This window comes from Anolis sagrei, chromosome 1, assembly GCF_037176765.1.
Source record: "Anolis sagrei isolate rAnoSag1 chromosome 1, rAnoSag1.mat, whole genome shotgun sequence".
Taxonomy (NCBI): domain Eukaryota; kingdom Metazoa; phylum Chordata; class Lepidosauria; order Squamata; family Dactyloidae; genus Anolis; species Anolis sagrei.
This window is the reverse complement of record NC_090021.1, coordinates 279,749,047-279,960,508: the sequence shown is the minus strand read 5'-3', so window position 1 is coordinate 279,960,508 and position 211,462 is coordinate 279,749,047. Positions and strand designations below refer to the sequence as shown.

The window sequence follows — 211,462 nt, the reverse complement described above, 5'->3', positions numbered from 1 at the left end:
TAAACTAAGCTGAGGAATATTTTTTGTTTTTTAAAAATGAAAAAGTTGTGTATTTTCAAGTTGTTTCCAACATATGATAAGCCTAAGGTCAATTATTTCAGAGTTTTCTTGGCAAGATTTGTTCAGAAGGTGGTTTATTTTGCTCTTCTCTGAGTCTGAGAGAGTGTGTCTAAGGTCACTCAGGAAGTTTCCATGGCCAAGTGGACCCTAGTCTCCAAAGCCATAGTTAAACTCCCAAGACACTTCACTGTGGTGACTCTCCATTAAGAAGTACCAAAGACAATTAATGTTCTTATATCCAGTATCAATCATATCCAATAGCAACTAAAACCTGACTGTCTGTAGAATGAAAGAAGGAAAATTTAGAGAACAGGAAGAACCTACTATTCTCTCCACCACCAAAAATAAAAGAAGAAAACGATGGGAGGAACACATAAAGAGAAGAGGTATGTACTTGTCCTTTGGCTGAAGGCCTGAGTGAGTTTAGACTACACAATTCTGTCCAATACCAAAAAAGTATTCAGGGACAAAAGAACTGGAGAGGACAATCCACCACCTCATACACCAAAACTGATGCAAGTATAGAACATAGTCTTGATGTTTTGAATACATTTTCAGCTTGGGCGCTCCTTTCCCACTTAGCAAATCCAAGAGCACAACTAGAATAGAAAATAACAATTAATACACAACAGAAGTGCTCTGCTTTGCATTGTCTAACCTTTTATTTGTATATCTGATATGTATAATGTTGATAGGTCAAGAAGTTTCTTTCTTTCAAATGATTAAATTCACATAGTGCCAAAAAAAACAAAGGGCAGTAAATAACATTTTAATGGAAAGTCTGTAAAATAGTTTGGGGGGCAGGGTTTAATACTAGTAACTTTCTAGTGAATGTCAGAACATTCAATTATTTTTATATTTTTGAAGAACATACGCTAGCCATTAAGGCTTGGCCTCTGTATGTAACAAACTGAAATTCAAGCTGATGCCTTGACTTTAATCTGATACCTCAAATTTAATCAGATTAAAGATGGAATCCTAAACATGAGGATTTATGCCTGTGTAAACATGCCTGTCTGATCTTGGAAGGTATACTGAGTCACCCTGGTTAGTAACTGGATGGGAGACTGCCAATATAAGGTGCTATAGACTACAGTTCAGAGGAAGGAGCTGGCAAAACAACTTCTGAATATTCCTTGCCTAAGAAAACCCGGATAAATTCATCGGACCACAATAGATCAACAACTTGAAGGCACCTACTGTATGCTCACAAACACGGCAAAAGATCTTCCAAAATTTCCTCCTCTTAACTTAAGAATAAAAATGAAAGTGCATTGACAAAACAAACTGAAACTATGGTCATGCCCAGGCACCAAACCATCTATATTCCTTCCTTTGTTCCCTTTAACTTCTCCTAGTATTACAGCCCAAAGATGAGCTTGTTCCAACACTAACATATATACCATTTGGAACACAAATCACTCCTAATAAGTATCATTGCACTTACTTAGTGATCCTTGCTGTGAACCAGCAACATGATTTCACGATTACAGTCTACCTAATTTTAAGTGGAGAACACAGATTCATTTTACCTCACTGGTATCTTTGGAGTGCAATTCAAAGAATAGACATCAATTTTGAGACAACAAAGCAGTCCAGTAAGGAGCCCTGACCTGTGAAGACTAAAGTCTGATAGAAGCATCACAGCCCAAAATGGGTAGTGATAAGTTTTAGAAGAGTTATTGCACAGTCCATCCGTTATCCACAGCCTGGAGTGGTATACCACCGCACCTCTGGCAATAAACTAAGAGAATGACAATGACATCTAAAAATAAGTAGTCACTTGAGATAACGAACAAAAAAAAAAAGCCAAGCCTTAGCTTCAACTAATGCACTTCACTGAGACAAAAAGGGAAACAGAGACAACTAATGTCCAGGACATAACATTTAACTTTTTTTTAATACCAGAAAATATAGCAAATTTACCAACTGGACTGAGTTTAAAGGTAATTTCCCTTTTTATATTGTGATCAAAGACATCCTGATCCTTATAATTATCTCCAGTGCATACACTATCATTGTTTTGATAGCCTGCTTCAAAGAGACAACAACAATGATCAAAGAGGGATGAGTCAAATTATTATGCAGGATTTGGTAGCTCTAGCTTTTGATAAAATATAATCTAGTCGATAGAAGAGTCATAATTAAACCAAATTAAAGATTCCTATACTCGAAACACCTTGTCCTATTGGTGAAAATAATTTACTGCAGTGTGAAGAGCTACAATGCAGTTGCTGTCCTAGCTGTAAGACGAGAAGAAAATCTGGGACTAAATACAACTGCACAAGATGCTGTAAAGTTTATGTAGACCTAATGTTAGTTCAAACTATCTTAAACTTGGCTTGTGGATCCTTAAAAAGAAAAAAAACTGCATGAACAGGGACAGATGTCACTTGGACAGGCCAATGGTTATTGTGGCAAATATGAAGTCCTGAGCCACTTCAAACAGGTCAGTCTCAGCGTGGATGTGGAGGTCTCCCAGCACCACAAGCCAAGGACATTCCAAAATTGGGATTACACTGGTTAATTCTGGATACTAAATAGCAATGTGGATACTAAATAGCAATACATCAGCAGATTCTCTAATCAGACATAGCTGGCGGCTACCATCAGATAAACTCATGTGACCCAAGAAAACTGGGATAGGGCACCTGGTCAAAAGGACATAATTTCAAAAGATCACTCTACCTTCTCACTCCACAGATCTCAGAGGTTTTCAATCAATCAAAACAGAGAATTATTTTAATGCTTAGTGTGTATTTTGTGCACATGTAGAATATCTGTAGGCTTGGACCATAGTTTGAATAACAGAATTATTTTATATTACAAGTATCTCCATTATTACATATTTTGTAATTGTTTGAAATGAAGTCATCCATATTTTAAGTAAGACTAATAGGGTTCAAACCGAAAGAGTCAATAGTGGTTTAAGGATACTTTATTTTTCACATCCACACAACTGTACACTTTTCTATAAATAGATGTGGTACTGAAATATTTACATCTTTCCACTCAACTGTTTCATAATGCAGTCCATTCACAGGCCAAGCGGTATGGAGTAAACTCATTTACTTGATTGTATTACTTCTTTTTAGCACTCCAACAAGAGTTAGAGCAATCTCATATGTTCTAGAATTTATTACATACTGTAGATCCTCTCTTCCAAGCACCCTGGTGCATTTTTTTTTTGCATTAGAGTCCACTAAAAAGAAAAGACATCTCAGACATTCATTTTTCAACATACTAAGAAATAAAGTGTCACCTGAATACTTTACCTGGGAGGGAGGCTTCATTGCACAGTAGCACGGTTTTTGCAAAATTATTTGATATACATATACAGAAAGGGCCACTCATGTGGACTTCCAGGTGTTAGGGAACAGTAACTTCCAGAAATCCTGGCAAGCATAATCAATGGTGAGGAGTGCTGGGAGTTGTGATCCAATATCATCTGGAGGGCTACATGATTTCCCTCCCTGAAGTACAGTTTAGACAGAAACAGTGACTACAAAGAGCCTTGGAAGAGTACTATTGACAAACTTGTATTCCTCAATATTATTTTCATAACCAGAAGCATTTCCAACACCATACAACAGAACTGATTGTGCTTTGGATAACAATGTCATTTTTCAACTAACAGGACTTCCTCTGTTTTGGTGAGTTTTCCCTTCCATTCATTTTATTCTTCATGTTTATGACTTTTTTCCCTTTTCTCAATTCTGTACACTTATCATGAAGAACTGCATCTATCACTATGAGCACATACGAGATGAACTACTGGAATGTTACCAGGCTGGTAGTCTTCCAATTAAAAGACTATGTACAGTACATGCATATCAGTCTTAAGAGGCTTGCCTATTCCCTTCTGCCATCATGATTTCTAACTATTCCTCTAAAGACACAATAATTAATGTGTAATTTTGTTTCCATTCTCAGAAAAAAAAAACATGCCTTTCTGTAGAATGGTTGGAGGTGCTCAAGAACACAGAAAGGTCATGTGGCAGAAATTCCATGTTGACAAGCATAAGTAAAGAACAAAATAATGAAGAGCATAGCACTTCAACAGCAGCAACAATAGGTGACCCAGGCAAGTCTGAGCAGATACCCACTGTGGGTAAAATAGCAAACCTGAACACAGAGGCTTGAGTCTATAAATAGATTACAAATAAGAATGCTACCACTGAAAATAAAAACAACTGAACCTCATTGTGAGCTAATTGCCAAGGAAAGCAAATTCCAAGGCTGGCAAGAACAGATCATAACATTGTAGAAGGGCAGCCAATACTCAGAAATGCTAGAGAAAACAGTTTCAGCACAGAACTGAACAGTGATGTCTGATTTCTGTCAAGGGGACTTGCAGGTCAACTAAACAAAAAAAATTGCATTGGAGATGGCTATATGAATTCCTGTAAGAACAACAGAAATTGGAGTATTACACGCCAACACATTTCCCATCAGTGACCCTTGATCAGCTGGACACTGGACGAGGAGGTTTGTTTTTGCTTTCTGCTTCCTTCCCACGAACTGCAGCCACGTAAGAGAAGAGACACAATACCGAGTAGCAGATCTCATGAGCCTAAAAGACATCAGAAAGTGAGATAATGAGACACTGGTAATCTCCTTTTATGGTTGGCATGGTCAGAACTAGATTTATTGTACATCTAAAAGATCCTTTATCTCTAGATGGATTATAGAAAGAGCTCTGGTGGATGAGATGTAATGCTTTTGTATGGATAACTCCTCAAACTCTACCACTCATAATAATGGGAAACATGCAATACCTGGAGATCAAATCAAGAACAGGACTGAATACAGTTAATCTAGAAATGTTTTTATAAGCAATGAATCTAAATATGCCTATATGATTAAGTAGCTCAGCATTAGATGTAAATATTAACTATTTAAAGTACAGATCACCTAAATTTAATCTACGGTCATTATTATACAAAGAATCAAAATTGCAGAAGGAAATATCTTTCCTGTTCTTGATAGTAATCAAAATAAGTTTATCAGTTAATCTTTATTATCTATTCAAATGGACTTTTACACATAATTTTAAAATAAAAACATAAACTATTAAATCATGTGTTTTGATATAACATGCTTCAGAATTCGATTCTTATTTTAAGCTCAATTCAGTCATGCTGTTTTAACTTATTGTAACTGTCTTATTAATAAGCTTTTAACTTATCCAAATTGTGCTTTTACTGGTTAAAATTATTTTATTTGAAATTGTCCTAATATCCTATGATGCAGAGTATGACACAAATAAATAAAATAAAATAGCGTGATGAAAACTGGGAATGATTTAAAGTGGTTATAGCCCTGACTGTAAGAATTGTTCAACAGTGAACTCTCTGCCTCATAGTGTAGCGGAGGCTCCTTAATCTGGTGACTTTTAAACAGTGGCTTGGGGGTACTTTGATTCTGCTTTTCCTGCATGGCAGGGGATTTGGGCTGGATGGCCTGTGTGGTCCCTTACAAATCGATGATCCTAAGTTCTCTTACCAGTGCAAATATGTTTAGGTTTATGAAAGAGAAGACTCAAGTAATGGAATTAAAGATTCTCACTTATTTTATTAGCCTAGGCTTTTCAAATGTCTGAAAAATAGATTTCTAATTTTTGAAAATGGAATCAAGAAGTAGGGTTTCACCAGTAGCAGCTGTACTGCTGTCATATCCAAATTAAGAAGCTCTAGTGCTTTTTAAAAAGAATTAACTGTTTTTTATACAAAATAGTTCAACCCAACAAATTTTCAAAATTAACAAAATTGATAGCTGAATGTCCATATCCACAGTGCTGGACAGGAGAATAAAACTAACCAGACAATATAGTAGATGACTCACCATTGGCGTCTTGTACTTGTGGCTCACCACTTCTTTAGTTTCAGGAACTAAAACCGGACGGGCAAGAGACAAAATAAAGAGTTCAAAAAAAGAGAGGAAAAATAAGAGCAACAGCATATTGTTCCCGAAGTTGAAGGAAGTGTACAAACAGCTGCTGCATGTACCCTGAGTCAAAAGCTTACATACATTACTACAGTTCCCGACTTCCATAGATTAAGACTATCAAAAGACAATTGTACTCAAAATAAAACTATAAGAAAGTATATTGAACCCTTTCGAATCTTTTACTTGCAGAGCAATTTTGAATCCTTTACTTGCAGAGTATCACAAAACATCTGAAAGAATTTTTGAAAAGACAAATATCTACTGATTATCTATGATAGATAAAGAAGGATAAGAAGAGGAAGTATCTTATCAACCATAACATCACCTAATAAGAGAGAAAAAAGACAATCTATGAACAATAGAACATAATACGAATGATGGGGGGGGGTGTGTGTGTGAAAAGGGATGGTACCTGAAATCCACACAATTTTTTCAGAAGTAAGTGTATAAATGCTACCAAGGAAATAGACTAATACGATGCACTAAAGATTAAATGATGTAAACAGAGTGATGCTGACATTTCAAAAGTATGTGGCAATAACTGCAACAAAATATCAACATGTTTGGAAAGGTCTGAGAAAATACCATTTATATAAACATGACATGCATGCCCATAGGGCACTACTCCTGCATTAAGGAACTGAGTCAGAGAAAGCATAAGGTCCTTAGTTTAGTCTCTAAATTACTCAATTCACTTGTATCAAATTATTCCAGCAGAATCACTATTCTGTATTACCATAGAAGGGTTAAAAAATAAAGCATGAAAAGATGCCACACCAGAGCTAATACAATAACTTGAAAGACAAGAAGGTTAGCTAGAAGAAAACAATCAAAAGGGAAAGACAAGACAAAGTGGGACCTGCAAAGTCCCTGATCGAGAAATACAGCTTTAGCATTGGGATTATCAGTGTTCACTAAATCTAGCTGCTTCCCTAACTCAAGGGCTGTGCTGTAACCTCTTCAACAGGAAACAAATAGGTTTAAGAAACAAATTTAAAATACGATTATTCAGAAGTAAATAAATATTTTTATTATAAAAAGTCCAGCTAAAATAAATTATCTCTCCCACTCCCCAACCAAAGTACAGTAAAGTCTCGCTTATCCAAGATAAATGGGCCGGCAGAACGCTGGATAAGCGAAAATATTGGATCATAAGGAGGGATAAAGGAAAAGCCTATTAAACATCAAATTATGCTATGGTTTTACAAATTAAGCACCAAAACAACATGTTTTACAACAAACAGACAGAAAAAGTTCAATACACAGTAACATTATGTAGTAATTACAGTATTTACGAATTTAGCACCAAAACATTGCAATGTATTGAAACAGCTGTGGATCCGGGCAGGAGGCAGACTGTGTTGGATAATACAGATCGTTAGATGAGCAAAGGTTGGATAAGCGAGACTCTACTGTAATAAGAATTGATAACTGATGTTGTTAAAGAAAAAGTACACAAAGCGAATAAGTACACAAGTTCCATACAGTAGCCTCTTGTCCTGTGAACGAGAATACAAAGTACTAATAAAGAAATAGGACTAGGGCATCACTTTACCTGCTGGAGAATGAAGGTTTTCATAGCAGCAACAGTGAAGGGGGCCACAAAAAGTAAAGCACAAATACATAGCAGTAACTCAAATTTCAGAGCCAGAAACCTGCCGCATCTGGTGTAAACAATTCCTCCCAGCAGAGCACCACAACCCATACAAGCACCTTATGATTACACTTCCAGCTACATTCTCCTCAGACAATACCTCACAAAATGATGATCTTGCAAGGTAAAGTTAATTCGTTGGCCACATTGTTTTGTCATTCAGAACTAAAAAAAATCTTCCTGGTATAAGAAAGCTAAAACAGTTTTTCATTGTTGCAGTATTTGTGTTGTCATTCTCATATTTTGATTCTGAAATTATTCAAGATGAAAATACATGCACCAAGGATTCCTTTGCATTCATCTATTTAAAAAAAATTAATAAAAATAATAGAACACAAAAGAACAAACACTCTTTCTTTTTCTTTCATTTTTCCTTATATTCCCATCAACAAAAGTAAATTTAACATTATGTTTCCTGGAGACATTCCCATGTTTTGGGAAGAGTATAAGACTAAAGTACATTATACTATATTATATTCAACTATATTTTCTGACCATTTGAGTTAATTGATCATGCACATAATGGACAACAGATTCTACAGTACACCTTGGATCAGGGGTCCTCAAACTTTTTTAGCAGAGGGCCAATTCACGGTCCCAAAGACTGTTGGGGGAGAGGACTATAGCTTCTTGTTGTTGTGTGCCTTCAAGTTGTTTCAGACTCAGAGCAATCCTAAGACACCTCTATCAATCCAATGGAGAATGATTTTTGCAGCATAGATTTTACAACTCAATTCCCCAAACTAGAGTATTTTTCAATGTCCTAACATTCTATCCCATGTCACATCTAATAGTTTACTTTTTTACATTTCCATGCTTCCACAGCACCTAACCTAGAAATGCTATATTTTTGCACCCTTAGTCTTTCTTATTATCTAAGATTTATGTGGCACAAGCTGCTTTATGTGCTTTTTCTTTGATCCTAAGTCACCTTCCCACTCCAACAAAAGTAAAGCCTATAAGCAAAAAGATACAGCTCTGCCTCATGGAGGCAACTGGAAATTTGAGTTACTGCCATGTCAGTACAAACCCAGTATCAAAATAATGTAATTACCAAATTCTTCCAGGACAAAGACTCCTCGCACTGTATTGCACTTTTTAATGTGATTCAGCTCTATGAAAACCTGAAAGCAGACAGGAGAAAAACCATATGATTAGTATAAAGGAGGAGCCCAGTTTAAAATAAAACAAAATCCAAAGAACACATTACAGCAGTTATAACCTGGAATATTGTAGCACTACCAATTCAACTACACTTTACTATTTAAAACAAAAGAAAGGGAAATTCAAAAATAAATATTGAAAAATTGCCACAGTGCTAGAAATCAACAAACTTAACACGCTAAGAAGCAAAGACAGCAGAAGATGGAGTACCTTCCGCTCCTTGCAGGAGGAGAAAGCATGGAAGAGAAATGAAGGAGTTAGTAACTCTGACATATCCAACATTGCTACCCTTTCAGGCACTCAGCAAAAACAAAAAACCACACACTTTGAAATGCAACAGAAGGAGGGACACAGACTACTCCCAAATTTTGGTCTGTCATTTGTGATCCTGTCCCATCCCACCAAATGTATGCCTCTCCATGCATCCTCCTCCAGCACAGAGGGCAGGCAAGAGGTGCCATGCATCCCACCCAAACCAGGGGTTTGCTATATTTCCATGACTAACATCATCATCATTCAGGATTTAGTGACTACAATTTGATACTAAACGCTAAAATAAAATGAGACTGAGTGAGAAAAATGAAGCTACAGATTTTATTTCCTTTGACCCACAAACTAAGCAGAGGGAAATAAGCAAGCTATCAATTCAGGACCCAAAATGTTTTCTCGCACATTCCACCCCTATCTTGACAAATATAACTTCAGCAAAGTAGAGACATTTATGATTTTATGAGGAAAGTGCAGCAAGGTGAATCAAGAGTTGCATCGTTTGAAACAAAAAATCCCAATCACTTTCTCCTACATAAGGATACCTAAGATGACAACAGTAAAATATGCCATCTCCCAAAAATGAAATGAAAGGTTTCTGTGGCCAGATTAGGGAGCTAAGTGAGGCAGAGAAAACAGGTAGAAGAAAATAGCATGTTCTGTCCCTTCAAAAGTCACAATACGACATTGGGTACCAGAGAGAGAAAGTACTTGCCTATGAAATAATCTTTTCTTTACTTTTTTAAGAAAGAAAACAGCTACAAAATATCATACATTTCTACAATGGGAAAAATGGGAAAAATCTATGCCACTCAAACTGAGCAATCTCATGGGGGGTCCTATCTAAAAAGCACATGCAGATGTGCATATAGAGAGATTTCATACTAAAATATAAAAAGGCACAACTGCATTTTACAGTGGGAAAATATTTAAACAGTGTGTTGGGGAAAGACAGAATATCCTTGAAACAAAAATGTTTCCTTTAGAAATATGTCTCACAGCTGACTAAACAGCGACTGCAAATTTTTCAAACTAGACCTTGTATTAACTGAAAAGGTTCTTGGAGGTATTCCTTCACCCAAGTATGAGAAGCTCTGGAGCAGTGGCTCTCAACCTATGGGTCCCCAGGTGTTTTGATCTACAACTCCCAGAAATCCTAGCCACTTTACCAGCTGCTAAGATTTCTGAGAATTGAAGGCCAAAACATCTGGGGACCCACAGGTTGAGAATCGCTGTTCTGGAGAGTTGTCACTTGGACAGCTCAGTCTCCCTTTCCTACCTCAACAAGGACATGCAGTCTACTTGAGTGTGTGCATATGATAAGCAGCAAAGAGGAAAGACAATCTCTTCCTCATTAATAATAATGTTAATGAGTATCTGTGAAAATGCATTTTAAAAAAACACTCAAATCTTGCAAATTTGTTTCTGAACTGTTTACATTGTCTTGCAGACTTTAAAATAGTGCTTAAATATGTATGTTTTTAAATTGACTTGTTACTTTTAAATCTGTCTTTCATTCAATACAATAAAAATAGTTTACAGACTTCTGGAGTTTCTATTACGTCAGTAATTTCTCATATATATGAAAGGTAAATGCATTTTATGTGTCACTTCTAATTTGTCATCCACTCTTTTTTCCTCATAACTCTTCTGTTTGGCTACTGTCCATCAAATAAGCTATAAACAACTGCTCTGAATCTCCAGTTCAATTACAAAATATATCTCAAATTATCTGGAAAAGTGAATCTCACATTTCCATCTTATAAACTGAATGAACCGAGACACCATATTCTGTCATGGATACTTGATGTAATATAATAAATAGAAACAAGGACACGGTTTGAGGCTACTTTGATTTCAATATTTGATAAGATATTCTTTTGACCTACAATAATTTAGGAGACATAAATATAGGACAAAATTGACAAGTGGAAAACTATTATGTAAACTCTCTAATTCCTAATCAAGCCATCCATTATATTTCCATTTAGTCATGCAAAAGAGAAAACATCTAGGAACAATGTAGGTGTGTGAGTGTGTGTGTGTGTACACACATACATATATGATCTGAATTTTTGAGAAACTAATACCCAATGTCATCTACAACCATTTTCCATTCATTAATTTAGCACTTTGGTTCAGGACATAAATGATAGGTTTCATATCCAAATATTTTTTAACTCTTTCCTCTTCATGTGAATACCTTTCCTTAAAAAAAAAATCCATACATATATATTCAAAATGAGGATAGCAACAGCTATGTGTCCACCCTAACACTTTGGTTGAATAGATCAATGTAATTTAACCTGTGGGTCACAACCCTGTCTGGGATTCCCTATCTGAAAAATGTGTATACATTGCCACCGAGTGGCTGCTTTCGACATTTACATGAATTTGTTAGCAATAACATGCACTAAATGCTTCAGCTGTATTCACACACAAAAGGAAATCAGCCTGCTTTGATTGTGTGTATGTGTGTAGACAGTCCCCAAGTTATGAATAAGACAGACAAGGGTTCTTTCCTCCACCCTGGACATTCCACAGATATATATACACTCCACTTGCTTCACTGCCAACAGAACCTCTGAAGATGCCAGCCACAGATGCAACATGACCATACGACCCGAAAATCTCACAGCAACCCAAGATATGTCTGTAGCTTTGTTCTTAAATAGAATTTGTATGTAAGCTGGAACAGGTACATTAGGGACCGCCTATAATGTACATGAGCCCTAGACTTCTATCTCCCCAGTCTCATAATAGTCCCCACTAGGATTCCATACTTAGCAAGCATATTAGTGACTCTAATTCTGAATGAATGACATCTAAATTCTACTGCTGGCAGCCTCATCTGTTGTAAAGCTAATATAAATGTGTGTCCTCACTGCAAAAGACCATGCGGAGCCAGAATAGGTCTCTACAGTCACTTATAGACCCACTGCCAAGACTCTACACCTGGAAGACCATCATACTCAGCCACGAGTGATACCAAATACACACACACACACACACACACACACACACATGATACTAAGAACCACCCTGTTTTTAGAGATGTTTATGTGGAAAAACCATGTATCTCAAAACTGAAAAAAATACAGGATATCTCTAGGAACACTGGATGCATGAAATAAATTTTGAGTCCATTTTGAATTCTTTCTCAGTATCTACTGACTATAATCAGGTGAGCTGGTTGTAATATATAGGTATATGAAATGTGACATTGAAGAGTGTTTTATTGAAAGTATGATATTCCTTTGTGTTAGCATATCTGAAGCCCCACAGAACTAAATTCCTGTAATAAATGTACTGTGAGACATTTTCAGGTTTATCTTTTTATTTATTGCCTTTTCAAATTCTATATTAGGCCACACTATAATTGTATAGCTATCCAGTTCTTCTCCCATATAATCCTGACCCTTACAATGCTATTTAATCAATTGTATCCCTGTTCCACATTGTTATTATCTAGTTGTGCAATAAGACAAACATAACTATTAATATAATCATAATCATAATCATATCTTTATTTATATCCCGCCCTGTCTCCCAAGAGGGACTCAGGGCAGCTTACAAAATAGCAACAATACACCAGTTTGCTAACTATCAAACAATGTCAATTCAGTTTTCACTCAAATCTTACATTTGTAATTCTTACTTTGCATCTTAACGACTTAATAAATTTACTCAGCCATTTCTGATGGTCTAAACCAGGGGTCCTCAAACTAAGGCCCGGGGGCCGGATGCGGCCCTCCAAGGTCATTTATCCGGCCCTCGCTCAGGGTCAACCTAAGTCTGAAACGACTTGAAAGCACACAACAACAATGACAACAATCCTATCTCATGAGCCAAAAGTATGCCCACACTTCCCATTGAGATACTAATAAGTTTATATTTGTTAAATTGTTCTTCATTTTAATTATTGTGTTGTTTTAAGTGATTTTTCCACTACAAATAAGATATGTAGTTACAAAAATATATGTAAGGTATGTATAGGAATTCATTCATGTTTTTTTCAAATTATAATCCGGCCCTCCAACAGTTTGAGGAACTGTGACCTGGCCCTCTGTTTAAAAAGTTTGTGGACCCCTGGTCTAAACAGAAATAATTAATAAAGGATATATAATAAAGTAACATATAATCAATCCATGAATTGAAAGACTAAGATAAAACGAGTCCTCCGTGCAATTTCTTCTTTAGAACTTAGAGGTATTAAAAAGAGGAAATTCCATCACACAAGACTAATTACTGAAAAATGTAGCTTTTAATATCAGTCAACAAAGTCTCTTACTGCAAACAATTCTACACATATGGTCAGAGGTCAGAGTAACACAAATCCCTAAGCTATTACTTCAGTGTGTATCATCCTTGCAAACCACAACTTGATAGATTTCTCTTTCAACAATTTCTTGTCACTTTGCTCCTCCCCAAGTGACAAGCCCCTCTAGCTTCGTCCCTCCAAAGCAGCCAGAGACAGCTTTTGCACATATCTTTACTGGTTCAACCTAATCCCAATATAAGTAGAAGCCTTAATTTAAATCCCCAAGGAAAACAAAGACAACATCCTTGAGTTCTGGGAAGTGATGTTGGGGGGGAAGGCAAGTGCATTCATGAGGCAAATGGCAACAAATGCTGCAGATACTCGTGCTCTCCTATTTTCTAACTTCACCCTACTATTTCTAGGCACAGTTTAGTATGGTCTTTGACCCCCCAAAGCCTCAAAGTTTATCTTCTACACACACTCCTTATATATGTAGCCAAATTTCATACAAGCCTCAGGAACATACAGAAGCTTCAGGATGGTTGCTTCATCTTGGAAGAATTTCCTCCTCTTGGGAAACTGGCAAATCAAAATCTTAGAAAAAACAAGTATTTAAAATTCTTCTGATTTAAATTGTGATATCCCTAAGATTGTGAGGATTCCAGTAGTCCAAATGCAGATGTATGTGTGTTGGGAATATTTAAAATGGATTGTGCTTAGCTATTGTTGGATTTTTCACTCCTTACATCGTAAATTCACAGTTACTTTTTGAAATGTCTGCTACCCTGAGCTTTCAGGAAATACTGAAACAAATCCATTTGTGTATGTGTATTTCCTTTAAACCATAGTAAAACAATGTATTAAAACATAGTAATATGAACAGTTTTAGTATTTACTCCTGTGTCTGAGGCTTATATTTTATTGTTGGTCTCCATTACCCCAGAGCCACTGAATTGATGTAACTTGAATAGTCAATATTTACGTAAGTTTCACTAATTTAATAAAATTACTCTAATGGGAGCTGAAGGGATTGAGGCTGAAGAAGATGTTCCCTCCATAGTGTTTTATGTATTATTTACTATAGTTGTATACCGCCTTTCTCAGCCTATCGGCAACTCAATTTGTAGTTCAGTCTTTTATTGTGCCTGCACCTGATCTCTTAGGGAATTCTGGGGATTCTGGGCCTGTTAGTCAACCTGTTGTCACAAGAGATTCTGAGTCTGCAAGTCAGCAAGAAAGTCAGCAGGAGCAACTAGAGAGTTTAGACCCTGAAAATGACCAGTCTCTTTCTGAAGGCCACACTCCAACAGAACTGAGCTCAGAGGTAGTGAAACTCCAGGTAGACAGACGAATGAGTAATTCAATAGAAGATTTACATTTCATCAACATAGAGTTTCTCATGAAAAAGTCCGAAGATCAAGTTGCTTGTTATCGAGAAAGTCTTTATTAGTTTCCCATGCGAAAAGGCACAATTTTCTATCTATATTAGCTAGGCCAACAGAATCTTTGGTCAGTGGAAGCAATATTGGAGATTGAGGATAGAACTTCTGTCAAGTCAAGAGATTTCTAGTGCATGTTCATGTTTCCTGTTTGTTCCTGTTTCATGTTTCCAAGTGTTGAGGACTGTTCCTGAATTTCATGTTTTGGATTTATTCTGCTCTTGTATTCCGGGTTTTTGGATGCTACTCAGGTACCTTGTTTTCTGTGGATTATCTCTGATTTTTGGACTTTGGTTTCTTATACTATTTTGCTGAATTGCTTACTATATATATTCTTCAATAAATTGTGTGTTATTTTACCTTGGACTGGAGTGTGTGTTAAGTGCAGGGGTACTTCCCTGCCATGGAGTACAACACATAGGTAGTTTAAATAGACAGAAAAATGATTTGAATAATTTATAATTTGAGAACTCACATGGAGTTATTTCTATAAATCTAGCAATGGAAGGGGAGTTTGTGAGGCAAATTTGGAGATTCGACTCAGCTTGAACTGGAAGGCTTAAATAGGATGGCGAGGAGATTTGCAAGAGCAAATGTAGGACAGCAGTGCTTGAGCTTTTTTGTCTATTTTAAATGGCTCCTCTGAATGTTGCTTTAATCTATTTTTGCCCACACCACCTGGTGGGCTCCAAAATAAGAAATGAGCTGAGCTTGGACATTAGAAGGAGGCTTTTACAAAAAAAAGAATCAATGGGTAGCAGTTGGGCTATTTCATCTCCCAAATTTTTCACTGCCCAAGTTCCCACATTTGTATTACCATACGCATGTCTGGGAACACATATTTGCTCAAGCAACATATAATTCAAATTGAAATTATAAAATGAAATTTGACTGCTGACACTCTGCACTTCATAGCTACAATTTTTGAAAAAAGTTGCTTTTTTTTGTAACCAGGCAATCTCATAAGATTGTTAATCTTAAACTGAAAAGAGATTTGACTCTTCAACAGTGCATGTGGCTTCGGTGTAAACTTTTAAAAAGCTTCCACCTGCATGCACATTTCTCCCATTTATATATACGCAGCTTCACTGAAACTCAGCCCACAACTCGCAACAGTAGAAGGCGAGCTTACAAGAAAAACAGAACACTGCACAAAAGACTGACTGACAATGTAACTATCTCTTTCTCCTTTACATACTCTCTCTTTCACGCTCTCTCTCAATCTCTTTCTCTTTCTCACGCTCACAGGCATACATACACACAGCCCTAATTCTGCAACATATGCAAAACAAACATGAACACAAAGCAAAAGAAAAACAATGATCAAGAGAAGCAGAAAGCACATCCAGAAAAAGGAACAAAGGAACACACAGTTGTATTTGTGTATCCTCTATACCCAGAGATAATGCTATATTTAAAAAGAAAGCAAATATTTAATGTGTTTGTAGCTGAATGGGGGAAAACAGACTTGTGTATTGACTAATTTCTACATTTTAACAGAAGAACCATAAAAATGCAGGAACATATTTTTTTTAAGTATCTTTACAACTACCAGATCTACCCCTCTCCTCCATATAATATGAGTTGGCAAGAATAAAGCACAATTAGATGGTGAGTAAACTGCTCCATGGTGTTGGGTAATGTGTTTTTGCAATATCCATCCACTCTACATAGAGCATTCCAAGACTATAAAGCAGGCATGGGGAAACTTCGGTCCTTCAGGTGTTTTGGACTTCAACTTCCACAGTTCCTACCAGCCTGGAGGGTCAAAGTTTGCACATGCCTGCTATAAAATATTCTACAAGTGTTTCAGGAAATCAAACATAGTTATACTCGCATCATAATCTGAACTGCACTTTTTTCAGTTCAAAAGACATTCTGGTCTATAGACTGTAGAGCAAATCTTGAATGAACAACCCCATTGTATACTAGCAGCAAATAAGTTATAGATTTTTTAAATCCTTTTGGTTATTCTAATAATCATTAACTTGATATTACAGAGTTGGTAATCACAACTTATCTGTCTAAAACCAAAATATTCCGATTGCAGAAAGTTTTTTTGAAAAAAGCGGAATCTGAAGGGGTTCCAAAGGACTGATACATTCAGAGCAGAATATTAAGGAGCCCAGAAGGATTGATACAATCTGGGGGAACGGGCATTAAAATAGCCAATTAAAGTCCATTAAAGTCAACGTAAGTGCTCATTGTTGTTGTGTACCCTCAAGTTGTTTCTGAATTATAGTGACACTAAAGGATTTAACAGATTGATGGACCGTTAGACTTGATAGGTCCTTGGTCTAACCCAGCATGATTCTTCGTATGTGTGCATGTTTCTTCTGTTTGTCAGTACTGGGAAGAGGAAACACATTTACTGGTGTGCTTCAAGAAGCTTTCATGCACAAATACTGTTGCTGTGGGATTAATTCCTACCTGACTGTGCATGAATTTCAGGTTAATTCCTTCCAGTGTGACTTGAAGAAGCCCTCCTTCACCAGTCTTCATATCTTGTACTGGAAATTCCCCACCTAATTCAGGGCCTGCAGCGCAAAAGGAGTATGGAGAAAAGAGAAAAATGCACCTTAATCAAACATGATTTATAGACGCCTAAAATCCTTCACACTGTATTAAAATCTCAGCACAAAATTACCTCCACATAACAAAGCTGAAACTCATTTCCATTTTATATAAAATGGATAAGTAAAAGCAACACCATAATGTAACAAGTCACTGTGCACGTGATTCTTCAAAATTTAAAATTATTCATTAGGTAGATTGTCTTTTACTGTTTATTTCTGAACATTAAGCATGATTAATGTTTTAAGAGATTTATCTGGTTATTTGATTAAACTGTCAAAATATGGGTGGAGACAATATACTAGTGTGTCAATGTGTCATATTAATATTAATCTTGGAATATTAATTACCAAGAATATTTCCCATATAGTATGCTAAATTCGAACAAACTGACCACAGGATTTAGACAGACAAGCACATTTAAATTTAACCTTTACAGTAATGTCAATACAATCCAAGTAAATACTATATCTCAGAGAGTTTATGATCTTTGCAGACCTCCTCATTTAAAATTTAAATTTTTGCCTTGGAAATTTATGTGGAGCTCATCCCTGTCTTAGATTTTCTTGAAGAGGATGCAACCTTCATTCAGATAAAGGCAAACTTGATTTTCCTATCTCAATTAAAATCATCATGTCTACTTGTTGACTGGTGGCAACACTGGTATCCTTTTTGTTTGCTGAAATCTCCATCTTGGGGTGTTTTGTATTCTTCCTGCCTGACCTCTTTCCTAAGTGGATGTAACTTTACAATGTAAACATGTCAGAAAAATCTTTATTCTCTCCACATTTCTTGAATCTAAAGAACTTAAGATTGCAACATCTCAACAAATTGAATTATATCCATGCGCAATTAGCTTTATGGGATAATTCATATTTGGAAACTTGGAAGAAGCCTATTTAATTGAATGGGTGGGTGGGATAAATGACTTAGCAAGATGACAAATTTGTCTAATTCGATAAGCTGTGGGTTAGATATGGTAGTATCTACAGTTGAAGAATTTGTTAGTATCTAAACATGATCTTGCAGCTTTGTGTACCTTTAGCTTGCCTTTGTTTCTGGAAGTGCTGTCTGAATCAGTAGAGAAAAAGAAGCCCCCAAAACAGTATTTGTTTATACATATTTGCTATTAGTTTAAAAATGAAAACTAGAATTACAGGAACAACTTAAACAAAGAACAAGGTTGTTCTTTTTTGCTCAGAGGGGTGTTTTGTTGGTACTCATTCCTGCTGTATCCAGTACTCTTAAAGCATCAATCTAGTCAATAACAAAAAAATATGGCTGGCATTATGTATTTATTCCAGTTACAATTTCCACTTCCACATTTAGTTGTTTATTGTTTGTCAATGTGTTTGCGCCTCACATAAGTATGACCAAAGAAACTAACTACTTTACTCTTCCCCATTCCATTTCTAATATCCAATTCAACCTTTTCCCTAATTTTTCCTAATTTTTATCCACATAGAGGATACAATAATTAAATCATTAATTTTGAGCATCAACACGCCAAGTGCAAATAAGAAGCATGTAATGACAAAACCTTTAATATGGCACACTTCATGCAATTCAAAACTCTAGAAGAACTCTGGAAAAGGTTTTATGTATTCCTTTTAAGCATTTTTACCTGGTTTTATGCTTTGTTGTCTTGCAGCTGCGCGCTCCATACTATCTTTTACACAATAATATAATTCCCGGCACTGTAAAAGGGGAAAGCAAAATACATCTATGTGGTAATATGTTTCTGCAGATATACATTAGAAATTCAAACACAAAGAACTTATGCAATAACCAGAAATGAAGATCACAAACACACAAACTACCAACAAGCAAAACCAAAAAAAGAATCAGACGTGTAGACAATACTTTTATTTATTTACTTCATTTCTACCCCTGACTTTCTCGACCCTGAAGGGGACTCAAGGCAGCTTACTCTAGCTGGAATTATAATTAGGTGTATGTGTGTATTATTAGTACCATAAGACCTAATAATATTATCAAATGAAACCAAATTTACATCACTTTTACTATCGTACAGGAAAGAGAGGGCAGTTACACTTTTGACTGTTAACTTGGGGGGCATTTTTTTATCTGTATTATTTTAGGAGTGGTGTATTATAAAATATTGTTTGGGAAGAGGGAGCAAAAAACAAGGTGTAATCAGGCTGTACAGCATTATTGTTTAATTTTTACAGGAGATGTAAGCAGGCATTCAGTTGAAAAGAGACTGTGTTACATGGTATTATGGGTTACCTCTGTAAGTAAAGGTACAGATGTCTGTTTGCCATTTTATTAAATAATGTATTACAGCAGCCTCAAATTACAGTAAAATACTTTTAGGTAGCAAACACTTCAGAATGTTCTCAACTCAATCTATCCTACCATAAACTCACATTGTACTAACAATGTGGCACATGTCTCCCTTCAGAAGTTTAAAATTACCACCAGTGATAAATAATTCACCCTGTTTGACCCCTTGAAACAATTCTGGTATTTAACATTTTTTTACAATTTTTCAAATTGTCAGATAGTTGCTGGTTGGCTCAATGTCAAAACCTGGACAAAAGATAGATAAGCATCAGGATTTTTTTTTTCTGTCAGGAGCAACTTGAGAAACTGCAAGTCACTTCTGGTGTCAGAAAATAGCAATATGTCTATTTGAAGAGCTTGCCTGTTGAATGGAATAGGAAGACAAACCCATTCCAGGATAACTCCTGCACACCTCATCTAACGACAATCTCATATTAAATGCCAAAAAATCTTTCTATTGTGACAGAACATTATAGAAGCTGTACCTTTTTGGTGTAGAACTTGTTCAGTTGTGTCTCTTGGCCATTCCTTCTCCACAGACAAAGTACTTTTGTTTTGGGACAGTATGTCATATTAATGAGTTTTTCATACCACCAGCGCTCATACACAGTGCCGATGTTGCTCCTCAGCACAATACAATCATCACATACCTGGGAAAATAAATATTCTTAGACAAAATTCATAAGACAACTTAAATAACAGCAGTAGCTTTGTTATCATTATATTCAGCAATTACCTCCATGAAGAAGATGTCTCCCGTTGTATCTGTTCCAGCATGTACAACAAATGTTTGCTTCTTGATGTATCTACTTCCGCTGGGTCGAATTGCAAGCTCTCTGCCATTCTAAAAAGAAGAGGGGAAATCCAAATCGGAGCCGTCAGCTTAAATGCATCTTTAACAAGTGCTATCTCTATAACCAGCACAAAAAAGGTCTCTAAGATGGGATGACACCACTAAAGAACATTGATTAAAACAGAAATAGGAAATTGTGCTACAACAGTATAATATAGCTCTTAATTTTGAGGGTCAGAGCTGTTTTCCTTCCTTCTATTACCTAGCTTTACAAAATGCTTAATCCCCTCCCCCTCAGATTATAATTAGAGAGACATGAGATTGCTCACACTGATTGTACTTGGTTGAGATTTTTAAAATCATACTAGCAATACATTTTCATAGATCTCAAAAGTATAACATGCACAAGCAATAGCTACACATTTTCAATCATGAGCAAGGGAGCAGAATCTATTAAAAGATAGGACCCCAAATATTTTTCATTTTTTTAGCAAAAGCATGGAAGAATACTTCCAGAGCAAGCTACCCTGCTCATAGAAACAATAAATTTCTTTGAGGTACAAAGGAAGGCCGAAACTAAGACAAGTCAAACTTGCATTTTGGACTTTAGGAGAGCTGATTTCCAAAAAATGAAGGAAACGCTGAGCAGCATTCCGTGGACACAGATACTAAAAGACAAGGGAGTTACGGATGGATGGGAATTTCTCAAGAGTGAAATACTCAAGACGCAATTGCAAACCGTGCCAACAAAGAGAAAAAATAAGACAAGTGCAAAGAAGCCAGAATGGATGTCCAAAGAACTTCTAACTGTGCTAAGACACAAAAGAGACATGCACAAGAAGTGGAAAAAGGGAGAAATCACCAAAGAAGAATTCAAACAAATAGCCAACACCTGTAGGGAAAAGGTCCGCAAGGCTAAAGCACAAAACGAGCTCAGGCTTGCCAGGGATAGGGAAAAGGCAGAACTACTTAATGCCTTCTTTGCCTCGGTCTTCTCACAAAAAGAGAGTCTTCAACCTCAGCAAGATGGAGTGGATGAGGGATTGGAGGACATCCAACTCCAAATTGGGAAAGAAGTCGTCCAGGAATACCTGGCCGCTCTTAATGAGTTCAAGTCCCCAGGGCCAGATCAACTACACCCCAGAGTATTGAAGGAACTAGCGGAAGTCATTTCGGAACCATTGGCAACCATCTTTGAGAGTTCTTGGAGAATGGGAGAAGTTCCAGCAGATTGGAGGAGGGCCAATGTGGTCCCAATCTTCAAGAAGGGAAAAAAGGATGACCCAAACAACTACCGTCCGGCCAGCCTCACGTCGATATCGGGCAAGATTCTGGAAAAGATTGTTAAGGAAGCAGTCTGCAAACACTTAGAAACAAATGCAGTCATCGCTAATAGTCAACATGGATTTATCAAAAACAAGTCATGCCAGACTAATCTGATCTCTTTCTTCGATAGAGCTACAAGCTGGGTAGATGCGGGGAATGCCGTGGATGTAGCGTACCTGGATTTCAGTAAGGCCTTCGACAAGGTCCCCCATGACCTTCTGGCAAGGAAACTAGTCCAATGTGGGCTAGGCAAAACTACGGTGAAGTGGATCTGTAATTGGTTAAGTGGATGAACACAGAGAGTGCTCACTAATGCTTCCTCTTCATCTTAGAAAGAAGTGACAAGTGGAGTGCCGCAGGGTTCCGTCCTGGGCCCGGTCCTGTTCAACATCTTTATTAATGACTTAGATGAAGGGCTAGAAGGCATGATCATCAAGTTTGCAGACGACACCAAATTGGGAGGGATAGCCAATAGTCCAGAGGACAGGAGCAGAATTCAAAATGATCTTGACAGATTAGAGAGATGGGCCAAAACTAACAAAATGAAGTTCAACAGTGACAAATGCAAGATACTCCACTTTGGCAGAAAAAATGAAATGCAAAGATACAGAATGGGTGACGCCTGGCTCGAGAGCAGTACGTGTGAAAAAGATCTTGGAGTCCTCGTGGACAACAAGTTAAACATGAGCCAACAATGTGATGTGGCGGCAAAAAAAGCCAATGGGATTTTGGCCTGCATCAATAGGAGCATAGTGTCTAGATCTAAGGAAGTAATGCTACCCCTCTATTCTGCTTTGGTTAGACCACATCTGGAATATTGTGTCCAATTCTGGGCACTACAATTCAAGAGAGATATTGACAAGCTGGAATGTGTCCAGAGGAGGGCGACTAAAATGATCAAGGGTCTGGAGAACAAGCCCTATGAGGAGCGGCTTAGGGAACTGGGCATGTTTAGCCTGAAGAAGAGAAGGCTGAGAGGAGATATGATAGCCATGTATAAATATGTGAGAGGAAGCCACAGGGAGGAGGGAGCAAGCTTGTTTTCTGCTTCCTTGGAGACTAGGACGCGGAACAATGGCTTCAAACTACAAGAGAGGAGATTCCATCTGAACATTAGGAAGAACTTCCTGACTGTGAGAGCCGTTCAGCAGTGGAACTCTCTGCCCCGGAGTGTGGTGGAGGCTCCTTCTTTGGAAGCTTTTAAGCAGAGGCTGGATGGCCATCTGTCAGGGGTGATTTGAATGCAATATTCCTGCTTCTTGGCAGGGGGTTGGACTGGATGGCCCATGAGGTCTCTTCCAACTCTTTGATTCTATGATTCTATGAAATATTCTCCATACTACAGCAATTTCTGTATTTTAATACACCTGCATATGTACACATACATCTGTGTATGTATATAAATATATGCACACGTTTTATATATACATGTGCAAGTAATGTCCTTTTTCAACTATGTATGTCACTGAAATGTCAAAAGCAAATTAATAGGGGCCTCTTAAAAGATGCAAATAAGAACTACTGTAAGTTTTGGAAAGCAACTTATTATCAAAGTAATGAGCAGGAGAACGGAGAAAGGTCTGAGTTATTAAGCAGCCCAACATTTGATGTGCAAAGTCTTCCTACCAAGACAGAGAAATTCATTAGTGAAGTCAGGAGTAGCCAGTTCAGCTACTTACTTAGTGTCCCAATAGAACTAGTCATTTCCGCCGAAAGCGGCCCCATACTTATTCAGCTTCTAAGGATGAGTTTTTGCACAGAGTGGTTACTGTTCACCAACCTAGTGCAGGGATCTCACATTGTGGCCCAATCAACTTTCTCAGGAAGCCCCAAAAGACTTGAACTCAGATCCACTGTTCTGAATAAGAAGGCAATTCTATTTCATGCAAGGTATTCCTGGTTAAATTTGCATCTATATTTGAGTCCCATCATTCCTCATAATAAAAAAATGCATAAGGTAAGACAATATCCTAATAGATTTATGAAAAGCTTACACACAGTTATACAAAGAAAGAGAATGAGCTGTGAATTAGTTTCTTCTATTTGCACTATATTGATCTTGCTTTAAATATATTGTAAAAATAAGTGTGTTCATTTGTAACCTGCATCTAATTTCAAATTACGGACAATAAATAATGCCACCTGTAGTGGAGTACAAACAAATACTAATAATTCTGTTTCTCAATGCCCATCAAAAACAGAGATACGGGGGTAGTAAATGTGAATTTACCATGTTAGAAATTTTGTCAAGTGCATCGTTTATTTCTTGACTATGCATGAGGCCAATGTGAGATTTCCCCATCAAACGGCGTACCTTCTTCCTAATATCACTCTTTTGTACCTACAAAGCAAAATGCGGCATTTTGTAATTGTCTTTGTTGTAACTACAGGAATACTGATTTCTATTAACAATCCCCCCAAAAGTATAACATAAGCCTAATATATATAATTAAAAACTTAAAATCAGGCATGAATGTATGACATTTTTGAGGAATTAGTATAGTGCTGCTTTGAAATACCTAGGTTAGATGCTAGTGATTCATATAGGGACCGTAGCCCCTGCTATCTTTCTCTCTATCCCTCTCCTCACCATATCTTTAAACTGATGTGGGAAAGGCAATGGAATGGTTTAATTAAATTCTCTCAGTCTTTCCTTTCCCAGAGATTTTTCATCAATCCCAGTTTCAAGTAGCATAAAAGGGACACCTCCACCCAGGCATACTGGTACTCCATTTTAAATGTTGTTTTTTTTAACATTTGAAGCAAGACTGTGCATAGAGGGAATGAGGAGGTTCATCCACTACACTAGGCAGATACTTTGCAAATTCTGTCAGATATTTTTATCTGCTTTGGATCACTGCATTATTATTGTTCTAATGCCAAATCTGTATTCTAATTTCCTGTTTTTAATTGCTTTTACATTCCTTGATTGATTGAATTTTGCTGAAGAGCAATATAAACACAGCATATGCTTTAAAAACATGAATATGCAAATATCACTATGGTAACACCAGAAGTCTCATAAGTGCTGAATTACTCTTTAAAAATTTAAATGGCACCTTCATCATAAGCATGTAGGCTATCATATTGTGAAGTAGTGTAGCCAATAGGCGATCTTCATCATCTTCTAAACGCTTTCGGTCATGATCTCCTAAAGAATAATACCTGTGGGGAGAAAATATTCATGAAATTAAGCCAACACTGAACTTTCAACCACAACCTTGGCAAAGAAAGGAAGCAAAAAGCTTCATCTATTATGTTTCTCCTGTATAATAAATCGCTCCATAGATCCAGCACTAGGTGTTCCAAAGTTTGATTTAGTGTATGCCTACATTTCTTTTTTAAAGAGTTTCATTCTACAGACCCTGAAGTAGAAGACAAGCAAATCCAGTAGAACACAAACGATTCATATCAAGAGGCAGACTCTGCACTCCATATGAAGAATTACATTTAGAGGCTTGCCTGTAACAAAATTACTCAGAATGAAATCACTTGCTAAATTCCCAGAAACTACTCCAGTCCAGTTGAAACAATACTTAAGATAAAATGTGGGAAAAGCTGTCCCATACCTGTCAATCATTTCTTGAGGCCCTTGGTCCATTCCCATTCCTTCTCTCTCTAACATCACAGCATCTAGAAAAGCATCTTCCCAGAACTGCATCTGGTCCCACAGTGTGGAGCGCTCTTTACCTAGACATCATTGAATATATTAATTCACAGCTCCATTTTTTGATATAACACATCACAAACTCTTTCCACACTGAACTGAAAACACAAATTATCACATGTAGAAATCAAATAAACAAACAGCTAAAAACACAGTTGCGATAATACATTGGGAAGATGAAAATAAACAGGAGAGCAAGATACTGAATGTGTCACCAACACATTTCATCACATCTCACAAACTATAGCTAGCTGTCCTATGAGAGCACACCAATCTCCTTTTATCCTGGATGCTCACACCTATGAATAGATCCAAATGCATAAAAATGGAAAACGTAGGAACAAGAGCAGAAAAAGTCTGAGTATAGAAATACACACAAAATAATGTTCATACACACAGAATAGCAGAAAGGAGAAATTATTACTCATAGAGAAGGTTTCCATGGCAGCATCCTCTAACTGGTCCCAGACAGATCCTTTATCTCTCCCTTTTTAGTTGCAAGCAAGGCAGCAAAGGAGAGAAAAAATGACAAGTCTGAACATTTATCTGCATTAATAAGCTTGTGAGAAAAAGTCCCAAGAAACAGTTAACAGAGTGTCAAAGCTATCCAAACACACCAAGATATGCTGACTATTACCACACCCAATATTTAATAGCATGTCCTTAGGTATAGGAAAAGGTTTTCCCCTGACATTAAGTCCAGTCATGTCTGACTCTGGGGGTTGGTGCTCAACTCAGTTTCTAAGCTGAAGAGCTGGCGTTGTCCGTAAACACGTCCAAGGTTATGTGGCCGGCATGACTGCATGGAGTGCCATCACCTTCCCGCTGGAGTGGTACCTATTGACTACTCACATTTGAATGTTTTCAAACTGCTAGGTTGGCAGAAGCTGGGCCTAAGAGAGGGAGTTCACTCCACTCACTGGATTTGAACCTGCGACCTTTTGGTCAGCAAGTTCAGCAGCTCAGCAGTTTAACTCACTGCACCACCAGGTGCTCAGTGTTCTTAAGTATGCTGATTCCATAAAGTAGTGGAAAGTACAGAACAGTTCAGACTTCTAACCAGCTTGAATCAAATTAAATAAACAGGTTTAGTGATCTGGTCCATGAGGTAGTTTTTTTAACATGTATGAAGGATCTTTATTTGATGGTTCTGACATTTGCAATCAAATATTATAAGGGGTCTGATGGGCAATTGTAATTGGACTGTAAAAGCAGTATGAGCTAGAGGGCAATTCAGAATTCTGAAAAATGGCTCTCTGTCTCCCATCTCCCATTCAAAATAACCCTTAAGCTCTCTACTCAAAGCAAGTTTCCCATCCCTACTTCAAGACCACAAACAAATCAGCCCAGTTTATTTCTCTTTCCATACAACACACAAAACAGAATATGTATTTCATGCCACCACCCAGCAGACACAAGTAAAACGCTAGCTTCCAGCTACCTATCGTCTTCACTTTCTAACAATATCCCTTGCAAATAAAAGTGATAAGTAGCTGTACAACAGCACTTTGCTTGGATACCTGGACAGCCTGCAAAACAATTTATATTCCACAGGACACAATCATGCCAGTTAGGGGTGGTATAAAAGTGCTGTACGTGCATACTGAGAATAGTTTTAATTCAAGAATGTCCATCGTATTCTTTTAAAAAACTGAAATGGGAGTGCTGCAAATTCAATAAAATATATATTATTTAAACAATCACATTACAAATAAAAAAGATTAATTCTTACCCAGAAGACCCTCACAGAGATAAACACGTTGGCTTGAATCTTCTGCAGCTCTTGCCAGACTGCTGGGTTTATTATCTTTTATTGTCTGCTTCAAACTATGAGATTTACCCTTGAAAGAAAAAGGGGCAACATATTAGACACATCAGGTTCAGCTTCTGGCCTTAGTCTTCCTCCTTATTACATATTAAATCAAGATTATTCTGCAGAGGAAATAGTAGCCTTCTCAAGCAGAATCCATTACATGAAAAACGACCAGAACAAGAACTTCAGCAATTTCTCAACTTCAAACATATTTATTAATACATTACAGTATTTATTATTTATTAATGCAAGGTGAGTATACTCAATAATAATTAAACTTTATTTATATTCCTCCCTATCCCCCCAGAGGGACTCAGGGCAGATTCCAAACATAAAAGACAGAAAGACATTCAATGCCTGAACATAATAACAATGCACCCATAATAATGAAAACTGACAACCCAACATAAAACAAATTATGACTTAACAACTAAAATTAAATGAAAAATGCAACCTGTGTGTGTGTCACCATTCCAGTGAAAAAGAAGTAGTTTTGAGAAAATGAAAGTTCACTGCATCCTAAGATTAAGGGACTTCATTTTAACATAAAGTATAAATCAAATATAATATATTTAACATCGAATATAATATATTTGACATCAAATATAAAGTTAAGAAATTCATACAAGGCATCAAATGTCTGATGTGTGTGTGTATTCACATACATACACACAATGTGTCTATATTGCGTTTCCAGGGTTAAAAATGATAAAATATCAGATTCTCACATATACACAGTGAAAGATATTATATACATAGATATATATGATAGTTAAAATTGGTCACACAATCCTAGCATTTCTTCATAAATTCCCCTGTTCCTATAAACATTTCCCTTTAAAAGCTCATGGACGTATAATAGCAACAACAACAAAAAAACAGGTTCTTACAAAGATAGAGCTAGTGGCAGAATTAGTCTCAATTTCACTATCTGATACAGTGCCTCGTGATCCTGTTAGGTTTCCACCACTCTCTCCACCAAGGCCATCGCCCGCATTGCTGCTCAAATCACTGTCTGCTCCTAGTGTCTCTCCAGAACTGTTGCTCACCTGAAAAAGAAAACGAATATTTTCCTGTGTTTATTTATCCCTCATTACAATGTTGAAAGCAAAGATGTTTTAGAACACCACTCAATAATCTCAATAATACCATCATTCCAACCAAAGTAATATGGGAAAGCAGTATCTATCCTGGGCCATTTTGCAAAGGGACCTATACCACCAAATCCTACAATATGGACAAACTCTAGACTTTTTGAAACATCTTACTGGTACTTCTTCAGGCATTATAACAAATGGAAATAAAGTATTGGTCCTCACATTTTCAGTTGACATAGTAAGAGGTCAAATTTACAAAATTCTCAAGGAAAAACACAAAAAAAGTTAACTCTTAGGCTCAACAGTACAGTTTTTGATAACAAATCAGTCACAGCCATGGGGAGAAGTGGACAAGAAATTATCTTGTTGTTGCTGTTGTTGCTGTTAAAAGGAAAATATAAACATATGGCAATGCTATAGAAATTGCCATAAGAACCATAGGTGCTTAAAAATAAATGTGGTGATCTAAGAAGAGTGCATACACTAGAGACACATCTGGAGAACCTATAATGCACACAACCAGAAAAAGAGCAACCAGACAAGCCCAAAAAACACAGCTAAAGCCAAACCCAGACATTCCACTCTGGTCATGCCCTACCACTGTGCTAACTTCAGAATCTTGGCTGGTGCTTCGGATCATAACAACAGGTCCAACACTTGTTGCAGAATCTGGATCACTTTTCTGAAATCACAAATGGTCAGGAAGAAAAAAAATCACATTAGGCATTTGTATTTCTTTTTGGAGTTTTATTCAGTGTACTTAATTGGGGGTGGTGAGAAGCTGAGAGTGGTGATAGCTGACAGGGAGCTCTGACATGGGCTGGTCCATGAGGTCATGAAGAGTCGGAAGTGACTGAATGAATAAACAACTTAATTTGGCACAACTCTATCATGGAAATGAAAACTAGTACTCAGGTTTTCCAATACCTAGAATCAACAATTAAGGAATGTGTGTGGTGGAAGCTATATTTTTAAACAGAAGTAGGAACAGTGCTCCCTTCACAATTATCCTCAAAAAGATGTACTAGCTAAGACATTTTCAATTGCTATTATTTCTTTCTAGAAATGCAGGAAGCAAGTAAATCATTTCTTGTGTGTACTAAGCTATATTTTCAAGTATGGTTTTAACCCCTTGTTTGTGAACAAGGCAATCTGTCAAGACACAAACATGCAAGAAATGGCTTGTTGTTTCATTAAAATCCTTCCAATGTCTGTTTCAATTTTTCCAGAGTGAAAAAAAAGCTTTAGGGGAAAAAAGGTTTTCTTCATATTTCCCTGCTTTTTCTGGGTCTTTAGATCTGTATTTATAATGCCGATCCTTCCCCATAAACTCTCGGATTTACATGCTACATACTATACCCCATAAACTCTCGGATTTACAGGCTACATACTATACCCTGTGCACCACCAGTGCCAATGGTGTGTTGTTAGAATAGTTATATCAAAGACTCTTCATATTCAGTATATTGTGACTACAATTAAAAGCAGATAAAGAATTGTCACAACTCTTTTACCACTTGGAAATAATCAATTACACTCACCTGGGAGCTGGAGGTTAAGCTCACGCCACTATCTGCACTAATCTGCGATTTTTTCTCATCTGTCTCTCCCACATCAAAGATGTGCTTTGTACCTTCTGATCCTAAGCAGAAGGAAAGAGATTTATCTTAGCATGAAAACAGAAGTGAAAGAAACAGAAGGCAGGTTACTGCTCTAGTGTATGGGTGAAACCAAGGCAGAAACCAGAATACCTTCTTTTGGTTGTTTTTCTCCTTAACACAAAACAATATGGCCCAGCTGACCACACCAATCATATTGTTTAATACAACAATGCATCTGAGAAGCAGACTGACTGCTTTAAAAGATCATTCATTATAGGGATGGGGGAATAGGGAAAGACAATACAGGCATTAGACATATTCTGGTTAATACAAGGCATGCTGAACAGTCACCACATGACTCTGGAAAGCCACATCTTTAGCTATCAGATATGAGGGAGTGGGTGGGATTGTTGCTGTTTTCTTGGGGAGGCAGTTAATTCTTATTCCTTGACTACTCTAATATATTACAACCAGCAACCGATTCCCCCCACCCCATTTACTCAGGGATGCATGACAAGAGCAGCTAAAGCCATCAGCAATAATTTGTGTGCCACAAATAGGAGATTTAAGTGAACCATTTTGGGAATAGGAGCAAAAAAGTAGTATTAAGCAACACTGGGGGGTGTACTGAATGGCTCTCCAGAGTTTGCAATAACATAGGTGAAGCAGTGAGTGTGGGTTTCAGCTGCTGCAGAGACATGCATTCATTCCTCTTCCCTGAAGGGATCTCTTCTACATTCATGCAGTCCCGTATTTTTATACCCTCTTTTGATGAGATGATAGACAGAAAGAAAACTGATGAGAGGAGAGACAGAATTAGGAAGGGTTTGAAAAGCACTGTGCAATGGGAGTAAGGAGACAGGAGAAGGATACACTACAGACTACACAGGTCACCATTAAGCGCTCAGAAGGGAGAAGAGACTGAGCACAACGCTTCTGCCATAGCCATATCTGCCAACTGTTCCATAACAGGGACACATGACCAGCAGTTGGAGGATTTTTTAAAAAGAATTACAGGTCTGAAACTTGTACAGGTGCTTTCATTTGGCAACTCCATGTAGAAATACAGCAATATCTAGACACCACAAAATATGGTGAGTTAGGAGTACCAACAAAGCAATATGTTACATTTGCTTCCAATAACACCAGAAAAAGTGAAAAAAGTGCAGGGTAGAAAAAGAAAAATATATAAATTGTGGATGAATAGAGGCTTATTAATGCAAAGGTTTTGGATGAGCTTATTATTCATAAATAGAAATGTTGTTTTAAAAGATGTGCAGTTTATTCCAAAAGCCCTATGCACTGGTATGTACTGAATGACATTTCATAAAGAAGTTTTAATGGAAGGCATTTTAAAGAGTGTTATTCCACAGTACATCCAATAAGTAATTTTATAACCTTAATTCAGATGTGTTATCATGTATTTCCAAACTTATTCACATCTAGACGTTTTCAACTATGATGTTAGAGATGCTATTGGGAAAATAGATAATGAGGAATAAAAATAATGGGACTGGAAGCAGTTAATGTTAAAATTAAAATGTAGATTTATTCCAACTACTATATTATCACAGAATTAAAATGTGGATTTTAATGGTACAGTAAGAATATATCTTAAAGTGATTTACAGTTATATACATTACAAAGTTTGGATGGGTGTTTGGCTTTCGTGGTATTGCTGGAAACACCACTATATGCATAGGAAAAGGAATTCCTTCCAGACACGTAAAATGTACCTCTATCAAACATGTTTAAATGTCACTTGCATTTCAGTTTAATCGTTCCTCCCAACCAGTAATAGGGGGAGAGCACTAAATGCCTTTACATTCTCAGTCAGCCTATGTAAAAAAGCCCATACAGAGTAGAAATATGCATGCAGATCAGAACACAGGCTGCAATCCCACATGCCTGGGAGTAAACCCTCTTCAATGTAGTGGGTCTTACTCCTAAGTAGACATACCTAGGACTTCTCTGCAAAGCATGAACATTGTGGAAACAAGTTGCTTCCTTTGCACTCACTTGGCCAATGCATATGCAAGTTTTGCAGAATAAGGGCCACTTCTACAGAATCCAGTTTTAAAAATATAATATTCTGAGGATGAAGAAAATGCCTTGTGTGTTCCTTATATAACAATTTACATTAGTATGCAAGCTTAATTTTAAAAATTGAAAGTTTACATATTTCCAACCGGTATGCTAGCACAATCTTCAGTTCATAAGATTAGATTCCACACTACCTAAACATCCTCAAAAGCATCACTCTTTAGAAGAATCTAGGAACAATGGAAAATAAATCTGGTCGAAGTTACTTAATGAATAAAATAGGCATCTTTGTTGAACTTATAGTCAAATGTGAATGATCAAAATGCAACTCCTTGCCCCAACTAAAGTAGAACCACTAACCTAAATACAATTTAGTCCTAACTAAATTGCATACGTGTTGACTTGACAATTTACTGTTGATTTAATGAGCCTGCTCCAGTTGGTACTAAAAATAGTTTGAGTTCAATTAACAAGGTCTATACTCGCACTTTCCAGTAATGACACTCTCTTGTTTTCTACGGTAATGAGTTATAAAATCAATGTATTACTTTATTCAATCATGAAATTACTAAATACATATTAATCGAACCAGGCATGAATACAGCCGAATGACACTCTGTGGTGACATTTCATTTGACTTGTGGAATACTCCTCAATGAATACTGTTGTTTACTTAGAAATGGGATTCTTCAAGTAGCCATCTGCTCATTGAAGCTCCATGCTTGCTCTACACAGTGTTTAGAAAATTTTGGTACAGAAAACACTTGGTAATAAGATTAATAATAATAATAATAATAATAATAATAATAATAATAACTTTATTTATACTCTGCTCCATCTCCCCCAGGGGGACTCAGGGTGGCTTACATGAGGCTATTCTAATCTGCATAGTCTTGGGTGCAGTTCCCACTTTCCCACTCGGTTCCCCAGGCCATTGGTACAGCTGAATACTCAACTGAGCAAAAACAAAACAAAAAAAAACACGTCCACATGGATGGTGGGTCACTTCTGTGAATTCACACATGACCATTTGAAGGACCAAATATACTTGATGTTCTGTACAATATACAGTACATAGAATAGCTGATCAAGTATAGGTGGAATAAGTGAATAACCTAACTGAAGAGTAGACTGCCTACACCTTCATATAGAAAGATGCAACCACTCAGCTGCCGTTCAAAATCTACCACACGTGATGGTCTTTTTAAAGACCCAGAAGTATTGGACTCAAATATACATAATGTTAGAATATATTGCAAAGGTTAAATTTATAATGAAACCAAAACTGTTTCTGTTGGGAATACTGGATGATCATTTAGAAGGGAAATGTGGAAGCTTATTATTGTACATGATCACTGCAGCAAGAGTCAGCCTAAAACAGTTTGCTAATAAAGATGGTTGTAAAGATTAGTCCTTAACTGCCAAGACTTAAGCCTGGTGGACTCTCCTCAAGACAACTAGAAGTTGGAATGAATGGTTTCACATGACTTGCTTCATGAAATCTTAGCAATTGATCAAATTGCCCCTTGTTCTTGCTATGAAAGATCCCAGAGCAAAAATAAAATAAAATATGCAAACAGAACAAACTGCTCACAATGTCAAAGAGATGAAAAATGCTCCTCACACTTTGAGCCACACCTAGAAGCATGGGTGCTGTGGTTCAAGCTTGCCCCTAAAACCTTTCAGCTCCAAACATTTTGACCATGGTCTTGTGGAAATGTTGAACCCTTAAGTGTGATTCAGACAGACTACAAAACAAAACTGCATATTATAGTGCAGCGATATGCCAAAAGGTCTATAAGAAAGGACACTTTGAACTGAAGTAAAAGGAGAAACAGAAAGGTACGCTTAAGTCTTCTATACCAGTTCATTTTATCCCGAAATTCCCTCTGTCTACAGACAGATAACTAATATTGCCCTTTACCTATAATCAGGTGGTAATGGAAATCAGATGTCTTTAATTATATGTGAATTATTATCCAATGTCTACTTTTATGGTCTCTGCTATAGGCATTGTGTAGCCAACACCCTCTTCTTTCCTAATCATCAAAACCAAGGAACAACTTGATAAGGAAAATTAAACACCAAAATTTTCTTCCAGAACATCTTACTCATACTTTTTCATAAAATTCCCCAGATTTATTTCCAATCTCATCAAATGTATTTAATCACTGTTATTAAACCATAATTGTGAACTTTTCTATTGGGAATTGAAAACAGATTAATATTTTCTCGAAAACTTGTGTAAAATACATTTTAAATTCAGAGGTAAGGAACAGGTTGAAACATGGCTGGAGGAGATAGTATAGTTTTTTGGGTATAACTCATCACTACATTTCTTTTAAAATAGTGACCTCCTTGGTCTGCCCTATAGCTTGTGTAGCACAGGAATTCAATAAAGGCTTAGGGAGTTGGCAGTTATGGGGAGGCTGGGGAAAAGTGTTAGGTTTCTGTCCTTTCATAATATCCTTACTCAGTTTTTCCAAAGCTTTTTGCTTTGTCACTTCCTGATGCGTGTTCCACAATTCTACTCAAGATGCAATGTAAGCAGGAGAGAAAGACAGAAAAAGTATCAGATGCAGGTCAGAGGTGATAATGGAAAACAAAAACAAAAATACACCACCCAAACCTTCACTGCCATAGGCAAGATTAAAGTAACTTGGCATTCACTTCTTCAGCAGATCAAAATTGCAGACTTGCAACCTCATTTGCAAAAGTTATAAAATAATTATATAAAATTAACTGACTGAGAAAACACCCCCAAGTTAGATTCACCTACCTGATCTCATCTCACTTCATAGAAATGAATTAAAAAGAAATACCTTAAGGTTTTATACATCCAATGTTTCTTAATAAGACATTTCTACAAAAATGCACTGTGCCCCTGCCTCACCCACCAGCACCACAATATTCTCAATTCAAAATAGAATGCTGCATAACATAAACTGTATTTTTACCAGCACAAAAGGAATATATACTCTTATACATTTTAGTTTTGCTCCACCCAGCCCTATCATAATCCTTGGACTTTACCTACTATTCTTCTAACTTTCTATGCGGTCAACATATAGATCTTAAAAGTCTTTTATACAGGCAAAAAGAACCCTAAAATGTTGGAGAAAGATACACTATTCTCTTAAAATGATGCTCAAAAACCCTGGTCAGTTAATTCTATTACACTGATCGATTATCTTACAAAAAGGGCAGTGTTTGTTCAGAAACAAACATTCTCACAGGTCAATCCTCTCAGCAAACTCACAAAGTACATCAATTTTCTAAGATGTTTTCATTCTTGTTTCTGTAAACTCCATGTCCTTCCAGGTGCTGGCCCAGTGACCCAGTGGCAGAATCCTAAATAGGCTTGTCAGAAATCCCAGTATGAACTGTGCCATTCAGTCCTCCTCCTCATTTAGGAAGGCAGAAGCTGGGAGGTGCAAGAAGGCAAGAAGGAAACTCACGTCTTACAAGGAAGGAGCAGTAGTGTGGAGAATTACTTTTGACTATACTGCAGTGGAAGCAGAGCATGGAAAAGTATAGAAAGAAATGGGACAGCAAACTGATTTACAACTTGCTGGAGGGATGAGGGATTGGGTTTTCTGTAATGATATGATATAAAGATAGAAAATTACAACTTATCTGGCAAGCCCAACACTTTTTCCATACTGTATTTGATGCAAATACAAAAACTGTTGGGCAAGTTATAGGGAAATATGTTTGTTAACTGTTTTGGTTTCTGAATTCACTAATGCTGATAGCAGCAACACTAGATAAAAATGTTTCCTCTGTAGTGAGAATCATGATCAAATCCACAAGCGAAGTTCCCACAAAGGGAATTTCATTAATAGTGAGCATTAAATGTGTCTGTGCTTCTTATCTCACTCATCATAATTCTGCTTGCTCCAATACAACCATACAGAATTAGTTGTTTATCTGCAGTAGCAATGCAGAAGCGGGTGTTTCTTGGCTGTTCTTCCACAATACTACACAATGAACTAACATGGTGACATTGGCTTCTGATTTTGAAATTTAAAAGGATACATACAACAAACTATTATCAGCATTTAGCATAGGGGGCTGTGTTATTGAAACTAATCTGACAAGGACACCTCAGTACTGTTTTCATCATTCTATGCTCTTCTGAACCTGGACAATGTCCCATTTTCCTCCCACATTTGGATTGCAATTGGCTGATACTTATATTCCACAAACATTTCAAGCTGTTTCCTTCTATCCCTTGCATGTACAGAATGCTGCACTCTAGTTCATTAATTTAGTAAAACTGGTACATAGGGAAATACTGGGATAACATCTAGCAAACTTCCTAAAATGGTTTTCTGTCTTGTTCATGCAGTATCTTTATATCTAGCAAATATAGGTACTAAGAAGGTATAACATTGTCTCTGTAATATAAATATTTAATCACAATTTATTTCTTAGGGATTTATATTGTAACACAGCTGTTAAATTTATAATATTCATTCTTGTATGTTCTGTTGTGAAGAGAAAAGAGATTACATGTGATCTAAGAATAATTTTCAAACCATGCGCCTTGGATAATATTCAGGAAAGAAAACACAGTTGCCATTCTGCATCATAAATATTTAGTGCATAATATACCCCAAGAAGCAAATGTGATTTACTTCTCAAGAAATGTATAGACAAGCTATCTAAAGAAATATTCTCTCTAATAATTTTGGTAATCATAACTCCTATCCGAGAGCCAGTGTGGCGTAGTGATTGGAGGATTAGATGCTACGAGACCAGGGTTAAAATCCCCACTGTGCCATGGAAACTCACTGGGTAACCTTGGACAAGTCACACTCTCTTAAGCCTCACATGAAAGCAATAGTAAACCCTATCTGAATTAATATTGCCAGAAAACCCTGTAATAGGGTCACCACTATAAGTTGGAAAGGAACTTGAGACACATAACAGCAACAATCCCTATCCAGTCTGAAAATAATTGAATTTCATATGGCAGCCTGACTCAGCCTGACCATATAGCCCTAAAAAGCATACTAGCACATCAGAAATATTTTAGCTAATATTTCTCCGAATTATGGGATAAGCATATTTGACTAGTTTGTGCAATTTGAGTGACAGGCAAGCGCATTACTATAGCAATGAAGAGAGAAATGTTTAAATGGTAAGGATGCAAGTAAATACCAGCGTCAAGGCATAACCACTTTCCTGCATTCCATATAAGATAAATACATACCAATAGAAGCTACAAAATTCTCCTCCTTTAGACTCCTTGTGTCAAACTCGCTTGGCCCTTTCCCTGCGGGGCTCGGTGCCCGTGGCATGAGCTGGGGTACCGGAAGATGCACCTTGGGTTTCGATTCTACCCTCGTGGGTAAAATATGGTCCTTGCCAACTGGAGTGATTGCTCCATCTGTTGGGCTTCTTTTTCTTTTTTCTGGCTCTTAAAAAGAAAGAAGGAGAGACAGATAATAGCAAAAACATACAGGAAACCAAAAAATACCAACAGCAATCAGTTTGAAGAAAAGGAGAAAGAAGAAATGGAAGAAGAGAAGAGAGAGAAAAAATAGTGATGTGGTTTTGGAAAATGAAAATAATAGAAACATACAGAGAGAAGAATTCCAGCTAAAAATGGATGTGATTCTGCTATTTAGTTCAATAGTATGAATTCTGGAGCTTTTCCTCAGGCCCTTAAAACACGCAGGATCAGAGCATTTAAAAACCACTCTCACAGGAACTGCAGGGAAGGCATGATTCTCAACTAAAACTAGATAAGGACCTCCTATACTTTGTTTGACCCCTCAAACCACTTTCCATGGGTCTGTGAATGCTGTCCATGAGTGTCTGGGGCTGGTGGAAACTGGAACAGGAGTAGCCCCTTTGATCCTAGGAAGCTACCTGCTCCTAATTTTAATATAAGCCTAAGTAATGTGAGTTTGTTATCTCTAGAGATGTGGGTATATGTAGTCCTAACCTACTTCTGAAAAGAAGTACAAACTGCATTCTGTGAAAAATGCACTAAGTGAAAAAGCATGCATCATGTTTTCAATACAACTCACAGTAATTATTCATCTACAGCCACATGTTTTGCATTTGAAAGAACCTTTAAAGGTTCTTTCTTTTACATAAATACCCAAAGAAAATTTTAAAACACTTGCAAGTAGGAAGCTGACTCTAATTTCACTGCAGCCCTACATGTGATATCAGATTAAGCTTGTCACACATAGTAATCTGCAAGCCGATTAAACCTGATGTCAGTCAATATAACTCATTATGTAGAATGAAAACCTTTTGGTTTAGCTTGATAATTTGTGAGAGTTACCACAGATTACACATTCATTTGCTTATTTTCTCTAATTTATATGTTTTTCATATTCTCTTACCTTTGTTATAGTAGTGAGTATGAGCTATTTCCAGAAGGCCAAAGACACTCGCCATGCCCCCAAGTCCTGCATTTGTATATGATAGTTCAAGACTTGACACGGTACACTTCAGCAAGTCCAGCATCCCTTTATAAACCTTGCGGCTGATCTCCTACAAATACAAGATTCTCAGGAGTAAGTAAAATTCATGAATCAGGGCCCTGCTCCAATTTATTTTCCCACTCAAGCCAAAGGTCACTTGCATTCTAACTGTTAATAAGTTAATTATGCTTTTTGAAACTAAAGTTAAAAGGGATCTGTCTTATAGCAAGCCATAACACTGGCCCCATTTGGCTCAGTATTCTCTTAATTCTAAACAAATGAGCAACAATTTTTCAGGGTGTCAAACACAAAGATTTCCTCAGTTTTACTAAAGCTAGCACAGATTGAGCCTAGGGCCCACTGCATCCAAAGCATGCACTCTCAAACATCTTAAGTGCCTACTTAAGAATATATCTTTATAAAATTCATTCTATGAATGTACTCTGTCCAGTGTACATATGCCCCTGCCTAAGTCAACCTTGTGTGTAAGTCAAGGGTAGGTTTGAGGGCCAAAATTATGGCTTTTGATATAGCCTATGGGTAAGTGAAGAGCCATTTTGCAGACGGGGCAAATATGAACACCCTATAGGACCCAGTCTCTTCTGGCCACTGCTACCACTATTTCCCCAGGAATTTGAAAATGCCAGAATTGGCATGTCAGGGAAGAGTAGGGGAGAGAGGGAGGGGGGGGATGATGCTTCTTTTATGTTCTCCCAGAATGGATTTATCTCTCATCTTTCTCTACTCTAGTTAGAGATGGTTCCTTAACTGATGGGTGTTGTGGTACACTACTTACACTGATGTGCAATAAATTATTATTATTATTATTATTATTATTATTATTACTATTACTATTATTATTAACTTTATTTATACCCCACAAAATCTCCCGAAGGACTCGATGTGGCTTACAAAGGCCAAGGCCGCCAACAAATAACAGCATACAAATACAACAGTAAAAGTCATAAACAAATAATAAAAATCAAGCAAAACAATAAAACACTAAAAACAATGACACCATGACCCAGGTTTTTTGTGGTCTGTTTTTTAACTGAGTTTTCTAGACTCTTGATTTTTAAAACCTGAAATACTACAGAAGTGGGATAATTTAATCATATAAGCCTGCTCTAGAACTCAAATGTCTTTTTTATGTTCCTTCTGCAGCAAAGACCAATATATGGGCGCAAAAGAGTGGGTACAATGCCGAGGTTATAATTCAGCAGGTAAAAATACAATTTTCTTCTGAAAAACATTCTCCTAATTTATTTCTAAAGTTGCTGACTTTTACCATTTTAACATTGGCTTATTTTAATGTGAATCATAGAATCACAGAGGAGACCACAAAGGCCATCAAGTCCAACCCCCTGCCATGCAGTAGCACACAACCAAAGCACTCCAACAGATGGCCACAGTGAAAAACACAGCATACTCAATACAAAAAGGCATAACAAAAATCGAAGAAAAAAACAATGGAAGAAAGAAACTAACTGACCACATCCTGGACCATGTCCTGTCGTGCGTCCTCCTCTGACTGAATGGTGCGATTAAGTTTGCTTAATACAAACACACGGAGCTGCTCACTCTCCAGGAGACGACGGACTCTCTTCATGTGAAACCAGCCAATTCCTTGTCCATCTAGGACATTGTGCACCACCTCTTTCAAGAACTGCTGGTTTTCACTATACAATAGAAGTACATGAGAAAGAGGGAACATAATTATTCAGAATGTTTTCACAGGTGTATTCAAGTTAATTGCTATGAGTGGGTATACAATGTTCCCTCACTTACTGCAGGGGTTCCGTTCCAAGACTGCCCATAATAAGTGAAAATCCGCGAAATAGGGACGCCATATTAATTTTAATATTTATATATTATTTTATATATTTTATATATTATTTTCTTACCTGCACTTCCTTACCCGCCTCCCGGCCCATCCCAAGGGCACCTGCTTGCCTCCCTGGCCTCCGCAGAACCCAGCAGAGCCTCCGGAGCCATGCAGGCAGCAGCAGGCCAGGGAGGGAAGACCTTCCCCACTGCACCTCAGGCCGCCACACTTCTGGGGTATGTGGTGGCCAGAGAGGCAAGCCTTCCCTGCTGCACCTCAGGCCACTGTACTTCCGGGGTCCCTGGCCCCCACTGCACATAAATATTTTATATTTTTATTAATATTTTCAAAAACCCGCAAAACAGCGAGTCCACTAAAAGCAAACCGTGAAGTAGCAAGGGAACACTGTATATACACATATAAATACACACACACACACACATAATATTAAACTGTTCAGTGTAAAATTTACCTCTTGAAATTCTTAGATTCAGGACATAAGGACATGAAACAAATTTTACTTTTGCCTGCTATGACCAATATGTAACTCGAGAACCTAGGAACAGTCAACCATACATTTCTCTTCTAAGAAAAGAAAATACTTTACATGCTTGTACCTGGAATTTCCAGTTCGTCCCTGAGGTGAAGGAGATTCCCTTTTTACTGTTGGGCTGTGCTTTATGACAGAAGATTTCTGATCAACAAGTGCTCGCCGGTTTCCTGCATAAGAGGAAAGGCAGAGCAAGATAATGCTTACTATAAAGGACACCCAAGTATAAAAACAGCACCAATGTGACACACAAGAGTTAGCTAACACTCTAATTAGAAGGACAAAAAGAATAACTTGAAAAAGCAGCAGCATATTTTATATTACTGTATCATACATCGGCAGAAAACAGTAATGGGAATGAGACAGAGACAGAAAAGAAGATGGTAACAAGAGCAGAAGGTGAGAAGCAGAAAAGGCTTGGCTGCTCTGCATGCATTTCTGCCACAAGAACCATCTTCTGATTAGACATCATATGAAAAAGCATAATGTGTAATGGGGTGGTAGCCAGTAGAGATCATATGGTTCTGGTTACCGGTGGAAAGCTTGCCCAACAGGCAGGCACGGGGATGCTTGCTAAGAGTTGGTATGTCATGCACAGCTCATGATGCAAGGAACCCACCTTCATTGCTTACTGGCCCAGCTTCAGTAATAATCTCCATTATAGTATTTAGCCCAAATACTGGGACACAAAATAAACAATTAGTAGTGTATTGCAAAGTCACCACCATGTGTATATTTAATTAAGTTATTTGATTAATCCCCTCCCACTCCAAAACCATCTTAAATAAAAGTTGAAGAATGAATATATGTAGTTCCAATAACAGTTTTTCCTGTGGGTGGCTGATTAAGTATGATAAGCGCAATCTGGAAGGGGAAAGAAAGAGTAACTCTAAATTAGAGGTGGTTATCACACAGTGCCCCAAGATGTTGTTGAACTGTGTTTCCCAACAGCTCTAACCAACATAACTAATAGTGAAGAATGCTGGGAGTTGTCATTAAACAACATGTACAGGAAGGGAGGATGGTGTTGCACTACAATTCCTGTTTTTCATCAACTGTTCTACACTAATACCACTTGTTCTTGAGCTATTCCTTACATCACCACTGATTAGCAAGGTAATCAGCACTTAACTATGTGTTTCATTATGTATTAGATGTGATGAATCAGGTTGTTGGATATTTTCAAAAATTCACAATTGGAACCAAATTGGCTTGCCCACATATACCTTCCTTGAATAAGTATGAATCTTCAGGAAATTTAAGAATTTTTCAATTCCCTTCCAGAATCTAAAAAAAATACTTGGGGAACATAAGACTGTTAACACTGTGGAAAAGCCAGCTCCTGTTTCCAGCAAAGATGTGCTCTAAATAGTTTTAAGGATATTTCAGGTCTCAAAGACTACTCTGAATCCTATTCAAAAATGTTTTCTTCCCTTCTAGGAATTTATAATGTTATCACTGAGCAGGCACTGCAAAAGATGGAAAAAAGAAAAAGGAAAAAAAAAAGTATGATAAACAGTAAATGAAACCAAACCTTAAGACTCAGGAAAGGTAATGAAGCAAAGACAAATGTAGTCAAGCAAGAAGCTATTCTCTACCCATATTATATCACAAGGAATGCAAATACAAAAAAGTATAAATAACTAGCATAAAAATAGCAGCAGCTATCCCAATGCTTAAAAGAAGTTTATGTCAGTTCCTCCATAAACCTTTGCTGATACAGGTAACACAGAAATACTGACGAAGTAAAATTATGTTCTCAATTGAGGAACTTGTAGAAGCTACAATTAACAATATGTATCAAGAAATGAGAATAAACTGTAGAAGATGAGACACAAAGCATGAGAAAGAACTGGAAAAAACCCATCACTGTTTTCTTCCAATGTGTGTTATCAATAATAGGTTTAACTAACAGAAGATCTCTGCACGAATACTAGAATATGACCAAATAGAGATATTCCCAGAGAGTTCATGCAGAGACTTGATTAAACTACTCACATTCCTTCTCTGTAGTTGGTCTTTACACAAACACACACACCCAAGAGAAAAAAAAACTATCCAAAGCAAAGTCCAAGGCAGCAACACAACACTAACTTTTGGCCTTTATTACTAAAAGGTCAAAGGTCAGCAGGACATCATACCAACCTTCATCCACATCCCTTCCCACTTCCAGATTAAAGTAATCTTTACCGATGAAAATGGAGAGGGAAAGAAATAAATAAAATCAACTTGTTAAAAAAGAAAAATAGTAATTCTATAATTATATATATGAGCTGTAAAAGCAAACAAAGCAATCCTCCAGCTATGCAACTTAAAAGTTCCAATGTAAAAACAATGGTAAACCTCAGCTTTCTTTCCTTCATCCACAACATTCACAAAAGCCAACTCTACTATAACTAACCCAATGTAACAGTAATTTTAGCAGCCTTTATGCTATATTCTTCAAGGTAAAAGGAAATAGTCTCGGTCAGCCAACTTTTATGGCCTCTGAGTGAAAGGCTATTGATATTTTTTTCCTCTCAGGTTATTGTATCCATCTAGGAAATATATTGTATATACATGTTACATTATTATGGCACTGCGAAGACTTGAAAAGCCTCTGTCACAGCAAATGCTCGACATGATTTGCATAATTTTACAGAGCTTCTTACCAGGGAGTCTGTCAAAATGCAGACAGTATTTATGTGTAAAAACAGTAATGTGCAACTGCATGCAATGGACCAAAACACACATAAAACATATTTTTAATGTTGTACTTATTATATACAGCAATGCCAGACTTTTCAGAAGCCTCTATATAAGGGCTGTACATTTTGAATTGGACCAAAAAAATAAGAACTCATCCAATGTATTCATGTAAAATCTCTTTCCACTAATAGTTTATTTCCTACAGCTAGTGCATTAAAAATAGGAAAAAATATGTTCCCTTCAAAATAAGCCATCAATATTAACTGAAAATTTTCTACCAAACCATTTCAAATAATCAGCAACATGAAGTTCATATTATTAGAATATCCTGTTACCCAAAACGGTGCATTTCTGTGACTGCTTGACAATCAAAGGGATTCTGAAAGGCAGCAACACACAAGCAAAAATTATTACCTTTCAGACTGGGAAATGGAGTATTTTTGTCTCTCCCAGCTTTGGTTGGAAGTGCTAAATTGGACAGACTAAAGCTTGTGCTGTGGTTCTTGTATAGACTACCTATAACAGAAAGAAAATGAATCAAGTGATCTAATCATTCTCTTACCTCATTCAGTAATTTATGCTGCTGTTTACATCTGAATAAGGACAAACTGTATCATTACATCCAATGTGCAGATTATGAGAAACTGAAATAATCATCAACTAGGAGTGTGGATAGCACCAACAAATAAAGACCTGCCAACTTTGGGAGAAATGTGGCATAAAGAAGAGGTTAAACTCCCGTTCCAATCCTACAAGGATCTCCATTAATTATCAGCATCCAGACCATGCAAACCGATGTTGTTTCAGTATTTTGAATGACATTAAATACAAAAACGTACTTCATATCAGGAATAGTTTTGACCTTCAATAGAATGCTTTCTACCCTGCCCCCACCAAGAAACAAGATAAGACTTCACTTCCAGATTTCTGGAAACATCTACTGAGATATTTTGGCCATGATAAAAGAAAGTATGGATGATATGACTAATTACACCATTCTGCATTTCTCAACCTGTTTTATACAATAAACATACATGCATTTTATTCATAAAATTCAAGTGGCACCTAAATGTCTATAGTAATGGAGTCAAGTTGACATCCCAAAACATTGCAGCCAGGATACAAAACAGAGAGGATCTTCCTGCATCTATCCTCATTGCATCTCAAATAGGAATAAAACAAGACGCAAGACCTTCATTGACAAGCTAAAAAGAGTACCAACTGAGAGCTTTAAAGCAATTGTGGTTCCTTACATTATGCCTTAAAACAGACTAGAGACCAATGAAACTCATTCCTCAATGGAGCCATGTATCATAAAACTCTGGTTTCCTTCTAATTTTGGGCTGCTGCTTTGCAACCGGTAAAGACTCAAAGAAGATTCATATATCGCTTAGTAAATTAATGCAATCCTGCTGTGAATGGGACAGTGTGATCTTGGCCAAAATTTCTCTTTTCAGAAAAAAATTAGCAACTGAGATAAAATTTTAATTGTCAACTGCTTTGCATCTCCCTGAGAAAGCGAGAGAGAAAGTGGGACAAAAATACTATAAAAATCAATCAATAAATACCAGCCTAAGCTGGACAAAAGACAGCCTGATCAAAGCTACCACCTGGGCATTGAACAGCAAGATGCACAAGCATGCTCACATTACAACTGCAGTTTTTTTGAAAGAGGTAGAAATTCCCCACAAAAAGATAAAATCCTAATCAAAGAAATGACAGTTCTCTAGGAAAATCTCTGTCTTGTCTTAATTAAGATACAATTTGTTTGCCCACATGCAGTTCCTTACTGATCTCAATTCAAATCAATCAGGAAAAGGCAGGTCACTTTTTACTGCAGAAGTAGCTGGTGAATCTCTGACAGATAGGATGTAAAATAATGAATTTCAGATGCAGATTACAGTGGCAAAAATAATTATGAACTCAAATTATAATTACTGAAATTCCATAATTTCACTATGATAGCCTTGTAAAAGAAAATTAGTACAGTCGGACTTAAATGAGCAACTCTGGTGTTTTCTTTAAGAGCAAAATGCATAATTAGGCAAACAATATAGTGTATGAGAGTTGGATAGGTGCAAAATTAATTAAACCCCTTGTTATATTAAGTAAATTAAAGGAAAGAATTAGACTCAGGTGCTTGAATAATTAAGTGGGTCTTTGAGGATACATGTGGTAGATCCCACTCTACATAAGAAACAGAAACTTTGTGAGTTTAGTCTTTGCAATATGATTATGCGTAAACATGTCATATCATGATCAAAAGATGTGTCTAGTGATCTCAGAAAAGCAGCTATTGTTGTCTATAGATCTACAAAAGGTTACAAAGTCATTTCTAAGAATATGGGGTTCCACCAATCCAATCAGAAGATATGCTACAAATAGAGGCTACAAAGCTTGAGGTCCACAGTTACTCTACTCATTCTACCAAAATCTCTCCAAGAACAAAATTACACATCATCCAAGAAGATACAAAGAAGCACATAGTAATATCCAGTGATCTGTGGGGCAATCCCACCTTGGCTCATAAGAGCATTCATAACTGAATAATCAGGAAAAAACTGAACAAGTATGATATTCATGGATGATGTTGCTCCACTCTAAAAATACTACTGCTTCCTATCTAAGGATTATGAAAGGTAGAGTAGATGACTCTCAAAGAGTTCTGAGTAAATGTCCTTTAGACAGACAAGTCAGCGGTAGAATGTTTTAGTCTCAGTGAGAAATGTTATTGACAAAAGAGAACCGGTGAGTTTGAAAGGGGGGATAACGGTACCATCCAAAATAGTTGTGGGAATGTGATTGTTTCCACCTGGTTTTCTGTCAAAAACCTGGTCAGTTTGCTGTCATTAACCCACATATGAATTCTGCAATGTATCACAAAATTCCTAAAAAATCACTTGTCCAAGAGCTGAAGAGTAAACAAAAGTAGATTATGCAACACAACAATGATTCTCAAAATATAAGTCGATCTACCAAAGAATGGTTCTGGAAAAAGACATTTTATGTTTAGAAATGGCCTAGGTGGCATCTACACTATAAAATGAATGCAGTTTGATACTACTTTAAATGCCATTGGTAAATACTATGAAATCCTGGGATTTGGTGGGGCACCAGCACTCTTTGGAAGAGAGCTGATAGTACTACAGTTCCCATGATTCCATACCATTGGACTTTGGCAGCTAAAGTAGTATCCAACTGCATTAATTCTATAGTGTAGATATAACCTAGGTCATTTCTAAACGTAAAATTTCATTGCAGTTAAAGTCATGTCAAATTGTAAGTAAAGAGTACTTCCTGTTTCCCAGTATAATGGCATGTCCAAATGGCTCTTAGCAAAGAAGTAAAGGGATTGCTTAAAAGGTTTAGCCACACATTTGTTGCAAAAAAAAGATACCAATGTTACAGTCATACAGTAATACTGTCCTTGAGTTCCCCTTAGTGTTTCCATTTTTAGATTCCTGGCTTAATTTACAATTTAAATACAGAATAAATTACCAGTATCAAATAACTTATTTATAGAATTAGTATGAGATAACTCATTATGTTCCATAAGTCTGCAACCTCATTTTTTGATCACTCAAGAAATGTAATTTATATCACTCCCAGTGACTGCATCCTACCTTTGTGGCTGCATCCTACCTTTCCTTCAAATGGGTGCAAATGTTATAAATAATCATAATATCCATAAAAAAATACATTTTAGTAAGAAAATACAAATATTAAGAAATTAATTCCAAATTAAAGTCTTCCCCAAGAGCCTTACATAATTTTAAAAGGTCTGAACTTGTGTTCAAAAATGTAATAAGGAAGTTACAACACAACAATGTAGAGAAGAGTATTTCAAAGCAGAGGTAACATCACTCTAAATGCTCGGCTCCTTTTGCATAATAATTTCAGCAGAGAAAACACACACACGCATATATATAACAAACCTTATCAGAATATGTCAATATCAAAGTAAACTCATGAAGACACTCTCTGGGACATCTTCATCCCAATGAATGTTAAGGCTTTAAACTCAGCTATGTTCTATGAACTGCCTGACCTGGCCTCCAAATTGCATTTTCATGATTCACCCTCAATACTGATTATTAACCAAATCCAGTGACTACTCTTGTCTATTAAGTGAAGGCACCACTTATCCTCTTCTTCCTTGCTGCAAAATTTGTAACCCGGAGGCAATGATGGTGAATGCCACATCTTATACAAGTATCTCATCAGTTCATCTGCCTTAGTGTTATTATGCCTGTAAATCCAATTACAATATAAATCATGATAAGATGAATGATTATACATACTGGCAAAAGACATAATTCCCCCAAAACCTTCACTGCTGTTGTTAGAGATCGTAGAATTTGGGGAACTGGCATGAGAATCCGATTCTGCATCAGAATCATTGCCTAGCTTCAAACTGCTGGGACGCAGAGGCTTTGGGGGCCTTTGAAAGAAAGAAAAAAGAGATATGATATTGGCATTATTCTATATTCTGCATCATTTTGATAACTTCTGAGTCATCTCACATCAGTTAGACAAACATCTCAGGTCTGAAAGGAGGCATTGTAGAGGAAAGGTTTTATTCTAGATTATAGCTAAGATGAAAACAAACACACAATGCCATCATTTTCCATAGACTCTGAATATCAGAATATTGTCAACTAGAGCACTTTTAAGATAGTCATTCTGATCCCCTTCTCCAATAATTGAAATAGAATTCCCCTTCACATAGGCAGAGGTGTTGTGGGATCAGAACACCATCTAATTGTTTCTCATTCATGGATGTTCCAGCTAGTTTTCAAAAATGATTATTCCCTAGCCATATATGCCCCGTTGCTACGTCACTAGACAATACTCTTTTTTGCACTTCATCCATTGCCCCAGCTCTATGGTTTGCTATTTGCACTATCCCTGCCCAGCCCTAATATAGCTTGGACAGGTGCATCGTAGAAATCTGGTTATTGGTTTATGTTGAATGCGATCTGATAAGAGCTCTAATTGCCATCTGTTTTATTTTGTTATGTTTAGTGTGTTTTTATCTTGGTTGTTGTATTTTATGATGCTCCTATTTTAATGTGTTTTAGTTTATGGATTGATTTGTTTTTATGTTTTTTATGGACATTTGTCTTATGTAAGCCGCCCTGAGTCCCTTCAGGCAGATGGTGGCGGGGTATAAAAATAAAGTTGTTGTTGTTACATTCATTTATTTTAAGTTTCCCAAGTTCTGGTTTCCAGATTATGTGGGTATGTTTCCAAATGGCTGTCACATGTGCAAGACTCACACATAGCTGTTTAATTCATGTGGATCTTGAAGTTGCAGAAAACTGCACTACAAGAAATAAGCTTCAGTACCACTTTGAATATGCATAAATGAGACCTACTGTATTTGAACTGCACAAGATTTCTGAGGCAGTGTATAACGCTAAGCAAAAATCACCAAGATTAGTAAAACTGGAGAGTTCTGGCTACAGAATATCTTACCTACTGCCATTGAGGTTCTGATTGAACTTTGGTGTATAGCTTTCCTCCTGTTCATCATCATCATCCTCTGTTGGGAACCCATACTGTGGTTCAAAGTATGGATTATCATACTCCCGTTTCTTCACCATTCCTTCCATATTTGTAGTACTCTCCCCATCACGACGATCCATGGCCATCTTGGGAAAGTTTGATTGCAAAGGCAAACTGGGAAGGTGGTTTGAAAATCCAGCTATTATCTTCTCTTCCATCTCTGCAGAATCAGCAGATTCCTATAAAAAAATTAAGTTTGTTTGATGATACCATATTCCTATAACATCTGATTCTACTGGCCTCAAGGGAGCCACAACGTTTGGAACGCAAACTGCACTCAAAGTGATCAGCACTGTCTCTACTACACTGAGTTCACTCCTGGGAAAATGAATTCACTACTGAAGTTTGGTTTTGTGCAACAGTTTTGTGCCAGCTCCCCTGAAATTCATTGCTAAGGAGACATCTGGCACTGGATATAGACCAGAATCTCCACATCTCTCTTATAATAGTTAAATAATTAAATACAAACAGCCTCAAATAATTGTGTCATGTAACTCTACCTTGATAACAGCAGCAAAAGAAATACACCATTCAAAGTGTTGGCTTTAGCCTATAAAGTTCAAAATGGTTCAAGTCCAGCCTACTTGAGGGACTGCATATCTTCTATCAGCTCACATAAGCCCTGAGATCGTCAGGTGAGGCCCTCCTCTCGGTTCCACCATCATCACAAATACGGTTGGTGGGAACGAGAGAAAGGGCCTTTTTGGTGGTGGCCCCGCAGCTCTGGAACTCCCTCCCCAAAGAGGTACGTTCAGCCCTCTTGCTAGTGGCCTCCCGTCCCCAGGTGAAAACTTTATTATGGAAGCAGGCCTTCCCTGAAAATACACAACAATAACTATCTCGGTCAGACAAGGCTCATATATCCAAAGATTGGGAGGTCTGAAATGCTTAATCTTTTAACATGTGAGGACAATCTCAGTGGCCTGAGGGGTAGAGATATTTTAATGATAATGATATGTGGGATTATGTTTACGTTTATTTATATCTTATGTAATTTGTGTCTTATGCAATATGTCAATTTATTGTTTATATGTTGGGTTATGGGATGATGGTTTTCTGTATTATGTAGTTGTTTTCTATTTTGTTTGCCGCTTTGAGTTCCATTTGTGGGAGAAAAGCAGGAGAAAAGTAAATAAATAATTACAATAATATCATCTACTTTCTATCTATTATTATTGACAAGAAAAACATAGAGCAGGCTTTCTTATTTTTTCATTTTCATTGTATTTTTAAATGTTTATATGCACTTTTCTTTTTCTTCAAAATGAAAGCCCAAAGCAGCTACTAAGTCATTTTTACTTAAAACGTTTTTACGTGTGTGTCAGGAGCCACTTGAGTAACTGGAGCCCCTGGTGGCACAATGGGTTAAACCCTTGGGCTAGCAGAACTGAAGACCGGAAGGTCGCAGGTTCGAATACAGGGAGAGCGCAGATGAGTTCACTCTTTCAGCTCCGGCTCCCCATGTGGGGACATGAGAAAAGCCTCCCACAAGGATGGTAAAATATCAAAACATCCTGGCATCCCCTGGGCAACGTCCTTGCAGACGGTCAATTATCTCACACCAGAAGCAACTTGCAATTTCTCAAGTCACTCCTGACATGAAAAAACCCCTTAAAACTCTGAAGAGGCAATGTTTGTTTCTAACTCAATCTAATCACAGGCTGATGTGAGACAGTAGTTTTTCATACTTGGACAAATAATAAACACACCATATTCCAAGAAGTCTAGTTTAGAGTGTATATCAAAACTAGCACAAATCCCATTATCCTGTACCCAAAGTTCTATTCCCCACCACTTTGCTCCACTAAAATCCCCATCTTTGAACTTCTTTGTACAACAGCCTCATTACACACATGATTCACCCCATGGATGACAGTGCTGGGACTACTACTGGCAGTAGTGCTTGAACTTGATCGAGGCTGGTTATTGTCTTGAGAGTTCTCACTGTCTGGGGCCTGTTCATCTATATCACCCGAGTACTCCTGGAAATCATCAAATTCCACTTCACTTGCATCCCCCAAAGCAGCATGAGTTAGTGGATCCACATCTGTAAATAGATATTAGAAGATAAACACTGCTAAAATTCACAGAGTCACCATAATTATCTGAAACAAACTCATTGATGACATAATATTACAAGATCTACACACTCCAGTAAAACTAAGGATAATGAATTAGAGTTTCTCCAAAATCAGTATCTGCAACCTATATATTCACAACTGAAGGTAAACATTTGAACAAGAAAGTCCATATTTCACTGAACAAAAGCTAATCAGCTTCTACCAATTCTAGACTAAAATGCAAAGTCTTTTTCTTCAGCAGCTTTTTAAAGCTGTTTGTTTACAAATATAATTATTTCAATATGGTTTGAGGCCTGATTTGGGACAGAAATTGTGTTATTTGTGCTGGTGGGTAGAATGCTGTGAAGTTCAGAGGGGAAGAGAGGAGTATTACTCGTCATTGGTATAGCTGGGGCAAGTTCAGAGGAAGTCATCCAGGAGCCTGGTTTTAAGTTTAGGTGCCACACAACTTTACATCCATTTTCCATATACTGATAGGTGAAATAATTAACTCAGAGTTACTCACTTGGAGTGCCACCATTGATGTCACACTTCATCATTTCACTGACAAAGTCACCAAGGGATGAATAGGAAGAGCTGGAGTCATCGTAGTCCACACTATCACTGCCGCTATTGCAAGAAAGGAAAGGGAGAATTGAAAGTTTTCAAAAAACTCAGTGTGTGTCTATATGAGAATATATGAATGTGTATACACATAGCTCCACGCATACATATACTAGAAGAGAGAGAATAAGGATAACAGATCAGTAATCACCAAAATGCATAAAACTCCATGCCAGTTTCTGAAGCTCCGCTGGCATCTTCATCAAGCATTTTGTATGATATATATTTTTGTTGTTGTTCAATTGGTCTAGAACAGAGTTTCTCAAACTGTGGTCCTCCAGATGTTTTGGACTTCAGCTCCCACAATTCCTAACAGCTGGAAGGCCGGCTGGGATTTATGGGAGCTGAATTCTAAAACACCTGGAGGAGCACAGTTTGAGAAACACTGGTCTAGAGAAATCTCAATGCAATCAGAAGTTTCTCCTTTTAACTATCTCAAGACTGAGAAAAAGGACAGTAAAATTTAAACTCTATCAGTAGTGACTGTGATCCCAACACTGTCGCTTTCCTTTTCTTCTCCTGTATGATTTTAACATCTTTTGCTTGATGAAGAAGCCACTGGAGCTTTGAATGTCTGCATGAACTGATTCCTGCATTTTGGTTAGCCAATATGCCAAATTGTCTTTTGTGGATTTTGTTTCATTTTGCGCTGTGACCAACATGGCTATTCTCTGAATATGTTTCCCATAATTTCAAGAACTACTGAGGACCAGTTGCACGAAATTAAAAGTTCTCACTGACCTATCATCAGTAGGATCAGAATCTGTATCTCTGTCTACTGGGACACTGAGTGCTTCAGCCAGTTGAGAATTGCTATCATAGACACGGTAATGAATTGGCTGCAGTTGATGAGCATACCACTTCGGCTTATCACCAATCAGAGCTGGGTCAAACATATCTGTAGATAAAAGATGGGAAGGTTGGATGTAAGTTATTTAAGTTACACAATTCCCAAAATCAAAATTATTAAAATAGAGATCTTATGCTAAAGATTTGCCTTTTAAAAGACAAAACACAAAAGAGAAATTGATCCACACTCTTTGGAAATATATTTTTGTTTCAGGGATTTCAAATTCACCATTTGGATATACTCCTGAACTTAGCCTTGAGCTGAAGGCCCAGATTTCTGTGTTGATCAGGAGTATCTTTGCACATTTAAAGCTAGTCTACTAATGGGGATTTCTGGATATGCCTAGTGTGGCCACAGATACCTTGGTTACACCCCATTTAGATTACTGTAATGTGCTGTACACTGGGCTGTCTCTGAAGTCTTTGGAAACCAGCTAATACAAGGAGTGCAGTCTGGTTATGGGGGATATAACTACAATGCTTCAACAGTTCCACTGGCTGCCAGTCTGTTTCCCAGCACAATTCAAATTGCTAGCAATGATCTATAGACCCTTATACAGCTAAAGTCCATGCTATCTGAAAAACTATTATCTCCTACAATGAGACTGCTTGTGCCCTGAGATCCATAGAGGAAACCTTTCTTTCAGTTCCACCACCTTCACAGGTATGACTAATAGGAAAACAAGGCAGGATCTTCTCAGTGGCTACTACAAAACTTGGAATTCCCTTCCTAGGAAGATTAAAATGTCCTCCCACTCCTCTCTTCCATTGGCAGATGGGGATCTTTTGATCCAAACAGGCTTTTAAAAATGACAGTGTTTGAGAAAAGAGCTATGAGACAATGCTGTATGAATGTTGACTTTCTATACATTTTCAATTATAATGTAACCATTTTAATTTGTAAGTCGCCTTGAGTCCAGATTATTGTTACTATCATCATCATCATCATCATCATCATCATCATCAATTAACCCAAGAGGAAGAGAGGCACAAACAGAAGGACAAGACTTACTATTATGAATTCTTTGGAAAGCATAATTAGTGGGGTTGAGTGACCATTCCCCAAAGTATTCCACTGCCTGAGTCTTGGACAATTTTTCTGCAAAGGCTGTCTGCTTTGGCCGTGAGGCCAAGAAGGAATTGGCCTGAAATGCCACCACTGGTCGAGGAAAGAGGCGAAGTGTACGCGTATGCATCTGGAATCCTTGTAGAACATTTGGCGAATTGAAGAATCTTACCATGGCAACCCTAAAAAAAGGAAAGTTTGGTAATTATGCTAACAAACCCAGTGATATCTAAACAACACAGGAAGATTAGTATACTAAAAAAAAAACTTCAGAGCCTAGAACATAAAGATAATGCTGGTCTCATCCCACCTTTGAATGTATCTATTTTGCACTAGCCACTCAAGATTTCTGGCAATGGCTAGGTTCATAGGACTGCTGTATATCAAAGCAAGAGACTGTATAGAAACAACCCCTATATGTGTTTACATTTCACTTTGCAATGCTGTGGAACACTGACTGCAGAAATAGTGTGAAAGCCTTATGGTAAACCAAAGAATTGGTGTCTCGTCCATACACATTTATTTTTATTTGAAAGTAACACAGGAATATGTGCCCCAGAATACTGGTGCATCTAGCCCAGTATTGCTACATGGACTGGCAATGGCTCTCCATAGTTTCAGTTAAGGTTTTTTCCACCTAATCCTGCCTGGAAGCCTCAAGGATTGAACTCAGGATATTCTGAAGGGAAAGTATATCTTCTAACATTTACTATGTGACAGAGCAACAACGTTCCCATGTGTTGGTAAATGTAGCAACAGAATATTGCCCAGACATACCTTGTGGCCACATCCACTGAATCTACATCATTGCCATAGATCAGGGGGTTGAATTCTGTAGAAGGTGTGGATTGTAGGTCATTCTGAGGTTTTCCTGTAAGTAGTGGGATCTCTTGACTTTCATGAAACTTTTCTAGGTTAAGGATGGGCTGGGTATTCAAACTCATGCTGGCCAAAGCCTAAAGAGCAACAGTGCACAAGTATAATAAACAACAGTGGCATTCCCAATACTGCCTGACTCCAAGAGCAATCCTAAACCAAGTCCAGTGTTCTAGTTGACTGTAATTTACAGGCAACTATTTCAGTTCTTATTTGTTAAAAACAAAAACTGAATGTGCTTCCCCACTATCTCTCATAACAATTTCCCATTATCTCTCATAATAATTTCCCATTATCTCTCATAACAATTAAGTGGTCAAGGATATGCTATATAAATATACACAGATGCATCCACAAAATGTTAACAAGATTGATTCAATGCAGATCAGAAACCCTTTAGCAACATTCAATTAGCCTTTTGGAGCAATCACAGCAAAAAAGGCAGAAGGATCTTACTATCATTTTACAAACAAGAGATAGAGTGTTAATAGGGCTTAATCTGTTATACGAGAAATTTCGAAAATGCTCCAGGCCAAGTAGTATGAGGTGGGAGAGAAAATTGTTAATCTAGAACATTTTAGTATGTCCCTAAATATATAATTAACTAACAAGATTACAGTAACTGTATCCTTTCAGTAGTTAAACTGTATAAACAGATGATTAGTGAAATATGTTAAACATATTGTAATACATTCAAAATGTAGAAACACAATCCTATACCACATCAGCGGTTTTGAGAACATAACTGAGGACTACTTATTTGGTATTAGAAGGACAACAGTAAGAGGCTCACCACTTTAAGCATTTGGGCACAAGTTGCATATTGGATGGGAGAAACTGCTAGTTCTCTCTGAATCCAAAGATGCTCGTTTTAACTTTTAATACTTTCACAGCTTGAGACTATGGTATCTTACCTACTCCTGTATATACATGTTAGAATGCTAAATAGTTCCACTTAAGTCCTTGCTAGAGTGCTCCCACTCAGCACTTTCACTTCCCAAATTGCATAGTTTTCCAGTCATCCTAGCCATGGAAGTACACCAAATTATCTTTGTTATATTTTAGGTCAAAAATTCTTGATTTTCTCAGGCATTTTAATAATTTAATCTGTTCAACATTTGTAGTTCTATACATTTTTCACTCTGCTGATTAATGCTTGTCACAGCTTATAGTTTTATTAGTAACACCTTGGATCTTAACCTGCATTGCAGAGCAATCTGAGATAAAGTTTAGGAGGCCAATATATAAACATCTTGAACAACAATTAAAAAACTACATCCATAAATGTTACTGGTATGATTACCATTCACCATAAGATCCTCAGCTTTGCTAATTACCCAATAAAGATACAGTTTAATACATTCTTCATCACTGCAGATAGTCAGATAAGCCCATATTCTTAGTACAATGCGCTGTTTCCAACATTTATGTATATACTGGCCAGAAAGGAATTTGAAAGTTTGGATTTTAGTTCTATGGATCTCATTAGAGTAATCTTTTCTCATCCTTAATTTTATAAAGATTATAGACCTTCCACAAATCTTGTTTTCCATGTTTATTGCTTTAGGGCAAGAGTGGCAAACTCATTTTCAGCCTTATGGTTGTCTTCAAAGGACTGGTTATGATTGTAAGTATAACTATGTTGCCTGAAAGCCTCACAGGCCACATAAAATAATGTAGGACAGATTTGGGCCACAGGCCTTGTATTTGACACATGTGCTTTAGGGTCCCCCACTAATGTCTTTCACCAAATTTCCCATTAATTTACTAATTTACCCAAATTTCCCATTAATTTACTAAAGCCAATAAATCAAGACATGTTTAAAAAAATAATCCAATGGAGATTTGAGGGAGAAAAGAGTAAAATAAAGACACCTTTTTGTCAGGCGTGAGCAGCTGTTGCTGAGTGATTGCAGTCATGCTAACCAGACACTGGAGGCAAGATGGAAGATCACATGACAACACCAGAGGACAATCAGAGCCAAGACGAACACATGACCACAGGGAGACAGATGGAGAAAAAACTATTACTACTAATACCACAGATGAAAAAGGGAAATAAAAAAAGGGATCATAAATAAGCACAGTTCATTAGGGTGGCCAGACAGCTTTACTTCCACACATCTGTTTACTGACATGTTCTTTGAAAAAACAACTGAAGTGAGACTATTCTGAACAGATAAGAACATAGCCATGAATCTAATATGCATGCATGCTTAATGCTGTTGTCAAGATTTCTCATTATCATTCCTGCTTTGTCAAATCATAGGCACTTTCTTGATCTTGCCAATTTTCTTCCTGCTCTGTGAAGGGAAAAAATGTTTTATTTCTTTCCTTTGATGGGTGGAAGCAGTAATACAATTTGGTCAGTTCTGTTTACATCACTCAGATGTGTGGGTATTTTGCTGAAAGCCCCTTAAACTGTGGAGAGAGAAAAGCAAACAGATTCTATTGATTTTACTGTAGGGTCAATAGCTGTGCACTACAGCAATTTACTCAGGGAATCACAAACTGTTAAATATATAGTTCTGCTGTTCTATGGGAGACATAAACAGCAGCTCTTATATTATTACTATAACACTTTACCTTTAAATACTGCATGCAGCATGCAAGGAAGAGGAAGGAGGAACAGAAGTAGATAATAGAAATAAAGACATAAAATCTATTCTGTCAGAATGAACCAACTTGACCCCAAACAATAAATAACACCTTAAAACCAGGAAGATGAGGGAGGGAAGGTGGAGATGTGGGCTTCTTCAGCAACAATATGAATTGAAAATGGATAAAATATGATTAATAGGCAAACTATTCTAGTGAAAATCCAGAGATTCCAAAAGGTCAGAATGTGGATGGAAAATGAGCTCTGTAAAGATATTGACACTATAAATAACTCTTTGAAATATAGTAACACGCCATTTTATTCTGTGTCTAATGTTTACAACTCTCTGATATATCTGTGTTGCAGCTTAGGGTCCAAAATGTTTGAAATATTGGATTGAATAAGTATGTGGTTAACCACAGCTTAACACAGTGTGAAGCACAAATGGTAATATAACGGATAACTGTACAAAAATAATAATTCACGCTAATTTCAAAGTTTAATTACCACATCAAAATGTTAATGTGAATAGGTCCAGCTGCAAAGAGATTAAAAATAGTACCCCAAGACATGATCCAGAACAGCTAGTTCAGACATAATGTTAGACAGTCGTTTAGAATTACTAGAAAGCACTGTAGCTAGCCTAACTAAATTATTAGCTCTAAAACTCCTAACCATACATTTTGTTTAGTCACATACTTGTTTCAGGTGTTTTTTCAATTCCAAAACTTCAGGTTCTGGCAAAACAGGCAGTAACTCAGCATTTGTAGGAACAATAACCTGGAATTAAATTTTCAAAATTAAATTTCAACTACAAACATTTTAGGAATAGAATGCTTGGAAATAAACTAAGGTGAGAAAAGAGGGCGTAGGAAGCTTGCTCCTGGATTTAACTTTCTGTGTGTTTGCAGTGGGTTGACTAGCAGAGCTGAACTCCGAACTGTTAAACTGATGGCTTTAATTTCTGATCACTTCATTTAAAATGTGACCTAGCTCACACTATATTAACCTTAATTCTAGTTCACAAAGACATAAGGAATTTAAATATGCTGTGGTGTATTATCATGTATATTTTGATTTTATGTATTAGTCAGTTTGCTTTACATTATATTGTATTTTTTGTATTTTATCTGGAAAAGCGTTCCTTCCTTCTTTGTGTGAATCTGTCTGCATATACAAATATATTTTAGATTGTACACATTTGGCAGGATCTATAGAACTGTTTTTAACTTATAAAGTGTCATGTACATCAATCGTGTTACCTAAATAAATGGTGATCATGGTGGGTGATAATGATGCCTATACAGACTCCCCAAATGGAATTATATTTACCTCTTCCTTAAAACGGAAATTACATACCTTATTGGTGTCCAGATCAACTAGCCATACATCATCTGGCATTTTAAAATCTAGTTTGTAAAGGAAGAAGCTGGCTGGGACTCCAATGATATAGGGCGTTGGGGCCAGAAGTAGCTGTAACAGGCAGAAAACAGTAATAAGAGGTAACTTTTCCCCCTTTTAGCTCTCCTGACAAAAATACAAGCATTGCAATTAAATTATTTTAGAGAAGATGAAACAAGAAGACTGCAATATACAGAGCTGGGGCTCTTTTATGTTGTTGTTGTTCCTGTTATTCTTATCCACCTCTCATTGTGGATCAAAGCAGGTAACAACAATGACTAGGACAACACAAAACATCAGCAAAAATGATATACTAAACTAATACATATTAAAATTCATAAATGAATACATTTAAAATAATTGGGATTGGCATACCAAAAGAGACTGATCTTTACTGCTGATTTAAACCCAAACACAGCATCTCAAGATGATGAATCTCTTCTGAAAGGTCACTCCAGAGTCTGAAGATGGCTGAAGAAAATGCCATCTAGAGAACAATTAGCTTAGTTTTGGCCTACTAAAGTAGATACTTCACAGAGGTCCTGGGTGTATGGGGTACATTATACAGGAAGAGATGACCTTGCAGAAAACCCAGTCTGAACCAAAGGTAATAATCAACACTTTGTACTTTGCCCAGAAATTAACTGGATGACAATGTGGTGATTTGATATAAATATATAAAATGGTCACTCCTAGGTGTACCAGTAATCAACCTGCTACCATATTCTGAACTAACAAAAGTTTTCAAACTAAGTACAGAGATAGCTCAATGTACAGTGCATTGCAGATGTCCAGCCTTGAGGTTACCAGTGCATGCACTACTATCCTTAGGTACTCCAGCTGTCAAAGGGGTACAGCTAGTGTAACACTGCTAAAAAAAATAAACACTCCTGATAGTTGCATCTATCTGGGATGTCATTTGGAGGAAGCACTGTCAAGCTGCAAACAGCCTTTCAGGGGAATGTAGCCCCATCCAGGACTGACTGGCATGCCTCCAAACCCAGGTTAGGACCCTATACAATTATAGTATAATTATTCCATTATCATTGCTATGAGTGGATCCTATGGAATCCTGAAGTTTGTAGATTGGTGAGGCAGCAGAGGATTCCACAAAATGGCAGTTAAAGTTATAATTGTACAGTATAGTGTGAAGGGGCCCTTGGACAAAGGGTGTATGATTGTCTACAAAAGGTTTTAGTGAAAGCATCAATGCTCTCCCTTCACTGAAGAATTATCATACCTGTTCTGCAGAAGCCATGCAGGTAGGAAGGAGTGGAATCACAGGGAACATGTACTCCATCGGATATATCATAGCCACAAATGCCATAACAGACATGGAAAGGGCATTATAGTCCCGAGATTGCAGAACTACCTACAACCAGGAAAAGTCATTTTAAAACAATTTCAAATCTATTCCCTCCTGATATGATAACATACATATTCCACTTCTGTATTTACTGCAGTCCAGTGCTACCATAATTCCCATTAATTCAATACTATTTCATAATTAAAGAAAGCTTTATGAATAACCCTGAAGTCTCCTTGTTATACCAACAAGAAGTGGAGCCCCCGGTGGCGCAGTGGGTTAAACCCCTGTGCCGGCAGGACTGAAGACCGACAGGTCGCAGGTTCAAATCCGGAGAGAGGCGGATGAGCTCCCTCTATCAGCTCCAGCTCCTCATGCGGGGACATGAGAGAAGCTTCCCACAAGGATGATAAAAACATCAAAATCATCCAGGCGTCCCCTGGGCAACGTCCTTGCAGACGGCCAATTCTCTCACAACAGGAGTCACTCCTGACACGACAAAAAAAAAAACCAACAAGAAAACTCTTCACTGTGACAAACACTCACTAGTTTCCTTATACAAACAAAAATCATATGCACTTTTAGAGTGGTGCAAATATACAACACGGCGATGCTGGATCCCACAGCTTTACAGCTGATTATACATGTTATGAGTTCACTCACCACTCTTAGGATGACTGGCTGCACTGAGGACCACATTTAGGATGACTGGCTGCACAAAGGACAACCCCTGGTAAAGTTCAGCAATTGGAAAAAACTATTTACATCGTGGTGCAATGTCAGTCACTTGCACAATTATTTTCATAGGGGCACAGGGTCTCAAAAAGACTCCAGATATCAGTTTTACATTTCTAATTGTAATGCTGTGAAATGCACCCTCATCTCCTGAAATGCCTACAACTAAATTGATCCATTTCCCTCTTACCTTGTGTTCTAGGAGAATGCAAGACAGCACCTGCAAACAGGCATCCACGCCTAACAGCTCCAAGGGCAGATGCAAAGGGAAATCCACCAGAGAGAACCGGGATGGATCAGGGAGCGCAAACGTCAAGGCTGGCTGCAATTCATGTGGCAAGACTTCCACATCTACACGCTTCTGGCCAGCAACAGGCACAGGGGAACGGAGCAGTCGATAGATCCAGGCTTCAATTTCACGCAAATCATGTAGTAATGCACTGGATTTCTCTTCCACGAGAAGGGAACCTGTGAATATCCGCCACATTGTATCCCTACATAAAGCAACATAAAAATATTATATCATTCTCCTGACCATTCAGATGAAATTATCTGACTATAGGAATCCTTCAATAAAAACAAGAAGTTGTTTTAGGGCACCTGAAAGATTTTAAGAAATGATAACCCATTGTTATAGATCAGACCTACCAGATTACTCACACAGAATCTAGCCCGTGGTAACTATCGCCTACCTTTAATCCACACCTTAGATAGATTATATAAGGACCCTAAAGTGGCTTTATTTGTGGAATTCAATGTGAGGATTCATGAATGAATGATAGTCCTCAAGCCATTAGTTCGCAGTCTCTGGTTATGGTAGTATCCACTGGGGTTTGGCTCCATGATCCCCCAGGGATTCTAAAATCTGTGGATGATCAAGTCCCATTATATATAATTGTGTAGTAATAGGTCCCCTATATAAAAGGGCAAAATCAAGGTTTGCCTTTTGGAAAAAAATGTTTAATATTTTTTAAGTCATGAATGGTTGAATCCTGATCAATGTGGATTTGTAACTCATAAAGTGCTATTCAATACACAGCCTGTTTGGTATAATTGGTATAAGGCATCTTCCAGCATCTGATTTTGAAGTTTTTGACAGCATTAATGGGTGATTCCCATTCTGTTGCAAATTTAATTGATTCACCCCAAATTTAAATATATTTCTTTTTTTTTTTTTTTTTGAAATGATTTTTATTAAGTTTTTCACAATCCACACATGGAAAGAGGGGGAACAAAAAACAAGAAGATAGAACAGTAGGAAAGGGAGAGGTACACACAAAAAAAAAAAAAAAAAACACAGAAACCCACCATATCTAACTACCATCTAATACATACAATACAACTACTCAAACTATTCTAAAACGACTTCCACTCCAACCTCAGGATCTTTTCAAGATATTTCTTCACCTTAATATCTATTCTCATCCCATTGTTTTTTCAGCTTTCTTTTCATAATCATATATCAGGGACCAATCTGTCCTCCTCAAAACTCTTCCTTCATTTCTTCTCAACAAAAAAGTTAGTTCGTCCATGTCTCTTATTTCTTTAATTTTCTTCCACCAGTCTTCAATACTCGGAACCTCACCATTCTTCCAGTATTTGGCAAAAACCATCCTAGCCGCCGTTGTGCAATAGGTAAATAATTTATCTTCATTCTCATCCAGTTTACAGTCATCATCTGTAAATCCCAGAAGATAATATTCCGGTTTCTTCTTAAAGCTTTTCTTTAATATTTTTTGTAACTCCTCATGAATAATAGACCAGAACTTTGTTGTTTCTTTACATGTCCACCACATGTGGTAAAAGGTGCCTACTTGCTCACTACATTTCCAGCACTTATCTGATACATTTTGATACATATGGCTCAGTCTACTCGGAGTCAAATACCACCTATAAAACATTTTATACCAATTTTCTTTTAAGTCCATAGCATATGTGTATTTCAATTTTTTATTCCACATCCTTTCCCATTCCCCAAAGTGGATGGGCCTTCTTATATTTTCCGCCCATTTAATCATAGAGGTTTTCACCTGTTCTGTTTCTGTCATCCACTGGAGCAATTTATTGTATAATATTGTAACCGTTTTCCTTTGTGTTTTTAGTATTCTATCCCATATATTCTCGTTCCAATCAAAACCTGTTTTTTGATCTTGTTTAAAATAGTCTTTAATTTGTAGGTAATTTAACCAAGTTATATTGCTAAATAAAGTCTTTAATTGTTCAAATGATTTCATCTCTATTGTCCCCTTCACCAATATATCCTTGTATCTTGGCCATGTCCTCCATCCTAGTAGTCTTCTTTGATGCGCTTCCATTGCTGAAATCCATAATGGTGTTGTTTTATAGAAAAGAGCTTTGTACCTCATCCATGTCCGTAGTAGGGAGGCTCGCACGAAATGATTACCGAAGTTTTTCTCCTTCATCTCTCTGTTATACCATATATACGCGTGCCATCCCACTCTTAAATCATAACCTTCTAGATTTAGGCACTTCTCTTTGTCTAAAGTCATCCAATCCCTAATCCAGGACAGTGCGCAGGCCTCATGGTAGGTCTTCAGATCGGGAAATCCCAATCCTCCTCTTGTTTTCTTATCTATTAAATTCATATAGTTAATTCTTGGTCTTTTTCCTTTCCAGACGAATTTCATTAAATCTTTCTTCCACTGTTTGAACAAAGTTTGACTTCTTATTATCGGTATATTCTGGAACAAGAACATAAGTTTTGGTAATACATTCATTTTTATCAAGGATATTCTACCCAGGAGGGATAGTTTCAGCCGGTCCCAGTTCTGCAGATCCCTTTGGATCTTCTTCCAAACTAATTCATAGTTATTCTTTAAAAGTTGTCCATTTCTAGCTGTGATCCAGACTCCTAGATATCTAATTTTCTTGACACCTTCAATTCCAGCCTGTTGTTGAATCTTTATTTGTTTCTCCTTATTCACATTCTTAAATAAAAGTTTAGTTTTTTTCATATTCATCTTAAAACCTGCCACCTTTCCAAAATCTTCTATTTTATTTATCCAACTTTGTAAATTTTTCTCCGGGTTTTCAATTGTACCTATTAAATCATCTGCAAACGCTCGTATTTTATATTCAAATTTACCAATTTTTGTTCCTTTGATCTTTTCATCTTCTCTGATTTTCTTCATCAGGATCTCCACTGCCATAACAAAAATTAATGGGGAGAGTGGACAACCTTGTCTCGTGCCTTTCGTAATTTCAAATTCTTGAGTCACTTGCCCATTTACTTTTACCTTAGCTTTTTGAAATTCATAAATAGCATTAATTGCATTATTAAATTTCTCTCCCATATCCAACTCTTGTATCAAAATCTTGAAGAAATCCCAATTCAAATTATCAAATGCTTTCTCGGCGTCTATTGACAAAAGGGCAAATTCTTTTTGATGATTGGTCTCATAATATTCCAAAAGATCTAGAACGTTGCGTATATTTTCTTTCATATGTCTATTTGGAAGAAAACCTGTTTGTTCTTCTCCAATCCACTTACTTAAAAAAAATTTTAATCTTGTGGCCATAATATTTGCAAACAGTTTATAATCCGTATTTAACAAGGAGATCGGCCTATAATTTTTAATATCATTCTCCGGTGATCCTTCTTTGTGTATCACAGTTATTTCTGCCTCCTTCCAGGAGTCTGGAACCTTTCGAGATTTTAAAGCTTCATTCGCTATAACTTTGAAAATAGGTATCAACTGCTGTTTAAACGTTTTGTAAAATCCTGCCGTAAACCCATCCGGTCCCGGAGCTTTATCTGCATTCATTTTACTAATAGCTTTCTCGATTTCCTCTTCTGTTATTTCTTTGTTCAGTTCTTCTCTATCTTCATCTGTTATTTTATCCAGTTTCATTTGTCCAATATATTCCATAATATCTTCTTTCTTTATATCCTCCTTTGTGTATAGTTGTGTATAAAAAGTCTGAAACTCCTCCAGAATTTCTTTATCCGTTTTCAAGTCCTTGTCCTTGGTACTTATTTTAGCAATATGGTTGATTTGCCTCTTTTTTCTGACCTGGTTTGCCAACCATTTACCCGGTTTATTAGCATTTTCAAAAGCCTGTTGCTTTAGAAATTTCATCTGTCTTGATTGGAATTCCAGCTCCACGTAATTTTTTTTCCTGTTTCAGTGTCACCAATTGTTTCTCTGTTCGTTTAGATGGGTTTTTCTTTAACTCCATTTCTTTTACTGCTATTTCTGCCCTCAACTCGTTTATTCTTTTATTTCTCTCTCTATTCCTTCTTGCTCCTTGTTGAATAAAGTGTCCTCTCATGACTGCCTTAAAGGCATCCCAGACCACTCGTGGCTCCATTGAATCTAGTCTATTTGTTTGTAGGTAGTCCTGTATTAACTTCTTGAAATATTCTTTGTCATCTTCCATTTTTATTAAATTCTCATTTAATCTCCATTTTCTATGATAATTTTTTTGATTTACGACAAGTTCCAGAGGGCAGTGATCTGATAAGTCTCGTGGCAGAATATTAATCTCTTTCACTTTAGTAGAGAGATTCTTAGTAATCCAAACCATATCAATTCTTGACCAGGATTGATGTCTATTCGAGAAGAAGGTAAAGTCTCTTTTATCTTTATTTCTAATTCTCCATGCATCTTCAAGATCGAAGTCTTTTTGTAAGTCCATGAATTTCTGGGGAAGTTTCCCTCCCTTAAACTTCTTTTTCTTCAAACTTTTATCTATCTGACAATCGACGACCCCATTAAAGTCTCCTGCCAAAATCAGTTCATCAAATTCTGTTTCCTTTAACTTAGTATTTAAGAATTCAGCAAATTTCTTCTTCGGTCCATTGGGAGCATATATATTACAAACCAATATTTTGGAATCTCCAATTATTATTTTCACTGCCACACATCTTCCTTCTGTGTCTCTAAATGCCAATTCTGAATCTATTGAGTCCTTTACATACGTAACCACTCCTCTTTTCTTTTTTTCATAGGCCGAATAATATTCCTTTCCTAATTTTTTATTCGGAAGGTGTGCCACATGTTTATCACAGATATGCGTTTCCTGTAACATTATTACATCAAAATTCTGTGTCTTCAGACTCCTCCATACTCTCTTCCGTTTTTGGGGGGAATTCATACCGTTAATATTATTCGAAAAACATTTTATTTGTCTCTCCATCATTTTATTTATCTTTATCTGGTCCCAATCCTGTGTCGCCAAAAGCCAATTCCATTGTTTCAGTTGCCGCTTGCTCCGAACTCTGACCTCCTTTTTCTTCCTTTTTCCGTGGTGTCATTCTCTGTGGTTTTGGTTCTTTTCCTAAAAAGCCATAATCCTTTGGTGATTTATATCTTGCCTTTTTTGCCTTTACTCCTTTCCTTGGTGTAGATAATCTTCTTTCTTCACCTTCCTCTACCTCTGCTTCCTCTTCCTCTTCTTCTTCTCCTAATTCTTCTTCTTCTTCCTCTTCTCCTTGCTCTTCATCTCCTTCCTTCTCTTTCATAAGTTTTTCATAAAAAATCTTGGCCTTGTGTTCTGTTGTCAACCAATATCTTTCTTCCTTGTATGTCACCATTATCCCTTCTTTTCTTTCCCACCTGAACCTTATCATTCTTTTCTTCAATTCTTCTGTTAAAAAAAAGTATTTTCTTCTTCTTGCTAAGGTTGCCTGTGGGAATTCTTTCAGAACCGCTATTTTCTTTCCTTTGTAAAAGATTGGTTTTTTATTATTATTATAAAGCACATCATCTCGTACCTTCTTTCTTGTAAATTTCACTATCACGTCCCTATCTGTCTTATTTCTTCTAGAATAAAATGATGATATCCTGTAGACTTGGTCCACTTCCTGTTCTAATTCATCTCCCTCACATTCCAAACAATCTGCCAGAATTTTGATTATCAATAATCTTATATCTTCTTTGTCGTCTTCCATTATATTTCTGAGTCTCAATTGAAAATCCATTTGCATTTGCAGTAGTCTTTCTTGTTCTAGTTCTATTTTTTCCCTTTGTCTGTCTAATCCTTTTATTTTTTGTGTCATCTCCTTTTGCGTTCCTTCTATTTTCTCTTTAGAGGCTTTCAATTCCTTTACTTCTCCATCCAGCTGTGTTATATCTTTCCTTATCTGTCCAAATTCCTCTTTTATTTCTGTTTTCATTACTTTAAATTCTTCTGTCATTTTAGTAATTATTCCTTCTTGTTTCTTATAGTACTCCTCATGTTTAGTCTTCATTTCCTCCTTCAATTCTGTTTTCAACGCATCTTGTTTCTCTGATATCTTTTTAATCTCTTTTAAAAGATTATCCATTTTAGGATTTATATCCAATGATCCTCTTCTTGACTCTGCTTTACCTGGAGTTGTCATTTCCCAATTGCCTCTTATTTCCCAAAAATCTTTATTCTAATTACATCTATTATCAATTATAGTATTGATTTTCAAAGCAAAAGTCCATCAATTTAATTTAATTTCATAGCCAATTGTGATATAAGTCAATTTCTTACTTCTTACTTCTTAAAGGTCTTCAATTATTCAATTATTAACAAATTATAAAGTTGGTTCATTCACTCATAATATATCTACCCACTAGTATTTAAAATCTAATACTTTCACCAATATTAATTAATTTTATTTATTTTATTCTAATTTTCCCCCTTTTAAAAAGGATATGACACTATCTTGTTTAAAGTCAATTTCATGTAATAGTATATTGACTACAATGGGTTATCAATTTATCACCAATCTAAAATTTCTAAAATATAAACTTTCTAATAGGAAGCACAGACTCTTTTCCTCCACTTGGGGGCACCAAAATTTTAGATTAGTCCTTTACTTATCTGTTCCTCTTTGTGATTGTTCCTTCAATGGTTATTTATCATCCAGTTCTCCTCCCAATTATAGTAATTTTCGTCTACTTCTCTTCCTGGTCCGATGTCATCTTCTTCTCTTCCTGGTCCGTCGTCGTCTTCTTCTCTTCCTGGTCCGTCGCCGTCTTCTTCTCTTCCTGGTCCGTCGTCGTCTTCTTCTCGTCCTCGTATCTCCTCTCCGTCACTTCTATTTATGACTCTTATGCTTGCACCGCCACTCCTTTGCTCCTCCAATTCTCCCTGTCTTCCAAATGCACAAATTCCTTCTCTGCCAGTCTATAACGTTTTTTCTCTATGATCCAAAATGGCGCCAGCTCTCCTTCCGCCACGTCACTTCCTCCTTCACTCCTTTCCGACCCCTCTTGGTTCCTCTCTTTTCTTAGTCCTCCAGAGTCTCCTGCCTTCCTGTTCCTGCTCCGTCACTTCCTTTACTTCATGCAGCCAGATTGTTTATAAAGAAGGCAGGGGTAGACTCAACAATAATGGCGTCAAGGTCGGTATTGTTTATCTTTCTTTCTTCCGTCTCTAGTTCCAAAAGGAACCTCCACTAGGATTGCGTGAGGGGCTCTTTATCCTCCTTACTTCTTTTATAGTAAATTATAGTATATATATAAAGATTAATTTCCATAGATCAGCTTATTTTCCATTAATTTGATCTATTTTCGCCAAATTTCCTCTTATCCAATTTAGTCCAATTTGCCCAAGTTATCAAATCACCTATATATAATTTATGTTCCTTGATTGTCTTTATTCTTTGATTCTTTATTCTTTATTCTTATTGTTTGTTCCTTCTTCAGCCTTCCTTATCTTTCTCTTCCCTCCGTTCCTCCCTTCCTTCAAATATTATTAATTTGGGAACACCTTCCCGTTACCTGGGGTTGGGGTCTTTCTTTTTTCCTTTCCCCAGCCGGGGTTTCTTCTGTCTTCCTCTTCTTCTATTTTGAGTGGTTTTGGCGGCGGTTAGACAAGCCTCGCGGCTTGATCCTTGCGGGGTGGCTCGCTTCCCCTTCCCGCTCGGACCCTCTCGATTTCTCCTCCTTGAGGGGGGAGAGATCTTTGGGGCCTCAAGCGTCCTTGGGGTTCACGACACCTTTGCACTCAATCCGGCAAAGGGGGGAGCTTTTTTTTTAGCTCTACCTAACCACCCACGCTGGTCCTCGTCGGGAGCTCCCTCTCGACGAGGCTATCCCGTCGCCATGTCCACCGGAAGTCAATTTAAATATATTTCTGCTATTTATTTCCCATCAATTGCTGAAGAACAGATTAATAATCCAGATTCCAGACCCATTGCCATAACAAGTAGCACGAAACAGGAGCTCCATTATTTCATCATTTGTTAATTTTAGTAATCAAGTTTCTGACTAACTATATTAGCTCTGCACTAGAGATTAAAGGGGTTGAGATCCAGAAATCAAATTATTATGTTATTTTGATAGAAGCACTTCAATCTGTAAATCCAATGTGAAGATTTTGCAAAGTTTGGACTAAAGTTTAATTTCACAACTCTAATCTTATCTAGGAGGTTGTGGTGGTGCAGCATGTTAAACCTGTAAGCTGCAATGATGTGGGCCATGATGGTGTAGCAGGTTAAACAGCTAATGTGCAAAACTTGCTGACCAGAAGGACAGTGGTTCGAATCCATGGGATGGGGTGAGCTCCTGTTGTTAGCCCCAGCTTCTGCCAACCTAGCAGTTCAAAAAACAAGTAAATGTGAGATCAATAGGTACCGCTTTGGCGGGTAGGTAACGGTGCTCCATGCAGTAATGCTGGCCACATGACCTAGGAGGTGTCTATAGACAACGCCAGCTCTTTGACTTAAAAATGGAGATGAGCACCACTCCCCAGAGTCGGACTCGATTAGACTTAATGTCAAAGGGAATCCTTTACCTTTTAATCTTATTCGTTTCAATATTTCTCTCTCCACTCAGATTACAAATTCCCAGAATTTCAATATTCATTTATTCATTTATCAGTAGTGCCATTTATTTACTTTGATAAACAAAAAGCAAGCTCAGCAGTGGATACAAACTGAAAAATCATTACAGTAAAACCCCTGTATCCATGGGGGACACATTTCAAGACTATACATGGATATGTGAAACCATGGATCATAGCAAACTATCAAAATTAAGGATTTCTGGTCCAAAAATACCATAGAGTCACCCTTGAGGACCCAGAAAACGCCTAGACATATTTGGTCAGACCTGGATAAATGAAACCACTTCTAGAATTGTCCATTTTGAATATGGACACAGAGAAGAGGCTCTGATGCCTAGTATTTCATCATTAATCTAATTCCATTGTCATTTAGTTTCTTACAGAAGAAACGCAATTCAATGTAAAACATTTTTATAAGATAGCGTTAAGTAATTACAAGATTTGTATACTGATGCCCAACCACTTTCATGAGATCTGTGGAAGAATCAACTTAAGTGTTTGACTTTCAATTGGCTTGCATCATATCAGGTTGGTAACATCAGCTGACAAGCCATGCAGTCAAGTTTCAACTTTGATATTTGCCTAGATAAGAAAAAATGGATATGTTGCATAAGTTCCCTTTCAAAAGCATCTCTACTTCAATAAGAAGTAACTTAATTAAATGGTTTGCATAATGGTTTTTGACTCTGGTACAATGATATTACATATATCAGAAAATACTGTTTTCCAAAATTTGATGCTTGACTTCAATCCCACCACAAATATTGACAGGGGCCTTTAATTTCTTTCCCTTCACTGCTCGTGAGGTTGTAAAATTAAAGGTCCCTGTCAATATTTATGGTGCCACTGAAATTAAGTATCGAATTTGGGAAACTAATAAAATATACCATTAACCAGCATCTTACAAAGTCTCCAGAACTGTTCCTCCTGGGTTTCTTTCAGGGAGTCAGTGAAAGGCATCTCATGAACTTTTAATTGGGTATCTATTAATAGCTATCAGACTGGTCATTACTGGATTTTGGAAACATCTAAAGGGAATTTCTGGATATAATGACAGCCTGGCATAATAAAGTATAACAGCTAGTTTTGAATGAAAAATAAAATAACTTGAAATAATCAAAGAAAGAGAAACACATTTTACAGTGATTTGGAACTGTTTTGTTGAATATAAGAGGAAAGAGAGGTTTTGCTTTCCTAAGACTTTCAAGTTTTGGGGTTTTGGAAGTATTTTTGTTTTTTTGCTGACTACATAAGGAAACACTTTTGATATAAAATAGTATCTCACTTATCTAACCTTCATTCATTCAACGTTCTGTATTATCCAACGCAGTCTGCCTTCCACCCGGATCCACAGGTGTTTCAATACATTGCTAATTCATAAATACAGTAATTACTACATAACATTACCATGTACTGAACTGCTTTTTCTGTTGATTTGTTGAAAAAAAATAATGTTTTGGTGCTTAATTTGTAAAATCATAACCTAACTTGACATTTAATAGGCTTTTCCTTAATCCGTCCTTATTATCCAACATTTTAGCTTATCCAACTTTCTGCCAGCCCGTTTATATTGAATATTTCATTGCGATTTTCCTGCTTCTTGGCAGGGGATTGGACTGGATGGCCCACGAGGTCTCTTCCAACTCAATGATTCTATGATTCTATGATTTTTGTATTACGGTTAATTTAAATTACTGCTGGTGAGGACAATCAAGGATGACATCACACAATAAAATCAATGAAAATATTTTTTGCAAAGTGAAATGAGATAGTGAAAAATTATTTTTAAGTAAGTAAGTAAGGCATCAGAGAAAAGCATGTCTTCCTCTTATATACCTTTGCACTCCTCGTGGGATCGACAACTTCTTTCCTAACAGTCTCTCACTGCAGCAGTCCACCAGCCTCTTCAGAGTATACAGACATTCACGAAATGTAGAGAAAAATGGATAGTGACTAATGATGCAGAGTGAGGTTAGGGTGCTGTTACGAGAGCGGTGAGTGCCTTTGGATGAACGTTTACTCTGAGGCGATCGATTCCCATCAGAGGCAGACTCTGTGCTTGGTGGTTGCAGAGAACCACCACTTTCTGAACTCTCATTCCCTTTTTCTTCTTGAGCAGTGGAAGCATCCCCAGATTTGGGTGCTTTCTGCCCATTTCGGACACGATGTCCACCACTGCCTTCCCCTTTCTCCTTGGGCAAACGCTTCTGAAAGGAGCGATAGAAATTGACACATATTCCATAGCGAGTAATTCCTGTATCTTTATCTGTGAGTGCAAAAACAAAAGAAGTATCATCTCGCAAACTCATACGCTTCTGGCGAACACTTAAACATCCCTCAGGCTGACAGAAGAAGACTACATCTGGAGGAAGTGGGAAATCAGTGTGATCTTCTAGAGGATAACGACGCAGTAGTTCGGGTGTCTGTGCCACACTATCACTGCTTGGTTGCCTGCAAAGAATGCAAATGCCAAATTACTTTTATACAGAAAAACAACACTCATAATACATTTGTATAATGCAAATACTATAAGTCCTTTCTGGAATTGCTGGAATTGTGACTCTGTGGAGGCTTACTAAGGGAGATGAGTCACAAGTTCCTCATCATGAGAACTTTAAAATGATTTTGTGGGTCAGATTTGAAGTGAATCAGGATATTCACCTGTCACATCATCCTGATCCAAAATGGGCAGTGGTGGAAAGAAAAAGTCTGTAACTGCTGTACAGACTGCTGGATGAATCCAATTAAGGGTTCAAACTAACAGCACTATATATGCAACAGTCTCTGTATAGTCACAACTCAATAATACAATGATTTACAAGGTACATCTATGTCTCTAGTGTCCAATTTTCTGCAAAAGAGGAAATGCGCAGAATACACTGACTTCATTAACTGGGGTATACCTGCATTTTAACTAGCCATGTGCTTTAATATTGCTTTTGAACATATGGTTTAAAGCAACATCCAAAGGGAGCAACAGTCAATGAGCTTAGATAGAAAGCATTCAATGTCCTGACTACACTACAGAAATCAAGAGTAAAAGGAGACAGGGGCTATCTTCATGAGGCACACTGCCACATTCACCAGCTGTAAATTACTTATTACCACTGATGCCACCAACAGCTGTTCACCAATACAGGGATAAAATTGTTAATCACAGTTACAACAGACTGACTGAATCAATGAGATTTACATAAGTGTCTATTTACTAAGTTCCCACTGATTCAATAGGTCTACTCTACTTGGCATTAAGAGTTCAATTTAATTCATAGGCTTTCCTCTTCACAACTGCCCCTAATCCTGTATATGTTCATATTATGCAATTCACATCTGGAATGTTGCTATTATACCTGGCTCCAATAATCACAAGGTAATCAAGTAGGCGAGGACAGCTTCTCTTCCGCTGCACCATGATCTTGCCTCCTTCACTATGTCATCTCAGTGAACTTTTCATTCATTGGTCCAGCCAACTTCTGATAATGCTCTCGGAGAAGAGATAGCTCATGGAAATTGTGTCATCAACCTGCAGTTGAGAAAAATTCAATTGAAGGTCAGATTCATATTCATGGCAATACCAATGACTAATAGTAGTGCTTCAATCATAAGCGGTTTGAGCATAAGCACTTTGAGTATACACTTCAGTATTCTCACAAAATAGCCTGTAACAAGTAAAAATCCACCACAATACCACCATCTAGATTTAATGAGCAAGGAGAGACACAACAGAAAAAACGAATCAAAAAGTGACAGATGATTCACACAAGTCAGCCACTGTGAAATTATAACTGATGACTATTGGGGTACTGCCAGACTCACAGCTAGACCATGCATGCATGAATGGAGGCAGGCGCAGGTGCAAGATCATGAGAGAAAATCTGAGAGAGAAGGAAAAGAGAGGTATGTACATTGTGGAAGCAATATGAGAATGGTGTACACATAGCTGTCCCACTTATTACTATGTAAAGGTTTCCCCTTGACATTAAGTCTAGTCGAGGCCAACTCTGGGAGGAAGTGCTCATCTCAATTTCTAAGACAAAGAGCTTTCATTGTCCATAGATGCCTCCTAGGTCATGTGGCTGGTATGACTGCAAGGAACACCGTTACCTTCCAACCGAAGCAATACCTATTGATCTACTCACATTTGAATGTTTTCAAACTGCTAGATTGGCAGAAGCTGGGGCTAACAACAGGAGCTCATCCCATCACACAGATTTGAACCGCCGACCTTCTGGTCAGCAAGTTCTGCACATTAGCTGTTTAACCTGCTACACCATCATGGCCCACATTACTATGTAGTGACTGCCAAAAACCAGAGCAGTTACTTCAACTGCATATATGCTATATGTGTTGGATCATACAGATGGCACTTCAAAACAAATCTGGACAAGGCAATAGCCATCATATGGTATATGCAGTTGCTGTTATGTGATATTTCGGAACTGAGGAAGACTACAGTACAGTTGGATTAATCAGGTCTCAATCTTGAGTTTGCAAGACCTGAGCAGGACAGTTGGTAACCGGGGGCTTTGGGACATCTCTTATGTATAGGATCACCCTAAGTCAATCCAATGAAAAATAACAACAACAATTGTTTCTTACTCTGGGTGGGGCTATGGTTAACTTAGATTGCTCTGGAAAGAGGCTTAAACAAATTGGCAGTAAGTATATTCTTTGTTAGTAACAAAGATAGGTGGATGAAAACTCCATGTTCAGAACTGGATAGTGGAAATAAAACACTGTTGTCATCCATGCCTTGTTCTGATTGTAAGTTTTTGGAACTATGCATGTGAAATCTCTGTTGGAAACAGAATGCTGGATTAGATGGGGCTTGGTATGATCCAGCAAACTTGGACAACACATATTCTGGTATAAAACAGTGGTGCTATTTTAACAAATATCTTTGCTGAATGATAAACCAAGGAGGTCTGCTTCTTTCAAATATGCAGTGCATACAGTCGGAGGCTGAAACAACAAACAAGATTATCATTCGTCTCATAATCCATTGGGCTTCTTCTGCAAATACTGGCACTAATCCCTGAATCAGTGGATATTAAAACTTATTTTGTGAATGAATAAAGCTTAACACATAATTGTCAAGCACATGGACCTCTGAAAATTCATTTCCTTGAATTTTCTGCATGAAGAAACAAAAGAAAATACCATATTTCTTAGATTTTAAGATGCCATTGATTGTAAGAAGCACACTGATTTCAGTACCACCAACAGAAAAAAGCTAGAGAGAGAAAGGCACCATTTTTACAATTGTTTATATGGGGAGGGGGTACATCTCAGCATCGAAGAAATACAATAATATAGAGCACCTAAGGTTCCAAAGCCTAAAAGAGGAATGTGTGCAACAACTTTGCATCGTATACATGAGCACTGAGTAACCTTTTTGCTGATGATCTGTATAACTGAAGGTAGCAGTGTTATTATTCTGGCTGCTGTAGTTTGGCCCAGGGATGCATCCCTCTCTCTCCTCTTTATTTCACACACATTTCTGTCCCTCTGCAACATGCACACAACATCCTGATTTCTGTACATAGAATCAGAAAGTTTAAATCTCCCTCTCTCTATACTGAGATTATACTTTAATTCCTCATTCCACTTCCTCCGGCCAGTTAATTTCACTGTTAACAGCACTGTGTTACCAGTGAAGTGTGTGGGAAATGTGTGATTTGAAGCATATGAGGAACAGACAGATCTTCTCCTACTGCCAGGCTGAATGGTACATAAAGTCATCAATTCAGGGTTTTGAGGTAAGCAAAATTCCATGTGATACCACTCTGGGGAAAAGGCTGTAGGGTAGGAACTAGACCATCAACAGGCCATAAATATTTTTGTTCATTTGCATGGAAAACATTTCAACAACACACGCATTCTCTTTAGAAAAAGAGAATTTGTCTCTGGTTTATCATGGTAACTTGTTCAATTTACAGCTAGTCATATCATGCAACCGTGACTATGACTTGTCCATGGATTTTCTCTTCTGTTTGCTTTGTCTAGGCCCACTCCAGGGGAAAGACCTTCTATCATAAAATTAAACAGCTTAATACGTTCTTCTAATGTGTACTTGTTGGCAGTTGCTCTACTTCTGAACTCTGCCTGATAAGAATTATTCTCTTCCTCCTTACCTTCACTGTTGAGGGCTCTTGAGCTAAACTGCAGTTGACTTGAATCAATGAATGAAGCAGGGACTGAAGCCCTTTGGGAGACAGAGACCCCTTCTACATTGCCAGATAAAATCCAGATTATCAGCAGTAGAGCAACTGGATTATATGGCAGTGTAGTTCAAAGCAGATAATATGGATTATCTGATTTGATCATCTGGATTATAGGGCAGTGTAGAAGGGGCCATAGAGACACTAAATAAACTCTCAATAAATCTCCTAAATTCAGCAGAGAAGTTTTTTCTATGCGGGAGAAAGGATGTATCATAATAAATTACTGGGATATCTTGCCAGTTCACTGGGTGGCTTTCCTTTTGAAGAAGAGGTGCAGAAGTGGGGCACTGGCTACAATTATTATGAAAAGAAGCAGCTATTCTGGACACAATAAGCACATCTGTATAGCCAACTCAGCAATATATCGTGAGCTGACTATATCACTCAACAAAAACAACAAAACTTTATTACAGTCACTGACCAGCACATATATCACTCACTAAAAATATAGGCCAAAAAGTATACCACTGATTTAAAACCACACAACGTTCACATTCCTCCCCTTCCAGGTCACATAAGTAAATGTCATTCATGAGGCATTTGAAAAAAAAGTAATCCAAGATGGTGGCTATCTGTTGCCAAGGTTTCATGCACTAGGGCCATATTTAACCTTGGAGTAGGAAAGGGAAAACATATCATTTTGATATGACATGATGTGACAGTGAAGAAAAGGTTAGCAATGACTGTTCATCATATGTAACTTTGGCCTAAATTACCTCCTTTCAGTTTCACAGTAGAACTCAGAAAATGCAGCATGCATAAGTTTCCATGGAAGGTCAAATCCTGAACAAGCCGACATGATAAAGATACAGAGTTCACAATAATTTATTAAGAGGCAGGATTCTTGCAAGCCATGGGAGCATCAAATTCATCCTATATCCAAATCTTCTCTTCTGAATGCCAGTTTCAAAGTCACAAGTAGTATTGAATGAAAAGGGAGGGTTTTGACATTTTCCAGTGGCAGAACATTAAAAAACAGCTGCAGAATTGTTGCATCCCAATTACGACTACTGAATCCTACATCTTAACAGCATTCTTTTTTATATTGCCACTCCCAGAGTTTTTCTTTCATGTCCATGTTTCCTTTCATACCCCATTGCAATGCTCTGTTTCATTATCAATAAAGTTTGTTGCTTTAAATAGTTTCTGATATGTTATTTTCATTATGTGTAGTTGAGATGATGGATTGATGCTGGAAAAAGGATAAAGAGTAGGGCAAGAAGATGCATATTGTGATGTAGAAATTGTAACAAAATTGGCCTGAGGTACTAATCATGCTTGGAAAATGATAACATAGGAACAGTGCAGTCACAAGGAATGCAAGAATTGATGAAAAAAAGAGCTGATACGACATTCACATTTTGCCTTGAAAAAAATCATAAAGCAATAGGTTCCTTACTCAGAAATCTGGAATGGACGGGTAAGGCTACATGACAAGGTCTTATTTTCTATAAAAGGAACAGCTCCTATCACAGTGCCCAGGAAAGAGGAAATCTATATTAAGCTTTCTTTCCTGCCATCGCAAATATTGATTATGACAGGGAAGGCATGTTCCACATCCCACCTAAAATGAGATTGCACTGGGCAACTAGCTCATGATATAGTGAAGTGGTAAAGTGGAGCAAAGGTCTCAAAACTATTAGCAGAGATTGAAACAACTGAACAGAAAAGAAAGCAACTGAAAACTAACTATTAATGTGCAAGACAAACTATGGATCAAGTGATCATCTATGCTTAAGTTTTGGTAACAAACCATGGTTAATGCTAACAGTGACTTATATATCCATTGAGTGAATGCATTAAGAGATCTAAGAGAAATAGAATTAAAATTTAACTAGCAAGACTACAGTGTAGGAAATTACTTTATCTTTTACATATGTTTAATCCGTTGTGGTATATAATTTAAATTAGGATTTTGGTGGACCAGAACTTAAATCGCTGCTTAGTGATGAAAACCCTTGTGTGGCCCTAGAGGAGTCTCTGACCCCTTCTACACTGGATTTTATGGCAGTGTAGACTCATATAATCCACTTCAAAGCCAATAATGTGGATCATCTGTTTTGATAATCTGGTTTATATGGCAGCATAGAAGGGGCCTCAGTTTCAGAGGAAGGCAATGGGACACACACTTCATGACAAGTCTCACCTTGAAAATCCAATGATAGGTGTGCCCTAGATAACCTTAAATCAAAACAAACTTGAAGACACATAACAAAAGCATCAAAATCTTACTCATATATATCAATACCAATCTACACCTCCTTTGGCTCATGTTTATACACCACCCATGTAAAAGAGTTATCATCGGATCACTTAATTTGGTGCTTATTTTTTCAGTACACGCATGAAGCGTGATCTTTTCAGTATCTGGGTTATTTTTAAAGAAAGAATAATTATGCCTAATTATGGGGAAAAGACGAGAATGAGACACTTTGTATTGTTGAAGGCTTTCATGGCTGGAATCACTAGGTTCTTGAGGGTTTTTTCGGGCTATAGAGCCATGTTCTAGAGGCATTTCTCCTGACGTTTCGCCTGCATCTATGGCAAGCATCCTCAGAGGTAGTGAGGTCTGTTGGAATTAGGACAATGGGTTTATATATCTGTGGAATGGCTGGGGTGGGGCAAGGAGCTCTTCCCTGCTGCAGCTAGGTGTGAATGTTTCAACTGATCACCTTCATTAGCATTTGAAGGCCTGCCTGAGCCTGGGAAAATCTCTTGCTGGGAGGTGTTAATCTGTGCCTGGTTGTTTCCTCTCTGTTGTTTTGCTGTTGTAATTTTAGAGTTTTTTAATACTGGTAGCCAGATTTTGTTCATTTTCATGGTCTCTTCCTTTCTGTTGAAATTGTCCACATGCTTGTGGATTTCAATGGCTTCTCTGTGTAGTCTGACCTGGTGGTTGTTGGTGTGGTCCAGCATTTCTGTGTTCTCAAATAATATGCTGTGTCCAGGCTGGTTCATCAGGTGCTCTGCTATGGCTGACTTCTCTGGTTGAAGTAGTCTGCAGTGCCTTTCATGTTCCTTGATGCGTGTCTGGGCGCTGCGTTTGGTGGTCCCTATGTAGACTTGTCCACAGCTGCATGGTATACGGTAGACTCCTGCAGAGGTGAGAGGATCCCTCTTGTCCTTTGCTGAACGGAGCATTTGTTGGACTTTCTTGGTGGGTTTGTAGATCACTTTGCTTCCCACAACCATCAAATGTGATATTTAAGAGGTTTATTTAGTGAATACAAGTCAAATAAACATACAAAATAGATGGCATTTTATTTAGAACACAAACATATTTCAATTCAACACTTTCTAGAAAACTGCATGAATAGTACTAAATCTAATACTGTAATCCAAGCCATGAAAGAACTGTATCTAATACTCTAATCCAGGGGTCCTCAAAATTTTTTAACAACGGGCAAGTTCACAGGGGAAGAGACTATAGTTTGAAAAAAATGAACAAATTCCTATGCACACTGCACATATCTTTTTTGAAGTGCAAAAAACATTGAAAGAACAATACAATATTTAAAATGAAAAACAATTGCCATCAATATAATGACCTTAGAGGGCCGCATCCAGCCCACAGGCCTCCGTTTAGAGACTCTTGTTCTAACCCAAACCACTGCCTTTTCTACAGGAGATATATCATTGTTGTATTGCTCCTAAGCACTAATGTCCATATATGCAGAGAACTTATAAGCAATTTAACACATATAAACAATGTGTGTCATAGGCAGAAGCAGACTATTCTTTTCATTATTAATTCAGTTAATACTGCCAGGCTATACTAGCAGCATGGTATCTGCCTTCATATCGTTTAATCTTACAGAACCACATACGATTACAGGACTTTTGTCATCAATCTGTACTGACCATGCAGCCTCCATGCATGGAGGCTGGATAACAGGAGCCACAGGTAATCTGATTCAGATCAGTCTCCATAGCAACTGAGTCTCTTGTCCCTGGATCAGAGCCCAACAGAACTATTTATAGAACAACTGCATTCTCCCCCTCCACGATACACACACAAATCTTTCAGCACCACCCACACTACAAACAAGATTCACCTGGGCTTAATGGCTGCCCTGAACTAACAATGAAACACCACTTTCATGGTGCCCAGAAACCTCTGTGGCAGCATGACATTAGCACCACGCATTACTACTTCCTGCTCACAAGGGCTTTTTTCCCTGCCCATGTAGTGAAAATGACACAGATTCCAATCCTTTCTGACTTTGAGCTATACCATCAAACACAGAGGCTACTGAACAATGTATTGCTTCCTTGCCACACACAGGATTATTGCTGAACTCCCTGCAAAATTGTTTTCTATGCTCCAAACCAAGAATCATTCCACATTCATAGAAGGGAATATGCAAAGACACAGCAAATTAATTTACAAGTTTGGGCATATGTATTTTTAATATACGCACATGCAAATACTGAACTGAAGAGAAATAAACCTTTATTGTTTCCAAGGCTAAGATGACATGTCCAAAGGACATATATCAGGAGCTGATTGAAAGGGGTTTGATGCAGTTGGAGAGCTCCACATGGTAACACAGCTCTTGCACAACACATCAGTCCCTCCCCTCCTCCCCTCTTGCCCAGGAGACATCAGTACAGAGGCTCTGAACTCTCTGCTTAAAAAAGCTGTGTCCTTCCCTGTTCTCCTTCTCCCAGCAGGCAAAGACCTTCTGAAGACAGGCTTTTGGCAACTTACTTTAGTCACTGCAAAAGGAGCTTTTGCATGGGGAAAGGTGGAATATAATTGAAAAGACAGTAAATAAGTGAATATGGATAAGTAAATAAATGAATGTGGAATTACAGTTTCTAGTATAGCATACACAAGAGACAGAAAGTCAGTGTGTTTGTGTGCCCACTTTTTTACTTTAAAGTACTTCATAGAATCATAGTTGGACGAGACCACAAGAGTCTTCCAGTCCAATCCCCTACCTTGCAGGAACACACAATCAAAACACTTCCGACAGATGGCTATCCAGCCTCTTCTTAAAAACCTCCAGAGAAGGAGACTCCACTGGACTCCCAGGCAGCAGCATGTCCCACTGCTGAACACCTTACTATCAGGAAATTATTCCTAATGTTTAGGTGGAACCTCTTTTCCTGCAGTTTCATTCCATTGAAAACAAGCAGAAAACAAGCTTGCCCCCTCCTCAATATCTTTTAAGCATGGTTAGCATGTCCTCTCTTAACCTTCTCGTCTCCAAGCTAAACATAACCAGCTTTCTAAGCTGCTTCTCACAGAGCTTGGCTTCCAGGCTTTTAACACCAAAGCTGACTCCTGAGTAGAGGCCCACTCCAGAAGATACTAAGAAGGATGCAGATATATATAATTAATATAATTTAGGTCTTTAGGTATGCTAAAATATTTGTACTTATCTTGTAAATAGTTTCATAAAATTTATAAACCTCCTAGAATTATAATAACTCACACACTTTCTTTTAAACAATCTGATTTCACTAAACAGATAAGATCATAATGGTATCATTCTATTCTGTGCCTATATGGTTTTTATACTAGCCACAAATGATATTTAACCTGAGAAATATGGAGATGATAGGACAATAGGAGAAATGCAACCAAAAACAGGGCAAAGAAGTAGACAAGGAATACCTGGCTACTCTAAATAAATTCAAGTCTCCAGGGCCAGATGAACTACACCCAGGAGTATTTCAGAACCACTGGCAATAATCTTTGAGAATTCTTGGAGAACAGGAGGAGAGCAAATGTTGTCCCTATCTTCAAAAAGTCAGCCTGACATCAATACCAGAAAAGATTCTAGAGAAGATCATTAAGGAGGCAGTCTGTAATCACTTAGAAAAAAGGCTGGGATCACTAAAAGTCAACACAGATTTCTCAAAAACAAGTCACCCAAACTAATCGTATCACTTTTTTCAATGGAGTTACAAGCTTAGTACATGCAGGTAACTCTGCGGATGTAGCATATCTTGATTTCAGTAAGGCCTTTGATAAGGTCCCTCAAGAACTTCTTGCAAACAAACTAGTAAAATGTGGCCTAGATATACTACTGATAGGTGGATTTATAATTGGTTGAGCAATTGATCCCAAAGGCTGCTCACCAATGGTTCCTCTTCATCCTGGAAAGAAGTGGCTAGTGGGGTGCCAAGTGCTATTCAACGTCTTTAGTAATGACTTGGATAAAAGTTTAGAGGGCATGCTTATCAAGTATGCGGATTACACCAGATTGGGAGGGACAACTAGAAGACAGGAACAGAATTCAAAATGACCTTAACAGATTAGAGAGCTGGGTCAAAACTAACAAAATGTATTTAAACAAGAATAAATGTAGGATAGTACACTTAGGCAGAAAAAATGAAATGCACAGACACAAGATGCACAGACACTTGGCTCAACAACAGTACATGTGAAAGACATCTTGGAGTCTTAGTGGACTAAAAATTGAATATGAGCCAACAATGGCAAGTCCAGAGGTCTCCTGTTCAAGTAATAACCAATGTTAAGTCTGCTTAGCTTGCAAAATCAGAGACACATATGTGTTCAGGTTCACAGTGTGGAAGCTGATCCCAATAGGGTTGGCTAAAAGAAAGTAGATAGAAAAAGTGGTGAGAAACAACAGTAGTGGCTGGTTGCTTCCATGTCAACTGGGCAACAAATCTATTTTGTGTTTTAATCCAAACTTTAAAGGAGCTATCCATAGCGTCACGTGTGCATTATACCACCCCAGCTCATGGCAGATGTAGGTAAAGAACATCTGAAAGGACAGAATTTCCAACCCAAGCTATAAATACTGTTCAAATAAATGTAACACATGTCTTAAGTGTCCTTGGAACTGCAAGTCAGTGTAAGGCAAAGCAACTCATTGGTACCAGCAATCCAATAGACACCTTCTGCCACTATGCACTGCAACAAGCCAATTCTTCTCTACTGTAAGAACATACTGAGTAGAACAAACAGTGCCTAACAAGGCAAAGACAAACAGCAATGTATCTGAACTTCAGAAGGATTTAGTCTTTTGAAAGAACACCTGAAATAACCAATCACTAAAACAGCTGCCTTTTACATATTAGTTCTCAGTGGCACTGTTAAAAATGTAGTTCAACTGCCAACACACATCCAAATACAATGTGTTCCTATACCGCCACGTTCTATCACCTACAATATACACACACCTCCTTGCATATAGCTAGGACGTGTATTTGGATAAAAGCTGAGTAAGTTTATGGATGGGCTAAGATATGATAGGTGCAAAACTACTAATTCCACCATCTATAATATCCTGCTGTAAAAAACAATGTAAGTGAAAAGGAAAGGAAATGCCTATTTAAAAAAAAAAGAACCTCAAGTAGACATTAGGGTAAACTGTTTAAGATCATCTAGGGAGGCCCTGCTCTTGGTCCCATCACTCTCACAAGTGCAACTGGTGGGGATGAGAGACAGTGCCTTCTCAGTGGTGGCTCCTCAGCCGTGGAACTCCCTCCCCAATGAAATCAGATCTGCCCCCTCCCTCCTGGCCTTTCGTAAAAACTTAAAACTTGGCTCTGGGATCAAGCATTTGAACAATAGATGTAGCAATCTAATGGTTGCCTGTTGTAGAATCGCCCTGAGTCCTCCTCCGGGGGTGAAAAGGACAGAGTATAAATGTGTGAAATCAGGCATGTAGCCGGGGGGGGGGGGGGGGGGGTTGAGGGGCTTCAGCCCCCCCCCCCCCCCACAAAATTCTGATGGTGGTTCACGAAAAGGCCTTACTGGTGCATTATTTAAACTGTTATGTTTATTCATATCATGATCTGATCACCATACTCAATATATCCCATATGCATGGAGGTATTGGGGTAACGATACAAAAGGTTTGCTAGGGTAGACTCTCTTTCACTCAGACTCAGCCCCCCCCCCCCCAAATCGAAATCCTGGCTACGGGTCTGCGTGAAATAAATAAATAAATAATAAAATTCTTCGATTTCTGTGTGTGTATGTTGCCCCATGCATTTTGATGGTTCGAGTTGTTGTTTTCAAGATTCCAGAAAAAATGTATAATGCATGCCTAACCCTGCTTTACCAGCACAGCAGGATTACTGCTAATCTAAATTTCTTTCCCCAAACTGATACTGATGGTTTAAATTATTCATGCCTAATAAATACACAAAAATTCGAGACTATGTTTAGAGAACATGCTATAAGTAATGGAGCCATCAACTTCTCTGTTTTTCCACAGGCATGAAATGTTTGTTCAACTACAGAACGGCCAAACTTTCATGTGCAACCATATAAACTTGCACACATAAACAGTAGCAGACAGTAAAGCTGGCAGCTGAGATCAGAGACTTATCTGGCAAAAGCTCCTGATAATGCAGGAGGATTAGAGCTGACCTAGAATCAATAGCGTAATCACCTGCCAAAAGAATTACTCACTGTCAAAGCAGTGCTATTTTGCCACCTAGCCAATAAATTAAGAAACAACTAACAGCACAGGAGAGAAAGATGGCCGCTTCAAGGCCATTTGACTCTAGTATAGAGATGAGACCACCAAGCTAAAAGGCCAAATGTGGATCCGGGGCTTCTTAATCCAGATATCTTCTTAGACCGCAAACTCATATCAGCCCCATTCTGCCTTATTGATATTATTTGCTACTTTCTTTCCAGATGATGGAGATAACCTCTGCAAGTTGAGAAATGAAAATATCTGGATGCATTTTTCCACATTGTACACTAAGCAAATATTAGGAGTTACACATGCAACTATACCTATTTTTGCCTCTGGCCTTTTGAACTGCTGAAATGTGGACCTTGCGAAGTTTTAACCAAGGCCAAAAGGGATGTTGACAAGAAAAGAGTTCCTCATTCCTGCTAAAGCATAATTTATTATTTCATTCTAAATTATTTTTCTAAATTAATTTCACTTATAATAGGAGAGGGTTTGAGAAAGTGCAATCCTGGAGCAGCAAATAGACTCCCAAGGTTGTTTGAGGGCCAAAAGGATGAACCTTTTCCCTGCAGGTTCTAAGAGTGGTGATACACTTCTTTAAAAGATTGTTGTGCTTCTCTGTACATTCAATATTAAAAATATCTGTTTCTCAAAACAAAAAAGAGTCTTCTGGCTCCCCCTCCCCAGCATTTTGGCCAGTCCTGGCAGACCCAATCTGCCAAAGATGTCCATACTCATAAAAGCTAGGATGAATATGAATTTTGAATCATAAATCAAGACCTAAATCCAATTGCTTGTTCCAACTAAGTAGATCTATGGAATCAATGAATATTACAAAAGTGCTGAGTTACTCTTATCATTCAATTGATTCAAAGGGTCCTTTCTAATTGGAACTAAAAGCTGGATTTGAGCCTAACTATACACCATAATATAAAATGTTATTTTCAATTATTACCTTTCCCATCCAACCTCCTACTAATATTTCCTTGATTTACAGCAATTATTATACAAGAAGAAAGAATATTCCACAATTGCTTTCTTTCCAACAATCAAAAATACTGTACCACTGAATGGAAAAGAAAATTGACTGTGAGAATTGGTTGCTGTGACTAGAAGTAGCAGATTGGTATAACATAGATGTTACATGTACAGTTATGCATTTATAATCCCTACACAGCCTGATAAGAAGAAACATTTCTGTCTAGTCGAGTCTCTTCTTGTGATACTGTGGTGAGAGTCATTTAAACATTACATATTTTCCTTCATGAGAAACACTTTTTTTTAGACATTGCTATGTTACAATTACACATGCATCTCGCAACAGCACTTACAGGCGTAGCTCGCTAATATGGTAGAATAGATTCCACCACAAGCTGGAGGCGTAGAGACACGACTTCTCCAGGTATCACTTGGTCCCCCAGCATGATTCTAGTAGGCCCAATACATTGTTTATTTCAGGGTTGTTTTTTAAAAAAAAGCAACCTAGGGTTACAGATTATATGCAAAAATCTATTACACAATAGATTGCTTTCATAATACGTGGAGGTACTATATATAGAATAAAAATGTCAATGCAATGTGATAGCAGAATAAATATGAAAAATCCAATTTTAATTTGCTATCTAATGTGTACATGGGTACTCCTTGAATCTTTATTTCTCATTATTCTGAACATTTTGTCTTTAAATACTCACATAGTACATCTGAGGCATTTGTTTCATTGTCCAAATTAAAGCTCCTTACATTTCCAGGACATGCAGCTTCTCCCTGTTTTCCCCACTTAGAATCATCTGAATATTTCATGAATATGTTTTTTTGCTAGCATTAAAGAATAATTAACGATGTTAAGGAGACTGAATGCAATTTATGCTCCTCTAGTTTCCTTGTTATCTGTTATTTTGTTCCCACAAACTATGACAAATAAACAAAGAAGATTTTTTAGAAGACAAATTCAAGGTCAAGTTGTTATAACAGTGTCACTATTTTTCTCACGGAGTAGCTATATCAGCACAGAATTTTATGTAACAGAACTGTAATGATTCATCTATTTGGTGCTATAAAATTTGATTATATAATCATATATGTAGTTCTGGAATATCAAGTCCTAAAGCAATGTACAACAAAATACAATATGTATACGATCACATATTTATTTCAAGTTTAAATGTTTTCAAATTAAACACTATAAATTGAAATGTGTCCCATCCTCTATGGCAGGGGGTTGGACCAGATGTTCCATGTGGTCTCTTCCAACTCTATTATTCTATGATTCTATGAAAAGATCACATCATCCAATACAGAAATGATCTTCAAAACTGCTACCAAGGTCAGGTCATTAAATCTATTCAAATATCAAAAAAGAGAAACATCTGGACACATCAAAAATAATAAAAATTGGTGCCAGCTTCAATAGAAAAAGTATTCTATAATCAAATATGCAAATACTGCATGCATATTTCATAATAAGTTCTCTAATAAAATTCTATAATCTTATAGGGTGAAATGCAAAGATCTGACAGCAGAACATTTTCCCCTTTCTAATACAGCCCTTCAAATCTCTCCCATTAGGATTTCTCAACTTTCCAGAGATTATTAGGGGTTACATGAAGAAAGGGTTGGATTACCTCCTCTAAATTATGTTGCATTCTTCTGTACACAGTTCTTATATGTGTACATGTGCTTTCAAGTTGCTTGTGACTTATGATGACCTCACGAATTTCACAGGTTTTTAGGCAATGAGGTGGTTTTGCCAGTTCCTTCAACTGAAATTCCACTTGAAAATTATGAAGAACTTCCTAACTGTGAGAGATGTTCAGCAGTGGAACTCTCTGCCCCAGAGTGTGGTGGAGGCTCCTTCTTTGGAGGATTTTAAACAGAGGCTGCATGGCCATCTGTTGGGGATGCTTTGAATGTGATTTTCCTGCTTTTTGGCAAGGAGTTGGACTGGATGGCCCATGAGGTCTCTTCCAACTCTAGGATTCTATTATTCAATGAAAATGTTGCAAGTTGACTGTAACGTGCTATTTTATAAACTCTTAAGAAAATATAACTGTTTCAATCTTTTTTTCTAATGATTTATAAAGTGTATTATGTGAGTAAAACAGCATGGCTGGAAAGACCCAGTTCCATGTTCTTATATCCAGGCCTCTCTCTCGAGGCTTGACTGGGGGAAGTTCTGGTCACGGATGATTTTGTAATGACCAGAACCTTATGTTCGGTACTTGAATAATGCTGTTCAGTTAGTCAACACTAGTCCTATATACTCTTTCTTCCTTAGTCCTGTACAACTGAAGTGCTCCTTTCTGCAGGAGCACTAAAGAATCTAAACCAGTGGTTACCAACCTGTGGGTCCCCAGATGTTTTGACCCTCAACTCCCAGAAATCCTAACAGATGGTAAACTGGCTGGGATTTCTGGGAGTTGTAGGTCAAAACACCTGAAGACCCACAGGTTGAGAACCTCTGGTCTAAACAGTGGTACATATGCAATTAATGGCTGAGAGACCACATAGACATCTGCAAGGAAAGATGTAGTACCCAGGAAGAGATGGGGCTGGTATATCAGTCACAATTTATGAACAAAAACATTAGTTTTCAACTGTCAACATCAGGGAGTCAGAAGTACTATGAAAGGATTTTGTAACATCTAGTAATAATGCCAGTAACTTTTGTGGATTTGTTTGCACAACTGGCTTACTATACAGTCATATATGTCTGCTGCAGAAGTAAGTACAAATAACTTGCATTCTCTGCTGTCTTTCCATCCATGCCTAGAAAATGTTTATAATTCACTTAAAAATACAAACTGTAGTTTTCTTTATACTGCTTTTGTTTTCCCAATTTTTCTTTGTCTTATAATGCATGTTTATGTGCTTTAAAGTCATCTGTTGACCTATGACAGCCCCATGAATTTCATAGGGTTTTCTGAAGCAAGGAATTATCAGAGGTGCTTTTGCCTGTTCCTTCTTTTGTAGCCTACAACATTGCTGATCCTGCTAAGCTTCCTCAATCAGATGGAATCTGGTGCTTTCCTCTCTTAATATCCCTGATCTGCTGACAAGGTCCATCTTCTGGCCACTTCGGAAGATATATGTTTTCAAAGGATGTAGTTTAGCTTTTGCCATAATTCGCCGACTTACTGATTCATATCTATGTAAACACCTAGATAAAGAGTATTAATAAAAGTAGCTAAATTGAGTATCCGTATGTTCAAATAAACAGAATGGCAACCTTTCTCTTCAAAGTATTTAGAGTCAACAGATCATTAATTCAAGTAATTGAAGCAGAAGAGTGAAATCCTATGTCCAATGAACTATACCTGTGCTTCTCATCAAATCTCTTCCAAGAAGATATATATATATATATATATATATATATATAACACATGGAAGTAATTTCCCCCACATTTTAACTAGTAGTAAATACAGTAACTACTATGGAAACAGACAAAAATTAGGGTGAGTACAATCCGAAATGGCTTATATAGGTTGAACACAATGCAAATGTCACAAAGTCTCAGTCAAATACAAAACCATCTGGAGATATCAGATGTAGCTAAGGCCAAGTTGGGGGTCATGATAAAAGAATGGACCACTGCTGAACAAATGAAGAGTGCATTTCCTCATCACACTAGAGAAAAAATCCACCTAAAATCCAGTTTCTGCCTCCTGCAGAATTCTGGGATTTGTAGTATAGGGAGGATCTTTTAACAGCCTCACTAAACTACAAACCCCCGAATTCTGCAGGAGGCAGAAACAGGATTTTAAGTGGATTTTTCTCTCTAGTGTGATGAATGACTTCAAGTAAATGTGTAGACAATAAGATGTGAATGTATATTTTAAAGTTCTGATATTCTAATGTATATTTATAATTTATTATCTATTTACTGTTAACTTGTTTTGTATTGTCACTGTTTGTTGTTGTTGGCATCTAATGGCTGCCAGTTGTAAGCCACCCTGAGTCCCCCCCTTGTGGGATTGAGAAGGATGGTATATAAATTTGAAATAAATAAATAAATAAGGAAATGTAGGCCAAGCCCTGTGAACTAGCAGTACAATGTGTATTTGCACTAGTACAGATGATGCAGACAAGTTATGAAAAGCCATTCCTAAGCTACTTAATACCTTCCTCTGACTTTCCCATACAAGATGTGGTAAGGATTTAATCAACATTTTCTTTACCAGAGTGTAAAATAAACCACCCAGTAATAGCACATTTTGTATAGTATATGCCATCACTTTGTAAATACATAAATGAAAATGTTTTTACACAGGACAGGAACTTTCTGTGCACCACTCTGCACACATATGTAAATACTTAACAGAAAGCAGAAGACAGTACAGTGAACTTATGGTATTTGCTGTGGTTTGGTTTCAGTACCCCCTTGTATAACAAAATCCATGGATGCTCAAGTTCCATTATTTATATAATGGGCTAGCAATATAGGATCCCTTATATAAAATGGCAAACGACTCAAACAAATGAAGTGAGCATTTGTTTGTGATGTGTGAAATACTGGGAGGCTACAGCAGCGTATGCCTAGACATCAGCACAGTGCCCAGCACGCAGCAAAATAAAGATTTGCTTTTTTTTTTGGGGGGGGGGGGGATCTGAATATTTTTGAGCTGTGGTTGATTAAATCCACGAGTACAGGATCTATGAATATGAATAGCTAATTATAATACCATATATTCTAGGCAATGTTATATTTTGTATTAGAGATATAGAATGTAGAAAAAATCCTACCTGTGAAATTTTCCATTAGCCAACAGGGATTATTTTTGGCCTAGTCAGTGAGAGGGGTGGTATGACAGAAGTGCACCATAGTCTGTCCATATTTATACAATCCATGCTTCCCCCCCCCTCTCTCTCTCTCTCTCTCACACACACACACACACAAACACTATTCATACTTTATCCCCACATATACTAAGCCTTCTCCATTCATTCCATTGCTTTCCCTTTAGAAAGGAGAAGTCTCCTTTGACTCTTTTCAAAGTGTCAAGAGAGCCTTGATGGCAGCTTTTTAATAAACGATATTTGCTTAACCCTTGCTTTTCCCACTGATCCCTGAAGATTTCCTGCTGCTCAGACAAGATTGAAGCCAAATTTAAGCAAAATTTCATGACAGCGCCATAAACCAAAATATGAGCAGCAAGCAAAGCCAAGTGACTCATCACCTCTAGGCCTATTCTTTCAGGAGGTGGCTCTGTTGGGACCTTCTTGCTCTCCTTGCCTTTCATTTTAGGGGCATGTGCAGCAGCCAGAGTACAGAGAAATGAAGCAATCTCCAAGGAAACAAGGGATGCATGGGGCCTCTAGGAACTGCATTTCTAGGAGATGAATTTCAAGCAAATGGAGGGGAATATAGAACTGAGTTCTTCAAGAGCCACTACTTTCAAGTCCTCCAAGCACCTCAAAAGGATGACTCCCAGAAGAGCCAGTTCCCTCTGCCCTTCATCTTTCCCAACTGTGAAAAGCAAAAAATATGCAGAGCCTCTTCTGGAAGAGGATATCAGCGAATGATCTCAACAGAGAACTCAATGGCTAAACATACGGCCAGTGGTCTGGAAGTACCCCATTCACCAAGGAGGTGGTAGAGTTTTGTATGTTTTAGTTTGACTTCTACAAACAGTGTTGTTCGTGTATATCTAAATCTTACAGATGGACACACAAAAATGTAAATAAATATTCTTCCAATATCTTAAGTAAAGGTTTTCCCTGACATTATTAAGTCCAGTTGTGTCTGACTCTGGGGAGTGGTGCTCACCTCCAATTCTAAGCTGAAGAGCAAGCATTGTCTATAGACACCTCCAAGGTCATGTGGCTAGCATGACTGCATGGAGAGCCATTACCTTTCTGCCAGGGCGGTACCTATTAATCTACTCACATGTGCATGTTTTCGAACTGCTAGGTTGGCAGAAGCTGGGCTTAACAGTGGGAACTCATCCCACTCCCTGGATTCGAACCGCCAACCTTTCGGTCAGCAAGTTCAGCAGCTCAGCAGTTTAACCTGCTGCACCACCAGGCGGCCTTTCCAATATCTTAGTAACAGAGATATAACATTAACAATCAAATGCTATACAGGATTTCCTTACAGAAAATGGTTAAACTCCAACATTGTATGTTTTTAAGTCACTTTCGACTCTAAGGTCCCATCTACACTGCCCTATAATACAGTTTGAAATGATTTAAATGGCAGTGCAGATGGGGCATAACATGAACCTTAAGGTTCAGAGAGGATTGGTCTGCCTCTGAGAATGAGAGAATGTGACTTGTCCAAGATCAGCATAGCCAATCAGGGATTGAAATCTTGGCCACCAGAGTTGTTGTCCAATGCTCAAACGCTACACCAGGCTGACTCTAAACACAACACACTACAGTCTAAAATTTAGGCCCTAAATATTTTCAGATAAGCAAAAAAAACCTCCCACTATATTATCTAACAAAACCAAGGAACGGTTTTTTAAAATAAAAGTTAGTATTTAAGACTTGCTTGTAAGTAAATCCTTCTATCAGTTAAATATAAGATACTGGACAGCAGTTATTCTCTGCTGATAAGACATAGGTAATACATTTTAGAAGAATGCCTGTCATACCCACAATAGAAATGTTTGTTCTCTAAATCATCCAAAGAACTGTTAATGCTATCTTCCTTTAAATCATACTTCCTACTCTTTCTGAAAGTTCTAGCCCTAACAGAGCAGCAGCTTCCACCATACCTTAGTGCGTATTTTGTAATTTTCCAGTCAGACACAGTGAAGCTCAGAAATGCACTCTAGAAGCAAGTAAAATCCATCTCCCCGACTTTCCATAGGTCACAGAGGAGACGCATTCATACACTATTGTTGTTACACACATCCCTTCATTGTTTCCATGTGGCTAGTGGAAAGACACAGGGACCTCTGCGATGCCTGAGGTTCCCCCATAAAAGGCATAAAGGGGCTAGCTGTTGACCACAGCAGTAGTTAAGATTCTCAAGATGGGTGTTAGGTTCTTCCTCTTGTCAATGACCCTGGGAAGGGAGTTTAGGAGAAACAAGGACAACTGTGTCCAGCTGCGCTGAACAACCCTAAACTAGCCAGCCTCAAAAGGAGAGAAAGCCATTTAGGGAGAAAAGCAGGATACAAATAAAGATTTATTATTATAATAACATGTACCCAAGGAAGGTCAGGAGGGGCACCATCATGCACATACTCAGTCCACAGATGGGACAACAATTAAGAGCTATGCACACTGCCTACCAACCTCACTTTCTCACATACTTTCTCACACATTCTGCTGCTGCTGCAGATGTCTAATGCTCTGGGCTTTACCCCAACCCCAGCCCTCCTCTCATACCCACATTTCTCTGCCCCACACAACTCTGTGTCGGCCCCCACACCCAGTTTTCCACTTCTGACCCAAGACTCATATCTGCCCTCTCTTAAACGCCCATGCTTTATAACTCATTAGATTTGGTGCAACTGCCGTTGTGACAGATGATAAAGCAGCAGTAGATAATGACAACAAACTGCCCTTTTAGAAGCATTCAGGTAGCCATGTCAGAGACATGGGGCTGGGGATTAAGTACAAACCTTGGGCTTGGCTAAAGTGCTACAATGATGATTAAATACCAATTTTATGTGTTCATTCTCTTTTTGGCCACGTTGTCCTACACTTGTTTTATTTCAAAGTACCGTGTATATTTGGTGGCACTATACAAATGATGATGATGATATCATATTTCTTCCATTCTAAGATTTTTTTGCATATGAACATTTCTAAAAATCAGCTGCATCTTAGAAAGGCAGATGCCATATATAGAGGGGGGGGCATCTTAGAATTGCAGACGCGCTATATATATAGTGGTACTGAAATTAACATGCATCTTAATAATCAATTGTGTCTTAGAATAGAAGAAATACAGTAATAATTTACTTTATGGTTTAAAAAATCATACTAGTCCATTACTTAAGACAGTCATCAAGTCCCAGTGGTTGGAGTGTTGCTTTATGAAAAGGGTTCATAATAATAATCATGTACCTTATGGTATAAAAAACCTGTCTTCTTTCATGCTGAAGAGAGGCAGCATGGAGCAGTGGTTTCAATGAAAGCCTAAGCCTCTGGAGAAAACGCTTCATCATCATTATAATGTACATTATGGTTAAAAATTAGTCTTCTTTTAGGCTGGCCTATGACTGAAGTGACCCAGCATGGAGTAGTGGGTTTGAGTGTTGGACTACGACTCTGGAGAAAAGGGTTCATCACAATAATAATGTACTTTATGGTAGTAGTAGTAGTAGTAGTAGTAGTAATACCATATTTCTTCAATTCTAAGATGCACTCCCCTCCCAATATAATCTCTAAAAACAGGGTGCATCTGAGAATCATGGATCATGGGTGCTTTCATATTCTGTTGGAGGTATTGAAATGAACCTGCGTCTTAACAACCAATGAATTCTTATAATAATGTACTTTATGGTAAAAAAAAAACAAAAAACAAAAATGTCTTCTTTTATGCTGATCTAGATTAAAGAGAGCCAGTGTCAGTTTCAGTGTCAGACTACAACTCTGGAGGATAATGTCGTACTACAATGTCGTACTACAATGAAGCCTGAGCCCTGCCACATGCACAATGGTGGGCCTTCTTACGGCAACACCTGGGGCACTCGAAGTGGTCAGCTTCTGATCAAAGGAAATCTAATATAATGCCAAGTTCTTAAAACTTGTGGTTTTTTATACATTCTAACTGTATTCTCAATTTACTTCTGACATGATAAATATATATAAATATTTATAAAATGTGTGCAATGTGTTATGTTCATTCAATGTTTAATTTTTTACATTTTGTTGAGTTTTATAAGTTCATATTGAGATTATTTTATCCACTGTCTTTGATTTGTTGTTTGTCTGTTCTCCGTATTGAACATTTGCATTTTTGTCACTTTTGTTGGAAACTGCCTTGAGTCCCCTTGGGGAGATAGGACAGGTTACAAATAAAGTATTTATTATTATAAATTAATAATGTGCCTTATGGTAAAAAATGATTTCTTTAATGCTGGTCAGTGAGTGGTTTGAATGTAAGACTAGGACTCTTGAGAAAAAGCTTCCTCATAAGAATAAGGTATCTTATGGTATATTATTATTGTTGTTGTTGTTGTTAGATACACAGCAAGATTATTACACAGCAAACAAGATCACTATGCTGGCTTTTGTATTTGACCACATGTTGGCCACTTCCCAAGTGTCTAGGACTGTGTGATGTATCAGTGAATAATATGTGCAGATCCGAGTAGGGTGGCCTTATGCAGCTGAAAGATGGTAATTTTGTCAGTGTCAATCATTTTTAAGTGCATGTCAAGGTCTTTAGGCACTGCACCAGTATGTCAATCACCACTGGGACCACCTTTACTGGCTTGTGCCAGAGTCTTTGCAGTTTGATCTTTAAATCCTGATTTTGTGTAAGTTTTTCCAGTTGCTTCTCGTCCATTCTGCTGTTTTAAAAAGCTATCTTCGCTAATGCTTATCTATGACTGAAAAGAGCCAGCATGGAGTCGTGGCTTGAGCGTGTGACTATCGGCCCTTCCTGACAGGCCCTATATCCCAGGATCTGATCTCAGATTTTCTGCTTTATTTATTTATTTATGACATTCATATGCCGCCCTTCTCACCCCAAAGGGGACTCAGAGCAGCTTACAAGTCATATGTACATAAAACATACTATATTATTAGTACAGTACTAATACATCATTCATAATATTATTATTATATAATATTATATCATTGCTGGGGAAGGGGCTCTGATGTCGCAGGAGACAAGATGGAACTGTCTTCTCGGCTCCCTTGTTTACTCTGGCCCCAGAGTGGCCATTGGTGCTGAGGGAAGGGCTCTGATGTCTCCCTTCTTTACTCTTTAAACTGGAATATATGAGTCCCCACTACCAGATAATCTGAGATAAACATAAAACCTGGGATCAGATCCTGGGATACTGGGCCTGTCCTGAAGGGTCCTATGGCTCTAGAGCCCAGGGTTTGAATTCCTCCCTGCTTGGCCATGGCAGTGCATTGGGTGACCTGAAGCAAGTGACAGTCTCTCAGCCTCACTCTGCGAACAAACCTTGACAGGAGGAAACCCCTGTGAGGTCAGAAATTGCTTAGAAGCGCAAATGGTTGAATTGAACAGCAGTGCCTTGTGTCCCAGCAGCATCCCTTCACCTCAACACTCAAAAACAAGGGAATTCCAGTCAAGAAACAATCAGGGCCAGCTAATCACCTCCCAACAAAGGATTCCCCCAGGCAGGAAGCAGCTGCAAGGTTATTCAATGCTAATCAAGATGATTAATTGCAGCATTCCCATTTGCCTCAAAGAGGACATTCCACAGATATATAAACCCCACTTGCCTAGTTTCCAACAGACCTCACAACCTCTGAGGATGCCTGAGAAACGTCAGGAGAGAATGCTTCTGGAACACTGGCCATACAGCCCGGAAAACTCACAGCAACCCATCCCCTCACCTCTTTCTTCCCGCGATACGAGGCGAGGGTTCTCCATGAGGCTGGCCTGCTTCCCCTGACACACCTCAACGGGCGCCTCCTCAGCCCTCCCCACCCCCGCCGTATGTCACAGAGGGCCTTTCCGGCGGCCTGGGCGCCTCACCTGTCAGTGGAGGAGGCCCCGCTGCCTTCGCCCTCCTCCTCTTCCTCCTCCTCGCGCACGCAGCTCGCACTCCCCAGGCCCAAAGCCGCCCAGCCAGTTCCGCATCAACAGCCCAGGGAGGAGGAGCGAACCAACGCGACGGAGAGGGGAGGAGAGGGGGAGGCGGAACGAACCATTCACGGCCTAGAGGGGGGGAGGGCTGTGCGACGCCGAGGAGGAGGAGGAGGAGCCTTGAGCACCAAGGCCAGCGCATCCCTCGCGCACAGGGGCCAGCCGTCAAGGCAAACTGTGGAAAAACACTCAAGCAGGAGAACCCAAACATCATTCTCCCCTGGTTTCTGCTACTGTACCCTACCACACAGCCCTATAATAATAATAATAATAATAATAATAATAATAATAATAATAATAATAATTGTGCTGGTCTATGACCGAAATCCATTGTGCTGGTCTATGACTGTGTGGATCATAATAAATTGTGGCAAGTTCTTAGTGGGATGGGCATCCCAAGACATCTTGTCTCTCTCCTGAGGAATCTGTACAAGGACCAAGTCGCAACAGTCAGAACTGACCACGGAACAACAGACTGGTTCAAGATTGGGAAAGGCGTACGGCAAGGCTGCATCCTCTCACCCAACCTTTTTAACTTGTATGCAGAACACATCATGCGATGTGCGGGGCTTGATGAATGCAAGGCTGGGGTGAAAATTGCTGGAAGAAACATTAACAACCTCAGATATGCAGATGACACCACTCTGATGGCCGAAAGCGAGGAGGAGCTGAGGAGCCTTCTAATCAAGGTGAAAGAAGAAAGCGCAAAAGCCGGGTTGCAGCTAAACGTCAAAAAAACCAAGATTATGGCAACAAGAATGCTTGACAACTGGAAAATAGAAGGCGAAACCGTGGAGGCCGTGACAGACTTTGTATTTCTAGGGGCAAAGATTACTGCAGATGCAGACTGTAGCCAGGAAATCAGAAGACGCTTACTTCTTGGGAGGAGAGCAATGTCCAGTCTCGATAAAATAGTGAAGAGTAGAGACATCAGACTGGCAACAAAGATCCGCCTAGTCAAAGCCATGGTATTCCCTGTAGTAACCTACGGATGTGAGAGCTGGACCTTAGGGAAGGCTGAGCGAAGGAAGATCGATGCTTTTGAGCTGTGGTGTTGGAGGAAAGTGCTGAGAGTGCCTTGGACTGCGAGAAGATCCAACCAGTCCATCCTCCAGGAAATAAAGCCCGACTGCTCACTGGAGGGAAAGATACTAGAGACAAAGTTGAAGTACTTTGGCCACATCATGAGGAGACAGGAAAGCCTAGAGAAGACAATGATGCTGGGGAAAGTGGAAGGCAAAAGGAAGAGGGGCCGACCAAGGGCAAGATGGATGGATGGCATCCTTGAAGTGACTGGACTGACCTTGAGGGAGCTGGGGGTGGTAACGGCCGACAGGGAGCTCTGGCGTGGGCTGGTCCATGAGGTCACGAAGAGTCGGAGACGACTGAACGAATGAACAACACATGACCGAAATAAATGATTTGATTTAATAATAATAATAATAATAATAATAAATAATAAACAAGGAAGCTGATGAAACCATGGACCATCTCCTCAGCTATTGCAAGAAAATCGCACAGAGGGACTACAAACAGAGGCAGTTGACTGGCTTGTGCCAGTCTTTGCAGTTTGATTTTTAAATTCTCATATCGTGTTTGCTTGTGAGATCAGGAGTATTATGCTCCAAAACTCTGTCTGTCTGAATCCGGAAGTCCCAGAGGAGTTTGGCATGTTCATTCTCTGTAACTTTTTCCAGCTTGTGATCCCACCAGTTCTTTGCTGCAGGCAGATGGTACTTGTGGCACAAGTTCCAATGAATCATCTGAGCAATGGTGTTGTGCCTCTGCTTCTAGTCTGTCTGCGCAATCTTCTTGCAGCAGCTGAGGATGTGATCTATTGTTTCATGTGATTCCTTGCAAAGTCTACATTTGGGATCTGTTGTCGACTTTTCAGTTCTGGCTTTGATGACTTTACCTGCCCAGAAAATCAGGAGGCAGAGGGCTTCTGCAAGTGAAACAAACGGTAGAAGAAGAGAACCATGCACTGGCAGATTATGTGAAAGGCAGTCAAGAAGCAACATTGAGGGAAGTCAATAGTAGTAAACTGCTTAAAGTGCAAAAGACAAAGAGGGAATACCGTAAAAACACCATCCAGAGCAGAAGAGAAAACTGGCAGAAGAAGGCTCTCCATGGACAGTTCCTGGGGAAAAAATGAGAGCCAATTTGACAAAGAAAAAACAAAACTGTGGCTCACAAATAGAACTCTGAAAAAGGAGACAAAGGGACTGATTCTGGCAGCCCAAGAACAAGCCATTCAAAACAATGCCATCAAAGCCAGAATTGAAAAGTCAACAACAGATCCCAAATGTAGACTCTGCAAGGAAGCAGTTGAAACAATAGATCACATTCTCAGCTGCTGCAAGAAGATCACGCAGACGGACTACAAGCAGAGGCACAACACCGTTGCTCAGATGATTCATTGGAACTTGTGCCACAAATACCATCTGCCTGCAACAAAGAACTGGTGGGATCACAAGCCGGAAAAAGTTACAGAGAATGAACATGCCAAATTCCTCTGGGAATTCCGGATTCAGACAGTCAGAGTTTTGGAGCATAATACTCCTGACCTCACAAATGTGTTAAAAAACAAAGTATGGATCATTGATGTCGCAATCCCAGGTGACAGCAGAATTGCCGAGAAACAACTGGAAAAGCTGACACAATATGAGGATTTAAAGATCGAACTGCAAAGACTGGCACAAGCCAGTAAAGGTGGTCCCAGTGGTAATCGGCACACTGGGTGCAGTGCCTAAAGACCTTGGCCTGCACTTAAACACAATCGGCGCTGGCAAAATTACCATCTGCCAGCTGCAGAAGGCCACCTTACTGGGATCTGCATTATTCGCCGATGCATCACACAGTCTTAGGCACTTGGGAAGTGTCCGATGTGTGATCCAATACAACAGCCAGAAGAGTGATCTTGTCAACTGTGAACTCATCTTGTTGTGTTTCAAATAATAATAATGAGGAGGAGGAGGAGGAGGAGGAGGAGATGAAGCAGCAGCAGCAGCCATATTACTATTATGTCCTGCTCGCTGTCCCCCTACCATCACAATCACAGTTGTTGGGGACAAGAGACAGGGCCCTCTCCGTGGCGGCCCCTTGGCTATGGAATTCCCTCCCAAGTGAAATCAGATCTGCTCCGTCCCTCCTGACGTTCCGGAAAAAAGTGAAATACTGGCTCTGGGATCAGGCCTTTGCGGGTTAATTTGACTTGATGGCAAAGCTATGGTTTTAGTGGACTCAGATAGACTGTTTTTAGGATGCCAGCTTAAATTGGCAATTGTTTTAATGTTTTTATAATGTGTTATGCTGTTTTTACTTGATATGTATACCTATGTTTTTTTTGTTGTTAGCAGTCCTGAGTCCCTCTGCGGAGGTTGATATGGGACAGGATATAAATGTCCTAAATAAATAAATACCCCAGAAGATCAAGGCAGATAATCCACACTGCTGCTGAATATGCATGCCCAAGGTGGAATGCATCTCACCACATTAAAATAGTGGATGTGGCTCTTAATGAGACATGCCGAAGGAGCCAGGCATGCTAGCCACATGACCTTTAAGGTCATGTGAGAGCTGTTCGGCAGTGGAACTCTCTGCCCCGGAGTGTGGTGGAGGCTCCTTCTCTGGAGGCTTTTTTTAAACAGAGGCCGAATGGCCATCTGTTGGGGGTGCTTTGAATGTGATTTTCCTGCTTCTTGGCAGCGGGATTGGACTGGATGGCCTACAAGATCTCTTCCAACTCAATAATTCTATGATTCTAGGTGCTATCAATTTCTTTTCTTTTTTTCCTTCCTCCTTTTTTGATCACAATGATAAGGAGCTATGCAATAGTTCACTTTCATATTAACTTGTTTTCCTTCACAATCTTGAGTATCTCTTTTTTTGAAATAATAAACTCTGAAGCACAATTCTAGAAGTTTTTTTTATAACAGCCCACATTCTGTATTAGACTTTATTCTTTTGCGTGAGCATTAACATTTTTGCAAACAGTTAAAACACAGAATTAAAAGTCTGCAATTGCAAGGGGTTATACAAAAAAGATTTTAGAAATTGTTACAAGTGCTTTACAGAATAAAGGCCAGCAAAGAGAGAACAACTTCAAGTGCAAAATAGACACAAGGCCAATGACACTGGTATGGCACTTGCTGCAGAATCAACAATCATATTGGTTCATGGGCCCACACTCTCAGAAGGCTTGCAAAACGTATATCCTAACAAATAATGGAACATATACTCCTAAAACACCAAGGAATCTAAGAGTTAACTCCTGGCATTAAATAAGGTGGCATTTAGACATAGGAAGACAATAGAGAAGATATATCTGGATTTACTGGCAGATCTCCAAATGATTTCCAATCAATTGGCAAGGACTTCTGACTTTCAACTTTTTGATTAAGCAGAAACAAAACTGCCCTCTGTTCTAAACCATACTACTGAAATGAAGGAAGCCAAGAGCAACAAGGAATAAAATTCCACATAGTAGGGATGTGAGCCCTTTTTGTTAAAGGTAAATGAATGTATGAGCTCAGATTGTTTTAGCTGTTAAGTGTGATAGCTTTTGCACCAAATTTCAATTGATGATTCTCTGATTTCTAGTATAAAAAGAAGGGGAAGGGGCAATGCCACAAGCTTCATGTATGCCCGATTCTGCTCCAACAGTCTTATGTATTCTTTGTTTATGTATTGTTCATCCTGTCAATTGTATAACAGCATTGAATGTTTGCCTATATGTGTTCTGTATAAAGTTTGTACACTGCTCTGAGTCCCTTGAGGGGTGAGAAGAGCGGGATAGAAATGATGTAAATAAATAAATAGTCTGAACTAAATAAATAATCCAAACTATGATTAACTCTCTACAGCCTCAAACTGTAAATATTAAACTCTTTATGGGTAAAAAAAATACCCTCCAAAGGACCATCAATAAACAACTTGACAAATTTAAGGTAGAAACAGAGAGGTAATAAACATACATTTCAGAACAGATGAGAGCCCCTTAAGAAACACTGACATCCTTTGATGTTCCACACAAATTGGATTCTATTATTTTAGACAATGTTAAGAGCAAATCTTCAACAGGTATTTTTGGCAGTGAAAGTATTTTTTCAGTGGGGAAGAGAGAACATGCTTGACTTTTCCCAAAAAAAGTTTCATCAGCTACGTTTCCTTCCACATATGAATTCCATGTGTATAGTTAGCTTGCAAACACATGTCTGCAACATCACAAAGAGAAAGTAGTTTAGGAGGAGAGTTAGGAAAACTGTGGTAGGGCAAGGAATGGTGACTGGATTTGCTTCTGTAATGCATCAAAATGTATCAAAATATCACAGGAATTTATATCTTGGGGCAAAAAAATAGTAGAATTAGGAAAAATTGTAATAGATTTATATGATACAGGGCCATTCCTAAAAAGGCAATAAAATGGCATGTATGGCTCTAGCTTGCAGAAAGAGATGAAATGAAGAAAACACCACAAAATACCACAAATGTAAACTATTATTTGGAAGGTTAACGTGTGTTAGTCAGCCCAGAAAAACTCCTATGAAGTTACAAAACATGGATACGGAGGGAGGCTTGTTTTTGATAGTCCAGGAAAGCTGTGTGTGTCTGGATGGTGTGTCCTTGAAATGAAACTCAGAGAAATTATGTGAAAGGAGAAAGGCACTGGAAAAATTAGTAGGTTGAATTCTTCATTTCTGCTATGTTGAGGTTTTTCAGTTGTTGTCACATTACTCAAAGACTAAAGCATCACTGGGTCCACTTCGTTTGCCTTCTACATTGTCTCTTCAGAGCAAAGAAACCGCAGGACTATGTCCACATCACTTCCACATTTTAGAGAAGAGATGACAGGCTCTTGTTAGCAATAGGTAAATGGCAGGGCTCCTACAAAAGGTCACAGCCCTGAGACAGTGTGGTCATTCATTCACATCCCAGATCTCTGAAAGAAGTGGTGGAAGCTTCTTGTCCTGTAGCCGAAGAGCAAACACTTGCTCAGAATGAACGCTACTTAAAGTCCGAAGACTGACCAGTTTCATTAACATCCGTGGAAACATTAGATGATCCTGTAAAGTTGCACGCAAAAGGGTATTAATATCACAAAAGCCATTTGTCATTTTCAGCTTGCTATCTGCAAAGACGGATGATTAATACTTTCCCTTGAGGGTCATAAGATAGTAATGCATTTTACACAGCAAAAGTGATAAATACTATTACATCTATGACTATCCCAGTCAAATAATTTAATTCATCACAGCTGCAGTAACACCAGCAATTGGCAATGCTTTTTGTACTCAGAACAAATTTTAGAAATTCTAGGTATTTGCATAAACTCCTTGGAATACTTTGCATAATGAATTCAAATCTCAGCATCTGAGGGTTTCTTTTTTTTTTAATGGTACTTTTAAGAACTGGGCGAAGAAAGCAAATAAGCAACTAGGTGGTCAATAGTTAAGAATAAGGAACTAATTAGGTGTTATGTTAGGAACTAGGAAACCTGAGCAAGACAGAGAATTTGATCATTTTGAGGACAAAAAAAAATGTCCATTGAACTCGCAAATTTAACAATATTGTTTCCCTTCCTGCTGTCACTTGTCATCTCTAACTACAAGGACTTTGCTTCAAAGGCTATAATCAGCACCCAGCATCAAACAGCCGGATAGCTCCAGGCAGTCCCTGAGTAGGCATTTATTAGGTCTATAAATAAGAACCCATGTCCTTTCTCTTCCTTCCTTTCCTTTCATTCATAGCACTATCTAAATGCTATAAAAAAGAAAGGGGATAACAACTCAGTAACACAGAATCATAGAGTTGGAAGAGACCTCATGGGCCATGCAGTCCAACCCCCTGCCAAGAAGCAGGAAAATTCCATTCAGAGCACCCCAGACAGATGGCCATCCAGCCTCTGTTTAAAAGCCTCCAAAGAAGGAGCCTCCACCACACTCCTTTCATTCATAGAACTGACTAAATGTTATTAAAAAAGAAAGTTGGTAACAGCTCAGTAACAGAACTGGGGGACATATTTTGGGCTTCCTTGGTTGCTTCCAGATGACAATCTTCCATCATATTCTTACTGCTTGGGGGATAATGGGAGTTATAATCCAAAACAAGGGATTTTTAGTTTCTACTCAGCAGTGCTGAATGCAGAATGTCCCCTCTCCAATACTTAGCATTTTATCTTCAGTTAGACTAGGGTTTTAAGTAAAGGGGCTGGGAAATATCCTTGCCAGGCAGCGCAGCCTGGATTAAACAGACCAATGGTCAGCTTCATACATAAACAAGAGCATTTGTTTAATGATGTTGGTCATACAGCCAATTTTGTATAAACATTCTTTCTAAGACACAGAGCAATGCAAACTTTATCAGAATTTAGCTGAGACACTTACGTTTGGTCTGTGGATACAGATATAAGAATGAAGGGCTTCTACATAGGTATGTTGCAGTCTTTCCACAAGGTGCTGGTTTTGAACATTTGGCCTGTCTGTAAATAAGCAGGGTTCAGCTTTATGAATATGTATACGAGAAAGTACATTAGTGTCCAGAGCTCCCAAGTTTACTACCACTTTCAGAATCTGAACTCCCTAGTTGTTTCTAAAGGTCCAAAAATGTGTATTTCAAGCCACAGACTTCAATGTTATGCTGCTTCTCAAGTCCAGACCACAATTTCTGATGCATCATACAGCTTAGAAACAACACAGAGATGAACTCCTGTACCACATTTCCTGTAGCGTATCCATGTTGAAAAATGGCTTTGGCTATGTGTGACTCAGCCAAAGCCAAGTACCTTTAAGGCCCATCAGTTTCAACAGAAGAAATAAGCAAAAGCTAAGTGTTAATGGATCCAAGCGGCTAAGAGGCTTAAGGTGTGAACCAGCATGTCACTATTCAAATCCCGCCTCTAAGATAGATAGCTTTATACAAGCTTCTCCCTCTCAACATTAGTGCACACACCCCATCCAGCAATACATGGATAGATATATTCAACCTTATACAGAAAATTTTGCTGAGACCTCTGCATTACCATGAACAAGCAAGTATGTTTGTGCACCAATATTTACTCTCTCCTGCTTCCAGACAGCAGATTTGACTAAACAAACCAGAAAATCTCTATCTGTGGTTTGTTTAATATTACATTTGAATCATATTTTCTCACTTGTTATCAAGCCAAAATTATAAGTCAAGGTTTGTTCTTGGCTTAAGACTCTGGCTTGTCAGGGGGAAAAATCCAAGGAAAGATTTAAATTCAGACATCCAGTGCTTTGCAGACATATTCATTCCCCCTTTGACTTTTTTAACATATTATTGTATTCCAACCTGGAAATTAAATGGATTGTGTACACAACTGCATGCAAGATACTCAACACTGTAATGATACAAGTACACATTTTTACTGTTGCACAGAAGTTAAAAGTAAACAGAAACAAACCTCTAGGCTGTACATATCCATACAAAATACAATGGGGGCGGTTTGGCAAAAATTACAGCTGCAGCTCATCTCTGATAAGTCTATATTGGCTTTGTAATCTGTATTGTGAGTTTTCCCCATTTGTTTGGACAAAACTGTTCCACCTTTATCATACTGAATCAGTACCATTGGTGATCAGCCAATTCCCAATTGGATATAGCTCTAGGTTTTGACAGCACCATTCTAAGAGATTCGGGTAATTGGTTTGCAATCACTCCATAATTACTTTGGTTGTGTATTTACAGTCACTGTCCTACTGAAAAGTGAAACCTACACTCCAATCCCATGTGTCTTTCAGATTAAAAGGAGTTTACCCCTAAAATTACCCTAACTTTAAATCCATCCATCTTACCCTTAATGCTGAGCATGATTCTGTGGTCAACTTCTGTCAGAATTCTGCTGAGTAATGTACAAATGCCTAGGTCAAGGGTCCCCAAACTAAATCCCGCAGGCCAGATATGTGGCCCTCCAAGGTCATTTACCCAGCCCTCACCCTAAACTGAAACGACTTGAAGGCACACAACAACAATCCAAATTAACTTGGCTATCTCATCTGCCAAAACTAGGCCAACACTCCCATTGAAATATTGGTAGGTTTATCACCATAAAATTGATCTTCATTTTAAATATTGCATTGTTCTTTCATGTCTTTTTGCATTACAAATAAGATATGTGTGATGTGCATAGGAATTTACTCGTATTTTTTTCAAACTATAGTCTGCCCCCCCCCCCCCCCCCCAATGAACTGGCCCTCTGTTCAAAAAGTTTGAGAACCCCTGGATTACAGTACTGGATTCATTCCTTTCATGGCTTGGATTAGAGTATTAGATTTCATACTTTAGTCTCCCCCCCCCCCCCCCCCACAATCTGAGGGACTGTGAACCACCCCTCGGGTTAAAAAGTTTGAAGACCCCTGTCCTTGGGGGGTGACCTCTCACATTTGCTATTTTTATTTGCATTTTGCTGGGATCCTATGCCTTTAACAAATGTAGAGAGACTTGTGTACTGTTGGGTGTGCACCAAATTTTACAGCAAGGCCAAAAAGTTCAGTTATGATCTCATCAGACAAGGGAACTTTTCCCCATGTTAGCTGTGCCTTCCCACATGTATTTTGATACATATTTGTTTCAGAAATGGCTTTCTTCTCACCAATCCTCTATAAAGACCAGCTTTTTAGTTACTTTATATTTTGCCACAATAAAAATGCTTTGTATCTTCACAGTGCTGAGTATCCAGTGTCTAGTAATTAAATTGAATCCATTTAAATATAAAGTTCTAATACAATAAAATATTGAAAAGTCAAAAGGGGGAGTGCAATTTATTTGTTTATCTATCCATCTGGGAGACCAAGTTTCAAATTCCCTCTTGGCCACAGAAACCTACTGGGTGACTTGAATAAATCACCCTCTCTCATCCTCAGAGGAAGGCAAGAACAACCCCTCTGAACAGGTTTTGCCAAGAAAGTCCCCTGATATGATCACCTTAGAGTTGCCATAATTCATAAATGACTCAAAGGCAAACAATAACAATAACAAGGTCTCACTCCCCCCCCCCCCCCAATATGGGATGCAAACCAAAATTTTATAATCATGAAGGCTGTTGGAAAAAATTGCCTTACATTTGAGTTTAGTATCAGTAAATGCTAGCAGTCTTTTGTCAATGAACTATAAACTTCCTTGTTCAGTTATTTCCATTGTAAACATGTCCAACAACCTCTGCTAGAGAGAATCTGGCTCATTATACTTGGTTTTACTGAGCTCTGGAGACATTGCAGTGGTAATGTTTTGTAATTAAGTGAGTTGATTTGGGTGTCCACCTCTCCTGATTTTTAATGTCTCTTATGTAGATGCAAGCACCAGGGAATTGTAAAGGCTCTGTGAACCGAAGCAATACTTGAACTAAGGTGATAACAATGCAAATTAAATCCATTTCAGTTCCAGGTTGTAACATAACGATGTGGAAAATTTAAAGAGTGGGAGTGAATCCTTCATTCAGGCACTGTAGCGTTAAACAGCCAATCTGCTAGCAGGAGTGTTCAGTCAGCACGCACAGCTGCTTCCAGCTACCATTCTCAGGAATTGGATTTATCATGGTCTATGGTCTCTGTTTTTATATTAGGGGCTTCCATAGGAATATATCTCAATGTTCTAATGTTCTCATGAAACAAATGTATTTCCCCTCTAGGTCTTCAATGACATCATAGTAGAGAGTACGACTGTAGTCTGGATGTGGCAAAGCAAGGATCTATTTTGAAATTATGTAACAGTCTTCAAAAATACATCTGCTCACATTTAAATTTTAAAGTAGCAACTACTGGGCTGGGCTTTGGCACAGCGGGTTAAACCACCAGCTGTAGAAAATCTTGCCGATCAAAGGGTTGGCAGTTCAAGCCCAGGTTGAGGTGAACTCCCACTGTCAGCCCAGGATCTGCCCACCTGCTAGATCGAAAACAGTGAATAGATAAATAGATACCACTTTTAGGTACCCATAAGAACATGCTGGCAATCCGATTGGGAAGACGTCTACAGACAATAAAGCTCCTCGGCATGGAAGATGGAGTGACAGCTCCACCCTGTGGTCAGAGTTCAACACAGCCTCAAGAGGCCGGAGATGGAAAAGATGGGAAAAGCCTATACCACTGTTTATGTATTGTCTGTCCTTGTTAATTGTATAACAGCATTGAATGTTTGCCGAATATGTGTTCTGTAATCCGCCCTGGGTCCCCTCAGGGAGATAGAGTGGAATTTGTTGTTGTTGTTCATTCGTTCAGTCATTTCCGACTCATGGACCAGCCCACAACAGAGCTCCCTGTTGGCCATCACCACCCCCAGCTCCTTCAAGGTCAATCCAGTCACTTCAAGAATGCCATCCATCCATCTTGCCCCTGGTCGGCCCCTCTTCCTTTTCCCTTCCATTTCCCCCCGCATAATTATCTTCTCTAAGCTTTCCTTTCTTCTCATGATGTGGCCAAAGTACTTCATCTTTGCCTCTACTATCCTTCCCTCCAATGAGCAGTCGGGCTTTATTTCCTGAAGTATGGACTGGTTGGATCTTCTGGTGGTCCGAGGCACTCTCAGAACTTTCCTCCAACACCACATCTATCTTCCTTCGCTCAGCCTTCAATATGGTCCAGCTCTCACATCCATAGGTGACTATGGGAAATACCATTGCTTTAACTATGCGGATCTTTGTTGCCAGTGTGATGTCTCTACTCTTCACTATTTTATCGAGATTGGACATTGCTCTCCTCCCAAGAAGTAAGCATCTTCTGATTTCCTGGCTGCAGTCTGTGTCTGCAGTAATCTTTGCACCTAGAAATATAAAGTCTGTCACTGCCTCCACGTTTTCTCCCTCCATTTCCCATTTCCCATGTCAATCATTCTTGTTGCCATAATCTTGTTTTTTTTTTATGTTTAACTGCAACACAGCTTTTGCGTTTTCTTTCTTCACCTTGATTAGAAGGCTCCTCATCTCCTCCTCCCTTTCAGCCATCAAAGTGGTGTCATCTGCACATCTAAGGTTGTTAATGTTTCTTCCAACAATTTTAACCCCAGCCTTGCATTCGTCAAGCCCCGCACATCGCATGATGTGTTCTCCATACAAGTTGAATAGGTTGGGTGAGAGTATACAACCCTGCCATACGCCTTTCCCAATCTTGAACCAGTCTGTTGTTCCATGGTCAGTTCTTACTGTTGCTACTTGGTCCTTATACAGATTCCTCAGGAGAGAGACAAGTGATTTGGTATGCCCATACCACCAAGAACTTGCCACAATTTCTTATGATCCACACAGTCAAAGGCTTTAGAATAGTCAATGAAGCAGAAATAGAGTGGAATATAAATACTGAATATTATTATATTACTGTTGTCCCAATCTATTTTCACAGTGAGTTCCTTCAGTTATTACTTCTACTCTCAAAGTCTGGGGGCATATGCAATTTATATATGCCAGAGATTGAGATAAATTAACATGCCTACATTTCCAACCCCATTAAAGAATCATAGAATCATGTACTTGGAAGAGACCACAAGAATCATCCAGTCCAACCTCCTGCCATGCATTTGTTCTATGACACAGGGAAAGTTGCAAGATAACCTTGGTCTATCCCTAAGTGACAATGACAGCACCACACACCACATGTATGTATTTAAAGGCGGGGGGGGGGGGGGGAAACCAGGGGAAAATTCAGAAATAAACATCTGCTTTAAAATATAGAGATCAGAAACATCTACTAAACTAGCTGTTATCAAAATCCTAAAGATAGTCCAGCAAATCCTATTACCAGAGGGTGGACAGGACAAGACAAGACTCCCTGGTATAGTACAGCTCTACCTTGTCTCTTTGCTACTCAAGTAAAAAGAAAAAGAGCAAAAATATTTCCATGCAGGCTTCAGAAGGGAAAATTCAAAAACACAAATCAATAGCTTTAGTAGACTTGAATCTGCAGAGCCCATGGCTGAGGCTGACTCAGCTGGGAATGTGCATAGAAATGCAAATCTGAGTCTACAGCTGCCTGCTCATATTCTTTATTTAGAACTATTTCTAGAAAGGATGGTTTGGTTTGTTGCCTTGGATGATTGACAAATTGCAAAGACCTATGCTGCAAAATGTGAATTAGTATGCACAGTGCAAACTGCTATTCAGCACTAATAATAGTATCCTGCTGAATGATATATATGGGTGTACATACATTTCCAATTATTAGAAAAGTCCCATGCTCAGACACATGAACATATATTTCCTATCTTTAATTCACACTTTAATTCACTATTAAGTCATTCCACATCTTCCCACAAATCTTACCTGCAGAAAAAATGCTGATGGCAATTAGAAGTGCGTATTCAGCGTCATTAAGCTGCAAATCATTCATTCCCTTTGAAAATCCAAAAATGGGGTTAATGAATTCAAACTGAAGGCCTGTAAGGCAAATGCAAAGAACAAGATGTTAAAAAAGAAAAGTATTTTGCACATTGAAAATGGAAAAAGGGTACCAGATGAGAAATGTTGATGGGGCCTATTCTAAATTAAATAGAGACTTATTTAGTAAGGAAAGAAACTCTCTCCCTATATTTGGCCTTCTTTGTTTTTATCTCATTATGTCTGTTTTGTTCAAAATGAAATCTACATAATATACAGTATTAGTCCCACTTAGAATCAGAATCATAAAATGTACTGTCAAAGGCTTTCCTGGCCAGAATCACTGGGTTGTTGTGAGTTTTCCTGACTGTATGGCTATGTTTCAGAAGCATTCTCTCCTGATGTTTCATCTGTATCCATGACAGGTATCTCTCAATTCCACCACCACATCAAGCACGGTTGATGGGGATGAGACAGAGGGCCTTCTTGGTGGTGGCTCCATGGTTCTGGAATACCCTCCCAAAAGAGATGAGGTTAGCCCCAACTTCCAATCCTTCTGACCCAGCCTAAAAACATGGATGTTTAAACAGGCCTTTGAGTATGCTGTAATGGGCCTATATTAGGTCGACACTCTGGCACTTTAGTTTGTGAATTGCTGGCAGCTAGTTTTACATTTCTGCATTTTAAAATTGAGCAATTTTATTTTATGTTATTTGAGTTGTAGTGGTTGTTATTATAATTTTATGTGCTTTGGTTTTATACTTATGTACCATTTTATGTTATATGCTGCACCATGGAGTGCCATTGTAAGCCACCCCAAATCCCTCCAGGGTGATGGTGGTGTGATACAAATAAAGTTTATTGTTATTATTATTATTATTATTATTATTATTAGTAGTAGTATTATTATTATTTATCTTTGGTTGAATTCCTTGTCTAAAAAACACCATGACATACATGGGATTGTCGTATGTTGACAGCTGACTTGACACACAAACACATAACCTACAATATCAAATTCTGACTTCTACAGGAACAAAACCTAAATTTTATTTGTAAATGCAGAAAGGACTAAATAACCCCATAGTGAAGGGAAAAAAAGTTGTTACTTTGAATAGTGTTTAACTCACCAGCTTTGGCAAAGTCATCTCGATTATAGCTCAAATCCTTCAAAAAAGTGATACTTTCAGTTTCTGGACTGTAGCGCCGAGATGTCTCCAACAGCATCACCTTTAGCAGTAGAAACAGAGGAAATCTCACTGGTGACTGCAATGGCCACTTCTGGCAAGAGTCTTGATAAAAGGCATGCAGGTCTTACCTCTATTGTAGATGTCTTCAGAAGAGCAATCTGATCTTCCCTGGTAAGCTCAAGGAAACCTGGCAACTGCTTAGCAAAGTCCACAATCTCCTGTACAGAAAGGATTGCAAGCTCCGTGAAATGAGCAAACCGCTGCTGCCGTGCTTCACGGTGAAGGGGATCTGAAATTTGAGGCCACGGCTGGAAATCAACAAGGAAGCCAAGCAGAGAGGAAGAAAGGAAGAGTTCAATAAAGGGACAAAGCAAAAGCAGAAAGCCTACAGAAATGAATAAGAAATGTACTACTTCCTTCACATCACAGTTTTTGCACACTTCCAACACAAGCAGTCCCCTCCATTCCCTACCATTTACTGTTTTGATTGTTATCCCACCCCAAAAGTCATGTGTCTGCATCCAAAGTCCAGGTGATGTGCCATGCTACCCAGCTGGCAAAATAAAGTTCCTGTTTGCTTCCCACTGAGGATCATGCCTCCTGCTCAGCCTCTCCTAGGTGGAAAGAGAGCTGTAAAACACTTTGCATGGGAAAGCCTTTGGAAAATGTTTAGAAGTTTCAGTAGGTCCAAAATACTGTGACCAGAATGCCAACTGGGGCTAGTCACGGGGAGCATATAACTCCCTTGTTGAAAAGGAGACATTGGTTACTGCTTCAATTCTGGTGCAATTCAAAGTGCTGGTCATGACCTATAAAGCTCTACACAGCTTAGGTCCAGCCTACCTGCAGGTCCATGTCTCCCTATATGAACCTGCCAGAGTCTTAAGATACTTTGTGAAGGGCTTTGTCTCAGTCTCACCATCATCACAGACCCATTTGGCGAGGATACTGGAAAGAGTGGCTCCCATCATTTGGAATTTCCTTCTGTGGAAGGCCATTGTGGCTTCCTCTCGACTCTCCCTTTATCAGCAGGCAAAGATCTTCTGTTCAAGCAGCTGTCAATGATTAATTGCTTCCAGGGAGACTTTTTAAGGGACCTGTACTCTATTTTTATTTTTTATTTTTCAACTTTTCAAATTACATTCTTTAAAAAATTCCCCCCTTTGGCCAGCTTCTGGTCAAAGGACATTAAACATAATGGCAAGTTTTAAAAACACATTTTAGCTATCAACTCAACTCACTTCTGACACAATAAATAAATAACCTCACAAAAATGAAAAAACAACATTTTCTTGCCTTCCAACCCAGACATATTAAATGCAAAATTTGTTATCATCCTACTATCATACTTTATTTGATTGCAATTTGTATTGTTATATTGTAATTCTATATCATACTGTATATAAAATCTGAATCTCTACCCTCCACATTCATTAATACTTTATGACTTGCAAGTATCTTCACACCACACACACACACACATGTATATGTATATATATGAGAGAGATAAAAAAGGCTCCCAAACATTTTATTAAGTGTCTATTGACTGGGTTGCTGTGAGTTTTCTGGGCTGTATTGCCATGTTCCAGAAGCATTCCCTCCTGACGTTTTGCCCACATCTATGGAAGGCATCCTCAGAGGTTGTGAGGTCTGTTGGAAACTAGGCAAGTGAGGTTTATATATCTGTGGAATGTCCAGGGTGAGAGAAAGAACTTTTGTCTGTTGGAGGCAAGTGTGAATGTTGCCATTTGTCACCTTGATTAGCATTAAATAACCTTGCAGCTTCAAAGCCTGTCTGCTTCCTGCCTGGAGTATCTTTTGTTGGGAGGTGTTAGCTGGCCCTGATTGTTTCCTGTGTGGAATTCTCCTGTTTTCTGAATGTTGTTCTTAATTTACTGTCCTGAATTTAGAGTTTTTTACAACTGTTAGCCAGACATGAAACAGGGGAATTCCAGACAGGATAAAACCAGGGCCAGCTAACAACTCTCAACAAAGGATTCCCCCAGGCAGAAAGCAACCAGGCTTTGAAGCTTCCAGCCTATTCAATGCTAATTAAGCTGGCCAATTGCAAAATTCACACTTGCGTCCAACAGACATTCCACAGATATATAAATTGCACTTGCCCAGTTTCCAAGAGACCTCGCAACCTCTGAGGATGCCTTCCATAGAAGTGGGCAAAACATCAGGAGAGAATCCTTCTGGAAGATAATAATAATAATCATCATCATCATCATCATTATCATCATCATCTTTATTTGTACCCCGACACCATCTCCTCAAAGGGGACACGAAGCGGCTTACATGGGGCCAAGCCCGAACAAGAATTACAATATAACAATACAAATTGCAATCAAATAAAGAACATAACATTAAAATATAAAACATCAAAGCATATAAAACAATATACACAAAACATAGGAACTAAGCATAATGACAGAAAGACAAAGGGTGGGCCGCATGTACATAAGATGATTTAAAAACTCCAGGTGAGATAAGGGTGGGGGGGAACTAATGGTAAGGGTGAAGTCATAGAGAGATAGGAAATTAAGCCAACCTTCGTATGGGGGGGGGGGGGGACTTCTGGGACAAGAACATGACCATAAAGTCCAGAAAACTCAAAGCAACCCAATGATTCCAGCCATGAAAGCCTTACACAACACATTGTGTATTGATTTCTCTTTTATCACACAGATAGCTGGTCAATTTCTGCTATTTCTAGCATTTTATAACCAATTTTCTCTTTAAAGCATATGATCTATACTCTTCCATTTTTATGCATAAAGTTTTCTTGATACTAAGAGCATAAAAGATTATATTAAGTTTTTTGGGATTTATATTATACTTTTTATAATCTAAGGTTTTAACTGGATGACTTTTAAATTGGATATAATTTTTTGGGGTTTAGCTGAGCCACCTTAGGTCTTACACCATAAAAAGGGCCGTGTGTGTGTGTGTTGACCAACAAGCCAAAGGAAAGTTTTGTATCTTTTTACTGCAGGGGAAGTGGTGGTTGCTTTTTTACTTTAGACTGTGCTTTTACCGTCACTTTGAGTCTGTCTGAGAAAGAGCGTTGGTTGCACTGCTGCTGGGCTGACACCAGTTTTTCTATCATGTCAAGCTGCTCCGATGTCATTTGAGGAGGGGGGGCTGCAGGAGATGGTGGGTTCTGGCGCACGACCACCATCCGGGCCTGATCATCTTCCTGCTTCTTAAGTTTCTTCAGCTGGATTTGCTCTTCAGAGAGAACACCTAAATGTATTGCATGGCATAAGAAACAGTGAGAGGGAAGCCAGCCACAAAACAAAACAAACTACACAGTCACCAAAAAAAAAAAAAAAAACCACTTCCCTCACTACAGAGGACTGGAAACACAAAGTTTCAGCATCTCTTGTTTCCGAGTATCAAGCTACATTGCATCCAAGGCTGGCTTCTACATCAAATATATTCAACAACTTTTCTTCTCTTTATAACAATCCTGTACAATTAATTTTTTCATTATTTCAGTCACACTATAACCCACAAGGAGCCGCCCAGTGGTGCAGCGGGTTAAATTACTGAGCTGCTGAACTTGCTGACTGAAAGGTTGGCAGTTCGAATCCACAAGACAGGGTGAGCTCCCACTGTTAGCCCCAGCTATTGCCAACCTAGCAATTTGAAAACATGCAAATGTGAGTAGATCAATAGGTACCGCTCTGGTGGGACGGTAACGGTGCTCCATGCAGTCATGCCAGCCACATGACCTTGGAGGCGCCTAAGGACAATGCAGGCTCTTCTGCTTAGAAATGGAGATAAGCACCACCCCCCAGAGTCGGACACAACTAGACTTAATGTCATGGGGAAACCTTTACCTTTACTATAGCCCACAATATAAATTTGGCCTCTTGGGAATTTCTGCTCCTTGATCAATTTCTCATGTTTCGTTTTGTTTGTTTGTTTGTTTGTTTGTTTTTATTTAAGTGATGAAATCAAGTTTCCAGATCTCATTACTGTGGGAAAAGGTATTATACTGTTCATTCACTCCGAAGGGGAGTGCAAACTTTACATAAAATAAGGTATATAGCCTATACATCCATCTTCCTTCATGTTTCTTAATGATTATCTGCTTGTTCTCTCCCCTTGGCACTGCCTGAGATTCTTCTTTATGCTTATGTTCAACTGATCTCAGTATTCACTTCAGTATTAAGTGAAAGTTCAAAAATTACAACCGAAATATTTTCCAATTCAGTATATTATATTATTCATACAGATGAACTATCATATGCTTTCTCTGAGCACAGAGTTTAGGATACCACCACACAGAAGTTTTTATGTAGTAAGGTAAAGGTTTCCCCTGGTGTTCACCTCCATTGCTAAACAAAAGAGTCAGCATTGTCCGTAGACACCTTCTAGGTCATGTGGCCAGTATGACTGCATGGAGCACAGTTACCTTCCCACTGGAGCAGTACCTATTGATCTATTCACATTTGCATGTTTTCAAACTGCTAGGTTGGCAGAAGCTGGGCCTAACAGTGGGGGCCCACCCCACTTCCCGGATTCGAACCGATAATCTTTTGGTCAGCAAGTTCAGCAGCTCAGTGGTTTAACCCACTGCGCCACCAGGGGACCCTTTTTATGTAGTAAAGAGCCCCAATAATCCCATTGTTTCTATACATTGCTTTTCCCCATATCCTCTTTACTCATGTTGCTCACAAATGTCCATTCTTGCCACTTACACTGCTCTCGCATGCCAGCCTCCTGGCATTTGCGCAAACGGCACTCTTGACACTTTCTGCGCATGTACATGTCCATCTCACATCTGCCGCCATTCTTGCAAACATAGTGCGCTCCCTTGATGACGCTGCGTCGGAAAAATCCTTTGCATCCCTCACAGCTCAGGACATTATAGTGGAAGCCAGAAGCCTTGTCGCCACACACGCTGCACACCTCATTCCCAAGCATCTTGGGCGCTGGGCCCTTCTTCCGTTTCAGGGGTGGTTTTTCTGTAAATGTACACAAAGGAGAAAGTGTATCAGCCAAGAATTCTTAGAGTGAACAATAATAATAACAGCAATTATTTAGCTCAAGGGGAGGTATAACATAGTGAAAACACAAATAAAACATAATACCATTAAAATTCATATATTAAAACACAAAGGACAATGATTAAAACACCAATATTAATAACTTGTGAAGTTAAAATTCAATGTTTAAAATTGACTGGGTAAACCTGCCAGAAAAGATAAGTCTTTAATTCTGTCCCAAATTTTGACAGCTCATTTCACTGTCAAATCTCTTCCTTCAGGTAACTCTACAGCAGGCATAGACAAACTCAGCCCTCCAGATGTTTTGGATCTAGCTGACTGGGATTTTTAGGAGCTGAAGTCCAAAACATCTGGAGAGCTGACGTTTGCCCATGCCTGTTCTACAGTTTAGGGTTAATACAGAAGTTAGTAAAAGTCAACATGCCTCTGAGAACTGTACCTACTGAAAAGGATACAAGAAATTCTTCCTCCATTAAAATCCCTCTGCATATTATAATTATTATTATGTTTATGTTTGTGTTTATCCTGCTTTATCTTTCCCGAAGGAGACTCAAAGCCAGAATATTGGATTCTTTCTAACCAATATAAATCTGCAAATTAGCACAAATGCATTCAAACAAACACACACATCTATAGATATATAAGATACTTAAGCAAAATATTTCTTATCCTAACATGGTTCTGTGAGATCTAAATATTATAACCTAAAGCAGTGGTTCTCAACCTGTGGGTCCCCAGGTGTTTTGGCCTACAACTCCTAGAAATCCCAGCCAGTTTACCAGCTGCTAGGATTTCTGGGAGTTGAAGGCCAAAACATCTGGGGACCCATAGGTTGAGAACCACTGACATAAAGGCACGAGAACCTATCAGGCCTTGAAAGCTAAGCAGGGTAGACTTTGTTATTACTTGGTCAGGAGACTGCCAATGAATATTATTATTATTATTATTATTATTATTAACTTTATTTGTACCCCGCTAGCATCTCCCGGAGGACTCGATGTGGCTTACACAGGCCGAAGCCTCAAAATACAATACAAGTGATGTAGGCTATACTTTACTTCAGAAAAAGAAATTGACAAAAGTACCTCTGAGCATTCATTGCCTAAGAAAACCCTATAAATTTCATGTGGTCACCAAAAGTCAACACGCAACTGGAGGGCACAAGCACACACCAAAATAATTGAACTTTAATGGGCTAACCAGTGGAGGGCAGCATTGCTTGATATACTTTGCCTAGAGTCTGATTATTTTTGATGAGAAGGTGAAAAGAGCATTGCTTCCTGAATTGTAATATACAGACATTTATCCCTTTTTTATTTTCTGTTTCACTATCTCTTTCAGTCAGTATTCACAAGCTTTTGAAACAATACAAAACGCAGAGCAGAAAAACAAGAAATGTGTACTCCGATCATAGACAGCCCTCCTGCCTTCTTTTTAAAAAAAGGAAACACTTTTGTCTGTCCTCCAAGCATTCAATACTAGATAGGTACATTGATTTGCTTGCTCAGTAAACCAACAGTTACAGCAATGTTTGGATCTCATCACCATTGCTAAATACAAAACCTTTCCAGTTCCTGTTCTGTACAGGCTCTGTCCCTTGACTCTTTGACTACTGAATGCAACTTTTCCACCAGCCTTTAGAAAATCAGTTTGCATTAGTATATGCACCTCATGCCCTCTAATAAAGCTTTCCCCTGACATTAAGTCTAGTCATGCCCAACTCTGAGGGGTGCTGCTCATCTCCATTTCTAGGCCGAAGGATTGGCGTTGTCCCTAGACACCTCAAAGGTCATGTGGCCGGCAGAAAATGTTATCTGCCTCAAGCACATTGTCATGCCCATAATAATTATTCACAATCCTTCCCCTCTAACACATACCTATATGCTCAAGTGGAATCTCTGAGCTATGGAAAAGTGCAAAGCCTTTCTCCTCCATGTCAAATACACCTGTCTTCTTCCCATGACTTTGTGCCACAAGCTGTGTGGGACCCATGATGGTCTTCCGTAGACGGGTTCACATTCTTCTCGCTTCTATAGTATAGTTATGATCACGATGAACATATCCATTCTTACAATAATCCTTGGAAAATTGAGATGCCTCTGAAAGAGACCTGAAAGCCAAGGAAAGAAAACACAATTCTTAAAATCACTGTGAAGTCCCACCAATCCAGACTGCCTCCTTCTCTACTGGTTTGTTCCCTAATAATTGCCATCTTTTTCCTTTTACCTGAGAGGTATTAAATTTCTTAACTTCATTCCTTTGCAGGATAACATATAGCCAACTTTTATACTTAAAACCATTCCATGTAGTGGAAAGACGGCAAAAACAGCTTCAGATACATAAGCTTTAAAAGTACAAATAGTCAACGTAAAAATAGCAAAGCCAGCAAAAGAAGAAATAAATCACGTTGTGCGGTCAGTTGTCTTAACGGCATAGAGTCAAAAGTGAAGACTTCCCATTGGTAACAATGTCACTTTGATAGAGGTTTGTGAAAAAATATTATTGGCAGATACAAATTTGACAAATTGAGAAAAGGAGTCAAAAGAAAGAAAGAAAGACAGAAGTTTACAAGATAACACAGTGCCTTCCATGCTATTTAAAATAAAGTTTGCTGAATCCAACTAATAAACAAAACCCAAATTTTTGGCCCAGCTTAATCCATGGAAGAATCTTGGACTTTTTTGGGCATTCTGGAAGAGATTTCTGAGGCAGAAAAGGTGTTTGTGTCTTAGATGTTCCTGAAGGTATGGGGTTTTTGGAAGAACATTTAATCAAATCTTATGTTAAAGAAAGATCTTACAGGTCATAAGTAAAGGAAAAGGTTTCCCCTGACATTAAGTCTAGTGGTGTCTGACTCTGGGGGGGGGGGGGGGCTCAGCTCCATTTCTAAGCCAAAGAGCTGGCTTTCTCCATAGACACCTCATAGCATCATAGAATTATAGAGTTGGAAGAGACCTCATGGGCCATCCAGTCCAACCCCCTGCCAAGAAGCAGGAAAATTGCATTCAACGCACCCCCAACAGATGGCCATCCAGCCTCTATTTAAAAGCCTCCAAAAAAAGGAGCCTCCACCACACTCCGGGGCAGAGAGTTCCACTGCCGAACAGCTCTCACATGACCTCAAAGGTCATGTGGCTAGCATGCCTGCATGGAGCACTGTTACCTTCCCGCACAAGCGGTACCTATTGATCTACTCACATTTGCATGTTTTCGATCTGCCAGGTTGGCAGAAGCTGGGTCTAATTGTGGGAGCTCACCCCGCTCCCCGGATTCAAACCGCCAACCTTTCGGACAGCAAGTTCAGCAGCTCAGCAGTTTAACCCACTGCGCCACCAGGGGGCCCCTCTTAGGTCATCAAAGGACTAAAAATTACAGCAGAACACAACTGCAAATCTTATATCAAAGGGACCAGTATCCCCAGTTTCACTCATTCATATCTGACAAAATATTCCTTTCTAGACATTTTTAGATTTTCCAGCAAAACTCAGTGGTATTCTTTGGCTAGAAGTCCATCATATCCACACACAGTCTAAAACATATTCACCACTGATATGAGAGTCATACTGTAATAATAAAAGAATTTCTATACACACAACAGAAATCTGAGTGATGCAATTCAATTGTCTGCTGGTCTCAACTTAGTAATTAGGCAACACTGGTGGGAACTAATATTTCGGGGCAGAATGTTCCAGAAAACAGGGAGGCAAGCCAGACAGCTGGAGCCACAGAGAAAGACACAGATTCATGCCTAGAATAATTTCAAAAGTGACATGTCATCAATCATGCGAAGATGCCAAGTCAAACAGCAAAAGTGAAACTTGCTGCTGTGTAGATATTTTAATCCATGGGGCAGTTTTTGACAGGGCAAGAATTTGAAGTTTTTTACATTTAGGTAGCCTGAAAGGTAAAGGTAAAGGTAGTCCCCTGACATTAAGTCCAGTCATGTCTGACTCTGGGGTGTGGTGCTCATCTCCATTTCTAAGCCGAAGAGCCAGCGTTGTCCATAGACACCTCCAAGGTCATGTGGCCGGCATGACTGCATGGAGCGCCGTTACCTTCCTGCCGGAGCGGTACCTATTGATCTACTCACATTTGCATGTTTTCGAACTGCTAGGTTGGCAGAAGCTAGGGCTGACAGCGGAAGCTCACGCCGCTCCCCGGAATTGAACCTGCGACCTTTCGATCAACAAGCTCAGCAGCTCAGTGCTTTAACCCACTGCGCCACCGGGGGCTCTAGCCTGAAAGGAAGGCTATTATGAAGCAATCATAAGAAGTCTCTATAGACTAAGGTGGAGCCCCCCAGTGGCGCAGTGGGTTAACCCACTGAGCTGCTGAACTTGCTGATTGAAAGGTGGAAGGTTTGAATCCGGGGAGCGGCGTGAGCTCCCGCTGTTAGACCCAGCTTCTGCCAACCTAGCAGTTTAAAAACATGCAAATGTGTGTTGATCAATAGGTACCACTCCAGCAGGAAAGTAATGGCACTCCATACAGTCATGCTGGCCACATGACCTTGGAGGTGTCTATGGACAATGTTGGCTATTCGGCTTAGAAATGGAGATGAGCACCAACCCCCAGGCGGACACGACTGGACTTAATCTCAGGGGAAAGCCTTTACCTTTACCTATAGACTCAGGTAGTATTATTTTCACAGAGCTGAAAATATTCTGGAAAAAGGATCCAGGCCCCGGTTACAGTGTTGCTTTTTATTCTGGGTTTTTTTTTTTGGCTGTTGTTTATGTATTTTAATATGCTGTATTTTAACTATGTTGATTGGGCTCGTCCCCATGTAAGCCGCCCGACAAGTTGTTGTTGTTGTTGTGGTTGCCTGGGGTTAATCTGATTTATGTTGGCCATTTTAACATTTCTGTTTCCATTTTGAAATGGCTTGTATGACTTGGTTTGTTTCATTCCTTGCCTGTCACCTAATCTTGCTCCTTCTCCTGTCTAGTGCACAGGAAGGTAAATTAACCTTAATACATCCACATATTACAAAAAGAAGATTTCTGTTGAGAGACAGAGGTTTAAAGCTTTATCCTTCCTGACCTCCTTAAACATTCCCAGAAGTGGACAAAAAAATAGTTCCTGGATTGCTGAAGTCACTCACTGTCACTCAAAGGATTCAAGAGATATTAATCAATACAGTAGCAATAGAGATGACAATTTCCCTCCTAAATTCAAGGTCCAAAAGTAGTTTGCATTCAATTAACTCGGTGTGAGAGGAGAGAAGGGGGTAGAGGGTTATCCTTCCTAAATTCAGTACATACATTTCATAGTTTTATTATCTAAAGCAGTAATTTTGTTCGGTTCAACATCTTTATTAATGATGCAGATGAAGGGTTAGAAAGCATGATGATCAAGCTTGCAGATGACATCAAATTGGGAGAGATAGCCAATAACCCAGAAGACAGGAACAGAATTCAAAACGATCTCAACAGATTAGAGAGATCATCCAAAACTAACAAAATGAAGTTCAACAGCAACAAATGTGAAACACTTCACTTAGGCAGAAAAAATGAAATGCAAAGATACAGAATGGGGGACGTGTGGCTTGAGAGCAGTGCGTGTGAAAAAGATCTTGGAGTCCTCGTGGACAACAAGTTAAACATGAGCCAACAATGTGATGTGGCGGCAAAAAAAGCCAATGGGATTTTGGCCTGCATCAATAGGAGTACAGTGTCTAGATGCAGGGAAGTCATGCAACCCCTCTATTCTGCCTTGGTTACTAGACCACACCTGTATCCAATTCTGGGCACCACAATTGGAATGTGTCCAGAGGAGGGCGACTAAAATGATCAAGGGTCTGGAGAACAAGCCCTGTGAGGAGCGGCTTAAAGAGCTGGGCATGTTTAGCCTGGAGAAGAGAAAGCTGAGAGGAGACATGATGCCCATGTATAAATATTTGAGGGAATGTCATAGGGAGGAGGGAGCAAGCTTGTTTTCTGCTGCCCTGGAGACTAGGACGCCAAACAATGGCTTCAAACTACAAGAAAGGAGATTCCACCTGAACATTAGGAAGAACTTTCTCACTGCGAGAGCTGTTCAGCAGTGGAACTCTCTGCCCCAGAGTGTGGAAGAGACCCATTCTGTGGAGACTTTTAAACAGAGGCTGGATGGCCATCTGTCTGGGGTGCTTTGAATGCGATTTTCCTGCTTTTTGGCAGGAGGTTGGACTGGATGCCCCACAACATCTCTTCCAACTCTATGATTCTATGAGTATTTGAAATTAGGACTAGAAACCTAAGTAAGGAGATATAAACACTAACACAAAGAAAAGATCACAAAAGGATACAGGAACAGTAGTGCATGAGGACACAATGGAAAGCATACAAGTTCCTCAGTTGTACAATCTGCGGTACATCTGGAAAAGTAACAAATGTCTTATGAAGTTCTTATGAGTAGTGAACTACATTTCTTTGCTTATTATTCCCAAGGGAATGAATTCAAGCTGGAAATACTGGGACAACTTCCTTTCAATTCCCTTGAAGACTTATAAAAACAAAAGGGCATCATAATAGTAACTTCCCAAACTTTTATGTTCAAAATGAAGGATAAAAACTGCTCTAGCTTCTTTAAAGCCAGCAACTGATATGGGAACCGTACACTGCATTTTTTTTTACTGCTACAGATTAAGATGGCTACAATTTTGTTGCTTTTTAAGAAAAATGCTTTCTGAAGCCTTTTTACTAAATGCTGAATTCTCATTTTTACCTTAGTGGATCCACAAGCAATTTCAGTGTGTTGAATCTTATCTAATGTTGCTTGACAAAAAATTCCAAAATGAGAAATGAAGCATTTGAAACAAAAGATAAGTATTATGTCCAACAGGAATATGCTTTATGAAACAAGGGATATTTTTTGAGCCAAAGCTATACAACAATTCATGCTGCATCCACTTAGAAGCATGATGCTTCTCTACACAAGGTTTGTATGTTCCATTTTCAGTGCTGAAATCCCCAAGGGGAACCTGAGAGCGAGGACTTGTGAACAACAGAGAATTTAAATTATAGATATATGTTCCCTTCCCTTTGTTCCCAGAAGTAGCACCAAATACAGCTCACAGCTAATTTAGAAGTAGCTACAGAAAGGTATAGGAAAATGCATATAATCAGTTATGCTACAATACAAATGTTTTATTCTATGTTTATTTCTAAAATAAACTATATCAAATTATTATTATATTAAAAGTAATTCAAAAGGCACCAATTAAAGCACATACATTAGCAATCCATTAAAAGTGGTTTTCTCAATAGCCACTCAATTACCAAAAGTTTCCAAGGAAACAAAGGTCTTTTGCCAGCCAACAGAAAATAGTAAGGGTTGTGCAGCAATAATGGTATGCTTTTATGCTCTCTCACACAGGTTTTAAAAATTCAATATACTGAATATTCAGTACAGGAGAACAGAGAGAAAATGCCAAAAAATATAAATAATTGTGAAATTGACCTTAACAGGTCAGTTTCTGTGTACTAATATAACACAAGCCTAAACTTTTGTTAAAATCTATTATTTGGACATTGCATTTCCTAAGCCAATTCATAAAATAATGCACAAGCCTTTAAGGTCTCTTTGTTATCCAAGATGGTAAACAGAGACTATTAAGGCCGTGAAGTCTCTTGTACACTATTCTTGACAGAAATCACTCCCCATACCAAAAAAGGAAAATTCATAATTGTAAATAAAAATAATTAAATGTTCAGTTTGTTTGCAATGTTTAGTAAAACCTAGATAAAGCATTACATTGATTAATGCCCAACTAAAAGATCATAGCATTTTTCAGTGATTCACATTTACTGTCTTCAGCGCAAAGTCACAGTCCTGTATTGTCGAAGGCTTTCATGGCCGGAATCCATGGGTTGTTGTAGGTTTTTCCGGGCTATATGGCCATGTTCTGGAGGCAATTTTTCTCCTGACGTTTCGCCTGCATCTATGGCAAGCATCCTCAGAGGTAATGAGGTCTGTTGGAACTAGGAAAAATGGGTTTATATATCTGTGGAATGACCAGGGTGAGACAAAGGACTTTTGTTTGCTGGGGCTAGCTGTGAATGTTTCAGCTGATCACCTTGATTAGCATTCAATGGCTTGGAAGCGCCTGTGTTTGCAAAACAGAACACGACTATTGGTAACAGGATGCCTTGGAGGTCTCTCATTTCATACAGTTGCTATGTGTCAAAGGGACTGAACATGACAATAAAGCTGCATTTAGTATGACCACTTACCCCAGCAGGTCTGTAGAAAAAAAATGAATTATGCTTTTATTGTAGTCAACCAACCACTTTTGTCATTAGCACAAACAAAAAGGGGCAAGGTTTTCAGAACCACGGACCACCATGATTCTTACTCTGTCAATGACCATCTGTATCACCAAGTCAAGTGTCTGCTTGGGAATGGATATCAGCTGAAATCCACTGTTCATCCTGCCTTAAATTTGGTCCTACCTCACAGTCACTGCTTGTCACAAGAAAATATAAAGTACAGGTGCTCCCTTTTCTAGTAGTTTGTTTACATGTCCTTCATTTTTACCCCTGCAATGGAGCCCAACTCAATTCCAACTTGCTTGAGTATGCCAATACTTCCCACTTTAAATGTACTGGGAGAACCAGTTCCCTCTAATAATGTAACTAGAGCCTAAAGGAAATATGTAAAAGCCCAGTGGCAAAGAGTACACGTTTGGTTTTAGAGTTCCTGCAAATCTTTTTTATATTACTCCAATTACAACAAAATACCGTTTAAAACATACCTGCTAACTGCAACTGTGGAGTGCACTGCTTTGCCAGTTCTTGTTCTTAGTACCAGCCCCAGATGCCAAAAGATAGACTATTTGGCAAGCCTTCCTCTCAAAAGCACAACTATAGGGAAGAGCACCACCCATGGGGAAGTAAATGTAAGTGAAAGGCTGAGAGAAGCATATTATTCCTTGGTTTGTGGTCACACTAGTGTCTCCCATCAGGCGCCAAGTACTTCCAAGATGTTGGCATCAGCCCTTATCCCCACCCTTAGAAGTAGCTGAGCAACACAGAGAACAAATGTCCTAAGGTCAACTTTTTGCCATGTGAGACAGAATCATAGAACTATAGCATTGGAAGATACTCCAAAGACCACCCATACAGTCTGCAGGAATACACAATCAAAGCACCCCTGACAGATTGCTATCTGGCCTCTTGCTTAAAAACATTCAGAGAAGGAGACTCCACCACACTCCAAGGCAGAGTATTCCACTACCAACAGCAAGTTCTTCCTGATGTTTCGGTGGGATCTTTTTACTGCAGTTTGAATCCATTGCTCCACGTCCTAGTCTCTGAAGCAGTAGAAAATAAGCTCGGCCCTCCTCAACATGACATCCTCTCCAATATTTAAATATGGCTATCATGTCAGCTCTTAATCCTCTTTTCTCCAGGCTAAACATGCTTAGCTTCCTAAGCTGCTCCTCACAGGCCATGGTTTCCAAGTCTTTTACCATTTTGGTTGTCCTCTTCTGGATATGTTTCAGCTTGTTAATATGCTTGAATTGTAGCGCCCAGGACAGGACACAGTCTTCCAGGTATGGTCAAAAACAAATGTAATTATGCAAGACATTACCAAAATAAACCAATTAAGATTATCATAAGCTTCACTTTGGAATAACATCTCATACCCAAAGGAGCCTAATGGTTCACTTCACCACCGCATACGATGTGCTTTCCCATAGTAAAGTCGCTATTCTTTTCATTCACAGTAACAGCTTTGCTTTTGTCTTCATTCTCTAATTTCCTAAGGTTTAAAAAAATCCTTCAATATATATCATCTGTATAAGAATGTGAAACCATACAAGACCTGACCCCAACAACTAGGGCAGAGTGCAAGGCGGGATGGGGAAAGGACAAATTGCTTAAACCTGAACTTCAGGGGGAAAATCCATTCAAAGTCATAGAATCCTCAGCTACAAAAATACTGGTAGTTTTTCCAAGTTAGGGCTTAAATCTGTCCCTTTAGGCTGATTGTCCTGTCAAAATCTCTCGATCCACAGTTCCTCTTCCCGCAACCTCATCCCATATAAAAATATATACATATACCTATCTATTTTCTCCACAGGGAAAAAAACAATGAAGTGGGAATTGGATAAGAAATAATGTTGCCTATGGTTGTTGTTGCATGCCTTCAAGTAGTTACTGATTTATGGCAAACTCTAAGGAAGACTTGCTTTTTACTCATTTGACCTCATGGACCAGCCCACGCCAGAGCTCCCTGTCAGCCATGGCCACCCCCAGCTCCTTCAAGGTCAAGCCAGTCACTTCAAGGTTAACATCCAACCATCTTGCCCTTGGTCAGCCCATCTTCCTTTTTCCTTCCATTTTCCCCAGCATTATCTTCTCCAAGTACTTCATCTTTGCCTCTAATATTCTTCCCTCCAGTGAGCAGTTGGGCTTTATTTCATTGAGTATGGACTGGTTGGGTCTTCTCACGATCCAAGGCACTCTCAGAATTTTCCTCCAACACCACAGTTCAACCACAGTGGGGATAAGGGCTGATGCCAACATCTTGGAATTTATCTTCCTTTGCTCAGCCTTCCTTATGGTCCAGCTCTCGCATCCATAGGTTACTAAAGGGGATACCATTGCTTTAACTATGCGGATCTTCATTGCCAGTGTGATGTGTCACTATTTTATCGAGATTGATCATTCCTCTTCTCCCAAGAAGTAAGACTGGCAACCATACTATAGGGTTTTGTTAGCAAAATTTATGCAGAGGAAGTTTGACATTGCCTTCCTGAGGCTGAAAGGGTATGACTTGCCCAAGATCACTCAGGGAGTTTCCATGGCTGACTACAGATTCTCCAAGGAAAGAATCAGTACATGGATTAGTGTATCTCATATCACCTTTAGTTATTTATTTTACTCATTTATATTCTGTTTCTTTCCCAACAAAGGGACTCAAGGCAGCTGACAACATGTTAAAAATTAATACGATACATAAACAACCTTTCTGATCCTGCATCACATTTGTCTAATCTTTTTGCTTAAAAAAAACCCTACCTATGCTGTAGGAAGCATTTTTAACACATTGGACTATTTGGTACAATCAATTCAAAATGCATTGTGTAAGAACGTGAAACTCAATGGTAACCATACATGACTCAATCCCAACCAAGACCATGGTTTTAAACTATGTTCTGGCATTGCAAGAATTTATCTAAAAGCAGACAGAGGATCTCAGAGAAGATCTTAAAAACAGTGGGATGCTTCAATAAAACAAATTAGAAAGATTCAAAAGAACTATTCCTCCAACCTTGGGCATAAAAATTCAGATGATGCAATAATTAGCTTCCAATAAAAAATAGTCCACTTGGAAAGTCTGCAGAATTGTCAGGATCTTGCTAGTGACATGTATGTGTTAAATGTGACTTATGCACACAAATGCTCCCTTTTTGGAAGGAGGTGCTCTTCTGTGCAATGTTGTCAAGCCCTAGGAGAAGCCACTCCTGCTGCTGTATATCAGTGAGGAGGGGAAAGCAGGAAAACAGTTCAGAAGATGAAGGGCACAAATGCCGCAGTAAAAATATTTGGTTTTTGTCATCTATGCATGTCCTTCAACAGCTTTATGGTTTATACATATTTTTTGTACCCAGGACAACATATAAGTTTTCCTGTATAATAGACTAAAGTGGGGAGGTAAATATATACACATACATGTACACACACATTCACACAGAGGAACCTGTAACTATGTCTGAAAGTATTCCCTCCAAAGTTAACATGATATTGGGGAGTAATGCAGCAGAGAAGCAGGAGCAGTGATGGTGGCAGCAGCAAGGGAGGATACATGGAAAGGAACTAAATTTTAGTACATTCAGACCAAGGCTTGGAGAAGTTATTTATTTATTTAATAAATACCCCGCCCTTCTCACCCCCAACGGGGGACTCAGGGTGGCCTCACAGAAGCCCCATACAATGTCATAATTACTGTTTTGACTACACCTCCCAGAATCACACGGCTTTGGCAAGTTCTGACTCATAGGTCTATCTCTACAAAAGACACAAAAAAAGCCCAGCTCCACCATTGTGAAAATAGATGCTGTACTTATACACCTATCTCATACTTTGGTTTCCAAATAAGAAGCATGCCACAACAGTGGTGATAACAGCAGCAGCAGGAGTGGGATGTGGTAACACAAAACTGTACTTGTAGGTTAAATCAACAACTGCCTGTTTCCTTAAAGTTGTTGAAGAAACACTGAATAAACAGTTTTGTGGATTTTCTTAAGAAAAAGTAGAGAAAACTTCCAGGAAAAATTAACCTAATCAAGTTCCAGGAAAATGTTCTAGTGTTCCCAATAATGTTATCTGATTTAGCAATTTTGGTTTAAATGTTATACACCTAGTTCAACAAGTTAAACATTGTATTTCACCAAATAACAAATCACAGTACAACTATCCAGGCAACTATCCATAAATATGGAGATAAATCAATAGATAGGTGGAAAATTTTCCATTGAAAAAATGTAATTGGGCAATTTTCCACATCTCTGTAAGTATCAACAAAGAAAAACAAGAGGCCAAAGCCAAATAAGAATATTCACTCCACATTCATTTTCTCTACATAAAACAGACTGGTGCCAGTGTGGCCTTTTACTCAGGTCAGTTTCTCCTATTTTTGTGCCATCCAGCAAATTTTTCACAAGCTTTCTAAAAGGCTTCCTCATTTCTTCTAAGGATCTGCTGGAGGGAAGCAAATTGTTCTCACAAGCGTTCTCTTAATTGTTCCTCTTAATTTCCCCAGTACTCCTTTTTTCAATATGTTTTATGAATAGTCTTGCTCACCTATTTTTATCTATTTAGATGTACTGTAGTAGTTTACTTCCCCATCACCACATGCACATCACCACATGCACATCACCACATGCACATACTCTTGTGACTTAGATCCACAATTATGAAGAATATTTTTGTTGATTTCCTACAACAAGCTCAGTTGTCTGTATATTTTAGTGAGGTGTAAGTTCCACTCATGCATAAATTAACCAGGTTTTGAGATCCAAACTATGGATTTTGATGTGACCTGCGGATATGACCAGGGGATAAGTTGAGGAAAGAGGAAAGCCCCAAAACCACCTTAGGGAGCCACCCACTCCTGACCAGTATAATTTCCATGCCTGGGTATTCAAAATGGCAAGAAGTAGTGCTGCAGTGGGGAGAGTAGAGCGGGGTGGACTAAGCTCTTGCCTTTCACCAGACTACTCAGAGAAAGGGGTGGTTGCTTTTTATCTTTAAAAAATCCTGCAAATCTCTTGGGAAAACAGGCGAACAAATGTCAACTTCTAGAAGAAGCAAAGACCACCAGCACTGAAACAATAATTATCTGCCATCAACTTTGTTGGACTGACCACATTGTCGAAATGTGTGATCGTTGTCTTCCAAAGCAGTTACTTTACTCTCAACTTAAGAACAGAAAATAGAATGTTGATGGACAACAAAAGAGATTTAAAGATGGGCTTAAAGCTAATCTTTAAAAATGTGGTATAAACTTTGAGAAGTGGGAAGATCTGGCACTCCAGCTTTTGAACTGGAGGTCAGCTTTTACCAGTGTTGCTATGTATATTCAAGAGGCACAAACAGAGGTCAAAAGGAAGAAACGTGCCAAGAAAACCAATGATTGTCCTCTTTCTGTGAAGCTACACATGAAAGGAGATAGAAAATTCAGATGTTACTCACTTTGGGGTTCCAAGGCCAGTGAACAGTTCCCTCCTACAAAAAGGGATCATGAGGATTATCTACAGGTGCCCCCAAATCGGAGCTTCCAGACTGAACCCAAGAATACACCCAAATTATAAGGTTCATAATTTCCAGCATACATTATATTCTTATTTCCTACCAAAAAGGAACTCTGCCTTGTCTTTGAACAGCGGAAAGGAAAGAAAAATGTATCCTGGGGGCCCAGCAGGTCAATGGCCTTGTTGTGAACCAGAAATCCCCAACACTACCTTACAAATTCACACACACACCCAAGAATGATGAGAAGCCTTGTTCAACAGCACCCCCAAGTACCATCCTAGAGAGGTAATTCTGAAGAATGGTATCAAAGGCCACCAAGGGATCCAGCAGAATCCACAGGATTACACTCCTTTGACCCTATCCCGGTACAGATCATCTACCAGTGACCAAAGTGGTCTCTGTTCCATACACAATGAAATGAAGCTCAATAATCCATTTCAACCAGAGCCTCCAAAACTATATGTACTTGCTCCCTATGTTTTGTCTTGCCATCAGCAGATAATGATTTAATACCTATATTGATATTATTATTATTATTATTATTATTATTGACATAGATATTATAGGCATATAGGTATTATTATTATTATTATTATTATTATTATAGATGTATAGATATTATTGACAGACAGATATTAATATTATTATTATAGACATATGGATATTTTATAGGCATATTGGCATTATTATTACAGACATACAGATGTTATTATAGACATGTAGATATTATTGTTTTAGACACACAGATATCATAGCCATATATAATAGACTTATAGATATTATTATGATATATAGATATTATTATTGTAGACATTATAGCCCAGGGTTGCTATAAAATAAAAATGGATGGCCATCTTTCGGGAGTGTTTTGATTGTGCCTTCCTGGACAGCATTTCCTAACTCAAAGAGCGTGTGTTTCCTGTTTTTGTCCTTTCTTTGAATACTGGACTTCATTTCCCAGAATTCCTTCCCATAACTCAATATGGGTGAGCTTTCTGGGAGCTGAAGTATGTAGAGATATGTGTGTGCATATAGGTGTGTGTGTATACATACACATGAACACACACAGAATCCCTACTGTGTGAGTGCCTAGCAGCCCAACGGAAGCGCCTCCATGCTGCTGACCCAAGCACCTCAAGTCCCAGGCAGCCAAGAGGGAAGGAAAGGGAAAGGAAAGGAAAGGAAGGGGAGGGGGTGGATCTGGAGGAGGGTGTTCTCTCTCTCCCTCCCTCTCTCCCTCCCTCTCTCTCAATCTTTTAGGAAGAAAGAGGCAGGGGGTAGCGAGAGGGATATACTGGCCACCTTTCACTCCCTCCCTCAAGCCGCCTCTCTCTCAGCTGTTGGTTTTTTCCCTAGCGCAGGAGGCAGGGCGGGAGGTGTTGCTTTAACACATGCTCTGTATAATCGTTTAGCTTTGTGGGGGTTTTAAGCTCTTTCCGGTTATTTTGTTTGTTTGTTTGTTTTTAGTGAATGACATATATTGGTTTAGTTGGTGTATTGTGGCCAAATTTTATGTCAATTCATCCAGTGGTTTTTGAGTTATGCTAATCCCAAAAACGAACATTACATTTTCATTTATATAGATTATAGACAACAAGGAAAAGGAAGGATATGAAGATAATTATGAAACCCGTTTATCTTTTTTTCCAGAGAATGTGGGGGCACCTTGCATTCTTAGCAATTATCAGATGCTGAGTTGACCTACATGAAGAAGAAGTATTGCACACAAACCTTATAAAGCAGAGACAGGAATGGTGTGGCCGTGCTGGGAGCCCAAATGATTGCCCAGAGTGGTAGGTGATGGGACCAGAAGTACGCAAGCCTGGCACAAATTCCTGGGCCCGCATTAACCATGTGCAAGTGTACTGGGACTGACCCTATGCACAGCAGGAACCTTACCTTTTATATTAAAAAAAACAATTACTGTATATATTCAAGAATAAGCCAAGTTTCAGTCCCTTTTCAAGGCTGAAAAACCCCCCCTTGGCTTATACTTGAGTCAAAGTTATTAATTAGTTTACTGTTGTTGTTGTTGTTACATTTATTATTTTATTGTTTTTATTACTTATTATAACATTTATTATTTTTCCCTATTTATTATTATGATTATTACATTTATTTTACTGTATTATTGTTCTTACATTTATTATTTTACTCTATTTTTATTATTACATTTATTATTTTATTCTATCATTATTGTTATTATTGTTGTTAATTCGTTCAGTCGTTTCCGAATCTTCGTGACCTCATGGACCAGCCCACGGCAGAGCTTCCTGTCGGCTGTCACCACCCCCAACTCCTTCAAGGTCAAACCATCCATCTTGCCCTTGGTCGGCCCCTCTTCCCTTTTCCTTCCATTTTCCCCAGCATCATTGTCTTCTCTAAGCTTTCCTTTCTTCTCATGATGTGTCCAAAGTACTTCATCTTTGCCTCTAACATGCTTCCCTCTAATGAGCAGTCAGGCTTTATTATCTGAAGTATGAAGTATTTTTATTATTACATTTACATTATTTTACTCTATTATTGTTATTTTATTACATTTATTATTTTAATCGATTATTATTATCAAAAAGCTACGTAAGCACATTAACATTGAAGAAGGTTAGAATAATAGTTTAATCAGAGTTGGACAGTCTTACCTTAAATTATAGTTTTATGTAAATATTCTAAAACATTTAACCTACTGATGCCTCAATTAATGTAATTTTATTGGTATCTATTTTTATTTTGAAATTTACCGGTAGATGCTGCATTTCCCACCCTCGGCTTATACTTGAGTCAATATGTTTTCCCAGTTTTATATTTGGGTCAGTTTATACTCAATACATACAGTATATAGTTAGGTCCATCCATGTATTCATGTAGATAAGCTTTGGATTTTCCTATCCCAAGATGGAATGATGGCCACCATCAATAACTGCTTAATACGTTGGCTATATATTACTTCCCATAGGAGAGGCAGAAAAAAAGTTGCTTGGGAACAATGATCAGAGAGTGCTATTGCATACATGCTTTGTGTAAGTTTCCTATACACCTGTTTGACCACTGTGTAAATAGAATGCTGAAGCAAATGGGCCTTTAGGTCTGACTCTGCTTCACTTTCCGTGTTTTTCTATTATCATTATTTCTTATAGATGCCTTCTATCCAGAGTGCAGAGATTAAGCCCTGACACCCTCTTTCCTTCTAATCTTGCAGATGTTTTACAGAACACAAACCCCTACTTGTTCACTATTAAACATAAAAACAAGAAATCTGAAAGAGCTGAAAGGCACCTTTTGTCTGGAAACACATCTTCCCAGCTCTCGCAAAGCTCCCAGAAAAGAAAATTCTCTTATCCCAAGCCTCTGAGAGAGAAAAATGGAGCCAATACCACATCCGAAATTGAGAATTCCAAGTGCAGCTCTTCTTACCTTATCCAGGAACAAAACTGCTGCTTCTCTTGTTTAGCTACCTTTCCCCTTCCGTGCTTCTCTTCCTTGCACTCATTTTCCCCCTTCTAACCACTCAGCATGGCTTGAAAAGCTTGTGGCAGCAGCCCAAGGAGTGAAAAAAGTCAGGTCATCCTAGCTATAATCAGATCCCAGAATGGACAGTGCACTCTCCCCTCCCTGCCTACACTTGGTCCTTGGGAAGGAGAACAAAAAGAGAGGTTATTCAAGTTCATCTTTCTGGGTTCATTTGTTCATTCTCTCTTTCTCCCCCCCCCCCCCCCTTAATGTGAGTTTAAGCAGCAATTTCTTGAATCAAAGCAACTACTGCAGAAGGAGATTTTATCTGCGTGAAGTGTGTGAACACACCTTCAGGTATAACAGCTGCTAGCAGGAGTCTTTTGTATAGAACTTGGAAACTTTTTTGAACCGGAACCCCCCATATCTCATAATCACCATGACCCAGACTATACCAACTGGAGGACTCCAGAGCCATAGTTTTTTAAAAAAGGTAACTTTTAAAAGATTTGTGTTGTTAATGGTTGCTCCCTCTGTGACTGTACAGGCTTCCGGGTGTCTTTAGAAAAGAGTTTTGTCTCAAGCCAGTTTGCTGACTTTTAGGCTGTGAGCTTGAATCAGGCAATGTTAACCGAGGGTGCTTCCTGACAGTACTAAATCACGGGTTTTAGTGAGGGGCAAAAAATCCCAGGACTTCAGGAAAAGTCCACATACAGACCTGTTGGTCTCGGGATTTCTGCCTCTGTTGTCCAGACTTGATGCTTTCTTCTGATATTTAGAGGCTCCTAAGATGGCTGCCATGGGACTTCTGATGGAAACCGACAGTTTTTAAAAAAACCCGCAAGATGCAGATATGCGGAGATTCTGTTATGCGAATCACTGCAAAAGTTCAATTCTATGTTCAGGCCAGAGAAACTGTGCCCTCCACACATTTCGTGAAGTTTCTGGCACACAAAGTTTTTGCCTTCTACTCAAGTGTCACCTTCTTTTTAGGAACCGACCAATCAGGAACAAGAATCTAAAACCCAGGAACAAACCCAGATTTTTTAAAAAAAATTCCATAATTTCCGATTGCAGGGACATATAGACATGTGAACATCCAGATATTCGGCTCAAAACTGCAATAATCCTGCACTTGGAAATCTTGCGTTTTTTGCGTTTTGTAGCGATTGCTTCTGGGTTTAAAGGAAACAATGTCTGGCCACCCTCCTGTTTGCTGTGGAAGCTCCTAGGATAAAGGTACTGTCTGGATGGGCCTTAAGAGTCTCTAGTGGTTTAAACTGTTTGTAAGGCAGGTTCAGGTAGAATAGTTTGAGCTGCTTTTCTACTTTTCTCCCTCCTGGGCATTTGTCCAGGAACCTTGGAAGACAAATATCTTGAAGCTTTGGACAAGGTACCTTCCCCATCTTGTTCAGCTGTTCTTGAAGCTTTGGACAAGGTACCTTCCCCATCTTCTGGCTGTGTTGACTGACAGGCTCCTTATTCCCTTTCTTTACTTCTCCCAGGAACAGCAGAAGCTCTAGTCTCCCCTATATGCCATTCCCTTTCCATCTTCTTCTATTTGCCCTAAAAGTCTCCTTCTATTTGCCTCACTCTTATTAACTTCCCTCCTGAACTATGAACATCAACTTCAACGAGCTTTTAAAGGAAGTAACCCAGAAATCCTGGTGACATTGTTCCCTTTAAACCCGGAAGCAATTGCTACAAAAATTGCCCTTGGGCAGTGGTTCTCAGCCTGTGGTCCCCAGGCGTTTTGGCCTACAATTCCCAGAAATCCCAACCAGTTTACCAGCTGTTAGGGATTTCTGGGAGTTGAAGGCCAAAACATCTGGGGACCCACAGGTTGAGAACCACTACTCTAGGGTATGGGGACAACTGCAAACAAGGCAGGGACCATTTTTCCTTCCTGCGTCCACTCAGCAGACTGCAGCAATGTATTTCTGTATGCCCAGAATGGCATGATATCACTTTTGTCTGCCATTTTAGCAGAGTTATGAACAACTTTTTTCTTTGTCTGGTTGGGGGTCATTAAAGGTGCAGGTGTGGGTTAGAAGAGCCAACTGTTGCCCTTTAAGGTGGTTTAGGGAGATTTGGGGTAGTTGACAGACAAAAAAAAATCCTAGAAGATCTGACAGCTTTGAGAAAATACTACAGTTTCTTGCACTTAGGGGTCAAAGTGTTTGGCCTAATACTACAGTATCTTGCACTTAGGGGGTTCAAAATGTTTGGCCTGATTGAGGGTAGTTAGGCTGAATATTTCCCATCCCTGACCCAAACAGACTATATGAATAGATTGGTTTATTTTGCTACTGCACAAGATTTGGATGTTCCAGGAACAGAAAAGTGTGTTTCTGCAGAATTTTCAGTTTAGTATTTTAGCAAAAGATTTTTTTTTTCCGTTTCAGGAGTGACTTGAGAAACTGCAAGTCATTTCCAGTGTGAGAGAATTGGCTGTCTGCAAGGACATTGCCCAGGGGGTGCCCTGATGTGTTACCATTCCGTGGGAGGCTTCTTTCATGTCCCCAAATGGAAGCTTGAGTTGACAGATGGGAGCTCACCCTTCTCCACAGATTCGAACCATCGACTTTTCAATCAGCAGTCCTGCTAACACAAGGGTTTAACCCATTACACCAGTAGCACAAGATAAAAGTGTGGGGTAGTGGTTTGAGCACTGAACAAGGATTCTGGAAAACAGGCTTTAAAATCCATACTTGGCCATGAAAACCCCAGTGAGTGAACTTGGCCAAGTCACACAATCAGCCTCAGAAAACCTTGTGCGAAGTTCATTTTAAGGTCGCCATACGTCAGAAGCAACTTGAATGCCCACAAAAACAACAAAAACGCTTTCTACAGGTGACAGTCTGCATTTAGACTTGGCTTCCTCATCCAGTTGTTTCATATTGTGTAAACCAGAATTCCATTAAATGCACCAGAACATAGATGCATTTTACCAAATTAGAAGATTCACTCATATAACTCGGTGTCATCTGTACTGACAACACTCCTCTCTAAAGCTGGGATGGTGAACTTGGGAGCCCAAATGTTAGATGAATCACTAGAAGGCTTCCCAACTGGACTTCAGAGACAGTTTTCTTCCCCTTTTGTACTATCTGCAGCATCTCTCCCTCACAAGCCAGAAAAAAAGAGAAATAAACTACTCACGGAGCTCAATCGAGATTGGGATCCTTTGCCCCCTGTAATAGTTCTAATCCTTACTAGATCCTCAATGCTTACAATCTACAATACAGAAAGCATCCCTCTCATTCCTTCCAATGACATGCCTCCTTTGGGAGGACCACAGCAAGAGGCAAAGGGATAAAACCCCACCTACTGTGTGCATTCATGCCCCCCAGTGACTGCTACTTGTATTGAAAAGAACTTCCAATGGAAATTAATGGGTTTTCCACAGATTATAAGCTAGTGTCATATGGGGAAACTGGATGATGGATGAATAGAGTTTGCTTTTGTGTAGAGCAGAAGGAGGCATGCCATTGTTAGGAATGAGAGGATGCTTTCATTAATGCGAATGACAAGCCATTGGGAGCCTAATAAGGACTTGAACTATAAAAAGGGCAAAGGATCCCTATCAGGACTGAACATATGCAGTTGTGTGTATGCAGCAGAGGGGGTGAGTGGGATAGTACAGATATGTGTATGCATGTTCATCAAATGTGGGATGACTGTGATCATTTGGCAGCACTGGACAAACCGGCTCAGCTGTATGCATTGTTGGTAACAAAAACTAGTAATTGTGGGCAAAACATTCCTTCCCTCGGCTCTAGAGCTTTCTGCCCTACTTGGAGTTGCCAAGGACTAGATTTCAAGCCTTCTGTATGCAAAGTATGTACTTGCCACTAAAGTACACATCTCTTGTCCCTTTCAAAACTTTCATGTAGAAGTGCTTATCCCCATAAGAAGAAATATAAACATAGGCATGATATAGATTTCAGAAAGATAATAAAAGGTCAAGGTAAAGCTTTTCCTTTGACAATAAGCCTAGTTGAGTCTGACTCTGGGGAGTGGTGCTCATCTCTATTCCTAAGCCAAAGAGCTGGCACTGTCAACAGATGCCTCCAAGGTCATGTGGCTGGCATGACTGCATTGAGCGCTGTTACCTTCCCGCCGGAGTGGTACCTATTGATCTACTCATATTTGCATGTTTTTGAGCCGCTGTGTTGGCAGATGATGGGGCTAACAAAGGGAAGTCACCCCGTTCCGCAGATTCAAATCGCTGGTCAGCAGTTTAACCCACTGTGCCACCGCAGCCCTTTCAGAAAGAGAATACATCATATAAAACCCTTTATCCATTTGGTTAGATTGTTTGGACCATTTGATGCAGAATACCACAGGTACTTATCCTCTTTCAGTATACTACATAGTATTTATAGATGAGCTTTCAAGTCACGTTCCAACTAATGGTGACCCAATGAGTTTCGTAGGATTTTCTTAGGCAAGGAAAACTTGGAAGTTGTTCTGTCAGTTCCCTCCTCTGACATCAAGCCCACAACACCTGGTATTTGTTGACAGTTTTCCTTTGAAGTACTAACCAGAGCTGATCCTGCTTAGGACCTCTTCTGGTGTGCTGCTGGAATTCCCACGGATTGTGGTGATTCTGCCAGTACATGTCCAGGGGTGTGGGAACCTGTTGCCCCACACCCCGCACCGTCCCAGCTTCCCCGCTACTTTATCACATGGGGGGAAGCATTCGCCTGCTGGCTTGACCCATTGAGAGCAATGCAACCACAGGAAGCTTCATGTGTTGCCACAGGTCGCTTTTTTTGGTGGCAACTCTAGTTCCCAGAAGTTTTGCCACAGAGCAATCCCTGAAATAGTCCTCTGGTGTATAATGAGCATTGGCGAGCTCCACAGCAAGGCTGCTGCAGAACCGGAGTTGCCACCGGAATTTGTCCTCTGCAAAAGGTCCATAGTATCAAGGATCAGACAGTATCTGGTGCCTTTAGGGCAGTGGTTCTCAACCTTCCTAATGCTGCGACTCGTAGTTTTAGTGACCCCCCAGCTACTTCATTACTGTAATTTTGCTACTGTTATGAATCATAATGTATGCAGGATGTATTTTCATTCACTGGACCAAATTTGGCACATATATCCAATATGCTCAAATATTAGTATGGTGGGGCTGGAGGGGATATTTTTTTTTTTCATTTTGGAGTTGTAGTTGCTGGGATTTATAGTTACTCTACAATCAAAGAGCATTCTGAACTCTGCCAATGATGGAATTGAACCAATCTTGGCACACACAACTCCCATGATCAAGAGAAAATACTGGAAGAGTTTGGTGGGCATTGACCTTGAGTTTTGGAGTTGTAGTTCACCTTCCTCCAGAGAGCACTGCGGACTCAAACAATGATGGATCAGGACCAAACTTGGCACAAATACTCAATATACCCGGATGTGAACACTGGTAAAGTTTGGGGAAAATAGACCATGACATTTGGGAGTTGTAATTGTTGGGATTTATAGTTAACCTGCAATCAAAAAACATTCTGAACCCAGCCCATAATGGATCTGCACCAAGCTTGGCACTCTACTGACATGGCCAGCATTGAATACTGGTGGGGTTGGTGGGGGGTGGAGAGAGAGTTGTAGTTCACCAACACCAAAAAGGAAGACGAAAGAGAAGGACAAGCGGAGAGATCTTCAGCTTTCTTTGCCAAAGAGATTCCTAAGACCATCAGAAATATGTTTTATGGTCTTTGGTGACCCCCCTGAAACCCCCTCACAACCCCCCCAGGGGTCCCGACACCCAGCTTGAGAAACACTGCTTTAGATCATGTAGTTCTGTTTAAAGCACCATATCAATAATACAGCATTCCATTATAGTGGAAACAAAATACTAAAACTGATGCGCCTTTTTTTTGCTCCATCAAGAATCATTAAGACCAATTCTATCTTCAACAGAAAACAATCATGAAAGAAATTTTAAGAAGAGAAACAAAAACAACATCATACCAAACCTGTGCCTATTGAGGTGATGACAGAGAGGATAACACTAATAAAATATATCACATTATAATTACGTTGACATTAAATTCTACTCAGAATAAGGCTGGGTCCACCCTGAAATTTCTCATTTAAATATGAAACAGAAATTAATCTATTTTTCTAGAAACTGATCACCACTTCCCCAACTCTTATTAATGTTTGGCCACTACCCCAATTGTCATAGGGGTAGTGGCCAAACTGTTCTCCTGAAGCAAAAACAACTGATTCCTGTGTCATCTTATAGAATAATATATTTATTATTTTCATTAAGTTCGTATTAAAGGCTAGCAAGGGTATTTTAATGACAGAAGCAAAAAAAGAAAAAGAAAAAGGCTGTAGCAATAATAATGTTTAAAAGCACCACAATTCAGATATTTGACAAAAGATACTTCAAGTAGGATGTCTCTACTTCCCCCTCAACCTTCCAAAAAAAACCCCACTAACCAATCAAGTCCTTGTTTCAGTTTTAAAATGACTTCTTCATATTAATAAGGGAAGAAAAAGCAGTCTTGCAGCACCTATTTTAGCATACGTTTTGATGGACTACTGCCTGCTTCTTCAGATGGACTTCAGATGCAAGCAGGAGTCTGTGAAAGCTTAGGGTGAAAAGAAACTAGCCAGTCTTACAAGGAATCACAAGACTTGTTTTTCCTTCCTTTTTTATACTGAAACAGACCAATATGGCTAATTCCTTAAAACTGTTGCCTCATTTGCATCTCTAAAAATGTAAGAAGGAAATATCTTCTGCTGATGGTTTCCCTTTTCCAAAATGATCCACCCTTAGTCCCCATAGAGTCTTCTCCTTGGCTCCCAAACCCAAAGGATAAGAGACAAAGTCAAAAAAGAGATAGCTTACGTATCTGAAAGTTTTCCACATCTGGATGGCTGACTGCTTATTGCTTCTGTAGTAAAGGGGTGGGGTGGGAGTTGAAGGTCTGAGAGAAAGATTTAGACAGACAGACAGACAACAGAGAAAGAGAGAGAGAAGAGAGGAGGGTCTACCTTCAGAAACTGAACTGTAGTAACCTTGGGATCTTGGCTCTCGCTGCAACCCAGTGCTGGGTCTGACTGTTGCTATCAGCCCTGACCTTTGGTCAGTCATCAGGAAATGCAATCATGACTTTAACTTTGTCAGAGGATTCAAACAGGAAAGATCCTATTAGCATTCTTCCCTTCAAGGAAAACCACATGGAGGAGGGACCAAGAAGTATCTCTATCTCTTCTCATCCTCAGTAAACAGACACAAGGTAGATTGACATGGGGAGCTAACAGTTTGAAAACAATTTCAACCTTGAAAAACCCCAGCAAGCTGTTCTGAGGAAAAGCTGGAAGTTGCTTTCTAGTTGAAATTTTGCTTAAAATGTATAAATTCTCTTTACCAGGCATTGATAAGGACAAGACTGTGACTAAGTCAGGATACATCTATGCTTTGAAACTGATGCAATCGGACACAACATTAACTGCCATGGCTCAATGCTACAACTCATGGGAGTTGTAATCATTGGGATTCACCATCTCCTATCTAGGCACACACACACAAATATAATCAGACAGAAACAATATTGTAGTTTGTGTGTGTGTATGTGTGTGTGTCAGGAGCAACTTGAGAAACTGCAAGTCGCTTCTGGTCTGAGAGAATTGGCCATCTGCAGGGACGTTACCCAGGGATGTTGCCAACACAAGGGTTTAATCCATTGCACCAGCAGGGGCTCCTAATATTGTAAATGGCTGGAAGCCACTTTCAATTAAAGGAATCAAGTGTTGTATGACTCTTAACACATACTGTATAAATTATCTTTACTAGGGATTGATAAGGACAAGACTGTGACTTGTCCTGTGATAGGTGAAACACATACTGTATGTTTCACCTATCACAGGACAACACTGTGACCCAATATACTCAAAATGATAATTTAGCCCAGTTCCACAAAATAATTGCATGTGAAATAAATGTATTAACATGGGCACAAACATAGGATTTTTTTACTGTTTTGTCTGAAACCTCCCAGTGGAAGCAGGTAATCTCATATTTGTTATGTGCTGTCAAATCATTTCTGACTTATGGCAACTTCAAAGCAAACCTGTGATAGGATTTTCTTGGCAAGACTTGTTTGACAAAGATTTTTCTTTGTCTCCCTTTAAGGCTAAGAGACTGTGATTTACCCAGTCTCCAATGCTCAACCCACTGCACCATACTAGCTCACAAAAATGACGATGGCAATCATATTTAACCACACAAAATAAGACTTCAAGCAACCTGAACCAGTTTATCTATAGACTGTGCACTCTTTATGCAATGTGAAGTCTGCCTTCTTTGTTGGGGTGTACAAATTATGCAAAGGACTCCAAAGGGAGGTTTATAACATGCAGATTAGCCATTATTTATTTATTTATTTATTTATTATTGTATATACTGCTTTTCTTGCTCCTGGGGTGGGGGAGAAGATGGACTCAAAGTGGTTTACAACAAATAATGGCAAAATTAAATGTCTTACATACATAAAAACCTAATCATAAATCTAAATAAAACATATAAGTATGCATAAATTCAATAAGATAATTAACCCTAAGATAAAACAACATTTAAACATGAAAACATAAAAATTAAAGCCACCTAATAAAAACATTAAAATCACATGATCTAGAAGAGGTAACATTTTGAGGTTTCTGGTATTGGCTAATAGGTTTTGATTCACTGATTTTGTGTGTGTGTGTGTCAGGAGCAGCTTGAGAAACTGCGAGTCGCTTCTGGTGTGAGAGAATTGGGTGTCTGCAAGGACACTGCCCGGGGACGCTTGGATGTTTTAATGTTTTACCATCCTTGTGGGAGGCTTCTCTCATGTCCCCGCATGAGGAGCTGGAGCTGACAGAGGAAGCTTATCTGTGCTCTACCCAGATTCAAACCTTCAGTCCTGTCAGCACTACGGTTTAACCCATTGCGCCACCAGAGGCTCCTAATATAAATACCTTACTCTAGCCCTTCTTTGGAGGAATTAGATTTGTACTTCCCTATTTACATCCTAATTTTGTGCTGGATTACTGTAATATAATCTATGTTCCAGCCTTTTAGTCTAATAACAATACACAGAAAAAAATGCACGTCAGAAAAAAAAACATCCTGCCTGCTCTTGTTCATAAAGAAACTGAGATAGTGTCTTGCTTATCCAACCTTTGCTCATCCAACATTCTGTATTATCCAATGCAGTCCGCCTCCTGCTCGAATCCACAGCTGTTTCAATACATTGTGATGTTTTGGTGCTTTTTCTGTCAATTTGTTGTAAAACATGATGTTTTGTTGCTTAATTTGTAAAATCATAACGTAATTTGGCGTTTAATAGGCTTTCCCCTAATACCTCCTAATTATTCAACGTTCTGCCAGCCCGTTTATGTTGGATAAGCGAGACTCTACTGTAATACTGTACACTAAAACACTGTTTTTGTTTTTTAAAGATAGTCTAAAGAGAAAAATTGCAGGACCCAGTTTCAAATATAGGGAAAGAATATATCAGTAAGAAAGTTTGGGCATCTTTATAAAAGTTACTTTCTCGCTACAATTCCTAAGTACCTCTGCCACTTTGATCAGAGATTCTGAGAGATACGGTCCAAAGAAGTAACTTTTCCACATTCTGCAACCACCAGCATTCCAGAAAATATGTGTTAACCTCACTCCTCTGGCATGAGCTCAAAGATAAAGATGAACTTTCTGCAGACTTTGAACTGCCAAGTTGCATTCTCTTCCCTCAACGTCTGACATCACGACAAACGCCCTGATGGAAAATTGCCCTGCAACTTAGTCAATCACTCTCCTTTGCTCACAATTAGTCAGTGACAGAGCTCAGATTAGAGCTTGCACATTGGAAGTAAAAAGAAAAATGTTCAAATTTCTCCAAGATGGCTTTGAGTACTTGGAGCATCCTTTGGTTCTCTCTAAGCCCTGACCTTCCTGCTTCAATGTGTTTGCCAGACTTCAACCAGCAACCTCCCAATGCTGATTAGAACATCCGTACCTTTATAAATGTGGTCATCCAACACATCTTATACACAAACCTGGCTGTTCCTATCACAGAAAATAGAGCCCAACAACCACAGAACTGTAATGCTTTGCCAAAAATTTTACCTTTGTTTTCAGTTTGATCCTTAGCACTGGAATTAAACTGGAGTTTCTATGCCACACTACATACACAAAGTTGACTAAGGATGAAAGCTCCAAAAGGGATGTTAACAGTGGCAGGACATGTCCTCTCATTCCAATTAAATAAGATAATGAAAGAATCAAAGTATATTAATAAATAATATACTTCTTTAACGTGGAAATACAAACAAAAAGGAACATTTCCATAATCCATTATTTGTCTAAGGAAGTCAATCTCAGTCAATTAAACAAATATTGGATGGGAATCATGAGGTGCTCATGTTGGTGAATTGCAAGTCCCACCAACCCTTGCCAGCATAAGCATTGGTGAGAAATCTTAGGGGTTGTGTTGTCAAAGGCCAGAATCACTGGGTTGCTATGAGTTTCCCAGGCTGTATGGCCATGTTCCAGAAGCATTCTCTCCTGACGTTTCACCCACATCTATGATGGGCATCCTCAGAGGTTGTGAAGTTTGTTGGAAACTAGGCAAGTGAGGTTTATATATCTTGGAATGTCCAGGGTGGGAGAAAGAACTCTGGTCTGCTTGAGGCACGTGTGAATGCTGCAATTGTCCACCTTGATTAGCATTGAATGGCCTTGCAAGTTCAAAGCCTGGCTGCTTCCTTTGTTGGGAGGTGTTAGCTAGCCCTGATTCATGTCTTGAATTCTCCTGTTTTCAGAGTGTTCCTCTTTATTTACTGTTATGATTTTAGATGCTTTTTTAATACTGGTAGCCAGATTTTGTTCATTTTCATAGTTTTCATCTTTCCGTTGAAATTTTCCACATGCTTGTGGATTTCAGTGGCTTTTCTATGTAGTCTGACATGGTGGTTGTTAGAGTGGTTGCAGTCCAAAAACTTAATGGGCCAAATGATTTATACAAAGACCAGTATTCTCTATCAGCTACAAAGTATTTGTACTATACCAAATAACCAGTTCTGTTGCACATTCATGAATGCTGCTTAGTGATGATTGTAACATTATTGCCATTATTATAACTCCTCACCTGCACCTCACAACTTATTTTACTGGGCATCAGCTCTTTGGAGAATAGGTCTATTCTGCCAGCGACTGGAGCACAGTTAAAAAAACATTTCCATCAAACTTTGGGGGCCAGGAAATTGTCTCAATTGGGATTTTGGATATTACTGAGTTTGTAAATTTAGTGTCACTTTAGTTAGAATTTTCCAAAAGTTTGATAAACAACAGCAGCTTGAGAAATACACACACACACACACACAAGGAGCCTTGTGGTATATGCTCGATGCAGTCTTATACATGTTCCCTATGAAGTAAATCCTGTTGGCACAAATCCACTTGTTTATCCCACTAGAAGAGATACACTGAACCACATTTCCACTGAAATTTGAAAAAAATAGCACGTTTGAAACTTTAATTAGCTCAACTAATGTATACTAGTTGGGCTTAATAACTACTATACCTAATAGTGTTTACTCCCAATTAACTGTGTACAGGATACCAGAACTATCCTGAGGGTTTACTAGAAATCAGCTGTATTGGGTAATGTAGCATAAAAATAGAGTAGTGCAATTAAACAAGAAAAACAAACATAATCATTCCTTGAACTTTCTTGGAAAGAGACCTCTCCTTATTATCTTCCCAGTTACCCACGGCTGCAGCACCCTGACCTGCGCAAATTATGAAATGTTCTTTCACTTTCTAGAAATCCTCTCCTCCATATTCCTGCTTCTAACTGATTAGATAATTACAGTAAATGCAAGGAAAATGTTTCTATGGAAAAGGCAAGGGCCTTGAATTTTATCCTCCTGGAACTGAGTTTTGCTGTGTTTGCATAAGCCTCTAATAAAGCCACTCACTTTGACTGTTTAAGCTACAAGTCCTAATGGAGTTGCCTTACCTGACTAAAGTGTGTGACCTTTAAGCATTGCCTAAAGGAATGTCAACAGCAGCTTTTCCCATCATCTGCTGATGTCTCAACCCTGGCCACAAACTCAGAGCCAGAGGAAGAGGACAAACCAGTTGAGGCAAAGATGTCTACACAAGAAAAAATACGCTTCACATTTTCCTGTCTGTAGTAGCTTCGCTAACATTGCACACATCCCTATTAAAAATGATCACATGTGCTATGCTTTGCATTATTTTCGGTCACCTGGCCAGCAAAACAGAAATTAGTAGCATTTCATAGCAGGACCGATCATGGTATTTCCCATCTACCTGTGCCGCCCACCCAAAACCTCAGCCCGCAGCTCAATACTGGTCAATTTGGACCTCAGGCACACAAAAAATAACCCAGGTTTTTCTGAAAAGGTTCAAAGTAAAAGGCTGATCCTCTTCACTCATATTTAAGTCCAAGACATGAAAAAGAACTGAATGAGGGCCCTTCCAGACAAGCCCTTTATCCCAGGATCCGACCCCAAGTTTTCCGTTTATCCCAGATTATCTGGCAGTGCAGATGCATATAATCCAGTCTAAAGCAGAAAACCTGGGATCAGATCCTGGGATAAAGGACCTGTCTGGAAGGGCCCTGGGTGTTATGCTATCACCAGGTATGAGGTTCTTAGAATGAGTTAATGCCATCACCAAATATTAGGTGAGTACAAGTTTTTTCATCCATGTAGACAATCCAAAAGTTTGCCATGCTGCTGCCTGACATTGAGGCCCCTTCTACACTGCCATATAAAATCCAGATTATCCCCTTTGAACTGGATTATATGGCAGTGTAAACTCATATAATCTAATCTGGTAATCTGGATTCAGAGGTGGCCCTAGGTAATTTTCAATGGTAAGCAAACAGTATTTTGGCGACCCCCCCACCAATCACTGATATATATTTTCTGTTTGTCGTGGGAGTTCTGTGTGCCATATTTGGTTCAATTCCATCATTGGTGGAGTTCAGAATGCTCTTTGATTGTAGGTGAACTATACATCCCAGTAACTACAACTCGCATATGTCAAGGTCTATTTTCCCCCAAGAGCGCCTCAAGAGGGCCCCTGGGCAAAATCAACTATACTGTGAATGCTTACTTTGCGTAATGGGTTGAGCCACCCCTGTCTGGATTATATGAACTCCAAAACTCCGGATGATCTCTCCAAGCAGTTTCATGTAGATGTTAAACAACATAGGGGAAAGTACAGAGCCCTGTAGGACCCCACAGGTCAATGGCCATGGGGTCAAGCAGGCATCCCCTAGTACCACCTTATGGGTCTTTCCAGGAAGGACCATAGCTACTGTAAAGCAGTGCCCCCTAGTCCAATCTCAGCCAGGCAACCCAGAAGGAATCAAGTATTTATCACACCCACCCAGCAGTACACAGACAGAAAACCTTAAGAGAGAAAAACTAGTGACCTGTAAACTAGAGAGATAACCCTTAAATAATCTTCATCCTTTAAAAAGTCATGGAAGAACTTAGGAGGTGTGGACTGGAAGTCAACTCATGCCACTTCCAGTCTTTGTTGGGTCAAGCAGATTATTTAGACCTATCCTTCATGTTGTAATCACTGGCTATTATTGCTGTTTTGTCTGCTGCACTGTCTTGCCTTGGGCATTACCACATAGGAATGGATGAGAAGAGCTTTAGAGACAACCACCAACTTCTTTGTTGTTTCCAAATAAGAGCCCACAGTCTTAAGAAACCTAAGTGAGTATGGATGCTGTAAAAAGAAGTCAGTTATTCATACATATATATTCCTGTGTCTCTCTCTCTCAAACTATATTGTTCACTTCTTAAGATAAACAAATATTATTGTCAAAATTAAAAGCATACATTCTAGCAGCAAGATTATTTCTTGACTAGCTGTCCCCTGCCACACGTTGCTGTGGCCCAGTCTGTGTATATGTGTTTTGTGTCTGTATATGTGTTTTGTGTCTGTATATATGTGTATATATATTTGTGTATATGTGTATATATGTGGTTTTGCGCATGTGTTTTAATGTAATTTTTATATTTTGGCTTTTAAAATCTCTTCTGCTGTGTTTTTCACTGTTTTATAAGTGAATAGCTGTACCCGCCATGCGTTGCTGTGGCTGACCTTCTTTCTCTCCTTCTTTCTCTCTCTCTCTCTCTCTCTCTCTCCCCCCCCCCCCTCCACTTTTCTTTCCCTTCCTCTCTCCCCTTTCTTCCTTTTCTAACTATTCTTGGACTGCAACTCCTTACAGTCCTCCTGATTGATCTGTCTACCTACCAATCTATCTCTATCTAATCTACCTATTTGGAGGATTTCTGGGAGTTGCAGTCCAGGAATAGAAAATTGGAAATATGCAGGGATTGGGGTATTCTAAAAGAAATCCATGGAGAAGAAAGCTTGCATTTTGGAAGCAGTGTATTTGGATCATCCTCTTCTCCTAAAGGGGGTGGTCTAGGAATGTGGGTGTGCTATTGTGTGTTTTGTTTGCCAGGGGGAGTTGTTTTTGTGCATGCGCTGTAGAGTCTTTTTGCTTTTTTGGCTTTTGAAGTCCCTTCCGCTGTGTTTTTCAGTGTTTTTATGAGTGATGGTCACTTGTTGGCCTGATAGTGTATTGCAGGGGTCCTCAAATTTTTTAAACAGAGGGCCAGGTCACAGTCCCTCAAAGTGTTGGAGGGCCGGATTATAATTTGGAAAAAAAAATGAACGAATTCCTATGCACACTGCACATATCTTATTTGTAGTGCAAAAACACTTTAAAACACTACAATAATTAAAATGAAGAACAATTTTTAAAATATAAATTTATTAGTATTTCAATGGGAAGTGTGGGCCTGCTTTTGGCTGATGAGATAGGATTGTTGTTGTTGTGTGCTTTCAATTCATTACAGACTTAGGTTGACCCTAAGCGAAGGCCGGGTAAATGACCTTGGAGGGCTGCATTTGGCCTTAGTTTGAGGACCCCTGGTGTATTGTGTCCAACTTTGTTGTCAATTCTTCCAGTGGTTTTTGAGTTATGTTAATCCCACAAACCAACATTACATTTTTATTTATATAAATGTAATCCTAGTGACTTTTAAAAAGTGAAAAGGGATGGGAGAGGACAGCTTTGTCCCTCCCTTGGACCTCCAGATATGGTGGACTGCCATACCCAGAATTCCTCCAAGTAGGTGGGGGAGTCTGCAAACTGGAGTCCAGTGTAACTGGGAACAGTGGCCTGGGAAGGCTTGTATGTGCTTTTGCCTGTGCATACAAGGTATGATGTAATTATAGTGCTAATCACGATTTGCAGTTCAGAGCTCTGATACTCGTGTCTTGGGGTGCACCTTACACTGTTGAATCAATACAGCTTGACACCACTTTAATTGCCTTGGCTCAATGCTATGGATCATGGGAGTCATATTTTTCCATTATCTTTAGCATTTCCTGCCAAATAGTGCTGGTGCTTCACCAAACTACAGCTCCAGTGAGCAGTCAGTCAGTATCGTATCCTAGAGTATGGACTGGTTTGATCTGAGAGTCCAAGGCACTCCAGAATTTTCCTCCAGCACCACAGTTCAAAAGCGCCTATCTTCTTTCACTCAGCCTTCCTTATGGTCCAGCTCCCACATCCATAGGTTGCTATGGGGAATGCCACTGCTTTAACTATGTGGACCTTCGTTGTTAGTGTGATATCTCTACTCTTCACTATTTTATCGAGATTGGCCATTGCTCTCCTCCCAAGAAGTAAACGTCTTCTGATTTCCTGGATGCAGTCTGCGTCTGCAGTAATCTTCGTGCCTAGAAATGCAAAGTCTGTCACTGTCGCCACATTTTTTGCCTCTATTTGCCAATCACTCTGGTTGCCATAATCTTGGTTTTCTGGATGTTTAACTGCAACCCAGCTTTTGCACTTTCTTCTTTCACCTTGATTAGAAGGCTCCTCAGCTCCTCTTCACTTTCAGCCATCAAAGTGGTATCATCTGCATATCTAAGGTTGTTAATGTTTCTTCCAGCCATTTTAACTCCATATATATATATACAACCATTATTTTTCCATTTTGTATAAAGAACACCATCAGCATGGAGTGCATTTACACCAGGCACGGACAAAGATGTTTTGGACTACAACTCCCACAATTCTAACAACCAGGGAGCAGTCTGGGATTTCTGGGAGTTGAAGTACAAAACACTTGGCAGGCCGAAGTTTGCCCATGCCTGATTTACACTGTAGTATTTTTTTTTAACATTTTATTTTTTATTTTTCAAAGGACATTTTTTTTCAATACATCCAGTCACCCAGTGCTAACCCTTCACCCCCGACCAGCCAATTACAATATTTATTCCCAAAAATCAGTTGTTTCTATTACAGGTTTGGTCCCCTTACCTTCTATATATACATATTCTATCAATTTCCCCCAAATCTTCCCAAAATCATCTTTTTTTGATAATCCTCTTTTAACCTTAATGTTTCCTGTCAGTTTATCATTTATTGCGATGTCCCAGATCTCCCTATACCACTCTTCCAATTGACACTCCCCTCCTTCTTTCCATTTTTTAGCTATTAATAATCTTGCTGCTGTGACCAGATTGGCAATTAATTCTTTTAGTTCTTTTGGTATTTTAACATTGTCAATAAATGACAGCAGTGCTATCTCCGGTGTTCCTGTTATCTCTATTTGGGTGATTTTTCTTATTTCTTGAAATACATTTTCCCAAAATTTTTGAACATATTTGCAAGACCACCACATGTGTATATATGTGCCAGTTTCTTGACAGCCCCTCCAGCACTGCTTAGAATGTTTCTTGTCAATTTGATTTAATCTGATTGGTGTGAGGTACCACCTCCACACCACTTTATAATAGTTCTCTTTTATTCTTATTGACATATTTTTTAAAATACGCATATTCCACATTCCTTTCCAGTTTTGTGGGTCTATTACTTTATTACAGTCTAACTCCCACATTCTTTTAAGGTGGTCCTCCTCCTGGACTCCTTCCAGCAGCATTTTGTAGATATCACTTGTTATACCTTTTGTTCTTTCTTTTCCTTCCTTACTTCCCCTTTGGTTAATCATTTCTTCAAATTTGGTAAGTTCTCTCTCTCCTTTATATTTCTTTCTTATTTCCCTTAACCATCTTTCAAGTTGTAGAACTTTGTACCATCCAATGTTCCCTCCTAATAACTGGACCTTTATCTCATCTATATTTTTCATCTTTGATTCCCAATCTTTTAATTTCGTTATTCCTTTTTCCTTAAATTCACTTTCCAACTCCTTTTTGAGATTTATGGGGAAATTATTTGTAATCAACACCGGTGTTAATGGGGATATCGATGGTATTAATTTTTCTTCATATTTAGACCATATTCCCAGTATGTTTTTTAGAAAAGGGTTGTCTATTTTGTTATACCATTTCTTGTCTAGATTCCTAGTTTTCCCTATAAAGAAAATATATTCTAGTTTCATATCTATATCTTCACTCTCTTCTTCTAACCATTCTAAATCCTTTTGACCCATAATCCCTTCAACAATATACCTTAACTGGTTTGCTATATAGTATAGTTTTAAGTTTGGTATCCCCAGACCTCCCTTCTTTTGTAGTTTATACCATTTTGCTTTGTTAATTCTAACTCTTTTGTTCTCGTTGCAGAAGGTGTTTATCATATTCTGCCACTTTGTAATTTCTCCGGCTGAGATTTTAATAGGTAGCATCCTAAACAAAAAGTTTATTTTAGGTAAAATTTTCATCTTTATTAGAGCTATTCTACCAAACCATGACAATTTGAGCTTAGCAAATTTAGCCAGAGTATCCTTCACATTTTTCCTTAATTTGATTAGATTCTCCTCTTCTAATTTATCAATTTCTTTAGAAATATTAATTCCTAGATACTTTATTGAGTTCTTTATTTTTAATCTGCCCAATCTCCCTTCTCTTAATTTTACTTCCTCATCTTTAGTGTGGTTAAATAATAAGATTTCCGATTTATCCCAATTAACTTTAAGGCCTGTAATTTCTCCAAACTCTGTTAAATGTGCTTCTATTCTTTTTATCTGTTCTAATGGATTTCTGAAAGTTAGTAGTGTATCATCTGCAAATAAACATATCTTGTATCTTCCCTCCTTCCCTATCCCCTTTATATGTTTATCCTCTCGTATCATATTTGCTAGCATTTCTATAACTATTGCGAACAAGGTAGGAGAGAGAGGGCATCCTTGTCTTGTTCCTCGAGTCAATCTTATTTTCCCAGTAAGGCCATCGTTTACTTGTATAGTTGCATAGTTGGTTGAATATAGTCTCTCAATCAGTCCTCTAAATCTCTCTCCTAAACCAAATTTTTCTAATATTTTTTTTAATGCCGGCCATGAGACACAATCAAATGCTTTAAATATGTCTAGGGCCAATATCCCTGCTTTAATATTTTTTTTCTTAATTGAATGAATCACATTTAGTACTCTTCCCACTGGGTTTGACATTTGTCTACCAGGAATAAATCCACATTGATCTTTATTAATATAATTATATATAAAGTTATTTAATCTCTTTGCCATTATTGCCGTCAATATTTTAGCATCCTGATTTATAAGGGCAATAGGTCTATATGAACCAGGATCTTTAGGATCCTTATTTGTTTTTAGAATTAATATGATCCTTGATTCCTGCCATGATGAAGGGATCTGTTCTCCTTCCATTATCCTATTATATAGTTCTTTTAATTTTGGTACTAAAATTGATTTAAATTTTTTATAGTATTCCGGTCCTAGGCCATCCATTCCAGGAGTCTTCCCTCCTTTCAATTTATCTATAGCGTCTCCTATCTCTTTTTCTGATACTAATTGTTCCATACTCATTTTATCCATCTCCTGTAATTTTATTTTCCAGTATTTATCTATAACCCCTTCTATTTTGTTGTTAGGGTTATCCACTGCTGTATATAATTTTTGATAAAATTCTTAGAAGACAGCTAGCTTTTCTTTCATTGATATAATTTCCCTACCCCACTTATCTTTTATAGTTCCAATTGTGTTCTTATTCTTCTTCTCTTGTGCTGCTTTAGCTAGCATCCTAGAGTTCCGATTGCTATATTCAAAATATTCCCTTTTTGTGTATATTAAATCTCTCTGTACTTTTTCCAAGTCATGTTTATCCAATTCTTTCCTTTTGGCCATTGCTTTAAGATAACTTTGTTTATCTTTTTCCTTTATGTATCTCTTTTCTAGTTCTTGGATTTCTAATTCTAACTTCTTTCTCTCTGCTTCTTGCTCTCTTCTTAGGTTGCATGCTTCTTTTATACACAGGCCCCTTGATACTGCTTTCATCGCATCCCACACAGTTGCATAAGAGCATTGATTGTTATCATTAATTTCCCAAATATCTCCTAATTCTTTGGTTATTTTCCCCACTATCTTACTATTCTCTAATACTGCATTTCCTATCTTCCAGTATTTATATGTTTGATAATCCTTCTTTATTTGGAGATCCAAGCTTATTAATGCATGGTCTGAGCATCTTATTACCCCTATTCTAGTATCTAGAACTTTGGGTAGTACCTGTTGTGAAACAAAAAAGTAATCAATTCTAGAAAACATTTGATGAGCTGTCGAATGGAATGTAAATCTTTTCTCATTCCCCCTTAACGTTCTCCAAATATCAACCATATTTTTGTTCCTTATTATTCTATTTAGAGTTGTTCTATTTTGCATTTTCCCTTTCTTTGTGTGGTGGGATTTATCCATTTCCTCATCCATTATTCCATTGAAATCCCCTCCTATGATCAAATACCCTTTTTGTATTCCCTCTATTTCTTTAAATATTGTTTCATAAAATTCCGCTTGGTTAGTGTTTGGAGCATATACATTAGCAAAAGTGAAATCCTCATTCCCCATCGTCCCTTGTATGATAATATATCTTCCTTGCTCATCTATCTTTGTTTCCTTTATATTGAAACCACATTGATTTTGGATTATAATTGCCACACCTCTCGATTTAGATGTTCCATATGATTTTATATACGTTACAGATCCCCGCATCTTAAGCTCGTTCACCTTTGGTTTGGATTGGTGTGTCTCTTGTAAGAATACAAGATGAGCTTTAGCTTTATAAATCAAATCTGCAGTGGTTTTCCTTTTATAAATCGAGCCCAAACCTTTACAGTTCAAAGATACGATCCTCAGGTGTTCCCCCATTTCTTTACCATTCTACCTATCCTCTTACTTGGCTGGTCCCTAATTCGTGCTCCCCACTGCTTTCCCCCCCCCTCTTCCTCCCTTCCCTCCCTTCCTTTGTGAAGTGCTCTTCTCCCCCTATTCCTTTCACCCCACGATGTTCAAAGACTACTTGTCTTGAACCTGGTTTACTCCAAACCATTTTGTGGGGTGGGGGGAGAGGACCCATCCTCCATCTGAGTGCACCCATTCCGATATCTCCCAGGGTATTCTTATATTGCCTTAACTAGTAGGATTACATATTTCATACTAATGATTAGTCAATCCTTCTCACAGTCTTTTTCATTCCTGTCTTGGTCCATATTAGTCTTCTTTTCCAGTCGCCAGATCCGGCTTCCCTTTCTCTTTCTCCCCTCCCTTCTTTTCTATCTGTGTTGTATCTGTTGTCCCATTTGTCAAATTCAGTTCATTCAGCAATACTAGACCTTGATCTAGAGACGTAATTTTATAGTTATTATTTCTCCAGCGAAACCTCAAGAAAACCGGGTAACCCCAGTTGTACTGAATTTTCTGGCTTTGTAAAATGGTGGTACATTGGCGAATGGATTTCCGCCACTCCAAAGTTTCAGGGCACAGATCTGGAAAAATCTGTATCGGTGTCTCTTGGTATTTTAGTGAGGATGCTTGTATTCGTAGTGCTTTCATTATCTTGTCTTTGTAGTAATAATTCCCAAATCTGACCAAAATGTCGCGAGGAAAAGAGGTTGTTTTTTTAAATCCCACTCTATGGATTCTCTCAAACCAGGCTTCTTCACAGTCTGTTTCGGAATTCTGTTTAAGCCATGTCATTATTTCTCTTTTTAACATCCCAGGATTTTCTCCATTTATTTCTGGGAAATTCCTTATTCGAATGTTCATTCTTCTATCTCTGTCCATTAAATTTATTACCTTCAAGTCCATTCTTTGAAGGCTTTTTTGAGATTGTTTTATCTCTGCTGTGTTTGCTACCAATTGTACTTCTGCTGCTGTTACTCTTACATCCAAGTCTTGGTTTTTCTTTTCCAGTTTCTGTGAGGTTGCTTGTAAATTTTTTATTTGATTTTCTAGTCCGGTGATCTTAGTTGTAATTTCTTGAGTGCTGTTTAAGATCAAATCTTTGATCCCTTGAATCTGCTGTAGTAGTTCTTTATTTGTGATTTCCTCTGATTCATCCTTTCCTCCATTTCGTGCTGTTGCCATTGTGGCTGATTTATAGCTCCTTCCCTGGGTTGAGCAATCAGCGAGATACTCAGCCGATTCTGTCTCCTGTGCTCTTTCCCAGCTTCTATCGGAGGGGGAGGGTCGGCGTCGTAGGTAATAATTAATTTGTCTTTGCTCAGCCCTTCCTCTCTGTTTGGGCTGGGTTTTCTTCCCTCGTTTCATAAAGCTTTACTTTGCCACTCTTTGCTAAGTTTGCTGAGTTGCTAGTCTCAGTTTGGTCTTTTCACCATTGAGAGACGCTCAGCCTTCCAGCCTTCCAGGAGCAAAACCGAAAGTGATTTATTTTACCTTGTTATCTTCTCTTTCCCGACAACAAAGAAATTTATGGGTGGCTTAACAACTCACCCAGGCAGAAAGTCTCTTTTTACTCACTGTGAGTCCATTCCTAATAGTTAATTTTCTTATTTTCTTTTCCCCTTCATGGGAGCTCCGGGTTTAGCGTCCACTCATCAGGCTGAGGCTGAGTAGTATTAATGCAGGTTGACACCCCTTTGGTTGTCATGGCTCAGTACTACGCAATCCTGGGAGTTGTAGTTTTGAAAGGCCTTTAAACCTGCCTACCAAAGAGTGCTGGTGTCTCACCAAACCACAATTCCCTAGTCTTAAGACTTGGCAGTTCAAGTGGTGTCAGACTCGATTCATCTTCAATATATAGAAGATGCACCCATCCAAGGCCATGAATTAACTCCTCCCCACTTCCTCATTCACACATGTCCATCACTCTCAGTGCCAACAGGTGGGGTTTACCTTGAAGTAGGAGCCCCGGGTTAAACTGCTGAGCTGCTGAACTTGCTAATTGAAAGGTCGCAGGTTCGAATCTGGGGAGTGGCATGAGCTCCCGCTGCCAGCCCCAGCTTCTGCCAACCTAACAGTTTGAAAACATGCAAATGTGAGTAGATCAATAGGTACCACTTTGGCGGGAAGGTAATGGCACTCCATGCAGTCATGCCAGCCACATGATCTTGGAGGTGTCTATGGACAACGCCGGTTCTTCGGCTTAGAAATGGAGATGAGCACCACAACTCAGAGTCAGACACAACTAGACTTAATGTCAAAGGGAAAACCTTTGCCTTTACCTTGTCCACACCTCATCTACACAGCAGAATTAACGCAGTTTGGCCCCACTTTTAGCTGCCATGGAATCTTGGGAGCTGCGATTTGGTGAGGCTCCAGCTGCACTCTTTGGCAGTGAAGACTCAACACCTTGTGAAACAATAACTCCCAAGATTCCATAGCAGTCGAAGCGATGTCAAACTTCATTAACTGTATAGTGTAGATGCAGCGAGAGACACTAAAGGTAAGCCCCTCCGTCTCAAAGATAGCAGGCGCTCGTTTCCAATCAGAGTACAGAAAGTAATTACCCGCGGGCAGCCGGAAGGGGAGGGGCGAGTCGCTCCGACAGGCGGCAAACCCGCTTCCTCTCGTTCGGTGTAGACGGCGAGGGTTCTGCGGGAAGGGAAAAGAGATCCCGGGCTCCTGCTCAGTGTTTACTTCTGGCCTCGGGAAGGGGAGAGGAGGAGAAAGTAGGGGGGAGGCTCACGCGAGGGACTGACAGGGAGTGATGTAACGCGAGCAAGAGCAGCCTTACTCAAGAGTCACATGCCTGAACTTTCCCCAACTCCACCCCCCTCGGCTTTCCCGATTTCTACATCCTGGCAGCGTGGCCGGCATGACAACCCATAAACAAGGCGTGCGCATGCGCACACGCAGGCACTCATTTGGGGAGGGGGGCATCCTCCTCCTCCTCCTCATCATCTCGCATCCCTGAGAGGCCATTGCCAGAACACCTGCTGCTTTGCCTCAAGGTGCACCTACACTGCAGAATTAATGCACCTCTGGTCACTGTCATGGCTCAATACTGTGTGATCCTGGGAGTTGTAGTTTGGAGAGGCGCCTCTCTTAACCCATTGTGTCCATGGGCAAGTCCAGGCATCGCCCAGTCCTCTGGGCACACAGAGGACTGGGCGACTTGGAAGGTGCTGAACAGACTGCGCTCTGGCACCACAAGATGCAGAGCCAACCTTCAGAAATGGGGCTACAAAGTGGAATCCTCGACATGCGAGTGTGGAGAGGAGCAAACCACTGACCACCTGCTGCAATGCAACCTGAGCCCTGCCACATGCACAATGGAGGACCTTCTTGCAGCAACACCAGAAGCACTCCAAGTGGCCAGATACTAGTCAAAGGACATTTAATCAAATACCAAACTCACAAATTTTGTATTTTGTCTGTTTGTTTTTGTTTGCTTTAATCTGTTAGAAATGTAATATAATTGACTGGTTGCCCTGACACGACAAATAATAAAAAAAATTAAAAAATCAACAGAAAATACTGGAAGGGCTTGGTAGGCCTTGATCTTGAGTTTTGAAGTTGTAGTTCATCTACATTCAGAGAGCTGGAGGAGGGCTTTTGGTGGGAAGATTTGTCATCTGTTTCCAAAAACAAAGGACAGGCAGAGAGATCTTCAACTTTCTCTGCCAAAGAGGATCCTAAGGCCATCAGAGATATGTGCTTTCTGATGCTTTTTGGTGACCCCTTTGAAGCCCCCTCACAACCCCCTCGGGGGTCCTGACCTCCAGGTTGAGAAACACTGCCTTAGATCAATGGTTCAGGAAACAGTAAGTGTTTCCTGAACGTCACCTAGTGGCTGGTTTAGTTTATATTTATTATTTATTTTATTCATTTCAGATATTTATATCCCATCCTTTTCACCCCTGTGGTTTTGGAGGAAAAGTCTGAGAGTGCCTTGTATCGCGAGAAGATCAACCAGTCCATACTTCAGGTAATAAAGCCCAACTGCTCACAGGAGGGAAGGATATTAGAGGCAAAGATGAAGTACATAAAGACAGGAAAGCTTGGAGAAGACAATGATGCTGGGGAAAATGGATGGAAAAAGGAAGAGGGGCAGACCAAGGGCAAGGTGGATGGATGTTATCCTTGAAGTGACTGGCTTGACTTTGAAGGAGCTGGGGATGGCCACGGCGGACAGGGAGCTCTGACATGCACTGGTTCATGAGGTCACATAGAGTCGGAAGCGACTGAATGAATAAACAACAAAAACAAAATTTCCACGTCAGTGAAGGTAGTGATGAAAATAGTTCTAGCAGGTTTAACTAAGGGAGCAGCATAGGATATTTCCTCCCCCAAAGCAAGTATCTCCGAAGCAAGGGGTAGACAGCTTTGTTGTGATGGGGACAGCATTTTTTCTCGCATCTGCAGATGTGTGATGCCACAATGAAACCAAAAGTGAAATGAGGCCACTTTGGGTTTTGCTTTCAACTGAGGAAGAACGTAGGGAGTTGGATATCTTTAGCTTAGTCATTTAATAGCCATCACTAAATATTTGAAGGGATGTCATGTAGGAGATGGCGCAAGCTTGTTTCTTGCTCTTATGAGGATTCAAATTACAAGGAAGGGTGTTTCACTTAAAACATTGGAAATAGGTTATTTATTATAAGAGTTCAACAGTGGAATAGATTGCCTCAGGAGGTGCTAGAGTGAGACTCCTCTTTATTAGATGTCGTTAAACAGTGATTGGATGGTTACCTCTCAGGCGAGTTCTTTATAGCAGGGGATTGGACTAGATGGCCCTTGCAGTTCCTTCCATCTTAGTGATGCTATGAATGTTGGGCTTTTCCCTCTATTTTAAGTGACTGGGGGACCAAAGGAGTTGTGGTTTGGGGCAGCCTTTAGTAGTTTTTGACCGTTGGGGGGGGGGGGGGGGTGTTGAAAATTGTTCTGTTTGGGGAGTGCTTTTCCTGCATATCAGGGGGTTGGACTAGATCAGTGGTTCCCAACCTGTGGTTCATGGACCACCAGCGGTCCCCGATAACTATAATATGGTCCGCGATCTAATCACTACTATACTGTTGCAATGAGAGAGACTGGTCTCATGAAACCCTCTTATAGTGCCAAGGCAACAGGGATGTTGGAAGACGAGAGGCTGACTACCCAGGAAAGATGCAACAACAAGCCTCCTGACTGCTGTTTCTCCTCTTCCTCCCTCCCGCTGAGCAGAGCCATTCCATGTGGCACCTTGGTGTCTTCATTTCTAGGCCTGTTTCTGGGGTTACTTGTGGTGCTGATTCAGAAAATTGCATTGGATAGATCACATCGGCTCTATATTGTTAAATATGGTTTTCTGTGGGTGAGCAGATGGCGACTAATGGATGGCATATGTTCTGAAATTACAGCTGATGTGGTATATCCAATGCAATTTTCTGAATCAGCACTCCTAATAACCACACTGAATCTAAAGTTGACCAAAAACTGATTTGTAACCCTTTTAGTACTAATGTTGGAGAGTGGTCCCTGGTGAAAGTGGTCCCTGGTCAAAAAAAGGTTGGGAACCACTGGACTAGATGACCCATGTGGTCCCTTCCAATTCTATTATTCTCTGATTCTATAATGGAAGGGGCCTTCATTTGACACAGAAAAGGAGCTGGAGACCACATGTGTCCAATCAGCTGGACTTTCCCCAGCCCTGTCCTAAGTACTAAATACAATGGTATAGATACCTGCACACCTATCTCTCCTGGCCCACTGTCCACGAGCTAGCCAGTCTTACTATACAATTAAATTACTGCTTCTTATGGTTTTTCTCATTTTTTCACACCTTCTCTCATTTTACTACAGTTTGATCCCTCAAAGCCACTAATATTAATAGCTGAACTTCCTGATTCCAGTTTCCACATAGCTTTGACAAACGATATTTTGTGGAGAAAAGAATGCGTAAAAATATGTTTTTAACAGTAGGAAAGGCTACCAGGATAACCACCTATAGCGGGAACACAAACATGGTCAACCCTCCAATCTCATGATATTTGTTTGAAAAGGCTCCCTTAACTGTGGCATGTAAACCTCTAATAAAATTGTTAAGGGGTGAGGAGTTTTTCCAGCACTTGTGATCCTTCACTTCTGTACATTACTCTTGGTTTCATTACATGAAACCCTATTTCCTTTTGTGTCCTTCCTGCTTCTTCCTGGTAGAAGTTGTAATTTTCACACCAGGTGGACAAATTGTACCTTGGTGAATAGATGCAACTCCAAGCTGTTTTAGTGGATTCTAAAGACCTTGGAAATTTAAAAGACTTTCCAAATTAAGGAGGAGGAGGAGATGGAAAATCACTCCAAGCTCTTCCAAACTGCCCCTAAAATCTAATAAGTAAAATCATTTTCCCTCACAACTCCTGTCCCCTCCATTTCCGTTTTCTGAAATCAAAACTGGAAGTAACATTCAGTCACTTCTGGGTCACCAGAGACACATCACTGTGTCACGCTGGGAAGAAGTTTCTCTGGATCAGACCAAGGGCATAGACCAGTCCAGCATCCTATTTCCACTGTTGCCAATAAAAAGCCCAGAAATAGAACATGAGGTCAATAGATTCTTCCTGCTATGGCAGCCCTTTGCAGCTGGCCTACAGAGGAAGAGTCCTGGCAATTGTGTAGAAGAGGCATCACTAGTAACCATTGACACTGTTATGGTCCACAAATTGATCTAATTCGGTGGTTCTCGACCTGTGGGTCCTCAAGTGTTTTGGCCGACAACTCCAAGAAATCCCAGCCAGTTTACCAGCTGTTAGGATTTCTGGAAGTTGAAGGCCAAAACATCTGGGGACCCACAGGTTGAGAACCACTGATCTAATTCTTGTGTGGAAGCCGTTTCCTCAAGATTAAAACTTTTCCTAAAGCTCCCCCATGTGGAATCTTCATATCCGCTACGCACTAAGTTGATGAATTGAACCATTCATGGTCCCAAATTCTGTCTCCTGGGCAATTGCACTAAGCTCAGACATCTCCAATGTGTATTTTAACTTTTCTTTTAATTGTTTTCCCTCACTTTACACTTCCAAACACATTTAACTATGTGTTGAATTTAGAGAGTTCCTTTCAGAATTTGTTGCAATGACTTTTGTTTAGTACCTCAAATACATTATTTCTTTGCATCCTTCCATCCTGAGAATTTCCCAGTTATCAACTGTTTTCAGCTCAGGATGGGCACAAGACCTGACATAGAATCACAGAATCTTAGATTTGGAAGAGACTATAAGGGCCATCCAGTCCAATCCCCTGCCCTGCAGGAACATAGAATCAAAGCACCCCTACTAGATGACCATCCAGCCTCTGCTTTAAAACCCCCAGAGAAGGAGACTGCCTTGTTTTGAGCCAGTATATTCCATTGCTGAACAGCTCTTACAATCAGGAAATTCTATCTAATCTTTAGGTGGAAGCGCTTTTCCTGCTATTTGCTCCATGTCTTACTACTTCATCACATTAGAGAATGAATCTACTTTAAATCCTGTTTCTGCCTCCTGCAGAATTCTGGGGTTTGTAGTTTAATGAGACTGTTAAAGGTTCCAATGGAGGTACATTGGGTGAGAACTGCCTGAGGCAACTTTGAGAAACCAATATATCGGTTCTCCCATATCACAGTGCAAATTTCAAGGTATTTTCACACATGAACATAAAGTCTCCCAAGAATCTCTCCATTTCTAGTTATGAAAGCGTACTGATAATTAAGTAAATAATGAACACTTTGCTCCCTTTTCATGGCATCAAAATCTACTGCCTAGGTAACTGTTTTCCTCTCTGCCTTCTGGTCAGCTTGGTTGCAATTTTACAGATCCATATAAGAATTTGTACTCAGGAACCTTTAGTGAGAGGATTTGTCAAAAAGCTATTTGAAAATAAACACACAGTATATAATATTTACTAGGTTCATACCATCCTTCCTCTGAAATATAATGTACAGCACCTGGTATTCCTTGATGGTCTCCCATCCATGTACTAACCAGGGATAGCCCTGCCGTTCCAACATCAAACAGGATCTGGTACCTTCAGGGAATTGAGAAATAGGCGAAAACCCCTTGAGTATTCCTTTCAAAAAAGAATCCTATAAAATGCATGATGTCACCATAAATTGACAGATGAGTGGAAAGCATGTATCCACACACATCCTGTCTGCATACTAACACCCTAAACAGTCTACAAACTTACTATGCTGCAATGTTTATTTTACTGCTAGACATTATTCTATATGCTTGGTAATGTTGTTTTTAATAGAGCTTTCACCAATTGATCCAGAAAGGTGTTAAGCTAACTGTCCTGCCATTTCCTGCACTTCCCCTCCTCATGAAATTTTATGAGGTGTAGTGGAGAAACCAATCTCAGGAGAAAGTTGCATATTGTTGTTAGAAGACTATTGGTTTCTATCAGAATGATCCAAGAACTTGAAATAGTTAATATTTAATTTGTCAGTCAAGCTTCATCTCTTGACACTACTGTTTGTCTCAGTCTCTATTTCTAAAAATGTCATTGAGTCATGGGTTCCTAGTCTGGATCTTCTACACCAGGGCTCCTCAAACCTTTTAAACAGAGGGCCAGGTCACAGTCCCTCAAACTGTTGGAGGGCCAGATTATAATTTGGGAAAAAAACATGAATGAATTCCTATGCACACTGCACATATCTTATCTGTAGTGGAAAAAAAAACTTAAAACAATACAATAATTAAAATGAAGAACAATTTTAACAAATATAAACTTATTAGTATTTCAATGGGAAGTGTGGGCCTGCTTTTGGCTGATGAGATAGGATTGTTGTTGTTGTTGTTGTGTGCTTTCAAGTTGTTTCAGACTCAAGTTGACCCTGTGCGAGGGCCAGGTAAATGACCTTGGAGGGCCATATTTGGCCCTCGGGCCTTAGTTTGAGGTACTTACTTAGGCAATCCCTTGTTGTCTGAGTAGGATAGTCTTCCAGAGTCAGTGTGTAGAGTGTGTTCTACACTGAAGACAAGCATGAAGCAACCATTCAGCCTTCCCATAACGTCCTCATATTCTTGTATTACATATCTAAATTCCTCATCTAATGGTCCAACTGCCTCCCTAGTTTCTGGGGCAAGCAAGTTCCATTCAGGATATAATTTTTAGTAATTATAGTAATTATGATGATGGCATTATGATTTCTGTTGCTATTCGAATATTAGTACCTTTTCTTTCCGATTTCATTTTTGGTGTAAGTTTGGGCAAGACTTCAGCTTCATTCTCATTTACCATGTCGGCATTGTTTTTAACCTTTCCTTGTTTGTGTCAGTCTTTGTTTATATGTTTTAATATGTTTAATATGTTTATATTAATACCAGCATGTGCATTTTAATAGTATTATATTTTATAATAGGCAGGTAACAAATACATCATCATTGTCAGTATTTATAGCATATAGCTTTTAAGGTTATTAAAGGGGGACAGCAATGGTTTGAGCATTGGATGATGACTCTGAAGACCAGAGTTCGAAATCCTGCTCTGCCATCAAAACCACTTGGTATTTATTTATTTATCGTATCAGAAGCAAATTGAGAATACAGTTATAATATATATATTTTATAAAAAATGTCAAACAAAGTTAAAAACTTGGCATTATACTAAATTTCCTTTGACCAAAATCTGGCCACTGGTATCGCTGCAAGAAGGTCCTTCATTGTCTATATGGCAGGGCTCAGGCTGCATTGCTGTAGGTGGTCTGTGGTTTGATCTTCTCTACACTCACATGTTGTGGACTCCACTTAGTAGCCTCATTTCTTAAGGTTAGCTCTGCATCTCATGGTACCAAAGTGCACACTGTGCAGAATCTTCCAAGTCACCCAGTCTTCTGTGTGCCCAGGTGGGAGTTTCTCATCTGGTATCAGCCACTGGTTGAGGTTCCAGGTTTTAGCCTGCCACTTTTGGACTGAGGTGTTCCTGCTAGTATCTGTTTAGATCAGGCATGGGGAAACTTTTTTTCCTTGGGGCCGTATTGAGTGCCTGACTGAGATGGCTGAGCCAGGAGATGGCGGGGTGGGCCAGGGCAGGGCCCTCTCACAGGCTCTCTCCCTTTTGGGTCATCTCCAGGTTGTCCTCCTGGCATCTCACCCTATTCTTATGCTGGGAGGAAAACGAGACATGTGACAACTGCTGCAATCCTCCTCCCCGATCTTCCTCCCTGATCTTCCTCCTCCGATCTTCGGACTGTCCTCTTGGCATTATGCTGGGAAGAACATGAAACACATAACGGCCAAGAGCCCTCCCGAGAGCTCTCAGCCACTGTGTGCTTTCTTTGAGCCGTTCTCTTGGCATAAGGATTGGGCCACTTGCACTGTCCTTATGCCAGGAGGAGAGCAAGACATGGGGTGGCTGAGAGTGCTCCAAAGGGCTCTCAGCTGCTGTGTGCCTTCCTCATCATCCTTTCTGCATTAGGATGTTGCAGGCCACCATGTTCTTATGCTGAGAGGACAGGGGAAATGAGCATGGCCTTATTTTGCCTCTGCCTGCTGTAGATCTTAGAAAGCTATTTCTTGATTTAAGTCATTGGCTTGCTGGCTGATAGCCAAACAGATAATGGGCCGGAGATGTAAATGCCTTGGTCCTTTCATTACTGGCTACTACTTCCCAGCCAATGTCAGGTGATGCAGTACCAACAAAACAGTATAATTTCTCCAGCAGTGTAAACAATGTAATGTGTTGTGTGTCCAAGAAACACACAGGAATAAACAACAGAAACCAGTTGGTGACCTTGGGCAAGTCACACTCTCTAAGAGGAAAGCAATGGCAAACCTCTTCTGAACAAATCTCTGCTGGATAGCTCCCTGTTGTCCTTTTATTCAAGTAGAGGGTTTTTAAAAAGCAGACCATTTTAAAGAAGGACTCAAAGGGAACTGTATTATGTTTGAATAATTTTAATAGTTTTATTTGTTTAATGGGATTTTAACCAACTTGTTTGAATATTTGTGGATTTAATTTTATTTGCGTATGAATATTGGAGCAGGTTTTAAATTACATTGTTTTTAATGCCGTGCACCACTTGGGTCTGGGTCAAGATAAAAAAAGCAGTCGTCAATTGTCATCATCATGCCAAGAAAACCTGAGGGTGCTATGTTTTATGTAGTTTGAGGGTTTGTTTTTTTAAAAAAACCTGATTTTATTAGTTTCAACTATGTATTTTAATACTTTTATATTTAATTCCATGTTATTGGAATTAAGTTTAGTTTTAGGCACTTGAGAGACAAAAAGTGGGATATAAATATAATAATAATAATAATAATAATAATAACAACAACAACAACAACAACAATTCTGTGATAGGGTCCCATGGGGTGGAAATGGACACAGCAACATACAGCAGTGGTTCTCAACCTGTGGGTGTTTTGGCTTACAACTCCCAGTAATCCCAACCAGTTTAGCAGCTATTAGGATTTCTGATAGTTGAAAGCCAAAACACCTGGGGACTCACAGGTTGAGAACCACTGACATACAGGAATGAGAAAACTTGGGCCCTCCAGGTGTTTTGAACTTCAACTTCCACCATTCCTAACAGCCTCCGGCCCTTTCCTTTCCCCCTCAGCCACTTAATCATTAGGAATTGTGGGAGTTGAAGTCTAAAACACTTGGAGGGCCCAAGTTTGCCCATGCCTGGACTTTCCTATGGACACAGTGGGCTAAGAGAGATAATGGCCCTCCTGCCTCACCAGTAGTCTGTTAAGCATTGTAGGAACTGAAGTCAAAAACATCTGGGGGGTGAAGTTAGCCCATGCCTGGACTTGCCTGTGGACACAGTGGGCTAAGAGAGGTAATGGTCCTGGTGCTTTACCGGTAGTCTGTCAAGCATTGTGGGAGCTGAAGTCCAAAACATGGAGGGCCGAAGTTTGCCCATGACTAGACTTGCCCATGGACATAGTGGCCTAAGAGAGGTAATGGTCCTGGTGCCTCTCCAAACTACAACTCCCAGGATCACGCAATATTGAGCCATGATAGTTATCAGTGGTGCATTAATTCTGCTTCTACCCTCCTGGGTCTTTCCAGAACAACGCTGATGGTGGCAGTAAGGGTGGTGCTAGGAATGTCCCTAGTAAAAGCTCAAATCTGAATGAGACAATTCAATTACTGGCCTGCGCTAAACCCTGTCTTGGCAACTCATTTCACCCACTTCAATTGGTCCAGCGGGCGGCGGCCAGGTTGTTAATTGGTGCTCCTTACAGGGAGAGGTCAACCCTCCTGTTTAAGGAGCTCCATCGGCTGCTGTTCATTTTCCGGTCCCAATTTAAGGTGCAGGTACTTACCTACCTAAACGGTTTGGGACCCGCCTACCTGCATGACCACATCTCTGTATATGAACCCACATGATCTCTTCGATCATCTGGAGAGGCCCTGCTCGCAATCCCACCTGCATCGCAAGCACGATTGGTGAGAACGAGACAGGGCCTTCTCGGTGGTGGCCCCTCAACTCTGGAACTCACACCCCAAGGACATCAGGCATGCCCCAACGCTGGCAGTCTTTATAAGCAGCTTGAAAACATGGTTGTTCCAGTGTGCCTTCTCAGAATAAGGAAACTCCAAGCATTATGTCCCAAATGCACTTTACTAGAGATCTAGAATTGCCTGCACTCCCCACCTATCCCTAAAATATCTATCCTATTTCACCTTATCATGCCCAGCACTTTTAAAGATTTTAAGTATTACATTTGGCCCTGCCACAGGTTTTAATGCGCCGCGGTGTTATTGTTAATGTTTTGGCTTTGTTACTGAGTTTTTATTATTGTATTGTTGTTTTACTGATGTATTTGGGCTTGGCCTCTAGTAAGCTGCACCAAGTCCTTCGGGAGATGGTAGTGGGGTATAAATCAAGGTTTATTATTATTATTATTACGTTGCTGTGTCAACCCTGGATCAAGGATCTGTTTCTATCTTACTTCCTTAGAAGTTAATAAGAGGTTGATGGGGAAAAGGAAGGAATCTGAAGCTATTAGGAATGGTGGGAATTGAAGTCCAAAACACCTGGATGGCCCAAGTTTGCCCATGCCAGTTGCCAGCCTCCTTCTGGGCGATGAATGAATCACATTCCCCCCAGATGCCCTTTGCCCAAAGCCCAGGAGGAGAGGTGGCAGAAGACAGGCAGGGCAAGAGGGAGCTTCAGAGGCGGGGAGTGAGCATGCGCGGGCACATAGGGCGCATGCCCAGTCCTGCCTTTCCAAGATAGGGCTGTTGAGCGAGGAACAGCCAGAGATAGAGAGCAGGAGAGCCATGGAGGGCGGCGGCGGCAGGAGGGCTCGGGTCCGGAGGAGCGCTGCCCTTCTCCCGTGGCTCCTGGCCCTCGCCCTGCCCCTGGCCCACGCCCGGAGCCTCCGCTTTGTGACTTTGGTAAGCAAGGGGGGCACCGCCAGGGACAAAGGCGGGAGGGGAGGGGAGGGGGCTGCCAGGAGGGGAGAGGGCTTGCTTGGGGCTGTCACGTGATGCCAGGCTCAAGGCACACACAAAAAGGGAGGAAAGAGCAGGGGAGGCACAAAAGCACCAAAACAATATTTTTTTTCAAATTGTCTTTTTCTTCTTCTTGCAACTGCTTCCCTTTTGGGATCCACTTTCTCTTTTGCAGTATATTTGGGAAAGCCCTTATTATTCCCCCCCCCCCCCGCCTTATTGAGCTGAGCTGTCAAAACAGGCAAAGATTGGGTTGGTCAGGATAATCCTCTCACTTTGAAATAGAATTGCAATCTATCAATCAGTAAGATCATAATAGTAGGAGTCAGAAGGTCAGCCCAAAAGGACAAATTGCAAAAGTGGGTTGTTGTGAGTTTTCTGGGCTGTATGACCATGTTCCAGAAGCATTCTCTCCTGATGTTTTGCCTACATCTATCACAGGCACCCTCAGAGGTTGTGTGGTCTGTTGGAAACTAGGAAAATGGGTTTTATATATCTGTGAAATGTCCAGGGTGGGAGAAAGAACTCTTGTCTGTTTGAGGTAAGTGAGAATGTTGATTAGCAAGTAATGGCCCAGCGGTTTCAAGGTCTGGCTTCTTACTGCCTGGGGGAATCCTGTTGTAAGGTGATTAGCTGGCCCTGATTCTTTTCTTGTTTGGAATTCCTCTGTTTATGAGTGTTGAAAATGAATGCAATCTGGCTACCAGTATTTTTAAAAATCAGGACAGTAAATAAAGAAGAACACCCAAAATTCCAGGAAAAAAAAACAATCAGGGCCAGCGAATTGCCTCCCAACAAAGGATACACCCAGGCAGCAAGAAGCCAGACCTTGAAACTGCTAGACCATTAAATGCTAATCAAGGTGACCAATTGCAACATTCACACCTAGCTCCAACAGACAAGAGTTCTTTTTCCCACCTTGGACACTTCACAGATATATAAATTCCATGTTCCTAGTTTCCAACAGACTTCTGAGGGTGCTTGCCATAAATGCAGGTGAAACGTCAGGAGAGAATGCTTCTGGAACATGGCCATACAGCCTGGGAAATTAACAACAACCCAGGTTTATTATGGCAGGACTGCTTCTGCCTTGCTTGTAATGTTTATGCCAGCCAGGAAGTTTGCATCCTTTTATTGGGTGTAACAACAGGCGACCAGATCTTAACAAGCAGTCTTTCCACACCTCGGGGCAAGTGGAGGAACATTGCCGTCTCCAGTTATCTCTGGAGGAAACCGTTAAGGAACTGACAAGGGGCCCTTCCAGACAGACCCTATATCCCAGGATATGCCCCCAGGTTTTCTGCTTGAAACTGGATTAAGTGAGTCGATACTGTCAGATATTTTGGGATAAGCTCGTATCCGATTCTGGGATGTAGGGTCTGTCTGGAAGAGCCCAGATGTATCAGAATGAGCTGAAAAGGTTACGTGGAATACTTAGGCACATTGTTCTGATTTTCAGTTATATCGACATGGAGATCGGTCCCCAGTGAAGGCATATCCCCGAGATCCCTATCAGGAAAGTGCCTGGCCCCAAGGATTTGGACAACTCTCTCAGGTCAGTATCCCATTAAGAAATTTCTGTGAGAACTCAGCGCTCCAAATCTGTACTTTTTTTTTAGAATTCAGAAAATTGCTTTGACGAAAGGTATCAAACAAGGTGTATGTTTCCAGTTTTCCATGCAGAGCCAGACTGAGGATTCCTCTTTTGTGGTTTCAGGGGAGCAACAGTTGGTACAGGTTGGGCAAATTACCTGAAAATGCTGCAAATACCTGCCCCCATGTGTGGCCGAGATAAGAACACCTATGCTTTCTGATGGTTCATTGTACACTAACCTTTCATGCACAAAGTTCTTTAAACTGTTGTAATTTATCCTTATGCTATATGTATAATATGTGTAAGGTAAAGGTAAAGGTTTCCCCCTGACATTAAGACATCATGTCCAATTCTTGGGGGTGGTGCTCATTTCAATTTCTAAGCTGAAGAGCTGGGATTGTCCATAGACGCCTCCAAAGTCATGTGGCCAGCATGACTGCATGGAGTGCCGTTACCTTCCCAAAGTGGTACCTATTGATCTATTCACATTTGCATGTTTTTGAGCTGTTAGGTTGCCAGAAGCTGGTGCTAACAATGAGAGCTCACTTCGCTCCCCAGATTCGAACCTGCAACCTTTTGGTCAGCAAGTTCTGCAGCTCAGCGGTTTAACTCACTACTGCACCAGGCACATAACATGTGTATGAAACAAATTAAATCTGTGTTCAGACTTGGGTTTCATCTACAGCAGGCATGGGCAAACTATCGAATGTTAGGGATTGTGGGAGTTGAAGTCCAAAATGCATGGAGGGATGAAGTTTGCTCATGCCTGGTCTACAAGATATCTCTATCCACATATAAGTAAATACAGGTATCCCAAAATCCAGGGGAGGGGGATCCCAACACTTCTGGCTCCAAGCATTTCGACTAAGGGACACTCAATCTGAACAGCATTTCTTTTCCCACTGCATTCCCAAGAAGCCAACGGGCCCATCTAAACAGGCCACAATTGACGCTGAGCAGTGATCAACACCATTGTTGTGTTTGATGGACACTGCACAGCCCAGAACGAGGAGAAAATATCCCTGTCCACAGGTTGCTTAAATCTGGGGAAAATGGGATGGTGATGTAAACAGTTGCAGCCACTTCCCAAATATGGAGCAGACCAAGGGTTTGCACTGGCTAGAAACATGGGGTACTTCCAAAGCATCCTGTGACTTTTCTCAATATGGGAGAAGATGGCATTACAACAAATTGACCCCATGCATTGTTTGACCACCATAAAGTCAATTTGCCTCCAAACTGACTTATTTGGCCCATGTAGATGGACTCAAAAGTGTCTTCAGATCAAAGCAAATTGCTATGTTGTTTAAATCCCATTTCTATATTACATTTTAAAAGTAAAATTGTTCAAAAATGTATATAATATTTAAAAAGGAATATACAGTATTTATTTATTTATTTATTTATTTATTTATTTACAGTATTTATATGCCACCCTTCTCACCCCGAAGGGGACTCAGAGCGGCTTACAAGATTTATATACATACAACACATTATATTATTAGCATCAGTATTATATATTACTATATTGTATTATACTTTTATATTGTAATATTATTAATAATGTTACATGTAATATAAAATATATAATTATAGTAGTCAGAGTCCACCCACTTTATCCATTTCAAGGACTTTTTTGGTAATGTTTCCTCAATCAATTACACTCAAGCTGTAATTGTTACTGACTGTAAATCTTGTGTTCTTTTGCAAGATGGCAATAAAACCCGTTTGGCTGTTAAACTGTTACTGTTGACATATGTAGGAAGGGATGCGGCAACAATGGGACTTGGGCCAAGCACTCCGAAAACGCTATGTTGAATTTCTGAATGCTTCATACAACAGACAAGAGGTTAGTGTATCCTACATTACTAGTGTTGTAGAAGTACAGCATGCTCTTCTTTCTTCCCCTCCTTTTTTGCAAATCTGCATGTTTTCATTCTTTTCCTAATTGTATTGTGCCAAGGAAGATTACAGAGGGTGAGACATCATTTGATTAAAAACTGTTTGCTAAGTTGTATTCAGACAATAGAAGAACATAAGACACTTGCTGACTGGAGCAAGAGAGCGACATAAATAAGATTCAAAAGAATTGGGTGAACGCTATTTGGTAACATAAAACCGCTACAAGCAAACAAAGAGGAGGGTAAACAGAATTGTTTTTTGAAGTATAAATTAGGTTATTTTCTTCAGTTGTAAAAAGAAGAGGAAATGTACCTTGTCCAAACATGTCTCTTTAATCTTCCAAAGAGCAAAAAAAATCAAGAGCTCTCAGGTCAGTTGACCTGTAGTTTTCCATTGCCTGAGCAATAAAAACAGATAATCTAAACTATGTCCAATGAAGTGATTTAAGCAAGAGATAACAGAGTGCTAGCCTCTTCTCAAACACTGTGTCAATCTTTAGTTGGAAACCAGATTTATGATGACAGGGTCACCTTACCACAAGGTTAGAAAAAGAGCCAGTCCAACTGGATTGTTAGCTTTCTTCTTCCGGCTTTTCTTTAACTCTTTAATTCATTCCTGGTGTAGTGCTTTGAGCACTAGACTACAACTCCAGAGACCAGGGTTTGATTTCCTGCTCAGCCATAAAAACCCAGTGGGTGACCTTGGGCAAGTCTCACACTCTCAGCCCCAGAAAACTCTGTGATAAGTTCACTTTAGGATTGCCATAAGTCGGATTCAACTTGAAGGTACACAACAACATAAAAGACATAAAACGTTCATTTTGTTTAGCAGTTTATTGACTGTTTTAATAATGTGTTTTAGAAAATGTAAGCAACTATTACTAGTTAAATTACAAGAAAATCTCTTTGGAAGCATGTGTATTATTCTGAGTCCATAGATGTGTACTATTTGGGGGGCTTCTGCCAATTAACTCATGGTCAACTGTTCTCCCTTTTATGCTCACTTTCTACATTTTATCCTGAAGGTTCTGTGCTGCTTGAGAGAGTTATATGTCATTACCTACTGATTTGCTTACTAGAGCTATTAAAGCATTATATTCCTCTTCAACGCTTATGCTAATCCTTGGAGTTTCTAACTGTAGTAATTTCCATCTAGTTTGCATTGTACACAGATAATTATGGGACTGCAGTGAGCTGCCTTTGTCTGGAATGCCTTTGTTTGGAAAGGTGTCTTCCACTTCCGCATTTGTTGCAACACCACTTCTCAGTATGAAAGCTAACATTTGCCTGTGCCCTTGAGGATGTCACAAGAGAGGCCTAGCCTAAATCGTGGCTATTACCTGTTCAGCTTCAACATATATGGTCACAAAATACGTGCATCAACCTTATCCTAATATTCCTGGAAATTAATCTGAATACTATTCAGACCTTTGGACATGAGAAGAGTAAGGGATATCACATATAGCAGCACTGAAGAAGGGGCTGGATTGCATTTGCTTTCCCATGCCCTCATGTTCTGACTCAGTGACTATTTCTTTATGATTTACCATTATATAGAGTAAAAATTCCATATCTAATTACAGTCACATCATGTTGTTTGCCTTGCTCACTTAAGTCATACTTCAGCGCTAAACAACATTATGTCTCAGGGCAGGATTACATTAAACTTTAAACCAGAAATAGATAGTGGTTCATATTATGGAAAAGTTAAAATACAATTAAACTGTCAATTAAAAAGCATCATCATTGAAATAAAATTAAAAAACAAAATGTAGATAATACTGCACATTATTAAAAACCCGTTCCTTATGAATAACTGCTTCTCTAAGTTCTGACAAAAGAAATAATCTGCAAGGATAGCAAGGGAGGTGCTAGTCAAACCTTTTGGACATAGGATCCTGAGAGTGTGAGCAGCCACAAGGTACTCCCATGTTGCTATCAGATGTACCTGTGAAGGTAGTAAAAGGTGGATAAGGGCCTCCCTAGAGCATCTCAAAACACAGTCAGGCTCATGTCAGAGAATATGGCCAGATAACGGACCCATACTGTATTGGGCTTTATAGTTTATAGCCAGCATTTTTAAACATGGTTGGAAACACAGCAGTGGAATAGCTCCTGGATTATGATTTCCGGTCTTTGTGTTATCTTTTTAACAGCTTATTTAATATATTGATATTTTATGGTTTTATGATTTTTTTTAATTGATTTTAATGCATTTGTATGTTTATTTGTATGTTTATGTTTATAAGCCACTCTGAGTCCCTTTTGGGGTTGAGATTGAACAGGGTAAAAATACAATTTTATTTTTTTAAAATTACTTATTTATTTTTTAAAAATATATTCTGGCCTTCTCACCCTGAAGGGGACTCAGGGTGGAGCACAACATACAAATGGCAAACATTCAATGTCAGGACATAAATAAACATTAAAATCAATTATCTCAACATTAAACTCCACTGTTTATACTGTCTCTAAATAAATAGTCAGTGGAGCTGTTGTAACAAGACAATGGAATTCCCATTCGACTTCTCAACTTTCTACAATGATTGTTGAAATCAAGTTATTGTGGGCTTCTTTGGTGCTCATTTTGTGTAGGTAATAGAGCCAGACCCTCTTTTTCTGGCTCCTAAACAAAGCTGAAAACATTAGTGACTAATGAAACAAACTTTACATTTGGTGGTCTGCTCTGGCAGATCTTCATACGCAGCACGGATTTTGATCGGACCCTGATGAGCGCTGAGGCTAATCTGGCAGGACTGTACCCTCCAGAGGGCCAGCAGGTCTTCCGTCCCAATGTTTCTTGGCAGCCCATCCCTGTCCACACAGTTCCTGATTCTTTGGAACGGGTAAGTTACTTTTAGATCAGTATAATGACCTGATTGACTCAAGAAACATTTATCTTGCCTTCTTTACATCCATACTGAACAGAATTATTCTTCTTCTTCAACCTGATTTGGGGGTTGAAGAGGTCCTCCAGATACTGTTTTTTGTGACTACTATTAGTTCTAGTCATCATAGGGAAGAGGGTGATGAAGGATGGAAATTACAGTCTGAATTCCACTTGGAGGATTGCACTTTAAAAATTTCCTCTCTGAAGAGTTCCTTATTTTGGATGAAGGTGCAATTCAAGGAGACCATTACACCTGTCTAAAAAACCTGCCTTCAGATAAAAATACTTTAGGGAAAGTAGTCTCTAATAAGCAGATGCTCCAGTTAATACTGATTATATGGAATGATTTGTATTCAAACTCCTCTATTTTGCCTCTGTCCAGCTCCTGAAGTTTCCTTTATCTCATTGTCCTCGCTATGAACAACTGCAAAATGAGACCCGACAGACAGCAGAATATGTGAATAAGACTGTTGAAAACATGGTATGATGGGATATATTAAACTTTCTAATTTATACTGTATGACCTCCGTATCCACAGATTCAATATCCATGGTTTCACTTACCAATGCTCCAAAAAAAGTCCCCCCCCCCCTTTCAAGGTCCTCCAGCACTAGTCTAAGGTAAACACTAATGCAGCCGAGGTATAGTCAAAATAATAGGGTTCACTATTGTCCATGATTCCAGGTACCCAAGGGGTGTGTGTTTCAGATCATACCCCCATGAATATCAAGGTTGTACTATATAACCTTCTGGTCGCTAGCTACTGGTTTTGACCAGTAGCTAGTGACCAGAAGGTTATATAGTACAACCTCCATATTCATGGGGGTATGATATTTATAAAGAAGACAATCTTTTAAAATATATTATTAACATTGAAATGTTAGGTTTTGACCTAAGACAGTTGCATGGGGCAGTTGCATGGGACATAGCCTCAATGTTTTTCATCCATTATTAATAGAAAGCCAAGTTTTTAAAGTTTGTGTTTTCTCAAATAAATTGGTTTGCTTCTGATATGATAAATAATAATAATAATAAATAATACTATGTAACCTTCAGGGGTCAATGAAAAATTGAATGATTCTATTCCTTTCTTCTACAGCAATTCTTGGAAATGGTAGCAAATATGACAGGAATCCAGGATGTTACTCTAGAAAGTGTCTGGAGTATATATGACACACTTTTCTGTGAGGTAAGTGGCCTGACACCTTGACCTATCCATCATTTGCTCTCCAAACTGTTTAAAAACCTTTCCTTAAGAAAAATACAGGCAATTCAGTATATGAAATTTCCTGTGCTTTTCTCTAAAGGGCTTTTTAAAATGAATACCACAAGGGAAATAGGAAGCATTTTATAGGCTTGTCTTGAGCTGAAGTAATTTCTACAGTGTCCAGTTATTTTAAACTATGTATTTAATCTCTCCTAAGGAAGATTTTAAATCTGTGGCCTAAGACTTCACTCCCCACAGGTGGAGGATGACTTTTCCTAAACGTCCTTTTTTTGAGCAGAGCCTGAGTCTGCTGTAGAGGATTAGGGAACTCTACAGAACAGTATGCATGTAGTGAGCAAAACTTACCTTCTAGTAATTAGAATCTCCAGTGAACTGAAAGTTTTTCTGGAAACAAAGGAAGACTGTTCAAATAAGTGATACTTAAGATCTATACCTATCAACACATAAGCATCCTATTTAAGGTATGCAATTCTCTTGCATGGCAAAAACCAAAGCAAAATATAAAGGTATTGGGATATGATGGGAAAAGACTTGGCTTTCCATGACAGCCAGGTTTTCACTTTCCCTAAATAGTTTCCCTTGGGGCACTACTAAGTTTCTCTCTAGTGAATGGGTTTTTTTTCCTATGGGATGAACCAGTATATTGACGAATGCAACCACAAAACCTGCCCTCCTCATCCTCCTCCTTATTTTCATGGGCAGAGTGCCTAGACATACATTGCAGTCTTCTTCCCTAGATTTTGTAAAATAGGAATCTTCCCTAAATGTCACCATCACAGCAGGCCTTTTCTATTACTGCCCTATGTAGGTCATTTCCTTGTATGTCAGGTTCTGTATCTACTACTCCTTTTAAAGCATTCAGTTTTGTACCTTTTCTATGGCTACAACAACAACCATTACTCATGGAAATTAGGGAAAATAATTATGCTTAACAGAACTTAGCCCTGCAGTCATTTGAAGAATTTGAAGCTATGCCTCTCCTTTTAAGATATTTTTCATGAATGCCAACAATACTTTGTATACTGTATTTCATCTCATAATGGTCGCCTCCACATTTGTCGCACCCCCATTTTAGGGATGGAAAAATTGGTATTTTTCTGTTTCTCACATAATACAGTGTTCCCTCACTTATCGCGGAGGTTCCATTCCAGGACCACCCGCAATAAGTGAAAATCCGCAAAGTAGGGCCATATTAATTTTAATATTTTTACATTATTTTATATATTTTATATATTATTTTCTCGCACTTCCTTACCCACCTCCTGGCCCATCCCAAGAGCGCCTGCCTGCCTCCCAGGCCTCTGCAGACTCGGAACCACACAGGCAGCAGCAGGCCAGGGAGGCAGGCCTTCCCTGCCATGCCTCAGGCTGCCGCACTTCCGGGGTCCCTGGCCTGCACTGGATGTAAATATTTAATATTTTAATTAATATTTTCAAAAACCCGCAAAACAGCGAGTCCGTTAAAAGCGAATCACGAAGCAGCGAGGGAACACTGTAGTTGCATCAGAGTGAATAAGTGGTGTAACTCAGGGACAGACATAAGGGTGAGTGAGTCCTCACTCCCCCACCTGCTAGCCTGCCCTCTTTGCAACTATGGGGCTTCCCTCAGCTACATTTTTTCACCACATAATAGTTGCTGCCACGTAATACTTACACCCCCTTTTTTCAAGGAGGAAATGCAACTATTACATGGTGTATCTTTCTTTATCCACAGATTACAAGTTTTGATAAGTATGAATTTAAAAATATCGCACAGTAACATTTAGAAGGTGCCTAAAAATAAGCCTTGCAGGGTAGTCAAGTATCATGTAGCCTTGCCCAACAGATATTCCACTGTATAACCCCCATCAGTCCTCGTAACTGACCATGCTGTTTGGGGCTGAAGAGAGCTGTAGCCCCAAATTTCATGAGCTGTTATAAGCCACAGTAATTTTTAAACTTGTTTATTCTTGAACTTCCCTCTTGACTTTCCATCAGCTGACCTAAGGAACAACTCTTGCTAAATAAACTACTTTTCTGATGAATCATCAAAGCTTTGTGATAGCTTAAACCACTTAACAGTTTCAACCTTTTGCTTTCTTGCCACCTACATATTAATTAATTAGCAAGAAAATGTGCATAATTTTCCAGATTGTTGTATCCAGATTGAGCCATGATTTCAGAGTAGGGCTTTTTCATATGGTGCAACTCTAGTTTCGAACGACACTAAAAACTGAATGTGACTGAAAATAAGCAGAGTAGCCTGAATACCTTTGCCATTGTAACTTCTGTGAGTTCACAGATTAAGAGCAGAGACATTTCACCCACCAGAAAAGCTATGCCATACATTTGCTAAGACTGAGTGGTACGAAGGTTTTTCATGTCACATTAAAAAGCACATGTTGCCGTTTTCAATAAAATTGTGACCACTGCCAAAATTGTTAAAAGACTGCTACAGGTCTTTAGATACTGGGTAGATGTGTCTAGTAAGATGGAAAAGGTGAAGTATGCTTCATTTGCAATACAAGTTGCTGTTGTTCTTTGTCATCAAGTCATCTTTGATCCAATGAAAGAGAGGCTTCCAAGAAATGATGATGATTTTTTATTTATTACCCATTGGATGATTCACTGGAACTTGTGCTACAAACACCATCTCCCTGTGACAAAGAACTGGTGGAATGACAAGCCTAAAAAAGTTACAGAAAATGAACATGTAAAACTACCCTGGGACTTCTGAATTCAGACTGATAAAGTTTTGGAACACAATACTCCTGACCTCATGATCATGGAAAAAAACAAAGTATGGATAGTCAATGTTGAAATCCCAGGCAACAGCAGAATTGATGAGAAGCAACTGTAAAAGCTTACACGATACGAAGATTTAAAGATCGAACTGCAAAGACTCTGGCACAAGCCAGTCAAGGTGGTCCCAGTGGTGATCGGCACACTGGGTGCAGTGTCTAAAGACCTTGACCTGCACTTAAACACAATCGGTGCTTACAAAATTGACATCCGACAGCTGCAAAAGACTACATTACTCAGATCTGCATGCATTATTTGATGATGCATCACATAGTCTTAGACGCTCGAGAAGTCTCCGGCATGTGATCCAACACAAAAGCCAGCATAGTGATCTTGTTTGCTGTGTGCTGATCTTGTTGTGTATCCAATAATAATCATCATCATTTTTATTTATTACCCACCTCTCCTGATGGCTCGAGGCAGGGTACAACAACTTCAAAAACAAATGAACATAAAAATACATTACATTGCATACACACACACACACACACACACATACATATATATATATAAACTTGTACCAAACCCAGATACAGAATTGACATATAGTGGCAATAGAATGTAAATCAAAACTCATGATTGAAAGTTGACTGGGTAGGTCTGCCAGAGGTCTTCAATTGCATTTTAAATTCTGACATCTTGTTTAGCTCTCAGAACTCTTCGGGCAGGTCATTCCACAGTTGTAGGGCAGCTTGCCAGCTTTCACATCCATCGGTGGAAATCAGAAATACTGTAACATGGATGAAACTGACTGGCATTCAGTGATCTACCTTTATTCTTGTGGAACTTCATATGGTTCCTTCATAGCTGCTTTTGCAAATCTTGTTCATATTCTGGTTTCTTGGATACATCATCCATTCTGATTGACTACTGACATTCTTTAACATTTTTGATGTGTTCAGCACAACGTAATTGTACAAATGCAGCTAGGCTCCTGGGCAAGAAGTGGAAGCTCACATGGCAAAGATTTACTCTGTTACAAGAAAACTTATAACAGATTCTAGACTAAATTGTCCCATCTCAGTGTTGTATGTGTTTACCCATACATGTCTCTATTCACATTATTCATTGCACTAGCTGCCAGTGACTTTCCCCGTGTTTCATTTTTGTAGAAAGCACACAAAATGCCTTTACCAGATTGGGTTACTACTGAGGTGATGACGCAGCTGCAGCAACTGAAGGATTTCAGCTTTAAATTCCTTTTTGGGATTCACAGACAGGTGGAAAAAAGTCGTCTGCAAGGGGGTAAGTGAAGGGTTGGGGAAGTAGCTTCAAATATAATTGGAGGAATATCTAAAAAACAGAGATCTAAAAGCCTGTTCTCTTTCTGCAGGGGTCCTTCTGTCTCAAATCAGAAAAAACCTGACTCTAGCTATAAATGCCTCTTCACCCTCCCACTTGAAAATGCTTATGTACTCAGCAGTAAGTTTGTATGCGGGATCTATATTTAACTTCTTCTTTCTGATCTTACCTCCCCCTTCCCTATCTTATGTTTGCACATTCCTCATCTGATTAGGCAATGCTTGTGCAGTTTCTCTCTCCTATGCTATGAAACTAAGAATACACAAATCAACATCTCCACGCCTCCATGCAATAAAATATTAACTTCCTTTTGCAGCTTGTGCATAAGCACATAGTTTCTACATCTGCAGGTATTACATTCAGGAAACAGGACTTTTCTCAGCCAGAGTTATTGAGTCATACTCCCTTCTATGCTCTTCCTAGTTTATTTCTCTTTTCATAGCTGAAATGGGATGTTACCTTCTCTACCATGGCTCTGGAAGCTGCTTTCCCCCCCTTCTACCAGCAGTTTTGGAACATCAGTCAGTTTTATCCATTTGACAGTAGTTTTTGATCTCTTCTAATATGTGCAGAGATGAATGATCCACTTTTCTTCTTCTTTGTTTCAGCATGACACCACTCTTGTGGCACTACAGATGGCACTGGATGTTTACAATGGAAAACAAGCACCGTATGCTTCATGTCATATATTTGAGTTATTCCAGGAAGATGACGGGTGAGAACTTCGTTTAGATGATCAAATGAAATTCCAGCATAAACACAGGCAACTGATTTCTCAGCCTTTCATACCTTCACTCTTGCCCACATTGCCACAGGAGATATTGCAGTACTTGTTGAAATCTTGAACTGAAACAGCAATTAGATATTCTCTCCCCTATGATGCAGGAGTTAAAACAGGCATGACTAAAGCATTGCTTTTCAGCGTTTCTGATTACTTCTGGTCTCAATACAAGATACTCCTGTTTGTAATGACTTATCAGCATTAGTATATCTTGGATATAGTTAACATGAATGGATCTTTCTGATGAATATTAAGTTAAGTATAGGGGTCCTCAAACTTTTTAAACAGAGGGCCAGGTCACAGTCCCTCAAACCGTTGGAGGACCGGATTATAATTTGGAAAAAAAAATGAATGAATTCCTATGCATACTGCACATATCTTATTTGTAGTGCAAAAACACTTAAAAACAATACAATAATTAAAATGAAGAACAATTTTAACAAATATAAACTTATTAGTTTTTCAATGGGAAGTGTGGGCCTGCTTTTGGCTGATGAGATAGAGTTGTTGTTGTTGTTGTTGTTGTTGTTGTGTGCTTTCAAGTCATTTCAGTCTTAGGTTGACTATGAGCAAGGGCCAAGTAAATGACCTTGGAGGACTGTATCCAGCCCCCGGGCCTTAGTTTGAGGACCCCTGAGCTATACTCTTAAACCAACAAGTAGCTTCCAGTTTAAGAGCAATCTTTTTTTCCCCTTACTCCCACAAAACCACATATATCGTATATACTCAAGTATAAGCTGAGTTTTTCTGCTCTTTTTTAAGGCTGAAAAAGCCTCCCTCGGCTTCTAGTCGAGTTAAAGTTATTATTTGACTCTGTTATCATTATTTTTATTGCATTTATTATTTTACTCTATTTATTATGATTATTATTACATTTACATTATTTTACTCTGTCATTTTTAATTATATTTATAATTTTTCCCTATTGTTATTTTTACATTTATTATTTTACTCTTATTATTATTAACATTTATTATTTTACTGTATTTATTATTACATTTATCATTGTACTTTTTATTATTACATTTATTATTTTACTCTATTATTACTGTTATTATATTTCCATTATTTTAGACTATGATTATTTTTATTACATTTATTATTTTGCTCTATTATTGGAAGGATACGTAAGCACATCTACATTGAAGAATGTTAGAATAATGCTTTATTCAGAGTTGGACAGATTTACCTTAAATTAGTTTTATGTAAATAATCAAAAACATTTCACCTACTGATGCCTCAATTAATGTAATTTTATTGGTATCTTTATTTTGAAATTTACATTTCCCACCCTCAGCTTATACTCAAGTCAAATATGTTTTCCCAGTTTTTTATAGTAAAATTAGGTGCCTCGGCTTATATTTGGGTCACCTTATACTCTAATATATGGTAAGTAATAATTTGATAGTTACAAACTGAATTACAAACAGTTGAACAGGATTGTGCAATAATGGAAAACCAATTACAAATGATTAATCAATATTTTTGTGCTCCTTTGTTCTTAGAAATTTCTCTGTGGAGATGTTCTTTAGGAATGAGAGTGGAAAAGAGCCTTACCCCCTGCAGCTGCCTGGGTGTGAGCAGCGCTGCCCCCTTCTCAAATTCTTGCAACTCACAGAGCCTGTTATTCCACAGAACTGGAAACAGGAATGCCAGATAGCAAATTCCATGAAAGACATAGGTGAGCAGTTCCTGCTGTGCTGGATACACTAAAGAACATATGAGAAGTTGAATGTCTTAACTAAAGTTCTTGTTTGTTTCACTCTTTGCAGAATTTATCGTGGGTTTGGCTATCTGTGGCTGCATCCTCTTCCTGCTTATTGTCCTGCTCCTGATAGTAATATTCCGTGCAAAGTCACAGCCTCCGGGCTACCGGCACATTTCCGATGAAGGAGAGGAACAGCCTTGACAATTGCTCCAGCCCCTTCTGATGGGGCAGCCAGAGGGAACAGCATTTGCCCCAGGAACAAAAGGGGTGTCTTTCAGTGACTAAGTGTCTTTTTTGGTTTGCCTTGATTGCTTTTAAGCCCAAAGGCCCAAGACTAACTGGTGCAGCTTCTGCATCATGCAGTTTATTTGGAGTGAAATTTCAGTCGGATTTGGGGTTGCTGTTTGTCAGTCTGTGACAAGTTCTATCAAGGACACAATCTTACTTCCTTTGAACCCAATGTGCTGTTTATAGTCTCCACTACTGGTCCAGAAAAGGCGAACTTTCCAACTAAAGCATGCTGCTTCTTAGAAAGCCTTGTACAGTATAACAGTTATTATTTGTACATCTCCTAGTTGTGAGAAAGGGACCGAATGCTAAACCAGCAATAACTGGCTTCTCCGGCCGAGCCAGTAACGGGGAATCAAACCACTACCTCCCTTTGTAGAACACAGTCTGGCTGCAATCCTAAACATTTTTAGAGTAAATCCCAATGGACCCAAGGGGTTCCCTTTTAAATAAACATGCACTGTTTAGTGCTGTTAAGTAATTTTCTCTAACCCATTAGAATGTTCTAAGGGGAAAAGTTGGAACTGGACCAAATCAGCCATTCCTGTGATGGGTGCCACTTGAGCTGAGATTCCAATACAAGTGCAATACAATAGAAAGGCAGCTCCTTTCACCCACTACATAATCTGACTTCTTAATCATCACTGCATTAATTGACGGCTAACACTTGCCACAGGCACTACAAGATCTTATTGAGGGTGAAGGCTCTGCATCTTCACCAAATATCCTCCACGTGTTTATTTCTTCCCAAGACCCTGTACATGGACTTATCAATAGACTTCAGCTGGCAGAACAGATCAGCGAAAAAAGTTGGCCAACTTAGCTTGGGAACTATCCTCGCCCGTATTTTCTTTGCTGATCACCTAAACTGCATGACATAACTCCTGCAGGTCAGGAGACAAGCCTGGAGTCAAAGGAAGCCCAGAAGAGTATCTGCTACAAATGGGTCAGCTACCAACACATTGATAGCCTGCAACCAAGGTAATAAATCAAGAGAGAAAGCAATCTGATTTGGTACATATGGGAGAAATAGGTCTACAGTGTAACTGAACTGCTGATTGATCTTTCTATAACTAGTAACTTTCCTAGCAGTTTTGCATTAAAAATCAAGATGGAACCAGATTCCTGTGCCTTCTTCCATTGCTGAGGTTTCAAAGCTTGACCACAAGAAGAAGTTTCATTCTACTGCACTAGACATCTTTCTTTGTATCTAAGTTAGTGTTAGTTGGGAAATATTTTCCCCAGTAATGAGTTCAACTAAGTAGATCTTGTTTTGTGTGTATCACACCGTTGGCTTTTTATGTTGCATGTCAATGAATTATTTATAGAAATACCTTTAAAACATGAAACACTCTGTTCTACAGATTTACAAAATTAACACAATATCTGAACATCTTGAAATGTATTATTAAAAAAAAGAATCACGCTTAAATATTGAATGGAAATAGAACTTAGGGTGGAAGAGAGAAGTACGTATGTTGGGAAGAACATCTGTTGAGGTATTAATCTCACATACAGGCGAGTCTTAATTTGTGTCGCCCCAATTTCCCAATATTTTAAATTTGCAATGTTTCTCTGGAACTAAATAAGAGTCTCACCCACAATGCATAGCTCTCCCAGCATTTCTGTGTAGTTGGCTTGGGTGAGGTGAGACAGCAAGGCAGGAGGGAATTATGGGTTTGAAGCAAGAAAGAGGCTATTCAGAGCTCCAATGTGACATTTTGTATGGTAAGAAGAGGTGACTGGGCTGACATTCTTTTACCTACCCAGACTGGGACAGTGCAGAGGCAGGAGAAACCAATTGCAGACTTGGCATTGCTGGAAGGAAGGGATTTGCTTTGCTTGCTTAGAAGGGAAAGCAAATGGAGGAAGACACTGGAGGGTTTGGTGTGTTTGAACACATTCCCTCTGCCTGGCAAAGTGGAAACTTTGCAACTGGAGCCTGCTTTCTTCACATGGCAAGCTTCCTGGAGAGGGCCCCCAGCAAAAGATGCATTGTCCCTTCTTCTATTGTACCCTTTGCACCTGCTGCAGAAGACACAGCAGGAGACGTGTTGCCTCTCTCCTGAGGTACTTTCTTGGTTTGGAAGCATTTTGAAGAAGGCAAAGCAAAAGAAGTTGGTTTTTACCAGTTATTCTTTGCCTATGTACTCTGAAGAACTGCCATCTAATGGCAAGCCAGATCACCCCAGCCAAGATCAGCTTGGAACATTAGTTGCTGCCTCCTCTGGTCTCTCTGAAGATCATCAGCACACTTCTCTAGCCTAGAAAATGTAAGCTATCACTGTTTCATGCTTTAAACTGGTGATGGCTTAAGTAAAACCACCAATGCTGCAATGAATTCATCTTTCAGAATACTTTCCCTGGGCTGTAGCGATTCCTTATGGAACTGGCTCCCCACATTTATGTCTATCTAAACTTACGCTGTAAGTCAAGTATATCCTGTATATCCTTCCTATTCTGGGTATTATTCTTTGGTACCAATCCATTAAGTGACTATTTCAAAACAGAAATAGAATTTTCTTTGTTCCATTCCATTTAGTTCTTAGGAAAAAACAGAGGGAGTCAATCACTGCTCCTAAGAATGGAATTAAGAAACTTATACAATACAGTCCGCTCCACATTTTTAGGTTAAGCATTCACAGATTTCATTATTTACAAATTATTTCATTTGCTGCTGCCTCCTCAGCTGCCCTATATGCAATCAAAAATACATTACCTGTAGGCAATTTTAGGTGCACCATAGAATCAAGCTGGAAACCTTAAAATGTCTAGAAAACACTTTAAGATTTTCCAGCATGATTCTATGGTCAACTTCTGCTGAAATGATCTCTCAGGTAAAAAACAGTATTAATACTTTTTATTTATATTTGCATTTTTTCCACTTTTGTAGGGCTTTTGCATCCCAACCTATGAAGGTTGAAGACCGACTGTATATTTATTCCAGGCACAAAACTTGACAATTTCCTTGACTAAAGAGTTCACAAAATCCTTGAATAAAAGCTTCATTTTTCTAGGCCTACAACAACAACAACTTGTCTCATACAAAATATTTATTAGCATTTGGATAGTGAGTAAGTGCTGAACAAAAGAACATAATAACAAAAACTGCTGTAACAAAACCTTTACACTCACATATCTTGGCTCAATGAGCCTTTGGTCCTACACAATCTAAATCTAGGTCCCAATCAAGTTTGAAATACTGGGTAACTTTCTCACACATGCAAATATGACCAGATTAACTGTTGCCCTAAAAAGCTCAACTGGAAGAAGAGTTTGAGGGAATAAAGACCCGTGTTCCTTTTTTAATATGGGCCCAGCAAAGGAGGATAAACTGGCTGGTCAATTTGCTGAAAGTAAAATGAATGTTCTGAAAAACAATAACCTGAATTGCCAGCATACTCCAGATTGCTGCTCTGTGCGTGCCATGCTGTAGGCAATTAAAAAACAGTGGCTATGCACAAATATGGTGGTTCTTTCATCCCATTTAAATCCAAGTGAACATTTATTCATCATTGTCTTTAATAAAGAATGCCTTATTTTTGCAACCCAGATTCCATAATGGGAGCAAAGGGTTTGCCACCTCTGAAGCCACTCCAGCCCACCATGGCAGCATATGTTTTGTTCTGATCCTGCACTACAGAAAAGCTTGCCTGATTAGTCCTCTGCATTCTTCCTTTTCTTCTTCTCTTGAAATTTCTGTTCTTTGGTCTGAGTTTTAGAGCTCTCTAATTCAAGACTGAGTAGTTTAGTTTTAAGTTTGCTTGTTCCTGGATTTGACGGCCTCTGTCTTCTTCCTCCTTGTCGAGATACATTACTGCATCCAACTCCTTGCTCTGCCATAGCTTGCATGAGACGCTCCTGCTTTTCAGCCACCATCTCTTCACGGCTCCAGATAAGAATATTGAATCCTGTAAGGAAACGGGAATAGTTTGGGAAATTCTGTTTTAGAAATACTTCATGTGCAATGAGTTCGGGAACTAGTGGCTCTCCAGATACTGTAGTGTCCACAATCCTGAGTCACTTGCTATGCTACTCTCCAAATCTGAAGTATCACAAGCACTCCACCCACAATGTACAGTTTGGTGAAGAGGCATGTGCCAAAAGTGCAACATCACCTGCCAGACCTACTTTCCAAATATTAAAGTTTACACAAGATTGGCTCTTGTCTCTAAGTCTACAGGACCCATTTCAGAATAAAAATTCCAAGTAACTAATGATTGTGGTACGTTGGATCTGGTTTTCTGTCAGGGATGGGAAGAAGGTGGCAGGGTGGAGGAGCTGACCATCGCTCCGTTGCCATGGACTGACCACCACCTTATCAGGTATCGACTTATTGCGCCTTCCTACCTCCACATAGGTGGTGGACCCATTGAAATGGTCCACCCAAGGAGACTTATTTATTTATTTAATTACACTATTTCTATCCCGCCCATATCAGCCCGAAGGTTACTCTGAGCGGCGTACGAAGTCGACACAATTCGATGCCATATATAAAATACATACATTGATAAAAAGCAAAAAAGAAACATTACAGTACATTTAAAATCATAAAAACAATGAACAATAAAAATTTTAAAAACTATATCCTCTTGTTTAAATCCTCATCTGTTCCATCATCTTGGCCGTTCCTAGGTCATTTTCCGATTCATGTTTGTCTGTTTATGCTGAGGTTCTGAAAGTGCGCTCGAAGAGCCAAGTTTTCCCTCTTTTTCAAAAGGTCAGGAGGGAGGGGCTGATCTAATATACCTAGGCAGGGAGTTCCACAGCCGAGGGGCCACCACGGAGAAGGCCTGTCTCTCGTCCCCGCCAAACGTGCTTGCAAAGCAAGCGGGATGGAGAGCAGGGCCTCCTCCGAGGATCTCAAGTTCCTGGTGGGTTCATAGGAAGAGGTGCGTTCAGATACATATGGATCCAAATGGTTTCCTGACGGCTCTTGGATATTTTCCCACCTCCTAGGTAAGTGACCCTGTCAAGGCTCCTTGTCTCTCTCTGGGACAGAGAAATGACCAGGGCTATAGACATGATCATCCCAGAACGCCCCCTCTCGAGTAATCGAGCTAAACCATCTCCTTGGTTCACTGAGGAGCTGGCAGCGATGAAGTGAAAGAATAGGTGGCTAGAATGTGTGTGGCGACAGAAGCGCAGCAGGTCAGTCCTAGCACGTCTAGTTTCCTTTTTAAGGATCTATGATGCAGCAATAAAAGCTGCAAAAAAACCCCATCTCTTGCGGCCAATATTGCGTCCGCTAAGAACCGTCCAGCTGAGCTGTTCCGAGTTGTCAGAGGACTATTAAATCCACCTCAGAGCGAAATCCCTGACAACTCGGCAGATCGCTGTGAAGCATTTGCTCATTTCTTTGAGGACAAAGTTGCACTGATCCGTTCCGACTTTGATGTCATGTTAATAGCAGTCTCTGAGGATGTAACACGAGCATCTGCTTGTCTGGTTTTAATGGATTCATTTCAATTGGTTAAGCTCGAGGATGTGGACAAGATCCTTGGAGAGGCGAGGCCTACTACGTGCATCCTAGACACCTGCCCATCCTGGCTGATAAAAGAAGCCACAGGGGGTTTGGCAGAGTGGGTTAAGGTGGTGGTTAATGCTTACAGGAAGGCAAGATTCCAGCCAGCCTAAAACAGGCTGTTATAAAACCGCTGTTGAAAAACCATCACTGGACCCCACTCAATTAGTCAACTATCGGCCAGTTTTGAATCTTCCCTACTTGGGCAAAGTCATGGAATGTGTGGTGGCTTCGCAACTCCAAGGGTTCTTGGTAGACACTGATTATCTAAATCTGGCACAGTCTGGCTTTAGGCCGGGACATGGCAGTGCAACAGCCTTGGTCGCCTTAGTAGATGATCTACGCCAGGAGCTAGACAGGGAGAGTGTGTCCCTGTTGATTCTGCTGGACCTCTTAGCGGCCTTCGATACCATTGACCACGGTATCCTTCTGGGACGCCTCGCAGAAATGGAACTTGGAAGTACTGCTCTGCAGTGGCTCCACTTCTTCCTGGAGGGTTGGTCCCAGAAGGTGTTACTCGGTGACACCTGTTCGACTCCGCAACCATTGTCTTGTGGAGTCCCTCAGATAGGGCCTTCTTGGCTGTGCCCCCCCCCCCCCCCCCGCGCCTATGGAACATAGGCCAAATGAAATAAGATCGGCTTCTACTCTCCTGGCTTTTAGGAAGAAGTTACAATCGTGGTTTTGGGATCAGGCTTTTGGTCAGCAGTTGTAAGTAGCACTTTAGATGGAAATTGACTGGAATGGCAACACGGCTAATGAGACTGTTTTTATTGCTTTTACTGTTTTAATCATGGCTATGTACTATTTTAACTATGACTTATGTTCAATTGTGATTGTATTATTGTGATTGTTATGTATTGACATCATATCGGTGCCTATTGTAAGCCATCCTGAGCCCCCCCCCCCCCTCGGGGTTAGAGAAATGATGGGGTAGAAATACCGGACATTGTCCTTTATATGTAACTTTAATGCCTGTAATGATGAAGGGTATTTTTAACTAACCACACCTGGAGCTAATTTCTTGAAAGGGTGAAAGGGCTTTCTAACTTATGAAGCACACACATCTGTGGAAATTGGCAAATACATGTCAGTTTGGCTGTAATCATTAGCACAATATAAGGAATACTCAGAACTGCTATCATATTGGTTCTACTAAAATGTCAGTAGTCTCGGATACTAATTTATATTGAAAATCTAAAAACAAACAACCCACCTACCACTCTAGTTAAACACCAAATTATATTTTTTCCCTTTCCTCTTCAGTATTACTGCAGAAACACCCCAACAGATGGCAGTAGTTCTTTCCTTTGGCAGACAGATTATTGTAAGACTTCTATTTTTAAGTGGACAAAAAAAGGCTACCAAGTGCCAAAGTAGATAATTATCAGGAAACCCCACAGGAGATGGATACAAAATCTGAGTTCAGGTTAAGAACCAAAGCAAGAGACCATGGGAGTAAAGGCATGGGTTGCCCACCAATCCTTCCTGGAAATGTGATCAAGTAAACACACCTAGTGCTATTAAAACATTACTCTTATTTTATTGTCAAAACTGTTTGATGTTAGCTGCCTTTACATTTTTGAAGAAAATGGTATTAAAAGTGTTTTAAATTGTTAAAGTATTTTATGTTTTAGATATAATATGCTAATATTAAAACAATTGGCCCTCTGGATCTGTGAGCTCCAGATATGTGACTTCTATCAACCATAAATCATTACACCCCTTATTGCAGTGGTTCTCAACCTGTGAGTCCCCAGGTGTTTTGGCCTACAATTCCCAGAAATCTCAGCCAGTTTTCCAGCTGTTAGGATTTCTGGGAGTTGAAGGCCAAAAACATATGGAGACCCACAGGTTAAAAACCACTGCCTTATTGTTAAATGGCAGCAATGTGAACATAGAAACATTGAAGCATGCACATTCACTTTGCTGCCATTTAATATGCCACATTACCACTCACATATTTTCATATCCATATAGGACCTTGAAACTAAACCACCACAGATATGTCAAGTCCACAATATTACGATGTGCTATGGGTAGAACAAACAATTCCAGCTCATTCTTCTTTGCGCAGTGCCTTTTTATTTTTATCTTTACTTTTATCTTTACTTTATCTCAACTATTATCAAATCTTCAAGATCAAATTGGTCACTCACCCATTCCAGAGACCAGCGTATCTCCCATAGGGTTAAACTTGTTGAGCTGCAAAAGTGAACACAACAATGTATTAAACCTTGTCAGCTGCTCCCTTGTCAAATCAGACACCAGAACATTCTGGAGTGACAGAGAAAGGCCTAGCATTGAATGTAGAAAAGCTCTGCACAAATCAGCAGAGCTTTGAATGCTAAGCCCTTCCCTCAGCTGTATATCATGAGACACAGATGTGGATCCAGTGAGGAAGGATGGGATACCACTCAAATAATAAACAAATACAGTGATATTAGAAAAGGGCATAAAAATCCTTCCAGAGAAAGTTAACTGGGGAACCTCCTCAGATAACACAGCATATGGTGCTTAGGAAACATAAAGAAAAACTATTTTGAGAGCCGGTATGCAGCTATTTCATCATTTCTGAAGTTCCGAAAAAGTCCAGACAGGTCTCTAAAGCAGGTACAGGGGTGAACTTAGAAATATTATATACACATTTTTGTCACAGGCAAAATAGTCAATGACACAATGTCAGCAAGCCACAAACTTATTTTTGTTGCTCAGCTTCTGAGAAACCCCATAAGCAATGGTGGGCAAAGCAGCTGCTTGGAATCAAAACTTCTACACTTACTGAGATAATGCCCAAAGCATTTGAATCATGGAGCTGGCACACCATCTCTCCACTATTTCCATCAAATATGTCAATAGTTCTCAGCTCATCTGCTGTGTATCCTGGGAAAAGAGGGTCTGGGTAACGACCAGCCACAATGAGATCATAACGAGGATGCCATGTTGCCTAAAATGTAAAAGAAGTGATTAAGAAAAACTACTGCTGAATTTGAAATATATCAAAGGACTACAACAAGAATGTACTCTCTGAAGCTAGAATCTTATCTAGCCAAGTTACATTTCTAAACCTTCAATGAGATCAAACTCTACACTTTTAAAAGCAAAGGTAGAAAATGAATTTTTATTGCTTATGTGATACTTGTAAACAAACCAACATATCAATTAGTGCTTTATTCATTCTTACTACAATTTAGTGCCTCTTATCAAATGATTCCTTTTGCTTAAGCCTGCCTCCAGTTCTTGTCCACAACACATTTTCTTTATATATGAGCCTAATCCAAGTTCTATTATTACAGATTCATAAGAAAAATGAGAAAATAAACCCATTCATATTGTGACATTCAATCTGTATATGTACATGTCCTTATCCCCAAATCAGGCCCCTATTCATGTGATGTTGCAAGAGTTGTGGGATCTTTCTCTCAATAACTCACAGTTACCATCATGTGGGCAGTGCCACTTGTTACTTTTTCTATTTCTTCACCTTGATAGGTGTAAGGTGCTGGAACTGGCGATGGGGATGTGAAATCAAATGCTGTGGTTTGGACCAATCAGAAGATGAATAAACCCGGATTTCACTGTGCTGGTCAGTAGTCAGGAGCTTTGCACCATCAGTTGGGCTGAAATATGCTGAGGACAAGAGAAAAAAATGCTTACAATAATATTTATTTATGTAGAATTACAGTAGTATGCACAACTAAAAAGAAACAAGCAAAATTTCAAAGTACTGATTACATTTATTATATTGTTTCCTAGACATTTCAGTTATGAATAATCCCATTGTGCACAAACATAATACATTGTCATACATCATTGCCATACATCAGTTACTCTAGATTTCTAATTCTGAAGGGTGAACATCGACATAAAAACTTAGATTTAAAATTGAGCAAGCCCGAAGGCTCATTTGAATATTGTTTTTTTTCCTTTGTGCACACCTAACAAAAACAGTACATAAAGAAATGTTCTTTATTTTCTTCCAACCTTCTTCTCAGTTGATACCAATTTTACACAACTTGCAATGTGTCCTTAATTTATTTTATTCAAACAACTCTGTGAGTTAGTTAGACCAACTGAGAGCTACAGAAACAGTTATAAGACAGTTGACATAGTAGATGGATGAAAAGATAATAAAGGGGATTGAACTCCACATTAGAGGTGCACTTTAAGGGTTCAGAATGAATAGGAGGGTAAGTTGCCAACAAAAGAGAGTGCTCGCTTTTCTGTCTTACCTGAATTGACTGCTTTGTCATGTGGAAGTACGTGAAGACAACTTGATTTGTCCTTTATGTTTCTTAGATCCCATATTTTAACTGTCTGGTCTACTGAGGCTGTAGCCAGGAGCCAATCACAGCGAGAATTAAACTCCACATGAGTCACTTTCTTTTTGTGCAGTTTCAGATCCCATATCTTTGGTGGATCAATAGAAGATAAAAGACATGGCCTTTAACAGAGCAAGAAATTCTGGTCTACAAGCATTAGACATTGGTACATGCCTTTTCTGAGAAATGATGCCATCTTTTAAAAGAAGGCATAAAGGAAAGTACATGCTCAGTCAACACCAAAAACTTTACCGAAGAGTTAAACTGAGCGAGTTGTACTGGCACAAAGAATTATTAACCATGGCCCAACCTCATGCTAAAGAAAGAACATTTGATAAAGTAATTACACAACTGGAGTGAGTTCTCGGCTATCAGAAAATAGTGGGACCAAATCAGCTAGACAAGAGTTTCTATATTGCTGCATCATCACATGAATGGTGTTTGTGAATGCAAACTATTCTAAGAGCACTGTAGGGAAAAAAAGCAGAAACTGGAGAACATCCAATGAAATACACAGAAGAAAAAGACATGTCTTAAAATGCTCAAAATATGGCTGTTTTATAAATGGAAAAGTGACATATTTTGGCCTGGTTGTAATTTTAAGGTCTTTTTCAGGGGATTATATAAAATCATAAAAAGGACAACAAATTTATAGAGAATATCACATTATATAAAATCATTGGTACATTGCCTGTGACTTGTACATACCCTGTTTAGAATCAAACTTCAAATATTTTGAACCAAGGATTCTCAAACTATTCACTGAATGAGTGTTCTTTGGAATCTGCTTTTAAGACTGTAAACCAGTTTCGGAAAATTCTGAGGCTTGACTCTCTGAACAATTTAGGCCAATTTAAAAATGTCTTGTCAAAAAAGCCTGTTGGACAAAGAGGATGGGCCAACAAACCTTTTCACCATCGGTACTGAGCAGGATGACATTGCCCACATTATCACCCGTCACCAGAGTCCGGCATGTTGCAGATACATCAACACTGCAGTACCAGAAACTAAAAAAGAAATAAGTACAAATTCAGAACTGTCATTTTTGCAACAAATAATATAAGGATGTTCACAGGCCCTACAAAAGCGTAAAAGCAAACAATGTCAATCTAGAATTAAAAGAAGGAATGGAATCCTAACTGAACTGAGTCCAAGAAATTGCTCCAATGCGATATCTGCTTGGGGTTATTTACCAAGTAGTGTAATAAAATAAATATGCGAGAATCCTAGTTGAAATCAAGAGGCCAATTGTTTATCCCTATACTCATCATTTGAATTCAAAAAGCATTCATGTTTTAAAATAACTGTGTTGTCAATACTGATCCCAGGAAACAGTCACATTTTAAAGTGCTGGAACACACGAGACCAGATTAGCATTCTTTAAAAACACACAAAACAAACAAAAGCAAGTCGAAACGCAAGCATTGGTAACAAGCCAATAATAGCTCCAGAGCATGAGGTCCAACTTGTGTATAACAATTCCCTTTCAAAAGCTGTCATGTTTCTTGAACCTTCAAAACATCTGTTATTAATCGTGTGACTTGACCTTTAGTCAATGACTTCAATTCAATACAGGGCACTAGGCAGGGACAAATTCCAGAAGCTGGCTTATTCTCTCTTTTATCCATACTATATGCGTTTCCAGCAGTAAAACACTACAATTTTATTGAAACTGTTTTACCTCCCTACAAATCAGTAGTATCATATAAAGTGCACACTCTCCTCCCCGCACCACTCAAGTAGATCAGATTGTCAAATGGAACCAATACCTCCTGCACATCCATGAAAACAACACCAGCAAATTTCAAGTGTATGTCCTCTTCTAGTCGTAATTTATGAGCTAACCCATAGCCCCCCTTTCTCACCAAACATCATGAAATTCATGGTCACAGGCTGGGGTCCGAGAGATCACATGTGCAGTTTGGCCCTCAAGGTTATGTAGTCTAAGGGTGCCATCCCCTGATGCCACATAAAGTTTTTCCAACTCAAACGGGCTGAATTTCATGCTTCCAAGAGAGTCTCCTGGGCCTTTCTGAAACACAGATGGGAACAGGAGAGGAACACACCCAAGTTAATGGGAAAAGATGGGAATAGGCAGTCAGCACATCCTAACATGGATGCACTGAACATGGAGATGCTAGATCAGCCTTCCTAAATTGAGAGGCCTTTCACGTTATGTAGTAATAGCCATATGATTATACTCTAACTGTCATGGTTCCCATCCCACATGCAACTTGGGAAAAAGCATCTGGAATTCAGAGATCTCTAAGGTCTACAATCTCAGAGGATTCCACAGGACATGGACATAGCAATTAAAGTAAAAAAAAATAGTGCTATGACTGTGCAGTGTGAATGGGATCATGACATTTTAAAGAAGTACATCACCCCAGGATTTTTTTATCACTAACTGGTACGGATGGGTGTTGATCCATAGATTTAAGGAAAGGTGCTCTACAGGATTTCACGTAATAAGTCACAACATTTGAAACTGGCTCTATCCTAGCTACTTATTTTTTTTTCAGATGTTTGTTCTATTCAGAATTAAAGTCAAAGTATACAATATCCTCTTGAAAAAGTACTTATCCAGTGTTTTAAACAGAAACATAAGGTTACAAGATTTTTTAAAAATACAAAGAATTAATATATTTTAATAAAACTTACATGGATTATAGCATAGGTATTACATTATTTTTCCACATAATCACCATCCAGCTCAATACATTTTGTCTTGGTGCCTGTGTCATAGAAGTCTCATGCTGCCTTTTTCATCCAGTTCGTCACTTCGATTTTTACCTCCTCCTCGAAAAAATGTTTTCCACCCAGGTGTTTCTTCAATTTAGTGAACAGATGATAGTCACTGGGTGCGAGACTGAGGCTGTGAGAGGGGTGGCTTAAAACATCCCAACTAAATAAAGTCAACAACTCTTGAGCGATGTAGACATGCACTGTCATGAAGGAGACAGACTCCCGCTGTCAGCATCCCACGATGTTTGTTCTGGATGGCTCTGCAAAGTTTCTTGTGTTCTCACAATATCTTACAGCACTGATTGTTTCACCTCTTTCCAAAAAATCAACAAGCAGAACCCCTTTTCTGTCCCAAAACATTGGCACCACAATTTTTATCATGATGAATCACAGCGGTATTCATGCCCTTAGCATTTAGATAGCATATTACAGCACAATCTTTGCACTTGGGGGGAAATGGAATGAGGATACTCATTTGTAAACATCACTACAACGCCACTTGATGAGCAACTGACAACTAGCACTGCTCATTCACTTCTGCTGGTTTCCCGCTACACAGCAGTGATACCAACTTCCCCTGAGAAAATTCCCCACGAAAACAACGTGCCTTGTACCCTTACTTTCTGGATAACCCTCGTACAATTTCAGTGCCAATTTTCAACACACAACAAAATTAATTAAATAAATAAACAACAAAACAGAAGAAGTCCGATGACAAAATATGGCAGAGATTCTTGAACAGTGGGATGTTTCAACAGAGGCATTTTCATTAATTTATGATTTGGAAAATGGGAAGGACACAACTGTATCTTTTGTCTTTTTTAAAGTAGGTACTTTATTGGTTTGTATTGATCATTAATAAATCATTGGAACAAGGGATTTTTCCATCTGGACTGAAACAGGCTGTGGTCAGACCACTCCTGAAAAAGACCTCCCTTGATTCCACGGTCTTGAGCAATTACAGACCAATCTCCAACCTCCCTTTCTTGGGCAAGGTACTGGAGCGAGTGGTCGCCTCTCAGCTCCAGGGTTTCCTGGATGACATCAACTATCTGGACCAGTCAAAGTCTGGCTTCAGACCTGGTCATGGCACCGAGATGGCTTTGGTCGCCTTGGTGGATGACCTCTGCAGGGAGCTGGACAGGGGGAGTGTGGCCCTGTTGGTTCTCTTGGACATTTCAGCGGCTTTCGATACCATCAATCATGGTATCTTTCTGGGACGGCTCTCTGGGATGAGCCTTGGAGGCACGGCTTTGTCGTGGCTCTAGTCCTTCCTGGAGGGTCATTCCCAGATGGTGAAGCTGGGAGACACCTGCTCGGACCCCTGGCCCTTGACCTGTGGGGTCCCGCAAGGTTCCATTCTGTCTCCCGTGCTTTTTAACATCTACATGAAATCGCTGGGAGAGGTCATCCGGAGTTTTGGAGTTGGGTGCCATCTCTATGCAGAGATGGCACCCACTACTCTTTTCCACCTAACTCCAAGGAAGCCCCTCAGGTGCTGGACGAGTGCCTGGCCGCTGTGGTTATCTGAATGAGGAGAAACAAGCTGAAGATCAATCCCGACAAGACAGAGGTCCTTCTGGTCGATCGCAAACCAGATCGGGGTATAGGGTGACAACCTGTGTTGGACGGGGTTGCACTCCCCCTGAAGTCACAGGTCCGCAGTCTGGGTGTCCTCCTGGACTCATCACTTATGCTTGATGCTCAGGCATCGGCGGTGGCCAGGAGGGCCTTCGCACAATTAAGACTCGTGCGCCAGCTGCGACTGTACCTCGTGAAGTCAGATCTGGCCGGGATGGTCCATGCCTTAGTCACCTCCAGATTGGATTACTGTAATGTGCTCTACGTGGGGCTGCCCTTGAAAACGGCCCGGAAATTTCAATTGGTACAATGAGTGGCAGCCAGATTAATAACCGGTGCTTCTTACAGGGAGCGGTCAACCCTCCTGTTTAAGGAGCTCCACTGGCTGCCGTTCATTTTCTGGTCCCAATTCAAGGTGCAGGTTCTTACCTACAAAGCCCTGAACGGTTTGGGACCAGCCTACCTGCATGACCGCATTTCTGTATACGAACCCACACAATCTCTTCGATCATCTGGAGAGGCCCTGCTCACGTTCCCACCTCCATCGCAGGCACGATTGGTGGGGACGAGGGAGAGGGCCTTCTCGGTGGTGGCCCCTCGACTCTGGAACTCACTTCCCAGGGACATTAGGCATGCCCTAACTCTGGCAGTCTTTAGGAGGAGCTTGAAAACGTGGTTGTTCCAGTGTACCTTCCCAGAATAATGAAACTCTCAGCAATATATCCTCTAAATGCACTTTACATTGACTTAGGATTGCTTGTACGCCCCCACCTCTCCTACCTTGTTCATGCCCAGCATTATTTTTAAAATTTTAAATTACATTTGTCCCAGCAATAGGTTTTTAAATGTGCTATTGTCAATGTTTTTTGTTTATTTTGTCTATGAAATTTATTTTAACTGTTTTGCATTGTTGTTATTGCTTTTTTGATGTATTGTGGGCTTGGCCTCATGTAAGCCGCACCGAGTCCCTTGGGGAGATGGTAGCGGAGTATAAATAAAGTTTATTATTATTATTATTATTATTATTATTATTATTATCCTGTGCCATGCAGTAACATCCCTACTATCTTTTCTCGTCCTTTTATAATCAGAATACAGTGTAATTTACTGGATGTTGCATAATGTCATAATTTGTGCTTTTTGCTTGACACAAAATGTATCTATCACCCACATTTTATCCTAAATTTACAAGTGTCTTTATTTGGTTTTAGTCATGTTATTTTGAGATTGAAAGGGAAATGTAATTTTTATGTTTCAAAAGTCGGCAAGGGTTGAAAAGGGTTTTACAATCATGGATTTAAAAAGGGTTGAAGATCATTTTCCATCTTTCCTCAAGATAAATATCCATAATTATTTATAGAAAATGTGAATATACTCTAGGATCAAGTCAATTTATTTGCTACGTATTATTGTGTTTTTTTCCCAGCTGTATGGGCTTCCTTTTGTTTGGACTGCAGGATGTGATCTCTCAGCCATAGAATGGCCTACCTCCAGGTCTAAGAAAATAAGAATGAGATAAGCAGCATTCCATGCTGAAACTTACAGAGTTTCTACACTCACCGTTCCAAACATCTTCCCAGAAAGTTTTCTTCAAATGGAGGGGTATCTATTAGTTTCCAATATTTCTTGTTGGGTGCTTCAAGTCATTTCTGACTTACAGTGAACCTAAAATGGATTTGGGGCAAAATTTGTTTGGAAGGAGGGTGCTTTTGCTTTCCACTGAGGCTGAGAGAGTGTGACTTGCCCAAGGTAACCCAGTGGGTGATGACTGAAGAGGGATTCAAAGCCTAGTTTCCAGTCACAATCCTATGTTCTAATCACTTCACCATGCTGGCTCTCAATATTACTTATGAGCAACACTAATGGGGTTTGTTTGTTTAGTTATTTTTAGAGAGAAGTTGCTATTGGGTCTCACATAGCATAAAGGAAAATGAATCATAGTCATACTATATTACTGAACTCAGTTCAAATGCCAGTTGTTACTTACCAAAGCATTATCCACATACAAAAAGCCCAAGGGAACCTAACATTTTGTAGAATCACAAAACTGTTTAGAAAAAAGTGTTTCCAAAAGGGCTAAGCCAGTCAACCAAGCAAACAAAAGATACAGCCCAATGGAAAGTGGTCATACTGAGTGAGTCGAGAATGATGTCTGTCATGGAGGAAAAAAGATGGAAACGATGAGAGGAAATGGAACCTTGTAACTTCAAAGATGCGTAACTACTGGAATACTGAACAGAACATTGTATTTTGTTGCAGGTGCCAATTGTTCTGTCTGATGTGTTCAGGAATAAGCAAATTAATTTGTTGGCCATTTTGTCTTAATAAGGTTTTTGCATTCTGTTGTTTTAAGATTAGATAGTGTGTTTCTCAACTTGGTTTAAGTTGGAAATTGCTTTTCTATCTTGTTTTTTAAACTACATAATCTGTCTTAAAAGTCTAATTTCTGTGACTAAAACGGGGATGGGAAATTTCTCAGGGCAGAGGAAGCAAAATTTGACACATATATCCAAGATATGGTGCCAGCACTGAATTTGCCCTCAGTTGTAAGGTTGCCACTGAAATCCGATAACAATTGTGCTCTTCTCAGTGGTGAAGAAGGCTACTTATCGTATCAAGTATATAAAAGGACGATCATATTGAAACAAAATTAATGGTTCAGGAACAACAAATCATCCAAGTTCTGAGTAGGACAGCAGAAATAAAGGGGAGGGGGACTTAAAAATCTAGCCCCAAATCTACACCACTTGTGTTACCTTCTAATTACCAGAAGGAGTTAAAAGTGGAAAGAATTTATTGTAATCTTACTCCCAGTCGTTGGTATGGGTGAAGATTCGGACTGTATTTCCATTAAAATCTTGGAGGGCAGTAGTTCCAGCAACTGATGATGTGTACAGCTCACTAGGATTAAAAGGGTTAAACTTCATTCCTGTGATGGCCCCTCCAGCTCCCATCTACAATGAAGGGGGATGAATAAAACAGAATACCACTCAGAGATATGGAAAGAGGACAGTCCCTCTTATTCTTTCATCAATTTGTACTACTAAACTTCCCAAAAGGCAAAAATGATCATTATGACACATCAGCTAGACCAGAAGTCCTCAAACTAAGGCCAGAGGGCTGGATACGGCCCTCCAAAGTCATTGACCTGGCCCTCGCTCAGGGTCAACCTAAGTCTGAAACGACTTGAAAGCGTACAAGAACAACAACAATCCTATCTCATCAGCCAAAAGCAGGCCCACACTTCCCATTGAAATACTAATACGTTGATATTTGTTAAAATCGTTCTTCATTTTAATTATTTTATTGTTTTAAAGTGTTTTTTGCACTACAAATAAGATATGTGCAGTGTGCATAGGAATTCATTAATGCTTTTTTCAAATTATAATCCGGCCCTCCAACAGTTTGAGGGATTGTAACCTTGCCCTCTGTTTAAAAAGTTTGAGGACCCCTGAGCTAGACTGAGCAAGTACCATGAAAAGGAGAATGTCCCAGCCCCTGCAGACAATACCATTCCTGCTAAGTAACTGCTATGGTGCAATGTGATCATGTAGCATTCCCTCACACAGTATTCTTATCAGGATGGACATCATTATGGATTTTTGAAATTCACTTGTTCATTTCCCTTACAGGCATGAGTTGCCTTGGGAACAGTTGTCAAACACTTGGTAACTGGTAGGCTATCAAATGAATATGCCTAAGGATACCAACCATTTTGATAACAGATTCTTAGAATTAAGTTATTACCTACAAAACTCTATACGCCCTATCTTCAAGAGTGCATCTCTTTCTATGAACCAGTGTGGGCTTTGAGATCAGCAGGGGAGGCACTTCTCTCAGTTCCACCACCATCTCATGTGTGGTTGGTGGGAACAAGAGAGAGGGCCTTCTCTGTAGTGGCTCCCCAGCTCTGGAATATCCTCCCAAAAGAGTTTAGGTTAGCCCCCATTCTTGACTCCTTCCGATCCAGCCTAAAAACATGGATTTTTAAGCAGGCTTTTGGCCTTGAGTAGGCTGAAATTGGCCCGTATGAGATTGACACTTTATAGGGCTTGGTAGATAATGACTTTAGTTGTGATTTGAAGGCAGCTAGTTTTAACTACAGATGGTCTGTGTTTTAAACTGTGTTTTTATTTCATTTGATGTGTTAATAGTGGTTGTCTTTATAACTTTATATGATATGGTTTTGATACTCATGCACCATTTATGTTATATACTACATTTGTAGTGCCTTGTAAGCCTCCCCAACTCCCTTTTGGGAGATGGTGGTGGAATATAAATGATGATGATGATGATTATTTGAAACACAACAAGATGAGTCCACAGCAGACAAGATCACTCTGCTGGCTGTTGTATTGGATCACATGTTGGACACTTCCCAAGTGTCTAGGACTGTGCGATGTATCAGCAAATAATGCATGCAGATCCCAGTAAGGTGGCCTTCTGCAGCCGGCAGATGGTAATTTTGTCAGTGCCGATTGTGTTTAAGTGTAGGCCAAGGTCTTTAGGCACTGCACCCTGTGTGCCGATCACCACTGGGACCACCTTGACAGGATTGTGCCAGAGTCTTTGCAGTTTGATCTTTAAATTCACATATCATGTCAGCTTTTCCAGTTGTTTCTCTTCAATCCTGCTGCCACCTGGGATTGACAATCCATACTTTGTTTTTTAACACGATTGTGAGGTCAGGAGTATTGTGCCAGGAGTATTATTATTATTATTGGACTTTTGTAAGTTATTCATATGAATTTGGTTTGCACATGGAAATAGAAAAATAGATCATGATGATAAAGGATAAGGCCATTGGAGTTCAGCCTGTGATTGTGTCTAATGATCAGGGTACTCTGGATGTTGTGAATGACACTGATGTTTCTAATGATGAGGTTGGCAATGACAATGATGTTTCTAATGGTGAGGTTGCCCTATATGCAGAGAATGACAATGGGATCCCTGTTCAAAGTGTCTTTTCTGATGAGAATGTTCCTGAAGGGTTGTGGATGATGGTATGGTCCGTAGAAGAGGGCATGAATTGCTACCAGAGAATTCCCAGGACTTTGAGCCTGAGAAAAGCCCGGCACCTGGCCCAGCTGCAGAAAGCAATGAGCCAGTGGATAGAAGGCTTATTTTCAGTCAGCACAGGCAAGCAAGCCAATCTCTCAGGCATTCTGCCAGACTGAGAGAGAGATTGATATCAGAGTCAAAGCTGAAACGAAATCCATTCCTGGCCGCTTGGGACATAGAATTGATATGGGGATAAAAGTGCCAAGTACAGAATCTACAGTCAGACGAGGCAACGTTGAAATTGAGTCAAGACGTCTTCCCTGGTCCTTCAAAGCCTTGCCTTGGATAGATTCATGTGTTAAGTGCCTTGTTTGATTTCATGATTCTAGTTTTGGAGTTTTACCTTGGAAGTTTCTGTATTTGTTTTTCATGAACTCTGATGGACTAATTTCCTGGACTATTTGTTTCTGCTTATCTTTTTACCTAATTAGATTTACCTATTTTTATGGAGTGTTTTTTACTGCTACTGCTTTTATTATCTTCAATAAATTGCTTGCATTTTTACTCAGCTGTGTGGTGTTTAAAGTCAGAGGGCTTTCCTGGCCTGGAGTGCAACAAAGGCTGGAAGCAAGTAAGGGTGCAAGATGTGCACAATATTGGAGCTGCATTAATGCTTGCTGTAAATATCACTTAATTTTCATGTGTGTTAATGTCTCCCTCTCCCTTTTTTCTATTCTTTTGGATAAAATGGGAATGCAAATTTCTTATCCTTTTTCTGATGTATTAGCCTCATGCTTTTTGAGTTCTAAGCACAAATGTCTAGGCCAAAATCATAATATTCTTTGTGTCAACACAAACAGACAGAAAAATCCAAACAGCAACGTAATATTCACAGAGGTGGTTAGGGATGCATGAGGAAAGTACTCTTTTTCTACTTATTAATCCAGGCTCTAGAAAAATATGGGTCTCTGTCCACAGTGCAACACAAATGTAATATCATAAAAGTCTATCAAGAAACACAATTACATGGCCAACAACACATATAATTTCAATTAAAATAACTTTCTCCCTTTCAATAAAATGTTTCTAATTTGAGAAAACATGAAGGTAACATGAAAAGTTAATTCTAAAATGCCCCCTGTAGACTTATATTTCAGGTTTTCCAAGTAGAAATAACAGTTATCCATCTAAGCACATCCTTGCCTCACTTATTATTTCATTTGCACAGAAAATCAGGAAACTACAAAACAAACACATTGGCAAATGAATTCTAACTTGTAGTTTACACAGTTAATCCACTGATGAGAATGATAGATTGCCTCAGTATAGGCTGATCCTACACTTGTCCTCCATAATGACTTACTCCTTCTATGAAGCAGGTTTTATTAAGCACTTCATAGTCCCACAGGATGATGTCTCCGCCTTTGGAGCCCACAACAACTGTGCTGGGGTGCGTTGGATGCCATTCCAAACATGTAATTCTTCTACTGAAAGGACTTGCTGATCGAAACAGGCGGTATGAATGGAGAGAACGCACAAAAGGCACCTGAAGGCACTGTGGGGAAAAATAATAAAAGACTGAAATCTAAGTTGTGCAATTCACATGTATGCACTTCTTTGGTGCACAATGCAAAACCAGGCACAGATTGATACCTTGGTAAACTGCCCTATTTCTTAATATAAATTTACTACTTCTTGATTTATACTTCTTAAAAATGCTGCTTCTTAAATTTCCTCTACTTTAAACTTATATGGTAACTCTTACTGACACTTACTATACAATGAAACTAACTCCCCAACAGCAAACAATGGAGCTGGCACATGAAGACCATGGCTGATGGCTTAAATTTGGTGCTCAATCATTTCCACTTACTGTGCTCAAATATTCTTCTAAATACCATATAAATTCAGACAGACCCTGTGGTTTGTGTCCCATTCCATTAGGCCGCAAAGCAGAAGAGCAGAAAATAAACAGGGGTTTGAAATAAGCTGCCTTCTGCTTTCACAATATGCCAGCTGGCAGTAGTCATTCCATCAGCCTACCTGAAATGTTTTAAAACAGCTCATTGTAACAGGAGCTATAGCTTTTTAGAAAGCTCACCTGAGCTTGCTTATTTTCCCCTCCTTCCTGACTCTTTTATCCTGATCTGTCATGTCTTTTAAATTGTAGGCCCAAGGATAATAACAACCTAACAACTGATACACACACACACACACACACACACATATGAATGACATTATGGAAATTCAGAAAAATAAGGCTGCACAGCAAGTGATATGGGACTTCCAGAAAATGTTTGAACGTTTTATGGAAGAGAAATTCAGTGCACTAATTAGAGCGTGATCGGATTTTGCACATTTATTTGTCTTACATTGACTGCATGGCATTTTAAATGTTAAAAAATTCTACCGAACAGAAATACAGGCAGTCCTCAACTTACAAACATCCAACTTACAAATGAATCATAGTTAAGAACAGGGGTGAGGCAACAGAAAGTGAGAGAAATCTACCTCTAGAAAGAGAAATTTACTCCTGAAAGAGTTATCATAGAGAAAAGGTGTCTCCACTGAAGCATTATCACCAACCTTTGTTTCCAAATCCAATTATCACAGGGACAGAAAGTCCAGTGAAATCTTCTGAACAGAGGCACAGACACCACAGGGGAGTTAACCCTTCCCTATGCTATATAAAGCATATAGATAAATAGATGTTACTCTTAAAATGTACCTGTTCTGACTTACAAACAAACTCAACTTAAGAACAAACCTATAGAACCTATCTTGTTCCTAAGTTGGGGGCTGCCTGTATTTGATTGAAAAAATAAAGAATAAATGCAAAGTTTTATGAAGAAATTGTTTTTATCAGAATATTTGTCTCTCAATATGTACAACAGCATGTGCCTCTTATATGGTCACCTTAAATTTAAGGAGAAAACGAACTGAAAATTGTTAACACATTTATTTTAGCATGTAGATGTCTATTTATTTACTTCCAACAGAGGTCACTTGGGCAACTCTAGTTGCAATGTTACTGTCTGACAAATCACTTGAACTTCTTTGCTCAATTTTTGTGGCAATATGGCATCCTGTTCTTGGAATTAATGAATTTTATAAAACAGTGATTCTGATTTATTTTTCACTCCATCACTTTGCATAGCTCACAAAAGTACATTACATACATCTTCTCAGTGAGAGTTTTAAACCCAGGAAAACTGACTTTTGGTAAACAAATGTATTGCTTTCATACATGAATTAACTAACATACCTACAGCTTTGAAAATGATCACTTTAGACATGAACGGCAACTGTAGGTACTCAGGTATTCAGACAGTTAACAAGCAGAAATTCTCACCTTTTTCAGCTGTGCCCTGATAGTGCTTCCCAGCATGTTCTGATAAATATAATGGACAATGTTTTTCTGCATTTCCAGCTGATGGGAGAACACCCCTCTGTTTCGGATCATGGTGCAACTGAAAGGTTTTCCTGCCATACAACAACATGCTTAGAATGGGAAGAAGTAAACTGTATATCTATTCCAGCGATTCTAAGTGTGCTCCATGGCGGCCTTAGGACTCCATGAAGCACAGTCAGAGGTTCCATGGGGGACCCGTAGGACCCAAACTCCCCCCTGTCTAGGAAGCATGCAGCCTGTGGAGTCCTGTTGCAAGGCTCCATAGGCTGTGCTGTAGGCCGTGCCGACAGCAGCGGGAAAGCCCCATAGGATGCATCAACAGCAGTGGGGAGGCCCCACAGGATATGCCGATGGCAGGAAGGCCCCTTTTTGCAGGACAGGGTTCCCCTTTCCATGGAGCGAGAGACCTGCTTGCCTATCTCTGAGGGGTTGAGGTGAGCCTGTTCCTCTATTTTCTCTGGAGAGTGACCTTTTTGTAGGGCAGGATCCCCTTTTTGTGGGGCAAGAGTGGCCTGCTTCCTTGTGCTTCTCGAGAGGGGTTCCCAGCCCCTCTGTAATTTTTAAAAATGCAATGTGGCCCCTGTATCCTAAAGTTTCTTGGGGCTGCACGATATGTGCAAAAGAGTGATCATAAGAAAAAGTAGAGCTAGGAGAAAAATGCAAGTTAAGTGGAAGAAAATTATCCGGCATGTTACAAAAGAAACTATACATGTAAATTACTATATATCAGAGATGCTTAGATAATACTCTCAAGATTGGCCAACACCACTGCATAATGACTAGATGAAGTACAACTAACACATTCAAAGAACATCAAAATTGAAAGAATAATAACTAGCATAAAGTCAAGAAGTGAATTAAAATTATTACGAACTATGAATATATCTAACTCTGACTTCAATTTAGATCATGGTAATTATTTGTGTGCTTATTATTGCATTTCTACCCCAGTTTTGTCCTGAAATGGGAGTGAACAAGATTATATTTTTAAAAAATTCAGAAGTTAAGTAACAGTATTATTTTAAAACCATGGTTAAAATAACGTAAAAGAATTTGAAACATAATTATTGATAAACATAAAAAATAAAATGCACCATACCACTTTACACACACTACAGATATGTAAACTGTTATTCGTCTAAATATAAAGTCCTTTGTCTGCCAGCAGACAGAGAGGAGGACCAACCAGACTTCCCATGGAAGGGAGTTTCACATCCTTGGACCAGCCTCTAACTTCACAGACACATTTCCTGTGTCCTTCCTGATGTTAATGGGGCATGAGGTTGAAACAGATGTCTATCACCTTCTAGACAATATCCAACTGTAATTCCATTATCTTTTACAATTGGCTATGATGGCTTGGCCCCAGATAATTTTCTGTCCACCAACATCTGGAGATCCACAAGTTCTCCATTTCTGCTACATATGGATGTGAGATGGTTATGATATACGGTACATCCCCAACCTTTGTTACAGTCTTTAGTAGGATGGCTGTTATGTCAAAACCAAACAAATAAGCAGGTAACAGTGAAGCGAAAGGTTTAATGGGCATGATGACAAAGCCAGTTCTAAGAAATAAAACATACTACACAGAATCTGAAGGTCTATCTGCACCATAAAATTAATGCAGTTTCACACAACTTTAACTGCCACAGCTCAAAGCTGCAGTTTTACAAGGTCTTTAGTCTTCTCTCTCAGAGAGTGCTGGTGCCTCCCCAAACTACAACATCCACGATTCCATAGAATAGATCCATGGCAGTTCAAGTGGAGTCAAGCTGTATCATTCTACAGTTTAGATGCACCCTGAGTTTGGCCATCTTGAACACAAAGGTATCTCAAGATGTGTGAAAATTTACATGGACAGAGATGCAACCCTCCTTCTGAAAAGGGAAATGTTATCTGGTATTCAGATTGACCTGTAATAATATTAAGAATTTTATTTACAGTTTTTTTTATAAGTCATAGGAAGCAAAATGTGTCAGCCCTTTAAATGTGAGATATTACACCATGTGTGTTTTTGTGTATGTACCCTCAAGTTGCCTCTCAACGTATGACAACTCCATGAATCTCATAGGATTTTTTTAAAAGTAAAGAATACTCAGATGGTTTTACAAGTTCCTTTCTCTGAAATATAGCCTAGATTGCCTAGTATTAATTGGCAGTCTCCTAATAAGTACTAACCTGGACTGACCTTGCTTAGCTTCCAATACCAGACAGGGTCTGTTAAGTGCCTTTAAGGCATTTAACAGTGACAAAAATCAATTTCCAGTTTGATCATCTGACATAAAACTCTCCGATTCTTCCCCACTAGCTGAGTTAGTTCAAGAACGTGGAAGGAAAGGCCATCTATTTCAGGTTGCCACCCCAATACTTTACGAAGTAGAACAGATGAATAGTTACGAATAACTCTAGTAAGCTCAGTGTGCTTCTATACATTACTGTAGAATTAAAAATCCCATTGTATTCTTTTTGCTGCTTTTCCATCCTGTTCTGTGATTTTTTTTTAGTTTTTTTTATTTTGGTAAATACTTGGAGTGCTGTGTTCACAGAAAAAGCACAACCTGATTCAGGTTAAGAGTGGGAGGAAATCCTCCAGAGAATTCCAAATCATGAGGATATATATCCCTGCCTTTCTCTAAAGTTCCTGTTGAGGCAGAATATTCCAGGTTCATTTTGTAAGTTATATAACATGCACATTGTTGGGGGAAAAACTGCCAGCAACTAACAAATCTGCTGACACTTCATGGAAAAGCCTAAAAACATTGTTGTCCAGGAAAATGTTGCTGAGTAAATCAGCTTACAGAGGTTTATCTGTTGTTTTTAAGCATTGCTTCAATACCTTTGGTGTTTAGTTACATCTAAACACATACACAATCTCTTTAGCTCTATCCTCATTCTGTTAAACAACTCACAAAGCAGAGGGATAAAATATCAAATAATCTCATTGCCACATGAGGAAGAAGCAGATAAAATATAACATTCAAAGATACATTTTCAAGGAAAGGTTCTGAAACAGAAAGGAGGAAATGGAGATATGAAGGCCCTAAAGAAAATGGAAAATATTAAGAAAAAATATTTTCCATTTTCCCAAAACCCTTTCCTTGAAAAAATAATTTATAATAATACGTTTTCTTTTAGAATTGATAAAATATTTGACAAGATGTATTCGCTGTCCCAAAATCATTTCTAAAAACTATATAAAATCAAATCACTACAATTTCTCAGTTTTTCTTTATGTATATGAATTATATAGAAATGACTCTTATCACAGAGAAGTAATGATAACAAACATATTTCCTTGTTTTACGAATGTTAATATTTTCCTTGTTTTTATTGGGGGAAATGTTGCCTGCTCCTCATAATGGCAAAATCCAACAGGTTCCTTATCGTTCGGATGCTCCTTATAGTTCAGGACCACGTAACTCCATTTGTAAGTTCAATTTGTAATTCTATTTTGAACAGTATATATGCTATATTACAAAACAATCTATTTTGTAATATAGCAAACACAATAATTTAATGTGACTCAAACATATGTATAATGAATATTATGTTCCTAAAGTCACTAAATAACTTTCATTCTATCAAGTGGGATTAATACTTTTTTTCCTGAAAATTTCATTTTGAAGGGAAAAGCCCTTTTTTCCTGTGGCTTCACAATTTCTGGAAATTTTACATATCTGAATGGTTGCATAATTAAACAACACAAACAGAACAGAATACAATTGAATTTTGAGAAAATAATAAGAACCACTTTGAGTGTCTTTTTAGAGAGATAAAGTGGAATAATAATAATAATGACAATTCAAGATTACCTGCTTTGTCCAGACTCTTGGGAGCTTTCCTCACATTTATTTTTTTGGTTTGTGGCCCATTTTCTAGATCTTCACAGTCACGTTTTCTTTTCCTATTTGATTTCATCTCTTTTTCTGATGTACTTCCACATGTCCTGAGATGCTTCTTGTCTTTTGAATCTTTTCCAGGGGCCATTCTGTTCAAACACTGAAAGAGACCAAGGAGCAAAGAAGCATCATTGTCGCTGAACATTCAACATTTTATTTAAAGATATAAGGTAACATACATATGTTAAAAAGTAACACTAAAAGTGGATAGTGACAGATATAACACTTTCCTATGTCCAATTTTTTTTCTGGCTAGAGAGAAGGTGTAGAGGGATCCCTCATGCCCAACGACTTTGTATTTGTGGGTCAGGAGAAAGAGATGATGTAATACAGTATCTGTTACATTATCCTTTATATAATGACCCTAGAAACAATCTATACAAACAATCTAGACTCAAACCTTAGCTGATAACTAGGCCCCTTTAATATGAGTAATGGCTATATTTATTATATGAAGTCCAAGAAAATACACTTGTTTTGAATAATAAATATGAGACTCAAACCTTAGCTGATAACTAGGTCCCTTTAATATGAGTAATGGCTATATTTATTATATGAAGTCCAAAAAATACACTTGTTTTGAATAATAAATATGATTATAATGATTTAATCCAAATTATAAATTAATGTTGGGAGTATTTCAGATTTTGGAATTCTGGATATGGGATACTGAATCTGGATATGTGTGTGTGTGTATAGGTAGGCATTATTTGTTAAGAATTAAAGGACCAAGGCAGTGACATTTCCGGCCCATGCTGTTCAGATATCAGCACGCCAATGCCTTAAGAAATAGCTTTCTAAGATCTACAGAGATACTTGCAGGAACACCTCAGCAAGCGAGAGTCCAAAAGTGGCAGGCTAAAACCTGGAACCTCAACCCATGGCTGATGCTGGATGAGAGACTCCCCCTTGGGCACACAGAAGACTGGGCAACTTGGAAGGAGCTCAACAAACTGCACTTTGGCACGAGATGCAGAGCCAACATTAAGAAATGGGGCCACAAAGTGGAGTCCACAACATGCAAGTGTGGAGAAGAGCAAACCCCAGGCTACCTATTACAATGCAACCTGAGCACAATGGAGGACTTTCTTATAGCAACACCAGAGGCACTCCAAGTGGCCAGCTACTGGTCAAAGGACATTTAGTATAATGCCAAGTTTTTAACACTTTGTGTTTTTGAAAATATTACAACTGTACCCTCGGTTTGTTTCTGATATGATAAATAAAAAATAAATTTGCTAAGAATTTATTTTCCCTCAGAATGATAAATTTTGAGAGAACACTGGCTTTGAGGCTGTCAAAGAATAAAGCTTTTAAGACAGAGCCAGTGTGTGTGTGCGTTGTGTGATTTTTTTTTGTATTTTCAAATAGGCATTATTGGTTTGAACTGTTTATTTTTACATCATCTTAGGTTTAAATCTAGTTTTTATAATAGCCTTGAGGTTTGAAATCGTCTAGGTTTCATTCAGCCCTGTTTGCTGCTTTCAAGTCTCTTTGAAAGAGAAAAAGCATGCAATAATTATAACAGTGTGATTATTATGATTTCCCAAATATATCCAAACTGGAAGTACATCATCTTCAAAGTGTGGTGAGGTAAGATCTCTAGTGTCTGTTCCCAACAACAACGTACTGTGACTGTCATGATAGCCTAGGCATGGGCAAGCTTGGGCCCTCCAGGTATTTTGGACTTCAACTCCCACAATTCCTAACAGCGATAGGTACAAAACTGCATAAATTCAATTGTGCAGATCAGTATTTTCCAATCTTGGGCCTCTAGGTGTTTTGGACTTCAACTCCCACAATTCCTAACAGCTGATAGGTACAAAACTACATAAATTCAATTGTGTAGATTAGTATTTTCCAACCTTGGCCCTCCAGGTGTTTTGGACTTCAACACCCAGAAATCCCAGCCAGCTTACCAGCTGTTAGGAATTGTGGGAATTGAAGTCCAAAACACCTGGAGGGCCCAAGTTTGCCCATGCCTGGAGATAGCCTGAAGGGAACAAAAACAAAATAAAGTGAGTACATAAGTAAGTACATAACCAAAAGTGCATGAGCGAAAGGTCGCAGGTTCGAATCCAGAGAATGAGGTGAGCTCCCGCTGTTAGCCCCAGCTTCTGCCAACCTAGAAGTTCGAAAACATGCAAATGCCAGTGGATCAATATGTTATTGCTTTGGAGGGAAGGCAACGATGCTCCATGCTGTCATGCTGGCCACATGAACTTGGAAGTGTCTACGGACAAGTGTCGGCTTAGACATGGAGATGAGCACCAACCCCCAGAGAGGGGCACGACTGGACTTAAGGTCAGGGGGGAAAACCTTTACCTTTACCTTTTACATAACTTCCAAATAGTGGGGAAATGGGATCTGTCTCTCTCGCCTTCACATGCACGCCTGAAGGCTCCCCTCAGACTTCAAATAAGGAAAGAGGGAGGGCTTTTCCTACGGCTTTTCCCCACTGAGAGCCCCCTCAAGAAAGCCCGGAGGCGAGGCCTCCCTCCTCGGGGCGGGGCCTACTGAAGGCCATGTAAAATGAAAGGTCTGCTCACCTCACCCGCGGCCTCCTTCGCCGCCTCCTCAGGCGCTTGTGTTTCCCTGAAAGGCGCGGGAAAGAAGCGCCTCCTTGGGAGTTTCATAACAAGACTTTTTGTTTGTTTGTGAGGCGGAAGAGGAGGAGGAGGAGGAGCCACAGGGCGCGGAAGTCTTGAGGCGGGCGAGGCCTACAGCAGGCCTGGGCCAACTTGGGCCCTCCTTCCAGGTGTTTTGGACTCCAACTCCCACCATTCCTAACAGCCTCAGGCCCCTCACGCTTAAGCGGCTGAGGGGGAAAAGGAAGGGGCCTGAGGCTGTTAGGAATGGTGGGAGTTGGAGTCCAAAACACCTGGAAGGAGGGCCCAACTTGGCCCAGGCCTGCTCTAGGCCAACTTATGGTGATCCCATAACATTCATCAGCTTTTCTTAGGCAAGGAGTACTCCAGAGGTGGTTTTGCTAGTCCCTTCCTCTGAAATAGAGCCCACAGGACCCATTGTGTGTTGGTTGTCTCCCCTCCAAGGACTAACCAGGGCTGAATCCGCTTAGTTTCCAACATCAAATGGGATGTGGTGCCTTTTAAAGTATGTGGGCTCTGTACTGGTGGCTCTCCATAGTAAAAAAGTTGGCACCTATTTATTATTTACTAGCTGTCTCCATTTAGCTTACTATTCACAAAACCATACACACACACACACATATATACACACACAAATATATACACACATATTCACACACAAAGCACATATACACAGACTGGGCCACAGCAATGCGTGTCAGGGAATGGCTAGTCTATATAAATAAAAATGAAATGTTCGTTTGTGGGATTAACATAACTCAAAAACCACTGGACGAATTCACACCAAATTTGGATGCAATACACGTATCAGGCCAACGAGTGACCATCACTCATAAAACACTGAAAAATACAGCAAAAAAATATTACATTACAACACATGCACAAAACCGCACACACACACATATATATACGCACGAACACATATATACATATATACAAATATATACGTGTATATATGCATGCACAAAACCACATATATACAAATATGCACATATATTCACACACAAAGCACATATACACAGACTGAGCCACATTACAATGCATGCTGGATAATAAGGAGGGATTAAGGAAAATGTCTTTTAAATGTCAAATTATTTATTTTTTATTTATTTATGTTGGGCATTTCTATCCCATCCTTTTCACCTCCACAGAGGGACACAGGATAGTTTACAGCGGGCATTAGATGCCAAAAAAAACCCCAATACATTAAAACACACAGTTACAAGTAATAATTAAAACATAAGCATTCGATCAAAAACCTTATGATTTAACAACTTAAGCACCAAACATCATGTTTTACAACAAATTGACAAAAAAGCAGTTCAATACACAGTAATGTTATGTAGTAATTACTGTGTTTATAAATTTAGCACCAAAACATTGCAATGTATTGAAACAGTTGTGGATCCAGGCGGGCGGCAGACTGCATTGGATAATACAGGACGTTGGATGACTGAAGGTTGGATAAGCGAGATTCCACTGCACCACTTTTCTCACCTCTGGGGGACTCAAAGCAATTTACACAAAAATAACGGCAAAATTAAATTCCATACATAAATAAATCAAATCACAAATCAACACCATATAACTAAGCATAACATCAATAGGACAATTCACCATAAGATAAAAGGACATTTAAAACATGAAATATAAGAATTAAAACACCTAATAAAACATTTAAATCACATGATCCACGCACGTAGACGGCCATTCCAGATGTCGATTGCACATATTCCATATTGCTTCT

The 211,462-nt window shown here is 39.2% G+C and overlaps 4 protein-coding genes across 41 annotated transcripts; 1 reads left to right on the top strand and 3 right to left on the bottom strand.

The window, feature by feature from the left end:
• Positions 1-2,982: 2,982 nt before the first annotated feature.
• Positions 2,983-95,803, bottom strand: MADD (MAP kinase activating death domain). 34 transcript variants are annotated; one of them, XM_060763147.2, is made up of 37 exons: positions 95,667-95,802; positions 72,743-72,915; positions 71,229-71,843; positions 60,799-61,102; positions 59,808-59,939; positions 58,526-58,639; positions 57,866-57,946; positions 56,443-56,499; positions 54,469-54,647; positions 53,638-53,873; positions 52,518-52,674; positions 51,679-51,782; positions 50,946-51,139; positions 49,003-49,271; positions 47,826-47,965; positions 43,939-44,040; positions 42,982-43,020; positions 40,904-41,006; positions 39,954-40,140; positions 38,381-38,531; positions 37,234-37,440; positions 34,489-34,542; positions 29,913-30,013; positions 28,970-29,053; positions 28,165-28,323; positions 27,194-27,302; positions 25,886-25,948; positions 25,364-25,484; positions 24,854-24,959; positions 24,025-24,135; positions 20,412-20,519; positions 20,161-20,325; positions 18,993-19,065; positions 17,225-17,331; positions 8,718-8,787; positions 5,905-5,951; positions 2,983-4,633 (listed from the first exon to the last, which is right to left on the bottom strand). In XM_060763147.2, the coding sequence occupies exons 2-37, from the start codon at positions 72,802-72,804 to the stop codon at positions 4,526-4,528; spliced, it is 5,019 nt and encodes a 1,672-aa protein (XP_060619130.2). In that variant the 5' UTR covers positions 72,805-72,915; positions 95,667-95,802; the 3' UTR covers positions 2,983-4,525. The 34 variants fall into 34 exon arrangements, with proteins under 34 accessions (XP_060619130.2, XP_067318856.1, XP_067318858.1 ...); XM_067462755.1 differs by lacking the exon at positions 42,982-43,020 and adding an exon at positions 41,456-41,515; XM_067462757.1 differs by lacking the exon at positions 42,982-43,020 and adding an exon at positions 41,456-41,515 and having other exon boundaries at positions 28,982-29,053.
• Positions 95,804-101,258: 5,455 nt separating this feature from the next.
• NR1H3 (nuclear receptor subfamily 1 group H member 3) lies at positions 101,259-155,529 on the bottom strand. 3 transcript variants are annotated; one of them, XM_067462754.1, is made up of 10 exons: positions 122,018-122,100; positions 121,573-121,667; positions 117,187-117,419; positions 115,001-115,267; positions 113,329-113,537; positions 110,417-110,596; positions 110,229-110,328; positions 109,045-109,158; positions 103,163-103,257; positions 101,259-101,842 (listed from the first exon to the last, which is right to left on the bottom strand). In XM_067462754.1, the coding sequence occupies exons 3-10, from the start codon at positions 117,299-117,301 to the stop codon at positions 101,696-101,698; spliced, it is 1,227 nt and encodes a 408-aa protein (XP_067318855.1). In that variant the 5' UTR covers positions 117,302-117,419; positions 121,573-121,667; positions 122,018-122,100; the 3' UTR covers positions 101,259-101,695. The 3 variants fall into 3 exon arrangements, with proteins under 3 accessions (XP_067318855.1, XP_060619445.2, XP_067318854.1); XM_060763462.2 differs by lacking the exons at positions 121,573-121,667; positions 122,018-122,100 and adding an exon at positions 155,286-155,529; XM_067462753.1 differs by lacking the exon at positions 121,573-121,667.
• A 10,379-nt stretch (positions 155,530-165,908) lies between these two features.
• Positions 165,909-181,741, top strand: ACP2 (acid phosphatase 2, lysosomal). 2 transcript variants are annotated; one of them, XM_067462752.1, is made up of 11 exons: positions 165,909-166,089; positions 167,606-167,701; positions 169,503-169,589; positions 172,335-172,487; positions 172,914-173,012; positions 173,631-173,720; positions 177,653-177,785; positions 177,874-177,962; positions 178,451-178,557; positions 180,129-180,304; positions 180,396-181,741. In XM_067462752.1, the coding sequence occupies exons 1-11, from the start codon at positions 165,973-165,975 to the stop codon at positions 180,530-180,532; spliced, it is 1,284 nt and encodes a 427-aa protein (XP_067318853.1). In that variant the 5' UTR covers positions 165,909-165,972; the 3' UTR covers positions 180,533-181,741. The 2 variants fall into 2 exon arrangements, with proteins under 2 accessions (XP_067318853.1, XP_060619468.2); XM_060763485.2 differs by lacking the exon at positions 165,909-166,089 and having other exon boundaries at positions 167,615-167,701; positions 169,452-169,589.
• A 1,721-nt stretch (positions 181,742-183,462) lies between these two features.
• On the bottom strand, positions 183,463-209,789 carry DDB2 (damage specific DNA binding protein 2). Of its 2 annotated transcripts, none has more exons than XM_060763473.2 (11): positions 209,656-209,789; positions 207,020-207,206; positions 203,145-203,275; positions 201,156-201,347; positions 192,331-192,497; positions 191,373-191,472; positions 190,376-190,553; positions 189,628-189,773; positions 188,926-189,090; positions 188,303-188,348; positions 183,463-184,530 (listed from the first exon to the last, which is right to left on the bottom strand). In XM_060763473.2, exons 1-11 carry the CDS (start codon positions 209,740-209,742, stop codon positions 184,277-184,279), a joined length of 1,653 nt encoding a protein of 550 aa, XP_060619456.2. In that variant the 5' UTR covers positions 209,743-209,789; the 3' UTR covers positions 183,463-184,276. The 2 variants fall into 2 exon arrangements, with proteins under 2 accessions (XP_060619456.2, XP_067318852.1); XM_067462751.1 differs by lacking the exon at positions 209,656-209,789 and adding an exon at positions 209,438-209,540.
• Positions 209,790-211,462: the final 1,673 nt, after the last annotated feature.

What these genes read in the sequence shown, in the direction of transcription:
- MADD (XM_067462755.1), bottom strand. Translation starts at nt 72,804, where the DNA reads ATGGTGCAGCGGAAGAGAAGCTGTCCTCGCCTACTTGATTACCTTGTG. An exon ending in TACTCACTACTATAACAAAG is followed by an intron (nt 37,441 to 38,380) that starts GTAAGAGAATAT and finishes TTTCTTTTTAAG; the next exon opens with AGCCAGAAAAAAGAAAAAGA. An exon ending in ACAAGTTCTACACCAAAAAG is followed by an intron (nt 19,066 to 20,160) that starts GTACAGCTTCTA and finishes CCCCTTTTACAG; the next exon opens with TGCCGGGAATTATATTATTG.
- DDB2 (XM_060763473.2), bottom strand. Translation starts at nt 209,742, where the DNA reads ATGAAACTCCCAAGGAGGCGCTTCTTTCCCGCGCCTTTCAGGGAAACA. An exon ending in TCAGGGCACAGCTGAAAAAG is followed by an intron (nt 201,348 to 203,144) that starts GTGAGAATTTCT and finishes TTTTCCCCACAG; the next exon opens with TGCCTTCAGGTGCCTTTTGT. An exon ending in CATGAATTTCATGATGTTTG is followed by an intron (nt 191,473 to 192,330) that starts GTGAGAAAGGGG and finishes TTTCTTTTTTAG; the next exon opens with TTTCTGGTACTGCAGTGTTG.
- ACP2 (XM_067462752.1), top strand. Translation starts at nt 165,973, where the DNA reads ATGGAGGGCGGCGGCGGCAGGAGGGCTCGGGTCCGGAGGAGCGCTGCC. An exon ending in GATTTGGACAACTCTCTCAG is followed by an intron (nt 167,702 to 169,502) that starts GTCAGTATCCCA and finishes TGACATATGTAG; the next exon opens with GAAGGGATGCGGCAACAATG. An exon ending in AAATTCCATGAAAGACATAG is followed by an intron (nt 180,305 to 180,395) that starts GTGAGCAGTTCC and finishes CACTCTTTGCAG; the next exon opens with AATTTATCGTGGGTTTGGCT.
- NR1H3 (XM_060763462.2), bottom strand. Translation starts at nt 117,301, where the DNA reads ATGGGTCCCACACAGCTTGTGGCACAAAGTCATGGGAAGAAGACAGGT. An exon ending in GATTCCACTTGAGCATATAG is followed by an intron (nt 115,268 to 117,186) that starts GTATGTGTTAGA and finishes GTACATTTACAG; the next exon opens with AAAAACCACCCCTGAAACGG. An exon ending in TGAAGACATCTACAATAGAG is followed by an intron (nt 110,329 to 110,416) that starts GTAAGACCTGCA and finishes CTACTGCTAAAG; the next exon opens with GTGATGCTGTTGGAGACATC.